This window comes from Uranotaenia lowii, chromosome 3 (genome assembly GCF_029784155.1).
Source record: "Uranotaenia lowii strain MFRU-FL chromosome 3, ASM2978415v1, whole genome shotgun sequence".
Lineage (NCBI taxonomy): Eukaryota > Metazoa > Arthropoda > Insecta > Diptera > Culicidae > Uranotaenia > Uranotaenia lowii.
The window spans coordinates 318,539,446-318,813,112 of NC_073693.1; the positions used below are offsets into that span (position 1 = coordinate 318,539,446).

The 273,667-nt window shown below is 35.5% G+C and overlaps 6 protein-coding genes and 4 long non-coding RNA genes across 16 annotated transcripts in view; 6 read left to right on the forward strand and 4 right to left on the reverse strand.

Moving 5' to 3' along the window:
- LOC129751504 (tyrosine-protein phosphatase non-receptor type 9) overlaps positions 1 to 40,006 on the forward strand; it is a 63,302-nt gene extending 23,296 nt beyond the window's left edge. The window contains exons 2-6 of one of the 2 annotated variants that reach the window (XM_055747041.1): positions 10,258 to 10,466; positions 18,112 to 18,176; positions 27,270 to 27,815; positions 27,885 to 28,275; positions 38,258 to 40,006. In XM_055747041.1, the coding sequence (XP_055603016.1) occupies positions 10,464 to 10,466; positions 18,112 to 18,176; positions 27,270 to 27,815; positions 27,885 to 28,275; positions 38,258 to 38,692 (1,440 nt within the window). In that variant the 5' untranslated portion in view covers positions 10,258 to 10,463 and the 3' untranslated portion in view covers positions 38,693 to 40,006. Of the gene's footprint in view, positions 1 to 3,890; positions 3,963 to 10,257; positions 10,467 to 18,111; positions 18,177 to 27,269; positions 27,816 to 27,884; positions 28,276 to 38,257 lie in introns of those variants that run through there. The other variant, XM_055747040.1, reaches the window with a different exon arrangement.
- A 13,380-nt stretch (positions 40,007 to 53,386) lies between these two features.
- LOC129756127 (uncharacterized) lies at positions 53,387 to 54,314 on the reverse strand. Its single transcript, XR_008739398.1, has 3 exons — positions 53,846 to 54,314; positions 53,689 to 53,770; positions 53,387 to 53,633 (listed from the first exon to the last, which is right to left on the reverse strand). It is a non-coding gene; the product is annotated as an uncharacterized LOC129756127 (long non-coding RNA).
- A 1,281-nt stretch (positions 54,315 to 55,595) lies between these two features.
- On the forward strand, positions 55,596 to 61,901 carry LOC129757833 (uncharacterized). Its single transcript, XR_008739822.1, has 3 exons — positions 55,596 to 55,725; positions 61,304 to 61,404; positions 61,462 to 61,901. It is a non-coding gene; the product is annotated as an uncharacterized LOC129757833 (long non-coding RNA).
- Positions 61,902 to 71,760: 9,859 nt separating this feature from the next.
- Positions 71,761 to 72,487, forward strand: LOC129751334 (uncharacterized). Its single transcript, XR_008738675.1, has 3 exons — positions 71,761 to 71,897; positions 71,957 to 72,129; positions 72,186 to 72,487. It is a non-coding gene; the product is annotated as an uncharacterized LOC129751334 (long non-coding RNA).
- A 6,669-nt stretch (positions 72,488 to 79,156) lies between these two features.
- LOC129751181 (uncharacterized) lies at positions 79,157 to 79,807 on the reverse strand. Of its 2 annotated transcripts, none has more exons than XR_008738640.1 (3): positions 79,624 to 79,807; positions 79,448 to 79,561; positions 79,157 to 79,328 (listed from the first exon to the last, which is right to left on the reverse strand). It is a non-coding gene; the product is annotated as an uncharacterized LOC129751181 (long non-coding RNA). The 2 variants fall into 2 exon arrangements; XR_008738639.1 differs by having other exon boundaries at positions 79,448 to 79,564.
- A 3,765-nt stretch (positions 79,808 to 83,572) lies between these two features.
- LOC129753774 (uncharacterized) lies at positions 83,573 to 84,790 on the reverse strand. The gene is made up of 3 exons (XM_055749621.1): positions 84,403 to 84,790; positions 84,169 to 84,342; positions 83,573 to 83,761 (listed from the first exon to the last, which is right to left on the reverse strand). The coding sequence occupies exons 1-3, from the start codon at positions 84,463 to 84,465 to the stop codon at positions 83,573 to 83,575; spliced, it is 426 nt and encodes a 141-aa protein (XP_055605596.1). The 5' UTR covers positions 84,466 to 84,790.
- Positions 84,791 to 91,803: 7,013 nt separating this feature from the next.
- On the forward strand, positions 91,804 to 140,917 carry LOC129754335 (sorting nexin-27). Of its 2 annotated transcripts, none has more exons than XM_055750314.1 (5): positions 91,804 to 92,783; positions 125,989 to 126,091; positions 137,081 to 137,809; positions 137,868 to 138,236; positions 138,305 to 140,917. In XM_055750314.1, exons 1-5 carry the CDS (start codon positions 92,536 to 92,538, stop codon positions 138,371 to 138,373), a joined length of 1,518 nt encoding a protein of 505 aa, XP_055606289.1. In that variant the 5' UTR covers positions 91,804 to 92,535; the 3' UTR covers positions 138,374 to 140,917. The 2 variants fall into 2 exon arrangements, with proteins under 2 accessions (XP_055606289.1, XP_055606290.1); XM_055750315.1 differs by lacking the exon at positions 91,804 to 92,783 and adding an exon at positions 125,402 to 125,723.
- Positions 140,918 to 150,032: 9,115 nt separating this feature from the next.
- LOC129751871 (myogenesis-regulating glycosidase) lies at positions 150,033 to 210,114 on the forward strand. Of its 4 annotated transcripts, none has more exons than XM_055747623.1 (8): positions 150,033 to 150,164; positions 165,280 to 165,650; positions 165,734 to 165,902; positions 184,446 to 184,609; positions 194,933 to 195,104; positions 205,036 to 205,131; positions 205,221 to 207,084; positions 209,687 to 210,114. In XM_055747623.1, exons 2-8 carry the CDS (start codon positions 165,361 to 165,363, stop codon positions 209,821 to 209,823), a joined length of 2,892 nt encoding a protein of 963 aa, XP_055603598.1. In that variant the 5' UTR covers positions 150,033 to 150,164; positions 165,280 to 165,360; the 3' UTR covers positions 209,824 to 210,114. The 4 variants fall into 4 exon arrangements, with proteins under 4 accessions (XP_055603598.1, XP_055603599.1, XP_055603600.1 ...); XM_055747624.1 differs by having other exon boundaries at positions 150,077 to 150,215; XM_055747625.1 differs by lacking the exons at positions 150,033 to 150,164; positions 165,280 to 165,650; positions 165,734 to 165,902 and adding an exon at positions 184,205 to 184,361.
- Positions 209,981 to 243,321, reverse strand: LOC129751872 (A disintegrin and metalloproteinase with thrombospondin motifs 7). Its single transcript, XM_055747627.1, has 5 exons — positions 243,176 to 243,321; positions 242,542 to 243,104; positions 217,645 to 218,026; positions 217,466 to 217,583; positions 209,981 to 210,964 (listed from the first exon to the last, which is right to left on the reverse strand). Exons 1-5 carry the CDS (start codon positions 243,313 to 243,315, stop codon positions 210,431 to 210,433), a joined length of 1,737 nt encoding a protein of 578 aa, XP_055603602.1. The 5' UTR covers positions 243,316 to 243,321; the 3' UTR covers positions 209,981 to 210,430.
- On the forward strand, positions 226,793 to 234,047 carry LOC129751873 (uncharacterized). The gene is made up of 2 exons (XM_055747628.1): positions 226,793 to 226,910; positions 233,409 to 234,047. Exons 1-2 carry the CDS (start codon positions 226,902 to 226,904, stop codon positions 233,931 to 233,933), a joined length of 534 nt encoding a protein of 177 aa, XP_055603603.1. The 5' UTR covers positions 226,793 to 226,901; the 3' UTR covers positions 233,934 to 234,047.
- Positions 243,322 to 273,667: the final 30,346 nt, after the last annotated feature.

Here is a 273,667-nt window from a genome sequence, read left to right on the forward strand (position 1 = left end):
TTTTCCGAATTATGGTCCCCCCTTACTAGGCTTTCAAAATTTTAAAATTCATTCTTGACTAAATTTCAACATTCTATCAATTTTTAAGCAATTTGGCATCAAAATAAAAAAAAACGATTTTTCCGATTTTCCGATTTGATGGTCTTTAAAAACCGAAACTTCGAGTGTTTTGAAGCACCCCTTAATGAAGTCCGATTGAGCTTAAATTTGGCACAGGTCAGTTTTTTTGGGCCAATCTACAAAATGTATATGATTGGTTTCGAAATTCGATCATGAAATTTTTTTTTTTTTTTTGCAACTCTAATGTACATATATTCAATTACAGAATTTAGGCAAAGTTTTCTAATTCCTGAGCTAAAAATTGGAATTTCCATTTTTTTGCAATTTGATCTGAACGAAAAGGAAGGAAAAGGAAAGGCCGGCTAGACTACTAAAGCCCACATTCGGCGGCCGGTCGTTGTTATACCTATTATGGTGTTCATATTTACTAAGTGGGCTATTAGCCACTCGCCGTTAATTAGATTCAGGAGCGTGTTGGCTTCTCGAATAACAACACAGTATGTAGGAACAACCTACCTTCGTTGCCACCAAAGCCAAATCAACTAGCTAGCTAGCTCTAGCAAGTAAGCTGCCGTCTAATTTTCTCCGTCAATGAAAACTTGGCTGCCTCGGCGAAGTGTCAGGCGAGACACGTCATCCACCTCGCCATTTTCATTCAAGAGTGCCCCTCGCTTGAGCCTTTATGCCCTTGCCTTGGAAGGGAAAGTGGAAAAAAAGTTTTCTAGTTGTCCTGCCAAAGGTCCTCATTTGCAATTATACGCAAGGTTACGGCATAATTCTAGGAATAATTAACCTGTGGAGGAAAATTTAAAGCGGCTTCAATTCTTGAGATCTGCCATGCTTTACATTCAAGCGGCAAACTATTTCGGTAATTAACACGTCACTGTGATCCACAGTATTAATTTTCTTAAAATTAGCATTACTGAATTTATATGTTCTACAAAATCGTACTGATTTTCCAAAATCAACATACTATTCATTAACTGTTTGGTGCTTTTTATATAGTTTCTACTGAATAATTTATTTGACCTTGAAAAACACCGAAATTGTAAATTTGATCCGTAAAGTGACTCGTGGAAATTTTCTGAAAAAACTCAATGATGTTACTTTTTGATCATTAATATATTTTACCATCTGTGGTCTTCAAACGTCACAAAGCCTGATCTTCCAGTTTCATTGAATCCAGCCGGGATTCCATCTCACCTGGCTTTTCGTAATGCGCCAAAAAGCAAAACTCTCGCATCTTGTATCCTGTTGATATCCTTGCATTCGCTTCATACCTTTGGCCTAGCACCAAACGTGTATGTTCATATGTTTTCTCAGCAGGGCCGTAGGAAGAACCGACTCATGGGGGGGGTTTTGGTGACAGATTTTTACCTATGATTATTTGCCCAAAAACGCACAAAAAAAAATTAAAACAAATTATGTTTGTAACTATGTACATATATGAATATTAATTTTTAAGTACTCATTATTAGTATTCGCATTAAATAGTAACTTTAGAAAAGTGGTACTTAGCCTAAACAGTGAGCTGAATTTTTAAATGCACTTTAAAACAAGATATGGAATTTTCTTTCATCGATGTTTAATTTGTTTAAGAGTCTGATATATCAAATTTATTGGATTTGAGCATAGAATAAGTTCTTTTTAGAGTAGCTTTGAATTTCTTATGAAAAAAACAAATCAAACAAGCCCAATCTTGCAAACTCTTTTGCAAATTCTAAGATTCATACTTTTGATGAAAATTAATAAAATCTAAAAAAAAACAGTAAGAGATAAAAAAATTTCGGATCAAACATTCATGATGCAAACTTGAACTAAATTTATGATTTTGATTTGGAATTTGGCTTTAAAAACACTGCAATATTTATAATGTTAAACAAAACTCCGGGAAAATATTAAATTTTGAGCAGATTTTTTGGGTGAAGATCAGGTTTTTTTAACAGCAAATATTTTTCATAAAGAATTAATTCTATAATGAAAATCTTGTGGATGATTTTTTTAAATATAATTTTAATATTTTGCATAAAACAAAATGAGAACATTAACCAATTTCTACTTTATATTTGTAATTTTCAGCTGAATTGTTTGTCCAACTAATTCTGATAAAGTATTTGAAATCTGGTAATTGAATTGACAAGCTTATGTTCTTTTCAATTCCTCAACAATTCTATAAAAAACTCATTCAAAAGCTATACCTTTTGCAAATTTTCAATCATAATTCTGATCCTGAATTCTGAACCTGGATTCGAAAATTGAACTTTGAATCTGTTTCTGAATTTCTATACGATTTTTTAAATGTAGAAAGATACTTTTTCCGTTTCTTTATTCCAGATCAAAATTTTTTAAGGCAAGTTTGGAGCCATCATTAATGAATCTATTATTTAAATTCTGTAGTGATGGTTTAACCTTATTTCATATTTCAATTATTTATTTTGAAACTATTTTGTGAATCTCAATTAAAATAAGAATTTCAAATGTTGGATCCGAGTTTTCCATTTTGGATTGTCACTTAGAAGATTTGAATGTTTAAATTTTGTGTTAGAATAAAGTTAAAGAACTTCGAATTTCAATATAAAGCAAAATTATTACTTTTATCATACTCGGGAAACTATTATCAAAATATTGAATATGCATATGATATTCGAAAAACATGATTAAAATTTGATATGAAATGCAAAACCAAATTTGAACCAGGATTTCAAAGCAGCTTTTCATTCCTAATTAATAATGATTATTCGAACTGAAAAAATCAAGAATCCTTAAGTTGATACAGAATCAGAAATTCGAAAATATGTAGAAATACAGTTTTGGTTATGAGAATATGGAACCAGAACCTTCAAAATTGGATTAATTTCAAATTTAATATTCAGACCTGAGTATCAATGATAAGGTTGCCAGATTGCCCGATTAACCGAGTTCGCCCGGATATTTAAAAAAAAATTAAGTAAAAAGTTCGGTTCATTCTGTTTGCCTGGATTTCATTGGAAAAGCCCGGATTTTGCCGGGTTTATTCTCATCCTCATTCTTAAATCAAACTTTAAAAAACAAATTGTGTGGCAAATTTCAAAATAATAATCATGAAATGTTTAATCAAGTTATTTTTTTATTGATTTTAATGAGTAATTCCTAGTTTTTGACCACAATTGTCTGGATATTGTCCGGATTTTGGTCGACAATTTTGAAATCAAATATCCGGATTTTGCCTGGTTTTTTTTTAAATAAAACAACCCAGATTTGTCTATTTATTCTATGAAGAAGTGAGTAAATTTTGAAAAACAGTATCAGAATTTTGAACTTGGGATAGGTTTTTGAGGTTTTGGCATTAGTTTTTAATCTAGATTTTTATTTTTGAACAACTTTGATCTATTATCATAATTCGATTATGAATTTAAAATTTTGAATGTAGAGTAGAATACCTCGCTTGCTTTTTTGGACCCTCATGGGGGGGGTTTAACCCCCAAAACCCCCCCCCGTTCCTACGGCCATGTTTCTCAGTCTCACTTCACACGACGATCATCGGTTTCTTTCCCAGATGTTCACGCGTGTCTGTGTAGTTGTTGTGTGTGGTATCATTGTTGATGCTTTCTGGTATTTTTTCCTTCTACTTTTTGTCACAGAACTAGCCAGCTGTCTGCTGGCAAAATTCTTTCATTCCTGGGTGTCGGTAACTTTTTTTTCTTCCTTCCTCATTTCCTATATGGTATCCACATTCTACACACCACCCAGCAGCAGCAGCAGCAGCAAACCAAACCGTACCCATTTTTACGAGCCTGTTTCCTGTACGACTCTCGCCCGGTACGCGGAATTTTGTTAGTTAGTCACGATCGGTATCGTCATCTGAGAGGATCGGAAGGAAGCGGTAAATTTGGATGGGTTTCAAACAACATTCTGATCGTATAGTTAGTGTATTTTTTTTTCAATATCTCTCTCTTTCTCGAGTTCTTTCGGCTTTTATTTGTCTTTTTGGTTGTGGCCTTAAAGAAGCACGTGGTCAGCAGTGAAGCCGCGCTCATTTGATTGAAGAAAGCAAACACAAGATGTGAGACTGTGAATAAAAATTTGGTTGGGTGAAGATGAAAGTGTTTATTCTAGTGGAATACTATAAAGTGTAGAACCTTGATAGCAGTGTTCTGTTAAATGGTACGCAAAACTCCCACGTTTAAATTGTAAATTGGCAAGCGTGAATTCGCAAACTCTAGTTCGTTCGAAAAATTGGGATTTTTTTTTTTTTTTTTTGTTTCGATTATAGTCGTTTTACCATCATTATGGCATTCGCGACTTTATCAACGTTGCAGTTGGCAGATCGTTATTGAAAAACTATCCGGTACAACTGCGTTCGATGTTTACTCTTGGGCTTGAACTCGCGGACATCGGCTCAGGAGGCAACAGACTTGCCAACTGAGCTATATCACAAGCCCGAAAAATTGGGATGTTTTTGCAAATTGTACCGTATTCGTAGGAAGACTTTCGCACAATTTCCACGAACTTCTGTTGGATTGCATAAAAAGCTATTAACGAATGGGCAATTTTGGAATGATTTCGATTCCAGTTACCTTACACAAGTTGACAGCCAAATGAGTCACGTCGAATTTCGAAAACCGACCATATATATTTTGTATATAGACCCAAAAAACTTACCTGTGCAAAATTTCAGCTCAATCGGACTTTATTTAGGGGTGTCTCAAAGTGCTCGAAGTTTCGGTTTTTTAACCCTCAAAAATCAACAAAGGGGAACCAAAACAATAAGGTAAACTCGAAATTTTAACTTCGATGCCAAACGACTTAGAAATGCATAAAACGTCAAACGTCTGGAAATTAGTCGGTTCTTCGAAAAAAGACCAGTTTTCCAAAAAATTCCCAGAAAGTTTTTTTCTAAGTCATTTTTTGGCATCAAAATAAAAATTTCTATTTTTCCGATTTCCTTAGATGATTTTTAAAGATTTCTCTGAGGTAACTTTCGTTCAAACTTCATCTGGTCTTTTGGACCAATTGAACTTACAATAAATTGCATATTCTTGAAAATTTCAATCGGTATTGATTTTTCAAAAGACCGAATGAAGAAAATGTAATCAAATCGAGTTATTAGATGAGTGAAGTTGTATGTTCGAAAACCTACATTTTGATTGTACGTAATAATCGAATGTTTTTTTGTATTAGAAATGTTAATAAATAAAAAATATGTCTTTATCTGGAAGTAGAAAGCATTCACTCTTTACTTGAATCGATACTGAAGTAAGGTATCCACTGACGGGACACTCGCTTTTCATTTTTAGCTTATTATAATCACAGTGCGCTTCTATCGATGTTGGAAGAATGGTAATTTAATTGGAAAAAACAACCATAAATTTGGAAAAGCAAACCACAAACGAACTGACTAAATGGATTCGAGAAGTTTTTTTGAACAGAGAATTTTTATAACAAATTTTTATAGCTTTTCAGCTAAAAATCTTCCAGAAGTTATATGAGTGTTCTCACAGTGAGTACATCATAAATATACTCAGACCTAGGTCAGGCAAATAGAAATTCGCTGCAAAAATGCAGCATTTTTTAGTTTTCATCAGAAAAATGAGCTCTTTTTGAAAAGATTTGTAATCGTTTATGATAAAAATTCGTGCTGGAACCAAACAAAATCAACAAAACTATTGTTTCATAGATGAGGCATGCTCAGTTTGGTGGAACTTGTAAACTTATCTTATTTAGAACTCTCTCAAGGACTTAAAAAAGTTTTAAGAATGATATTCTAATGAAACAAAATTTGATACCTGCTGGTCGGTGATTCAATCAAATCAATAAGACATTTGAGCGCTTTTTTGGTTTTTTTTCTTCTGTTTTCCACCCCTGGACTCAGACAAAGAAAGAACGTTAAATTCACCTGGATTTTCAAGTAGCCACTCATAACGTGAATTTTTGCATGATTTGCGTGAACCACTTAGAAGTTAATTGAAAAATTATTTAATCCTTACGTGAAAGTCATCTAGTTGTCTGTGTGCTACGTTAGCATGTGGAAAAAATCTTTATACATTTTCACGAAACGTTCATGTGTAGAGTTTTCATGAGTGTATCCATGCAATTTTTTTTGCTTACATGTTTCTTATTATGCACGGGAAATAAAAAAAAGGTAATTTAACCGAGAACGATGGTGATTTTTTTCTCGGTAAATTTTACCTATTTTTCATTCACCGAGAAAAAAAAGTAAATTTTATCTTTTTGATTTTCACTTTGAAAAAAAAAGGTAGATTCTACCTTTTTCTCATTCACCTAACGTAATGGTACGTTTTCTTATTTACAAGGTGAACGTTTGTTTCAGTTGGTTTTATGAAAAGAATAGTTTAATTTAGAAATGAAAAAAAAAAAACAAAATTCATTTCAATGATGTGTATATTCAATTGGAAGGACGTACCTCAATTTTGTACTGGCAGCGTGTTGAACATTTGACCGGATTCTTTTCTGATGATGACAACGAACAATCTGATAAATGAATAAAGCATTGAATACACTGGAGCGGAATTAAAACTGATTTAATAGCTTTCCAGCCACCGTATTTCAAACGAGGAACCAGATTAAGCTAACAAGCGTAGTTTTCCTCCCAACTTTATCGTGACGATCCGCTCAATTTAGGTAAACTTCACCTCACTACGAGGTAGGTAGTTAGAAGGTACCTTTTTTCTGTTTACCTTTATTTTCTAGGTGAATTGTACCATTTTACTCAACTCTATTCAGGAACATTTTACCTCGCTACGAGGTATAAAGTATATGGCAATAGTTTACCTTTTTTCAAGGTGAATTGTCTATTTTTGAGCTCGACTTATTTAAACTTTACCTCGCTATGAGGTGAGTTTCACTTCGAAGAGGAAGAAGTTACCTTTTCTGGTTTCACGAGCGTTCACCTTGCTCTCTCGGTAAATTTTACCTTTTTATTATTTTCCGTGTGCGATTTTGTTTTTGAGTTAGTTTCGTGCAGTGCAATACTACATTTTTTTTTTACTATCTTCAGCGTAAATTACTTCTGCTGGTGTTAGGTATCATTTTTCATTATATTATTTCTCAGTAACACTGGGTTCACAAAGCCGGCCCAAGATCGTCAGTTAAACATCAGTTCTTGGATAGCACTAAATCAGTTTATTGAAGTTTATAGCAATAGTTTGTGATTACATTTGTGTGCCAATGGAACAGATTTTTACCTGCACGTTAATTTTTAACTCTATACGAGCGTTTAATTTTGGACCAATACTGATGCTACCGACTTCAGAAGTGACTTCTCATCTACTTGAGAGCTACATAGTAAACGGAAATTCCCTAGTTCGGTAATTGTTTTACTGAATTCCTAACATGTGGAGTTCGTTTAACTGTTCGGTATATTTTTCATGGTCGAGAAGTGACAGCGTTCAAATATTACGGTACTTTTTCGGCTAAAAATTACCGTGATTCGGCTGTTCATATCGAAGATTATCTGTCAAAATTTTGACAGTTGGCAACATGACAGCTCGTTGTGTTACCGAAAAATCGGTAGATAGTGATCAAACTGCTGGTATTTATTACCGAAAGAACGGTAATATTCACCCAAAAAACTACAAAAGTTCGGTTACACATACCGTACAAACGGTAAAAACTTGTTATTATTACCGAAATTTCTGTTATTATTACCGAATATTTATAGTATATATTACCGAAATACTGGTGATTCGCAAGGAAAAAAAAACTTCAAATGCTCAGTTATTTCTACTGAACAATCGGTAGAAATTGCCGAAATATCTGAAATTATTACCGGAATGTTGGTTATATTTACCGAAAACTGTAAAGCCTTAATTCTTAACGAACTTCGGTTAGTCAAGAATCGATTAACGAAGTAAGGTAGAAAATAGACGTCAAAGTCATCAACTACCGATTTCCAAAATATCAAAATTACAGAACTGGTTCGGTAAAATAAATTACCGATCTCGATAATTTCATTTTACTGTATTATGTATTTTATTAAAAAAAATTGACAAGGGTGTTACATTTTCTGAAAAGTTCTAAAGCTAAGTATTTGTTTTTTTTTTAAATAGTTTGTACTTAAAGGGTGTCTACGATAAAATTGCCACACACAAAATTGATTCGCAAAATTCGAGTTTTCATCCGATTGCCATCCAATTTTCAGGGATTGAAAAATAACTAATAAACTTAATTTTACCATTTCACTCGTATTTAAATTACAGTCCATACGCAAATGCCCGCACCTTGGCCTTAACCCCGGTCATATGATTCGGCACAACCTGCGAATCTACCAACCTGTGAATCAATCGTTTATTGCATGTGAACCCATGCTTTCTTCAGTTCTTCGACTGTCTTCACTACCTTAGGTCGTTTAAGAAGGTGCTGCTTCATAATCGCCCAGTACTTCTCGATGGGGCGGAGCTCCGGAGTGTTGGGCGGGTTGAACATTTTCGGCACGAAATAGACCTCATTGTCCGCATACCACTTCACACGTCCTTGGAGTGGTGGCATGAGGCCAAAACCGGCCAGAAGATTGTACCTTGAACGTTCGAAGTCCAGCCTTAGTTTTGGCCTGCTGGACAAAACTTCGGCTAAGATGCAGCATCTTAGCCACATGCCGAACGGAAGCGTACGGGTTTCGGTTGAAGGCCCCAACTAGGCGGTTGTGATTTCTTGTGTTGTACGGAATACTTTTTCATTCACTTCTGGGCTTCCGATTGGTGGTCAATCGTTCCTCGAACCGCTTAATCACTTTCGACACCGTGGAATTCGCGATTCCCAACGCGATGGAACGATGCGAGAGATCCTTGTTCTCATAATGAATGCGCAAAATTTTATAACGTACGAACTGTTCTTCCGACTCCATTTGAACAAGTTTTGAACACAGGACTTTAAAACTTGCAGGATGTAAACAATGCACTATGAACTAAATCCACCCGAATTTTCATTAAATTCTACTCAACGGTTGAAAAGTTAGAGCAATTTCATATTGTGGCAATTTCATCTTGGACACCCTTTACTTAGGATGTAGGAAAACACTTTGCACAAAATTACAGATAGCTGTCATAAAGTCAAATTTATAACTCAAAGCTTGCACAATTTTTTTTTCTGGGAGTGATGGATTGGTATACACAGAATTTTTTTTTATTATTACGTGTCACTGAAAACAGCAACCTTTAAGATAAATCAACCTGTAATTATCAAATCCTGTCATTTCAAATTGTTTTCCTTAAAAGTTAACGTAAATCATTTATTATTACAACAAATGTCCTGTAAAAAAGTTGTACACTAAAAATTAAATGTCACGTAATTTGTTTCTCGACCTGTAAAATTACGGTAAACGTATTTCTCCTTTTTGTTACAGGACATATGCGTAATTTTATAGGAAATAATTTTTGCTGTGTACATACATATATTATGCATTTAAATCAATTTTTTTAGAAACGTCATCCGTGGACTGACTGACATGAGGGTTATTGATTAAAAATTTATATTTTCCTGAAAAAAAAATTTTTACTCACACAATGTTTTGTAAAAATAAAACCTTGTGCTGACATTCGCGGTAATTTGAAAATTTTGAACTAGGGCTGTAAAATTAAGCATTAAAAGGGAATTAACTAGCTATTTTTCTGTTTGATGGACATGCTGGACATTATCAACGAAATTCGCGGAAAAATTTTTTTTTTCTGGCTAAATATGGCTGAATTTCAGTATATCGAAACGTAAAAAAACAGCAGTTTAAATTTCGTCTTACATAAATAATCGAAAAATATAAAGGAAAAAAACCTAAAGAAGCGGAGATCAAAATCGAACAACATAAGCCATTTTTAAATGAAGTTTGGAATATATTCAAATTTGGAAATGTCTACCTTGGTGACATTCATTTCAAATAAAACTTTCAAAAAGCTGACAAATCTCGTTAAAGAACTCTAAGTTGTGCTTTATTTTAGGCTTTTTTCCTGAATGAAATTACTTTGTATCCTTATTTATTATGCATTCAATCTGACCGTGAAAGAAAATCGGAACCTGTACCTTCTGCATAATTTATAAGTCACCTTTCGATTGAATTGTCCTTTTCTCGATTTCTTTATCTTTTAATAGTATTCTGGATCCGCGTTTAATCCTTTCTCTCTCCAACCTACAAAGGTCCTACAATAAACTGTTCCTTCTGATTCCAGTTACAAAATTTTAATGTTTCCTTCCATCTTTCTCTCTTTCCAGGGCGGCTACCCGGCGAGGTTGAAAAAAGTGCTGATCGTGACCGCCCCGCTATGGTTTAAGGCCCCATTCAAGATCCTGCGGTTGTTCGTGCGCGAAAAGTTGCGGGAGCGGGTCTTCACCGTTTCGATACCACAGCTGAGCCTGCACGTGCCCCGGGATTCGCTGCCGGTCCGGTTAGGCGGTACGCTGGAAATCGATCATTCCTCATGGTGAGTTTCGTCGGAATTTGGTGGTGGATTTTGATTGGAGGAAATCGTACTGTTTTTTTTTTTATATTTTCGCGAATGATTACCTATCTATCGGTGTGAACGTAAACCAATCGGATGGAATTGTCTACTTATACTCATATTTATCTGAATGTTAATCGCACACTGTACTTGTCCTTTTAAGCTGTGTATCAACGTGTAGGAAACTTGTGGAAAACGTCCTGTGGTTTGTTGTTGTTTTGTTTACCTTTTTCGTTATTTTGTCAAGTGTAACTTTTTTAAAATCTTGTATAGTCTTTCAAACAAATTTTGACCCACCAATATTTAAATGGAATAGAGTAAAAACATTAGAAAAAATTGGAAAAAAATGCGTTTAGAACATTGAGACAAGTTTACTTGACCTGAAAGCCTAATAATTAGGGTGGCCAGCGGACAGGAAAAACCGGGAAAACCACAAAAAAATTGCAATCACAAAATAAAAAAATAAAACAATATTAATTTCGTTGGATAGCCCAAACGTTTTTTCAGTGAAAATCGATTTTCTGGACTTCCGTGGATTTATATGCAATGTGTAAGAATTTGTTTGTGTGATACATGCAGTACCGTTCATAATTTTATAGAAATTGAAAGCACGCGCACTGTCACTTCGACTTTGAACTTCCATAACTTTTTACTCTGATGATATTTTTTCTATATTCTATAGAAATCGCATTTTTAGGTCCATACTTGAAATATTGTACCTCACGTAACTTTTGATCCCATCGATAGAACTTTTCAAAAACTTCAGACATTCTAGTTTTATATTTCAACAATCACTCTGCAAAATTTCAATAAAAAATGTTTCGTAGTTTCTGAGATATTGCAGTTTGAATGGTGAAAGTTCAAAAAACCCGATTTTCGTAGAATTACTGTATCTCAGACCACACAAACTCCAGAAAGCTCAAATTTGGTGATGTAATAGTGTGATAGTTAATCTATGTAACGCAGAAAATTTGTTCAAAAAATATCATCAAAGTTATTAAAGTTCAAAGTCGAAGTGACATTGTGCGTGCTTCCAATTTCTATACAATTATGAACGGTACTGTACATATATCATAAGGTTGCCAGATATCCCGGTTTTATTCGGGTTCCGAATCTGCTGACTAGTAGTGATGAAGAAAAAAAATTTTTTTCTTTATTTTTGTTGAGTTTTGACCAAATTTATCTGAATATTGCTGGGATTTTTGGTCGACAATTTCGGAATCAAATGCCCGAATATTGCCAGGTTTTTAGATAAAATTGCCCAGATACGTGCTAAAAAAAATCTGGCAGCCTTAATATATCATAACCCGTTTGAATCCACATGTTTCGAAATAGAATTAATACGTTCGTCGCCAAAAGTGCGGACGCAAAATCCGTCTAAATTTGAAAAGACAATATACAAATTCGGAGATATATTTCGTATTCAAAATTATCTCGGATTGAAGCCTTATTCTTCTCTGTTCTCTAGCCAAAATTTGAAGCCGGCACGATATTTCCTCTTGATGTTTTGGCTTTTCAAAGTTGAACATTTTTAAGTGGGTGAAGAAGCATTTTTTTAGAAGATAACTTGTCATTTTAGTATCTTAGTATCATCACGCGATGACCTGCAAAATTTTTTCATTTTCATATACTTAGGGTGCCCCTTATTTTCAACTCCCTCAAAACCGAGTTTCCACTCCCCAATCTTGATCCAATCAATGATAAAATAATACTGGCAAAGCTTTAGCTCATTCGGATTATAAAATTTGTATGGAATTTTCTATGGAAAAAGTTAACATTTTCAAAAAAAAATCGTAATCAATTCTGGAAACACTGTAAAACCACACAAACTTTTGTACGTCAAGATTTCAAGTTGAATAATTGCTTTGTAGAACATTTTGGAACGTTTCGACGCACGTGAAGAAAGTTACAGCGATTTTAGGTTTGCTTTAATTTTTTCATATATTTTCATACAAAATCAATGAAAAACAAAATTAAAAATATGTTAAAAAAGTTGCAGTCATTTTGTTTAATTTTCGATTTCTCATATAACCCCATATAAAGTGTATGGAAAAATGTAACCAAAAAGGGTTATAACTTTTTTTTTACTTAGTTCAAAACTACTTCTTGTCTTTTGAGAAGTTGTTCCTAGACTTAAAATCTTCACTTCAATCAAGTTTTAAGATGTAACAGTGTTGCCAGGATTAATTATGATTTTAAAATGGAAATTTTTACCTTTTTCCATAAATTTCTCAAGTTTAAGGCGTTTGAGGGTCTTCTTAGAGTTGTCCAATAAAAGTAAATTTGTGCACAGTTTGCTATCTTGATAAAACGATAAATTTGATGGGGTGTGAGCAGTGAAATTTAGCCTTTAAAAACTTCCATATAGTTAAGGGCCACCAAAAGGTACATTAGACTGGTCAGAATCGGGCCTTAAAAGTATCAAATGGAAATTAGTATGGAAAAAGTGACTTTTTGGTTTAAAAAAATCCTACAGCCTCAATGTTGCACTGAACTCAAATTCTCCAAGCTGCATCTCATTTGCTAAAGATCTGTAGAATAACTTTGCCGAAGACGGTGAACCTCTAAGATGCCTCAATCAAAAATTATGACGATTTCAAAATTGAACAATTTAATTTGTTTTTTTCCCCATCCTTTCAAATGGCACCCCTGCACAGCATGTTGGGTAGGAGCCATAATGCATTGGAAACTAGCTGGCGTGTTTCCCAGCAATAAGAGTTAGCTCAGAAGATTTGAGTTTAGAGCAAAAGTGAGGCTGTAGGATTTTTTGAACGATTTGTACATTTGTTATTGGGCCCAAAAAAAAACCTAAAACCGTTTGGTACTTGCAGGCCTGAATCTGACCAGTCTAATGTACATTTGAAAACAGCAGCAGTTACTGTTATAACAGCAACAAAAATTGACAAAAATAATAATTTAAAAAAATATAATAAATAAAAATTATAAGAACAACCAAAATTACAAAATTATTGTGTTATTTTTTTTAAATGTTTTAAAATTTTGGCATTTTTTAAATATTTTTCATTATATTACAGGTCATCGCATGATCAACCAAGTCTTAAAATGATAAGTTTTTAAATAAGAATGCGTTTTTATACTATACTATACTCATGGTGCTTTTTTAACATCAAAACAGTTATCATGTGATTTGAAGCGAGTTTGGAGTACCTGCAATCAGGCGTAAAAAAATATTTTTGGTTTTCAAGAACTTTTTGAAAATAATATGGATAGACCATTGACCAACCAACAAAAACTATTTCCTGCTCATGTGTTAATAAAGGACAACAAAGTTGGAACATTAACTCCTCAAAATGCGTAGTGTATTTTTGAAACAAAACCAAATTAATTCAAATTATCTTGGAAACGCGAAGTTGTTTTTTTGTTATGTGTTAACAAAAAATATTTTATAGATTAAAACAAATCGACTCATACTATTTTTGTTCATGATTTTTTATTTTTGAATTAAAAATTAGAGAACATATGCAAAAATTGCAACGATCAAATTTTATTTTTTTTACACTTGTTACGTTAATCGTGTACCAAATGAAAAATATTCCAAAAATAAGCTTTAAAAACAAGCTTTCAACCATGTAGCATTTTTGTTAAAGAAGAAAAATGATTTGAATATTATTGGATATTTTTATTGGGTATTTTTCAGAATTTTCGAAGTTTGATGTCTGTGAAGTACATACGCTAATGATCTGAATAACTGAGGATATCTTAGTTCAATATACCTAAAGCTACTACCTAGTAAATGACAAATATCATTACCATTAAGTAAATTTTTGACTTTTTCCCGCCTCAAACCTCATAGTGTTTCATATACCATGAAAAATTTGAATGAGGTTTTTGTAAAAAACGTCACGAATATCGCCCGTGCATCAAAAAATTTATTGCAGAATGTAATACGCTTGCATGTGTCGCGATAAAAAAAATGACGTGTTTTTCTTTCATCTTCTCTTGATTTTTGTTCGAATAATTCTTGAATTTTGCCGGAGTTTGCCAGGTATTGTCCAGCTTTTGGATTGGAAAATTTTAAATCAAATGCCCGGTATAAGGCATTGTAAACGTACTTTTACACAATGATTGTGCAGTCATTCAGGGCTGTTCTAAAAATAATTGAATGTTATTTTGATTTAAATAACAATATACACCGAGTTGTAAAAAAACGAAAAAAAGACAAAACTATTGATAACGTGTTCGAAATATACCTTTTTTAAAAAAAACCTATTGATCTTAGTCTATAATTCTTTTCATTTTCATCTTTCCCTATATATTTTCCGTTCTCTTCAAAAAGTGACGGTTTAATAGACCTAAGCAAACAATTGTAAACATACCAAACGAATTTGGCTCCTTAAAGCCTCAAGGTATGAGTCATTTCAAATGAAAAAATTAAAAAGAAAAAACAAAAATTGCAAAATTGTTAAAAATGTCAAAAATTATTGTTTTCAAAAAATCACAGTCTCAAAAAATCATTTTTCGTACAAAAAAGTTTTTTTTTAAATAACACCCGATTTTGACTTTTTTATAAATTTTTAAATTATTTGAAATCAAATTCGATTTGCCCGATTTCCTTTGAAATTCCATGGTAATTTTTTTCCACACATCGATTACCACCCTAAGTACAGGGTGCGCCATCAGGATGTATTCGACTTTAACGTCGAATGACTCCTCCAATTTTCATCCGATTTCGACAGATAAACACAATCTCGAAACAAAACACGCAGACCATCAAAACGCGCTGAAATTTTAGTGCTTTCCATCGAAAACGATCGTTCAGTTTTGAAAACTGTGCATTAGACTGAGTCGATTTGGGGTCATATTTTAATTTATGTTTCGTTTTGGTCTCATCCATGATTTTTGCAGAATTTTTAAGTAACGTTCACAAGAGTAAATTTCAACTGTTAGGTTTGTATGAGAAAAATGAATATTTTGTACTGGAAAATCAAAATTTTTGTTTCCTCTATGGAACCGCCGAGCCTGCTTATGTTTTTTTTGCCAATTTTTAAATTCTTGAAAGCAAATTTTCCGCAGATCACTTTGTTGAAGACCGTTACTTCGTATCTATTCAGGCAAAAAAAGTTATTAGCTGTTTAGTTGGGGTATGTCTTTTGGCATTGAAAAAAAAATTCAATTGACATCACTTCTGGGTCCCTAGTATTGTATAAAAATTTACCTAGCAAAAAGGTAAATTTTACCTTTTTTAATGCATTTAGCAAAAAGGTAAATTTTACCCTTTTCGCATTCATCTAGAAAAATAGTAAATAATACCGTTTTCCCATTCACTGATTGAAAGGTAAATGCTAATTGGTTTGATTGGTTTCTTCAATAAAAATAACAAAACAAAATTCATTCAAAAATTGATATTTATTTGAGAAATGTATCACCAGCTCGATTCAGGTAAATTTTACCTCACTGTGAGGTGAGTTTATCTTTTCGGCTTCCACAAGGGTTCACCTTGCTATCTCGGTAAATTTTACCTATTATTATTTTCCGTGTAGTTAGGCACCCAGCAGTGATGTCAATTGAATTTATAGCTTTTCAATGCCAAAATACGTGCCACCATTCAACACCTAATAACTTTTTTGCCTTATAAGATATGAAGTTGCGGTCTTTGACAAAGCTGTTCAGCAAAACAATTCCTTTAGAGAATTTATAAATTGGCACAAACAGCATTAGCAGACTCGGTTCCACAGAAGAAACAAAAATGACGTTGATTTTTCAGTATAATTTTTTTTTAATTTTCCCATACAAACCTAAAAGTACATATTTACTCATGTAAACGTTATTAAAACATTCTGTAAAAAACATGGACGAGTTTTAGACCGAAACAAAGCTTTTTAGACCCCAGGGTTTTAGAAATTCAAAAATAAATCAAAATCGACTCAGTTTACAGTGCATGCTTATCGAATAAATTGTTGTCTCAAAAATGGTGACTTGAGATTGCCACCTCGTTCTTCGGATTTAACGGTACCATACTTTTTTCTGTGAGCAAATTGGAAAAAAATAAAATTTCACGCCCGCGAACCGAAAAACATTGACGAACATTAAGCTAGTCTACGAAATGAAATATGCTATACGCTATAAAGCTCGAAATGCTGCCCAATGATTGCAGAATGTCCGCGAGAGGGCTGCCTTTTGCGTATCAAATGATTTGGTCATTTAATCGACGTTGTATTCTAATGCTGATTCGGAATAAATAGTATAAAGTACCCTGAAAGAATCTTGTTAATTTTTGAAAATGCGGAGTTATTCGACGATGAAATCGGATACACCCTAATGGCGCACCCTGTACATGGTTATTATACTTTATTTTCTTCTTTAGATAAAAATAAAAAAAAAATCAACAAATGAATTCCTAGATTTCAAAAATTGTTCTTATGAAAAAGTAATTTCATGTCATCAATATATTTTTTAAACATATCTTCTTTTGCGATTAATAAACAATAGTCGAAGGCATTATTTCCGTGGTTGAAAGCAGGCCAAAAATTGAATAATAAATCTGAAAATGACCATTTGCTGACCACCTTAAAAAATTGACTTAATCTCTCAAATCACTCCTATCGCAATTCGCAAATAACTGTGAGATAAGAAAATATTTTATAACACTCATAAAACACAGATTTTTCGTTGGAATTTTGATAGAGCCACCAATCTTTCCTTGCTCGTTGATCGTTTTACCGCCTTCTTGAAGATTTGTTTCTGTTGCGATTTGACGAAATTATATTAAAATTTGACCAAATTTTGGTTTTTTAGTATCTGTTTGACATTGTTTTATAAGCATTTAAAAAAAAAGTGAATCGTGAAGTTTGTTATGATATTTCAATTACTTGATATGAACCAGCAATTTTATTCCCATTACGCGACAGTAACCCTTACATTTGCCGTGAATACATATTCATCATCCTGTTACCAGAAAATTGAGCTCCACTCAATTTTGATTAGTGTCAAATGGAGCTGTAAGAATGCCAGGAACCCAGGGAAATGCGCTCCCTAGAAATGCCACCTTGTTTATCTGGTGCGCCTCATCTAAATATGTTTTCTTTCTTCCAACACTCCCACGCACATGTCTGATCCCTTCCGGACGGCGGGCGCTGGGTTTGCGTGATATATCCTGCGAATACCCGCCATCATCGTTATCCTCCCACGTGGCGCTCTTGTACTGACTACTGATGCTTCCATTCAATATCGCCCACTCTCATGCATCAACTAACCAACAACAACAATAATAATAATAATAATAATAATGACAACAACAAAAACCACCAAAAACAACAACGCCAAACATCTCGGTGAACGACAACAAAAATAACAACACCGTGCCGCCGTCAACCCATCTCGAAAACAACGCAATGCTCGTCCCACCTGGGCGGCTGACCGTTTGACCTTGCCGCGCACACTTCCGCACGGCTCCGATCCTGTCACTTCCTGCCCACAACAAAAAAAAAACAAAACTCCTTACCAACCAAACCCATCCATTTCCGGTCAATTCCTTCCCGTCAAACTGTGCTGCCTGCCAAAAATATCCTCGCTGTTTTGCGTTGTTGGGTACTTATGCGTGGGCGTAACATTTTGCGTCTTCTGCTGTGATCCGAATGAACCATCCATCCGAAAACAAATGCATCAGGACGCACAGATCATTCAGTTTCTGGGTTTGGGACTGCGTCATTTGCTGTGCATGCCAAGTCTGAGGTAAACCCGGTGATATGTATCTAGTTATTTGTTGTTTCAAATTCAATCAATCGACTACATACTGTTGTGCAAATTGGCTGTAACATTGATTCATCTCTCTTATCTATAGTACCTACCGTTAGTTGAAGCATTTTCCATTTTCACACCAAATCGTCTTTTGATAATCGGCATACGTGTACCACACAAGTACAATACATATCAACGCGCAAGCCACCTGTTATTAGGTAGTTAGTTGAAGCTTTCGCCTTTTGCTGCCGCTCTCTAGACCGACCAAGAGATGGCGCTAGTTTGTTTGGGGGGTTTCAAAAAGTATCATTTTCTCATATTTCATGCATTAAATTAGAAGCTACCGATACTTATTATTTGTTTCAAGTTAGTTTTCATTATTGTTTTCTGATTTTGATGATTTATGTTGTTAAATTTAAAGATCAGCTTTTTCCCACAGCTTTCCCCTTAAACACCAGTGAATTACATGCTTTTAGACAAATCTATGACATTAATCAGCATTTTATGTGCTTAGTTTTTTTTAGTAATATCACCAATAATTCACAACGTTGTAAAACTTATTATCAAGAAAAATTCTTCGGGTGCGTTTGGCTCAAGTTTTTTTTTCATATTTGCGCTTGAAAAACGTTAAAAACAGTTTTTGGTGCCTATGTTATGTTACCTGACATTTAGAAGGAATTTAAGGTCCTTAATTCAAATCTTAGTTTTAGTCTTCAAGCTCTTGTTTAGATAATATATATGGTTGAAGTTATTACAAACTTATCCGATTGTCTTCCTTCGTCACAAAAAAATCATATTTGACTTTTGATCACTCCACAACAGTTTTTACGTAATGCCACGATTCAAGATCCAATTAAAATAGAGTACAAACTTTGTGGAACCTATCGATGTGCTTTGCAGGAAAAACGGTCGCATTTGGAGGCCGTCTTCTTTGTATATATTTAGCCAATAATCGTGTCAATCGTTATGAAACACTGAGTAATTTGCAGGTTCCACAGATTGTTAGCCTCCTCAAGTACTACACAGCAATTTTTTTTTGCTGGAAACCAGCAAAATTTTGCTGGTTTTTGTCCCGCTGACTTTCCAGCAAAATTTCCAGCAATTTAAATTGCTGGAAAAAACAGCGAACATTAATGCTGGTTTCCAGCAATTCAAATTGCTGGAAAATCAGCAATCCAGATTGCTGAAAACCAGATATTTCTTTCAACAAAACCGGCTGTATTTAGTATCAAATTTATATTTTAATTCAAAATTAAATTTTGATTTGGCTGTGCATTAGGGTGGCCCAAAATTGTACTATGTCTGGGATGTTTGGGGCTCAAGCTTCAAATGATAGCTTAGGGTGTAAAAAACAATATTTTATATGGCGGCGACTCAGAAAAATGATGTTTAGAGGTCGCACTGGTTCGATTTTTGAAAAAAGGCCATTTTTTTCGAAATTTTGTCCTAATAACATTTTTAGATTTTGAAAAAGTATCAAACATGTGTCTCTAATATTTTTTAAATTTTCTTTATAATGTAAGTTTTAAACTAAAAATTTATTGGGACTATTTTGGACTCTCAATTTGTATGTATGATTTTTTTAATTACACAATACTGTGAATTTTTGTAAAAAAAATAATTAAAATTAACAAAAAAGTGTACTTTGGATTAAGATTTTTAATCAATATTGAATTCTAATGATGCGCGACGTTAAAATGTGTAACTTTGCAGAAGAAAGTGTATAGCTATGACTTGTCGTTTCAAAGTAATTCAAGTTTCACTGTGGAAAAAAGTCACAATTTTCAAATTTTGCTAAGAATTGTTCTATATTATGATGTTGTTGAGTTTCGAGCAATCTAAGAACCAAATAAACTTCTGATATCAAACTTTTTCATCCTTTTATCGATCCTTCAATCAGCAGAAATAACCATGACTAGTTTCTAGATTTTTATTTTAAATTTTTTTAGTGGTTGTAGCCATAACACATTCACCAAACCGTCACCCAAGTATGGGTAACACGACCTTCAATCAATAAAAAATCTAGAAACTTGGAATGGTTCTTTCTAGTGATTTAAGGATCGATAAAAGGATGAAAAAATTTGATATCAGGAGTTTATTTGGTTCTTTGATTGCTAGAAACTCATCAACATCATAATATAGAGCAATTCTTAGCAATAATTTAAAAATTGTGACTTTTTTCCACAGTGAAACTTGAATTACTTTGAAACAACAAGTCATAGCTGTACACTTTCTTCTTCAAAGTTGCACATTTTAACGTCGCGCATCTTTTAAATTCAATATTGATTAAAAATCTTAATCCAAAGTACACTTTTTTGTTAATTTTAATTATTTTTTTTACAAAAATTCACAGTATTGTGTAATTAAAAAAATCATACATACAAATTGAGAGTCCAAAATAGTCCCAATAAATTTTTAGTTTAAAACTTACATTATAAAGAAAATTTAAAAAATATTAGAGACACATGTTTGATACTTTTTCAAAATCTAAAAATGTTATTAGGACAAAATTTCGAAAAAATGGCCTTTTTTCAAAAATCGAACCAGTGCGACCTCTTAACATCATTTTTCTGAGTCGCCGCCATATAAAATATTGTTTCTTACACCCTAAGCTATCATTTGAAGCTTGAGCCCCCAACATCCCAGACATAGTACAATTTTGGGCCACCCTACTGTGCATATAACAAGCAATAAAACAATTATTTCCTCCCTTTTTTCAATAAAGGGATATATTTATTTCCCGAAACCGATATTTTTTTCAATGTTCTATAACACCGGCTCTGGGCTGGCCGCTTCGTGCCACAGTGTTGATCATACGCCACCTGTAAAAATAGCTTTGATTAGAATTTTTTAGAGAATATCTATCTGTCCAAGAAAAACTCACCCTTGAATTGTTATCTGGGTGCTAGAATATAGAGGAAAATAAAATTATTATATCAATTCAACCAAAATTCTTAAAATAGAATCTCACCTTGCTTCAGCGTACGAAACAAAAACAAACTCCAAATTGACAACTCGATTGCTGATTTTCCAGCAAACTAGATCAATTGCTGGAAAGTTCAGCAATTTGAAAACCGATTGCTGATTTTTCAGTAAAAATGACAAGAACATAACCGAATGCTGAAAAATCCAGCAATTCGAAAACCGATTGCTGGTTCCAGCAAAAATTTGGATTGCTGAACGTTTCCAGGAATTTTTTTTTCTGGAAACCGAGTCAAAAAATTACAGTGTAGACATCCAATTTTTCAATTTTTTTCTCCTTGTTTATCTCCGGAACATCCTGGCAAGACTTGTCACGAAAAGTTTTTGGCTGGAAACCTGCCAGGTCCCAGCTAAAGAGTTCGTTTTGCTGTCCTCTACGTAATTTTTCAAAATATCTCCACTCTAGCGGTCCAAATATTTTGCGCACGATTTGGCCACCGTATTTTGTTTATTTCACCGATGGGCAGTTTTTCTACCATGTATAAACGAAGTTAGGCCTGTTTTTAGTCAGCTACCCTAAATAATCAATCAGAAAAATGGAAATATTGATATTTTCGTATTGAGCTTGAACCTCTCACATTCCTTCACTGCATGGAATCAATCATTTTCACTTTTGATTCAAATTTTAGCTCACTGTTGGATCCTCTAGGACTTTTAAACGATTTACCGTGTGAACATTGGTCGAATATTTGATTTCCAACTGTAATTGGGTCTCCCAGTGGGGCTTTCCTTGAATTTTCTCGACCCTGCCCAAAAAATTTAGCCAATGTATTTCTGTATTGGAGGCTATCTCAAAACCACTAGACAGATTGTCACTAAATTTTGTAAACTTTTGTAAATTTCATCAATTTCCATCCATGGATTTGAAAGTTATTCAAAAAAAAAGTTTTGCATTTTTTTTTTCGAATAAACTCCTTACACACAAAACTTTCGAGGCCGGAAATTAGCAAAATTTTGCTCAAATTTGACCAGCTAAAATCTTAGCAATCAATTTAGCAATTTTTTCGAACTAAAACTTTAGCAAACGAGAGACAAATTTAGCCGCCGCAATTTTTGCTCACTTTTCTAGCAAAAACCGGAGGAAAAGATCGCCCCGGACCTGAAATTTCAATATTTATTGTTTTTCTTTGCAATTTCTTAGGGAATGTTAGATTATTGAAAAGAATACAAAAATAAGTTTACTTTCAATTGATTTTTCTCTTTATTTCGACACTTCATGGAACTTATTTAGTTCCGATCCTGGGAACGCGAAATGCCAAGCGATCGACACCGGGGTTGTTCCGGACGCACCGCATTGAAATTCCAGCTTTGTCCCTTTCGATTTTCGGACTGTTGCAATTAAAACCCGGAACCCCACCGGCAGCAGCAACCTAATAGTAAAAAACATAAATTAAAATTACGGAAAACATTTTACACTTCTTGATCGACTCTTACCTGTTTGCATCCACTATCGATTTGGCTACCAATTTGTCGTGAACTTAGCCACCAAAAGAACCGCCAGCATCGAATTTCCGGAACGGCACTGAATCCCGTCAGTTTTTTTTTTGTCTCTACCGGCAGCGGCTGCTATCTAGAAATAAGGCGGCTAGAAAACTTTCGTTTTACTAAAATCGAGCAAGATAAACTTTCTGATTACTAAAATCAAGTAAATTGTGCTTTTTGCTAACTCAAAAGTAAAAAAACATTTTTGCTAACGGAAAGTAACAGCGAATTTTTGCTAAGTGGAGCCTCGAAAGTTTTGTGTGTAGATTGCCACAAATAAGGAACATCTACATATCTTAGAAAATTAAATAGATAAGCTCATAATAAATTCCGTTATGTCTGGTGAACGTTTCTGGGTTTATAAAATTTATGTTTTAAATTTTTTAGCAACTTTATGGTAATGCTTTTGAAATTAGATTTACTGTTTTTTATATCCCTATATTTTACTTAAAAAATTTATATTTTTTCGAACGGGGTGAAGAAACAAAATAAACTTCAGTAACATTTTTCACATAATGGAAATTACTCTGATTCAATCTTCCAAGAATAGTCTTAATCACGAATGCCACAAGACTTATGGCGAATTGGATTTAATAAAAATTAAACGAAACAATAGGAAATAATAGTCTAGGTCTGGCAAATAGAAATTTCGCTGCAGCATTTTTGCAGCATTTTTTACTTTTCGACAGAAAAATGAGCACTTTTTGAAAAGATTTGTAATCGTTTATGATAAAAATTCGTGCCGGCACCAAACAAAATCAACAAAGCTGTTGTTTCATAGATGAGGCATGCTCAGTTTTGTGAAACTTGTAAACTTATCCAATGCAAAACTCTCTCAACGACTTTAAAAAAGTTTTAAAAATGGTCATTCTAATGAAACATTATTTGATGCCTGCTTACTGGTCGGTAATTTAATCAGATGAATTTGACATTTGAGCGCTTTTTTATTTTTTTTCTTCTGTTTTCCATCCCTGGATAATAATAACATTAAGAAAACTGTAGTAAACAAAGAAGCGCAATCTGATCCCTTTCGAAATAATGTGCTTGCAACCCTGCTGTAGGTCTGCCTTTTAGACTGCTTGGTTTTGCTCGATTGGAATGACACTGACAGAAAATCCAAAAATTGCTCATTTATTGCTCGAGAGGCAACCTAGGTTCGCTCGAAAAACGGACGGAGTCGCCCTGAGAAGAAAGTCAGTTTTGCGAGAAGTTCACCAATACTCTCAACGTTGTTGTCAAAACATTAAACAGCTGTTTTTGGCTGAAAGCAAAACAGTTGAAATAATGTACGGGAAAATGATGATTGCCGCGATTTTGAACCTCTCAGCCAAGCAAAATCGTACTATCTGCTGTCCAGAGCAATCCGGACACGAAAAAAAGGCAATCCGGATGTGAAGAACCGAATGAAGAAATCTAGAAGGGAGAAAAAAATGACAGCTGCATGTAAACATTGCGCTCGTTCTCACGCACACCAACGTATGGAATAACTCGAAACCCGAAAATCGTTTTTTTATTCTGACGGTTCCAGAGCCAAATCCGGAATAAAAAAAATACGCCAATAGTAACCTTAGGAAAAAGTACTTCGAGTAAGAATACCGCGAGAAACGTTCTATCTCGAATGGGCAGAGAGCAGCAGTTCAATTCAAAACAATATAATTTAAATCGATGTGATAGACCATGATAGACCGGCAACATAGCAATCTGTCATCTGGTTGTCAGAGCAATCTGTCAACCGGATTTTTTTCGGCGCGTAGAAGCTTTTTGACATTCTCTTAGAAGCTAGATAGCATTCTCTTCAGTCACCTAAACGAACTTGAAAGTAGCTTTAAGAACATAAATTATGGACTGATTAGCATTTGGCTTCAGACAGAAACGAGAGCTGATTAAGCTTCTATGAAAACTTTTTAAGGGAATTTTGGTTGCTTGGGCGGATTAACCGCCATTTTTCAAGTCTTTTTGCTCAGGTACTTTTAGTAAGTACTATCCGATAATGTAGATTTAGAAGACATTTGTGTTACAAAGGAAGTTATTTCCTATAAATGCATAAATAAACCTCGTTTTTTCAAGGCTCGATCGTCGTTAAAGGTAGAACACGAAATAATTGCGACACAGAAAATTTCATGCCAATTTTCTTGTATTGCTTAGAATCAAACCAAAATTTTAACATATATGTACTTCAAAAATCGAAAGAAAAGTTAATCGATGGAGCCTTGAGTGTGAAATTGAAAGCACTTCCGCTTTTTTTAACATGTCCGACTGTCTTCTTGCTCTTCCAAAGTTCCCGCTTCATTATTGCCCATTACTGCTCCACCGGGCGCAGCTACGGACAGTTTGGCGGGTTCATGTCCTTTGGAACAAAATGGACCGAATCACCTCATACCACTCTAGGACACTTTTGGAATATTTGCATGATGCCAAATCTGGCCAAAATAGCGGAACTTTGTCGTACTGCTGCAAGAACGGCAATAGGCGCTTCTCGAGGCACTCAGATTTGCAGATCTCGTCATTTACTGTGCCCTTTGTCACGAAAGGCTCACTCCTCAGTCCGCAAGAGCAGATGACCTGCCCTGCCAAACGAGATATTTAGAGGCGAACTTCGACATTTTCTGCTTCTTAAATTTGTCCTCCACATCGAACTTGCTCTTGCCGGTGAAAAACTCCAACCCCGGAATTTGCTTAAAATCAGCTTTTATATACGTTTCGTCGTCCATCACACAGCAGCCACATTTTGTCAGCATCTTCTCGTAGAGCTTCCGTGCCCGAGTTTTAGCCGTCGATTGTTGCCGCTCATCGCGGTTTGGGAAGTTCTGTACCTAGTATGTATGTATGTATGTGCTCTCTGTGCTGTGCTGTGTATGTGCTCTCTTCTTTGCATTCTGGACCTAGCTTTGCGACATTTCAATCTTTTTAGCCAAATCACGGCATTAGACGTTGGGATTTGCTTTAATCATCCGCTTCACCTTTCGCTCCGTCTTTTTGTTCTCCGGTTCCGTTTTTATTCCAGCTCCGTTGTCGTGGTCCAACATCAACGCTCCTGGAACCGCTTCAAAACTCTGGAGACGGTTGAATGTTGAATGTTCAAGATTTTTCCCAACTGCCGGTGCGACAGGTCAGGAAATTCCAGGTGTTTGGAAAGAATTTGATCTCCATTTCCGTTGAATCGAAAAACACGACTTCGAATTAGACAGCATGTAAACAATACACGTCAATGAGAAAGTGTGCAAAATTTGGTTGATTTTTACCCAATGGTAAAAAATTCGTTCGTTCGTTCTCCCTTTCATTTCTTTTAAGATTTATTTTTACATAAATTTATTTTTAGTTTATTTATGAATTTACACTGTACCGTACCCGAAACCGTTGCTTGTGAATTGAAACATAAAATATCGTAATTTCAAACAAGTCCTTCAATGTCGGGATTAAAATTCTATAAGAAATGCGGGTAAAATAGGTTTTTCTCTTTCAATAAATCGGGGTTTTAGGTCCAGTGCATACATTTCAGGGCTCAGTTTCAGTAGAACATAGAGTTGTTTACTCCCTTTATGCTGGAATCTTTTTTTTTTCTCGTACAATAGATTTCAATAGATTTCGGCCCTTATAAAAATTGATATAGATGAGAACTTGCCCATTCTAAACCGTAGTTAGATTTTTTTTTTCTCGTGATGTGGGGCAATTGAAAACTTTAAAGATACATTTTTAAGTGCAGAAAATACAAAAAGAAACACATTTCAACGAACTACTCAAACTGTTATCTGCATTCATGCTTTCATTGAAATAAAAATGGCTTTCTTTAGATAGGTATCGTTCTTTATGTAGGCTGACACATGAGCACCATTCACGCTTTCATAGTCACTAGTGCTCTTCACTGCTGCCGTCAGTTCGTTCGTAGCCTAGACATGGAATGATGCACATTTTTTATGCTACTATCGTTCGTTCGTTGGCTCGGCCGATGAGATCGAGAACAAATGGCACGCGATTCCAATTAGGATACGTTCAATAAATTGTTCCTCAAGGTCGCGTGGTTTTCCGATTTCTCGTATGTTTATGGTCAATCCTGAACATGTTTTACCTTATCTTCAGCAGGATTCTACATTGCGCCATTTTTTTTATATTTTGAAAATAACTGACACTTCATACAGTTTTGTCATAACTGACTTTAAGGGTGAACTTTTTGAACACGGCTTTTTTGTTTTTTTATAAACCTATCATTGCTTTAGCTCATCAAATCGTTCACGGGGTCCTTGTTGATTGAAACACATGGAATGGTTATCGTTGCATGAGCCATCACTTTATATGCTGCTGCCGCGCTATGTTTAATACTGTTTCTTGACAAATCAATATTTCCTAGCCATACATTCATACACGCGTGGTTTTATTCGCAAAGGTCATGCCATGCAACACACATTTCACGGCACAAAACCAGAAGGAGAAATAGAATCGTTCTTGGTAGCATCATCGCATCGATAATAGATCACATTTCGTGCGTAGTTCAATTAATCAGTTTTCTGGAAGGCACCTACACATCCCCATCTCTCCATTATTGTACAGTACATAGAAATTGAATTATTAAATTGCCTGTGGCTTTGAACTTGACATTGATGGGTTTCGTTTGATTTTCTTCGGCAGGTTGCTTCATTGCTACAAATCGATGACGAATCGTGAGGACGAAATTATTGCCGGTGGTCAACAGCAGCCATCCAACAACGGAACAATGGGCAGCGGAGGAACCACCTCAGTTGCGACGGCCATCTTGGATCCACATTTAACGAGTAGCGGCGGCGGCGGAACGTTGGCCGCAACTACGGAACTATCGGATTACGTCCCGGGAGGCCATCGGCGGTCCCCGAGCAGCAACATTGATCAAATTCCAGTCATGGTCGACGATATTTCAGAACTGGCCAATGCGGCCAGCGGTGGGCATCATCATGTGCATCATCACCATCACCACAACCACCATCACAATACCAGCAGCAGCGAGCTGTGGAATGAAAACCCGCCAAGCAGCGCCTCGTCTGGCTTCAGCGACGACGACAGTCTGGCTGGGGCCGAAGGTGACCCAAAGACAATAGAACAAATTGTACAAATGGTTCGGGAGCGCGGAAAATCCGGGCTGCTGCGGGAATACGCCGAAATCAAGGCGCGAGCGCCGGACGGAACCTTTACCCATGCAAAGTAAGACAATCAAAAATCAACCTTTCAAAAAAACCCTTTTCTAACATTTCCCCCTTTCCCCTCTTTTAGGCTTCGAAACAACCTAACGAAGAACCGGTACACGGATGTGCTCTGCTACGACCACAGTCGGGTGATACTGTCCCAGGAGGACGAGGACCCGACGTCCGACTACATCAATGCGAACTTTGTGGACGGCTACAAGCAGAAGAATGCGTACATCTCGACGCAGGGGCCGCTTCCGAAGACGACGTACGACTTCTGGCGGATGGTTTGGGAGCAGCACTGTCTGGTGATAGTAATGACGACACGGGTAATGGAACGGGGCCGGATCAAGTGCGGCCAGTACTGGGAGCCGACCGAGGCCAGCCTGGCCGAGTACGGCTGCTACCAGGTGCGGACGATGACGGTCGAAACGAACGAGGACTACACGGTGGCCGAGTTGGAACTGAAGAACACTAAGGTAGGATGGCGGTTCTTTGACTCAGTATATGTGTTGTTGTACAGATTGTGTCAGGAAATCTGCCTCTTAGTCCTTTCGCTTTCGATTCCAGTATGACAGCTTTCAGGGTGACTCAATCATACATTTTTTGAATGTTTTAACATACTCCTAAAACAAATAATATAGATTCTGTAAAGCGCAGGTCTCAGTGGTTAATTCTTAGCAAAGATCTCAGTATCAAGATAATCAGGCTGTGTTCTTTCGAACAATTCGTTGGCGACGCCAACACAATGTTTATGGAGCTACCGCTCTGCATATCATCGCACATCGCATTGAATATCTACCGCCACTTCACTCAGACTATGATTGTGTTTATATTGTTGACGGTAATGTAAATTGCACTGGTGCACGAATGTGCGTGAACAGTATGCAAACAAGAGGTTGAACCCCAACCCGTTAACCTTTAGTTGGCGCTAGTGTGATGTCGCCATAATTTCAAGGGAAGCCGATTGGATCTGTTCTAAATAATGTCCTTAGGTATCTACATTCTACACTAGCGATTGCTAATGTGTACTCGAATTGCCCAATCATAAGTTTCAACGACTCCACTAAATTTACAGACTGAAAATATCTGTTCCGAAGCATAAACAACTTTTTACAGTATGCTAATCGCAAGTGCTGAGTATCGCAAGATGGACTCTTGTAGCGAGCTTCTTCTTCCAATTCCGATCCCCGGCAGTAGTCGTCCAACTTGGTACTGTAGTCGGCAACGAGGTGTGGGTGAAGTGGATGGCAAATAGCCGTCGCCAAAACAACCTTCCCAACAGCTTCAGAATGTTCTTCCAGCAGCTGAAAGCGAGCGCACGTATGCTAACCGCAGCGTAACACAACACCTTGAGAGTAACTCTCTCGGTGATCAACTTCATTAAAGCTTCGCTCTGAGATTATCATCCAGGTTCCGAAAATCCTTCCGGCCGTCGAAAAAGAACTCACGCTGCTAACCGCAAAGGCATCAAGAGTATCTCTCTCGGAATCCGCCTTCGCGGTCTGAGGCATCTCGTGACTATGGAGTTCTACTTGTTCGCCGAATATCTTCGAACACTCTTTATTTCCTCTTACATTTTCCCCGTATCGGAACCGCACATCCTCTGTATTGCACACTCTTTTTCTTCCTCTCTTCTCTCCTTTTTACTATCAAATCGAGGGGAGCCCCTACAATCTCCCCTTAACAAACGATTTTGCGGTATTAATGCATAAGATAATCTTTGAAAAACAATGGTTCTTTCCTGCAACGTCCTTCTCGCAAAGATTGTTCGCTGTCAACTTCAGAATCTAGTTGTGGATTTGAAACGCTTGTTGGTGAGTTTGACTGGGACATAGTCTGGGAAGTCGTGACATCTAACGCCTTTTCTTGTGATGATAGTCTCTTGAGGTGACTGATATGCCGGCGATACACCTTGCCGCTTGCCGTTGACTTAACGCGAACATCTGCTCTTGACCTGTGCTCGACAAAGTATTCTTCAGGATCGTACTCGGTACTCAATTTATTATCCTTTCGAAACCACTTCACTAGTACGCGGTCGTTCTCCTGAATGTCATTAGGACAAGCCCTCCTTTTCTTATCCTCCCCTTCTCCTTTTGAATTCGATCTTGATCTCGCATTTCTTCATCTTGGTGAGAGAAACGGGGGACTTGAGGAATTTTGTTTCTGATACACCTCTCGAACATCAGTTCTGCAGGTTTTTTGCCAGTCGTGGGGTGCGTGGTAGAATGATAGGATAGAAGATATTGATTTAGAACCCTTTTTCAGTTTTGACCTAGGTCATTTGCAATTAGCAGTCTCTTTAGGATGGATCGATTCTGACGTTTTACTTCCCCAGTTTGCTGAGGCCAATAAGGGATCGTATTGATGAGCTGAATTCCATTTTCTTGGCAGAACAATTTGAATTCTTTGCATCCTGCATTCGTTAAATTGTGGCCCATTATCTGCTCGTATTGTGCTTGGTAGTCCAAAAGTGCTGAATATTTTTGTTAAACCAGTTATTGTTTCTGAAACAGTAGTATTTTGCATTTCTGATACTTCGACGTAACGACTGTAATAATCGACCACAATTAAGAGATTCTCGCCATTCGGTAGCAGACCTAAAAAGGCTATCGCAATATCTTGCCATGATATACAAGGCTATTCCTTGCGGATCATTGGTACTGGAGGATCTGGAGCTGACACTAAAACACAGGATCGACATGATTTTACGAATGTTTCGACATCCGTGTCCATTTTTGGCCACCAAGCTGAACTTCGAAGATGCTGTTTCATCATCCTTGATCCTATGTGACCTTCATGGGCAATTTGTAGAACTCGATTCCGTAAACACGATGGTTTTACAATTCTATCAGTTCGCAGTAAAATTTTACCTACTCTACACATTTCATTGGCAATCATACGATAGGAAAACGGAAGCGAATTTGAATCTGAAGTAACAACACAGAATTTGCACAATTTCAATATCCTTGTCAGAGGCTTCTTCCAATTCTTCCCATCTGATAGCTACTGCTGTAGACGCTGTTATGGCCAAATGCTGTATCATAAGTTCTTCGGCTGGATCAAATGGTTTTGCCTCTAAAGTACTCAATCGAGATAGGACATCAGCGATATTTTTCTCTCCCGGAATGTGAACGACTCGATGTTCAAATGCCTGTAGCCTCAACACCCAGCGCTCAATTCGAGCACAAGGTTTTGATCGTTTGGTAAATAAATAAAGAAGAGCTTTGCAATCTATCACTACTTCAAACTCCCACCGTTCAGATAGATGTAGAATCGCTCTACACTCTAAACGATTGCCAGCACTTTCTTTTCAGTTTGACAGTACACACAAAACTTTCGGGGCTCCACTTAGCAAAATTTCGCTGTTACTTTCCGTGAGCAAAAATATTTTTTTGCTGTTGAGTTAGCAAAAAGCTAAATTTACTTGATTTTAGCAATAAGAAAGTTCATTTTGCTTGATTTTAGTAAAATGAAGGTTTTCTAGCCGCTCTGTGCACAGACAGCAGCCGCCGCGCCGGTTGGAGAAAAAATAAACTGACACGATTGCGCGCGTTTCCGAAAGTTCGATACTCGTCGTTCTAGTGGTGGCTAAGTCAACAACAAAATCTACACCGTACAGGTAAGGGCCAATTATAAATTGTACAGATTTATCGATTTTTAAATTCGAAATTGTTTGTTTGTTTTTCTTCCTACCAGGTTACAACTGAAACGAGAAACCCGCAACAGACCGGAAATGAAGGGAACCACAACTGGAATTTGAACGATCTGCTAGCCGGCACACTCCGGCGCATTCGTTGATGAAGATGGCTTGGCATTTCGCTCGCTGGAAGATGCGTTCTCAGGATCGAAACTTCTCGAACGAAAAGTGTGAAATGAAAATAAAAAAAATGTGTAAAATAAATTGAAAGTTAAGGTAATTTGTGTATTCTATTTCATAAGCAATCATTCTCCCTGATTCTCCAGAGAAAAAACAATAAATTTTGAAATTTCAGATCCGGGCAATCTTTTCCTCCGGTTTTTGCTAAAAATTTGAGTAAACATTGCGGCGGCTAACTTTTTTTCTCGTTTGCTAGAAATATAGTTAAAAAATATTGCTAAATTGATTGCTAAGTTTCTAGCTGGTCAAATTTGAGCAAAATTTTGCTAAATTCCGGCCTCGAAAGTTTTGTGTGTACACTGTAAATTTTTGCCTCGATTTCCAGCAAAAAAAATTACTGGAAATGTTCAGCAATCCAAGTATTTGCTGGAAACCAGCAAACGGTTTTCTAATTGCTGGATTTTTCAGCAATCGGATGTGTTCTTGTCATTTTTGCTGAAAAATCAGCAATCGGGTTTCAAATTGCTGGACTTTCCAGCAATTGATCTAGTTTGCTGGAAAACAGCAATCGAGTTGTCATATTGGAGTCTGTTTGTTTTCGTACGCTGAAGCAAGGTGAGACTTTATTTTACCAATTTTGGTTGGATTAATATAATTATTTTTATTTTCCTCTATATTTTAGCAACCAGACACAAGTCAACACACAAAATTTTCGAGGCCGAAATTTAGCAAAAATTTGCTCAAATTTGACCAGCTAGAAACTAAGCAATCAATTAAGCAATTTTTTGAACTATTATTTTAGCAAACGAGCAAAAAGTTAGCCGCCGCAATTTTTACTCAAATTTTTAGCAAAAATCGGAGGAAAAGTTCGCTGGTTCTGAAATTTCAAAATTTATTGTTTTTTTTCTGGAGAATCAGGGAGAATGTTAGATTGTGAAATAGAATACACAAATTCCATTCACTTTCATTTTATTTTTCACATTTTTTGCTATTTTATTTCACACTTTTCGTACAACGGAAGTTCCGATTTCGGCGAGCCAACTGCCGAGCCATTTTCTTCAACAAATGCACAGGAGTGTGTGCCGAATGCAGCTCGTTGATATTCCAGTTGTGGTCCCCCATCATTTCCTGTCTGTTGCGGATTTCTTGTTGCAGTTGTAACCTGGTAGGAAGAAAAACAAACGAACAATTTTGAATTAAAAATCGAAAAATCTGTTCAATTCAATATCGGCCCTTACCTGTATGCCTGTACGCATCCGGTGTCGATTTGCTAGTATTTAGTTGTTGACTTAGCCACCTCTAGAACCACCAGCATCGAACTTTCGGCAACGCGCGCTGTTTTTCTTCCAACCCGCGGCGGCTGCTGTCTGGACACAAAGCGGCTCGAAAACCTTCGTTTTACTAAAATCAAGCAAAATTAACTTTTTTTTTGCTAAAATCAAGTAAATCTAGCTTTTTGCTAACTCAACAGTAAAAAAATATTTTTGCTAACGGAAAGTAACAGCGAAATTTTGCTAAGTGGAGCCCCGAAAGTTTTGTGTGAAGGGTGAGTTTTTATTGGACAGATTTCATAAAAGATACTAATCAGAACTCTTTTCTCAGGTAGCGAATGATAAACACTCTGGCACGAAGCTGCCACTCCAAAGCCGGTGTTGGAAAATTAAAAAAAAAGTTCTTGAAAATAAACAAAACATAATTTAAAAATGGAAGAAACTAATTCTATTTCATTGCTCATTATATGCACAGCCAGTATTCAATATTTTATTTAGAATTGAAATATAAATTTGGTACTAAATACAGCCGGTTGTTTTGAAAGAAATAGCTGGTTTCCAGCAATCTGGATTGCTGATTTTCCAGCAATTTGAATTGCTGGAAACCAGCATTAACGTTTGCTGTTTTTTCCAGCAATTTAAATTGCTGGAAATTTTGCTGGAAAGTCAGCGGGACAAAAACCAGCAAAATTTTGCTGGTTTCCAGCAAAAAAAAATTTGCTGTGTACACACAAAACTTTCGGGGCTCCACTTAGCAAAATTTCGCTGTTACTTTCCGTTAGCAAAAATATTTTTTTACTGTTGAGTTAGCAAAAAGCTAAATTTACTTGATTTTAGCAAAAAGAAAGTTCATTTTGCTTGATTTTAGTAAAACGGAGGTTTTCTAGCCGCTTTGTGTACAGACAGCAGCCGCCGCGGATTGGAAGAAAAATAGCGCGCGTTGCCGAAAGTTCGATGTTGGTGGTTCTAGAGGTGGCTAAGTCAACAACTAAATACTAACCAAATCGACACCGGACGCGTACAGGAAAGGGCCGATTATGAATTGTACAGATTTTCCGATTTTTAATTCAAAATTGTTTGTTTGTTTTTCTTCCGACCAGGTTACAACTGCAACAGGAAACTCGCAACAGACAGGAAATGAAGGGGGACCAGAACTGGAATATCAACGAACTGCATCCGGCACACACTCCGGTGCATTCGTTGAAGTAAATGGCTCGATCGGCAGTTGGCTCGCCGGAATCGGAACTTCCGTTGTACGAAAAGTGTGAGAGAAAATAGCAAAAAATGTGAAAAATAAAATGAAAGTGAAGGAAATTTGTGTATTCTATTTCACAACCAAACATTCTCCCTGATTCTCCAGAGAAAAAAAAAACAATAAATTTTGAAATTTCAGAACCAGCGAACTTTTCCTCCGGTTTTTGCTAAAAATTTGAGTAAAAATTGCGGCGGCTAACTTTTCGCTCGTTTGCTAAAATAATAGTTTAAAAATATTGCTAAATTGATTGCTAAGTTTCTAGCTGGTCAAATTTGAGCAAATTTTTGCTAAATTTCGGCCTTGAAAATTTTGTGTGTACACACAAAACTTTCGAGGCCGGAAATTAGCAAAATTTTGCTCAAATTTGACCAGCTAAAATCTTAGCAATCAATTTAGCAATTTTTTCGAACTAAAACTTTAGCAAACGAGAGACAAATTTAGCCGCCGCAATTTTTGCTCACTTTTCTAGCAAAAACCGGAGGAAAAGATCGCCCCGGACCTGAAATTTCAATATTTATTGTTTTTCTTTGCAATTTCTTAGGGAATGTTAGATTATTGAAAAGAATACAAAAATAAGTTTACTTTCAATTGATTTTTCTCTTTATTTCGACACTTCATGGAACTTATTTAGTTCCGATCCTGGGAACGCGAAATGCCAAGCGATCGACACCGGGGTTGTTCCGGACGCACCGCATTGAAATTCCAGCTTTGTCCCTTTCGATTTTCGGACTGTTGCAATTAAAACCCGGAACCCCACCGGCAGCAGCAACCTAATAGTAAAAAACATAAATTAAAATTACGGAAAACATTTTACACTTCTTGATCGACTCTTACCTGTTTGCATCCACTATCGATTTGGCTACCAATTTGTCGTGAACTTAGCCACCAAAAGAACCGCCAGCATCGAATTTCCGGAACGGCACTGAATCCCGTCAGTTTTTTTTGTCTCTACCGGCAGCGGCTGCTATCTAGAAATAAGGCGGCTAGAAAACTTTCGTTTTACTAAAATCGAGCAAGATAAACTTTCTGATTACTAAAATCAAGTAAATTGTGCTTTTTGCTAACTCAAAAGTAAAAAAACATTTTTGCTAACGGAAAGTAACAGCGAATTTTTGCTAAGTGGAGCCTCAAAAGTTTTGTGTGTAGTGTTTTTCTGTATTTGTCAGTGATTTAGAAGCACAGCACACCATTCTAGTAGACCCCGTGCGATCAGTTTGCAACAGAATAGCTCCCAGTTCCGTTGGGCTTGCATCAGCCAATACTGAGGTACGATCATCTTTGTTGAAAAACCCCTGTATTTGAATTCTTTTTAATGCTGCTTTTATATCATGGAAAGATTTCTGTTGGGCTGAAGTCCAAACAAACGAAGAATCTATTTTTAATAAAGCTTGGAGGGGTTCATCTAGGGTGGCTAAAGCAGGTATAAATTTGTTGAGATAGTTCGCTAACCCCAAAAAAATTTCTTACTTCTGCTTCATTAGCGGAAGGGCGGAAAGAAGTTATTGCTTCAATCTTTTCATACGATGGAGAGACACCTTGTCTTGTTATTTTATGCCCTAAGAAATTTATCTCAGAAACCCCAAACAAACACTGATTCCAGTTTAACTCTACATTCCTATCTTTGAATCTCCGTTGAACCTGATCAGAAAAAAATGTTATTAGAAGAAAAACAACCATATGAATATGTTTATTTTATACCAGAAAAACATTTATTATCAACTTGAATTTAGAGAAATTATGAAAAATGTAAAGTTTATATGAGTCTTACCTCCTTGACGCGTTGATCGTGCTTCTCCTTGTTTTCACCTTCGATTATAACGTCATCAAGGTACCAGTACGTACAACTACATCCCATGAGAATTCCGTCCATCACCTTCTGAAACAATTCCGGTGCTGATACTAAACCGAATGGCAGACGTTTGAAACGGAATAGTCCCTTGTTCGTTATAAAAGTGCTTGGGTTCCTTGACTCTTCGGCCAATTCCACTTGTAGAAAAGCCTCCTTTATATCCAATTTCATGTATTGTTGTCTGAGCGTGTAACAGCTCGAAATTTTCTTCAAAGCGCCATTTTGGAAGATTTTAACTTTTCACCCATCTTCATTAAAATTTTGTTTAAAAACAACATTTTACTCACCATTCCATGCATCCTCGTCGCCAATTATGGAGTTCTACTTGTTCGCCGAAAGAATAACACCTTTTTATCTTAGAACACTCTTTATTTCCTCTTACAATTTTCCCGTGTCGGAACCGCACGACTTCTGTCTTGCACACTCTTTTTCTTCCTCTCTTCTATACTTTTTACTATCAAGTCATGAAAAGCGCGGTGCTGCTAATGGAAACAAAATTGCTCAATAGAGGAAGTCAATCTCTTTTTTTAATTTCTTGATTAACTAACTTTCTACTACGAATGCTATTCCTGACCTCGAGCGCATCTCACCAATGCACCCACTACTCCAGGTCCATGATCATTATAAGACGACAAATGTTATACTACCTACTACTCCAGAAATTTCAACTGGGAATTCTGAGCTATGATCCTATCTTGACTGAACACCAGAACGATGGGGCTTTGCTTTGAAGATGAAAAGTCATGCTCGCGCTAGTTCGCTCTTTCCTCGTGATGATTTAAGGTTGGTTGCTCTGCACGTACTGTGCCGATCGATTGTCGCCTATCTTAGACTTGCGCCTATCACCGATCGTGTGCTCTCGGGACTTTATCTAACGCCTTGAATGATTCCCATTGGAAACGCCCCTACACCCCTCTCTCTCTCGAAGAGTCGAGTGCCGATTGTCCGAATTATAGGGCTGAGATAAAAGATCTCCACTGCTTGCGATCCAGTTGCCAGGCCACGAAGCGCGGATGCACCAAGTTTCGCACCCGTGCATCAATACGGATTTGTCGTTTGAGTTGAAGATTCGGATTTTCGTTCGTAGAGATATCTAACGTAAATGCCAGATGTTCCGGAGACTCGCAAATGCAAATCGGGCTTTTCTGATCCGGGTTTCGATATCTTTTCTGGTACCACCATCAGGCATTATCTGGCTACCAAGATACTGGAAGCACTCCACTTTCTCAACATGTGGCCCAGTTACCATGCAACTGGAGGAATTTCCTGTGTTGATCTCCATCGACTTCGTCTTTCTGACATTAACTTTGAGACATGCTGCCTTGGAGCTTTCGGTGAGGTCGTCGAGTTTGCTCTGAATATCCGTTTGTGTTTGGGCGAGCAAAACAATATTGTCAGCCACGTCAAGGTCGTTCAGTTGCTACATTGTTGAAGGATTCCACGGCAATCCTCGGTTTGGTGCACAGTACATCCTTGTCTCACTCCAGCAGTTACCGGGATTGGATCGGACAAGACACCGTCGTGTAAGATCTTGCACGAAAATGCCTCGTACTGTGCTTCGATAAGATGGACCAGCTTCTCTGGGACTCCTCGTCGCCTTAGGGCAGCCCAAATGTTTTCGTGGCTCAGTCGGTTGAATGCTTTTTCGAAATCAACGAATACCAGCAGAAGAGTGTCCTGGAATTCGTTGATTTGTTCCAGTATGATTCGTAGCGTTGTGATGTGGTCAACAAATGATCGTCCGGATCGGAATCCAGCTTGCTGCCGTCGAAGTGTAGCGTCGATTTTCTCCTGGATCCTGTTCAGGACCCTTTTGCAGAGTACTTTTAGGGTTGTACAGATCAACGTTATGCCTCGCCAGTTACCGTACTTTGTCAGGTCTCCTATCTTCGGGACCTTACGAGGATACCCTGTATCCAGTCGGCCGGGATAGTTGCAGTATCCCAAATGTCAAGACGATGCCACATTTGACAAGGCAGGGCATTTCAGCAGGGATGCAATCGATCCCAGGTGCTTGTCTTCATGTCTTTGATTGCCGCTTCTATTTCCACCAGGGAGGACGCTTCCGAGTTGACGCCATTTTTTCTTTTTAGAATCTACAATAAAAATAGCATAGTAACATTTTTTGTGAATTCATCGTTTACCTATCCATCAACAAGTAGCTGATCACGTTCGAGAATCGAGACTAAGGAAAATTGACACAGTTGTAACTGGTTATCCATAGATTATATTACTAAATTTTCGTCTTTTTCTCTCTTCTTTCCAGACTGATGAGGTGCGGTGCGTGTCACACTGGCAGTTCACTAGCTGGCCGGATTATGGCGTTCCAACTTCTGCCCGTGCCATGCTCAACTTCCTGCAACGGGTTCGGGAGAAGCAGGCCGAGATGGTGAAATCACTGGGTGATCTGTGGGCCGGCCATCCCCGGGGGCCCCCGATGATTGTGCACTGCAGTGCCGGTATCGGCCGGACCGGAACGTTCATCACCCTGGACATTTGCATATCCCGGCTGGAGGACGTCGGCAGTGCCGACATTCGTGGTACGGTTGAAAAGATCCGATCCCAGCGGGCCTACTCGATTCAGATGCCCGATCAGTACGTGTTCTGCCATCTGGCCCTGATCGAGTATGCCCTCTCGCGCTCGATGTTGCAGTCGGCCGATTTGTCCGGATTCGACGAACGGGATGAAGACTCAGAGTAAAGTGTGTTCGAATGTTCTTTGGACAGTTTGTGTTAGAATTGGCCCGAAGGTTTATCTTCTAGTTCTCCTTCATTTGGGGAGGCAAGCCACTCAACCGAGAACCGATCGATCAACAATCAAAACCAATTCACCTGGAAAATAAAATGACATATTTTTCCGGCCAGGGTCTTTTATTTCCTTTTGGTTACGTGGATTGGCCGAGAATTTTCATTCAAAGTGTTGAAAAAAATTAGCAACTTTTATCGTTAAGCGGTCTGATTGGCTTATTTGCTACAATTGCTTGCTGTTTTGTGCAAATATATGAGGAGACAACTTTCGGGACGTGTGATCGAGCATTGTGTAGGCAAACTAAGGCACGTATTAAGGCAAACATTTTAGACTACCTGTAGTGAGAGATGGAAACTATTTTTAAATGAACATATATTATACAGATATTGTTTAAATGTGGAAAAAGTAATAAATCAAACTATTTTGTTTATTGTTGGGATCGACTTACTCCAATGCCAATCTGTAATCAGCCACATTGTAGTCTTAGTTTCATTTTTCCTGCATTGAAAACAACATTTTTTAAACCACAAAGCAAAACATTGTGTAGGCTATCCTCGAAACTATTCGTTCTCTCAATTTTCATGTAGAGAAGTTGTATATATTATGCACTTAATTGAATACAAAAAATCTTATTAGCGCCCTAACCAATTATATATTCCGCTAGTAAGCTGAGCTTATCGTAACAGTAGCTCAATTTAAGTTTTAGTTTTTGGAACTTTCAATCAGATAAGAAACATCACACGAGCATCGAATTTTGATCTTTTTACCATTGCGCAAGTGCTCAGTGCATTGAGATAATGCCGGTTGCAAAACAGTGTGTACATTGAACTTTTTAAATAATGCTGAATATAAGTGTTTACTTTTATTTCTGATACATAACAGAAAATGTCGTTTTTACTGTGCCAGTCAACAGTCTGATGGATTCAGTTCTCAGCTCATGGTAGAAATGTAGACAAATTTCACATCAAACCCATAGATTTCAATTTCAGTCTTTCAACACCGCGTTAAGCTATCTGCAACTTTGCACTTAGTACCCTGAACATTTGAGATCAGCATCAAAAGGTCATATTCAAATGCGAACGTGTTAACGGAACATAGTTTTTTTTTTAAAATTAAATTAGTCCAGAACAGTACAGATAGACTTATTTTACTATTCTTTTTGGAAAAACCATGGATCGATAGGGCAGTAGAAAAACAAAAGAAGTAAATCTGCTATGTCAACTGGCTTTATTCAAACGAAATGGCAAATCAAAAAAACACAACAAAGTATTTTAGCCATTTTTAAACTATTGAAAAGGCACACAGTGGACGAAATAATTTTTCCATCCTTTGACGATACCTATCAGATAATTGATATGCATAAAAAATAAGAATACACATATTTTACATAAAATCGAACATCATACAAATCATCAACCTTAGCGAAATTGTTGAAATAACAAATCAAAAATCAAAGCCATCAACTGATATTACACAAGACAAAACAGCAAGGTGTTTGCGTAATGTTAACAGTACACACAAATAATAATGAAAGGAAATCTACTATTTATTCAATGGCAACACCGGTGTTACCCGTTTCGAAAGTCAATCTTCTTATTCGTGTGAATGAACTCAAAACCATAAAAACAACAAGTAAAAGGAAGGATAACATTTTGATGAAAGCGCAGTTAAAAAATCTAATAAAAAAAAACAAGAAATCCCAATAACACTTTTTCAAATACTATAGGATAGTCTATTTGAGAAAAGAAAAAAAAACTATCACTGCAACAGCAAACAATAACAGTACGAATAACATACAAAAAGCAAATAAAAAATACACACACAGGCAAACTACAGCAAACTTATTCTGAAGGCGATCCATCGCGCATTAAGTGATCTATAACTAAACAGAAGAAGAAAAAGCTAGTTTAATTGTTTATTTATTCAAATGGATCATCATCAGTTAGGAGGAGACCATCAAGTAAGAGAAGATAATATAATATTAATGAACTCTTGACGTAAGAACCGAAAACCAGTGAGCAAAGGCTTCAACAAAAGAATAAAAAAGCGAAATGCACGACACACATAGGCGCATACCTCGGGTATTACCATGCACGCGCTTATAACGTAATACCAGAAATGAAACCAACGAGCGCCAATTGTCTGTACCATCGTGAAGCAGACAAGCAAAGTGCATCATTGTTGCCATAAACCTACAACTGTGTTTAGTGGCAATGTATGAATGAAATAAAAAACCAACAAAAAATCAAACATACATGGATAATGAAGGAAGGAAGCGAATATAACATGTGAGAAAATAAAAAAAAGGAAATATAATCTATTTGAAAAGATCTATCTGAAGCCTGGGGTTATTTTTGATGACATTCCATAAATTTTTTGCCTCTATAAAGCTGGAACAAATATCAAATTCTTCTTTTGTCATCCCAGGCGATTTTCCAGAAAATTCTGAAGGGGGTAATAAATAAAGTTTAAAGTATTTAGGTATTTTGTTGAAAAATTTGATAAATTCTTCAAACACTTTAAAGAGCGAAAGTCAAATTGTAGAAGAAGTGAATTGTAACACTAAAATTTCTAAATATTCTCTATCTAAAATAACTCGATGTTTTGTAAAATGTAGATTGTATGCAAGTTTTTCGCATGCAAGCTTTTATCCAATTTGTTTAAAAAACCATAGAATATGGATGAAAAAAATGACAAAAACTTAAAAATAAACCACAAATACAACAAAAACAATGAAGAAAAATTTGATAAAAAAAATAATGAAAAAAACGTAAAAATTAAAAACAAACTAAAAATAAAAATTGTCACAAATTAAACGATAAAAGTAACAAAAAAAGTTAACAGCGATGACAAAATTACAAAAAAAAATTCAAAAATGGTTGTATTTTTGAAAAAGGAAAAAAATACAAAACTAACAAAAAAAAACTGGGAAATATTACAAAAATGATAAGACCAAAAACCAAAACGACGAAAATGATAAAGATGACTAAAATATCAAAAATGACAAAAGTTTAAAAAAATTATAAACGTGACAAAAAAGACAAAAGTGACAAAAATAACAAAGGTGAAAAAAAAATTAAAAAAAAAATGGCAAAAGTGCAAAACTGACGAAAAAAAAAACAGAAATGACCTATATAACAAAAATTTCAAAGACAAAAATGTAAAGGTGCTTAAAATGTCAAAAATTACAAAGAAAATGACAATAACGACAAATATGAAAAAAAAATGAAAACAATAGCAAACAGTGACAACAATAAACAAAAATAACAAGGATAACAAAAACGAAGAATAATGAAAAAACTGACAAATTTCACAAAAATGCCAAAGATGACGAAAAATGAAAATTTGACAAAAATGAGCAAAAACTACAAAAAACGCAAAAATTATAGAATTAGCAAACAGGGACAAAATCGACCAAAAAATACACCAATGACAAAATGAAGATAAATGACTTAACTGACGTGTCTGACAAAAATGAAAAAGAAAGGAAAAATGCAGAAAGTGCAAAAATGATTAAAATGAAAAAAAAAACCGAAATGACCAATATGACAAAATCGACAAAAATGTAGAGATGACAAATATGTCAAAAATGACAAAGGTTACATAGAAAATGGCAAAAATAACAACAACGACAAAATATTACAAAATTTAAAAAAATTAAAACAATAACAAACAGTGATAAAACTGACAAAAAATACAACAATGAAAAAAATAAAGATAAATGACAAACTGACAAATTTGACGAAATAAAGAAATTTGACAAAAATGTTAAAAGATGACAAAAATGTAAACAATACCAAACAGTGACAAAAATGATAAAAAAACATCAATGACAAAAATGAAGATAAATGACGAAACCGACAAATCTGAAAAAATGACAAAAGTAAAAAAAAATGCAAAAGTGCAAAAATGGCAAAATTGACATAAATGAAAAAAAACAAGACCATATTGGATAAAAATGATAAAAACGAAAAAAAATGTGAAGATAACCGAAATGTCGAAAATGACGAAAATCGCAAAAATGACATCAATGACAAAAATGAAATCAATAACAAACAGTGACAAAAATGACAAAAAATTACAACAATGACAAAAATGGAGATAAAAGACAAAACTGACAAATTTGACAAATATGTGTATAATACAAAAAATACTAAAATGGAAACAATACCAAACAGTGACAAAAAATATGAAAAAAAATCATTGACAAAAATGAAGATAAATAACAAAACTGACAAATCTGACAAAAACGACAAGACCAAAATTTAAAATCTGATACAAGTGAAAAAAAAAATGCAAAATGGCAAAAATGAGATTGAGGAAAAAAAACAACCGAAACGACCAATATGACAAATTTGACCAAAACGACAAAAATTTGAAGATGACCAAAATATCCAAAAAGAGACCAAAGTTACAAACAAAATGTCAAAAAAGAAAACAACGACAAAATATGACAAAAACAAAAAAAATGAAAACAATGACAAAACTGACAAAAATTTACAAGAATGAAAACTGTGAAGATAAATGACAAAACTGACAAATTTGACAAAAAATAAATTTTTTTACAAATATATATAAAAAAAATGCATTCGTCTCCCATCAGTCAGTGAACACGGTCGTGTTTTTGTGCAGCCTCGTGTGTGAAAAAAGTATCCTTTGTTCGGTTGATAGGAGACAGTTACCGCGTTCAATCCGGTGTTTTTTGCCGTATGGTGACACAGAAGACAATCAAATTCCTGCTAGCTACCGAAGCAGAAAAGTGCCCTCGCTAGCAAAGTAAAGGGCTTTCCCGAAACTTGGCCTTTCGAGTGCTGGAGGCCAGCAGTTTTTTTTCTGCCTGCAGTTGTTCCCCGTGAAAGTGAAGTGGCCCCTCTGGAAGTGTTTCCCCTACCAGGCGGGTGAAGGTCGTCGTCATTGTTTGACAAACGGCCTGATAATCTTCATCAGTCTGGTTGTCCCGCTCGTTGAGATTCGTGGCAGCCATCTTCAATCAACGAAGGAAGACCACGTGGTTGGAGCCATCGTTAGACACTGGACCATATATACGACTTGGAAATTGGCCGAATAGTCGTGAAGAACGAAAAAATCAAACAAGTTTGTAATTTCTTTTATTTTTTCACTGTTTCTACTCTATCTTTTTTTCCCTTTTTAATATTTTAACAATTAAGTGCTTCGCTCATATTTTTAAAAACGGAGACATTAGTGTCTCCGTTGAAAAAATATGAACGAAGGCGGGGGGTTAAACCCCTCAACTGATAATGATGAGAATATGACCTACGAGAATGAGGAGCATCTGGAGGATCCAGATGCTGCTGGTCCCTCAAATGCTCACATTTCTCAGACGGACAGTAATTCCTCATCATCAGTTGAGAGTAGAACAACCCGGCTCCGAAAATATGCGGAAGGTTCATCTTCTTCTGGATCTTGGGTGGTTTTTATCCGGCCCAAAAAGAACGGCAAGCCTCTCAATGTGGTACAGATCACCAAAGATCTGGCGAGGTGGACCTCTGTAACCAGTGTTACAAAGTTGCGTGCAAACAAGCTGCGCGTTGTTGTGGGTAACTCGAAAGCTGCTAACGAGATTGTAGCCAGCAATTTTCTGAATTTAGAGTATCACGTTTACATCCCGTCTCGAGACGTAGAGATTGAGGGCGTGATCACAGAAATGAGTCTGGACGCGAAATACGTTAAATCCAACGGCGTTGGTAAGTTCAAGAGCCTCGATTCGACTTCTGTCGAAATCGTGGATTGCCGTCAACTCAATACTGCCAACGTCGTAAATGGAGTTACAAAGTACTCGCCTTCAGCTTCATTTCGTGTGACCTTCGCGGGTACCGCCCTCCCTCACTACGTCTTGATTGACGGAGTTTTAAGGCTTCCTGTGCGACTCTTCGTGCCTCGACCCATGCATTGTCAAAATTGCATCAAATTGGGGCACACAGCGTCGCACTGTTGCAATAAGCCACGCTGTCCCCAATGCGGGGAGAATCATGGGGCTGGAGCATGCTCAGCAATAGAGCAGAAATGTGTCTATTGCGGGGGCTCACCCCATGAAATCTCTTCGTGCGAAGCATTCAAGAGTTGCTGGGATAAACAGAAGCGCTCTTTAAAAGAACGATCGAGACGTTCTTATGCCTCTATCTTAAAGAGCGCTTCTCCACTGGCCCAACCTCATTCGAGTAACATCTTTTCTGTGTTGCCAGTTGACAACGAAGAGGCGACTGACGAGGAGAACCCTTTTGTTTTCGTTGCGAACTCCCGGAAACGTGCTAAAACAACTCCCAAGACACCCAAAATACCCAAGAAAATCCCTACAATGAGCCCTCCAATCAGTGTCCCTAAAAAGCCGAATGCTGCAGAACAACAAAAACTAAATCCTCCTGGATTCCGCACGATATTTTCACCACAGAATAATCCAACTCCAGCAGGGACCTCAAAGGCCCCCATGAAAAATGCAGTTTTGTCAGAATCCACTTCCCAGCCGGGATTGTTTAAGTTGGCTGACATTCTAAATGGAATGTTTTCGTTTTTCAACGTTTCTGAATCCATCAGAAGCATTGTAACAACAATGCTTCCTGTATTAAAGACATTTTTGAAGCAATTGATGCAAACTTGGCCCCTCATTTCAGTGTTTATCTCTCTCGATGGCTAATTTACGCCGAGAGGTCGGAGATATCACTGTGTTACAGTGGAATTGTCGTAGTATTATCCCTAAACTGGATCCGTTCAAATTTCTTCTTCATGAAACTAGTTGCGATATTTTTGCCCTTTCTGAAACATGGCTTTCTTCTGAATCAAACATCTCCTTCCACGACTTTAACATCATCCGTCTGGATCGCAACGATTCTTATGGAGGGGTGCTTTTGGGGATCAATAAGCGCCACTCCTTTTATAGAATCCACCTCCCTTTATCAGGAGGAATTGAAGCTGTTGCATGTCATACAACTATAAGAGGTAAGGACTTATGCGTTGTCAGTTTGTACTGGCCTCATAGAGTTGCAGTGGATCGAAATCACCTAGAGGACCTGTGCTCAGTGCTTCCTGAGCCAAGGTTGATCCTGGGTGACTTCAATTCACATGGAACTGTCTGGGGAGAACAAACTGACGATTGTCGTTCTACTCTTATTTATGACATTTGTGACAGATTCAATTTAACAATTTTGAACACGGGTGAAAAAACACGAGTACCTAAACCTCCTGCAAGACCAAGTGCAATTGACCTCTCACTCTGCTCAAATTCACTATCATTGGATTGCCAGTGGAAGGTAATCCCTGATCCCAATGGTAGTGATCACTTGCCAATCAAAATTACAATCACCAATGGGGCCAGCACTTCAAATTCAACAAATATGGCATATGACCTTACAAGACACATCGACTGGAAAAAGTACTCGGACGAAATAACAGATGCCATTGATTCTATGAATGTTTTACCTCCTTTGGAAGAGTATCACTTCCTTTCACGTTTGATCCATGAAAGTGCATTTTGCGCCCAAACAAAACCCATCCCAGATTCAACTGTTCTTCGAAGGCCCCCAAATCCATGGTGGGATCAGCAGTGTTCCAAGCTTTATAAGGACAAATCAAAAGCATTCAAAGATTTTCGAAAACATGGAACCCTCGTCCTTTTTGAATCATACGTTTCCCTTGAAAATCAGTTCAAAAAATTGATCAAAGGGAAGAAAAAGGCGTATTGGAGAAATTTTGTGGGTGGTTTATCAAGGGAAACATCCTTGAGTACCTTATGGAAAGTTGCACGAAGCATGCGTAATCGATCATCTACAAATGAAAGTGAAGAATATACACATAGATGGATATCCAACTTCGCACGGAAAGTCTGTCCAGATTCTACACCTGTGCAAAAAATAATCCGGAACGTGCCTTCTGATAGGTGTGGTCTGGATTCCAGCTTTTCGATGGTCGAATTTTCACTTGCGCTCCTCTCTTGTAACAATTCAGCTCCGGGAATTGATCAAATCAAATTTAACTTGTTGAAAAACCTTCCGGACGCTGCAAAATTTCGCTTGTTAAATTTATTTAATCAATTCTTGGAGAACAACATTGTTCCCCAAGAGTGGAGACAAGTGAAAGTCATCGCTATCCAAAAGCCCGGAAAACCAGCATCCGATGCGAATTCGTACCGTCCTATAGCGATGTTGTCTTGTATACGCAAGTTGATGGAGAAAATGATTTTGTTTCGTTTGGATAAATGGGTAGAAGCAAATGGTCTCCTTTCAGATACTCAATTTGGGTTTCGAAGGGGCAAAGGGACAAACGATTGTCTTGCTTTGCTGTCTTCAGAGATACAAATGGCGTACGCAAAACGTGAGCAAATGGCTTCGGTGTTTCTAGACATAAAGGGAGCTTTTGATGCAGTCTCAATAGAGGTTTTGTCAGACAAGTTGCACTCCCGGGGTCTGCCTCCTCTATTGAACAACATCTTATACAGCTTGCTTTGTGAGAAACATCTGAACTTTGCTCACGGAGATATTGCAATTAGAAGAACCTCCTACATGGGTCTCCCGCAGGGTTCATGTTTAAGCCCACTTTTGTACAACTTTTACGTAAGTGACATCGACAGTTGTCTCTCTGAAGGCTGCACTTTAAGACAGCTTGCAGATGATGGCGTAGTATCTGTAACAGGTAATACTGAGTCACATCTGCACAGACCTTTACAAGATACTTTAAACAGATTGTCATCCTGGGCTTTGGGGCTTGGAATCGAGTTCTCTCCAGAGAAAACGGAGTTGGTGGTTTTCTCTAAAAAGCATAGACCAGCTCAACCACAGCTCCAACTTCTTGGCAGGACGATCACTCAATCGAGGTGTTTTAAGTATCTTGGGGTTTGGTTTGATTCCAAATGTACCTGGAGAGCACACATTGAGTATCTGAAAGGAAAATGCCAACAGAGAATCAATTTTCTCCGATCAATCACTGGCACCTGGTGGGGAGCCCATCCAGAAGATCTTTTAAAATTGTATCGAACAACTATCCTCTCAGTTATGGAATATGGTAGCTTCTGTTTCCAGTCGGCTGCCAAAACTCACCTCATAAAACTCGAGCGTATCCAATACCGTTGTCTTCGCATCGCTTTGGGCTGTATGCCCTCAACGCACAACATGAGTCTTGAAGTTTTGGCAGGAATACTCCCTTTGAAAGATCGATTCAATCTACTATCACTTCGGTTCCTCATCAGGTGTGAGGTCATGAACCCATTGGTGATCGTTAATTTTGAAAGGTTACTTGAGCAAAATTTTCATACAAGATTTATGTCTATATACCATGTCCTCATGTCAATGCAGGTAAACCCTTCTTCGTATTCTCCTGCTCGTGTTTGTAGCCCAGACTACGATAATTCTTCTGTTCAGTTTGATTTGTCTATGCAGCAGGAAATTCGTGGAATCCCGGATCCGCATCGTCCACTTCTGATTCCAAGAATTTTCGAAGCTAAATATAGACACGTCGATGCTGATAAAATGTACTTTACTGATGGATCACTTATAGAGGAATCAACAGGATTTGGAGTGTTCAACGAAATATCTAGCGCCTCTTACAGCCTCGAGTCACCATGCTCTGTGTATATAGCAGAGTTAGCAGCAATTCATTGGGCTTTGGACAGTATCGCTTCAAGGCCAGTCGGGCACTACTTTATTGTAACGGATAGTCTGAGTTCTGTTCAAGCAATTCACTCAATAAAACCGGGAAAGCACTCGCCATACTTCTTCGAGAAGATACGGGATAGTTTGAGTGCTTTATCAAAACGTCGCTTTACCATCACCTTTGTTTGGGTTCCCTCCCATTGTTCGATAGAGGGTAATGAGAAGGCAGACTCTCTGGCAAAGGTGGGGGCGATGGAAGGTGACACGTATCAGCGTGAAATCGCCTTCAACGAATTTTACTTTTCAGTTCGAAGAAACTCTCTTGTCAACTGGCAACGCAAATGGGACGAGGATGAGGATGGTCGGTGGCTGCACTCGATTATCCCAAGGGTAAGCCTTAAACCATGGTTTAATAGATTGGACCTGAGTCGGGATTTTATTCGTATATTTTCCCGTCTCATGTCCAATCATTGTTCCTTAGACGCGGTACTCTATCGTTTTGATATTGCTGGCAGCAATTTGTGTAGTTGCGGCCAAGGTTACCACGACATCGAGCATATTGTTTGGTCGTGCGAGGTCCATCTTGTCGCTAGAACGAATTTCATAGACTCCCTTCGGGCCCGAGGAAAACCACCCTATGTTCCAGTGAGAGATGTGCTGGCAGTGATAGACTTGGACTACATGTTCGAAATATATCTTTTCCTTAAAGCTATTGATCTTCGTCTATAATTCTTTTTATTTTCATATTTCCCTATCTATTTTCTTTTCTTTAAAAAAAAAGTGAACTAGAAGTAAGCAAACTATTGTAAAAAAAAAAACAAAAAGAGTTTGCACACAAAACTTTCGAGGCTCCACTTAGCAAAAATTCGCTGTTACTTTCCGTTAGCAAAAATGTTTTTTTACTTTTGAGTTAGCAAAAAGCACAATTTACTTGATTTTAGTAATCAGAAAGTTTATCTTGCTCGATTTTAGTAAAACGAAAGTTTTCTAGCCGCCTTATTTCTAGATAGCAGCCGCTGCCGGTAGAGACAAAAAAAAAACTGACGGGATTCAGTGCCGTTCCGGAAATTCGATGCTGGCGGTTCTTTTGGTGGCTAAGTTCACGACAAATTGGTAGCCAAATCGATAGTGGATGCAAACAGGTAAGAGTCGATCAAGAAGTGTAAAATGTTTTCCGTAATTTTAATTTATGTTTTTTACTATTAGGTTGCTGCTGCCGGTGGGGTTCCGGGTTTTAATTGCAACAGTCCGAAAATCGAAAGGGACAAAGCTGGAATTTCAATGCGGTGCGTCCGGAACAACCCCGGTGTCGATCGCTTGGCATTTCGCGTTCCCAGGATCGGAACTAAATAAGTTCCATGAAGTGTCGAAATAAAGAGAAAAATCAATTGAAAGTAAACTTATTTTTGTATTCTTTTCAATAATCTAACATTCCCTAAGAAATTGCAAAGAAAAACAATAAATATTGAAATTTCAGGTCCGGGGCGATCTTTTCCTCCGGTTTTTGCTAGAAAAGTGAGCAAAAATTGCGGCGGCTAAATTTGTCTCTCGTTTGCTAAAGTTTTAGTTCGAAAAAATTGCTAAATTGATTGCTAAGATTTTAGCTGGTCAAATTTGAGCAAAATTTTGCTAATTTCCGGCCTCGAAAGTTTTGTGTGTGGCTCCTTAAAGCCTAAAGGTATGAGCCGTTTCAAATAAAGAATTAACAAAAAAATATAAAAAATGACAAACGTTACAAAAATGAAAGCAATACCAAATAATAACAAAAATGACTAAAAAAATCTGAAATATAAACAATTAAGATAAATGACAAAACTGACAGATCTGAAAAAACGACAAAAGTGACAATTAATACAGACATGACAAATTAAACAAAAGTGAAAAAAATGCAAAAGTGCAAAAATGACATAAATGAAAAAAAAAAATCAGAAATGACCAATATGACAAAAATTTACCAAAATTTCGAAAATGACTAAAGTTACAAAAGAAAATCGCAAAAATGATAACAATGAGAAAAATAAAACAATAACAAACAGTGACAAAAATGATAAAAAATTACAATTACAAAAATAGACGAAACGGACAAAAATTTGACAAAATCTGAAAAATGACCAAACAGTGACAAAAACGACTAAAAATACACCAAAGACAAAAAATTCAGATAAATGACAAAACTGTAAAAAATTAAAATCTGACCAAAGTGAAACATGTAAAATAGCAAAAATGAGATGAAGGAAAAAAAAAAACAGAAACGACCAATATGACAAAAATGATAAAAACGACAAAAATGTGAAGATTACCAATATATCCAAAAAGAATAAAAATTTTAAAGAAAAGGGCAAAACAAATGACAAAAATGATAAAAATTAAAACAATAACAAACATTGACAATTTTTTGTCATCTTTGAAAAACAATGAAAAATATGAAGATAAAAGACAAAACTAACAAATATAGAAAAATGGCATGACTGACATAAATGACAAAACATGGCAAAAATGATAGAAAAGACAAAAATTATAAAAGTGACAAAAATCACAAAAATGGTCACAATGACAAAATTACAAATGTGACAAAAAAAACAAAAAGATGATTAAAAATTTGGAAAAAAATTTGTATGTTTATTTTGTTTATCTGCAGAGGCTTTAATTATTCAGTTTATTAACCACAAAAATACATACAATAATGACAAAATTACAAATTGCAAACTATTATAAATTACAAAAACCACCAAAAATCAAAAAAAAATACAAAACTTATAAAAATAATAAAACTGACAAAATTCACAAAAATGGCTATCAAAATAAAAAAAAAAAATCAAATATTATATAAACGACAACAAAGACAAAAATTATAAAATTTATTGAAATGACATGAATGACAAAAATGAAAAATAGGTCGAAAATTTGAAAAAAATATGTATGTTTATTTTATTTATTTGTTGAGTCTTTAATTATTCAGTTGATTCGCCACTTACCACAAAAATTGCAAAAGATACAAAAATTACAAATTTTACAAAATTACAAAATTACAAAAATTGCAAACTATTAGAAATTAAAAAATACTGCCAAAAATTTCAGAAATGACAAAAACTACCTGAATTACCTTTAAGTTTAAGGGCCTTGATAAAACCATTTGTGAATTATCGATACTTAAATGACAAAAGACAAAGGCCCTTATTCTGCGCCGCGCGTGACGTGATGATTGTCACCTCACCTCGGAGTCACCGTGAGATTTGTCACCTTATTCCCGTAGTCGATGTGGGTAAAGTGACAGAGGTTCATTCGTAGGTGAGTGACTGAGTGAGCTCATGTGTCACACGCTAACTTTTGGCTACCCCTTAAAGGCGTAAAATTGACCCGTTATTGAGAACCTCCACGATCTGTCAAATAACGGGTCATTTTATCGGATCAATATTACCCCTTATTTCGAAAAGCTCGATTCCCTTCAAAAGGGGTTGTTTTTGAAGTTGTCAAATTCAAAGCGTTATTTTTTGTACGATGAATCATGAAGATAGAGAGATTGCATGGTAAGTTTTTAAGTAATAAATTATGTTCTCGGAAATTAATCAGATATATTTTCATACAGATCAGGCCACCCGCAGTGCGCAATCCCAGGCAAGCCCCCAAATACAAAGAAAAACACGGAGGAATCGATTTGAAGCCATAATCGTCGTTGAGTTAATATTTACTGGTAAGTTGTGATATTTTTCTTCTTACACAGCAAAAATTAATTTCTGTAATATTACAGTAAATATCCTGTAACAAAAAGGAGCAGGACATTTACTGTAATTTTACAGGTCGAAAAAAAATTACGTGCCTGTAATTTTCAAGTGCACATTTTTTTTACAGTATGATTTGAAATTACAGGCCTGTAATTTAAAGCCATGTACAGTGTACAGGGTTGTAGTTCGTACTTTATTTTCAAATTTATTTATGAATATTGTTTATGAATTAAATAAATGGAAAATAATAAAGACTAAAACGCAAGTATTTTCCAATGCTATTTATGGCATGAATAAAATGACACTATTACGTGCTATAACCATGCAGTATGGTATAAATATCCCACGACATAAAAGATTTTACTCTTTTTTGTGATATTTCGAAGGATTTTACTTAATAAATTGTTTTTTTTTCAATCTCATTTTTATATTTCATATCAGTAAACTGTTGAGTCGGGTTCAATAAGCAGGATTAATTGATTGGATGGAATCACCCGTATGCTTAATGGCGTAGAAGTTGGTTGGCTTTGTAACTTTTGTGGTAAAGACGTGGTGGTGGAATTTCTTAAGATCTTTTGAACTGCCCAATCCCGAAACAACCTGGGGCCAGATGATTGACGTTTCTCAAGATTGCTCCAATGAGTAGATGATATTTGGTAGCTGGTCATCGGTGTAGGGGTTTTGTAACATTTAAATATGGTCAGAGATTCAATGCAAAGCCCTGCGAATAAAGGGTTTATGAATAATAAAATCTAGATAAAAAAACACCAAACTACCTTGTCCAGTTCCGGTAGACTGTTTTGAATAGCAGCATCCAATGATTTCTGGTTTTTAAACAAAGGCATCTTTTCAGCACGTTTTGATTTGGTTTAATAGGCTTGACAATTTTCTTTGGATTGTGAGCTGTTTAAGGTTGCGACTACTGGCTGCACCTGCAGCATACGTAGCCAGATTACTGCTGTTGTTCGACAGTAGCAAATTTGACTTTTGCATGTTGGGATTTTTGATGCTTTGTTTAGGACGTGGTAGCGAACTCAGGAAATTCATCCATAATTATACTGTCCACAATCGAATGGGTCACGCCTTCGATTTTCATTTTGGATTTAAACACCCTGAGACAATCGTCGGCGGAGCCAACTACGACAAATGACGTCTGGGCAAACATTTTTTCCCGATGCTCGATTCCTCTTGGCTATCAATAAAAAAATTACAAATGTTAAATGTAAAATTTTGTTAATAAATCTAGCTTGTAAAAACTCACCCATCGATTCCTGGCTGATGTGCAACGGCTACCAGATGATCATCTTTTTGACCATCGTGCGGAGATTTGCATTCAATGTTTTTAGTATGCCGATGTAGGCAGCCAAATAGCTCGATATAAGACTTTCTATAAGTAATCCGTTAATTCATCGAATCAGTCGCGAATCCCTGGACATACTTGCCGGAGGCGACCCACTGATTTGTCAATAACTATTTCCTATGTTCATGCTGTTTGTCCTCAATCGTCAACCGGGCTAAACGATCGATGTCCAACAGTTTTGTGACTTAACTGAAGAATCGAATCAACCTAGTCTGAAAATAATCTGTTGAAAGTTTCTTCTCTCAACAATCCACAAATCATGCTTACTTGTTTCTCGGTTATGGTTTCCTCCAGGTCGTTCCTTTCATCATCCGTCACTTTCGCTACCGTGAGCCAGCTGGATGTACTCCTGCAGTTGGTCAACAAAGAAATTTTTTTAGCGATTTCATAATTTAAAAATAAATTATTGATATACAAAACTTACCCTTGAGGATATTTTTCGACCATGTTGACTCAATTGGTTTGTCCATCGACGAAGATGAAGATGTTTATCCACCAGGGTTTGTCAGAACCATCATCATTATAACCACCGGGAAAGCCTCCACGAATTTGCCAACAAGCAGGACAATCGGATGACCCGGCTGAGGCAATTTTGTGCAGCATCATTTTTGTGGGCCTTGCCTCAGGTGAACAGTATAGCTTGATGACCGAAAAACCACGAAAAACTATATACGTATCGTACGATTTCATGTCGTTTTTTTGCGTTCCGCGACCAACCAACCCGAATTAAAAACATAACAAAATACACTCAAACGAAGCGCATAGTAAAACTACTAAATCTAGGCGTAAAATGAACAAATGCGAATGCTAGTCGAAAAAACCAATGATGAAGTCTTTAAAACAAAATATTCTTTTGATAAGTATATTTAATCAAAATGTCGGTCGGAACGTACTTTTTCACTCAGCTTAAAGCTTGATTTTTTTACAAACGCTCCGCAAAAATCGATACCGATACGATTCTAATAAATTTGCTTAGCTTTTTCTAGCTGATTCATATTCAGGATTTGAAATAAGGTCTTGAAATGTTTCATTACTTACTGTGCATGGAACTGGATGTTCTATGGCAGCACCCGGCTGAATGCAACATTTCGAAATTGAACAGGAAAACGCTGAAGGCCCAATGCAGCCGAATGTTCCCGTTCTAAGCCACCCGGTGACAGTCTCGTTTAGAGGCGTTTCACAGCGATCCGTCCCGTTTTCGACTCTCCTCCAACAAGAAGTTTCGGCCGCTTCGGACCAAGGAACCGGGGTCCGGAAGCGCGCCAACAAAGCCATTGCTCAACGGAATCAATCGACAAACAAGTCTACTCGTGCTGACCTCACACCACATCCAACGGCAAACCAGTCACTGCAATGCTCACAATTGACGCTTAATTTCAATTTAAAAACTATACCTACCAATTGATGTTCCGAATCCGCGCAACAAACATTATGTAAAATGCATTCACAAACACTAGCCACAATTGCTCAAAATTTTACAGTCCTGAAATTCGAAACCGACCTGTAAAGAATGCTCTCTTTTAAAAATAAATGCTTCGACCTGTAAAACTACAGTACATGTCCTGCTCCTTTTTGTTACAGGACATTTACTGTAATGTTCAGTGATTTTATATTTACTTTCCAACCTATCAATAGAAAATTACGTGATTTCGAAATTACAGGTTTTATTATTTTAAAGTTAACCATTTTCAATGACACGTAAGATTCAAAAATTTTTTCTGTGTATATCAAATTTAATCTTCAATCTTGTTTCAGGATGCACACCAAGAAACGGGGGACGCCTAATACGCTAGATGAACGATAAAACAAATACTAAAATCGTGAATGAAACAATCTTTTCATTTTTAAGAAAAAATCCCTTGCACAATAAACAAAATGAAGCAAATAACATTTTAATTTCATTTATTTCCCAGCAAACGAATTTTTAATAAGAAAATCCTCCACCAAGCGCAAGCATTTCAAATAAAGGGTAATTTTGATCCGAGCGTTTGAAATAAGGGGTAATTTTAATCCACTACAAGCGTTATCAAGCTGAGTACCCCTTAAAGGGTAAAGGGACTTTATCCGTAAAAAGGAGTTCTCCCAGTCTTATTGAATAACGGGTCAAAAGTATTCGTTAAGGGGTAGCCAAAAGTTAGCGTGCAACTAGCTCGGTTTGTTTTGTTTTGCTCGCGTTTCCGAATTTTAAAATTAGTTTTTTAAACAACTGCGAATTAAGTTTCGGAAAATACCACAATCCAATTTTAAGGTGTTAGCAAGTCGTCCAGGCCGGATTTGGAGCCGAAATTTGCAGCGGATGAGCCGGTAAGCTGACTGATTGGAGTAAAAAAACTAACCGCAAGTTATTTTCCAACACCGTAGCCACCACAAGGCCGCTGTGGAAAAGCAGCGCCCCGAGCAGACTTTGATGCCTGAATTGATAGCAAACAGGAACCAAAATGAGCTATCAATGCCAAAATGATAGCATAATGTAGTATCGCATTTTTCATAATGGCAAAATTAGGTTTCACTAAAGCATCAATATTTCGAAAGATGATGCCTAACCAATACCTGAATAAGCCATTGAGTCCAAAATGAAAGCACTATTTGGTCTGGTATTTTCCAAGATAACAAAACGAGGCATCATAGACGTTTCATTATGAGAGCAAAATGAAAACATGATTTGGTATTCAATTTAATGTGATGATACCAGCAGCACTTTTAAGTGTTGATTTCTCAAGCATAGCTGAATTAGGTATCTTTAAGGTATCATGGCACAGGGTACAATTTTGAATGATGTTTGTTTTAAAAATTAATTTTGGCAGAATTTTGCGTATGACATCGATAGCTAAACTAGGTATCAATAATTAATTTTTAATTTTCATAGGAATGGATTTGAATTTCCGCTTATTTGTAATTTTGATCAAATTAACAAAAATCTATGGGATATTTTTTAATTAGCAAAATCTCAGTTTTTTTTAAATTATAAATATTTTTTCACATAATATAATTGCAGCAGTGCGACTTTTGAGCGATTGGTCAAATCTTGCCTTAGTCTTTTTACTACGCGATAACCGTTTTTTGAATTGATTCTGTTCGAAAAATATGTTGTGATTAAGAAAACATTCTGATTTCTTGTATAGCGCTAAATAGTGTTTTTTTTTCAGTGAATAAGGTAGATCATTTACTTTGATTGTATCCTTAAAACCTTGGAGTATTTTACATAAAACTCTTGAAACTTAAAATGATTGTAGTACTTAAAAATAGTACACGCAAAAAAACTTGTATCATTGAAACAAAAAAAACTATTTAAATTTTCGAGCAATCTTAAATCTAAATTTTATTATTTAGATTTAAAAACTTTCTTCAATGTAAAGAAATTTTAAACTAATGTACTGTACTAAAAATCAAAAGACAATGATTCGTGCCATGAATCAATGATTTTTTTTTTAATTTTTATTACATTTTATTTTGAAATGAAGGCCAATAAGAAGGAGAAAAGCTGGAAAGTTTTAAAATTCGAGACAGCCTACGCGACAGGTCAGCTTCCAGGAAAAGACAGGCAAAAAAAAAGAAACCCAAAGCTGAAAAAAATCGCTCAAATGTCAAATTGGTCTGATTAAACCATCGATCTGTGAGAAGGTAACAAATTTTGTTTCTTAAAAATAACCATTAATAAAACTTTTTTAAGTATTAAAGAATATTTTTAATTGAACAGGTTTGCAAACATTTCTTCGAAACAAAAGCATTTCAATCAAAGGAATTTTATTTGTCCTTAATTCGAAGGAATTTTTTTTTGTTTTTGCGGCACTTTCCTTGGAAATAAAAAATCTTTTCGCTACGTTTAGAATCAATTGATTGGACAAATGCTATTATAATTAAATTATATATTGGACAAATATTATATATTGGACCAATACTAATGGAAAAGATTCTCAAATAATTCTAAACCACAAAGCCTAGTTCAGATTTCTAGAATGCTAGCATTAAAATTTTTCAAATTTGCAAAAGTTATCATATGTAAAACCTCCTTGTGTTCATTATTGTTACATAAACTTTATCATTTTTGTTTTCAAACGTACGTAGTGTGATAAACGTAAAAGAACATTTTAGTAATGCTTTTTATCTTGAAAATTTTAGTCGATATTTTTTTTTTCAAATAACACCAAATAACTACTAGGCATATTATTGATGGCACTGAACCAATCTAGGAAAGAAAACAAAACAAAAAAAAAGTAAACAGTGCCGTAATTTGCAACAAGTTCAATTACCGGGACGGAGTTATTCCAAAATCCAGCAGTTTTCGTATCATCAGCTATATTTATGAGTCGTTGTCTAAAGGTAAGTTAGATAAGAGTTAAATTTTTAATGACCCGTAGATCTATCTTTCAGTTTTTGGATCTCGCGGATGACGAAAAAGAAGTGTAGCTACGATGAGCAACCGTTTGAAAAATGTTCCGGCGAAAGCGAATTAGCTTCGAAGCTCTATCCTATTGTGATTCCCACCTTTCCACATCCGGTAGGACGGAAATATCCAATTGGTTCATAATACCTGTGGTCCAACGATGACTGGAGAGTGAGGATAACGGGCGAAAGAAAGGTCACAAAAATTTACAGCTACTGGGCAGTTGTCTAAACACCGGGTAAGTTTGACTTCTTTTTAAATTATACACATATTCCTGCAATCACTCAGCTCGCTTTAAATTTGGGAAAAATATTAAGGTAAACCGGGAGTATGGTAAATGAAAACAGTTTTAAGCATACCACATAGTTGAAACTTTAAAAATCATACAAAGATCAGGTGACTATCATTTCTGAGAAAAAGCAGTCAATGTATTACTAATCACATCATTTATCACGTTAATTGTTTTGGACTGCTGGTGTCTGTTATTGCCTAAAGCGGCGTGGAAAGAGGACAATTTTTTGTCCTGTAGTTTTCTACATTTATCAAAAAATTGTGATGGCATAATATCGCGCCGCTATCAAGCTTACCTATTTTCTGAAATTGTATGGAAATGACATCTTTTATATGTATTGCAAAAAAAAAAACTTTTGAGTTAATATATTCATGTAAATGAGTCTTTTTAATAGTGAAATTAGCACATAAATACACCTGTACTTTCGGTTTACTTGTTCAAACATCGCCTCAAACCTTCTACAGAAAATGGATAAAAAATCACAAAAATAGGTTAGATTAAGGTGTTACTATTTAGGTGTATTTCATTGTACTATGAATACCTCTTTTGCTTATAAACTGTTGCATAAACATAGGCGATTTTACAAACGTTGCAGTGTAATATGAATATCGCCTTGAGTAAAAGGTGCTTAGTAAAAGCGATATTTTCTAATCTTTAAGTGATTATCTGACCAGTGAACATATCAAATTGACCCAATAACATGTTTTCATGACGTCGAATGATTTTTTTTTTAATTATTAGTGAGTACTCAACACTTTTTTATTTAATTTTTTGATTATATGACTCGATAGGATGGTAATCGATTATTGTCTTCAACTTAACCATTTATTGTTTGACAATATTCGAGGAAATCATATGACCTTCCAAGTTGTTATATTCAACCAATCGGTCCAAAGCTCTCAAAAAATATCTAAAATAATGTTTTAAAGGCATGTATCCTAAAGTATGTAAACTTAATATAAGTTGGCTTTGTAAATTAGAAATCATTAATATAACAAATGTAAGGTTTTCGAAAGCCGTTGAATATCACCAATATAAATATTAGTTTGGAGGAATGTAAAGTAGATTATACCCAGGTATCAGAATGGGGGTAGGCTTAATAGCGGCACGTTATCCAAACATACGGGAAAATTGTGCCTACTATATGCCTATTATAACCAACATGAGAAATCGATGTTCTTAGGAGTTCTTAGTACTACAAAGTTTTGATTTTTTACCATAAAAAGTCACCCAAATTTTTTGTCAAAAGTCGACTTTTTTGTACTGTTATAATATTCCCTATTGTAGTTGCATGACTGGATAGATAGATTAGATATTGTAGTTGCATAACTGCAGGCGATAATTTAAGTGAAAAATAATGTCATAGCAAGAAGGGTTTCAGTGCTGCTCTTGCGGAAACATGCTACAAAATTAGTGTTGCGCGATATTTTGTATGTATCTGCTGTTTGACTTTTATGTGTTGATGAAATCAAATTGGAGAATCAACTACTTTCTCAAAAGTAATTTATTTGTTCATACACACCTCTAACTTTAAGAACTTGTCTTTAACTTTAAACTTTTAACTTTTTTAAGCTGCAAAATTTTAAATTCTTACTCCCAGGGAAAAAAAATTCTTACTACCGTCATGAGGAATTTCAGTATTTAAAATCTTTCTTTTGTCTTATATTTAAAGCTTAATTTATTTAATTTTTCGTTTAGGTCTTCGATATTGTACAGAAAAAGCAGATCAGATTTCAGATTCTTGTTCTGAATCAGAAATTATGATATGCAGGATTAGGCTCAGAATTCACACTGTATACAAATTCAGAATACAGAATTGAAAATGTAGATCCGGAATCCAGAGCCCCATTTGTGTTTAAAATTAAGATTTTAATTCATATTTCAACACTATAATGTGGTATTTGAAATTTCGGATTTGGTGTACGGAAATCAAAATATACTCGCAAAACTGTATGGGTATGGTGATACATTTTTATTGTATTATGAAAATCGCCTTAAAGTATGCAACTTACCGTGCTGGATAGTTTTATATTACGATACGATGTGTAGAAACATCGCATTGTATTTATAACATCGCCTCCTCGTATTGCATGTTGCTTAATACAATAATAGGTATATCTAGTGATTTTGATCAGGGATGAGCAATCTTTTTATTAAAAGGTCGTTATTAGTTTTGAATCTTTTTTCCACTTTTGAAATTTCCAGTTTTTCATAAGTGTAAATTGATTTCTACAAATTTTACGAAAAATAATTCAAAGTTCAGGGGGTTACTTTCGATTGATTGAGATTAATGTTTTATTGGAATTTTCAAATCTGTCAAAAACAATTAAATTTAACAAATGGTTTCCAGTCCAAATCACAACTTATGGAACCAATTTCTAGCGATTCTAAAATAATCAAACTTTGATTTCACAACACTTTAAAATACTTTAAAATGTTAAAAAAATTTCTGCAATCAGGTACATCAGTTCAATTAGACATTTTGAATGCCTTCATAAAGATGATTTAAACAAACAAAACAAATAAATACTTTATATCCATTATAATAACATTTTTTAAAATTGATTAATTGGATTGATTGAATTAGAATTTTTGATATTTTAAAATTTTCAACTTAAAATCTTGGTTTTTTGTAAATTTTAAGTAAAATTAAAACCATACATAAGGTCAAAATTTCCGACACAATTTTTATTTATGCTATCATGCCTTGTTAGCAATATTTTGTATCAATTCCCCTAATAAAGAAAGTACAATACCAAAATTTGTGTATCATTTTAGATTAAAAGATAGCTCAGTGATGCCAAATTTTGGTTTCTATGAAAGCTTAATGATGCCACGTCTGGCAGCGATTTAAAAAAGGATTTGATATCACAACGATGCCAAATTTTGGCTGTGAATTATACCTAAAAGTGGTATCATTATGCCCTCAAAACTCGCTTTGAGACGTTGGCTAAATAAGGTATCATTAAGGTTTCAGTGAAACCTACACTTGACATTATTGAGGTATCCATATATGAAAAGTGAGACCCAAATTTTGGCATTGTACCACCTTTATTCGGGCATAATGATACCTCAATTTACTTTCAAGGCATGATAGCAAAATTAGGTATAATTTTGCCATAAAAGTCTGCTCGGGAGTAGTAAGCAACCGAGGAAGGGAAGTTTTCAACTTTTTGTACCAATTGTGCTTGCTTTCCATTTTGCAGTGAGGCGGTGCCCATTTCAGAGGCTACGTGTTGTCGGAAAATGTAATCGTAGAGACAATTTCGCACCAACATCCGGAAATGTCCAATCGCCACGGAAAACCGTAAGTACAGTGAAGGAGCAACATAATCAAAAATTCTAAAAGTGTTCGAATTTCCAGCGGGAAACTGCACCGAGCAGCTGCGGAAATCTGCCACAAGCGGAACATGATAGATGGTTTCCAATATGCCGCCTTGCGAAGTAACTGCCCATGATGCTGGATGATTCAACGCAGCTGTCTGAAATGTGGCAGCTGTCTGAAATTTGCAACAGGCAATCCGGGAAGCAAATTAAATTTTTAATAATTTTTGTCGGCTACCTTATAGTCATATTATGCACCGAATAGACTGCCGTTGGAAGCATAATTGTCACATGTTACAAAAAGGCAAAGCGAGAAAAACGCAATTAAAGTTTCACCAAAACATTTTGCTGTTATCGCACAGTTTCGCAACTTTTGTTGACTTCAATGCCGTAGATCTCTAAAGTATATTCCTTTCATACGAGCCTCGATCTAATTTTTCAAAAATGAACTGTTTTTTCAATGAAAACCCTTGTGTGACATTTATGCCGCGAAATTCTATGAATAGCCGAAAAATGGACGCATATTTGTCACACCACGAACATTTTCTCAGTAGTTGTTTGGTTTGGAATTTCGTGCGCGGCTCTTGTGTTTTATTCGTAAAAGGAAGCTTAAATTGAAAAAACCAGGTCTGAATCGGATTATTCGAAAGCGTACATTATTTGGTGACAAACATGAAGTGTTTAAAGGGTTCGATCACTTAAGGGCACAGGGAGCCATTTGCGGCAGCTGACTCACTGTACATGAAGCAACATTTCTTCAAGAAACTGTCAGCTGCCGTGCTGAAAACGTCGCAACCGCGAGAGAAGCGATACCAGAAGAGGACAATCAATCCGTTTAAAGTGAATACGGTCCGGAACAAGTTCCGGATGAAGTTACTCTGGCGAAATAGTTTGTAAACATTAAAAAACAGACATCTCCGGTATTTTGCAAGGTGCGTCAAAATAAAAACTCAAAGCAAAACCAAAGAAGAAATAGTCTGCTAAAACCACAACAATCACTTATGGCCATCCTGGACAATTTTGTATTACAGTTCCACGGCGAAGGAAGAGTAATGGGCCTTATTCTGCGAGGCGAATGAAGTGACTCGGAGTCACATTAGTCGTAGTCACGTGACTCTAGTCGGGGTATTCCGAGAGGCGACTCACTCACGGTGACTAGTTCATTGCCTCGGTGGCTTGATGTTCATTTTGACGTTCCAGAGGCAATGAACCAGTTTCATCGGGTTCACCATGCGAACTGTCAAAGATGTAAGGAACATTCAAAGCAGGTAGTGTGATATTCAATTTCTTGGATGACGTCACATTCATGAAGAATTTTAAAATAATGCATTCAATTTTTATGTAACCAAACCCAATGTTGGACTTCAATAAGAGTGTGATTTGTATTTTTGTACGTGACAAAATTTCAGATTTAGATATATTGCATACTAAAATGTATTTATTCTTTTTTTTTAATGAGATTCGAAATCAAGTCGAAACGTTTTTTTCTTTATTCGGATTCTCCATTTAGAATCGAAAATTTAAATAGATAGAGAATTTCAAATTCAGATTGAAACTTCAAATCCAAAATTTTATTGTATATTTACGTTTGTCTTATAAATTTTATATATCTTATTTGTATTTGACGATAGAAATGGGGTCATCCTTTTTTTGCAACGATTGCGGTACTATGAATTGGATGGAGATTAAAATTCTTACATGGGAGTTTCAGAAGACTGTTTTCAAATTTAAATTCAGATGATAGAAAAAGGGGTCGTTCATGTTCATTGTTTGATATTTATGCCATCCATTTTTTATGCCTCCTAAAAAGACGTAGATTCGTACTCGTGTGTCCTTTTTGACGGATTAACATATTCTCATTCAGTTTGAAAAACTTGAAAAAAGGCTAGTGTATAAAAAGTGTTTAATATTAAAAGCGATATATTTCATTAAGTGACATTTTATAAACTTTAATAACAATCATAACTATACTTTTAGCTCTGCCTTAATATACCAAACAAATCTTCAAAACAACATCATATATGATGTAAAGAAGCACCACATATGACGGAATATTCAGTGTGAGTGAATTATATCATGTCTGTAAATTTGACAGACGTGTTGAATTTTCCAGACATGTAATATTTTACTCGCACCCAATATTTCGAGACATGTGATGCTCTGTTTCTTTATTTCATGCTCTGATATTACAAATTTCTTCGTTCTTCGTTGATTAAAAAAAATCTTTGAATGACAAACATTTATTCATCAAAAGCGCTATTCTTATCTCCTCACATAACAATTACACACTAACTCATCCGAAAATTGTCTACGACCTGAATATTTGGCCAAAGTGTTGGGCTCAAAAACAGCGGGTCGCACCCGGAAGGTCAAAATACGGTGTTTGAACAACTTCCTCTTCCTGTCTCAGTTAACGATGGTCTTCAAAGTTGTGCAACCACAATGCTCTCGTTTACGGGTGCTTTCGCAAGACAGCAGAACATGGAGTTTCATGTGGGTGATGGATCCCGTTCCAGTTCCCGACGCATCTTTCACAGATCTCAAAGCGAGTTTTCATTTTCATTCTGGCATATATACTCACTCAAATAACTTTTTTTTTCTTTAATTGCTTCTCGCAACATTATTTTGCTGTTACGAAAGATTTCTATAATTATATTACTATAAAAATTAACTCACAAGCTCAGTTTAGAAATTATAACTAACACATGTTTAAGCGCTAGAATCTCGTACCTTAGAAATCAGGTTATCTTATTGTATTGACAGTATTTCGGAATTCATCAGAGATGAATTTTGCCTAATATGCGTACATACTCAGGTGATGCAAATCTGATCGATTGCATGCAAAATTATGTATATTAAATTGAACATTTTAAATACAGTCGTGTTTTGATTTGTTTGCTGATTATTTTTTTTGTGCTTCAAGTTGTGGAAAAAGTTTGTTTCGACATTAAAAAATGTATCTTTTGTCTGTTTTGGTTGCCACAAAATTTATACATAAAAATTAGCATCACCTTCTATTGTATTTTATTTGGATTAGCCACTGAGTTCATTTGTAAATACGAAACAATTCATTCCAGCTGTCAAAAAAACGTTACCAAAAACAACATGGGAAACATCGAGATGGTAATTTTCTTAAATTAAATTGAATTTGTGTTATTCATATTGATTTTATTTCAGAATGCATTGGCTGGTGCCCTGAACACTTATCCGGAAAACTTCCGCCCTACAAGGCCCTGATTGTGACCCAATTCTTTGGTGTTATGGTGACGGTTAGGCCAATTTTCGTGTTCGGCTAAACGAATATGTGCTGGACCCATCGTTTCGCGCATCGTTCGGTGACCCGTTGGTTCTCTCGAACTCAACCAGCCTCAGGTAAAGACAGTGGATAAAAACTACGCTGTGTGCCAAGGCATCGGAAGTCGACCCAGAAAAGTTTGCCGAGTTCCAGAGCAAGACGGCTGGAGGTGCTCAACAGAAGGAACCCAAGGAAAAGAAATCGACCCAGGCCAAGAAGGAACAGGAACCCGCCGAAGAAATGGATGCCGCCAAATTGTTTTTGGCAGAGGAACCCAAATCCAAGGATCCGAAGGAAAGTACTTCTCTTGGACTGGTGTCGACAAAGCCGGTCGCAAGTTCAACCAGGGTAAAATCGTCAAGTAAATTTGCAAATGAACAATTTACTCTTAGAATAAAATAAACTATTTTAAAACAGAAACTGTTACACAATATCACTCAATCTGGATTAGAAAGTTCCGGTTTCCCGTGTGACGGCTTAATAGTCAATCAACAATAGTGGGTATCCGTCTCTCTCATGAACAAATCTTTCTGACCCGCTAAGAAGATCATCGTCAAAACCAGGTTCATGGCAAACTCGTTATTAACAGCAGCGAAACAAAAGCACCACAGCTATGCAAGAAAGAAACAACCTTTTTTGTTATACAATCAAATTCACAAAATTCACACGATGCTATGGATTTCCAAAAATTTGATTTGAGCGGCAAAGATTTTTCAACATTCGTCAGCTCAGGCATATATTTTCAACGAAGCTCGGAAACACTACAGGCTGTTAAATGGAATTCTCAAATGTTTTTTTATCAAAATTATCTAAAAATAATTCTTTTTTAAAACAACATATTTTAAGCATCCATAAAATATTTGCCTCAAAAATTTGATTTAATAAAAAAAAACTCGTTGCTTCTAAAGATTTTAACTAAGAAAATAAAACTCTGTTGTAATTTTTCATCTAAAAACATTTATTTTAAAGTTTCTGTCAATAATATCATTACAATTTTGTCATATTAAGAAATTTTCGTTTTTATTTCTTCCAAGTCACCTGCGGAATAGGTAACGACTTCAAAAGTCACTTGGTACCGACTTGAGTCACGCCATTCGCCTCTGAGAATACGGTGACAGTAAAAAAAAGTTCATTCGAGTCACCTAAAGTTCATTCAAGTCACGGCATTCGCCTGCTAGAATACGGTGAGTCTAAAAATCTTAGTCACTTCACGTCACTCGCCTCGCAGAATAAGCCCCAATATTTGACTAAGGTCGAATTCACAGTGAGCGCGAAGCGAAGTGCGAAGCGGATTTCCAATTCGCGCGAAAAACCGCTTCTCATTGAAACACGTTGAAAAAAACATCGACCGGCCACAGTGCAAGCGAATTTTCGTGCGAAGACCCGGCTGGATCGCGCGAATTCATCCTGTTCATCTGGACATACACTGAAAATATTCTCTCGGATATTTTTAATCGTAAAATGATTTATCAAAAAAATCTTTTTCAAAAGTTTATTTATTTAATTATTATTGCCGTTTCTGTGTTGGTAATGAAAAATGCACGGTTTTTTTAGCGCGGATTTTAGAAAAAAAAACGCGGTTTCAGTCTCTTTCAATTGAAACAAATTCTAACTGGCAATAAACGACCGGTGGCATGAAAGCCCCACAATATGTGCATAGGATGAAGGGGCTGAACGGATAGAAGTTGGAATTTGTTATCCGACGCCATCAATATAATATAATAATCAAAATTTAACAATAAAATGACCTGACAGAACTAATATAAGGACCAATATTTGACAACAAATTTACAAAAATGAAAAAAAAAAACAACAAATTTACAATAAAATCCCAAAAATCTGACAAAAAATAAGGCAAATGGGCTAGAGTATGACAAAGTTCTGAAAAAAATATGACAAAAATTTGTCAAAAATAATGACAATAATTTGACAAAATTACGAAAAATGAGATGAAAATATAACAAAATACTTTCAAATTTATGTAAGAAAAATGACAAAATGATGACAAAATACGACATAAAAATCACAAAATTTAAAAAAAAGACAAATCCGAACATATAATGATGAATATGTTAAAAATATATCGCAAATACGACGAAAAAATGACACAATCTATACAAATCAATGGGCTTGTGATATGTGTAACCCAGTTGGCAAGTTAGTTTCCTCCTAAGCCAATGTCCGTGAGTTCAAATACAAGAGTAATCATCGAATGCAGTTGTACTGGATAAGACCACAGTCAGTATAAAGAGAAGATGCACCCAGAATAATCTGCACGTCGTTGCTACGTGAAAAACTACATAATTTTTATCCAATTGATTTTCACGTAATTTGTACGAATAAAATAAGTAAACGCTCCCCTAATAGGAATTTTGTTCTATGGACATCACGTTCAATTTACGTGAATTTTTAATGCGATCGACGTGTTATGAAGACGAAAGCTACTTGAAATGTGTTTAGTACCGAAATGATATTTCTACTGGATGATGTTTCTACTTCTGGCAATAAAATGAAAACAAATTGAATTCCATCATAAATTAAATTCATTTTCATCAACTGTCACTACACTTAATTCATTATTTTATTAAAACACATTTCCGGAACTTCTTTCCATCGAGTTGGTTTGTTGAATCCTGTAAAAAATGGAAAATATTTAACAATTAAAAATATAATCATTAAAATGATATATAATTTACCTTGTTAGGATCAGCAGATGCAAACTTTGGTGCTTAGGCTTCTTCTCACGACCTTTCTTGTCTGCCCAACGGGTTTCTTGAAGCTTTCTTCGAAGCTGTAAACAACAGAAACCACAGCTTAAATTGAATTAAATTTCGACAGGGACACTTACCACCTTGCTCCCGAGGCTCGGATTTGTATTTTTCGTGTTTGGGACCCGTAGAACATCCTGTGTGGTGTACTGCTTGTCTTCCGACGCTTAATTCCTCTTGAGCTGCCGCATCCAAACAAAATAAAGTTAGCTAACTGACAAAAATTCCCTATTCCAATAGGAATATACTACACCATGCTTGAGAAAATTGCAATAAAAAGGATTCAAGCCCATTCACCTATAGACTTATTACGTGAAATTCATGTGACAGTTGTATGGAAGTACAGTAGTTACTACAAAGCATACATAGAATCGATGTGATGCTACAAAAGCTTAGTTTACGTGAAAAATCCCGTATAATAAATTTCTAAATTATTTTGGGTGTGGTAAAACGACTATACACTCAGAAATGAAAAAAATATAAATTAATTATTTTTCATGTATTTTCAAGCTTCACCGTGCCCACTCCCAGAATTATTTCTCGGCGTGTAATTACTGAAATATTTCTCATCGAGAAATATCTCGGTTATTAAAATTTATGCATTGAGAAATATCTACGACAGTGGCATCTGGTGGTGGTAAACGGAACGAAATTTAAAACGGAGGTTTTACTAAACGAATTCTACGAATGATATTGAAAGTTTTCAAGAGTAAACAATTCACGATTTTATTATTAAAAATTTTATTTTCAAATAATGTATAATTCATTATTAAGTGAGACACCATGTTGCTGTTGCTTTACAACCTGAAAATAAAAAACATTCTTTAAAGCCTTTTTTAAAAATTTTCGAACGAATTAAGTAAACCCACCTTCACCACCCACGAGCAGCTTCGGTGTTGGTTCAATTGATCAGCATCACCTCCATGAATCCTTCAGGAGAGGCTGAATCCATTCCGGACAATCGACACCCCCACAAATATTCCACATTTCTGATGCCAGTCAGCCGAACTGATTTTTCGACCCGGTCATGGTGCTGCTGCAGCTCCCAACGTTGCTGTTTTGTGCCATGTTTTCACTTTTGTAAGCTTTACAGGTTCCGAAACCTGGACTTCAACGCAGCATAACCTTCGAATTTGCTTCATGAATGGCACCTCCGGATACAAACAGAGTTCAAATATCATGAACATCTTTTCGAATATCACCTGTAGATAATAAAACGGCTTAATAATTTTCTGTTTAGAAAACAGCAAAAGGCAGGAATACTTACACTGAAAACCAAAAATACCCAAACTTGAGAACTGCCACCCGCCAAACCTAAGTTCAAGATTGACAACTTAAGTTTGTGAAAAAATCACAGCTTGCCAATACGCCAAACTTGTCCTTCAAGCGGAGAACTGTTTTTTTGGGGGGTTTTTGTTGTAAGCGCATCTTATTCTGTTACCTCCATCGTGGCAGATTTAGGTTTGGGGGGTAAGTTCAAAGCGAAGAACTGTTTTTTTTGGGGGATAACTTTTATTCCCGCTTCATTCGCAGAAAGTTTCGCATATACGATGATGTAGCTGCCTCTCGCAACAACTCTTCGGTGGTCGAGCGGTTAGCATCCTGAGATGGTAATCGCAGAGCCATTGCAGGTATGGGTGTGATTCCCGTACCTGCATTAATTTTTTTTTTATTTTGATTTCCATTTTATTGCGGTATCAGATTTTGGGGGATGAGTTCTCTTTTAAAAGCTTAACTTTGGGTTATGCCACCAATAGCCAAACCTGTAGGGAGGGAGTTTCATTCGGGTTGGCGGGGAAAGTTCTCAAGTTTGGGTATTTTTGAGGTTCAGTGTACATCCGCAAACGATTTTTGCACGATTTGGTTAAAAAAAACTACAACCAAAACGCCTGCCATGCATGGCAAGAAGAAGAATAAGAAATGACAGTTCGAAATATTTCGGTTCTAATTTTTATGCACTGGGACATTTCTCACTGAGAAATGTTTCAAGTGCATTAAAAATTAATAACCCCCCAACAAACATTTTTGCTGATTAAAAACGCCAATTCTCTGATTGTATGCTGTTTTGAAGTGCTGATTGCTGTTTCAGCTTTCTGGCTGAAGAAAGAAATATTTCAGCGCTGTTTCAGCGTATAAGGAAGTTTTATTTCAGCCAATAGAAAGTAGGGGAAAATTGGCTGAAGAATAACTCGTTCAGCCTTTGTCCAACCATTTTTGACACCTTCAAATTTGACAGCCGTCAGCTGTATAAGGGTAGCTTCGAAAGCGTCTTTCAGCAATATCAAACTTTTTGTTATTCATGTCATGACGAATCAAAATAATTATCTTTTGAATCGTCTAATGATTCGGAATTTCTCATTTGGCATGATAAAATGGCCTTGCCGGGAAATTTACATTATATTCTCATAGCAATTTCAATTTCTTCATTTGAAATTGACCTTGGTTGAGAAATATTTTGGTCGCTTAAGAGCGACAGTTTTCTGTTCCTTCGCAGAATGCATGGTTGGTTCTGCCTTCTGCGGCATGAGACTAACAAGTCGTAGGTTCAAAGTTCGAGACGAGTTTAAATGAAGAAAAAATAACACGTGAGGGGAAAAGTAGCTGGCAAACATCGGACATACATCGGTCAACATTCTTTTTGTTTTTTTTTGTTGCTCCGTCAATTGACGTTTCATGTGGTTTCATGTCATCTTGGCTGATTAATTTCTCCAGATCTCGATGTTTAAGGGCTGAACAGCAGCTTCTCTCTAAATTTGGGTTGCCTTCTTTCAGCAAGATAGCTGATTTAAAATTAGAACTAAACAATGTTTCAGCGGTTGTTCAGCAAAAAATGTTTGTTGGGCCGATACATATTTTTTATACACTGCGGCAATTACCCGCATATAAATAACGTGATGATTAAATAGAAATTATTTTTATATTTTATTCATTTCTGAGTGTAATCAAACGAAAAAAGACAAAACTATAAAAAACTTACAATCAAATGAACAAAAAATCTGACAGAACTATGACAAAAATTAAAATAAAATGAGAAAAATCTTACAGAACATACTATAACAACCTTTGTCAACTGTTCGTCATAATTTTGTTTTTTTATCGTAGTTTTGTTACATTTTTATCATATTTTTTTTCATAGCTTTGTTACATATATTTTTATTACATTTGTAAAATTTTTGTCATAGTATCGCCATATTTATGTTATTTTATTGTAAAATTTTGTCATATTTGTAAATTTTGATTAGTTATTATATAGGTCATATTATTATTTCAATTTTCATATTTTCATATTTTCCATAATGATGTCAAATATTTGTTAAAGTTTTTATTTCGAGTTTTGGAATAATTGTTAATTCTTTGTTATTATTCAGTAAATTTCATTAATTTTTGTCAGATTTTGTCAAATTTATCAAAAATTTGTTATATTTTTATCATATTATTGTAATATTTTTGTCACCTTTGCCATATTTGTATCAAAGTTTTGTAAGCGTTTCGTAATTTGTTGTTGTTAGTATATTGTTAATTTTTTTTTCGTTATTTTGTTATATTTTTGTCATAGTTTTGGTAGTTTTTTTTTTTCTTGAGATTTTCAGTCATTTAAAATATTTTAAAGTTGAGCGGAATCCGCCGTATTGGATTTTAAGATGGCGGTTCATAGCGTCAGACTGCAAAATTTGACATTTACTAATTGATTCCTTTCACCTAATACCCATGGGTGTTTAATGCGATTTTCAGTCATTTAAAGGATTTTGATGTTAGGATGAAGCCGCCATCTTGGATTTGGGCGTCAAAAATTTATTCTCGACGTCCTCATAAAGTCCAGACACCAAGTATTCAGGTCCTAAGATTCCTTTTCATAATTCCTGCGGTCCTAGAACGCGCAAGGTTTTTTCCGCGGTTTTCCGGAATTAACGTGGTTTTTCGGAACTAACGCGGATTAGTTTTTTTGTGCGGTACGTATCCCTCGCTCACGGTTTTGATTGTGCAAATTAATTTGCAAAGATTTTTTCACATGTGATTATTTTTTGCAAAACACCGAAGGTTTTTCTCAGTGTTGAACCGCTTCGCAATTCGCGTTCACTGTGCCCGCTTAATGCGGATCATCCTTGAGAGGGAAATTTCGCGCGTAGGGTTGCGTTTGAGCGAAAAATTTTGCACATAGGGCTGCATTTTATATCAAAAATTGAGGTCTCAATGCGTTACGTGCATCTGTCAAGTCAGCTGATTGCACCGATTGCACTCATACATGAGCACAAAATATTAAAAAATAAATCCTTCGCCTGTACAACAGACGGTTGAAAATTGTAATGATTTTCTTTTTATGAGTGTTAGTGATCAAAGCAGGCCTGGAAAAATCTCTGACTTTCCAACGGCCATTTTATCACAAATTTCTTCAACAGCAGCATCGTGATAGAGGTAATTTTTCTAGATATTTCTAATCAATATTTAACATTAAACTTATTTTTATATTTCAGCTACCGGAGAAAGCAATTCAGCCCAAGTTTAACCTGGAGCCGGTCTGGCGGAAAGCGGTGGTGATGGAGGGCTTGCTGAAGACATTCAAGTCGCCTTCCCTTCAGTTTGAAAATTTCAGTCGACACAGCAACACCGCTTTTATAGCCCGGCAGCTATCAAATCAATTCGATAGGTATTATATTGAAATTTTTCTCATTCCTTAGTTTAACAATGTGTTTATTTTCTCAGATAACTTGGCCCTAAGAAGGCCATGCTTCCCGGACCGCATGTAACATCCGAATGCTGCCGCATTTGTTCACACAACACGATGATCTCAAGCACCGGGGCCTGTAGATTCTCATCTCAAAGAAGTTGGCCGTCAAGTTTGACCACGACCAGTACCTGGAGGAGGAAGGTTGACTGGTTCCGGACGGATGTGGTGAGCTCTCCGCTATGACCATGGCCGGCTGGTGTAGTGAAACCTCCGCCCAATATTAACAAAAGGAAAAAATGTGTCTTCTTGTAAAATGTGTTATTTAGGTTTATTCAAAAGCGATAAATAAATTAAAAATTAAAGAAAGTGAAAATTAACTGATTGAAGAAAAAATCCTTAAATGCCACGTTTTGAGGTGACACGCAAACATATGCACTGCCTTTTTTATTCACACACACATGCACACAAATCTAGGACACGAATACAATCAAACCATGACAAACGTCAACGAGAGCTGTCATTCTGAACCGGGAGAATCGTTTCAAGTAGAATCGGTTGGGCCATTTAATGCTTGAATTCAATGGAAGGAATGCTTGAAGAATGCTTGAAATCCAAGCATTCTTTCAAGCATTCCAAGCATTTATTTTGCTAAGCGGGTGGCCGCCCGCTTAACAAAATAAATGCTTGGAATGCTTGAAAGAATGCTTGGATTCCAAGCATTCTTCAAGCATTCCGCCTATTGAATTCAAGCATGAAATGGCCCAACCGATTCTACTTGAAATGGTTTTCCCGGTTCAGAGTGACAGCCCTCGTTGACAGCTGTCAGGGTTTGATAGTATTTGTATGTTCGGTTCGTGTTTATGTGTGAGTGCGTTAAAAATTTAATGCATATGTGTGCGTGCTTGCTGGAGTAGGTATGGCTAGGGTGTTTCGAATATTGAAATATTTAAATTTAGATTAAATTAATTTTTATTAAAATCTAGAGTTTGTTTTGATTAGGTCGTATGAGCCACCTGACGTGTTTTGAGAAAATCGCTATTGAAGTTTCGAATTACGTTTTAAATTCTCACTTTGTGAGTGTTGCCCGAATCCGTCTGAGAATTTGGAATCCAACATATAAAAGGGCTTAGAACATTCCTATGTACTTAAATTGACTGTAAGTTAAGTCCTCACCTGTGAAAACGTACTTACGACCTAAAGCATTTCTGAATTGGCGCATACGGCGTTTTACCAAACGATGAGCACCGATAAGTTTAATTGCAAAAAAACTTGTTCTTCTTACCTGATAATCTGCTAAATTATTCGTAGGTACTTAACGAAACGTATACACATCCCAATCTGATCGAACAGTACGCGGAAGTAATTCCAGAGCAACCGGAATTGTTGCTAAATGGGACTGTCACCTTGGTCACCTAGGGAAATCGCAGGGTTTTGTTTCTGGTCCGCACCCGTGACTGTTCAAAGTAGTCGGAATGGTATCCGTTATTTTAAGATATTCCGGCTGACTGTAATGAAAAGAAAAACTTTTTTCAAGCACGGTCAAAAGTAAAGCTTATTGTACTCACCATACACGCAGAAAAATTTATTTTAGAAACAATAAGATTTCGAACGAAAATAATAAAATTTTTGGTTGGGAAAAAGCACAAATATATTTTTGGCCACATTGAATAAAAGTATCGATTCGATTTGAACTTATCGTTTGATTGAAAACGAAATACCCCCTTTTTGAAAATGATCCATCATACTTGTCAAAATAATAAAATAATTTTGGGTAAAACACACAAAAACTTTTTAGCTTAAAATTAAAAACTAAGTGGGGTTAAAAATTAATCATATTTTTTTTATTTGAATTCATTTTTGATTAAATTCAAAAGAAAGCAAAATGGTTATTGATTTTCGGATTAATTGAATTCGGTTACAATTAATTGTTTATGCCTCATTTATTTGCTACAAAATCATTGGGAAAGTCTTCGTCTCCCTTTTTGCACATCATGGTCAATCTATATTCCCGCTAATAGCTTGCCTTACCCGTAGTAGTTTGTAGCTACTGATGAAAATAATGGAAAGCCTTACTTCGCTCAATGCAGGGTCCCATTTCCTTCCTGAACCAGCTTCGAATATTGGTTTGACTTCGATCGGTCCCTAAACATAAAAAAATAAAAAAAGCACCTCACCCATACTTGAATTTATGATACAAACCTGTTGTCGTGAATTTAATTTTGAATTCTAGTTGAATTGATTCAACAAACTGAAACGCGACCGTGCGAGTTAAAAGTAGTTCACAGAATGCCGTTAATATTTTCATATTTCCCACTCTTTTTCTACCAGAGCGGAGAGCGTTTTTCTCTTTTGTTCAAACGCTTATTTTCATTTGAGCAATTATGGGTAATATCATGAATCGACATAGGTTTGTTCATTGAAATACATTTTGTGATTTTCTTTATCTTTATTTAGTCCATTATTCCCTACATTACCCTTCGCCTCTATACCCAACTTGAAATATATTTCTTGTCAATTAACTAAGATCGCAAATGTTTCCATTCGTAGCGTTATTTTCGGTTTGCCTAAAGCAAATTGCGATTTTCTAATACCTAATTTTAAATCCCAAGTCTCATGCAAAATCGCACATTTCTCCTGGAATTTAAATAGTATTCGTCGAATTGGCAAAAAGATATCGGGCGATGTTTATCAGTCATCTATCAGTTATTTATGCTATCAGTTATTTAGGCTAACAAGTAATCAGCGTGTGGAAAACACACATTTAACACTTATTAGATCGATCATACTTCCGTTGCAGTGTGCAGTTTAATTCAGTACATAGTTCGCGATGCAGTTAAGTGCACAATTTGCAGAAACAAATCAGTATCGACTTTAGTCAATGAACCGGAAATCGCCATCCACAGAGAAATTTATCTTCATTCGAATCAGACAGTAACTAATGAATTTACCCTAATATTTTATCCCTAGTTTGGCAGAAATCTCGTTAAGTTAGGTTTTGCAAAGATCACGTAACTGCTTTATAGCATTACTAAATTTCCGTGTACCTCCCGAACCATACACCCAAAATAATATGCACGTAGCTGCTACGTGAAAAACTACATAATTTTTATCCAATTGATATTCACGTAACTTGTACGAATAAAATAAATAAACGCTCCCCTAATAGGAATTTTCGCTCTATGAACATCACGTACAACTTACGTGAATTCCTAGTACGTTCAACATGTTATGAGGATGGAAGCTATGAATAATTTGTTTAGCTATTAAATGATATTTGGATCTCTTCTACTAATTTTTAAGTCTTTATTCTGGGCAGTAAAATGAAAATAAAATGAATTTATCGTAAATAAAATTTATTTTTATTATCTTTCGCCACACACTATACTTAATTCGTAATCTAAACAAAATGCGGGACCTTTGGCCGGCGAGTTGCTTTGTGGGATCCTGTAGAAAATAGAAAAAAAATCAATAATACAAATAGAATTAATGATATTGATAAATAATTTACCTTGCGTAATTTCGTTGCGTTTAACCCGGACATCCTACGGTGGGACTCGAACCAAAGAACGAATGACCACCACCAGTTCCAACGAAAGGGCACTTGCAGCCACAGCGATTACTGAAAGATGTTAAATCAAAAATTAAATAGTTATAATGTAGCATCTTTTGCACTTACCAGAAGACATATGCAAGATTCAAGACGATTGAAAACAAATTCCTTTGTCAACTGACAAAAAACATTTTTGACGACGGCTAACAAAATCAACTGGCTGACAAATGCTTTTTCTAATAAGAATTTTCAACCATACGCTTGAGAAAAATGAAAAAATTGAATTCACTAAGACTTTACGTGAATTTCATGTGTCGTCTATGAGGAAGGAATGAAGGTATTACAAAATCACGTAGAATCGATCAGATGCAACAAAATCTTCGTTTACGTGAAAAATACCGTAGAATAAATTTCTAAATTATTTTGGGTGTACATCACTATCGAACAGCTGAGTAATTTAATTTTTTAATAGATACTCCGGATATAGCAATAGTTACATCATTTTAAGATCCTCATTTCCGGCGCCCCTTGAAAGCCATGTCATATAACAGGTTGTCCAACGAACGAAACCGATTATCGACGCAATTCAGTTCCTCAGATTATATATAATATACGCGGATTAACAGATTGGGTATAGCACAGAGAACAGACGTACAAGCTAGCCCACGAAACTTGTGTAAAAATCCCAACACCCTTTTTGATTTTTTGTGAGTTTATATATGATTACGCCTTTTCGAAAACTGGGCACTTTAAAGTTGATTTGTGACTTTTGAACGGCGCAATAGATGGCACTGTTTGTAGTCGATTTCTAACGTATTTTTTGGTGATAACATTTGAAATTTTACACACTTTTTTGACGATTTTTTGTTTGAGCTTGTACATCTGTTCTCTGTGGGTATAGTCACTCAAATATATTTTAATTTTCTGATAATTCCACATCTTATGAAATTTAAAAGTTTACTGTCGTTCCTAAATTTTCCGGATTATCAGTATAAAAGACAAACAACTGCGTCTATATCTTGCGTAAGATCTTAAAACCGATTCTTGTTTTCTGTATAAGTGATACCAGAATTAGCAATACATTAAAAACTTTGCATCACTTAGATTACTCTGAAAATCACAAATCTTACACTTGGCCACCGGGTTTAGATTTCGAGAACACGATAGATACAAGAGATTGGAACCGATTCTTGGTACAACTTTATTTCTCCAGATAGTACATTTCCAATTCTCTACTTTACTTCAAATGAATTGTAACTCATTTCTGTTAATCCAAATACTTCGGAACCGATTCTTGGCACTCGAAATAATTAAAATTAGATAGCTCCCTTTCGTTACTTCATACATGAATAAAACTTGGTTTTATTCTTTAACATGTATACTAATTTGAAAGAAAACCGACAACCCTGCATTGGTCGATATTGAATCGTCTTTCAGCTAGTAAGTCTCGATGAGTAGTTAAACAACGATTCTACTCATAAGGGAAAACTTCAGAACGGTCGAATGAATTTTCCTGATTATTTCCCTCGGGTAATAGGACATATTACTGTTCAGCCTTTTTTCGTTCCTTAAGTTCTCCAGAGCCAAGCTGCTCAATTTGCATGAATCCAGCTTATTCAGATGTCCGAAAAATCTTTTCTTAGCGTCACTTAGGTTCTCCGGATCATCCGGAACCAAGTCGCTACATGAATTGATCAACTTTCATTTTTCCTATTTTTGGCGTCACTGTATAGTTCTCCGGATTATCCGGAACTCAGTCGCACAATAAATTTACTTATTAAGGTTCTCCGAATATTTCGGAACCCATTCTTGGCGTCACTTAAGTTCTCCGGATCATTCGGAACCAAGTCGCACGAAAAATTGCGTCACTCTAGTTCTCCGAATTACCCGGAACCAAGTCGCACAAAGAATTCAATTTGTGTCTGCTGAAAATAAAGATCATTAATAACACCTCGATATTTTTTTTCTATCACTTCACTTGAACAATGGTGGTTCTCCGGTTGTTCGCTGGAATGTGGTCTGTATGATGCAAATATTTGTCCAAGGCAAGGTGTACGGTTTTGTTTTGTAGTTGTCTCGATTTATGTCGATGGAAAGCATAGATAATAAGCAGAAAATACTCACTGAAGGTAGAGAATCAGAAATATAACAGCAAAACTTCAAGCGAAATTTTTTAGATATATTTCGATTTTAAATGTCGACATTTGGAATGAAATAGTGCGAATAATTTAAGCTAAAGCAACACAATAGCTTGACATTTTTGGACCGATTCAGAAAAGCCTGTGGAGTTATTTATAAGTCCTAAATAGCGTTCAGGCGAAAGACATGGGCCCAATATGCCAGTGCTGAGATAATTTAATACAATTAGTCAACTTTGTGGAAGAACTTTGAAGAAAAAATCAGCATCAATTGGATATTCCCGCTGTCGTGAATTTAATTTTGAGTTCTAGTTGAATTGATTCAACAAACTGAAACGCGACCGTGCGAGTTAAAAGAAGTTCACAGAATGCCGTTAATATTTTCATATTTCCCACTCTTTTTCTACCAGAGCGGAGAGCGTTTTTCTCTTTTGTTCAAACGCTTATTTTCATTTGAGCAATTATGGGTAATATCATGAATCGACATAGGTTTGTTCATTGAAATACATTTTGTGATTTTCTTTATCTTTATTTAGTCCATTATTCCCTACACCTGTGAGTTGTGGAACAAATCCGGAGGGGTCCAGCCGCACCGACGAATAAGTCGTTCGGATGAGAAAATTTGTTCATTTTTCCCGCTAATTTTCATTTTTTTCTTTTGTTTTTAATTTTTCGGCCAACTACACGTTTATTGAAATGAACCGATTTTATATTTCGAATTAAATCAAATTTTATATGTAAGTAATAAAAAATGAGTGTGTAAAAATTACAAAATTTTATTATTATTTCCGATCGATTTTTTAGTGAAACGTATCGAAAAATTTGCATCGATATTGTAAAATAAAATAACAAAACGTTTTGTTGAAACCAACCCCCTTTCTTTTTCTGCGTGTACAACTAATTCAAGCCAGCAATTCTGTAAGGCATGGCTCAAATCACTCTCGCAGACAGTTCTTCTCAATAATTGCATTTTTTTACGTAAACTTTCGTAACAATTCACAGCACTATTCACGGCGAAAGCAAAACGACGCAAAAACCAACTTGCCGAATTGATATTTTGGGTCCTTTTGCATACACGGCAAAACAGGGTGCCGCAAATAGTCGCAAAAACCAAAATGCACTCAGAAAAGTGAAAGTTATTATACGTCCAAAATTCAAATGAATTTATTAAACTTATCAATTAATCAATTAAAACCAAGTTTTTACCGAACTTAGAATACATGTTTATCAAACGTTTGCAGCCAATAACTCAATTTTGTTTACATTGGTTCATACGACCTAATCAAAACAAACTCTAGAAATAAACTTTTTATTCATATTAATACATTTCACACTTTGCACAATTCTTATTACTTAATGGCAGCAATTGCAAGGACAGCGTCCTCGACATTCGAACTTGTAAAACATCGGAATGCAATTCTCATCCTCGCAATTCGCAATTCGAGCAGCCTTGACTGTGATTAGATGATCTGGAATCTGGTAATCAAAATCTGGAAATAAGTGAAAAAAATCCTCATTTCAAAACTTTCAGCAAAAGAAACTCCAGCTGAACTCGGTAGGTATTGTAGGAAATAAAATGAGATGAAATGTCTGTTGATGAAATTCTTACCATAGTTGATGATCCGATGCTCAAAACTCTAAGAAAATTGCCAGTTGCCTTTTCCTTTAGTCGCTCATGGATGCCGATTGCACCAGATCTTACTGGCGAAAGTTTTATATTCTTCTGCTGGAATGAAGAAAACGTTAATTACTTATGAACCAATAGGCAATAAATCAAAAACTTACCATTTCACGAAGCTGCAGCTAACAAAGGTGGAAACATAATGGCCGTTGAAAAAAACAGATTTTATCCAGGCCTACTTGGAGCACTAATACTTACAAGCAAAAAGTCGTTAAAACAACCAATGTAATTTTTTTCGTAAATATACACAAGATTGCAATTGTATATGTGCAATCGGTGCAATCAGCTGACTAGACTGATGCACGTTTAAGGTTAAAGCTCTAAATTTATGGCATTGAACGCAGCCCTACGCGCGGAATCGTTCGCTCAAGGTTTTAAAAGGGCCTGGGGGCGGCCTTCAAAAACGAACTTGCGAAATTCATCCGGTAAATGAATATTTCGCTTCGCAGTTCGCTTCGCGCTCACTGTGTTCGTACCCTAATGTTGTGAAGTGGGTTTCGTTTGCATGCACTTTTCCAAGCGCCAGCAACGAACCCGAAGCAGTTTGCAGAGTTCTTCTTGCACATACTGGGATGTCGCGAAAACAGTGACCCTTCCCCCTCTTTATATTTCCATGATCCCCTCCCGACTATCAAGGACACGTATGCCAAGTTTGGTGAAAATCTATTTAGACGTTCCGAAGTAATAATACATTCATTTATTGAGTGTGACAAATATGCGTCCAATCGTCTCAATGTGACAGTTATGCGTCCATTTGTCCCAGTGTGACAAATTGACTTTGAATTTTTCTCGAAATTTCTAGAATAAACTTTATGTTTCGACAAAGAATTTCGATAATACGTATCAAATTATCACGATTGGCATCAAAAAGTCAAAAACGTCGAAATGTCACATGTGACAATTATGCGTCCAACGGCAGTAGAGTGATGTAAAATCTACAAATAAATTTATATATTTGACCGTTCAATTACTGGCTCTTTTATGAATTATTCCGAAATACTCAGAATCAGATTTCAAATTTCATATTTTTCCCTAAAATCATTTTAAAAGCTCAAAAAAAACGACAAAAATTTTAAAATCGTTTCAATTTTATGCAATTGTTCTTGCTTGTCCCACTGGATGCAAATTTTTGGTTAAATTATTGCCGAGTCGGTACCTGAATCGGTACCGACAATTGTCACCTAAAATCGTCACCCGAATGCGACGATTCTCACCCACGGTGACTACGAGGATAGGGTAAGAACTCACAAAGTTCATCCGTATCAAGGAATAGTCGAGATAGCCATGACTTGCTGTCATGGCTATGCAGTAACAAACTAGAAAATTTTCACTAGTCGTATTCTGACCACGAAAGAAACAAGTCCTAATAAATACCTTTAGACAGTTATTCTCTTGTTTCACTTAATCGAAGAATACAACATTCTTTTGGCGACGAGGAATTTCAAGAACCTCCGAAAGCAACCCAATTCCAATCTCTAAAACCTTCAAGCAACAACCGATTCATAATGACCGACAAGGCTTTTCGAGACGCGATTATCCAGCTCACTGAACTGATCTCAAACCAGCAGCGGCAGATTGCAGATCTCCAACGGACGAATGCAAATCCGGCTGGCAGTGAGCGAATCATCGAGTCCCTCGCAACTGGTATCGACGAGTTCCGGTACGATCCTGACGGCGGAATATTTTTTGAATCCTGGTACGCGCGCTTCGAAGACGTTTTCAAGGAAGACGGCAAGCAGTTGGACGACAACGCAAAGGTGAGGTTGCTTCTCCGTAAGATTGGCACGCAGTTCCACGAACGTTACGTGAACAGCATTCTGCCAAAACACCCCCGAGAATTCCGTTTCGAAGAAACCGTCACGAAATTGAAGAAACTTTTTGGAAGGCAAACATCGCTCTTCAACGCTCGCTATCAGTGTCTTCAGTACGGGAAGAACGATGCTGATGATTTTTCCACCTACGCCGCCTCCATCAACAAACACTGTGACGCTTCACTTGACGAAGCTCTCCAACGATCAATTTAAGGCGCTCCGGTTCGTCTGTGGTCTCCAGTCACCACGCGATGCAGACATCCGGACACGATTGATTGGCAAGCTTGAAGCAGAAGAGTCCGCACTCGCTGGTGATGGAACCACTTTGACGCTGGAAAACTTAGTGGAGGAGTGCAATCGGATCATCAACGTCAAACAAGACACAAAAATGATCGAGAAGGGAGGAAACGACAAGTACGTCAACAGCATCACCCATCATTCGAAGCCTGCTAGCAAAAAGGTCCCGAAAACACCCTGTTGGCTGTGTGGAGACCAACACTACGTCAAGGATTGCTCTTATCAACATCGTTATTGCAGCAAGTGCAAGAAGAAGGGTCACAAAGATGGTTATTGTTCCTCTGCTGAGCAGAAACCTTTCAAACCAGTCGACCAACCAAAGCCCAAGGACACCGTCAAATCCAATGGCACTTTGGTTAATCGATTGGACCACTCCACTAAACGGAAATACATCAAAGTGGATCTCAACAACTTCCCAGTCCAGTTACAACTAGACTGTGCGTCGGACATTACAATCATCTCCGAACAGGTCTGGGAAACAATTGGTCAACCAGTAATTCAAGAGCCGGAAGTTATAGCTGTCAGCGCATCAGGAGACGAGATTGGTATCATCGGTCAATTTCTTGCAAATATCACCGTCCATGGTACCACCAAGCAAGGCCGAGTTTTCATTTCAACGAACCCGGATCTCAACGTCTTCGGCATCGAGACGATTGATCAGTTCAATCTCTGGTCGGTCCCATTCAACACACTCATCCAGTCCGTGCAGCAGAAATCCAATATTCGACGTTGTAGTTTCTGCGCCGCAAAATCTCCGAGGAAAACCAATCTGGAGTCATGGTCGATTCCAACGAAGCCATGGGAGCGCATCCATGTCAACTACTCTGGTCCTGTGGATGGCTACTACTACTTAGCTATCGTTGACGCCTATTCCGAGTGGCCCGAAGTTTTCCGTACCCGCAGTATGACAACCACCGCAACACTGGATATCCTTCAAGAAACCTTCGCAAGGTATGGATATCCACGTACCCTGGTAACAGGCAACAGTTCCCAGTTTGTGAGCTCAACGTTCAAGCAGTTCTGCGAATCAAACGGAGTCAGCCACATGATCACGGCTCCGCATCACTCGCAGTCAAACGGACAAGCCGATAGGTTCGTAGACGCACTAAAAAGGGATCTTAAGAAGCTCGTCAAGGGGAAAAGCAGGGCAACTTTCCAGCATCTTCAAATTCTGTTGTATACATACCGTTCAACACCGAATCAAAACGCCCCCGAAGGAAAGACACCTGCTGAACTTTTCCTGAAAAGACCGATTCGAACAACTCTGAATCCTGCCAAGCCGCAGAGTCTGAGACCAACTGAAGTGAGCACAAAGCAACGCCATGATGATAGTTTCATCCAGCCTCCTGTCACTATCCATTCCCAATCTCCTGACCGTTTAGTCCAAAATCGTAGGCTTCCCAGTTGACTGATGCACTACGATCTTTCTTAAAGGGGGAGATATCAAGGAATAGTCGAGATAGCCATGACTTGCTGTCATGGCTATGCAGTAACAAACTAGAAAATTTTCACTAGTCGTATTCTGACCACGAAAGAAACAAGTCCTAATAAATACCTTTAGACAGTTATTCTCTTGTTTCACTTAATCGAAGAATACAACAATCCGAAGTGACGTTCTTCACCCCGATTAGCAAAGATCATAATAATAATATGGCCGAACATTGATTTTCTATTTAACAATGAATTTCATCATTAAATCTCAGTATTTATGAACCACTTAAGATCATAGCATTACCACATTTTTTTAGGTGACCTTGAAATATACAGTTGATACATAATATTTCAAGGTTGCCAAATAAACGGGAATCACAGTTTCACAGTGATTTTCTTGTAATATTTAATTTAACAGTGTTTTTCATGGTAACACTAGAATCCAAACCATGCGAAAATTGATAAATTTTTGCTTACTTTGCATATTTATAATTTTTCGTGCAGATACAAATTTTCATTCGATGCGCGCCATTTTCCCGGAAGATTTTATCTCGTTTTCCCCGGATAAAACCAGATTATCTGGACAATAAGTTCTAGGCTGAACCGGAATTTTTGCGGCGGAGACGATGACGATGACACAAACCCCAGTAGTTGTGCCCGCATAGAACAGTATTATACAATAACGATTTCCATTATCTTCCTCCTAAGACACACGAAAGATTAGCTTTATAGTTTTGGATTATTGATGTACGATTAAGGTAGTCTTTTTTCCATGGAATGGAATCGTTTGGACGCACTTTACGATACAGCGAACGGGTCGTTAAGTAGAGTAACCATTCATTTTTTTTTGCTTTTTTCTACTCGTTCTAAAACGGTTTGATCATTCGTGTTATCTTTATCTAATGATCCTCTCATAAAAAGGTAACGATAGAGCATATCGTCACCCAATAATGAAAAGATTCAAACCCAATTTGGGGATTTGTTAATTTTATAAATCTCAATTGGATTTCCGCAAAAAATAAAAAAAAAGTTTAATGTACTCTTATTCATTTTATTTCACATACCTATAGTTTATTATTCCTCTAAAATGATAAATTAAAAAAAACAAACCTTCCGCGGATGTTTGCAGGAACAGCTTCCGGATGTTCCATCGCTGCAGCACTTACGAACTGCAGCCTGCTGCTGCATCACTGCCAAACCGGTCGGCGGGTAGTGATGCTTTTCCTTGCATTGGTTCTGCCTCCGGAAGAAAAAGTTTCTTCGGATTTTTCCTCCAGCTTGTGCCTGAGAATAAAAAAACAATTTCAGTTTTCCACAATGAATACAAAAACGTATTTTACTTACCCTCATATATCCTTCTTCGAAGCCTTCGTCTTCCGGTTCCAGTTTCGTAACTGGACGAGTCATAATAAAATTTGCCCGACCTGATCCGGGAGAAACTTTTTTTTACACAGTTTGACAACGCGTGTTGATGTGACAGCGAAGAAGTGTGTGCGTGTTGCTAAAATACTCAATTAATTCTGAAGACCATTAATTGTATCTTTCTTAAATAGTTCTCTATCATTTGATTGCGTTGCAAAATTAATCATTTTGTTCCTAAGAATATTCATCGTATCTTTCGGGAATAATATTTTATCCGTTCAAGCAAAGGCACATTTAGCCAAGATGCAATATCGAACGTTACTATTAATGTTATCAGAATAGAATGATACGGAAGATTCAGCGTACAGTATTGGCTCATGCGGGTGGTAAGTACATTTGTTGAACTTTAATAGTAGCCATCAGTTAATCGAAAATTGTCTTTCCAGGAAATGGAGTTATGCCGCTCGAGCCGTGGATGGAATTCGATGGCTGAATTGAGTAGAGGTCCGAAGTTCCGGATCTCGCCTGGGACATAAACATGTGGCCCCCCAAGATCTAATTACTCAGGAGGAGGCTCACCGAACTAAGTGATATACAAAGAACAGAAGAAAAAGTGATAAAGTGAGTGAATATATGTTATACATGTGTATTTAAAACATTTCTAAAATTAATAAATATTTTCAAGCCTATAAAAATAGCTCTTCCTTTGTGTCTTTTCGAAAAGTCGATAAAAACAAATTCCATGAACCATAAAATTTCACAGTAACGGGGATTTTTACTTACTATGAATGAACATTGAAGTTCATAATAGCCAAAACAATAAAAATTCAATGGAAAACCATTTATTTCATAGTTTCTTCGAGTAAAATTGGAAGCTGAAATGATCATAAACTTGATAGTTTCGTGTTCTAAAATGTATGGGAAAAAGTTGATTTTTTCATTGTTAAGTTGCTTAACAACCCCCTTTTTTCATGGTAAAATTTGCCGAAACCATAAATTTCACTGTCAAAAACTATGAATTTGACAATACATTCAAGGTTTTATATACCATGATTCGCATAGTGCCAACCATAGAATTCATGGTTGCGTAAAAATGAAATTCATGGTCTTTTCACAATGTTTTTCTATTCGGGACCTAAACCGACTACTGGAATAGAGTGACTTGGGTCATGATGCGTCTAGGATGGTGATCTCATATGCCAAATCGCCATTCAGCCATATTGAAAAAAGTTTTGACAGCTGGCTGTAGTGTTTACGAAAAAAGGGGTCCAGGGATGCCAGATGTTAAAAATAAAGAATCAGATGACAAAAAAGTGTGTGTATGTGCATAAGCCAATCGTAAACGAAAGATTAAAAGATTTAAAACCGTACTGGGGTTTAGTTTATTTTTTATTATATTTAAATTGAGTTTTCGGAAATAAAACAATGATACGAGTATATTCAATGAAATTATTTGTATTCTAGACACTTTTTTTTTTAATAAAATAACAATACAGTTCGGTCTTTCCGTATGTTCCGTAAAAGAAAAACTTTTCATTGACCGTTATGATAGAAAGGATCTTAAAGGGTGGAACAAACAACCAAAACCCTAAACCGGATGTTGCTTGCTCCTTATTCTTGTAACCTTATCCAAAGAGCTATTGTATTTCCCTCCTATAGAAAAGTGTTGGATGAAAATAAAAATAAATCGGTTCTGCTAAAAGAATGCTATAAATTCTGCTATTGATAATTTTCATGATTAAATGATAAACATGATCCGAAATTTTTTTTCAAATAACTGTTGCACCATGTAAATACTACTTAAGCGTTTTTTAATATTAACATATTCAGTTAATCTAGGGTTGCCATCCGTCCCGCAAAAGCGGGACATGTCCCGCTTTTTTGGTAAATGTCCCGCCGTCCCGCTTTTTACTCGAAATGTCCCGCTTTTTTTAAACTTAGTTTTCAATTAAAAATAAGATTTCCCTACACTCAGAAATGAAAAAAATATGAAAATTATTATATTTCAATAACTCCGATATTTCTCTGTCATTAATATCCAGAAATATTAAAAAATAACTATTTCAGATATTTAAATTTATGCATCCGAATAATTTCTTGGCGTGTAATGATCCAATGCATAAAATTTAATAACCGAGAAATTATATATTATTTTCTTCAAACAAACGCTTTGTGCGTTTGAGTCCCAACTAAACAGGTATGAGCACATGCTAGATTCTTCAGTTGCTAAATGCCTTTCAACTTGACTGCATGCAGATTCCATTCTCTGTAAATATTTAACTGAATCATATTTAAAAAGGATGGACTCAATTGCAGTAAGTAATATTACCAGCGAAATGCACATGTTTTTATGCTATGGTCAATTATGCACATTGACCATAGAACATGAACAAAAATCAAACGATTTTCGTTTGGTTTTTCTGTTTATTTCTGCTTTAAGCGTTTGCCTTTACTTTACGGCTCAAACTTTTATTTCTGACCACCAGATGTCGTTCCATAACATTTCTAAATTTTAATCGCAGAAATATTTCCCAGTGAGAAATATCCCAGTAATTACACCATGAGAAATATCCGTGTGCGTAAAGAGGGAGATATGTGAAAATACCTAAAATATAACTGTTTGATATTTTATTTATTTCTGAGTGTACGTTTGATTTGTTTTGATTTATCAAAACTGCACATCACACAAATAAGATGTGATCCCTTATTTCTTTGGGAACTATCTTTAAATTTATCTATGCAATTCCTAATAGTTTCAAGCTCCATTTGAGTAGGTATACGCCATATGAGTCATAGTATTTTTCTATTTTTAAAACAGGTAGAAATCATATGTCAATCAATGTTAAAAAGCATTTTCTTTATTAAAAGTACCGTTTATTCTATTTAGTGTAGAAAATTTAACATTTGGACACTGAAAACAGTAGGGGAAAAGTTCATTCAAACGCTCCATGTGGCTAATACGCGCCATCCTTGTTTTGAAGATTCTGAAACATTTTAAGCCTGCAAAATGTTACCAATTCATTTTAAATGCTGTGATACGCCATGGCAAGTATGAATTTCTCCTTAAAATGCCCCTGTGTCGTGATAATTTCACAATTTAGGTTTTTCTTCATTTCGATCTAAATTTTAAAACACTTTCAATAAGGTGTCACCAAGCAGAGAAAAACGAATAAGACAATATTTTCTGACACATCGATAGAGGAGAATCTAAATTAATGAAAATAGTATAAATTTTTCAAAAAGGCTAATTTTCATTGAAAATGAACAAAAAGCGTTAATTCAGCTCAAAAAATCTACTTTTCCATATTTTTAAAATTTTGATTTGTCCATTTTGGTTTTTTTTCAGTCAAAATGTCTGTAAGTATTGGTGTGTTTTCGGTCTTCGGATGCTTTCGGGTGTGTTCGGTTGCTAGGCGCGTAATGAATACATAGCGGCGCGTATTTGCAACACAGTTTTGTTCTGTGGCTTTGAATATGGTTTTAAAAATTCAAGTTTTTAAAGCAACTATAGCAATTTAAGTAATAAAAAATCATAGGCATTTGTAGAAAACACTTTTCTTCAATGATTATACTCATTTTTAACACAATTTGTACGTGGAATACATAGAAAATCAGCGATTCGCTTAGGTGGCGCATATGAGGGCATGTTCCCCTATCGAAAAATTCTACATTACAGCACTGAATTCAGTTTCGAAAACTAAAATCTACGGCCTACTTGATCATAAATTTGTAGTTGTTGGCATGATCATATTTGTTGAGATACCCTTCTCGTTGGTTAATAAATGAATTTTACGAATTTGCATAAATATGTGTATGAAAATCATGGCAAAACTCGATTTTTTTAGCAATCGACGTAATTATTCGACTCGTCCAATCTCGTTGAATAAATTGATGACTCCCGTTGAAAAAACCAATTTTTGCAACTTATTGCTTAAATAACTATTTGCTGCATGGCGAAACTTATAGCTTTTCAGTATTTCGAAAAAAATATCAAAAAGATCTCATTTTGGATAATGCTAGTGATAGGTTACTAAAAATGACACTCTGATTTCGCACTAAAACGGATTCTGGAGGATGGTTCATTTGATTTTTATAATTTTGACATCTTCCCAATCTTGAAACAAAGCTTATTTGAATTTTACAGTGAAAAAAATTATGCTGTAAATATAATGAAACTCTTTTCTCAAACCACAAATTTCAAACTTAAGAATATTCTATTAAAAAAATCAGTGAATATCTACATTGTACATATGAATTAAACATGTATAAAAATAAAATTGGTTTCCTTGTTTCAAATGTAAGCTGTGTTGCCTAAAGAGAGCCTTATCCAAGCATTTATTTCGTCATGACATTCAAGTATTGTAAGAAATCAAGAAAAATTTTGACATTTAAAAAAAACCGCTTGTAAGCTGATATTTTTAAAAAAATTGATTTCATTGTTGTTTCAATCAATGTTGTTTTATCGTCTTTGTGTCATTCGCACTTTTTTTTTTCCAACGGAAGAACATTGAAAAGTTTCAAATTTCTTCGATGTTTACGCCTGGATTTGAAACATATACGTTGACTCGGAAAGCAGATGTTATATCAACTGAACTTTGCCTTCATTATCGATTTATAGAACTTTATACTCAAGTAAAAAAGTACCGCACTTTGAAAGTAGAAAAAAATATATTTACGTATGTGTACATAAATTTCATGACTTTCTCGAATAAAATTTTAAAATGTCCCGCTTTTTTTGGCTGTGTCCCGCTTTTTTTCTCAAAATGTCCCGCTTTTTTTGAAAAACATCTGGCAAGCCTAAGTTAATCTACCTTCACCACCACCCACGAGCAGCTCTGAGCTTTGCTGCACTCGAGGATGACTAGCGATTGGACAGCATCACCTGCAGGGGCGCAATCCATTCCGGACAATCAACAGTCGGCAGTGGATCGAACTGATTCCCCAACCCATTCATCGGACTTATCAACATGCTGCTCAGGCGCCTAACGTTGCGCCTATTTTCCTATTTCAGCTCATCGGTTCCCTCGTTCAAAAGTGCCAAAAACTTTATCTGGTTTTTCCAAATGCTACCGATCGAATCCGGATTACTCGATTGTATCTTCTGGAGCAGCGATGGCAACAGACGAGGGTCCTCCTGAAGCAGCTTCTCCATCTCGATAAAGATCGGATGTTCCTGCAGGAGGGCCAGCTGCTTCTCGGACGATGGAATGTAACGCCTCGCCAAGTTACCATCCGATTCGATGACTTTCTGCTGCTTCTAGATTGCTCTTGAAAGAAAAAAAGTGTTAAATAAGCATAAATTAGTCATAAGTAATGTAAAATTAATGTTACTCACTGCTACCGAAAAAGGTGGCACCGTTGTTTATAGGTCAACCTCTTCCAGCTTTGCTTACCAGCCCGGAGCTCAACCGGAAGATTTTATTTCGATTCTATGAATTATATTTGCAAAAATCAAGGCGAAATCTTTGTCCAAGCAATATCTTGATGATTGGCAAAACTTCGTGTTTTACAAAAAATCCAAGCACCTGGCATCCCAGCCAGCCAGCAGCCAGCCAAACAGCCAGCTGTCAAATTTCGGCTGCGTTTCGCCCCCTCCTCCGCATCCAACCCTCGCCTACTTTTTGCCAAAGTGAGACCACCATATCTAGATCTCATCATGATCCAACCCTCGCCTACTTTTTGCCAAAGTGAGACCACCATATCTAGATCTCATCATGACTTGGGTGACTCGACTATCGTCACGTCATGCGCGGCGCAGAATAAGGGCCAAAATAAAATACACGCTAACTTTTGGCTACCCCTTAACGAATACTTTTGACCCGTTATTCAATAAGACTGGGAGAACTCCTTTTTTCGGATAAAGCCCCTTTACCCTTTAAGGGGTACTCGGCTTGATAACGCTTGTATCGGATGAAAATTACCCCTTATTTTAAAAGCATAGCGGACAATTACCCCTTATTTCAAACGCTTGCGGCTTTTCGAGAATGTTCATGCATGGAGTTCTGAATCAAAATAAAGTGAAATATTGGCGATTTTATAAAACATTTATTAACTAGATTCATAAATAATTGGATTGTTCACATAATTACCGGTCCGATTTCTGTAACGTTCCGAGTTGTTTTGTTCGTTATCTCCTTCTCTGTTGCATTAGACCTGGACCTTTTCCTTGTAGAATTGGGATGACCGAAACTGAAAATAATGATAATTTTGGATAACTTGAAAACCACTTAATATATCGTTAAAAAAACTTACGATCAAATCCGCAAAAGTCACTGAGGGAACTGCCATCTTTGTGCTGCAGAGTAGATTGCGAAATAAGTATCAGCTGAACTTATGGAATGATCTGGCGAGAAAAATTTATTTAAATAACACAATAACGAATTCATTTTATTAATAAAAACTTACCAAGATCAAGACCACAGAAAAATTGCACCGTTACTTCGACAAGATATAAAACTACCCTTTTCAAACGGACTCTAACTTTTTAAAATAAGGGGTAATATTGATCCGATAAAATGACCCGTTATTTGACAGATCGTGGAGCTTCTCAATAACGGGTCAATTTTACGCCTTTAAGGGGTAGCCAAAAGTTAGCGTGTAACTATCTTCAAATATGATAAAAGTTTTCTAGTTGTATGCCTCTTTATTCGATGTAATCTGAAGGTTCTGCGGTCAAATGAATTTGTATTCCGATCTCTCTGATTTCGTTTAAAATTTCTTTCAGTGTATGCTTTTATTTAAAAAAAATATTAGAGTTAACGCACTTCTTGTGTTTCTATCCTTACCGTGTACTGTCAAAAATGACAACTTTCCCAAAACCAAAACAAAACAATCGATTCCAATTTAGACGAGTTTACTGCGCAGACACTGGTCTAAAGCAGGTGGAAAAAAGTGTTAAACAGTCGCAAGCAGGGTTGCCAACATATATTTTCAAAAATCAGGGAACTGGTGAAATAAAAATCAGGCAAAATCAGGCTACATAAGTAACGGAAATTCCTCTAAAAGTGATGACCTTTTTTTTTTTTTTTTGGTCATCACTCTACATTTTTACTGTGTTGTGGGCCCACTTGGTTGCATAATTCTACTGAATCAAAGCCGAAAGATTCCTTTTCATTCCCTTTTTAAGATATGAATTAATGGGAATCTTTCGATTAGTTTCATTCAGCCCCATTTTCGCTTTTTAACTTCAGTAATGGTACCTAATTTAGTTCCTTACTACCCATTTTTCATCACATTCGCAAAAATCAGGCAAAATCAGGCATTTTTTGAAAAATCAGGGAAATTCAATGGCTTTTCAGGTTGTCAGGCAGAGCCTCGAAAAATCAGGCAATCCCTGAAAAATCAGGCATATTGGCATCTCTGGTCGCAAGCAGTGAGCGGACAACAGGAAAAAAAAAACGGTACTCTTGGCTTTGCTGCTAATCGAGGAGCAGCAGTAGAAAAAAAACCAGTTTGTTTCGCGACACGACTCAGGCTCAAACCCCGATCGGGCGACGACTTTTTCCCTGGAGTCAGTAAAATTTCAATTTTTCTACACTTTCAATTTAGTCGGAAAGGTTGAGAAGTTTGTTCTCGGTTTCGGATTTTCCAATTTTGGACCAGTGAAATTTGTGCAATTCTCGCGTTTTCAACTCGGGAGGGTGGGTTTCGGAATAAGAATCATTGCATATCGATCCGACCGTGTTCCGGAAAGGGATGACTGGTGGAGTGAATCTTGGGGTAAACGGGCTAGTGTGAGGGAACTTGCAATCTGGGAAAAGTGAATGGGTTCCGCAAGAGCGCTCTTTGTTGGATTTCTTCTGGCAGATCGGTGCATGTTTCAGTAATATAGCTTGCTGCTGAATCATCGGCGTTGGTGGTGATCCAGTTCCGGAACGGTGTGGATTAATGCTCCGGTAGAAGGGACTCGCTCTAGGGAAAGGATCCATGCCCAGGTCCAATCAATAACGGTGCAGTGAGAGAGAAAAAGGAAGTAAAGAAAAAGCTTAAGTGCACCCCCTTCTGCTGAATATTTTTCGGTCATTTCGTGGGGAGTTTCGAAGAAAAATTATCACACTAGGATAGCAAGCTGCCATACGTTTCCTGTTTTAAGTCACGGGAAAAAATAACAGGAGTATGGCCACAACCGGTGGAACCAGAAACGGAACCACTAAGACGGATGGTGTCAATGGACCCCGGGTTGTGACGATTCACAAAACCGAAACCGGCTTCGGGTTCAACGTCCGGGGCCAGGTTAGCGAGGGTGGCCAGCTGCGATCTATCAATGGGGAGCTTTATGCCCCGCTGCAGCACGTCAGTGCCGTCCTGGACAACGGAGCTGCCGAACTGGCCGGAATCAAAAAGGGCGATCGCATCTTGGAAGTGTAAGTAACGATTCTCGCCAATACCCAATGGGGTATGCAAATACCTCGTAACTAATTTAATTAGTAAAATGTTACTCTGAACTATTCAGCGCATTCATGCACATAAGGGACAGTGTTTTTCTTTATCTGCCACAGAAATCGAATAGCAATGGAATGGAGAACACCTCCACACAGATGGCTTAAGATGTTGCAAAACAGGTCTCTGTGTGTTTTTTATGTTTTCCATATACCTACCTACCTAGTTTTTTCTGTTCATACTTTGTTCTGTGTGTTGCAGGTTTCTGGCCGTTTTTCTTCTTTCAATCCGGTCCTGTTTCGTATTTTCTTCTGCTGTCCCGTTTTTTTTATTCTGAGCTGGGTTTTGTTTTTTTGTCCGAAGTTCTTTATTGTGTGACTTTAACCATATCCTCACGTATTAAAAAGCTTTCTTACTTAACATGATATTCCATTGAATTATGAGGTGTATGCACCCTAATTCTGTTCCTCGTTTTGATATCTTCTTTCTACTAAAAACTTTACATTATAAAAATAACTCTTGTCAATACTGTTAACATTCAGTAGTGCCATTTGCCTGAATTTATTGCTGCCCAGTTTACATGAATCGATCCATACATAAACAAAAGTGTGATAAGTAGCAGTCGCTGGTTGCGAATAAATAAATACGAACAAAATAAATTCTAAGCATCAAGCTACCACAGCTGGATATTGCGGACTTCATTTAAACAAAACATTATCAATCCGCCCCATAGCTTCAAGATGGGTTTCGGATACTATGAAGAAAAAGTTAGCGTTTTGTGGTTTAACTTGAACTCAACTATGTTGTATTTTGATATGTGATGAATTCATTGACATTAGGAAATGTAATTTTCTTAAAGTCGCTATAAACAATTCCAATTAATTTTGATTACCATATTTTAACTCTGTTTCTTTGTTTTAAGTAACTTAAAACAACTTGGATGGTAGGCGAGTTGGAGATTGCTTATGCGATCAGTTCACTTACTATAACTAGTTTGATAAACGAGTGGGGTAATCGAAAAATTGAAAATCACCGTTCTTTTTCGAGAGTAAGTTATGGAGGGGCAAGTTTATACAGGGGGAAAGTGTAATAGTAAAATATCTTATTCCTCTTGAAACTGATAATTCAATTTTCAGTAAGAAAATTGATTTTCTTGTGGAAGAAATACGGCCTTGTTTACTATGCACTCCTTATTGCTCTATTATTAAAAGGAGAATTTAATTCCTAAGGTCATTCTTCCCCTGCTAACTTATATCTATATATTTTATTCTCAGTAAATAACTGTGCACAAATTTTCCTCATCGATCCTATGCATTAACTTTTAATTCATACAACAATACGGATTGATTTGTCTTTTCTCAAAAAACCCCGTGTGCTAATTTTTACATCCGATTAATTGCCAATATCCGAAAATTATAAACAGTGCATATGAACGACCCCTTTTGCAGACCCTTCAGACGAAATTTGATACCTGTAATCGATTGTTCGTCTCTTGAACTTTTCGAGTGGCAATTTTTACATAAATCTAATAAATAATAACGTGAAAATCGCAAAAACAGTGATAAGGGCTGATATGAACAAAGCTCTTTTGTTATTTTCGATCAGTTTTTGTGAGTCAAACACTTCGAATGGCATGCATATTTTTAATCCGGAGCTGGTTGAAAGTAAATGTTCTACTCTGCTTTTTCATATTTTGTTGAGCAATACTTTCAAATTTTGCCATTCTAAAGTTAGAGCTTAGTTAAAGCTATCGAAGCAATTGCTATTTTCTTATTCATATCACCTAAGGTAGAGGATAGCCTTCAAGTCTTCTAAGCCTGTGGGTATGAGATCGAATCCCGATCACGGCATACATAGTACACTTTCTGTGGGTTGGTGGTTTTAGCATTTGAAAGATGCTAGCCATCATATCCTCGAAAGATGTATGCTTAGAGTTAAGAAAAAAGGAATCTCTTCGAGGAAACATCGAGCTTCATTGGGATCCTGTATGTGTTTGTGTACGTTTTTAAGGTAATATGGACGACCCCTTTGGCCCACTCGTTATACAAAACTTGATACCCGAAATTGGCTGTCCGTATTTTAAAACCCACATGCTTGAATGTTCATTGAAGTCCAATGAACCAGTATCACAAAAGCAGTGAACATTTAATATGGATGATCCCTTTTGCCGACCCCTCACATCAAATTTGATACCTAAAATCGATTATCCGTCCCTGAAAACATCCCTTCGTCAATTTTCATCTTAATCCAACTTAAAATAACGTCATTATAGCAAAAAGTGATACACTAGTTACATCTCTAAAAGCGGTATGAAATTTGCTTTCTTCGGCATATAAAGGGTGATACAGTCAAAATTTGGTCAAGGGAAAACGCGTGTAAATCGGTGAAATCGTTTATTTAAAAATCAAATTAAATTTCTTTTTCAAGTTTAATTTGTGTAAAATTCAGGAAAAACATTCAGTTAGGCTTCCGCTTTTCCAAATCCGAATTGCCGGGTCTTAAGCTTAACCCCTGCCATCAGATTTTGTTCAGCCACCTTGTCCACCTTCTTCGCCACAGAAAGCCAGTTTGCCTTGAACTGCTGCTCGTCCTTAGCAGTTTCTTGGTCTTCTTTAGGTTCCGCTTGACAATAGCCCAGTATTTCTCAATTGGGCGGAGCTCTGGCGTGTTGGGAGAGTTCTTATCCTTGGGAACCACCTGCACGTTGTTGGCGGCGTACCACTCCATGGCCTTTTTACCGTAATGGCAAGATGCCAAATCCGGCCAAAACAGTACGGAACAATCGTGTTTCTTCAGGAAAGGCAGCAGACTTTTATTCAAACACTCTTTCACGTAAATTTCTTGGAAATGCTATGAAAATGCTGCTTTTCAAGCCACAGGTACAGATGGCTTACCAAACCAGATATTTCTTCGCGAACTTTGACAGTTTCATGTGCTTGAAAATATCTCCTACCTTTCCCCTTCCTTTTGCCGTACACTCAGAAATGAAAGAAATATGAAAATTATTATATTTCAATAACTCCGATATTTCTCTGACATAAATATCCAGAAATATTAAAAAATAACTATTTCAGATATTTAAATTTATGCATCCGAATAATTTCTTGGCGTGTAATGATCCAATGCATAAAATTTAATAACCGAGATAAATATTATATATTATTTATTTTGTTCAAACAAACGCTTTGTGCGTTTGAGTCCCAACTAAACGGGTATGAGCACATGCTAGATTCTTCAGTTGCTATATAAATGCCTTTCAACTTGACTGCATGCAGATTCCATTCTCTTTAAATATTTAACTGAATCATATTTAAATAGGATGGACTCAATTGCAGCAAGTAATATTACCAGCGAAATGCACATGTTTTTATGCTATGGTCAATTATGCACATTGACCATAGATAGAACATGAACGAAAATCAAACGATTTTCGTTTGCTTTTTCTGTTTATTTCTGCTTTAAGCGTTTGCCTTTACGTTACGGCTCAAACTTTTTTTCTGACCACCAGATGTCGTCCAATACCATTTCTCAATGCATAAATTTTAATCGCAGAAATATTTCCCAGTGAGAAATATCCCAGTAATTACACCATGAGAAATATCCGCGTGCGTAAAGAGGGAGATATGTGAAAATACCTAAAAAATAACTGTTTGATATTTTATTTATTTCTGAGTGTATAAAACTCCTGTCCCGGAAGCTGCTTGTAGTCGGTTTTGACGTAGGTTTCGTCGACCATTACCACGCAGTCAAACTTCGTCAGCATCGTCGTGTACAGCCTCCGGGATTTTGTTTATCATCGCGATTTGGAGTCACTATCAAGTGAAATAATATTGTGCTTTTTTATTAATTGTGATTTTTTGCTACAAGAAACCGAGACGCGGAAACTAGCGCTACGCCCTCCGGACCAACATGGAAGTTTTGTTCAGCAAATGGAGTACTGAATTTATCCGGCGAGTGGTGATCACGTTGATTTTCAGGATGAGTATTCCGATTTTGTTATTTTTAATTAAGTGTCTTAAGATTATTTTTATGAATTGATTCCATCAGGTTTATTATTGTAAATATTAATGGCAGAGATTTTCACAGAACGGATGGAAATATTTCACAGTCCATTATTTTAATTTCATGTAAACTTGAACGCAAGCTGTGATTCGCGAAAAGGCTTCTAGCGAAACTTTTAGTTATTTCGAGTAGCTGTTGCAGCACTTAAGGCGTTTAAAGATGTGGGCGGTTAAAACTTTTGGAAAGGATGTAACATAATTTTTGGCATGTTTGGCAGATCAATGGCAAATGTTCAAATTTATCTGGGAATAATTAACATAATTGTTTTCCTTGAATTTGATAAGATCTCCATTCCATATATAGTAATTACTTTTTTTAAATGTTTGTACCCAGTAAAACGAGTACTAGGGAAGATCTTTTTTGATTTATTCTTACATAAGTACCTACTACATAGTAAAACTAATGGTTTTATTTTCAGCCTACTTTCCATTATATAATATAATTTAAACATATTTTTACAGCTTTACATTTTCATAACCTCTATAAGAAATCAATTTTCATCTAGGTAGTTGATTCAATGCATAATCAATTTCACGGCTCTTATTACTGTTTCTAACCCATATTGATTTTCAGGTGTATTCGCTCCAAAATAAGGTAAGAACTGGTTTTTGATTATTAAAATCTAAATTTGGAAATATTCATATTGATATACATTGTTTTAAATTGATCAACCATAACTTCACATAAAATTATTTTTATACAGTTTCTCAAACTCGATTTTAGAAAAGCTTTTAACCAAAGCAAGGAAATGGCTTGACTATTGAAACTCTAAATAAATTAAAAGACAAAAGTGGGCACCAACCCTGTGAAAAAAAAAATTTCCACCTTAGATCTGTATCCTTTTGAAAATATTTAACAAAATGTGGTTTACATATTTGATTTATATTATCAATATTCTGTTTATATTATATTCGTTCCATATTTCATGCATTATTATTTTATATATTACCTCTATATTTTGTAATTTTCCTTACTATCACCAAATCATTTCATAAATTTTTAGAAGGAATGCATCTGGGGTTAATCCGAAGGAACCATTGCAAGCGGAGTGGGTTGCCAACCATTGTAGGTTTCTGAGGGTTGGATGCCTTCCTTCGACGAACCATCGGCCGTGGAAGCCCTAGAAGCAATTCGAAGGCCAAGCCACACAGACATAGGCAGGACCTTGCTACCGATGGGGGACCCATACATACATACATACATACATACATCGCGATTTGGAGTCACTATCTTCTTGTAAGCCGATAGTCCGGCTCGTTTTTTGGCTCGATGCACGGTTGTAGACGATACACCTAGCTTAATTTGCGGCATCTTGGAGAGAGAGCTTAGGGTTTCGCTTGAAACTACCGGCAACTCTCTTTGTCGTCTCAGCGGCTTCCGGTTTTCGATTTCCCCCCGATCCAGACTTCCTGGCTGTCGACAAACGTTCCCCAAACACTTTAATTACATTTGTAACGGTTGATTTGGCAACTTTTAGCGATTTTGCCAGTTTTGCGTGCGAGTAGCTCGAATTTTTGCGATGCGTGAGCAGAATTTTGATACGCTGCTCTTCTTCCTTGGACGGCATTTTGACCACTGAAGAGTGAATTCCAAAATCAAAATAGGAGCAACATTCTACACACTAACACCTTCAAAATGAGGGGTGTTCAGGTTTTTTAAATGCAAAATTGAAAGAAATACGTCAAGTTGATATTGACCAAATTTTGACCGTAACACCCTTTAGTTTTATTGCCTAACCCTTACGTTAACGTACTCAAAATCTAGTGCCAAACTGATTGATTGTGATAACAAACAGTTTTTTTTAAATTCGGAAAGACAAGTATTTCTGACATTACTGAAGAAAGTAAAAACAAGATTTTATATCATATAACAAATTTGTAGAAGTCTGCAAAACAATTTGATTTTTGCTCTTAAAAATATCTCAAATTTGAAGTATTAAGAAGTATTAGAAGTAAGTAATTAATTATGTATTTAAAAAATCATTATTTCACAGAATTGGAAAAAGTGAACGTATAGAAAACTTTTAATTAATTTTTTCGTAGATATCGAAATTAATTTCGATTTCAAAATTGACGACCAAAAATCCGGGCAAATTTTGGTCAAAACCCAGAAACGACTCAACAAAAAAAAAATCCATCAAAAGTCATTGACAGATTTCAAATCGTATTTAAGGCATCCAAAAAACCTACCATGATTATTTTTATGAAATTTGCTCGAAAAATTTCGTTTTGGAAGCATAAATAGAAAAAAATTGACAACACAATTTGTTTTTTTTTTCGTGTGATTTGCCAAATAAAGTGAATAAATCCGGGCAAAACCTCGGCATTTTTTTTAAATCCTTACCCCCTCACCCCGTTCGCACGGCCTTGGTATAAAGAAACATTGACGACGATTCGGAAGCCTCAAGCCAAACTGTCGACCGGAAACTGCGTGGTAAGATTTTGAAGTATTAAAGCTAAGATCTTTTAGTATCCGGGCACTTTGTTTCGGTGATAGCTGGCCTGCCTTCGACCAGACCGAACTGAACGCCATGAGAAAAATTTTAAACTGCAGATTTTGAAACTCTTGTGATTCTTGTTCGCTACCGATACATCTAAAACAATTAAATGGGATATGTTCCTTGGTTTAGAAACTGTTGATTAAGGTTGATAAGTTTTCCAGATTTGTCTATAGATGAAAATATTTGTCCATTATACTCAAGTGACTCGAAAAAATGCTGATGGCGTTCAGTTCGGCCTGGTCGAACCCCGACCAGCTACAATACTAGAGCTCGGATATGTAAAAATTTGTTGGTTATAAAAAGGACTTTCTTGACTATTTTTTTTCAGATTTTCAAATTCACGTGTGTTTGAGATATTTACGATGCAAAAAGACATGATAAAAATAATTTTGCACAATCGCCTTGGAAATTCTTCATTGTCGATTTGAAAACTCATGGACTGTTGTTTTTTTCTGAATTTTTTTTGGTCCAAATGGTTAAAAAGTATAAGAAGCCACTCTAGGATGCTCACGAAGTTCAAACCAAGAATCGTAGTGGAACCCTTGATCTCAACTATGGTAAAAAGTTTATGGTTATTGGGCATAACTTAATGCAGTCCCCTTAACTATGCAGTAAATCCGGCAGGACACCCAGCAAATAAGTAAAAATGAGAACTTTCATGGATCGCAAACTGTGCAACCGGTTTTTAAGCAATGCGAAAAATGTGTTCTACTGGACAAAGAAATTTATGTTAAAACCGAATTTAAGAGGTCAAATTTTTCGAGGTGCCTACTCATGAAAAGGTTCCAACGAGATTTCAATTGGTTTTTCCAGGTGAATTTGTGTAAAATATCGTGATTTCGCAAAGGTTTTGCTTCTGTGGTAAAAATAATAGATCATTACATGACTGGAAAGACACGAATGCCACAAGGCTGGTAAAGTGTCATTAAAAAAAAAAAGACATACACCGTCTTAACCGTTTTAGGCTTTACAGACTGAATAAATGACATGGACAACTTAAGATTAACATTTAACACCCAGTACCGAGATGGGAATCGAACCCATGCCATCAGTGGACCAGCGATTACCGTCTTACCACGCTAACCACTCGACCACCGAGACGTACAAAGTGTCATTAATAAAACCTTATTACCATCAAGTCACCATCTACCGCCCAATTAAGCGGTTTTTCAACTTCAAACATGTGTAATAAAAAAACGATGGCAGATTTTGATTCGCTTCCTTTTCCAATACATCTCAAAACTGCTCTACTATCAATAAAAAATTTAGTGGAATGCGAAAAATGTACGCTATTCAAAATAATTAACTAAACTTGGGGGAGTTCAACTGGCCCTATTACCGCCCATTCGACTTTTTTCGTTATCGATACTGTTTTCTTAAGGAAAAACTATCGTAACAACACGGAACAGGTTCTTTTTAGTATTTTTCATGTAAGGAGCTGTCAAAACCATATTTTGGATCTTGAGAGAATACAGTTTGTGAAATTTTTCCCGTAAATTTTGTACAAATTTAACAAAGTGCGTTGACTGACAAAATGATGATTCCCGGCAAACAGCTTCAAGTAACCGTTTACTTTCAGCGATAAAACATCATTTTCTAACATAATCAAACTAAATGCTACTTAAAATTTACACCTTTGACACAATGTATACGTTAAAAACATAGAAATTTTGCGTGACCGGTCATTAGGAACAAACACTTTTGTTTACATACCAATTACCGCCCAACACTAAACGCTCCAAAAAACAACAACCATTGAAAAAATCGAAAATTTTCCAATGCAAATCTATTCAACGAAAATAAAACTATCGTTTCAAGTCGATTTTAGATCAAATATGTACTTTTTAGGAAACAAAAACCCTTTTTTCATCAGGAGCACATGAATGCTCAGTTCGCTAACAGGCGTCGAATTTAATAATTTGACCGGAAACGAAAAACCAAATATTTTATTTCTCGCTAGCGTTAGCATGATTAAGTTCAGGGTGGCTAGCGAACCGGGAAAACCGGGAAAAACTTTGGAATTTCATCACGTCACCGGGAAACCGGGAAAAACCGGGAATTTCGGCACCTCACCGGGAAAATTGACATTTTTGACATTTTTTCAATAAGTTTCAAAAATATTTTTAGAATTATTTCAAAATTTAAGAGTATTTTTGAGAGTTTCGATATAGATTCATCTCATAAACGCTTATTTTCGTCCATTAGTAAAATAAGCGTTTATGTTATCACTTTTTTAACTAATTGCGGCGAAATATGAGTTATCTCACTTTTTCGCTCTCCGCAAGTGTACTACACTTACAAGCATAATTCACGACAAAACTAAACACAAAACTGAACTTTTTTCTTTCTTAAAGAAGTTTCGAACTTAACCAGGTTCTCTTTTATAGAGGGTCAGCAACATACCAAATGAATGAAAGTGATCTAGAAATTCAACTATTCAATATGTATTTAATAAAAATTCACCTGACACCAGTTCGAAGTTTTCTGAGTAAGTTTCAATATGGTACAAAAGTGTTATTTTCTCTAATTTCCTTGGTCTAGTCAGGAAAACGACTCTAGCTTATGGAGGTATTACACTCTCACTTGAAGAGGTTTTGTGTTTTGCTAATCTTGAGACTTGTTGTTTTCTCTCACTATAGAGGTTCCAGGTTCGGCTGTACCACACGCTCCTTTATCTTAACTCAAAATTAAGTACGACCGATGTTCAAAACATAGTTCGATTCTATGAACTTAAAGTTAAGTACTCTTTTTCCTCCTTGCGATGGTTCAAAACGGAATTCGAACTGCGAACTCTAAATTGATCCTTTTTTTCCTTCGGCGAGGGATCAAAGCTGAGTTCTACCTTATGAACTAAAAATTGAACTCTCTTTGTTGGACTGAAAACACTTAGCGAGTTCAGTTCGAACCGGAACAGAAACCAACGAACATGTCGCAAAATTTTGTCGTTCCGGAACAATTACCGGAAGACTATGAAGGAACTTCATAACGGAATGCATGCTCACCGTGTCAGCGTAAAATTCTTTCCGTCATTGTTATCATACGGTGAGCGGCTTGGAATGTCCGAAAACTTCCGGATGTTGTTTACTTCCCGTAGGAAGTAACATCCGGAAGTTTTCTTTGACCGGGAGTGTCAAAACTTTCCACCGCTCCGTAATTGTACCGGATGCAATGCAATGTGCCGGAACAGCAACATCCGGGTACAACAAATTTTAATCTTCCTTTAATTCCCTGAATAAAAGCTACCCTCGAAAAAAAGGATAAATTCGAGTTCGGCTGCCGAACTTAGTATTGAGTATGCCTATCAGAACTTAGTTTTGCTATTGCCCAGTTGAACTCAAAGTTGAGGGCTGCCATCGAAGTGCTGTTTTGAACCAAAACTACTTAATTTTGAGTTTAAAAAAAGGAGCGTGCAGTTTCAGTTTCGACGTAAAATTATTCAGTTTCCGATATACATATTTCATAAAATTATTTTATGCAAAAAGCAAATAATTTGGCAGCGTGAGACGTTTTCAAGCAGAGTAACACCTCTTTTTCATCAGAAAAAAAATTGATTTTTCAATGTTGTTGTTGTTGTGTATTTCGATTGAATTGGTCTGAGGAAGGAAGCATTACATCGCAAGTGATAAGTTTTTAATTCATTCTACGTTAAGCTGTTGCTTAAAGTTTCCGAAATATAAGGTCTTAAAACTGAAAAAAAAGATATCTTACACTCAAACAATAAAACCTCAGCCCTGTTTTATAACGGTTTCTATATTTCCACGTATATTTAATTTAAATGACTATTTCTACAGTTATTCATTGTTTTGTTTAAAAAAGATTTTTTTTTTTCAAAAACATGTCTTTGGATTTGTACAATATATTTTTTGGATTTAAAAAAAAACTAAATATTTTCCTGCCATCTAATGATTTTAAGTTTTGTAAGACAAATCCCCGTTCAAATTGATTTAATAGTATGTTTTTTTTCAGCCAATATAAATTTTCTAGAATTTCTATAGAGTTCTAGAAAAAAATAATATAATTTATTTAGAAATATGTTAACAATAATATTTCTAAATAAATTATAATTTTTTTTTCTAGAACTCTATAGAAATTCAAGAAAATTTATATTGGCTGAAAAGAACTACATTATAGTTTCAAGATCATTTTAACCGGACTTTTTTTTTGAAAAATTGTTGAAATTGTGGAGCAAAACAACGAATATATGCCCAGTTCGTTAGATTTGTTTTTAAAAAAAATCATGAAAACCTGTAAATTTGAAACGAAAAGACTGCTTGTTACAAGACATCGAAGTGTTTGCCATGATTTCTAATCGGTTAACAAGTTTTTGGATACAATTATTAAAAATTTGAAGCCTTTTATATTGATTTTTTTTATTCGCCATGATTTTAAATCAAAAACGAGTATAATAAATATCGGAAAAATCATCATTTATAACCGGGAAAAAACCTGGAAAAAACCGGGAAAAACTTTGGAATTTCAAAACGAAAAATCGCTAGCAACCCTGTAAGTTATGTTTTTTCAGTGAAATGGTCGAAACATGATGCCAACACAGAATAGAAGTCTTATTTTTGGGAAAAACATCCCTCTTTTTCGAAATACACATAAAAGGGTGATTTTGGGCGGTAAATGGTGACTGGGCGGTGAATGGCTACTTGATGGTACATGACTGAAAAAAGTGTGCAAAGATTAAAAAGCTATTTTATAATGAAGTAAGAATATTTCTTTAAATCAACGGATTTTTTTTTAAATTTTTACAGGGTTGCTAGCGAACCGGGAAAACCGGGAAAAACTTTGGAATTTCATCACGTCACCAGGAAACCGGGAATTTCGGCACCTCACCGGGAAAATTGACATGTTTGATATTTTCTCATAAACGCTTATTTGCGTTCATTAGTAAACAAACGAAGTTTGAATCGCTTTTTTAACTAATTGCGGAGAAATATGAGCTATCTTATTTTTTCACTCTTCGCAAGCAGATAATTTGGCAGCGTGAGACATTTTTAAGCAGAGTTACACCTCTTTTTCACCAGAAAAAGATATCGTTTTTTCAATGTTGTTGTTGTTGTTGTGTATTGCGTTTGAATTGGCCTGAGGAACGAAGCTAATTGAAGCTGAATTGAAACTAGTTTAATGATTCATTTGAAGTAAAAAAAGTGTTTTTGCAAGTGTTAAGTTTTTTAATCCATTCTACGTTAAGCTGTTGCTTGAAGTTTCCGAAATCTAAGGTCTTAACCTTGATAAAAAATAATATTTTACACTCAAACAATTGAAGATCAGCCCTGTCTTATACACGATTTCTATATTTTCATGAATCTTTAGTTCAAATGACTATTACTAAAGTTATTCATTGTTTTGTGTTAAAAAAAACATTTATTTAAAAAACATGTCTTAAAATTAACTGCATTTTAAAAATAACTAAATATTTTCCTGCAATCTGATAATTTTAAGTTTTGTACGACAAATCTCTATACAAGTTGATTTTATAATATGTTTCGATGTATTGTTAACATATTTCTATACAAATTTAGAGTAAGGTGGGTAGGGTAAAAGTACGTTTGTCATAAACTGGGAACAGCAAAATTTCGAACTCTGGCGTGGATCGAAAATGATTTGGATTGCCTACATCCAGACATGAAATAAGGGAAAGTTGCATTTTATGAATCACAAAAAACCTTAAAGGGGCAAAAGTACCAACTGCAAATGGGGCAAAATTACAAATGATATACAGAATCCAAAGTTTTAACTGATTTTAAAATGAACTGGAAACATCAGCGCATATTTTTGAATCTACAAAAACCTGCTCGCGCGTAAAATTGCTCAAATACGATGAGAGCTGGACTTCGAAAAACAGGCGAATATAAAAAATTAGTGGAGAACTCCGAATTAGCTCAGGTTGTTTTCCTATGTAAAGGATTTGTATCAGAAATGAACACAGAAGCTGCTGCTGCAGGCAAAAATTGATATAAAATCATTCGAACTTTTGCCCAGAGGGGGGGTAAAAGTACGTTTCGACAGCAGTTAGGCATTTTGACTACTGCTATCATATGCGTCGATCGATTATCTTCGTAATGTTTTAGAACAGAGATAAAAGTCTAAGGAATCAAATGTTGCTCTTGTTTTTTTGGAAAAACAACTGCAAAATTGTCTAAAAATCGGATAGCACTTAGGTCGTACATTTACCCCACCATACTCGACCTTTTTTTCTAGAACTCTTTTAAAATTCTAGAAAATTTATATCGGCTTAAAAGTACTACATTGTAGTTTCAAGATCAATTTAACTGGAATATTTTTTCAAAATTGTTTAAATTGTAAAGTTCGTTAGATTTGTTAAAAAAAATCATGAAAACCTGTCAATTTGATACGAAAAGACTACGTGTTAGAAGACGCCGAAGTGTTTGTCATGATTTCTAACCATTTAACAAGTTTTGGGATACAATTAGTAGAAATTTGAAGCCCTTTATATTGAGTTTTTGCAAAACAGGTGTTCGCCACGAATCCGGTAGGAACAAGACGAGCAGGGGCGCAACGAGCAAGGTGGTTAGACCAAGTGGAGCGTGATCTGGCGAACGTGGGGTGCCCGAGAAATTGGAGAACGGTTGCCATGGACCGAGTGAATTTTAGGAATTATGTTCGTCAAGTTATGTCGTAAGACGGAATACGGAATATTTATTTACAATAAATTGAGTTTTTTATGTACCATGATTTTATTTAAAAAACGAGTGTAATAAATATCGGGAAAATCAGCATTCATAACCGGGAGAAAACCTGGGAAAAACCGGGAAAAACTTTGGAATTTCAAAACGAAAAATCACTAGCAACCCTGTTTTTACATTAAATATTAAAACACACCTTTAAATTAACACGTTTATTTCCTCCATAAAAAGTTTTTCGATCAAATGAATAGTTTTTAAAATACACACGTTTGTAACTACCCGGATACTAAATGATCATAGCCTTAACAGGAATTCCAATCAGTCGGACCGTAATTTGGTCAGGAAATTCGGTGGTGTCCATATACTACCGTCAAATCGGACCGTAAAACAGAATAGTGTGGCTGTACGACCAGGTGCTGACCAAGTTCGACAGGTGTCTTCTGATAGACGATGAAACCTAGGTCAAGCCTGACTTCGGGCAAATTCCAAGTAAAAAAAAATACCACGGCTCGGGGGAATGTTCCAGCCAAATTTAAATTTGATAGTGGCAGGGCATTTGCAGCTGTGGCAAAAAAACGAAAGTTTGCAATGACGTCGGAACTATAACGAAAAGAGGTCTCCAAAAACGAATTTTGCCGTTCATTCGATCCCACGACCATGCCGTAATGTGAACATCACCTACAACTTACGTGAATTTTTATTGCGTTCAACGTGTTATGAGGATGGAAGCTACGTGAATTTTTTAAGCATTTAAATTATATTTGCATCTTTTCTACTATATTTTTAGTATTTATTTTCGGAAATAAAATGAAAATAGAATAAATTTATCGTAAATAAAATTGATTTTTATTATAGTTCGTCACACACTACACTTAATTCGTAATTTAATAAAATTCGAGACCTCTGGCCGGCAAGTTGCTTTGTAGTATCCTGTAGAATGAGAAAAAACAATAAATAATAAAAATGGAATAATTAAATTTGATAAATAATTTACCTTGCGTAATTGCGTTGCGTTGAACCCGGACAGTCTTGGTGGGACTCCAACGAAAGAACGAATGACCGTCACCAGTTCCAACGAAAGGACACTTGCCGCCACCATGATTACTAAAAGATGATAAATCAAAAATTAAATAGTTTTTATTCAGCATCATTTGCATTTACCAGAAGACAAAGCTAAATCCTATAAAATCCTCTTGGCAATGCGGTTCCTCTTATGGCGAAGATGCAAGACGATTGAAAACAAATCCCTTTGTCAACAGAAAAAACATTTTTCACAATGGCTAGCAAAATCAACTGGCTAAAAATTGCTTTTTCTAATAATTGTTTTCAACCGCATGCTTGAGAAAAATGAAAAAAATCAATTCACATAGACTTTACGTGAAATTAATGCGCTAGCATCGTAGATATAAAGAATTCAAAAAGACACACCTAGAATCGATGTGATGCTTCAAAATCTCAGTTTACGTGAAAAATCCCGTAGAATTAATGTCTAAATTATTTTGCGTGTAGGAGACCCAAGGCAAAGGGAAAGGTTGTCAAAGACATCGATCTGATGAAAACCTTTTTGAATAAGCAGTCTTCGTTGAGATTCGGACACGAGCACACGCTTTGCAGCTGAGCGTTTCAACAAATTCGTTGCGTTATCGCGTGGTGATCATTTTTTTTACTCTTAAACGGAAACTTCTAGTACCGAAGTTAAAATGGATTCTACTCGCAAGAATACTTTGAAAATAGTGTTTTCTGATGTGACAAAAGTTCCAGCCCATTTGGATGTGTTGCAATTTACAATGAACGAACTGAAACTTCCTGCAACTTGTGTACATACGATATATAAAGACGAGTACGATCATTGTTTCTATATTAAATTTTTGGATGACCTTGGATTTAACCAGTTTACGGCAAACATGGAAGAAGAATATTTATTCTTGTACAGCGATGGTCAAGGTGCACCTGTGAAATTGGAAGTAGCTAGTCGTTTGTTTCGATACGTCAGAGTTTTCAATCTGCCGCCAGAAACTGACGACAAGGAAATAGCAGCTGTTATGAGCAGGTTTGGCGTGGTACGACAGCAGGTAAGGGAACGTTACCCATTGGAATACGGCTATCCGGTGTACAGCGGAATACGAGGGGTGCATATCGAAATAGCGAAGGAGATCCCAGCTAACCTACACATAGGGCACTTTAAAGTGCGGGTATACTATGACGGCCTTAAGAATAAATGCTTCCTCTGTAGGCAAGAGCCGAGTGTCCAAAGTTAACAGCAACACGACATCAACCAAGCATCGACTCAAGTTCTAGTACCTCCAGTGCCAGCACAACGAACGTGGATAAAACACTCAATCCTGCAACGTACCGTAGCATTGTGGCCGCAGCCCGAACGAACAACCGACCAGAGGAATCGATAATGGCTTTGAACATGACTCCCATGATCAAGAAAACCGAACAAACCGATGGAAGCACTTCGAAAAACCAGATCAGCGAATCAAGATCCGAACCCAAACGGATTCAAGATGAGACGGCACATGAAGCGGCAACACCGGAAGAATCACCAACGACTGGCATCGCCGAACCGAACGACGAAATGAACACCGACGGTTTTCTATTGGTTACGAAAAAACGTGGGAAGCAGTCTTCATCGGAAAGAAGCACCGGCTCGGAAGAATCTCCTCGTGGACGGTCAAAAACGAAGAAAGCGCTCACAAATACCCCCAGAGCAGCGCGAACAAGATCTAGATCCAGAAAATTTAAGTAATTTTTTTCGTTGCGAATTATGTGCTCTAACGATAATAAGTTGTATTATAAAATTGTTCAGCTTTTTCCTCATAAAAGAATGTTTTACAAAGTGATCTTGAAGAAATTAGCATGTAATATGTTGAAATGTAAAAACGATTGGTATTTAAAAAATTTTCATTCTATTATTTAGAAATATTCAGCGCACTTATCTTTGATAAGTTCGTTAGAGCAGTAATAGAATACTTTATCAGCATTACCTAGATATTTGTAAATTTGAGTTATTGTAATGTAAGGTTTATTCTGTCATAATAAAAGAAAAAATGGGAAAAAACAAGAAAAAAAAATGGTGGATGATGGACGAAGAAGATATGCGTCGCCAAATGAGCCGTGTTACAGGATAAAATCGGGAATTCGTTCAAAACCGTAACGAATAATTTTATTCGTATTTTTTTCTTAAAAGTATGAAGAAAACGCTACATTTGTATAAACAAACATCTTGATTTCAATAATAAATTACTAAAATACAGGCAATTGTTTTTAGTTTTCAATTCTATTTGAAACAAGATTTGTACTTTTCCCAATTGGTATGAATAGACTTAGAAAAAGCAGCAACTCCTAGAAATAAGATTTTAATTTTGTAATTCTGGAATAAACTTCACGGGACACCAATACTTTAGTGTTCAATTGAGTCCCAGTGCTTAGTTCTTCAGGTGTATTACGGTCTCGTCCAATTCCTTCTCAAGAGCCCTCTGATTCACAAGATGCCGCATAAAAAAAACTTGAACCGTTTTCATTCTTTTAAGATGATTTCTGATTTCTTCCCCATTTGAAACCAAAATCATAATATTTGGTCAAAATTCCAATTTGTGATGTAATTTCGATTTTTTGGAAAACTTTGTACCGATCTAAATTAAATGTCAAAAAAATTTTTGGTCTTCAAGAAATTCGACACAGATATGAATATCCGCATCAAATTCTGCAGTAGATATCTTTTACAAATATGACACACGCTTCCAGATATCTGCCATATGTACGTCTGCATCTGTGCAATCGCTCAAAGGTTGGCGGTATGGTAGAAGCATTCTGATGCGGTGAATGTCCGTAGAGAGAGAACTAGAATCCACCCTGCTGCTACTACTACTATTTCTTCGATGCTATCCGGCATTGTCCGCACCTAGCTAGTGGTAGATTTATGAATTTTCGCATTCTGTTGCTGCTGCTGAAAAGAGCCGGGTTTCTCATACCCTTGGGGCCATATTACTTTTTGCACCGGTTGACTCCAAAGGTTGTCCGGTCGGCCGGATTGCAGTTTGGTTTGTTTGAGAAGAAGCAGAAGCTGGAAAGAGTAGGAGCGAGCAACAGAAGAAGGAAAAAAGTATGGCATGATTATTGTTACACCAACCCTATACTATACCGTGCCGAGCGTCGTCGTCGGGCCCAAGTATGTAAACATTTACTGTGCCATTGAATGAAAATTTTGCGAGAAGTTCACGTGTCCGGAAATTTATATTGTTGGCAAACTCCCCCGTAGATTTTTTTTTGTATGGGAGTGCTGGAGTCCCAAAAGATTTGGTTTATACCTTTTTTTTGTTATTCTTTGTTCAGAGTAAAACACAAAAAAAAAATGAAAGCTCTGGTATTCGTTTTTTTTATTCCCAAGTTCTGGATAATTCACTTAAAAAATGTTATATACTTTTTAGTTGTGTTTTTAACTTAATTTTTAAATCTCTACGCTGTCTTAAACTTACAACGATTCAATTCTTGTATTTTGAACAGTAATTTTAAACATTAGAAGTTATTTGACAAGTTAATGTGCCGAAATTCGACCGGCTGACGAACCACATTCATGTCGAGGTCCCATAATTCAGTTAGATTTGCATAATTCATTTGTTTTCGTAGCGACAGCGCTTATGCAACTGACTATTCCCGCTAGACTTACTTAGGTATGTATAAGCAAACATCGCAGCATAATATTGCAGCCAAACAAACATACTTACATACATAGGTATATGTTCCGTAAGGTTTGGGCTGTGTCCGATTTGACCATTTCAGTAAATTGCCACCCCGACAGAGCTAGGGACAGTTGAACGTTCTTTTCTGTGATTCAAGAAACGTTGTGAAAGTATTAGCGAAGTTTTAGGAACACAAAAAAACAAGTAGTTATTAGCCCCATCTACAGTTAGCCTATATCTACACTTTAAGAATTTTTTTTGTGTTGAATTGTTTACGACATTTTGAAAAAAAGAGTTTTCACCTTATTCTCGAACTATTTAAGCTGGCTTCTATTTTTCATCCATATCATTACTCTCACTTAAATTTTATACTTCCAGGGTGCACTGTGCAAAGAATCCCATCATAAGAACAGACTCCTAAGTAGGTACATGTTCAACAAAGTCATAATATTCTCACGAGGGCCGGATTCGAAGCTCAACTCGACTGATACGGCGATGCTTGTTATGACCAAATAAGCCGCCCTTTTCCCCATTTCCTCCCCCTAACTACACCCTAGGGAGCTGCTCGCGTCATAATTTGATTATGAGAGACGACGAGTGAGTGCATGTCGCGTTGTCAACCATCGACCGTATCGTCTCATCACCGATATTTATGGCCCATTTACATACATACTACACTGACTGACGTTGTTGTTTGTCGTCATCATCGTCATCAGCATCAGCATCATCACCGCCTGTTTCCGTTTATGAGGTTGCCTTCTCCAATGGATATAGTTATGTTTTTGCAAATGTTTCTTATTTGAGCTCGAGCAAGCGTGAAGATTAAGGGATTTTATGGATGGATAACCATTTATCTTAAAAATGATAATTTCTCAAATTTCAGAGAAAGAAATATTTGTTCGAATTTCAAAGCTTTAATTTTTCAACATACAATTGTAGAAAAGACGTACAAGTGTAGATATGACGGACTGAGCATAAGCTCTTCCAAAACTGCAGTAAAAACAATCACTCCCAAACGAAAAATCGCACTAAAAACTTCACCAACTGGTAGAGGAACGCTAAATTTCGAATCACATATAATGAAATATCTATCCTTTATTCTAGCTACCCTCAAAGATATGTTGGAACTCTGAGCTATAGTTAATGTAACCCCAAAAGCTACAACTGTTCTGGGGTTTGCGTAGGAGAAGTCCTTTCTCAATTTTTAGCAGGTTCAGGGTACGTAACAGAACCATAATGAGTAGAATAAACCGAGCTTATCTTCGAATCGTCGAACTTTTCTTGAGATCAGGTGTGTTGTGTTATTAAGTTCAAATGATGTACTATGGCCAACATGGTGCTGAGTCAGATAGCAAAAATGAGAGAAGTAATCATTGGAGCGTTTCGAAATGCAATTTGGAAGTGTAAGAGGAAATCAGCTTCGTGGACAAAAAAATCTGAGCAAAAACCGGGTTCGGTGGACAAAACTTTGGACCGGAAAGTCATGCATGCTTACGCCAGTAAAAAGACTGCCTCAGTTCGGAATGTGGCCAAAAAGTGGGATCTCTTCTCAGCACCGTCCATCGTGCCAAGGTAAGCTGAGTCTAAAACCTATAGATTCAATCGAAAACTTCGCAAAAAACAGAAAAAGTGGTCAAAATTATCGCAAATCTGTCTGTGCTGGAGCTTATGAGCAGTCTTCTATCTGAAATTCGATCACTGGTTGACGATTGACTGGAATCTAATTTTGCATTGATTCACTGTAAAAGAAGACTATGGTGAAAATAAAAGTGAAAAAAATTGGACTTCCTCCTTAATTGTGTTAAAACTGTGGATTTTAAATCGTTCTCAGATATATGAACAGAACTTGTAAAAATTTAAATCACGACAAAAGTCCTGTCCAGGTCCAGTAGCAATCAAGAACACAACATTCAGTTAAGAATTGCTATCAGGAACATTCATTAAAAATGAGTGATTTTCGGAACATTGGTTCAGATTAACCCCAGATGCATTCCCTTTAAAATATTTATTGCATACAGTTATTAGGTTAGATTTATGTTATCGATCGAAAAGATGTTTTTAACTTATAATATTCGTTTTTTATGGTCTTACATTTTAATCAAACGGTTTTTTTAAATACCCGACGTTTTGAACATTTTTTTGTTGGGTTTTTCAAGGGAATTATCTGTCCGCTAACAAAAATTATAAGTTGAGAACATTTAGTTATTTTATACAATAAAACACATCTTATCTGTCCGCAACTTATGGAATCAGAATCCAAAAGTATTCTTGCCGATACCGAGATTCGAACCCAGTACGCTTGCGTTACCAGTCTTGCGACAGTTTATCCGCTAGACAACATCAGCGCTTAGAGATAATTTGTATTTTTTAGACACATATTATTGATACCGTAGTGTGGAGTGACTATAGGTAAAAATCTATGTATTTCAGTTGTTTTCCCAATATAGTTTTGCATGTAGCAAAGTTGTAAATGTGCTAAATTTTGAAAAAAGAATATTGATTTTGTAAAAAGTCATGAGCACATGAAAATTGATCCTTTCTCACCCCTTAGCCCCTCTCGAGGTGCAGGAGATGTAGAATTAATTATGTAATCTTAGTAATTCGTGCCTAGTTGTAAAATAAGAAAATAAATTCATTCCACTGTCACACGTAACTTAACCACACATGTATTTCAATCAGTCTTCACGAAAACATGTACCGAGTTCAACTTGAGTGCGGAAATCCAGGCGCAAGTTTTCTCTGAACTTGCACACAAGCTTGTACTTGAGTTTAGTTCGAACCTAAACTCGAGCACATTTTTTGTACCCGAGTGCGCTCCCCGATGTTCGTACTCTGGTTCGCTTCGGGTTCGTACCGAGTTTTGTACTCACAGTGGCTGGCTGAACTGAGATTTAATGTGTCTGCCTGTGTATGCCTGGGTGTTGAATGTGGTATGAATTATTTTCTTTAGTTAGTTTTTCTATCGTTTGTGCGTATGTAAATCAATTTCAATGCTGTTTTTTGAACATTTTTGGAGTTATGTATGGGGTGGTAAAACCGATTCAAATATATATGATTGGTTCTTAAAAATTGTTATGAAATTTTTTTGTCTGTCGGCCAAAAAAAAAGAAGAAAAAAATTTTACCGAAAATTTGTTTTTCTGGAACTAGGTTGTTTTTCAGAAAACCGGTGATTTGATAAAATGTTTGGAAATTGCCATTGCAACTCTCGCTCCGCAAATCTCATAAAACAATGTTTATATTTCTGAGGCATTAAAAAATGCAATCATAAAATGGATAAATCATCGCATGGCGAGTAGAAAACATGTAAAATTTTGAAAAATTTGAATGAAAAAAATGAAAAAATTATCAAAATGACCCAAATGGAAAAACGACCAAACAATCATTATCAAAAATAGCTAAATTGACAAAAAAGATGAAAATTCAAAAATGACAAGAAAATCACAAATGGCATAAATGAGCAAAATATTAACCTTCCAAAGCTGTTCGCAAAACATCCGTTTCTGGGAAATTTGAGCTGCAGTTTGATGACGTTCCCCCGGCCGTAAATGTTATCCGATTTTTATGATATTATATTCATTGTGTATAGGTTATTTATTCAAGCTACTCAACATTTCAAAATTAAGGCGATATGTATTACAAGCTTTGAGGAAACTGGTTCAGAAAGAAAAAATGAAATAAAAATATATTTTTAAAATACTCATAACTTGTGGCAGTTTTTCTGTATTTGAATGTTTAATTGATGTTTTGACTTGTCAATAGTGTACATCTATCCGACGATGTTTAGATAAGTTGGGATGCAATGAATGTTTGGCCGCCATTTAGTATCTTCCGCTTGAAAAGGTCTTACTTTAAAAAACGACATCCAATTTTGGCTTTGCTTAGCTGTATTTCATTTTTAATGAACCGATTTAGATAAATTAAATTTTAGTTTTTTGTCGTTAATTTGATTATCATTTTGATATAACATAGTTGGTCTTTCAATAATCCCAGTTTTTCAGTATATTGGCATGATGTTCATATTGACCCGAACAACTTTGGAGGGTTAAAAATGACATCAAATATTTTCACTATGAAACTGACAAAATAGGAAAATAAATAAAACTCATAATTATTTAGAAGATTCGTTGGATGGATGGATGGATGGAATTGGTTTTACAGTTGTATTTCGCATCATTTATTTATTTTATTGATGTTTTACACAATTTCTTTATAGAAAAAATATGTTCATCATACTCAAAAGCTCATAACAGGCCGTAATAGATAATTCGAGTGTTTGTACATTGGATTAGTCGTACATGAAAAAATGTTTTTATCGTCCGTCTTTAAAACTTTGTTTAAGTTTTTAATCGTTTTATTAATAATTGATCGTGATTCCATTTATTTTTAACTAATTCACATAAAAATGAAATCAATCATTTCAATGTGTTGATCAGTTATATGGAAGTTGCAAGAAAATTATTGAAATAAACATCGAAACTATACAATTTTATAATCATTTTTCAAATGAACGATTGAAACTATTTTCATTTTGTTAAATTTTGAGATTGTTGTAAAGTTAACATTTTCGATATCTATATATATAAAAATGAATGTTTGTCTGTCTGTCTGTTCCCTATAGACTCGGAAACTACTGAACCGATCATCGTCAAAACTGGCATCTGAGGGTTTTTGGGGCCGGCGGTGGTTTCTATAATAGTTACAACCCCATCCGACTTAAGGGAGGGGTGGCTCCCATACAAAATTTGTAGTTTTTCGAATCAAATTAAAGTCATGACATCCATTTTCTCGAGATTTTTTTTCCATTGGGTGGTTTGTTTTTAGTCTCCATGGTCGAGGCGTCGCGCGCCAACGTCGCGAGAGGCATGGCTAACCATGGCATAGCATACTGATCAGTGGGAATATTTTGGCGCGTATTTCTCAACCAAGCATATTTTCAATGCAAGGCGTGGCGATATGAAAACCTTGATGTGATTTTTTTTTCTACTTGATTCCTAGCTCATTTGTACAGCACATGGTTATGAATGACGCCTAGATGTGACCCAGATTGACATTTTGCCGATCGAATAAAAACATTTACATTTTTTTTGCCAAAATCTGGAATTGAAAGTCATGGCATCCATTTTTGGAGATTTTCTTTTCTTCGAGGGTTTGTTTTTCGTCTCTATGGTCGTGTTAGGGATCCCAGAGGATGAAAATCCCGTATATAAAAATAGTGCCTATGGTCAAGCAAATGTCGTCGCAAGTGGATAGTAACCGAAGCATAGTAGCATACCAAAGCATGTTCATTGATCGCTGGGAAAATTTGACAATTAGGCGTCTGTTTCTCAACCAAGTACCTATATTTCTTATGCACGTGGGGGCGATATGCAACCTAGATGTGTACACAGCACGTGGAAATAAATGACGGCTAGATGTGACACGGATTGGTATTTTATCAATCGAGTCAAAACCAATTGAAAGATTTCCAAAAATTCTTCCATATTTGGTTCGTGTTTATGTAGGTAGCATTCAAGGAACACTAGAGCATGTTCAAACGTTCAACTTTTCTCTGCAACCAAAAAAATTAAAAAATATGTTTTCTTATAGAAATTGTTACTTCGGCCCAAATACACAACTGAAACGAATTTAGAAATGAAAATGGGAGCTTTTTATTTTAAATAATTCTGAAAACAAAATCGTACTTCTTGCTTACATAACAAATCAAGTACGTACTTAACATGAAAAGTGTTTTTGTGTTACATGGCTGCATAAAAGAGACTTTTGATCCGCTTCTTTTTTAAAAAGTGAGACTTTAGAACTGAAATTCAACTGGAAGCAAAATTTTTATGAGAAATTTTTGTATATCCTTAAAGTGTTAAATACGATATTTTCTCCTGTCAACTTACACGGTGGGGCAAGGGCAAACGTCAAACTTTTAAGAAATTCATCTTCAAAATGGTTCGATATGTTGGAAAGACCAGAAGGGGTATTCCGAATGTTGAAATTGAAGCGGATGTTCAAAATTCTTAAATGTCTTTGAAAATGAAGGTCATTTGCTTTGAACAGCATTCGTTAAAAGTGGAGTAACAAACATAAATTTATACTGCTGGAATACTGCAGATATATCAATGAAACTTGATAAAAAAAAAACAGAACTACTCTGACGCATCTGAAAATAAGCTTTGCCTTAACACTTGCACCAATATACGGGACAAATATCAACTTAGAAATTTGTTTTTGCCAACATTTTTGAATATTTGACTTTGAAAGGGAAAATAGAAAACGCTGAGAATTTATTTAGTAATGCAACTGATAGTTTTTTTTAAATATTTATATTTTTTGCTTTTATAAATTTATTTTAAAAAAGAAATTTGCACTGTATAAAATCGATAATTTTCATACAATGATTAGTGCTGTTTGGGAAAACTTCAAGCTTTAATGTCTCATTTCCACGAGTTTGGCATGTGGCAAGACATTTTTCAAAATAATTTTGGCGCAAAAAATAGATATTCAAACTGCTTCGAAGGGCGAGGATTGTGAAAAAAGCTGTTTGAAAATGGTTATTAAAAATTCTTTTCATCGTTTTTTTTTCAAATTTCTATAGCTTATTTTTTCAACTCCAAAAAATACACCATCTAAAGCTTATCAGGAGCTGGAAGTGCTCATAATACAGAATATTAGGAATATACTCAGAAAACTGCCCCGATTCACGCTATTGATCGGTTTTCAAAATTCTATCTCCATAAAGTACAATATGCATTAATTCCAATATGCAAATTTTTTTCTTTGAATTAGAAATTTATGTAAACTCGAACCGAGTAGCCTACCTTCTTCAAGCAGTGGGGGACAAAATTGGAAAAGATGGGGGAGCTCCCATGTAAGTTTAACATAAAGAGCTTTTCAAAGAAGGGACCATATTTCAAAAGAGGGTTTTTTGCGTACGGATATTTGGCATAACTCAAAAATTGATGTGACAAATGTTTTTATGGAAGTTCGTAACTTCCCACTTTGGGAAAAAGGGTGGAGTATCCATAAATTTTGACATTTGATTTGAGTCATTATGAAGCTTTAAAAACAGAGTACAAATTTCAGATCTTGAAAACAAGTTTAGAGATCAAGTTTCAGTAAATAATGTATACCATCTTTGAATTGCAATTCGGAACTCCTGCTGCAGCTCTCATTTCAAAGTTGCTGGTTCTGAACTATGATGAGGTTTGATTTAAAAAAATGCTTACAAAATTTTAATTTGAATAAATTTTTACTAATTACATTTATTTTTGGAAGCTGTAGCAAAGCACACCGGGTCAGCTAGTATGTTATAAAAATAAACATATAGGACATTTTTTCAGTGAAAATCGTATTAAAACATTACAAAATCGTATTCAAACATTACTTTACGATAATAATAATATTAGCATTTTCAAATGATTTAACAAACCACAGCGCAAAATAGAGTTACTAATCTTAGTATAGGAAGAATAAAACATGGTAAATCTAACCCGCTTCGAACTTAAATTAATCATTGGCTTACCAGAAGGTCACTATTTTAACTAAGCAAAATCTAACCATCGGAAGGGGTTGAGATTGAGCCTCAAGCGTGAATGAGATTAAAAAATATTTTGCTCGGAAGATGCAGAAAAAACAAATTTTTCATTAATAACTTTTTTCCCCACTAGCCGATTGATTTTTTTAAATAATTTTCTCAAAGCCTATATCAAGACAAATATTTTACCCGAAGACAGCATCATGATTGGAATTGAAACAAAAAAGTTACCTAAGAAAGATGGTCAAGCGCTTACACTTTCTGCATTATATTCCTTTTCCTTAATTCTGAACATGGATGCGCGCACACGGGTTCGCACCCGGGTTCGAACACGAGCTCGAACTTGTACCCTGCACTTTGAGTGCGGTGAGTTTAAATGGGTGCGTGTTGAACTTGCGCCTCGAAAGTTGTGTGCAAGTAAGTGCAAAAACTTGCATGCACTTCGAACTCAAGTTGTACCGTGAAGACTGATTTCAATTGTTTATGGGCCCAGGTACCCAAACCGGAAGACAGTAATTTTCTTTGCTCACATCAAGATTGAAGCATGACCACTTGGAGCCCTGAACGAACACGGCAATCGGAAAGGATACACCAAGTCCTAGGAGATGGTCCTCATCAGCAGTCTTCAAGAAATGAAGCACCCGGCGGAAGCGGTACGATCGGATCAGGAAGCGTTCGAGTCGGCAGGAGTTCCATTGCGTTGCCCCCCATTGAGAAGCTGCGTGGAAGGGACAATTACACGTCGTGGGCTTTTGCGATGCGGATGATTTTGATCCGCGAGGGTAGCTGGTCTGCTGTGTAAGGAGGTGGTGATGGTGTGCCGGAAGATTTTAAGCTGTAAGCTTTGGCCACCATCTGCCTGAGCCTAGAAAGCTACAATTACAGCTTGGTGAAGGATGCGGTTAGTGCCGAGGACGCGTGGGCGAAATTGAAAACTGTCTTCCAAGATACTGGGCTTACAAGGAAGAAAGGATTGCTGAGAAAATTCACGTCGGTGCGGCTCGTCAATTGTTCCAGCGTTGAGGCATACGTGGACGAGTTGATGAGTACCAGTCACAAGCTCAGAAACGTGGGATTTGAGGTGCACGATTCCTGGCTAGCGGCGATTTTGCTGATGGGCCTTCCTGAACAATACGAGCCTATGATAATGGGGCTCGAAGCTTCCGGAACGGCGTTGACATCGGATGCAGTGAAGGCCAAAATCCTTCAAGACGTGAAGCTGGAACGTGGTCCGGTCGGCAGCAGCACGGACGGTGCTCTATACAGCAAAATGAACCGGAAGAAATCAGGCGATTCAAAAGATGGTGGCAAAAACCAGAAACTTTGCTACAATTGCGAGAAACCGGGACATTTTGCCATCAAGTGTCCACTTAAGAGGACGAAAGGAAGCAAGCCGAAGGGATTTTGAAGCTTTTTTGCCATCAGAGACGTCAAAGCGGATGAATTGTATCTGGATTTCGGAGCCACCGTTCTCATGGCTCGCGCGGTTCAACCATTTGTTGATGTTGTTACCATGGAGCACGATGTTGGGACAGCAAACAACGGTAACATGAAAGCTGTCGCCAAGGGAACGGTTCGCATGGAAACTGGCGAAGGACGAGTTGACGTTGCCAACGTGTTGAAAATTCCTGACCTAGCAACCAACTTGTTATCGGTGTGCGCCATTTGTAAGAAAGGCAACAAGGTGATTTTCATGGCCAAGAAGTTCGAGATCTGGGACGACAGAGGCGAGCTAGTCATCATCGGTACCAAAGAAGGTGGTCTGTGGGACAGCATCGAACTTTGGCACAGACGTCTAGGCCATTTGAATGAGAGCAGCTTGAAGAAACTAAAGCGAATGGCCAACGGTATGGAGTTCGAAAACGAAGCGATTGTCGATTGTAAGTCGTGTCTCACAGGGAAGCAGGCGCGATTTTCGTTCCTAAGCAGTGAGTCAAGAGCCACGGAGTTGTTGGAGTTGGTACACTTTGATCTCTGAGGGCCCGTCGAGGTGTCATTGTTTGGAGGCAGCCGTTATTTTGCAACGTTTGTCGACGATGCGAGCAAAAAAGTCGTCGTCTTTTTTCTCGAACGCAAAAACTAGGCGCTTGAGGCTTCAAGAAGTTGAAGGCGAATGCTGAGCGACAAAGCGGCAAAAAGTTGAAGATCCTGCGCACCGACAACGGGACGGAGTACGCAAACCGAGGCTTCCGAAAGGTTCCGGAGCGCGAGGGTATCCGGCATCAAACGACTTGTCCATACACGCCGCAGCAAAACGGCGTCGCGGTAGGGATGAACCGTACACTGGTGGAGAAAGCACGGTGCATGCTGAACGATGTGAAGCTTGGTAAAGCGTACTGGTGAAAAAGGCGCTCTACGGCTTGAAGCACTCAAGCCGCGTTTGGAATGCTCAGCTGGATGATGTACTGCAGAGATTCGGACTGAACCGTTCTTCAGTGGATCCCTGCCTGTACTGGATGGTGCGTGAGGAAAAGTTAATGTTCGTCACCATCTATGTTGATGATTTCTTGATCTTCACCAACAATCGGAAGTTGAAGTAGAAGCTGAAGGCGTACTTGTGCGAGCAGTTCAAGATGAAGGATCTTGGGGAGGCCAAGTACTGTCTAGGTGTCCGAATTACGAGGGATCGAGAAGAGGGAAAACTCTCGCTCGATCAGCAAGCGTACGTCAAGGAGATTATCCAGCGGTTTGGCATGTCAGATGCGAAACTGGTGTCCATTCCAGCAGATCCGAGCGTAAGGTTGGGCAAGTCCATGGTTCCCAGTGATCCGGAAGAAGAAGCTGAAATGAGGAAGGTGCCATTCAAAGAAGCGGTGGGATGTCTGTCGTTCGCTGCTCAAGTAACTCGTCCGGACATTTCCTATGCGGTCAATGCAGTGAGTCAATTTTGTTCGAATCCAGGACGACGGCACTGGGAAGCAGTCAAGAAAATCATCCGCTACTTGAAGGGTACTACAACGAAGAAGCTTGAGTACAGCAAGCGTGGATCATCTGAACTGGTCGGCTTTAGCGATGCCGATTGGGGAGGAGATCCGGACAACCGAAGGTCGACGCTGGCTACGTGTTCGCAGGGAGTAGCCATTTCGTGGAACGTCAAGAAGCAGCCGACTGTCGTCCTGTCATCTTGCGAGGCGGAGTACATGGCTCTGTCTCGAACCATCCAAGAGGCCATGTGGTTGCGGTTTGATTCATTGCAATAACCAGGGAGCAATCAGCATCGCTGAAGCGGAGCGTGCAACCCTAAAACAAAGCACGTGAGTATTCATTACCACTTCGTGCACGATACTCTGAAAGAAGGAGCGGTGAAGGTGATTTACATCCCGTTCCTAGGAAACACGAAAGTTCTATCAGAAGCTCAAAGTATCCCGCAAAGGCTTCGTATCGATAGCGGAAATGTGTCGGGATAAAAACGAAGGCATCCTGCCGGACAATTGTTAGCTGATCAAAAGGTAGAAGCAGCACTTCGATGAGCACCTGAACAGCCCCCCAAGACGGTGGGGGAAGGTACATTGCCGGCATAGCCAACGACGTAGAGGAGTCACTCCCAACGATGAGTGAAGTTAAATAAGCCATTCACCACCTGAATAGGATGGCATCGCAGCTGAACTTATCAAAATGGATCCGGACAACTTGGCCTGAGTGCCTACCCCGATTGATGGTCCGGATCTGGGACATAGAACAGCTACCGGAGGAGTGGAAGGAGGGAGTAATATGCCTCATCTACATGAAGGGCGACTGTGAGAACTACCGAGCGACAGACCACTGTCCTAAATGCCGCCTACTAAGTGCTATCCAGAATCCTACTCCGCTGCCTAACGCCACAAGCAAACAGATTTATGGGAGACTTCCCACGACCAGGCTGGCTTCATGGAAGGACGGTCAACGACGGACCAGATCTTCACATTACGACAAATCCTTAAAAAATGCCTTGAACACCAAGTCTTTACGTACCATCTTTTCATCGACTTCAGAGCATACGACTCGATCGACCGTGACGAGCTGTTTAAAATCATGGACGAGAACGGCTTTTCCGAGAAGCTGACCAGATTGATAAAGGCAACGATGGATGGAACGTAGTGCTGTGTGTGGATTCCTGGTGCATTGTTGAGTTAATTCAAATCGCGCAGGGAGCTTCGACAAGGCGATAGTCTATCCTGCATGATGTTTAACGTGGCGCTAAAAGGTTATTCGACAAGCTGTAGGCGAAATGCGGTACGATTTTCAACAGATCCAGTAAACTTATTTACTCTGCCGACTACATTGACATAGGCGGCAGATCATCTGAGGCGGTGAAGGTGATCTACCGCGAACTGGAAGGCGAAGCAGGAAGGATTGGGTTGATGATAAATATATTCAAGACAAAGTAAATGCTGGCCTGCGGATCCCAGACCGACCGAGCATGCTTGTCCAGTAATAACAAGGCCACAATCTAGCGATTGTCGAAGACTTTGTCTATCTAGGCTCACTGATGACCTATGGACTCCACAAGCAACTCCACAAGCAACTGCGGTCGAGAAGACTTCGCACGAAGTGTAAAGTGTACATTACGCTAATTAGACCGGTTGTTCTCGGCGAGCACGAGACATGGATATTGCTCGAGGAGGACCTGCGTACACTCGGAGTATTCGAGCAACGAGTGTTAAGAACCATCTTTGGTGGCGTGCAGGAGAACGGAGTGTGGAGGCGAAGGATGAACCACGAGCTCGCCCGACTGGGCAGGACATGTTGCGAGAATGCTGGACGACTGTCTGGCTAGAAAACTGCGGAAATAAAATAAATAAAATAATAGGAAAAATTATTAGCGAAATCTTGAAAATTTTGTTTGATTTTTTTCCTGAATATTACGTTGGATAGAGAAGAGTCTCCTTCATAATGTGGCAATTTTTTAGAGATGCCGATTTTTTATTCTTGAAATTGTCCTAAAAAAGACACCGTGACGTAACACCGTCAGTAAAAACAAGCTTAACAGCTCAATTACCATTTTGAGCGTTGGAATAACTGTCAGGCAATGTAGTCACAGAGATTCCGATCGTAGATCGCAGTTTCAGTTCAATTCAATTGCAGTATTCAAATTCATCAAACGAAAGCCAAGTTCTATCACACTGTTTTCCATGTTATAAGAAAGACGCGTTGAATGAAGCTTACACAGCAAAAAATAATGTAACGATGGACGATGTAATTTCTGGAGATGATGTTGTATTACGGAATTCTGTTGCAATAATACATCTAAATGATGTACACAACGCGAATACGTCGTGAAGTGTAATATCACAACCTTCTCTGTGATATCGCATCAAGTAGTCAATTTTTTTCTTTGTTGACGTTCAAATTTGATTTCATTTCAATAATCAAGAAACGGATTACGGACCTCTGCTGTATTTGTTTGGCTTGTAAGTACTACCAAAATTAATTTAAAATATAAGCAAACCCAAAGCTTCAAAAATAGTTTCATTATTTTTCATTTTTTAGGAAATTTGGCCCATATGGATCGGCGGTACGAAAAATATTCTTTGACTAGAAACCGCCGGGTGCATCAAGGCAATGTAAAATTAGATACAATTTGCGACTCAAGTTATGTGCAGGGATTTGATGTAATATCGCAATACTTTTTTTGCTGTGTATCTCTTCCTGTCCCAATCGCGGTACGAATGCGTGCGCTGCATGATGGAAGCGCGTAAATGCATCTTGTTTGCTTACATATGTTTCTATCTGGCTACTCAAATCAGCGTTCTTCAACCACTCTACACTGGAAATTAAGATCTCAATTCTCAATACCGACAAATTAAGGTAACATGTCCTAACACAAGTTGGACTGCTTCAAATATTCAAGATTTTCAGTCAGTAGTCACGGTTAAGTAAGAATAAATTATTCAATTTTTTTCTAGAATTTTACGAAAGACACCAAAATTAAAGGATGATACACATACCCTAGAATGTGTTGCAATTAGAACTCTGATTGTCGTCGTATCGCGATCTCCCTCGAGCTAACTTTAGATGCATCAAATGATACCACTAACTATTGCAGTTGCTCTGGAAGGGCAGGCGCTCTAATTGTATCGTGTCATCTGATGATTATTTCTTCATCCATGAATGTGGAAATGCGGTAAGGGACGTTGCGATCATGATTCCGACTAAAGAAGCGATACTATTTTTTGTAGTTATTGGTGAATTGTACATAAATCCACAAAATTTTCACGGAATGGAATATCAGTCTCACTCACAAAACTGATTTCTTATTATTTATCAATGAAGGTATCTTTTGAATTTTTGAAAATAGACTTCCTTTTAAACATAATTGTTTTTCGTTAATTTGTTGGTTGATTTCGGATAAAAAATCACACGAGGGAATCAAAATGCGCTTGAATATCTTTAATCGTTCTATGGCGACTGTAAAAAAAAATATTTAAAAAGTATCCGTATCCTCAAGGCGAATCACTACCAGTTGTGCACTTTTTGCTGTTTCGTGTTTGTTTATACGTTCAGTTTACCCTTGGTGGTGCCTCAGAAAGTGGACGGTAGAACACTGAAAATTCGATCATTGTTGCAGATACGCGTGTGAGTGAGTTGAGTAGCAAAACACTATCGACGATTTGTGTTTGTTATTATCGGATTAAGTGCAAAACTGAACGAGGGGAGAAAACAAATACGGTAGTAAGGACTTCCTATCTAAATTAGTTTGGAACGGCGTTGAACTAAAACAATAACCTGTAGGAAGAAAAAACTGCATCGCACTCTTCGCCTAAATTAATTTCTACTGCTAATTTCATTCTTCTCTTAAGCATAATCACTTTATTGCAATACTTTTCCCCCGTCGTCGTCGTCACAGGTGGGTTGTCATATGTTATCTCATGTGTGCCTACCTTGCGCCGGGCTGATGGAAATACAATTACCGGTGGCAGTTTTGTCTAATAAATTTTAATATTCATGTACAGCCGAAGCATGGTTGGGTATTGTTCCTCTTGTTGTCTGAAGTAGGGTCATCAGTGTTACTATAAAAACATAAAATCTCTCGATTGAATTGGATAGAACATATTTACCGTGGGCAATGTTCAGATGTTCTCAACATGCTCATTATCTTCAAAAGTACCTTTTCCCCTGATAACCCTATCGGGGGATGTCACGGGTTCATAAAACCAGTAGCATCTCCGTGCAGCTCTCATCCGATTTAGTTTCGATTCGAATCTTGGTTGAGATAACAGCAGCTTCTGTCAGAGCTCACCCCGTTTGAAAATCGTTAACCCTTCGAAGACCCGCTTTCCGAAAAGCACAATCCATCATCATGCAGCGCAGTATGTTTTCTTCCTACGTGATGTCGAATAATAAGGCCATATTTCATCCCCGAACCGGACATCCGATGGATGATAGTGATGACGACGACGAGGGTTGGCCGCCACCGGAAGAGGAACAATCGGAAGTGGATGTGTACTGCCGCTCGGGAAAGTCCCTGTCGGAACCGATTCCGACCATCAGCGCCCGGGTGGCCTCAACAGAATGCAATGGGTTAGCATTGGGATCCAAAATGAAATTTTAAACCTTTTACACACGAATAACGCGTTTGGGTTAAGCGAAAACAATGAACCTTTTGAGGGGCGACCTTAATAATTAACTTTAGATCGTTTATATAACAATCAATCCCACTTTGTCTGCCTCCCAGTGAGTCTGCAACTCCGTCGTTGCACCAGAGCAGGGCCTTTTGTTCTTAGCCAATTTCATTCATGACCTTTTTAATTAACCTTCTCGTTCTCGCTCTCCCTCTATTTTGCAGAAATCATGTCAACGTGGAAGGCGCCACCCACAAGCAGGTGGTGGATCTCATCAAATCCGGCGGAGATACCCTGACGCTAACCGTGATATCAGTGACGCAACAGGTAACGGCAACTAATTGGAACCAATTTATACTTAGTGGTGTAGTTCGGGTGGGGACGTTGTTTTGAATAGCTGGAACTATCACTACATTGGGAGAAGCATTTGCCGGATTCTGTTGCAAGTCAAAAGTTGCTTATAGAAGAAATTGGAAGTTACATGATTTATTATAAGGTAATATCAGTATCGAAAAAAAGTTTTGTGTTATGAACATTACAACGTATACAGTAGCTGTTCCTTTTGAGATAAACATGTTTTCGTTGTGGGAGTAAGTGACTGATATAGATGCAGCAATTGCACTTATCACCAGAGTATTTTATAAGCATACAGGCTTAGATATATTTAGAACAGATTTTATGTGAAATCCGTTTAGTTGATAAAGTGCATCCAGTGTTGCCTATCATATGTAACGTTTATATTGAGATAGCGAGATGTCCTTTATAAATAGGGGAGAGCCTGAATCTTTAAATTTTTTTTATATTGGTAATCCACCATGGGTGCATGGATTCACCGCAGTTTCTGCCCAAGTATGTGCTCACATGCGTTCTTAGATTATTAGGTTCGACAAATCTCCAATGCAACGAGTACACCATACCTGGACCCCATGGCTTCGTGTGAACTGTTATGGAGTGAATGTATTGCGTGTGATGATGTAGGTGTATTTTGGAAGAACGAATCAATCAGTGGGCTAGTTTACATACAGTATTCCGGCATCCGTGTATATACCTGGCAAGCTGGCAACTGATTGAACAATCATTTTATATAGTCAGTTATATGAGAAAACACATATTACCTATCAGCAACTTATGGGATTCGAACCCAAAAGTATTCTTGCCGATACCGGGATTCGAACCCAGTACTCCTGGCATACTGAACCCAGTACTCGCACCAGCCTATCCACTAGACCACATCGGCGCTAAAATAGGGGCGAACCTGAATCTGTTACAAAAATCTAATGAGGTCCTCGAACCCAAACGGGTATAAGTGCAAAAATGATCGATTTAAGGTTAATAATGCCAACAATTTTTCATACTTCAAGTCATATTTTTCAAATTTTTATAATTTTTTTACATACTCTTACGTTTGAAATGAAAATACAAATTATCCAAAAATATATGGAAAATGCCCAAAAACTTAAACTTGAAAGCGTGTTTTCTCGAAATGAGCTTTTATGCACTTATACCCCTTATACACCCACTCTCAACAAACAATATTCATGTTCGAAGTGACGACACGCTTTACTGTGAATTTCGTTTGTTCCGTTTTGCTCTCTTCCCCCACAAAACTACACGGAAAATGAAAAAAAAGCGAGAAGCGAGGTGATTTTTTCCACCCCTCTTTCGAGGTAAATATTACCTTTTTTCAATTCACCTAGCAAAAAGCAAAAATTTTATCTTTTTCGCATTCATGTTGCAAAATAGTAAATAATACCGTTTTCCCATTCACTGATTTGGAAGGTAAATGCTGGTTGGTTTGATTGGTTTCTTAAGAAAAAAAAAATTATAAAAACAAAATTCATTCAAAATTTATATTTATTTGAAATAAATAGGGATTTTCACCTTATATTTATTTTTTAAATGTATCACCGTGTTTAAAAAAATTGTTGAGTCAAGTTTATTTGTATTAGCCAGGCTCGTGGCAACTCGGCTCTCGCGTTCTTTCGAGCCACTATGGCCGCTGAATCCTCCTGCTGGTCCGTCTGGTCCGGTCAGGTCCGGCTTTTCCGGAATTATATCTGGAGGATGAAGAGGAATACACCTTGAAGCTCTGTGGGCCGATCTGAAACAAAAGCAAAGTATTATATACGACGAGAACCAGCACAACTAAATGTTATCTAAGAAAACACCATTCTGTTCCGATTTTCACATCTTGGGCACGAAGCAAAACTTGTTCCCGAATGACAAAACAGCTTAACCATGAATTGTACCGTTTTGTTTAGCTCAATCCAGCTCAACCACACCTCGCTACGAGGTAAGTTTTACCTTATTTAGACTTACCTTTTTCATTCAGCTCAATTCAGGTGAACTTTACCTCGCTACGAGGTAAGATTCCACTCGGTGAATTGTACCTTTTTTCCAACCTCGATTAGGGTAAATTTTACCTTGTTGTGAGGTGAGTTTCACCTCGAAGAGGTAGAAGTTACCTTTTTGGCTTTCACGAGCGTTCACCTTGTTATCTCGGTAAATTTTACCTTTTTATTATTTTCCATGCACCCTTAGTTCTCGTAGAGCAAACAAACGAAAAAATAAACACACGCGTTCTACTGACGATACTAAACATTCTGGTATAAATTTAATTTTATAATTTGCATATTTTTTGACACACCACAGCAGAATTTTATTCATTTCATAAGAATGTCAATTGAATTTGCTTTCCGTCGAATATACACTAAATTGGTCTAATAAGTGAAAATTCACTGAAGACTGAGTGAAAAATCAGGGAAGATTACAAAAAAAGGATAACATTTCAAACTCCAAAAAATTACCGTGAAATAGCCAACTTCGAAAAATTTTAGGAGATTCAATTCTCTACATATCTAAAATCTAAGGATACCCGTATTTAAAAAAATCCATCTCTAAAACAGTTTTTACTAGAGGTGAAATAAAAACTTCGTTTTTTTGATAACTTTTTTTTTAAATTTTTGTTCGTCAAAAATTTGGAAATTTTTTTTTCGATGTTCCACTGTATAGCTTTCAACTTCAGCTTTCATGAACTTTAAAGCAATATTGGTTTCGGATTTTTTATTTTAGAAGTTGAATTGCGAGGAAGCAAGTGAAGCGTATAAAATGTTCGGAACATTTTTTACTGACATTAAAATATTTCCCTTAATGTAGTTTAAAAAAAAATCATTGTAGCGCAAAATCATAACGTTTTATGCAAGGAGTGTCAAATTGACACTCCAGGAACTATAACGGGTAAAACAATCAGGGACGGATGAGGGTTTATTGAAATCAATCTAGTTAATGAGATTTTCCACTTTCTTTAGCGAAAGGAATCTCTTATTCGCCAGAAAAAGCAGAAGATCATGAAAGATCGTTTTTTACTTAACGTATATTGTTTTTTATTCTTTCTACGTTTGCTGCCTTGGTGCCATGCTGAAAAAAATTTCGATTTGAATTTTTTATCAAAAACTAGCTCCTGTCGTAATCTAAGGTCTCTATCCTAATAAAAAAAGCCTTGTCGAATTCCCGATTTTATCTACAGATTTTCGCGAATTTTTGGTTCAAATTTGGTTAAGCTGGCAAATAGGCTGGAAATGTTCCAAAAAACCATATTTGTTTTACAAAAACTCCCCGAACTGTTTAATGAGATCTGAATAATTTTTCATCAGGATATTTTAATGTTTATAAAAGTTCAGTTCGCAGACGAAAATCGGCGATTCGGGCTTAGTTTTTCCTTCAAAAGTTGTACATATCCAAAAAACGAAATTTCCCCATCAAGTTTGAAAAAAAGTTTTAATACAAAGGCTGATATCCTGCAAAATTTCAAAGCTTTTTAATTTTTGTATGGAAAAGAATATAATTTTTTCTAAAACATGTTTAAAAATTTTTCCAAACTGATCTTTTAAAATAGTCAATTTTGTTTGCAATCTCAGGATGTTAAATTTTGTAAGATAGATCTTCGTTGAAATTTCAATCTGGTTTGATATTTCTTTTGGTGTACGTATTTTTTTATTTGTTTTACGAAACTATTGTTTTAGTTGGCTACAACTCTGGACAAATTCAGGATTTCTTTAAGTGGTTCAAAAGAACCGCAAATTCGTCGTGGAAAACGCATTAATGTGGCCTATAAGATATATTGTAGGCTTGAAAGACACACATGGCATTAATCCATGAGTTTTTAATAAAATCGAAAGAGGAGTTTCAAGAAGAGTTATTCTTAGTTAATAATTTTTTTTCTCAAAAATATGTTAGTTTCATATATGATTTAAAAAAATTGTTAAGGATAAAATTCCATGATCTTGGCTCGTTTAAAAAAACCGTTTTTAGAAATTTTGAAAAATAGTTGCTAAAATTTTTAAAGCTCTAATTTTTTTTTCATTCGACATGTTTTCATATTCGGAAACTCGAAAAAACTGAGGAGTGTATTTTTTTTAATGTCTTTATTATAGATATTTTCAGCTTTCAGCTTATTCATCTCTATTTTGTGATTAACTTTTGAATGCATGGATATAAGTTGATGAAATTTTCAGCGATGTTACCTGGTAACGTAATGTTTACATACGCAAATTTTTGTGATGTTCTGTCAAGTTGTTTTTGAGATAGCGTCCGATGAAGAAATGTTTCGAATTTAATTTTTGGGCAACTTTTTTATCCCTTCCTCATCCATATTTTCGGATTGAGCTTGCAAAAATAAATAATCTTCACTTTATTCAAATTTAAGCTTACTGTTGGGTCCTCTAGGACATCTTAAAAAATTTACCATGTGAAATTTGGTCGAATAGTTGATTTCTAGCTGTTATTGGATCTCCCACTGGGGCTTTTCTAGATGTTTCTCGATCCTGCCCAAAAAAATTTGTCGATGAACTTCAGTACTTGACGCTATCTCGCCAAATTTTTGGATGTACACATTACATCACTAGGTAGCTTCACTGAAAATTTCATCAATTTTCATCCATGCATTAAAAAGTTATTCACGAAAGAAAGTGTTGAATTTTTTTAGAATACACTGCTTAAGGCTATGATCATTTAGTATCCGGGCGCTTTATTTCGGTGATAGCTACGTTATAAAAGCTTGGATATGCAAAACTTTAGCAGCGTTGTTTTGGTTATGAAAAGGACTATCTTGCCTATTTTTGCCAGATTTTTAAGTTAATGTGTGTTTGAGATATTTACGATGCAAAAAGACATGGTAAAAATAATTTTGCACAAATTTGCGCCTTTTGCGCATTTGCGGCTCGAAAACTCTTCGTTTTCGACTTGAAAACTCATAAACTGTTGATTTTTTTCTGATTCTTTTTTGGACCGAATGGTTAAGAAGTATAAGGATCCACTCTAGAATCCACACGAAGCTCAAATCAAGCATCGGAATGGAACCCTTGACCTTAAATATGGTAAAAAGTTTATGGTTATTGGGGATAACTGAATGCAGACCCCTTAAATAATGCAATTAATCCATTTCCGTCAGTCAAAAAGTGTTTTCCGACTAGTAGACACCTAGTAAACAACTAATAGTGAACAGTTCCTTGGATTGCAACATGTGCAACCGGTTTTTACGCAATGTGACAGATGTGTCCTGATGGACGAAGAAATTTATGTTAAAACCGGATTTAAGAGATCAAATTTTTCGAGATGCCTACTAATGAAAAGGTTCCAACCAGATTCCAATAGCTTTTCAGATGTGAGTTTGTGTAAAATATCATGATTTTGCAAAGGTTTTACTTCTGTGGTAAAAATAATAGATCAATACATGATTGAAAAAAGTGTGCAAAGATAAAAAAGAGATTTTATGAAAAAGTAAGATTATTTCTTGAAATCATTGATAAATATATTTTTTTTATATTTTTACTAGCAGACCCGGTAAACTTCGTCTTACCATGTTCAACTTGGCGTCCATTTTCCATTTTTCCTAGTTTTCTTTACATTTCCCTTCTTTTCCTTTACTCGAATCGTCCCGCTTGATTCTATCAAAATTAAACCTAAGAATTTTAACTCAACGGGTCTTTTAAAATCCAATTTTTGTAACTTGTTCCATAAATAACTGTATGTTGATAATATGTTTGTTTCATTTGCTGTATTCCATTTAGTAGATTTATTTCGTTTTGTTCGAGTTCACATTCAGGATTAAACCGAAATAAAAAGTTTCTCATTTATTGGAATATATTGCTTATGAATCTTTTTTAAAATAGAATTTTGAATATCGGGACAATTTTTGAAGTATTTGCCGAATATTTGATATATGATATGATTGATATATTTAATAACGCAGCGCATTCCCAATTAGCTTTGGATGGTATTTTTTAAGAGCTGAAGAAATGAAACACATTAGAAAAGATTTTTTACTAACCATTTTCAAACAGCTTTTTATTCACCATCCTCATGCTTCGAAGCAGTTTGAATTAAAATCCATATTTTCACCAAAATCATTTCCAAAAAGTTTCGCCTGATACTTAAGTTATAGACTTTACACATTTCAACTTAAAATGTTCCCAATCAGCATTTGTCATGGCAATAAATCTGACGATTTTGTATACTGCAAATGAACTTATTCTAGCAAAAAATGCAAAATAATTCCTTTGAACTTTAACCCAATGAATCAAAGAAACGATTGGTTTTTAAAAGGGGAAAACATATGTTTAGATAAATTCTCCCATTATTTTAAAGATTTTAATTGAAGCATTTAGATGTTCTGATTTCAAAATTTTCTGAACATTGTTGGTGGTGATCTGCGATTTCATTTAGGATTATGTAGTATTTTTAAGATTTAATAACATTTAATTGAAAAGCAGAGTTTTTAAAATTTAATAGGTCGAAAAGAAATAATCTGTTCATGCTTCGATGGTTTCATGAGTTCATTTCAAAAAATGTAACACCGGGGCAAATGCAAACGAATATCGCCAAAGTTCAACTTTTAATTTTCTGAAAAAAAAATTTTCAAAAAAAAATTAGTTATGTTGACAAAAAGAAATATCGAAGTATACATTTGTCCCATTTATTGGGGCAAGTGAAAACACATAGGTCTTTTTCAGATGCGTTTTGGAGATAAAATTCTTGAATTGTTGATGTTTCATTGCTGAATGGCGCGTTTTCACTTATTCTACCTAAGAAATTACAGGAATTAATATAACTTTTAACACTTTCAGTTCATATTAAAAGTTCATCATAAAAATCTGCTGCCCCTGGAATATCAATCACAAAAAAACTTTTCAACAAAAAAGTGAATCAAAAGTCTCTTCAATGTAGCCAAAATATGTAAAACAAAAACATACATTTCATGTTAAGTTTGTACTTTAATTGTGTGTAAACAAACAGTAAACGTGTAAACAGTTTTTTGATAAATGATTAAAAAAAAAGTGTTGAGTTTATTTAATCAGATGGTTTTTTTGGGCCCAACAACTTTTAGATGAAGAAATAATGTATACATTTTTTGTAAAAATTGAAAGTTTGCCTTGCTCTAGTCTACTTTCTTAATTGGAAGTTCTTCCGGAGAATGCATATCCTCACTTTTTGTTATTGAAAAGTAGATTATTTCAACTTACGTTTGCAAAAAATTTAAAAGTTCATTTTGCCTTTAAAAACTTCATTCCTTTCTAATCTATTTCAAAGAACAGACTCCTGTTAAGTTAATGTGTCTAGCGTTCTAGGCGTATTGGATTATACGAAATTGAATGTAAAGCTTCCCAATTTCTTATTTTCAAACGTCCTCAAAGTGTCATTATTTCATATTTATCATTACCAAACTCATATTTTTGGACAACAATTTACTTCTTAAATTAACACGAATTAAAAATGGTTTTAGTATTTGAAATTGTTTAGGTACATGGTTTTTATTCTATCGATAAAATATCAATCCTTGTCACATCTAGGCGTCATTTATTACCATGTGCTGTGTACAAAATAAGCAAGGAAAAAAACACATCTAGGTTGCATGCCACGTGCATAAGAAATATAAGTACTTGGTTGTGAAACAGGCGCCTAATTTTTAAATTTTTCCAGCGATCAATGAACAGTATGCTTTGGTTACTATTATCTTGCAACGACGTTTGCTAGCGACGCCTCGCCCATGGAGACGGAAAACAAACCCCTCAAAGAAAAGAAAATTTCTAATAATGGATGCCTGACTTTTCAATTTTAGATTTTGGCAAAACAAAATTTATTTGTTGTATTCGATCGGCAAAATGTCAATCTGACTCACATCTAGGCGTCATTCATAACCATGTGCTGTAGAAATGAGCTAGGAATCAAGAACAAAAAAAAATCACATCAAGGCATCATATCGCCACCACTTGCAATGAAAATATGCTTGGTTGAGAAATACGCGCCAAAATATTCTCACTGATCAGTATGCTATGCCATAGTTACTATCTTCTAACGACGTCAGGTGGCGACGCCTCGACCTTGGAGACGAAAAACAAACCGCCCAAAGGAAAAAAAAATCTCGAAAAAATGGAAGCCATGACTTTCATTTCATTCAAAAAACTACAAATTTAATAATTACTGACAATTGATGCTACTTTGTGTTGTTTTTATTCGATATAAACCGATTCGCATGGCTACAAAATATTCGAAAAATAATTTCATTCGAATCGTTTGGGTCATTTCGGAGGAGTAGTACTACAAACACCGTTACAAGAGAATTTTATATAATAGATATTAAATGTCATATTAACACCTTCATTTCCTCCATAGAAAGTTTTTCGATCAAATGAATAGTTTTTAAAATACAATCGTTTGTAACTGCGCGGATACTAAATGATCATAGCCTTATCATTATCAACCGGGAGAAACTATAGAATTTAAAAAAATGAAAAATTGCTAGCAACCCCGAAAAAACTAGCTTTTCAATTACCGTATCAAATTGGACAAAAGTTTACATGAAATGAACTTGTATAAAATCTACATAAATAAAATCGAAAAATTGGGTTATTTAAGATCGAAAATTTAGTGATAGTATTTCCATCTTCTACAGTTTTACATTCGCTTTTTCAGCTGTTTCAATATTCAAAGAATTTTCAAGAATATTCAAAGAATTAAATCCCTTGAACTTTATTTATTCACACCTACAGGATTTTTGGAAAAATTCCTTCCCCTCCGGGAGATTGACAGAAGAAGAATTTGATATTTGTTCCGGCCTTATTATTCAACAAAATGTGACTTCAACATCTTTTTTTCAGAATTTTGACATGTTTCCTAAATGAAAAGAAAAACGATAAAAATTTCAACTCCAATGTAATATTATTTTTTCATATGAACTTAATAGTGCCATTTTTTTTTCAAAACATTAGTTCTTTTTTGTAGCATGTTACTTGGGAGTTCAATTGATCCCTAGACATAAAAATATCATATATTTCGTCCGAATGGATGGATTATTTTTCCTTCATGCTTAGATTGTAGGGTTATTAGCAAACTTCTAAAACCCTTCATTTGTTAAGACCTTTAACTGTACCATGAAAACCACTATGGCAAAAAACATTACAATGACATTTTTATCTAAAAGCATCACATTTAGTCCTAAAATTTGGAGCATAGTAAATATGGAATTGGTATTTGCTATCAGTAACTGTATAGGACAACGGTTTGCTCAATATTCCCAAAATGAAATGAAAGGGAAACTGCATTTTTTGATGACGAAGCGTTAATAACTGATTCTGGAAGCATCTGGAGTTTTCTCTCCGATTTGGTCTATTACCTCTTATTTTGGTAATATGTCGTGAAATTTCACAATTTTCAGTAAAATTATTTGAAAAAGTATAAACTACGCCTGACAACGCTGAAGGACGTATGAAAGCTTTTGATATTGAACATTTTAATCCTCATCCGCATTAGAGTGTCATTTTGACATTATTGCAAGTTTGAAGGCTTGTAACTTTTTTCAGAAGCTTTAAAAAACAAAAATTTTTTCGGGGACCCCAAATGATTTCAAAAGTTCTTGAATATTTTATCTTTACTTTTTTGTGGACGAACCCTGGAAGCCTAGACAAAAAAAACTCCCTTTCCGACTTAGAGTGTCAATTTGACACTCCAAAAGTGAAATCTATCTAAGTCGTTTGAATTGTAATTAATTTCACATAAAACTCATATCAATGGAAAGCTTGTAATATCAGAAAATATGTTTAGAACATTATATACCTATAGCTAAAGCTACTAGTTTTTTCTCGTTATTCAGCATGAAAGAAAAAAACCCAAAAAATTATGCCTCAGGAAAACTGCTGTAGTTCATATATTACACGTTCTAAAAATATATGCATATGAAAGCTGAAGTTGATGTCTACATCATGAAGCCAAGAAATATTTAAAAAAAAAATGTTTAATGAAAAGGTCACAAAAAGTGGTCTGGAAAACCTACTTTCCATTCGATTGCTAGTAAAAACTGTTTGAGTGATGGTAGAGTTTTTTTAAAAAATATGACTACAAAATTTATTCAAATTCTAACATTTTTTTGATTTTTGATGCAACAAAAATTGAATTCACTGGAATTTTTCAAAGTTGACTACTTTGCGCGATTTTTTAACAAATTGAAATTTCATCTGTTTTTGTGGTCCACCGTCAGATTGTACCCGGATTTTCAGTGCTTTTACTTTGTTTGGAGTAGTTTGGACCAATAAAAAGTATATTCATTGGAAAGGAAATTTAATATACATTCTAGTGAGGTGCAACAATTCACGCTGTGAGATTTCACAATAATATGAAAATTATAAACGTAAAATCATTCCTGAATGTCTAGAACCACAAGTAGAACGCGTCCAGCAGAACGTGTTTGTTGCTCTTCGAGAAGGTACGGTGGGAGGTGATTTGGGCAGAGAGCCAAGTCGAGAGCCGAAATTATGATGCGTGTCGTGACTAGCAAACGCGAACTACTATCAATAGAAAATTTCCAACCAAGAAACGCACGCAGAGGTCAAATTAATGGAGTCCAGAATAGGTAGCAAATTCACAATGTTCTCTATTTTAACACCAACAATAGCGCCGGCCACGTCCTAGTAGTCAATAGATTGGGAAAGGTAGAAAAGGATGAAAGATAAACTTTGTTGACGAAACACCTTATTAATTTTGAGGTAAGAATTGTGACCTTTTTGGGGGTCTGATTTTCATTTTCTTTAATTTCTCTGTAAATTTAACCTTTCCTAATGGACTCATTCCCTATAAAAGATTGTAGACAGCAAAGGACATCAACAAGCTTACTCATGGATATTTTAAAAATAATTTCAAAGATTTAGCTCTGACAAAAATTTTCCTGTAGTAACAATTTTTGGAAGGAAGAAAATATACAAAATTGTCGGGATTTTAAGAAAACTTCTGAAATTAAAGAAAGATTATATCTCTAATACTCCATAGGAAGCAGAACGCCTTGAACCGACGGAAGACCCGGGCGGGTACTCGTACATCGACTACTCGGAGAAACGCAGCTTGCCGATCAGCATACCGGACTACAACATCATCCATCGGGGCAGCGAACGGTTCGTGGTCTTCAACATACACATGGCCGGCCGACAGCTTTGTTCCCGAAGGTACCGGGAGTTCTCCAATCTGCACCAATTGCTCAAGAAAGAGTTCACCGGTTTTAACTTCCCGAAACTGCCCGGAAAATGGCCCTTCCAGCTGAGCGAGCAGCAGCTGGACGCTCGACGGCGCGGCCTGGAACAGTACCTGGAAAAAGTTTGTGCTGTTAGAGTTATTGCCGAGAGTGACGCGGTGCAGGAATTTCTCACGGACTCGGAAGACGACGTGGCCGCCTCTCCGGTCGATATCAAAATCATGCTCCCGGATCATAACGTGGTGACGGTATCGGTGCGGAAATCGGCCAACGCCCAGCTGGTTTGGGAACAGTTAGTACAACGAGCGAATTTGACCTCATACACACAGCAATACTTTTACCTGTTCGAGATTGTCGAGTATAACTTTGAGCGGAAGTTGCAACCGCACGAGATTCCCCATCAACTGTACGTGCAGAACTACAGTACGGCCTCCAGCACCTGCCTGTGCGTTCGCCGGTGGCTGTTTTCAATCGAGCGCGAGATGACACTGCCCAACGGAGAACAGGCTGCCAAGTTCATATTCTATCAGGTAAAGTCGAGTTGTTTTTGTAAAATTATTTCAACTAATGGATTCCTTCCATTTGCAGGCCATCGATGAGGTGAACCGAGGAAACATCCGGGCCGATGGACGTCTTTACGAATTGAAAGCTCTACAGGACTCAAAGAAGGCGGACGAATATCTGGCACTGGCGCGGACCCTGCCCGGTTACGGGGATATCGTGTTCCCGCACTGTGCCTGCGACAGCCGCAAGGAAGGTCACGTGTTGCCGGCCGTTGGGATGAAAAGTTTTCGATTGCACGCTTGCCGCGAGGACGGGGTGCTGGAATCGCAAACGGTGGAACTGCAGTGGGCCACCATTTCCCGGTGGGAGAGTGACGAGGAATCGATGGCGTTCTGTTTTCAGTACAGCCGATCGGACAAACCACCCCGATGGGTGAAGGTGTTTACGCCCTATGTAAGTTCGCTGTTGATGCGATTTTTGACAGTTGGTTGACAACTTTCCTTCTTTGTGTATCTTTTTAGCACGCTTTTCTAGCCGATTGTTTCGACCGGATAATGGAGGAACGTTCCTGGGACGATACGGGAGAATAATTAGAGCCGAGCGAAGTAACGCTTTCCGATTTGGGTTAATTAGGAAACAAAATATCAGATCTTTGTTTATTTGAGTACAGTCCTAAGAGTAGGAGATATTTTTTTCTTGTAATGATGATACATTAGCAACTGCTACAGATTAGAACAAATACGTGTGCAGGACGCTAATTTTTGTTTAGAAGCATGGTAATATGGTAAAAAAAATAATAGAATCAGTTCCCATACAAAAGAGCTATCTGTAGATTGCATTTACGTTACAGCCAAGCTTATCAACGTAACAACAAATTAATTTTGTTTTCGTTTTGAAGTGTTCAAAATACCTGGCTCTGTGAAAAGTATTGAAGCGATTTCCATTTAACTTTTACATTAATGTTTATTTGTATTGAGGTTGGCTGGACAAATTGTTTGCAATAAAAGAAAAAATCAAGGATAAAATGTAGAACTGAACGATCCATCTTAATCTAGTTACACAAAAGTTTAGAACAATGTCAGCAACTAATACAACAATTTATTCCTTCTTTTCCGTACAACTATTTTAAGGTGAAATATTTACGTCCTACCATGAAGGAAATTGAAATGCATGTGATTTTATCAATCAAAATAGTATCCATATTATGATTTAGATTAGATTTTACAATTCATGTGATTATTAGCTTAAGTTATATCGAATAATTTTATAGGTTCTTTTCAAAACTTTTTTTCCTAACATTCGTTCATTTATCGTACGACGTTCTCGAAGTATCCGTCTTAGGTACTCTTGTCTCGACGTAGCACTTTTAGTATCCCCTTTTTATGGTGTATCCAAAATGTATGACGTCTTTTTTAAAACAGCTTTATTTCTTCTAACCAAACCACGATTTGTTGTAGAATTTAAAGCACTATAAAAATGTGCTGAACTTTCCTAAATGATATTGAGCTATCTGTTGCTATCTACTTAAAAATAGAACCTTTTTTTCAATTACTGTTTTATCCTGGCGTCTTTGACTAAAGTTGGTTGTTTTAAAATTGAAAAAATAACGGTTATAGGATAACAATTACGTTGAATTCCCACCGGGTGGCAGCCGTTGAGCACACTGCTTTTCTAAAGACCAACTTATACACACAGACACTTTACAGTTTGGTAGGATTTTTAATCTGCTGCACTCTCGAACACATTTGAACCTGAGATATAATCACTTTAGCTAGGGAATTGGCTACTGAAAGTTATCCTAGTCGATCGGTCAAGTGTAAACGTTTCTTTACTCTCTTCTACCTATTTAACCCACTGACATTCCAACTCACTCTAATGTAATGTATTCGCTTCTACTTTCACTCTTTCTCGAACTATCAACTTTCTTAGTTAACAGAATCGTAGTTTTGATGTAAAGTCCGTCGTTACAATGACACCATCCTGATCGTACTTGAGTTTTCTGGACTAGATCACAAAAGCCTAATAGAAGGTAAATTGATTTCTTTACCTTATTTAAAAAAGGAACGATCGGTAGAAATATCTCAACATTACGAACTTAAAAAAAAAACAGTCTACGAGGTTTATTTCTCCCCACACAAATAGACAAACAAAATACTTTAACTGCACCGAACGGCGAATCACTCGATAAACTCACAACTATATACGAAATCTTAATGATCTGTAAATAACCGTTTTCCCGGTTGTTGGTGGCTTTAGAAAAAAAATCCTTTTCCAGATATTATCTAATGAAATCCCCTCCAAAATATTAAGAAACAGATTTCAATTAACGAGCTACAATGGAAATAAACCAATGTTATAAACTTTATCAACCTTATTTCACTAGAAGAAACTGAGGAACACAAAAACCAGTTTATTCTACATCCGGTAGAGAAAAACCAATGTTAGTAGAAATGAGAATATTAAAAAATACATTTAACAAACAAAACTAAAACAAAGAATAACAAAATTCAAGTCAGATCCTTGCAAAATTTACTAATATTGTTGAAGAATCTGGTTGAATATTCTATATATATCGAAATAAAAGAGAAAGTAATTTAAGATACATAGATTTAATAACTAATCAAGTAAAACTAAAGCATGGTCGTACAGTTTTCTTCTTTAGAGAATATATCCACCCACACTCGAAAGAAAAGCAAATAAAGGAAATGACTTTTTTGTGAGGAAAATCGTTAAGAATAAAACAGTATAAACAAAACAATTCAATAAAGTTTAATAAAACTGAATGGATCATAGTTAAAGAAACTAACGAAAGAAAAAAATCTTTAAACAACTAAACAATTGCTGGAGTAAAACAGAACACAAGCTAAACAACACCCACTCTCAACAACACATACCTACACAAACTCATAGAGAACGCGAGAAAGCAATGAAAGTACACTATCATCATAATGATCTATTATTCTTATTATTTCCATGGTAAACAAAACAACAAAAACAACAACAATGTTTTGCATCGACGAAGATTGCGCACTGTAAGGCGAGACAGAAGAATGAGAGACAGAGAAAGTCGGAACAAATAAATTATATCGAAGAAGCGTGCCAGGAGTATAACGGCTTCAGTTGAATTTGAACAATTCTTTTGAGTTTGGTTTTTTCTTTGCTTGAATGCCGAAATTCCCTGACGAAGACTTTTTTTTTTTTTTTTCTTTTTCTCGGGATTTTCCCTGACGAAGACGAAAAAATGAACCGGAATATGATATCCAGACTACATAACATTCTAAGCAAAAATATAAAAAATACAAAAACTATCAGTCAAATGAATATTTCTTGGAAAATTCGTCCACAAAACCCAATTAGACCTGTACTGCCCCTCCATGCATATGAGTCCCATGTGTTAAAACTGTAAACTTGCAAACTGATTAAAAACGCTTGAAAAGTTTGAAACTTGTTTTCAGGATAACAATCTTATGCATCGGTTGTTGGTAAAATTTATCAATAATTCAGTTAGTAAACACATAAAAAAATACTTTTGATGAATTTAGCTGATATACGTACTAGGTAGTAGTGATGGAAAAATAACAATAAAATACACATGTGACTCATATGCGTAAATTATTAATCTCGAACAGAATTTTCTACGCAAATGGGCCCCATGTATAATAGTTATCAGCGCTGATTTGCTATATGACATGAACTTTTTTAAACATATTTTTACATTTATTTATCTGATTATAGGAGTAAGTTTTCGATAGGTCCTGATTACTTTGATGACATCATATTTTCAGAAATGGAATTTTTGATGAAATTTTGATGATACTGTTCAATATTTAAACTTTCCAAAATTTTGGTTGGTCCAGTCGTGATTTCTCAAAACCAGTTTATGAATTCTGCAATAAGGCTTAGAATGAAAAATATAACTAAAATAGTCAGATGCCAGATCGAGGTTGTTAATAGCAGCTATCAAATGGCAAATAAGAATAAAAGCTTCAGATTCAAATTCTGAATCATATTTTTTATTTTAGTTTAAAATTAAGATCTTAGATTTGGATTTCAATATTTTTTTTTGTTTATTTATAACACTTTACCACCTTGTGGCCTTCGTTTCAAGTTCAATGAAAATGATAAACAAATTAACGACAAAAAAACTTAAATTTAAGTTTAGAAAATCGGATCATCGAACAATGAAATACAGACCTCGCTCGATTTTGGCAACACGCCCGAACAATTTGTGTTGCCAAAATCGAACGGTTTTTTTTTTGTCAAATTTGCTATTTTTGTCGTACTCCATTATTTTTTAGTTTTTTTTTGGTCATTTTTAGTCTTTTGTTTTTATTCGTTTTTTAATTTTATGAAATTTTCATCATTTATGTCATTTTTGAAAGCTTTTTGAATACTACGGCAGCAAATGCTCATCGTGCCCCGATCAATGGTGCTCTGTTCGCCCCGAGTCAACAAGTTGAAGTTAAATCGCGTTATAAAATTGATAATAATAAAAAATCAAAAATTTAATGATGATGAAAACAGAGAAACAATGTGTACGTCATATTGCAGTGCGTACATTATTATTTGAATCAAGGTCGTTTAACGATCATAGAAGCTTATTTTCCGGTGCTCAAAAATTATAATATTCTCTTAACTTGAGAGACTAGTTGGTTTAAAAAAAAAAATTTCTGCAAACATGACAAGATGATTTCTTTTTTGCTGAAGAACTAATAATATAGGGGAACTACAAAATTGTTTCTCATGAAAATTTTGTGAAGAATACGTATTTTCCTTAGAAAAGAGGGATGTCCAGTCCGCCCCGGGTGCTCGTTATGCCCTTATCTCCCTATATAGTCGAAAGGATAGAAGGAAACACATCTTACCTCTGTCGGCCACATATGGTATTCGAACCCAAAAGTTTTCTTGCCGATACCGGGATTCGAATCCAGTACGGCAGGCACCAGACTCCCCAGCAAACATTTTTGCAGGTATATTTCTCAACAAGCTTTGCTATACGTTTCATATAGGTACATTATAAAATCATCTTAATAACTCGAAAAACAGCATTTATGTACAAAAGTGGAGACAATATACATACATATTTTTAACTTCTGGCTTAAGCGATTAGTGTTGTAAAAATTGAACGATATACAACACCTTATACCGTACATTCTGACAGTATGCGAGAGAGCGGAAGTTTTGCTCTCAAAGTATGCAAACCGTTGCCAGCGACAATATTTGCTGCTTCTCTCAATGGACAGTTTATCCAAATGTATGTATGTTGTTCGTCGGACTTTTGTCATACCCGAGTCGGTAGACTTTAACTAACCATTTTTACGACCATTTACTTGTTTTGGTAGGAATTGCGATTCGCATTGACATTGTTAACGAGTTGAGCTAACATTTCTATGCGATGTTATGTTTGCTGGGTCGTGCCAGCCTATCCACTAAGCCAAATCACAAAAAAAAAAAAAATCGGCGCTTGAACTATTGAAGTTTGTTTAGGATATTAATTTGTTATGCATTAATATCCTAAACAAACTCCTAGTCCTCCTAGTTTCGAGCTAACACGATTTCAAGTTGCATTTTTTGGCAATTTTCTTGAAGTATTTCGTGAAGGGTTTCGTGAAGCTTCGATGTGGTCTAGCGGATAGGCTGGCGCGAGTCTGGTTTTGGTATGCCGGGCGTACTGGGTTCGATTCCCGGTATCGGCAAGAATACTTTTGGGTTCGAATCCTATCAGTGGCTGACAGGTGTGTTTCCTCATATAACTGACTATAGGGGAGAGGCGGGCTATATGCGCATATTAAGGAAAGCACTCATTTTCTCCTAGATTTCAATAGAAAGCAGCCTGAAAACTATATACACATGAGCGGACATCTGTTTTATATACGTTAGAGCAGTTTTTCTGTTAAAATCTCTTACAGTTTTTGTGAAAATAATTTTATAATAAAAGAAGTCAAAATAGCCGATTTCCGAAACTGGCGGGCTAAATGCGCATATTTATGTTTTAAGCTATATTTCATTAACATTTGCAATATTTTGATATTATTTAATTGAAAATGGTAGAAACGAATGTTAAGCATACGTCAAGGCTGAAATTTTGGTGATTTTTTTTACATCACTAGTTTTTTTTGCATTCAACATAGTTAGGTATACCATATGGCCATATTTCATGGTAAGATTTTGTTCATATCGTATTTTTATCGGATCAGTATGAAGTTCTTCTTTTTTCGCTGTAAGATCGTGATTTGAGCGTAGATTAAATGTTTAAATTATAAAAAGTAGAAAATCTTAGTAGACTTATCTTATCTTATCTTTTTTTCTTGATATAGGCATTTAACCTGCCTCGATATGGGCATTCAGAACCTGTCTATTATTCCAATAACTTATCATTTACAACTTTGCCAAAAGCTTCAATTTGTTGAATTTCCGATTTCCAGATGAATAAGAAAGAAAAACCATTAATATTTTTGTTCACAGAATCTGTACGCACGATAATTAAAGTTCAATATATTACAACAAAACTGACAAAAATCTTGTTTGAATTTTTTAATTTTTTTGGCTTTATATAACCATCAAATTTCTTCATGCCATGTTTCAATAGCATATTACCCTCAAACTGCACTGATTAGATACGTTGAATCTCCAGCCATATCGTCAATCGGCTGTATGCGCATATTACCCAACATGCGCATTTAGGAACACTTCCCCCTACATATAATAAGAATGTTCAATCAGTTGTCAGCTGGCCGGGTATTTTTTATTAGTTGTTAACCCAGGTGGTAAATCCATTTTACGGATTGCATTCCAAGGCGCGGCGAGCCACCGCGTCCCCCCAGTTTGCTACTCTGGGTCCATGGGTGCAATTGAACGACTCATGATACAATCCTAAGGAACACTGCACCCCCTACACCACAAAGTCCACCTGGGGCCACTGACTTTTGTTCCCACCTCGAACTGTTTGACACACTATACTTCCGAATCCTCTGTCAGCAATACCTCATTCTAACACAACTTGAAGCGCAACCCCTCCTCTGACGAGTAAGGATCGGCATCTTATCGTGTTAAAAGAGGTCCCCATTTAGCGCAACTACTAACTTTGTGGATCTAGTCCAGGAAGTCCAGAAACACAAAGCGCGTTGTCGACGACACTTTCTCTTTTCGAACACGCGGGTCAGGAGGTAAGTCTCCTAAGCCACGTGTAGGACTCAGACTCTGCAATTTTCAAGTCGGGTGCTTTACTCCCCGAAGCGCAAATCGAGCTGTAGAACGCCCTCATCAGGTCGCAGTCGCGGTTCGGGCGCAACAATTCCCGAAATGCGTGTCGAACCCTGATACCTCCGGCATAAAACTGTGCCTCACTAACACTTACGTGTAAAACACGTCTCTAAGTGATCGGCCCACCCTTGGCCATTTTACGCATCTACTCGTTTTTCGAGGCGGGTCTTTACCCACCGAAACGCAAAACGAGTTGGCGATCGCTCTCCCTCCGGTCACGTCCGCATTTCAGGGCCATGACCCCCCGAACGCGTGTTTGACCCTCACCCTCACACTCTATGTACCCAGGTGCACCACTTCTTCCGCGCGAGTTTGGCAGACCCGTCGACGACCTCTAGTGGGTTTAGTGGTAGCAGCTGGTCAGGTATATACACGGATGCCGGAATACCTGTTAGTAAACTAGCCCACCTGATTGATTCGTTCATCCAAATATATACACCTACATCAACACAATACATTCATCCATAACAGTTCATACGAAGCCATGGAGTCCGGGCGTTGCGTTGAAGATTTGTCGAACCTAATCAATCTAAGAATGCATGTGAGCACATACTTAGGCAGAAACTGCGGTGAATCCGTGCACCAATGGTGGATAACCAACATACATACATACATACATTTTCTTGAAGTATGGGGTTTCGACAGAGTTCAAGAAGACACGTCTTGGAAGAATGAAGTTGTATGCAAATACTATGATTGAAAAAACTTAAGAGTTAATGACATTGGAGTATCTCGATTGATGTGATTAGTTTCACCTGAGATCGGCCTACTCAAACACTCCCCCTCGATGTAGCCGAAAGGGGTTTCGTCAATAGATCTGCTACCATGTCTTCAGTCGGCAATATACGGCTTAAGGTTTCGAGCGAAGCGATATTTTGTGGAGATGTGCTTCGTCCGATTGCTGCACTTTTCGGTATCCAGCATATTGAAACAACTCTGGTTTTCCTCGTTGGTTGTAACATCTTCATTCTCATCCATGTCGGCCAACAAGCGGGTCAGCCAGATTGCTGTTCCCTTCAGGTAGCGGATTACCCTTTTGACCACGTTCCAATCTCCTTGCGTTGGGCAGCTGGTATGGCGACTCAGAATGGACACCGATGCTGATATGTCTGGTCGGGTGTTGACTGAAAGGTAGATAAGTTGACCAATTACCTTCTGGTACGCCTGATTATCGGACTACGGCGCCTCCTTCCTTTTCTGCTTGATTTATCCCGGTTCCAACGGAATTTTGGAGTCCTTGGCATTTTCCATACCCGTTTCTCGAATGATTTGATCGATGTACTGCTTCAATTCCGAGATAGTAGTGGATGTCTCCAAGCTCACATAGTTCGAATTGCTTCTTAAAAATCAAAAATTAAAAATTTCGCAAAGCTCAATTTCTTTGCTAGCTACTACCGAATCGACAACGTACACTAGCACGTAACAGGCTTTTCCGTCCTTCACCTTCCGATAGAGATATGGATCCGCTTTGCAGCGCTGGAAACCCTGCTTGCAAAGCGCGGAATGCAGCTTGGAATTCCATGCCCTGGCAGCCTGTTTCAGACCGTAGAGGCTCTTCCTTAATCTACACACCTTGTGTTCTACTCCTTCTGCGATGAAACTGGGTGGTTGTCGCATGTATCTCCTCCTCAAGATCGCTGTGGAGAAATGTGGTCTTGATATCGTACTGTTTAATCACCATTTTCCACTTAGCAGCAACGGCCAACAACGTGCAGAAGGTAGTTTGGTGCACGACCGGAGCGAATATTTCGTCGTAGTCGCATCCAAACTTTTGTGTGAACTGTGAATCCTTGGACTACCAAGCGGGCTTTGTAGCAAATGATGTCTTCATTCGTCCCGTTTCGTCTTGTACGTCCACTTGCAGCCAATGACCTTTCGACTTTTCGGTGGATCGACCAATTCCCAGGTTCCGTTTTTCATCAGCGTGTCGTACTTCTCCTGCATTGCAGCCGACCAATGATCGCCGTCATCACCGCCAAGGGCCTGCTTAGACTCGGACGCCTTAGCATTACAATCAGTTTGCTTGTGGCGACCAGATCTACTTGACTCGTGCGATGAAGCTGAAATATCACGAGCAATCATGAGCACCTTTGAAACCAATCAAATAGTCAAGCAACTTGCCTGGAACTGCGTGTATCCGTCCGCTGCGTCTCACACCTGTTATCCGGATGGATTTGAAGAGCTTAGTTGGAATAGTCACGTCACGTAAAGGATGTAGTTGTCGGTCTTCTTCATCTGATTCGTCATCGCTAAGGATGTCTTCCATCGATTTGGAACGCTCGGATTCCAGAGCGTTTCGTGAAGTAGTCGGAACCATCGTCACAGGAGTAACTGGAACGTTTCGTGCAGGATGCTAGACCACCGGTTCTTCAAAGTCCAGCTGTATGTACAATGTACACTGGTTGAGGATGTTGAACCCTGATGATACTCGATGCCGATTGTGACTTTGCTCTTCCTTCATCCAGAAACATAACATCCCGGACCTTCATCATAGAGCGTGTCTTGATGTTGTACACTCTATACGCCTTGGAGTCTTCCTCATAGCCAACAAGGATGCACTCTTCAATCGAAGGTTCCACCATCGGCCTGCAAACGCCTGAATGAACCACATCGAGCCCTCGTTCATTCATGAACCGTCTTTGGTGAAAGGTAAACGGGTTTGTTTTCCAAGAGGACAAATCTTACACGCATCACCATCATCATCTTGAAATTGGACTCCTGATGGCAGGCCATTTCGCAGTTGCTTCAGACTTCTTATGTGTAGGTGACCCATTCTACTGTCCCAAATCGATTGAGTTCCACCGGACGAGCAATCCAAAAATTGATGGGATTCTGATCATAAAATTTAAATATTCCATTCATCTTTGTTCCCCTCCGTCGGAATTGACAACAGCGCACCCGATATTTTCGTAGATGACCTTGTTCCCGTTCTCAACAATTTGGCTCACGTACAGTAAGTTTTTCGAGAGACCCGGAGTGAACTGGACATTTCGAATTTTGATTTCTCCTTGGTTGACTCGTGAATTCAGCTTCGTATCTACGATGGACACAACATCGCTTCTTGATTGGCAGCAACCACTGTGCCACTGCCTCGGCGGCGATTCTCGAGCAGTTTTTCGTCGTTGGTTAAATGGGATGTGGCCCCTGAATCGAAGAACCACTCACCATTTCGAGCTTGATCCACCGTCGACAGCACAGTGCAAAACGCGTTGTTTTTTCTGACTTTTTTCCGGTTACTCTTCGCACAATTCCTGGCAATGTGTCCGACCTTCGAACTCTTTTGGCATTTCGGACCCTTCGGCTCTTCGTTGTGGTTCAATGTGACTTCTCGGCTCGATTTACGAATTGTGTTGGACCTTCCGGTAGTTCTTGGTAACGTGTGCAGAACCTACCACCGGATCGTCGCATTCTTGAAGCAGCTTGGTTTTGATGAGATCGCCTTTGATCTCGATGCCGGAATTTGAAATCGCCATTACCAAAGCCAGGAAAGCGCTCGGACCATCACCGCCGCTAGAACTTCCAACTGCAGAAAACATCTTCGGTTCTTCAAATCTTCCTGACTGGGCCCATAACCTCTAACCGTTTCGACAGAGTTCAAGAAGACACGTCTTGGAAGATTGAAGTTGTTTTTTTTTGCAAATGATTGAAAAAACTTAAGAGCTAATGACATTGGAGTATCTCGATTGCTGTGGTTTGTTTCTTCTGAGATCGGCCCAACAAATTTACCATATATTTTTTTTCGAAAATCGCATCCTTCTTTCGAACGTTAAAGCACTGACCACGTAAAAGTATGTGAGTGAAATTTAAACAATCTAAGTAAATCATCTAAAGTATATTTAGGGCGTCCCATTATGTCTAAGCACGATTTTGATTCAACCCTGCTTATTCCGGATGTTTTTTTAACTGCTGATTTCTGTTGTGCGTGGTTGTTTGCAGTTTAACTTACAATTTTATGTATAGTAAGCTCCATTTTTCATAATCTTCCTGAAAATGAGAAGCTATTTCCCGAAAAAGCACAAAACTATCGTGCACAAATGATGTAGGTACTTTTTCTATCATTTCGTTGAACGAGTTGACGAAATGAAGGAAGTACGCATTGGGGCAATCCCAAATTTGATTCGGAAGTTTAAAGAGGAAAGCACCTTCGTGCACAAAAAAAAATCTGGGCGAAAACCGGGTCCGGTGGACAAAACTTTGGACCGGAAAGTCATGCATGCTTTCGCAGTGAGAAAACTGCCTCAGTTCAGGATGTGGTCAAAAACGTAGCTCGCCTCTCAGCTCTGTCCGTCGTACCAAGGGAAGATTGGGTCTAAAGACACAGGGCTACGGTTGAATAGAATCTACCTTTTTTGATTCACTGTAAAAGAAGACTTTAGAGAACATAAAAGTGAAAAAAAAATTTCTCCTAAACATTACAATCAGTTCGTTTTAAATTGTGCTTATACATAATGGGACACCCTATATGAGCCGTTTCAAATAAAGAATTTACAAAAAAAAAGTTTACCTGGTTCCAAATTTGTGCTGCTATTTTTAATTAAAGCCTGATAAGTCTGTTGACATTCAATAAATCATACTCGAATGATCAAACCACAAGCTCGCCACAATCTCAGTGCGTTCCTGGGGCAGCCAGAGACACTTGAGGTAAGAAGTAAGTTGAATCAGTAACTCTTGGCTCTATGATGCGATCTTATCGACGATATGGAAAGCGTCACAGTAGTACAGAGCGTCTTGAAGAGGTGCGGGCGGTGGGTGGCCCAGGTGCGATATTGACAGATATTGTTCTCAAGGAGCTGCTGCCTGTACTCAGAATTGATGAAGCGCTTTGCTGAATTTGCGCCCATCTAATCTATATGTAATTGAATCGCTATATCAGCAGCAGGTCGGCTTCGATGTAGCACCTCAATACGTACCGACCTGTAGATAGCTAGCTAAGTACACGTACAGCCGGATTTTTTTTGCTGCTAGCTGTCCCTATCGTAGTTGCAATGGATGTGGTGACTTTGCGGTGGCTCCACTCACTGGATAGACCACCAAGGAATCTGCACAAACTTTGTAGCTCGATCAGTCGTAAAACGCGAACGGACCGGGAAATATCACACGAGAATCGATTACCGAAAGGTGGGTTCTTCCCCAGAACGGAAAGGAAGCGGAAGTTCTAAGTTGATTAAGGTTGCTGCAATAATTCCTTACATTTAGATATGAGGTTCCAAGTTTTTACGGAAAAGAAACTAGAGTTTTGTGGTTGATTAATTTTTTTTTAAGAAACGGGAATAATGTTTTACTTTTGTTCATCCAATATACAAATTTGATAAAGGTGGAAATAATGTGGTGTTAACGGAATTGAAATACTAAAATCTGAAAATGCTTCATGAATCCAATAAAAAAATGGTTAAATCATCTGAAATCCAATGTGCAAAGTGTATTGGAGGATCTAAAAAAATTGTAAAAATGTCAAAATATGACCAGTGCAGTGTCTTCTAGTTTGAGATCCTTGAAAGTTAAAAAGCAACAAATTTGGTGAATCTCAAATGTGTGTGCAAGTGTGTGGAGGGTTGTATTTGCAGTCACTTTATATATTTTACTAGTGTCAAAATGGGGTTTGTGATTTACGAGTGTCAAAATCTATTGTGACTTGAGACGGATAGAATTCCTACCTTGAACAAAGAAAAAGACTAAGTATCAAATAAAAAAATTACATTTTATCTCTTTTACCGAAAAAAAATATGAAAGAAAATGAGTATCAGAAATGAATTAAAATAGAATAGGCTTTTTGAAAAAATGAAAGACTTGATTTTTGTGTTTGAGCTTAAGAATTTGCAACCACAACAACATAAATTTTAGATCTGAGGATCAGGTGTTTTCATAATGCTTTTTAAATTTTACCTCGAGTACCGTGAATTCATCCAGACATTCCCTAGGAAAAGTTTCTAATATTGAATAGCTTAACTTTAAAGTCCTTAGTATGTGTTCCTTTGCCACGAATTATCGTTTTAGATGATTCCTTCGCAAATGGCAATTAAAAATGGGAAGTTTTAATCTAAGCTTATGATATTGTTTTTGGCATCACTTTTTCTTAACCTTTCGATTTTCCATTCTAAATTATGAGTCACTGCGGATTTGCGGTGGACACTGTATCTCAGCACAGAATCATCTGAAGTCAAAAAATCAGAGCAAAATATTTTTAATATATGTTTTTCTGGACCCCAACGTTTTTATTTAACTTAAAAAATTTTTTATGAAATTTTTGTGGCTGTTTGAAGTAAAAACTACGATTTTTCACTTAAAAATCCGCCATTTTTCACCTGTAAAATCTCCCCAAAATAAAAAAAATCAAAAAAGAAAAACGTTGGGGTCTGGTATTTTATATATAGAAAATATGATCCAAATTTGAAAAGAATCGGATAAGTAGTTTTCAAATGACGATGTCCACGGACTTTAAAAATGTGCTTTCGAGAAAAACGCGTTTGAAGTTTCTGCTCTTGTTTTTTTGCAGTATTAGATAGGAGGAGATAAAGGCCTATAATTTCTACAGTTTTGCTTCAATTGACTTGAAAATTTGACACAACATTCTTGAAATGTTTTACAATAAGAAAATAAAAAAATAAAAAAATCGATTTTTTGAAAATGTTAGACCCTACCCCCCCCCCCCCCCCCCCCCTTAAGAATGCTAACTAAGAATAATATTTTCTTTTGGATTGATGTATTCTGAGTATTGGATGCTCTTATATTGTCAATGATGATTTTACAAAACTGCGGAAGATTTTTTATGAATTGGGTTCTGATGTCAACAATATTTTTTTAAATTTCAAATGAAACATTGCTGCTCAAAAATTTACTGCTCTTCCAAGCAAGAATGTCCCATATAACTTCTGAGTTATTTTATTTTTTTTCTGGCAACTGCTTATTTTGGTGTTAACTTTCGAATACAACACAAACAAGAATACTTTGTTTTTAACTTATGTATACGAAATTTTCATCTAGGTGGATGTCTCTATGTTGATGTTTCTTAGCAAGAATATCCCACTTAGGAAAACTCTTCAAAAACCACTCGACTTACACAGATCTCCTCATATATCGCCTAAGTGGAAAATTGTACTGTAATTTTGAACGTCAAATTTAATGTTTTAAGAATGTTTTGTTTCTTTTTCTCGGGATTCTCATCCCGAAGGATGGTTCATAATGTTTTACGAATGATGGTCACAGATGTGAACAAAGCCGGAGGGTCACTTCAGTGACAACTTTTGGTTCACTTACGGTTCAGAATAATTCAGATTAATTCAGATAATTTTGTATTCTTTTTGGTTCCACATAATGAGCATATTTTCGGATATAGTTTTTGTCCTATGTTATGCAAGCTCCAGAATGTTTTATGTGTGTAGATCAGCTCGATGATTCAGGCTAACATGATTATTGCAATGTTTCCGGTATTCGCAGGAATGAACAATTAATCATTGCATAATTTTTTCGCGTTTTCTCGCTAGCTAGTTTTTCCCCATTAGGCATTCCCCCTTGAAAATCTTGAAGGGCAGTTTAGGACTACAAATTGAATATTGGATTTGGAATGTTTCAAAAAATTTACAAAATACTGAGTTTAATTTTTTGTTGGTCAATCTTTGAGCAAAATAGTATAATTGTAAAAGTTTAGGACAAACCCGAGAATTTTTTTATTTTCAAGCAAATTACGAGTAAATTTAATTACAACTAAAATTGAGGAAAAATAATTCAGTTTACCTAAATATTTTATGGAATACTGTAACTTAATTGAACAAATCTAAAATCCTTTTCAGAATCTACATATAATTTAAATTTTAGACTCTTGAGTGATGATAAATCTTTCCTATGTATCTTCATGTGCAAACAAACCAAAATTTAAAAAAAGTTAGAGATTTTAGATGAAGGCTCATAAGCGTATAGCACTGAAACATTTAATTTTGTATCAAAGAATAATTTCATAACTTACTTTTTTTAGAATGAAAATGTTTAAATAGTTTTTTTTTAAATAACCAATTTAAGAATGTTAAATTTTTTTTAAAATGGTTCCCGCATACAATATTCCTGATTTTTTCCTCACACGTATCCAGGCCGGAGATTTTTATTTGAAAACTCTGACAAAAGCCGCGCAATCGACTTCAAATTTTCCAGCTTAGGAATATTTTAGTAAATTTGAACAAAATCACTCATTATTCGAAAAAAAAAAATCAAGAGAAAGATGAAAGCGAATCACTTGAAATTTAGAAATTTCTCCAGTCTTCAAATTGTATCCAAAGCTTCATAAATTTGGCTGATGATTATTTTGATGAAAATAGTTCTAAAAAAATCCATTTTGGCCGAAAAAACCAAAACTTTCCATAGCTCAATTCGAGTATTTTGTTATTTTTGCTTATGTGGGGTACCTCATTAGGTCTAAGGGGCAGTTTACTAATTACGTAAGCACGATTTTGGAAATTTTCAACCCTCCCTCCCCCCGTGATAAGACAAAGTAAGATTTTTCAAAACCCCCCCTCCCCGCCTAGTAAAATCTTACGTTTTATATTATCTGAGAAATCGATACGTTTTTTTCAAGAAAAGCTTGAAAATATAAAAAAAAGTGACATACATGCTTCAAAGCAAAGCACTTTTTAACTAAAACTAAAAAACTGTATTTGAAAAGCACAACCTATACTAAACAACAGATGAAATGTCATAAACAATCGAATAAAACATTATTCAATACGTAGCATGTTTGGGGTAACAATAATTTTCAATAAATTTCCACAATCGAATAAACAATATAAAATCTAAATTCCTATTTAAAAAGAGAGATCAGGTTAGCACAAGGTACCATAAAAAATTGTTATAGTTTTTGCCTGAAAATCATAAAAATCTTTAAAAAAAAATATCATTCTATACTAATAGAATTGGGGCAAACATATTTAACGACAATCACGTTGTCAACTATCCTAAAAGCTCAGACTCATTCGGCGGTAAGCGATCAAGTTTTAGGATTTTTTTGGTAAATCGTTTTTTAATAATGTGATTTTTGTTTTTGATGGCATGTTTGTTTGAATTGGTTCTCTATAAGTTTTATAGAACCTGCATTTTTTTAATAAATTCAAAGATAAATAACATAATATCCAAATTAATCAACAAATAGGTAGTGAGTAAAAAAAACATGAGTAATATGGTTTCGTATGGCTGTGGCTGTAATAAATTTTTAATGTAACATTTCTTACGCAAGATTTTTGGAAATCCCCCCTCCCCCCCTTGTAAGAGATCGTAAGCAAATGTGAAACTCCCCCACCGCCCCTATGTGCTTACGTCATTAGTGAACAGCCCCTAAGCACGATTTTGATACAACTCTACTCATTCCGGATGACTTTTAAACAACTGATTTCTGCCAAATTATCCTCAAGCGAGACGCGGTACCGATTGAAACTTTTTCGGCCTAAACCAAATCGTAGAAAACATGGGAAGCCTGCAGATTCTATCGAAAACGTTGCCAAAACTGAAAAAAATGGTCAAAAGCATCGCTAATCAGTCTGTGCTGAAGCTAATGAGCCTTCAATCAAAAATTCGATAACTGGCCTACGAGTGACTGAAATCTATTTTTTTTTATTGATTCACTGTAAAAGAAGACTCAAAAAATGGATTTGCTGCTTAATTGTTTTATACTGAATTTGAGCCCATGAAACTTTTAAATTTCAAGGCACGAATCATAATAAGTAGCTCATTTCTCAAAAATGATATTTTATATTTGGGATTGAAGTTAAATCCAATTATTCTGAAAGGACAAATGAGATTTCTCAATTTTTTCATTGATTTCATCTTCGAAATCTGCAGAGAATTTTTAATATTATACACTTTTTTCAAACTTTAATGCCAAAAAAAAATTCGGTTGCTTTGCAAAAAAATATTTTTAATATTTTATATTTTATATTTTATATTTTATATTTTATATTTTATATTTTATATTTTATATTTTATATTTTATATTTTATATTTTATATTTTATATTTTATATTTTATATTTTATATTTTATATTTTATATTTTATATTTTATATTTTATATTTTATATTTTATATTTTATATTTTATATTTTATATTTTATATTTTATATTTTATATTTTATATTTTATATTTTATATTTTATATTTTATATTTTATATTTTATATTTTATATTTTATATTTTATATTTTATATTTTATATTTTATATTTTATATTTTATATTTTATATTTTATATTTTATATTTTATATTTTATATTTTATATTTTATATTTTATATTTTATATTTTATATTTTATATTTTATATTTTATATTTTATATTTTATATTTTATATTTTATATTTTATATTTTATATTTTATATTTTATATTTTATATTTTATATTTTATATTTTATATTTTATATTTTATATTTTATATTTTATATTTTATATTTTATATTTTATATTTTATATTTTATATTTTATATTTTATATTTTATATTTTATATTTTATATTTTATATTTTATATTTTATATTTTATATTTTATATTTTATATTTTATATTTTATATTTTATATTTTATATTTTATATTTTATATTTTATATTTTATATTTTATATTTTATATTTTATATTTTATATTTTATATTTTATATTTTATATTTTATATTTTATATTTTATATTTTATATTTTATATTTTATATTTTATATTTTATATTTTATATTTTATATTTTATATTTTATATTTTATATTTTATATTTTATATTTTATATTTTATATTTTATATTTTATATTTTATATTTTATATTTTATATTTTATATTTTATATTTTATATTTTATATTTTATATTTTATATTTTATATTTTATATTTTATATTTTATATTTTATATTTTATATTTTATATTTTATATTTTATATTTTATATTTTATATTTTATATTTTATATTTTATATTTTATATTTTATATTTTATATTTTATATTTTATATTTTATATTTTATATTTTATATTTTATATTTTATATTTTATATTTTATATTTTATATTTTATATTTTATATTTTATATTTTATATTTTATATTTTATATTTTATATTTTATATTTTATATTTTATATTTTATATTTTATATTTTATATTTTATATTTTATATTTTATATTTTATATTTTATATTTTATATTTTATATTTTATATTTTATATTTTATATTTTATATTTTATATTTTATATTTTATATTTTATATTTTATATTTTATATTTTATATTTTATATTTTATATTTTATATTTTATATTTTATATTTTATATTTTATATTTTATATTTTATATTTTATATTTTATATTTTATATTTTATATTTTATATTTTATATTTTATATTTTATATTTTATATTTTATATTTTATATTTTATATTTTATATTTTATATTTTATATTTTATATTTTATATTTTATATTTTATATTTTATATTTTATATTTTATATTTTATATTTTATATTTTATATTTTATATTTTATATTTTATATTTTATATTTTATATTTTATATTTTATATTTTATATTTTATATTTTATATTTTATATTTTATATTTTATATTTTATATTTTATATTTTATATTTTATATTTTATATTTTATATTTTATATTTTATATTTTATATTTTATATTTTATATTTTATATTTTATATTTTATATTTTATATTTTATATTTTATATTTTATATTTTATATTTTATATTTTATATTTTATATTTTATATTTTATATTTTATATTTTATATTTTATATTTTATATTTTATATTTTATATTTTATATTTTATATTTTATATTTTATATTTTATATTTTATATTTTATATTTTATATTTTATATTTTATATTTTATATTTTATATTTTATATTTTATATTTTATATTTTATATTTTATATTTTATATTTTATATTTTATATTTTATATTTTATATTTTATATTTTATATTTTATATTTTATATTTTATATTTTATATTTTATATTTTATATTTTATATTTTATATTTTATATTTTATATTTTATATTTTATATTTTATATTTTATATTTTATATTTTATATTTTATATTTTATATTTTATATTTTATATTTTATATTTTATATTTTATATTTTATATTTTATATTTTATATTTTATATTTTATATTTTATATTTTATATTTTATATTTTATATTTTATATTTTATATTTTATATTTTATATTTTATATTTTATATTTTATATTTTATATTTTATATTTTATATTTTATATTTTATATTTTATATTTTATATTTTATATTTTATATTTTATATTTTATATTTTATATTTTATATTTTATATTTTATATTTTATATTTTATATTTTATATTTTATATTTTATATTTTATATTTTATTTTATTTTAATTTAAAATGGTAAAAATATCTAAAAATTGGGGTTTCCTAAAAAAATGTCACCGATCGTTGCTTCCTCCTGTTTAAGTTTTTTAAGCCAGACGTCATGAGATCGAGTCTCGGTCACGGCATTCATAGTACTCTTTATATAGGCTGATGGTGTTAGCATTATCAAGATGCTAGCCAATATTTTCTTGAAATATGTACGCTATAGTCTTAAGTAGAGTTTAGGTTTCTTCGAAGAAACATGAAGCTTCACTGAGATCCTATAAGTGTGTGCTCATTAAGAACATAGGAAATGGCAACTTCTCCTGTCATATTTTTTTTTAAATAAATAATTTTGTCTAAGTTTGGGTAATTTTTACGAGTTTTTATCGTGAATCGTTAATCAAAATTTTAGGTTCCAAAAATTGAAAAATCAAGCATGTTATCGTTAATGCTTTATTTTGTGTTCAGTTTGTTTCAATTTCAATTCTGAAAATAAACTGAAATATTATAAAGGAAACAAGAATTTGGTATGTTATGATTATGCTTCTAAATAAAATTCTCTAAATAAAATTCTACCAGCTCATTTTCACCATCTTTCATTTCTTTTATCTTTCTATCCGTATATTAAATTTCAAATTCTTATAATGGAAATCACTTTTCACCGGTAAAGGCGCAAAATTGAGTAAAAATTTTAAAGGACTTTCTCAATTTTTAAGTTTAGTTTGAATTGAAAATTTACAATAAATAAAAAATAATTTCATTCTTTCAAGAAGTGAGCCAAACACAGTTTTTCTGTAAAATTTATATTAAGCTCACATATCATGTACGGTACGTTTTTTCATTCATGACAAAATCTTTAAAATTTATATTTTTTCCTATTCATCCTCATAATGAATTCATTTCCAACATATACATTAGACTGCCTCAAATTTGTATGGGAAATTTAAAACCTGTAAAATGTCATACGCTGCAGGCTAAAATTGATCCTGGGCCTAGTACAAGATCTCATGCCAAATTAGGGCCAGATCGGACCACGGGAAGGGGTCGCTCAACGAGCCTGAAGTTTGTATGGGATTTTGAGACATTTTGTTCGAGAGGAACATGAAAAACCAGTTTTTCGTCAATAACTTTTGTCTCCTCCGACCGATTTCTTTCAAAAACGGGTTTTCTTAAAGCCCAAATTATTATAAATATTTCATCCGAAGGTTTCATTTCAATTAAAGTTAAGATAAAAAAGTTGTTAAGCTTCAAAAATTGGCTAACTTTTTTAAGGGTGATATTCATCACTGTTTAAATGAGGCGACTAAATGTCCGACCAGGACAATCAATGTGAAATACATGCCGTTTCTTCAAATAATGACCGATTTTAACCATTGTTGTTGCCCTCGATTGTAATTTTTGATGTTTTTCTAATATTTGAGTTAGGATGATATTCACTTGATAGTTCGGAAAGAAGTAAGGGCAGAAAAATGCTTGACAATTTAAAAGAACAATTGCATAACCACAGGGGCTTAAGAACTTGACTGGACGATTTGTGATGCCAATAAAAAGATTCACCCTCATTCCCTATCAAAAGAAAGCTACAGCTAAAAACACTAAAAACGTGAGAAAAATGTAAAAGGACCTCTTTTCGAAAAAATATAATTTTATTGGCATCATAAAGCGTTGGTCCATGTGTTTTTCGATCTAAAAAAATTGTTGGCGGTTGAGTCGCCCAAAGGTGGAAATATATACAATAGACTGCCACAAATTTGTATGGGAAATTCAAAACCTGTGAAATCTTATGCGCTGCAGGCTAAAATTGATTCTAGTCCTAGTACAAGATCTCATGCCAATTTGGGCCAGATCGGAGCACGGAAAGGGATCGCTCAACGAGCCTGAAGTTTGTATGGGATTGAATCATTTCGTTAGGGAGGAACATGTTAATCCAGTTTTTTATCAATCACTTTTTTTCCCTTTGGCCGATTTTTTTAAAAATGCGGTTTTTTCTTTAGGGATGGTATTCATCACTGTCAATGAGTAGGGGCGGTCGAACCTATTGACGCCTCATTAACAGTAATGAATACCACCGTAAAAAAGTTAGCCCATTTTTTAAGCCTAATATCGTTTTTATCTTAACTCTTATCGAAACGCAGTCTTCGGATGAAATATTTATCATAATTTAGGCATTTGGAAAAATTGTTTTTGAAAGAAATCGGCCAACGGGAACCAAAGTTATTGATGAAAAACTGTTTTTTTATTGGCATCACAAATCGTTCAGTCATGTTTCTAAGCCCCTTTGGTTATAAAATTGTTCTTTTAAATTGCCAAGCATTTTTCCGCTTTTACTTCTTTCCGAACTGTCAAGTGAATATCATCCTAACTCAAATATTAGAAAAACATCAAAAATTGCAATCGAGCGCAACAACAATGGTTAAAATCGGTCATTATTTGACGAAACGGCATGTATTTCACATTGAGTGTCCTGGTCGGACATTTAGTCGCCTCATTTAAACAGTGATGAATATCACCCTTAAAAAAGTTAGACAATTTTGAAGCTTAATAACTTTTTTATCTTAACTTTAATTGAAATGAAACCTTCGGATGAAATATTTATAATAATTTGGGCTTTAAGAAAACCTGTTTTTGAAAGAAATCGGTTGGAGGAGACAAAAGTTATTGACGAAAAACTGGTTTTTCATGTTCCTCTCGAACAAAATGTCTCAAAATCCCATACAAGCTTCAGGCTCGTTGAGCGACCCCTTCCCGTGGTCCGATCTGGCTCAAATTTGGCATGAGATCTTGTACTAGACCCAGGATCAATTTTAGCCTGCAGCGTATAACTTTTTCAAATGTCGGGTCATTTGGGGCAGTCTAATATACATATTTTGCTGGGATGAATTCCGTGTGTTGGTTAATAATATGTATTATTAACCAGCACACAAAATTCAATCCAGCAATATATTTACAAAAATAAATTTTCTAAATTTGTTCCAGTACCTTCACGTTAATGCATCACGATTCTGAATTCTGTGTTTCAGCATTTCATAGCATTTCGATTTATTTGTTTGCGATGCAAATAAAAAAAATTATAGTCATTGCTCCTTTCATAACTCTTTAAGGAGCTGTTGGCCAACTTTTCATGTCTTTAGATGAAAGTTGCATCATAAATTGGGCTATGCAATGTTATTTTTAGCAGAATATTCGGTAATGCAGACCAGTGCTGCAAATAATCAGTGTCAGCTTTCAATTTTCAATTGAATTTACTGCAGTGTGCGCTCAGTTCATTTCCATCTGCATTCATCTGATAATGAACAGAAAGCTCAATCCCGAAAGCACTCTGCATTCTCATTCACGAATCGGCAACATCGGTGCTGAGTATACATTCAGGCTCTTTGAGGGTTCATGAGATTATCCAATCTTCATTTTCAGTTTCAAGCAAACATTGCTGAAAGTGAAAAAAGCTCAATTCGATTATCATTAAGTTTAGTTGAATGGTGACAAAGCTTGTTCGATGCGCTAGACTGCGGAAATTGAATAATAACTGCTGAGATTTCTATTGTAGAGGTGGGAAGGTTGAGAAATAAGTGTTCGGGTTGGCGAGAAGAACGCTGGCGAGGGAGCGTGTGGGACGAATGTGGAGATAAAACTGTGACAAAATTACGACAAAATGTTATAAAATTATGATACAGAAATGACATAAAATTTGGCAATAAAATGTCAAAACATGACAAATGTGGTAAAAGTATGACAAAATTATGACAAAAAAAATGCACAAATCTGACAAATATGATTTAAATTTTACAATGTAATAAAAAAACGCAACTCTGTCGAAAATGTTACAAATGTGATAAAATTATGACAATTTTTTTTCAAAAAATTCAAAATTTCGCCAAATTATAACAACTGACAAAAATGTGACAAATATTACAAAAATATGACGAAATATTGGCAAAAAAAATTCAAAAATAAGACAAGCGTGGTAAAAATATGACGAATATATAAAAATAAAATGAAAATATCATGACATAAAATTGTGATAAAAATAAAACAAATTTAAGATACAAATAGGACAAATATGACCAATTTATGATTATAATATTTAAAAAAATTTTAATTGAAGAGACTAAAATGTCGCCAAACTGTGTAAAATTATGACAAAGTGGTAAAAATATGATAAATGTCATATCTTTCAGATAGTTGTCATTTTTTTTTACCAAATTTGTCATGTTTGCCATGTTTTTTTTCATTTTATTGTTAATTTTTTTGTAATAATTTTGTCATATTTATAAAATTTATATCATAATTTTGTTTTATTTTTAACACATTTGTCCTATTTTTTTCTAAGGTTTATCGGATTTTTGTCAATTTATTGTTAAATTGTCTTAATTTTGCAATATTTTTGTCATATTTGTCAGTTTTTTATATAATTTTGTAATTTTTTTTGTTATGTTTTGTTATTGTATTGTCAAAATTTTGCTATATTTTTGTAAGATTTCCATATTTTTGTCATATTTTTATCACATTTGTAAAATTTTTATCTCATCTGTCAGATTTTTGTCATGTTTTTGTTCATTTTTTTTGTCATATTTAGGCCATAGTTTTGTCATATTTGTTAGATTGCTGTCATTCTATTGTCCAATTGTTGATTTTGGTAAGTTTTTGGTCATACTATATATTGTCATAATTTTGTCAAGTTTTCACCATATTTATTTCATTTTGTCATAATTTTGTCCTATTTTGACCACAATTGTAAAATTTTTGTTATATTTGTCAGATATCCGCCATGTCGTCATCAAGAAATTTATATACATCTCTCTTCCCGTCCCCTCTGAACAATCGTATAGTCTTAGCTAATTTCAAATCGTGTTTTTTTTTTCGAATCCCATTTCACAATTTTTGAAAATGGCGAAAAAACAAATGCCTACTGAAATTATCAGCAACTTTAGCTGACACTGATTGAATGCTAAAGCTGCATTCACTGATCGAATGCAGTGAGTGACAGAAACGCCTAAGCGAAAGACGCTTTCGTAGCAGTCGAGTGAAACAAGTTAGTTCGGGTTTACGAATGAGCTTTCTACTGACTGATAGACATACTCGCAAAGCTTGCCGTAAGCACGAAGATGACCGAGCCGATCAGAAGCTTTTATATTTGTCGACTTTTCTATTCCGTTCATTTCAGTTCAAGCTTTTTACACTGATAAAAATTCACATTCAATATCATTCGTGCTTTCAGAAATTTTGCAGCACTGATGCAGACGGTACTTTTAGATACCATTTATAGCTTTGTTACATTTGATCATATTAAAGGTAATTATTTAAACAACTAAAAATATTTTATTCGAAAGGCTGATAAAATTTCGTGCGTTTTGATGTGCCATTTTATGATTTCCGTTGAAAAATCAGAAATTACCTTTTAAAAATGTTTGTATTTTATTTACAAACAAAAGGCCTAACATAAAAAATAAAGATTTTAGAAAACTGAAAAAATACGTCTGTTTTTAAATCGTAAAAACGAACCAAATTTGCAATTTCGGGGAAGATCTTAAGACCCCCGGCGCAAATTGTCAGATAATGAAAAAAAATCCCCTCATGGTTAACGAGATATCGAAAATTTAAATTTCGTTTTAATATTCAATTTTTTACTTGAAAATTTCCATATCTAACCGAACAAGAAATGAAAGCTCGAAATTTCCCTTTATCTAAAAGCTATCGATCTCCGTCTATAATTCTCTTTATTTTCATATTTGCCTTCCTATCTTTTTTTTTTCTAAAACAGAAAATGCTAGACTTAGTGATCCATTGCAAAAACAAAAAACAAACGAGTGTTGCTCCAAGCTCAAAAGTATTAGCTCCAGTACTTCGAGAAAAACGTTATTCATCATTTAAAATTTTCAACACAATTGTTATTGCTGTCAAATCGATGCTTTAAAAGCTGGTTTCAGAAAGAATTGGAACAAAAACAGTTGCCTGTTTTTCAGTTATTTATTATTGAGTTCTAGATTTTATGCAAATGTAGTGTTTTCTTCATACTTTCAAGAAAAAATACGGATAAAATGATTCGTCACGGTTTCGAATGAATTCTCGAATTTTTCCTGTAACACGGCTCGTTAGGCGGTGCACACTTCTTCGTTCCATCGTTCTCAATAGGGCGGAACTGGGGGCAGTTGGGTGGGTTAAGGTTTTAACGATCAAACTGGACCCCTTTCTCTGCATACCATTCTTGAACGATTTTGCTGTAATGACAGCTTGCCAAATCTGACCAAAACATTACGGGATCCTCGTGGGATCGAATGAACGGCAACGAAGTTAGAACGATATAGGAACCCGTGGATGAACTAGAAGCATTTTAGTGAGACGAAAAGAATTTTGATCTTTCTTAATCCAGGGTGCCCTGACCCTGGGCAAAAATCTAGCAAAATCCAAAGATTAAAGGTTCGTTGACTATTTTTTGTTATATTAGTTCTCATTTCATAGTTTATTAGTTTCAGACGAAGAGAATTCTGAAAGTGTGTCTACTTACCTAGGGTCATTGCATACTTTAGGGTACAATTTTCTAGTTTTTAGATAAAAACAGTATTTTGAAGCCTTTTAATCAGATAATTACTGGATGGATGTTAGTTATTGGACCAATATTAGTAATTTCGTGATAACCAATGTTCACGATCCATTCAGAAGAAAAATAGATCTTTTTGGACTCTAGGGATCAATCAAAACCCATAATATACATTTTGGAAAACTTAAAAAATAAAAAAATAGAATTTACTATTGCTTAGGAAATATGGCATTATGTAGTTCATATTTTACTATAACGATTGACATGTTGGAGTAAATATATTATAGATCTACAAGTCACATTTTGTTAAATTTTTCAAACAAAGTCCAATAACCCTAAAGATATTTTTTAAAATATTAGTTGAGATAACAGTATTGTTGTTTTGTTTTACTTGAAACATTTTTCTATAACATTTCATATTTGTAAGACATTCCGGTTTCGAGATATAGCAAAGGAATCAAGTATCCCCAGGGATCAAGTTAAGGGGAATTTTAGCTATAGGGGAGCTATAGCTAAAATTCCCCTAAACCCAGTGCTCAGGATGAACAGTTTAGCAAGGTAAAAAAATTGAACTTCTGAAATAGTGTTCGAAGAAAATTTTTCTTTTTTTTCAAAAAAAGAATAAGTTTTGAATAGATTGTTTTTATTTTATCTCTGTTACCTTGTGTCTTATGTCATTTGCTCCCTGAAACATTCGTTTTATGATCAGTTGATTGTTATTGGTAATCCTAGGAGGCTAGCCATTTATCTACTTCCGAAAGCTGTTCTATAGATGATTGAACTTCCACTTAATCTCTCAAACAGAACTTAGATTTAGTTTGTGCTTATCACAGTTACGTTCCGCCAGCAATCGATTAGTTGAATCGTGAATTTGAACAGTTGTAATCAGACTTTTGAATTATTAACTTGTATCAGTTCGTCACAAGCTGATTTTTTTTTTAAATTCATAAATAAGAAATCAGCTTAGCGTTCATGAATAAATTTGATTATTTGTATTACTTCGGTAATAACTTCTAAGTGTCCAGTAAATTCAAAAGCGTGCGTCTTGTTTGGTTACAACTTTATGGCTGGTGGACTTCTTGAAGATGATTGTAATCAATTTGGACCGATGATGTTGTATTGGAGAAGATAATCTGCAATCGGCACATGCATAATCTACATTTCACGATAATGTGCTAATCAGCTAGGGCAAAACGACTAAGTTTCGGCGTCTTTCCATTTTGTTTAAACTCAATCGAGCTTCTCCCAAAAGACTAGTTTTGCATAAAGTCTTTGGTCGCCCCCCGAAAGATGTGTGACATAATGTCTAAGCTAAAAACTGACCCTTTCCCTTATGTTACCATTACAGGTCCACAGGTAGCCGCCTCGCGTGCCTTGAATGAATAATAATTGTCCATGTATTAGCCAATAGCTTGGATTGGAATACGAAATGAGTAGTAGCCGATCCAATTCGGTTAGCTATCAGCGGCGACTTTCCTACGGGGGGGACAAAATACCATTCGTCGATTCCGAAGATGACGATGATGAAGACGGATCGTCAAAAAGTAGTAGCAGCAGCAGTTCGGAAAACGCCGACGATGTGATGACTGCCAGTCAAGAAAACCTAGCGCTGGCATACGTTAATCGCTTCAGGATGCCGTCGCTGGCCGAACGTCGGAACAAGGAAAAACTAACGGTGACGATCGAGCACGAAGCAAGGAAGCGCCCATCCGTCGATCAGTGAGTACCTCGTGCTCGTTTGCACGCGATTGGTGTCACGTGGAGTTCAAAGTGTAAACCCGTAAAAATGTTATCCCTTCCAGTGGGGAGCTGGCCGAGGAAGCCAAAGACAAGGCCACGGAGCTTAAGAAGGTGGCCGCCGAACGAGCCATCGGTCTTCGGAGGAACTCGCTGTCTATGCCAAGCTTGACCGAGAAGGATTTGGAAGCCATTCATCAGGCTCAGGTTGACCAGGAAGAGAGCAGTATATTGGTTAGTAGAACAAAGTTTATATTTGTTTTATGCTCGATATTCAAAATTAATTTAACGTTGAGCTAGGTCTAGCTCACACCTTTAGCGCAACCTGCTTGTATTGAAAAGCGTAATCTGGCTTAAATCATTAGTATACTTAAGCTGATAAGCTTATGCCAATAAGCCTTGCACGTTTGGATTTATTCGTCGAGGTGTTTATTCGAAATTGCCTTGGTTGCGAAATTAGCTCATTTGTGGAACAAAATCCAAAAAGTTTTGAAAATTTCAAAGCTTGCACAAGCCAACAATACTTACATGTTTCTGAGGTGCAAAAAATTTAAGAAATAATTTTGACTGAATCCAAATATTCACTAATTTTTTTTAAATTTCTACTAGCTCTTGTTTTCTAGATAATTGAAAAATTGTGACCTGTTTTGGCAAAAATGTAGAACATAACAAAAATTTTAAAAAATTAATTTAAAAAATTTTGATCCGTTTTGCTTGGTTAATTCTTAAGCTATGCTACAAAATTATATGGAAATTCTTAACACTGGAAAGCGGAAGAGTTTTTAACAATCATAGAAAGATGTTTCTTATCAAGCGAATGTCAAATTTGATTCCATGCGCTTGTTTGTTCTCAATGTATGCCAACACAATTTTATTGGGCCATACTCCCCTCCCTGTTTACTCACGGGAGGAAGGGTGGTATCTCAAATGATTATAGAATCAATCCTCGTTTTCTAATACTTTTCTATATCAATTTGGTTCCATTTTTAAGATAAGTTGTAGGGTTGTTTAAAAAAATTGTTTAAAAGCCTCCCTCATCCCTTCGCCTATATCTTCAATGAATGGATGGAGCGGTCTCATAAAATGATATAACCATTACTTGAACCATGTGCTCTCCCATGGCACGTTTGGCTATATTTGCTCGATGAATTCTCAAGAATTGAAAAAAAATACCAAATAATACCAAAAATAAATAGAAACCTTTTTCGCACACAAATACTTTCCATGCGAAATTTGTTTCCATTTTCTATAAGAACCCTACTCTTTCCTTCCTATCTTCCTAATGGAAGAAGACGGGGGTCTAAAATAATCATTGAAATACTTCTCGAATTCAAATATCCTTCTATGTCAAATTTGGTTCCATTTGCTCGAAAAGTTTTTGAGTAATGTTCAAGAATCCTTTGGAGGCCCCCGATTGGAAGGAGGGAGGGGTGTTAAATAACCATAAAAACATTCCTCTTTCCAAACTACTCTCATATTCCGAATTTGGTTGTATTTGCTCGATTAGTTCTCCAGTTATGCACAAAATTGCAAAGGAACCCCCTCCTCTTTTCCTATCTCCCCTATGAAAGGAGGGGGAGGGTGCCAAATACATTTTTTGTAACCTTATAACCTCCCATGCCAAGTCTGGATCAATTTTCATTATTTGTTCTATTAGAATTCCCCCTTCCTATCTCCCCACGAGAAGAAGGAATGGGAAAATCATAGAATCATTTATTGTATCCGAATACCCTCCAATGCAAAATAAGGTACCATTTGCTTGATAGGTTCTCGAGTTATGAAAACATACGTTTGAAAGACCTCCTCGCCCCTTCTTGTAAAGGGGAGTGGTCTCAATAATAGGAACCTTCTCCGGCCTTCAGTACCTCCCCCTGTCAAGTATCACACAAATAAGTGTTTTGTGTGTAGAAAATTTGAAATTTGAAATTTATGTTTTTGGAATCCGCGTAAAATAGACCGGAAAATACGCTTTTACCAAAGCACAAAAAGATTGACCATTTTGGTCCCTGATGAAGGTGTCATACGACACCGAAACGTAGGATTAAAATAAATTTTTGTAAGAAACTGGACTGATTGCCGATAAAAAAATTCACTTCAAAAAATTTTCAAATTTTTTTTAAAACTTTTTACAGAACTGTCTGCAGTCTGAGAGGATCAAATTATCTGAAATTATTAGAATTATCTGGAGTAATATGAATCCATTTGAATCCATTATCTTTGGATTTTCTGATTGTGGCAACACTGCGAGGGAATTTCATTTAAAAAAATCTCAATGATTAAGAAAATCAATAAACACTAGGAACCGCTAAAACTTTTTTATGATAACGCTTTTTGTGATGCGATCTGGAATAGAAACGTTTGTCTAAATTCAAGCTTTGAAAAAAAATAAAAAAAATCATGAATATTGAAAAATAAACGATAAAAAACTATTTTCGATGTGAAATCAGTTTTTATACTTCTCCTGAGTTAAATGTCTCAAGATACCATTCGCACTTCAGACTCAATGGAAATCGCTAGCAGTTCAATCTAGTTTGAATTTTGTATGTTACTGTCTTTTGATACAATGATTATTATAAGCCTGGAGCTTCCTTTAACCTTTTTATTTGTATTATTTCCTAGCACAATTTTTTTTATCCCTGCTGTACTCTGTGATTCTTCCATTTTATTTATTACTTTTGAGGTTAAATAATCTTAGCTTCTACAGTTTCCAACCCACTACATTATTCAAATAATCTCTCTTTCCAAAAAACTATAAATCTAATTTGAGATTTATAGTTTTTTGGAAATAATTTTATTTAATGGGTGAATCTAGCCTAAAACTGTGATAAATTTGAAAATATTCCAAAAAATGCATTTTAATCTTTTTTGTCGATCTTTAATTAACTAAAATTAACAGCATTGTTGGCAAAATAGAATTGCAAAGGATCGATAGCAGGCTAGCCTGGAGCTCGTAAGATTCATCATATTTTGTTCATCCATTACATATTTTAGTTATTCTACTGTGCACTGATATTTTTCTTTATTATTAAATAGAACCTTAATGAAGCATTAATGCTACAGTAAAACAATCCTGATTTCTACAATTTTAAACTAATTATGGTAAAACTATAGAAGTCATTGGTTTGAATAAATTATAGCAATCCATAAAAACAAAAAAGATTAAATCGCATCAATCTGGCCTGAAACCGTCGATGAAATTGAAATTTCTTTTGAAAAAAGAAATTGTTTTTCATCGTTTTATTGATCGTGAATTCGAAAATATCAACAGAACTTCAATTCTTATGCAAAAATGATGTTCATATGATTGATAGAAAATTTATTCACCTTCAATATGAGAAAAAGAAATTTAAATTTGACGTTATGTATCAGAACGCAAACGGATTTCAGTGCAAGTAATTTAACTTTTAACTCAATATTATAAATTTGAATTGAATCAAAGCAATCGAAAGATTCCTTTTAATTCAACCACGGTAAATGAAAAGTTCATATACCGGTATTTCGATAGCAACTTACTACCTTCTTCAGTGAGCGTTTTCGATTGTTGTCACTGATACCTACTGAAGAAGGTAGTAAGTTGCTATCGAAATACCGGTATATGAACTTTTCATTTTCCGTGGTTGAATTAAAAGGAATCTTTCGATTGCTTTCATTCAATCAAGTAGGCTCACAACACAACAGAATAAATTTGAAATTTACTGAAAACTGGTCTGCTAAGATATGTTTGAATTTAATCTAAGGCAAACAAATTCAAAAATGCCAAAAACGAGTGGAATCATAAAAAATTTGATTTTTCTTTCTAAAGTGCGACCCATATATATCTGAGCCTGCAAATATTGTGGAAATATTTCAAAGAACAATTTTGAAAAAAAGATTTTAATATATTGTTGGAAAAAAAATAAATGGTGTTGGACTGTTCTTCATGTATCATAAATTTTTTTAACCAGAATAAGTTCACCAAGATGTACATATGAATATAAATTCATGTTACATTTGAATAACACCAATTATAACAAGGATATTCCAAATAATAAAATCTTAAATAAAATGTTCATATAATAATGAGTTTTTCAGAAAATCCAAACCACTTATCTTTCCAGGCGTTGAAATTTTTTATTGTTTCAGAATGAAAAATACTTGAATAAAAATTTAAAAAAAATTGCACATTGCACTGGGATAATTTTTCAGATAAAAATTTCTAAATATGGACTACAAATCTTCAAAAAAAAAAAAACAAAACTTATGGGGACTCACCAACCAAATATTTTAATTTTGCTTGAAAACGATTCAGAAAACGCTAAATTTTCCATTTCAGAAAATATACAGTTACTGTACTGTACTGTACTGTAGGCATTAGGATCTCAATACTATCTAATAAGATATTATTTTACATTTCACAAAATTTAGTTTCTTTGGTGTCTGTTGTCATGCAAAGCAACTTTTTAGCTGCTGTTTAGACATAGTAAAATATATTATTTGGTAATTTTTATTATAATTAGGCCTCAGGTAATTCATTGGACTATTTTTTCCCTATAATCAGTTCGAGCAGATGTTAAAATAAACAGGTTTATTGTTCTCAATTGGCGACAAGGACAATAAAAGTTTAATTGATTCCGTAAATAAGCAGTGTCGTTTACAAAAGATTTTATGCGATACATTTTTTGTGCTTGGTTACTAAAAAAAAAGTAAAGCATGGATCACTACAAATCTGGACGCATTAAAACGGGTCTATCTCGGAGCTATATAAACAAAATAAAAATGTTTGAAATGTAGGGTTTTTACTGCACTTTAAAGGAAAAATAATAAAAAAAATTATTTCGATGTTGTTTTGAAGAATTTTCGAACTTTTGGTTGAGTATCACTCATTATAGTTTGAACACCCTGATTGATTCGCTGACCTCAGCGGCCATTTTGTTCCACAATCTCTTCATCTCTGTTGCTTCCCGAGTCGTCCTACCATTCTTCTTCATCTTCTGCTTGACAATTGCCCAAAATTTTTCGATAGGGCGGAATTGAGAGCAGTTGGGTGGGTTGATGTCCTTTTCGACAAAATCCACCCGTTGGCCCAATACCACTGTAGAACCTCCTAGCTGTAGTGGCAGCTTGCCAAATCTGGCGAAAACTTAACTAGTCCTTTGTGAGATCTAATGTACGAAAAAAAAAAGTTTTTCAGGCATTCCTCCTTGTAAATTTCGGAGTCCATGGTCTTGTTTTTCACAAAAACCGGAATTTTTCGTCCGCAGCTGCAAATACCTTGCCAGATCAAACACTTTTTTGCACACTTATCAGCAAAAACGAATTTGAAGTTGCCGGGGACATCACCATGACCAGTGCAGTGCACCACTACAGTGGCTTTAGGACATAATTTTGGCCAGAAAGCTGCCCAAAATCCATCTTCACGTACGTTTCGTCATCCATGAGGATGCATTCGTCGAACTTCGTTGGAATCTTCTTGTATAACTTGCGGGCACGTCCTTTGGCTACTAAATTCTGCTTCAATGTCCGGTTTGGTTGCTTACTGGTCCGATAGGATCGTATTCCTTCGCGTAGCACCGGTCGGCGTTGAATTTCTTGGCAATGTCATAGTCCGACTACCTTGTGTTTTCCTTGATCGTTCACAACACCTTCAAATGCAGTTTCCGATCCTTTATTCCACTATGACGCTTGGTATGAACCTGCCGATCTTTTTTTAACGATTTCGCGATTTTTGAACCCGACCACGTCGGGTTTTTGACGTGGGTGTTCAAAATTTATTTTCATCTCGCGGCTTCCATCACGTGTAACTTTTTTGAAACAAAACTAATCGTAATGAACTTTTCAGCACTGGTAGAAGAAACATTCCTCTACAAAGTGCTGCCAAAACATTCCAGATCCGACAACTAGGAGCACTATGGTAAAATAAATAGTGCGTTCAGATTTGTAGTGATCCATGCTTTATAGACAGAAATGTAGTGTCATGGTCACCACAAGACTTTATTCAACCTTGTATTAAGGAATGCATCAATTTAGTTTTAGCGATTTATTGATAACATTATAAAATTTTCCTAGATTTCTGAATTATGTCATATATTGTTTGATTATTTTTTGCGGAGAAAGAGTTTTACAGGTATTTATTAATAAACAATAAATAAATAATTTATCTAAAATTGTATCCTGAATAAGATTAACACTAGATTAATATTTTGACGTAAACTCAACGTTATTTCTGGGTTTCCCTTAATCCGTTGCACTGGACGGATCAACTGTCGAGCACACATGAACCTGGCAGAATTTGGATTCGTTCAACGTGATTTTAGTGCTGAGCTGATCCAAAAGCGTGGGTGTGCAATTTTCGGTTTAAGGATCATTACCAAAATCGATAAGCAGCTGATAGCAAACTGTCAATCGAAAGTGCAACCCAAGATACATACGTCGGTAGCCGTTAGATAACAAATGACTCGTGTGTTTGTATTCAAAGAACAGGAATCACATTTCGAGTGGGTGGTGATAACAAGATCGTATGGAAGAAAATTGGAGACGAGCAAAAAAAAAAATTTGACGATGGATTGTTTCGCCGATGAAGTATCGATGATTGATTGGTTTCTGTGTTATCAGTCAAACGAATTCGCGTGATAAGGGGTCATCCACTACATGTGTTACAGCTAATTCGAACTAAAGTGTTTGAAGAGCAAAAAAATCTACCACTTCTCACCCAGGAGAAGTAATCTCTTATCAATTTTGTGTCACGTGTTCGGTTGTTTCGTATATGGGTAGAGGCAGATTGATTGCGTTCCGGTTAATTTGATTTACTACCTAGTTTACTAAACGATTAGGAGGGATTGCTTTGAATGAAGCGAGTATTTGATCTATCGAGTTATACAATTATTGAAAGAAGATTGATTTGAGCTTATCAGAAGCCTTATAAATCAGCTCAGAAGTTCAGCTGGATTTTTAACATATTTTACACAATCTTGCGCGATATGTTTTGACCTTTGGAAAAATAACATTATTGACAAAACACAAGAAATGGAAAAAATAACGAAAACAACAAAAAACCTGACAAAAACGACAAAAATGACAAAAATGACAAAAATGACAAAAATGACAAAAATGACAAAAATGACAAAAATGACAAAAATGACAAAAATGACAAAAATGACAAAAATGACAAAAATGACAAAAATGACAAAAATGACAAAAATGACAAAAATGACAAAAATGACAAAAATGACAAAAATGACAAAAATGACAAAAATGACAAAAATGACAAAAATGACAAAAATGACAAAAATGACAAAAATGACAAAAATGACAAAAATGACAAAAATGACAAAAATGACAAAAATGACAAAAATGACAAAAATGACAAAAATGACAAAAATGACAAAAATGACAAAAATGACAAAAATGACAAAAATGACAAAAATGACAAAAATGACAAAAATGACAAAAATGACAAAAATGACAAAAATGACAAAAATGACAAAAATGACAAAAATGACAAAAATGACAAAAATGACAAAAATGACAAAAATGACAAAAATGACAAAAATGACAAAAGTGACAAAAATGACAAAAATGACAAAAATGACAAAAATGACAAAAATGACAAAAATGACAAAAATGACAAAAATGACAAAAATGACAAAAATGACAAAAATGACAAAAGTGACAAAAGTGACAAAAATGACAAAAATGACAAAAATGACAAAAATGACAAAAATGACAAAAATGACAAAAATGACAAAAATGACAAAAATGACAAAAATGACAAAAATGACAAAAATGACAAAAATGACCAAAATGACAAAAGTGACAAAATTGAAAAAAATGACAAAAATGACAAAAATGACAAAAATGACAAAAATGACAAAAATGACAAAAATGACAAAAATGACAAAAATGACAAAAATGACAAAAATAACAAAAATGACAAAAATGACAAAAATGACAAAAATGACAAAAATGACAAAAATGACAAAAATGACAAAAATGACAAAAATGACAAAAATGACAAAAATGACAAAAATGACAAAAATGACAAAAATGACAAAAATGACAAAAATGACAAAAATGACAAAAATGACAAAAATGACAAAAATGACAAAAATGACAAAAATGACAAAAATGACAAAAATGACAAAAATGACAAAAATGACAAAAATGACAAAAATGACAAAAATGACAAAAATGACAAAAATGACAAAAATGACAAAAATGACAAAAATGACAAAAATGACAAAAATGACAAAAATGACAAAAATGACAGGAATGACAGGAATGACAAAAATGACAAAAATATCAAAAATGACAAAAATGGCAAAAATGGCAAAAATGGCAAAAATGACAAAAATGGCAAAAATGACAAAAATGACAAAAATGACAAAAATGACAAAAATGACAAAAATGACAAAAATGACAAAAATGACAAAAATGACAAAAATGACAAAAATGACAAAAATGACAAAAATGACAAAAATGACAAAAATGACAAAAATGACAAAAATGACAAAAATGACAAAAATGACAAAAATGACAAAAATGACAAAAATGACAAAAATGACAAAAATGACAAAAATGACAAAAATGACAAAAATGACAAAAATGACAAAAATGACAAAAATGACAAAAATGACAAAAATGACAAAAATGACAAAAATGACAAAAATGACAAAAATGACAAAAATGACAAAAATGACAAAAATGACAAAAATGACAAAAATGACAAAAATGACAAAAATGACAAAAATGACAAAAATGACAAAAATGACAAAAATGACAAAAATGACAAAAATGACAAAAATGACAAAAATGACAAAAATGACAAAAATGACAAAAATGACAAAAATGACAAAAATGACAAAAATGACAAAAATGACAAAAATGACAAAAATGACAAAAATGACAAAAATGACAAAAATGACAAAAATGGCAAAAATGACAAAAATGACAAAAATGACAGAAATGACAGAAATGACAAAAATGACAAAAATGACAAAAATGACAAAAAAGTCAGAAATGACATAAATGACACATAAATGACACATAAATGACACATAAATGACACATAAATGACACAAAAATGACAAAAATGACAAAAATGACAAAAATGGCAAAAATGACACAAAAATGACACAAAATGACAAAAATGACAAAAATGACAAAAATGACAAAAATGGCAAAAATGACACAAAAATGACACAAAATGACAAAAATCCAAAATGACAAAAATGACAAAAATGACAAACATAACAAGAATGACAAAATGAAAGAAGGACAAAAATTACCAAATTCAAGTTCTGTGAAAAATAGTATTAATAGTATAAAGTATTGTACTTTTTAAAATGTGCAGTCAACGCCATCTTCCAGCTTATTATCATCTTTTGGAATTGCACGAATCTCTCTTCGAGATGATGTTATTTTTCATCAGGGCAAGGAATTATATACATTGAAAATACATCCGCGTTTGAAATAAATAAAATAAAATGTTTTATATAAAACCATTTAATCATAAGTTCCGAATCAAAATATTAAATGAGATGCACGATTAAAAATTGAAATTTAGATTGTTAATTAATATCATAATTCGAAAATTAATTCAAGAATTTGTCGGGAACTATCTATGAAAAATGATAATTGGAGCTCGGATTCACAGCTCAGTTAATGAACTGGTAATTAATAATATTTCATTTCAGTTTCTTTTCCTCAATTACAAATGAAGGGTTGATTTATAATCCCGAAGTGAGTGTTATCTAGATTTTATAATAACGTTGCCTGAATTCTTGTCGGACGCCTGGACTATGTAAATCCAGCGATTTTTTTTTAAAACCTTGCACAATCCAGGCATTGGAATTAAGAATTTGTTCAAAACCACTAAATTATTAAAAAAAAATCAATAATACAACAGTTGAAACATTTTATTTTCCATCAATACACATCAGCAAATTTAAAATCGTATTTTCGACTTCCAAAAAAAACATGGTTATTTAGATGCAACTCGCTAGAAAAAGGTTCGTTTTCAAACGGAAAATCGTTGAATTTGAGGTTTTGTTAGATTTTTCAAAAAAGTAAATAAATCCGGGCCTTTTTCAAAGAATTCCGAACAAGCGCACCTGACCGGACTTTCCGTAAGTTTTGTCTCGAAAAAAAAACTGGGCAATCTGGCAAAGCATAATTTAGAAAACATTGAATTACTATTTCTTATGGGAGTTTTCTAAAAAGAAAACAGATTTTATTTTGCATTTTTGATAATTTGAAAGCACATAATAGAACTTAATTTGAGGAGAAGAAGGATGAAGATTATTTTATTTTGATAATATTTAGTGATCAAAGTCAGAAATTGAAACATTTTTATGTTCAAATTTTTCCAGTTTTGAAAATCAAAGGCCACATTTTTTAAAGTATGACTCGTTTAAAAAATCATTGAAGGCTTATGTTGAAAACGTACAAGTTTGAAAATTTGAATGACGTATTGGAAATTGATGATAAATAATAACACTGAAAGTACAAATTACTTATTTAGTAAATTCTATAGATTAAAATTTGGTTTAAGGATGCTACTTCGAATCATTTATGGCGATTTTGAAAAATTAATCAAAAATTCATGATTGATTTGAAAAGAATATTGTAAAATGCTGAAAAAGTAAAACTATTTTTTATATTTTGAAGCGCAGGTTTTCTAGTTCAAAATTCCAAGCTATGAATATTTTGTCACCGTCAATTGACCTATTGCATATTACATGTGACATGTAACGATACAAGCAATACATTTCATATCAAATTTCAAGATTTATAGCCTTCAGAGAGAAATTGTGCTTTAAGGACATAATTATATTGAACTGAAGAGCAGTGAACAACTATTAAATTACATCCAAAAATTTAAATAATGGGGCTTCGGAATTTGATAAATTAATTAGAAAATAAATTCTAAGTAGATTTTTTTTTTACGTTTTTGAAGAAAAATTACAAATAAAAACATTGTACATTAAAAAAAATAAAACAAAAAAAATTGGATGATCTATCAAAACCTTTCTAAATGTGAAACAGAGCACTTCGCGAAACGAAAAAAAAGTTAAGGCTGAAAATGGTTTACTGAAATATATGTTGTATCAGCAAAAATAAAAATGCTTTGAGGTTATTTATTTTTGATAACCTTGAATTAATTATACGATTGATGTTGGGGTTTTGACTTTTTTCTATCCGATTTGGTCGCGAGTACCTAGTTCATATCTGTCACATGACTTCCTCCTTAACTATTTGTAAAATATGATTTCTATGAACGAATTTGTGAAGTCAAAAAGGTTGGTTTCAAATTCTAAACTCGGGAAACTTTAATCCGAAAAAATCTCCATGGAGAGGGGGTTTCAACCCCTAAATCTCTCCTCTCCCCCCGTTCTCACGGCCTTTAAGTGAGGTGTTGATAGAATTTCACCCAAAAATAAGGCCGGAATAAATTTGAAATCTTTCTTTTGACACTTGGAGGTCAAACATCATGAGGGGGGATAATAAAAAATAATCCAAAATTTCAATAATTGTACTCAATTGAAAAAAATCTTGCATGCCAGAAACTTGCACGCAATCTTCAATGTAGGAAATTGGAAAATTGAGATATTTTAGAAAAGGTGATACAATTCCCAAAAGGGGGGTGACAATAGAAAAATTTGAAATTGTTTAAGTCTAATGAATAATTTTTCAAAAAATACGGTGAAGTCACCTATTTCCTCAATATCGCATGTTTTCATCTCGAAATGTTGTTTACATTCACGATTGACTTATCTTCCCACCTATATACGGTTAACGGCTTTCGCTTTAGTTACCTTTTAACGAGAAGAATGAATTTCACTCATCCGGGAAACCCCTCGATTCAATATTAATCTTGCATTGAAATTGGAGGAGCATCATTAAAAAAAAAAACAATTCAAGAGAGAGTAGAGAGATTTTATGTATCGTATTTCTTTTTTAGGATGAACAGAATAAAAATATTTTTTTTTTTTTTTTTTTTCCTTGTAGGGGAGAGCCCACTGCGACCAGTAGTTGATCTATTGTGGTAATTACCCCGCGTTACTGTATGCTATCAGGCTCACCTGCACTATGGGTTGAAGTGACAGTTGATTGCTGACTAGGCATTTTATCCCAATCGGGTATGATATCAAAGATGTATGATATAACCTTCTTAGGGCTGATATTCAACCATATATCTTGTGCGCTTATTAACTTTGCCCCAAGAACACGCTCTCTCCTATTTAGAAGGGCGCAGCAGTTGCATAGAAGATGCTCTGCAGTTTCTTTTTCGAACCCGCAGAACCGACAGTCGTCGTTTTGAATAATGTTTATCCTTTTGAGATGCTGTTTTGTTGGACAGTGTCCTGTCAATAGACCAGTGTAAGTACTTAATTCGTGCTTACTTAAGTTCAACATGTTTTTGGAGAGTCGTGCGCTTGGTTCAATGAATCTTTTTGCCTGAGTTGCTCCCTCTGCTGTTCTCCAGTTGGAGACAATAGTGGTGCTTTCCCAGTTCTTGAGTTCCATATTCAAGGCACTCCTAGATACTCCGCAGAAAGGTTCAGGTCCAATTAACAGGCCCTGAGATCCTTCCCTAGCTAGCTGGTCTGCTTCTTCGTTCCCTAGGATACCGCAGTGGCCTGGAACCCAGAATAACAATACTCTGTTCCGTATGGCCAGGTTTCTTAGTGCAACAATACACTCCCATACTAGCTTGGAGTAACATGTGAAAGTACTTAGTGCTCGAAGAGCGGCCTGACTATCAGAGAATATATAGATACTTGTGTACCTGTATCCTCTTTTCAAACAGGCTAAAGTACATTCTAAAATTGCTTGAACTTCTGCTTGGAACACTGTTGGCCAGTTTCCCATAGGAATTGAGATCCTGAGTCTAGGTCCGAACACCCCTGCCCCAGTTCTATTATCCATTTTTGACCCATCAGTAAAGAATTTTATTGATCCGGAAGGAACCGCAGGTCCACCTGACTCCCACACGTCCCTTTCATTGATAGTTACATTGTATGGTATGTCTAGATTGAAAACGGGTTCCATCCAGTCATCGTTCTTTACAATAAGTGAGTTTATTTTAAATATCTTAAGGATTTTTAGGTGTCCTGTAAGATCCCCCTCATAGAGAGTTTTGTTTTTGGAGAGTCTCAAGGCACTACGTTCTGCCTCTAACTCAATAAATTGATGTAGTGGCAGGATATTTAGTAGTGCATTCAGAGCCTCGTTTGATGTGCTTCGCATAGCGCCAGTTATAGCTAGCGTTGCTATTCTTTGAAGCTTCGCTAGTTTCTTCCGGGCCGCAGCTTGCACAGTTTTGGTCCACCATACTAAAGAAGCATACGAGATTTTGGGTCTTATTATAGCTGTAAATATCCAATGGATAATTTTAGGCCTTAGTCCCCATTTTTTCCCTACTCCCTTGAGGCAAACCCATAGAGCTGTTCTAGCCTTGGCTATTACATGCTCTATCTGCGGATTCCATGATAGCTTTGAATCTAGTATGATGCCTAAATATTTCACTTGTGATTCGAAGTTTAGCACTTCCCCGTCTAATGTTAGTGGTTTTAGTGCAGTTTTTCGTCTCGTAGTGAATGCTATCACAGTAGTTTTGGAAGGGTTAATGTTCAGTCCCTCTTCCCTGCACCAGAATAGTGCGTAGTTAAGTGCAGATTGCATTCTGTTTGACAACACATTCTCATATTTTCCCCGAACTATTATTACTACGTCGTCTGCAAAGCCAATAACTTCGAAACCCATAGATACAAGTTTGTTTAGGAGGTCGTCCACGATCAATGACCACAACAACGGTGATAGAACCCCACCTTGGGGACATCCCTTTGTTGAAGTGGCTTTGATTGTAAGTCCTCCCAAGCTTGCATAGATGGTTCTATTTATAAGCATGGTACTAGTCCAGTCAACAATTGCCGAGTGGCATCCTCGTCTTTTCATAGCTGTTTCGATTGAACTGTGTGATGCGTTGTCGAATGCCCCTTCAATGTCTAGAAAAGAAGCGAGTGCTATTTCTTTTGCCTCTAGGGTCTTTTCTAGTTTTTGTGTTAAAGTGTGCAAGGCCGTAACCGTTGACATACCTTTTTTGTAAGCGAACTGAAAATTATTTAGCTTACTTGAGCTAAGATACTGCGATTTAATGTGCTCGTCAAGTATCTTCTCCATTATTTTCAAGATAATGGATGTCAGACTTATAGGTCTGAATGCCTTTGGTTGAGTTTTATCTTTTTTCCCTGGTTTCGGGATGAAGATAACACGCACCTTTTTCCACTGAGTGGGAACATGACAGAGGGTCATACTGGCGACGAACATCTCTACCAAGGCAGGTATTACCATTTGTTTTGCTTGCTGTATTTGGATTGGTATAATTCCATCTTCGCCAGCAGCTTTAAATGGCTCGAATGTACTTATCGCCCAGTCAACCATTGACGGTTTAAAGATTGCGCGCGATTTGCGGAGAGCTTCCTCGCGTCTGACATTTCGTCTGGATCTTCCAGCCGGAGTGTCTATAATCTCTGTCCCTTCAATGGATCCTGGGAAATGCGTACTTAGTAGTAATTGAAGTGTTTCTTCTGGGTCTGTAGTGAACTCCCCATTATTTTTCTTCAATTGACCCAGTCCATTTGAGTGTTCTTTAGATAGAACTTTCTGGAGCCTGGCAGCTTCTGGCGTAGATTGAACGGTTTCACACATGTGCCTCCAACTACTTCTCTTAGCTTTACGAATATTTTTATTGTACTCAGTTAGAGACTTACGATAGTCATCCCAGTTTGAGTCAGCTTTTGCTTTGTTGAAAAGTCTCCTTGTTTTTTTCCTTAACTTTTCTAGTTGTCTGTTCCACCAAGGAACTCTTCTGTTTGAAACACGTTCCATCAGTGGACAGCTTGCTTCGAAAGCGTATATGATCTTATTGGTAAAACTGTTTGAAGCTTCCTCTAATTGCTTTGTTGTTCGTATTTTCACATCCAACAAAGGTTTACAAACTTCAAGTGTGTGTTTGTAGAGATCCCAGTTGGTGTTCCTAGGGTCTCTATAAACGTCCCTGATTATTTCTCCTCCCACTATGTCGAAAGTAATATGTCTGTGATCAGACAGTGATTCTTCATCCGACACCTCCCAGTTATTTATTTTCCCTAGAAGCAGTGGTGTGCATATAGTTAAATCGAGGACTTCTTGTCTGTTCGTCGTTGTGAACGTTGGTTTGTTTCCCTCGTTACATATTTCAATATGGTTTTGCGAAAGAAACTCTAATAAAGACTCACCTCTATTGTTGATGTCTGTACTTCCCCACAGCGTGTGATGAGCGTTAGCATCGCAGCAGATGAGAAACTGCTGGTTTTGTGCCCGGCATTTTCTCATGAATTCTACTACCATCGGTGGGGGTATTTCGGTGCTATCTCCCGGGAAATACGCTGAGGCTACACTTACCGTGTGCTTACCTTTCGGTGTCGGTATTTCCATTCGTATAGCCGTGATGTCTCCGTCGATAAATTCTGTAAAGGGAGTAAATTTAATTCTTTTATTAACTAGTAGAGCAGCCCTTGGGCGAGCGCTTCTTTCGTCGTAAAGAATCTTACCATTCGGCGTGTAAAGCCCTTGTACCTTACCCTTGTTAACCCAAGGTTCCTGGATAAAGGCAAGGTCCAGGTTTTCGGAGACGAATCTTCTCAGTAGTGTACTTGAGGCTCCTACAGCATGATGAAGATTCGCCTGAACACATTTTAGGGTGCTCATTTTTGGGGTTTTTTGCCCGTGGTGGTGGGGCAAAGCACCGGCTTTTTGCCATTTGCACATGTTTGCTTTTCTCCTTTTGGTTTGCTCCATGTGCTAGGGTTTCTTGACAGTTTTTTGTTTGCAGGTTTGTTGATGGTTACTTTACCTTTAAAACTGGTCATTCCACTCGGGCCTGGTTTAAGTTGATCTTGTTCCAAGCATGGGCCCATGTTCAACAACCTAGTCCCTTCCGGTGAGCAATCTGCATTGAATTTACTGGGGCTATACTCATTTTTCTCGTTTGTCCCTGAGTCTTGTCCCTGGTCCATAGATTGGCCCTGGTCCTTAGACTCTGGTTCTTTGAGATCGAGTGTTGCCGAAGTATTTCCTTTGCTAATCGACTCTCCTTCTGTGGGTTGGACCTGGTCTGTCGCCGACTGGTCCTTTACAAGGCCCTGTTTAGGCTGCCCGGGTCCTTGAACAGCTTTATCGGTGGTGTTCCCTTCAACAGCTCTGCTTTCTGGATTTCTCTTGGTTATTTTCCAGATTTTACTGGAACCAAATCCATAGTATATGACGAAGTTCCTCTTCTCCAGCTCTTTCATTGAGGTTTCGTCTACGGTGAAAACCACTTCGAGAGCTTCGTTCTTTTTGTGGATATCGTAGAATCTCCAGCTTTCAGTACTAAGCTCATCATTTTGGCTTTCAATTGTAGCCTGAATCGTACCGATATCGTCCTCGGCAGCTCCAGGTAGGTGAGCCTTCAGGATCTCCGATCTTGGGATTTGATTATCTCCAACGGCGACTAGCTCAGCTCCTACCCATGGCTTGATTGATGGTGTAACTTGCTTTAGCCAGTCCGATGTAGCCTGGTCAAGACACGTCACAACCATGAAACCTGATTTGTACGAACATTGAGCGAACTTCGGTTTAAGTTTCTCCTGTCTTTGACCGAGAACAGCCCGTTTAATCGCTTGCTGTACCATTTTCAGTTGTTCTGTTTTCAGCTGTGTGCTGGGGTAATCTTTGGCTAATATGCCTACCCTCACAGAACCAGCAACCTCACTATAGGAGGGTCTTTGCTTGGACTTGCCTTTAATTTTCTCTATTGGTCTCATTGGGCGTTTGGCCCTATGTAGACCTTCACGACCCTCATTGGTCTGTGGTCGAGCTTGCTTTGATTCGTATGGCTGTCTCGCAGGGGCTTGTGGCCCTCTGGCCTTCTTGGCTCTCGATTTTTCCACACTGTTTGAACCATCGTTATCTCCACTGCGCGCCCGTTTTACATTTTTTGCAGGGGGCGTATTTTTTTCAGTGGAAATTAGGCGCATTGCCTCTTCATATGGTACGTTTTTGGCCATAAGCTTTCTCAGCCTTCTCTTGGCCGCACCACTTAGCTGCCGTGTGTCGAGATTTTTCTCTTTTTTCGGCATTTCTGCTGTTTTGATGGTGACATTAACCCCATCATCGTCGCTCTCGTCGTTCATTTCCGCAGGTGAATCTAATGCGGAAGATGAGATGGATGGCACTCCTGTGAATGACTCGTTAGAGAGCTGTCTTTCGAGTTCACCTTCTGTGACTTCCATATTATCCGGCTGAGACGAGCAGTCGGCACTCGTATTGTTTTGTGTTTGTTTGTTTGTGTACATATTTTGATCCCACGAGTAGCTAGGGAAGTAAAGGTCAGCTGTGTCAGTGCCCTGCTGTAACACAGTAAGGGTGCCCCACAGGTTCCGTTAGCGACTGAGATTCCCTCCAGCCATACATCCTATCGTCACGGTGCCTTAGGATTGGGGCACCTCCTCACTTTGCTATTGTCGAGTTGACAACATTGCCCGGGCTTCGCCGCCAGCTGCGTGTATACTTTTAGCTGGCTGTCATTTGTGATCATATGACTCGTGGAGGCGTGAGGTAGGAACGAGTGAGGACCAGAATTATGTTTGTCATTCCTTCCAGGTTGTCAACCCACCATTTGAAGCCCATAAAAATATTTCCTCGAAAACTTTTTCACGCTTTCTCAAATTAGAACGAGCTTTAGGGAAATTTAAAAGGTTTGAACATTTACCTATCACAAATAACAAAAATTAACGCATTTATAAATAGGTATTGTATTTGATATTAATTTTTTAAACAAATTAATGAGAAACACATAGTGTCTTCCGTCGTACATGGTAATATTATAATTAGCCATCGTTCATGCTTCAACTGTATTCTAGACTTAATTTATCCGTTGCGTTGGATTTCGGCTTGTACGATGTCTTGCCATGTGCTTAAGTATTAGGATAGTCCAAAGCTTGTAGTCTAGAAAATTTCGCTAAATTGCTAATGAATCTTAAAACTTTTATTTTCTGAAGCACTTCGAAAGTCGACGATGCAAATTATCGAGGAGTTTTAAAACCTTTTAACCTGGTTAATTTTTTTAATTCTTTTCGGTAAACTGCAATATCGTTGACAGTTTTGCTACAAAAACTAAATAAGTTTAAAATAAGCAACATTCTCTTTTATAGATTTGGGAAAGAATTTAGACATACAATTTTCGAAACTCGAACCACCCTCAGTACATATGCTCTGAAAGCAATGCTATTTCCGATGCACTGCATTCATTGATTCATACCTACATGCGCTGATGATACACGTCAAACGTATAGGAACATGCTTTTGCTAACAATAATGGAAGTTATTACGACAGTTTTTCTCATTAAGTAATTTGAATTATTCTGTAGATCGAAAAGCTTACCCGGGACTTCGGCTCACGCGGTTTCGATGCTCATGCCCGGCTAATCCATTATCATTCGAATGAGAGGCGCGGAACAACTTAGAAGGTATCTACCTACTTGGACGATAGGCTTCTGATAACGAACGAATGCCATGCGTCCGAAGTGCGACCACCACTAGGTTATTCGAAATCGCCTAAAGTTATACTCTCGACACTCGAATCAAACCTAGCTTACGCAGCATAATTCAAATATTTCTCCAGTAACTTGTGTAGGTCGTTGCTAACAGTTTGTTTCAACAACACCCGGTTGGTTTTGGATGTTAATTGTGTGACGTTACCGTTTCATCTTCTAGGTCGTCGATGATCGCTCCAGCTCCAGTACCGAGGAAGTTACAACTCCGGAACCATCGATATCGCCAATCACTCCCGTTTCTCCGGTGTCCCCCGTCAGCTTGAAACCGATGCTCCAATATGAGGACGAAAGCAGCGAGGAGGAACAGCAGCCCAAAAGTGCCAAGTAAGTTGGTTTACGTTTGATTTTTTTTTGCGTTCTACCCTTCGGTGACATTCTGTTGGTCATTAATCGCCGGATAATGAAGGGGCACCCACCTGCCTGCCGGAGGATATTAGCGGCTTAAGGTGTTTCCAGATAATTTTAAGCGTGAGCGTGGGTGGATACTGGTAGATAAAAAAACAGTGGATTACCTAAAATAGACCCGGATTGCGACCGCTGATAATAGGTAGGTCAGTGATAAAAGCGGAATGACAGAAAAAAATCGTTGATATATAAATCACTCGATAGTGGATTAGAGACGTTTTTGTTGTTTTAAGTTTGTACCGACAGGCGTAGGCTGAGTAGGATTAATATTGAACACGCCGCCTTTTGATGATTATTGTGTCCTTTGAGGTGCTTAATAATGCTCGAATTTTCCGTCCTTAGTTTTAAAGTTTATTAGAGCATCCTCCAAAGATTTTTCGAAATCCATAAACTATCATCAGTCTTATTATGATTTTCGATAGTTCTTTATATCTCGGATTGCAAATTTGTGTCGGGATGAATAAGCCATTGGAGTTTACAATCCCTCGATAGCCGCATAATCAGACTTGGCGGCATAGCTTGCTCGACACCGTTGTTCGAACAAATTGTGTAAACATGCGGCGAAGCTCTATGAGTGATTTTCAAATCCCGCTTACCGTAATCCGGGGTAATATTGATCACTTTTTTCAATATTTTTCGATTATTTTTTCTGTTAAGAAGAATGTGGCATGTAATCGCATGTTTCATATTTTTAAAACCAGTACTGGACTCCTATGAACGAAAAACATGGTTGCAGAAATTTATTAGACTACTTTAAATTTGAAAAAAAAAATCGATTTCGGCTCTGTTTTGAATCTGATGCTTTGGGGTAACATTGGTCAGTCTCTATTATCGACGGTTTTTACGACTTTTTTTGATCATAAAGGATATAAAACACCTTCATAATATTTACAAATGGTAGTTTATAAATTATACCTTGCTTTTTAACGTTTTCTTTTAAAAACATTTATAATCGAAAAAAGAACAATGATGCTGCATACATTCAGGGGCAAAAATTTTAGCAATTGATAAATAGCTTCAGATTCAAAATACAACTGAAATTTTACCTTCACACATTCCTCAAGACACTTCCACTTTTTTCCATTTTCATTTTTTTCTTCAAAGTTAACCATATTTTATCCATTTTCCAATACGGGCTTACTTTTGAAATATGTCCTTATTTTTTAAATATAAAAAATTGATCACTAAATGATTACCAAAATAACACTTTAAAGACACATATAACAAGAAAAAAAGTTGTTCTTTCACTTTCAACAACCCGTTTGCCTCTAGATGCTTTTAGGTATCATCAGGAGAGCTGTTTGTTAGAGAGCCTTAGAAAACATAGATATTTTAGGATTTAGAAATTGAATTTTTACTTATAGAAAAAATTTCAAATACAAACCAAATTTTGCCTACTTAATACTCAATGAATAGGCTTTCAAATGTAGAAAACAGTTTTCAAAAATTCAAACTTTAGACTGAGTTATTGATGATAATGTGCAAAAATGTATTTTTGGTCAAAATTACCCCGGAGATCAAAGTTACCCCGTTTTACGGTACATCTTTTTATTGTCGTACGAAACATCTTACATATTATTAGAAGAAGTAATTCGAGGTTCACGTTCTTAAAGAACACAACAACAAAATAATTGAAAAAAAAATTAAGTGCGAGTTCTAAGCGTTTATGATGTTTCAATATTGTTTCCACGACGGAATGTAAACGCACAAAAATTTTTGACCAAACTAGCCCGGATATTTCCCGGAGTTTGGGTTGAAAATTTTGAAATCAAATGCCCGGATTTTGCCAGGTTTTTTGATAAAATAGCCTGGATTTGTCCGGCCCAAACACATGCTGAGCAAAATTCTGGCAACCTTTTTAAACAATAAATCATATTCCTAGCAGTGTTCCTGCTAGGTTAGAGAAAAAAATTATCGCAACGTTACCGTCAAACGGAGCATCTGTATTGCATTCAACTTCAAAGGCTACTAAAAACTTAATATCCACAGATAATCTACATCTAATATACATCTTCATCAAAAGTTTTAAGGTTGGTGGGACATAAAATTGACGTAGTCGTCTAAACTATTGGTTTCACCAGTTATTTTTTGAATTTACAAAAACATGCGATTCTTACCAAACTAAGAAAAAAGGGGTAAGTTTCAATAAATTTTGTTTTTAATGATTAATCATATGAAAACGTTCGAAAATTTATATTTTTTTTTGTATTGGGGATGTCGAAACGCATGAAGCACCAATTTTCGTAATTTTTGATTTTATTCGAATTAAAGTTTTAATTTTTTCTGTCATAAATATTTTTAAAGAAAAAAGCTTAAAGGAACTTCATACATTTAGAAGTAAAAAATATTACAAAAAATTCCACTAGCTGAAATCATAGAATTGAATGTTTGGATGGATGAAATTTTTAAATTAACACATGATGCAAAACAATTATATTCCAGCATATGGAAACGAAATTTAAAAAGTGAATCTGTGTTTTTTTTTGATGCATTTTAACTCAGACAGGTACCTGAATTTTCAAAAATATTTATTTAAAAAAATGGTGATTGTTCAAAAATTATTTTACACCAAGGGTGTTGGTATAGGATAAAGAAAGCAATATAAAGTTTTTAAATGAAAATATCATTAAGCCAATCCGGGGTATTTTACGGTATAGAAAAGTGTAAAAAATGTTACATCTATTGCTAATTTTTTTTAAATTTTCTATGAGAATCTAAAACTTTAAAAACTATCTCACGATGTGACAAACTATGTCATCATCATTTTGTTATCTTTAAATGAAAATTTCGTTACATTATATTAGAATAAAAATTGAATAAGTGTTGTGATATACATAAGTTGCATCTAACCCTGCTGTTTTTATAACTGTTTTTGAACGAGTTTGGCGTACTGAATTCGAATCATTTGCCAGATTTCGTCTGTCAACTCTTGTTTTAGTGAAATGGCGGGTGAAAATTTTGAAAATGATCGATTTTTAGTAAATTTGATCATTGATAACTGATGAACCGATCAACCTAAATGAGAAATAAAAACTGATTTTGAATCTATTTTTTATCATCCATTCAATCAAGGATTCTTATCTATAGGTTCAAACATAAATAGCTTTAAACAAAATAAATTTTTTAATTTCTATAAATTTAAACAGAAAACATTTCAACTATTTCTGATATTAAGGATTTTTATTCATTGAAGATCTTTATTGAAGACTACAAAACAATTGGACCTTTGGTTAGAGAAATAGCTAAAATTCAATTTGGGTTAAACGTTCTTGAAATTTTCTTCACAATTGCCGTATTTTGCAAAATTGGAAAAAAAAACAATTAGAAAACTTCCATAACTATTTTCTCAGACGTCAAAATTACGCACAAGCTTCGGGTAAGTTGATCATTACATTTAAACCTTCAGTTTTCACATTTTAATCTTCTATGGTGTTTTAAAAAAGTGAACAAATTGATTGAATGAATTTTTACTCATTTTCCAATGTTTTGAATGAACAAGAGCTGCAAGATAAAAATATCTCAATGCATATTTAGAAACAGCGTCACCAAATAAGTGGAAATCAGTTCATAAGTTCTTTGCACCTCGAAAAAATTTAAATATTGTTTCCTTATCTGAGAAACAAATTCAAGCTGATAATAAAACATGATGATAGAGCGTATTATGAGTTTGGAATCATATTCATGTTTTGTTGAAGCTTAAACCTGTCAATTTAGTTAATACACACTCAGAAACATTTGGTGTTATTTGATCAGTTGCAAATGAAATGTTAATTTATAATTAGGGGTTTAATCCCCTTTAAGCAGATTTTTGCCATGTAAAATGTTCAGTTCAAGAAATGAATTAACCGTAGTAACGAGACATTACTTGATCCCAAAAGGTACTCAAAAATAATTGTTAATAAACATGTCGGAAAATTGGCTTGCTCCAGCAAATTATGTCCTTAACATTTAAGAGATTTCATTTTATGACACATGAATTGAAATTAATTTTAATTGAAAAATTTAGTTTTGATATTCGATAAACCTTTTGTTTTGAAACTCAAATCTTGATACTCTGAAATCCTGTCTCGTTTTCATAACGAGATTTCAGTGTCAAAAAACAACCATTTTTTTTTCTCAATTCATTTTTGAATACCAATTTAACACATCAACAAAATGATAGCCGTTCTTTTAAATACATTCAGTCAGTAGAATTGTCAAAAAAATTTAAACCTAGTATCTAATACTTTATAACTTATCAATTTGATTAAAAAAATCGTTTATGTCATTACAAATTGTATGTTTAAATGGAACCAATTTCAGCCTCAATATAATGTTGCGATTCTTGTTTTTCTAAATGCTCAACTTCACATTCAAAAGGGTTTCGACAAATTACACAAGGCCACCGAATCCACATTTTTAAGAGGGACAACGAATTTAAGAACAAATTTCGATTAACTTGGATGCCCGGAATCTAATTACGCAGTAACTTATTTTCTATCAGTTTTGTGTTATAATTACCTTTTGAAAATTGGTCAGCATAATTTAGGAAATTTGAGCACTTTTTTGACAAAATTGTTGATCACACCTAGCTTATAATATTCAAATATAAAGTTTTATAGCCAATCATCAATTTCATCAAGACTGAAGTTATTTTAACTTCTGTCAAAAAAAGTTTAAGAAAATTCTTGTTGTTTACTTTTTCTGCTTTATGTTCAATACCCCCCAAAGAAAAATTTAAATTTCAGATAACTTTTTAAAGTAAAAATCAAATAGTTAGGCTTCAACATATTTGTCAAATGAAACAGAACCTTTTTTAAAACATTTTTTAGTATTGTCAGAAATACTAAAAGAGAACATACTCAAGATTTCAACAGGAGCTGTTTTTGACAGATCTTATATATAAAAATGGAGGCATTTTCTTTGTAACAACATCACGTATGAATGGTCGGTCGGAATGAAGTGAAATTTGGTATCCGAGGGTTTTTTGGGTCAGAGATAGTTTGTATAATAGTTTCAAGGATCTTACTTTTTATGAAAGGTGGTCCCAATACAAATTCAACATTATTTGTTACGATTTCCATGAGAATCTATTCGCGAGCACGATGCAGTTAAGGACGTGTAGATAAAATTAATCATTTATTACGATTTATACTTTAGAAGGTAAAACGAAGTTTACCGGGTCAGCTAGTTTTCCATAAAAGGCTTATCTTTCTAACTGATTGCACAAGCTATTTACAGTAGTTTTTCGATCTAATCACTGTTCGATTTTTTCGCTTCTTGCCAAATTCACGCTCGATTTTATCACAGTTGTTGTTTCGATTTTATTACTCTTTTTTTATAAATACTAGAAATCTAGACTCTTTCAATGATTCACTTCAATGAGTTTAACACTATTAAATTGATATTTTATATGCTTTGCCTTTGAGTAATAACATAAGATTGCTATGGAGAAGAGTTTTATAGACTAAAGACGATTCTTTGCCTAAAGTGAACTTCTACAAATACATATACTCAGGGCATTTTAATTTATCTTTTGAGACAATAAAATTACTAGTTTTCCCATTTTTGTTTAGTTTCGCCAAATTCACGGTTTCGCCATTTTGACGGTGAAATTTTTGTTGTGCGTGATAAAATCGAAAAAGTTGTTACCCTCCCAGTTTAGCATATGTTAAGTATAAAAATGATTCTAAACAAGATGTAATAGTACACTGAACCCAAATTCACTTTTAAAATACACATGATTTTTCACTTAAAAACAAGGATCCAGTGATTTTCTTCCATTCAAGTGCGACATATACATTTCACTTGGCAGTCACTTAAATTCCAAGTGAATTCATCCACATTCACTTCAGTCGTCACTTGAATTTGAAGTGAGAAAAAATGAATTTCAAGTGAATGTCGGGTTGTAATTGTGTTTATTTTCAGAGTTCAAAATGGCAAATTCTATAACAACATAAAAGGGATCAATGGATGGATAAGGTTATAAATTTACTATTTTCGGTAATTTAATTTATATTTTCGCTAACATTTTATGAAATTTTAGCTGTTTTTGAAGCTGTTTAAAACTAGCGCTAAAAATTCACCTAAAAGTCTATTTATTGACACAAAACTTGCTATGAATGGTTATACTTTTTTCATAGTGTAAAAACTCCGTGAAGTAGACAACCAATTCCAATATGTATGCAAATATTAAAATTCTGTTGCAAACAAAGGAGGTGGAAATGTTCTTGTCAAAAACTATTACACTTGGTAACGAAATCTAAAATTGAATGTCGAAAACTAGACCACCCAGAGATTTTAGAAAAAAAAGATAATAAAAACTTTGTTTTGAGACTATTGATCAACAAAAAAAGCAGAGAATAAAGAAAAAAGTTTGATTCATAGAGCCAATCATTATTTGAGATGAAAAAGTCCAGATTATTTCTTATCATTCCTTGGTTGAATGAAGTATAATAAACAAATTCATAATTAGTTTTTCGCTATCATGTAGGATTGTAAAATTCCACTCAAATCTGATTCATTTTTAAAATCATAAACTTCATATCACCAAAAATAGAATGGAAGTTTTAATAAAAAAAAAAGTTTCAAACTATGACGTGCTTGAAAATTTAAAAACGTTTGACCTTTTTATTTTTTGGAATCATCATCATGATTTTTCAACTAATCTATATGTGTTCGTAAAATCAACTTTAAAGTTAAATTTTACTGCCAAATTTAAACTTATTCAGTGTTTGCTTTATTTACTCAATATTTGCATATAAAAAATAGGTGAATTCTCAATTTTTATATTTATTTTTATCTTTTCATGATTAAATTCTCACAAGTTCAACTTTTTTTTCATTTCCAAAATTTACATTTCAAGTCGTGATTATTTTTTTTTTCAAATTTATGATAACACTGCGAAATTTTTCTATCAACTCATCTGGATTTATTCAAAATTTTTATTCGTATTCGTTTTTAAGTGCTTAGAAATATTGATATTAAATGACTGCAAAATATATTTTCATGCAAATATCTGGTTCAGAATTAGAATCTGGTTTAGAATTAATAATCTGGGACATAATTTTGAATGAATTTTTATTGGCATATTGGGAGTACCATCAATTTGAAACTTTGATTCTGAGTTATTTTGAACCGTACCAGTATAATTTACATTTGTTTCTAGTTTTTGTGATGGCCATGAGTAGAAAAATGGTTTTGAAAATAAATTTTTCTTATTTATTGTGCATTTTTGGCATTGTTATTAAATATTTCTAGCTAAATTTGAATTTCGAAATCCTACCCCCAGTCCTTTGCACGGGCCTGATAGAAAATAATATGGGAGAGTGGGGAATCATGGGCCACTTTTTTGCATTGCAAAGCAATTTCAGACGATGAAATGAAAAAGAGAGTTGTGTATGATCGCATAGAACCTGGCTTGCGAACGATTCGGAAAATTCCTTATGTAGGATGGACTGAATATTATTCATAACTTTTTGTTTGGCATAAGGAAACTTTACAGATAGGGAAAACGTATTTTAAGTTTTGAATGTGTTTAAAAACATAAAAATATAAGTGACCCAAGATACTCTATAAAATGTGGCCCTTGCTTGATTCTCCATAAGCTATGATTTGCAAATTGGTTGCGTTTGAGTGACTTATTGATGTTTCATCGAAAATTCCTTTTCCACGCGAAAGAACATGACAAAAATAAGATTATAAGCGTATGAGCATATTTTCGTTATGAACTTTAGGTTCCCCATCGAGGCAATTAGCGAGTGCTTGTTTAGTTATGTAATTAAATTTTTTTAACGTTTTTAAGCTTGAATAATAAAAGAAGCATATGATGCGTATTTAAGTCAACAACATAAAGAAAAATATGCTTACGCAAAGCAACGAACATGACAGTTGGATTGAGATTTTTGTCTCAACACACATCTGAGATATTTAGAGTGGCCTACGTAACCCCACTCTCCCCAACAAAAATTGACAAATTGGTATGAATTGAACAAAAGTTTGTATGCAACAAAGTTACATACTATTTCCATAACATAAAATCGTATAATTGGATCATTTTTCATAAAAAATCTAGAAAACAAAGGGGATAAAACGTCAGTCTTCCACAGTTTGTTTTTTCCTCTTGAAATTGCTAAATTCATCAAAATTTACAATATTTTCAAGCAAAACCTTATTTTTTGTGTACCCTCTCACCCCACCTTATCCGGCCTTGAGTAAAATGATCATTTATATTAAAAGATAACTTTTTCTTACACTAATTCAAACCTTCAAGTTGCACTTCTGATTAAAAGTGATGTTCGGACAATTTTTCCACTGACTCTTTTTGGGTGAATACCACACATAGTCGTTAAAAGTTTTGTTTATTTGAATTTTTTTTCAGTATACTTTTGTATAAAATTCTTTTGAACTGTTCAGACCTGTTCATATATTTCATATATTCTTCCGTTTGTGATACAAAATTAATATATTTTATTCGTTTTAACAACTGTAACTAATAATAGTGATTCACAACTGTGAGATCACTGTGTAGAATTGTGAGATCAACACACGTCTTAGCCCTCTATCAAATACGAAAAGTAATTTCAACCAGTTCGAGCATATCTGCCAAGCATCGTACCACAAGGCAGAAAGCCTGATTACGTTTCGACAATCCAACGGAACGTGAATGCGTTCCATTTCATTTGTAGTCAACTTTCCGACTTTGTCTGGAATCCCGGGCAGCGTGAAGCCCAGCTAGCTACTTGCTTGCTAGTTGCTCGCGGGGGTTCCACTTAGTAGTCTCAGTCTAGCGTTTGTCGCGTGATAAGCAAACGAGTCGTTCATCGTCCCGGAATACTTCCGGACGATCTTTCACGGAATATTGCCGTTAGGAGACACTTTGTTTTGGTTGAGGCGTATCTCGGTTGATGCGCAAGTGCTTGCGCGATACGCCTGATTAGTCTTAATCTGGTGCATCGTACTGGATTAAACTGTCTTTGGAGGTTCGTCAATTTAGTGTGTTGAATCATCATCGGCTTAGTGCAGTGCTGAAAATTTTCCTAAAATTTAAATTCGGCAATCATTGAAAGCGAATCGAATAAAGCTGTTAGCGTGTTTCGCGTCTGCGGTACCAATATTTACCGAAGAGATTAAACTAATTTACGTATCAACGAGCGACGACTTTATTTACTTGCAATCTTCTCCCGGACTAAGTATGGTGAATTGAAAGGAAGCTTCGCGTTAACGCGTTATCTTTGCCATACGGAATACAGCAGCCGTTCAAATGTGGATAGGAAAGATTCAACGAAATCGGATGCTTAAACTGTAATTGAGTTGCAGTTGTTGTGGGTCTTTGTACAATAGAAGGATCCATTTGAAAGGTTTGATAAATTTTCTTAAAACAAACTAAAAAAGAGTCTAAAAGTGCTATCTTCCTTTAACTGTATCATAAACTTAAGGTTGATTGCGTTTACATATGAGAAATACTTAACGGTAACGTTCTCTAGCTGTACTTATAGTAGCGACAGGCAGCGGCTCTAATTGCTATTAGTATTGCCCTTTATAGCTATCTTAAGGTTGCCAGAATTTTTTCCACTCCCATCCGGGCCGAGCAATTCCGGGCATTTTTTCAAAAAAACCTGGCAAAATCCGGGCATGGATTTCAATTTTTCAAATCCAAAAACCTGGCAAAAACCGGGCAAAATTTAGGTGTAATTATACATAAAAGCAGAGAAACAATGCAAAAAAAATTGAAATTAATATTTTATTAATGTAAATGCAGACTTCCAAAAACTTTTTGGAACACTTAAATATTCAAAGGTTTATAAAAGTAAATCAGCGAAATTGTTTGAGATAACCGTTGAAAATTTCCATACCGTTAATCGATTTAGCTGAAACTTACTCAAAAACTTTGATTTTTTTTGGTTTCTTTGTGAAAATTGTAAAAAAATCCGGGCAATATCCGGACTTTTTTCACGATATCCGGGCAACCGGGCCGGACCGGACTTTATCGAAATTTTGCATCAAATATCCGGGCAAACCCGGGTAAAACCGGGCAATCTGGCAAGCTTAAGCTATCTGCTATCCTACTTGACACTCTCATGGCTTTTATTCGCGTAGCGTAGATAGCAAAATTGAAAGTGACAATATATGTAGTGAAAATGGCACTTTCTGAGCAAAATTACCGTTACTTGGCGTGTTGTGTTGTGTTTTCTTATGATGAATATAAACATAAGAGGTATTCAGGTTGACTAAAAAAATCATTTTTCTTTTTTTTTTGGACAGGGCCAAAAGTCTCTTCCGCCATCGGCGTGGTTCGATCGCTCCGCTGCCGGCCTTGCGCCTCAACGATAAGGAGATGATGGCCAACGACTTCGATGCCCAGAGCATCATGAGCAACCAGAACTCGATCACCAGCATCAACTCGCTGGCCAGTCTGCTCAAGGAAAAGATGCAGGTAAGATTCTAAAGCTCAATTGGTCATGTTTTAATGTAACATTGAACCATAATCCAAAATAGTTAATCATACGAAAAACACATGGGGATTTTTGTTTCATCTGACAATTTGCGCCGGGGGTCGTTAGATCTTCCCCATAATTAAAATCTGCTTCATTTTATCCTCGTTAGATCATCCCCAAAATTTAAAATCTGGTTTATTTTTACGACGACTAAAAACACTTGAATTTTTATAGATTTCTAACATTATTATTTTCCGAGTTAGATTTGATTAGTTTTTTTTGTAAATAAAATATTTTAAGCTACCGACCGCGGCCTAGAGGATAGCGCAGGGTGACCAGCGAGTTTCCATTTTCAAATTCTCGGTTTTTTTCCCGGTTCTTTCGATCGAGATTTTATGATCTTCTCAGTTTGGAAATACATGAATATGATTATCAGGGTTTTTTTAAAAGCAAAATAAAACATTTTTAAGGTTTTTCAGATAACGGTGATGTTTATTAAATTTCTGTAGAAAAAAGTTTAACAAGGTTTGAATGTAAAGGATTAAGATAAGAATCAGAGGGATTAGGTGCCAAAATCGTCAATTTTGAGTTAAGTACATATACCAATCGATTCTTCATATCTCAAACCACATCTGCTGCAAAACTCTGATTTATTTTGATAATGTTGTCAAAACTTTATCGATTGATTTAAAACGATGATGTTCCAATTAGATTTACTTTATCGCACACAGAATTTGACTATTGAGCTCTGGTTTTAGAATTCTGAAATTGAAAATATATGTAATCATCAACGATGAATTTCGGGTGAATTACGGATCTGTAAATCAAAACTTAACAAGATTAAGTTTAGATTCATGATTTTAATTTTGACTGATTGGTCCTGATCGTTATTCTAATTTATTTATTTTTTCTGCCATTTTGAGAACATAATCCGCTAAATTTTATTCCTCCTAAGTTTTGTTTTGATTTTCGTCTTGAATACTGAGTGAGGTTTTCATTACACATTTTCAAATTTTTTTAGAGCCTGAGTTCTGGGTGCTTCACTTTGTACTTGGCATGTTTATTTAAATTCTAAGTCTGAGTTAGCAGGGTCGGTGTTTTTAGCAATTCACTGAGACATACTTGTGTGTGTTCGTTTCTTAGAAAAACAAAACTCTATTTCAAAGTTACATAACTCTGTTATTTTTCAACGGAAATCATAAAATAGCACATCAAAACGCATTGAAATTTTAATCAGCTTTAATAAAAATAAAGAAGTAATGACCTTTAACAAGAAAAAAAATTAAACAAACTTTAAATGGTGTCTAAAATTATCGTCTACATCACCGAATAAGGCCGGTCCAAATTTAAAATCCTTCTTTTGTCACTTGGAGTTGGAACATCTTGAAGGGGGGGACAAAAAAAAATAATGCGAAAAACAAATAAATTGGAAAAAATTGCACGGAAGCTTGTATGCAACCAAAATTGCATACAATATCGATGCACAAAAACTATGAATCAAGTAAATTTTTATCAAATAATTTTATCAAATCAAGAAAACAAAAGGTGGTTTAACTCCCATCTTCTTAAATTAGTTAATTGGTCATGTAATCTTTCAAATATTGGATTTTGTTTTATCGAAATTTTCACAAATTACTTAAAACTTTATTTATTTCCCCCTTCGGATTTTTTGGAAATTTCGAAGAGGACGGTGACAAAAGAAGAAATTGATATTTGTTCCAGCCTAATTTGCAAAACATTGAACAGCCCAATTTATGATGCAACTTTCATCTGAAAGCATCATTCGGACTATAGGTAATATGACGTTGAAAATATTATGCCTACTTTACAAAAAAATTTAACCATATTTAACACGAAAAATAAACATGTTAAAAATCTGAAAAAAAACTGTATTTTTAAGACGTAAAAATGGACCAGTTTAATTTTGGGGAAGATTTGAAGACATTCGGCACAATCCCGTAAGAGAATAAAAATAAAATCCTCACATACAAAAACCTGTTTTTTAATTATGAATAAGCTGACCCGGCAAACTTTGTTGAGCGTTTGAATTTTCACAAAAAAAAAACAAAATTAATTTGAAGTAGAGGTGAATGATAGTTTATTTTCATGAAATTGGTTTGGCACCGCAAAATAGGAGGAATCGAGGCAGATCTCGGATTGTTTTCGTAATATTTCTTTCGAATTATATTGAGTGAATCTTAACACAGAACTCAATAAAAAAAATTATCAATTTTTATTTCTTGATTTCCAGCAAAAGCTGAAAGCGAATATCTTTTGGGATAAACTTAAAAATGAATTTTCTTCCGTTTTACATTTCTTCATTTATAGAGGGTTCTAGACATTGTTATGTCCATTTTAGATTAACCCCAAGATAAGTACGCCGAAGAATGTTTTGTTCTAATGTGTTGCCATTTCACGCAGTTTTAGACAATTAGCTTTATTTTTTCGCCAAATTAATAAAATAATTTTAGAGGTATTCTTCACCGTATACCAAATTTGGTACATGGTACATCTCTATTTGTAGTGTTTCCAAACTAGGATTGTTCGATATTCGGGAAAAAAATCGTTTCTTAAGACTTAAGATCGATTCAGCTGAATGGTCCCAGGATCGATTCACCTAAAAAATCAAAGCGAAATGATCGATCTCTGTAAGTAAGCTGAGTAAGCTTTCCTAACAAATATGTAAACGATCGTAAAAATGGTTACTTAAAGTCGGTATAAATCGGATATGATAGAAAAGTCTGCCATGTTTACAAATTTGTTCTCTTTCGCGGGATTCTTGTGAGAAAACAAACTTGTTGTTATCTCTGCGATAAGCAGTGCAACTAAATTGCTATAAATCGAACCATATGATTTGGAAAAATTGTCCAATTAGAGAAGCAGCAAATATTGTCCCTAGAAAAACATGCGCTGCCTTGTATAATTCCAGTATGTACAAATAAGGTGTTGAATATCGTCCAATTTGCATTATTCTTATCGCTTAAGCCAGAAGTTAGAATATGTTTGTATATTGCCTCCACATTGGTAGGTAAATGCTGATTTTTAGAGTTTTATGCGATGATTCTATAATGTTTATGAAACGCATATCAATGTTTGTTGAGAAATATACCTTCAATTTTCATCACAATCCGATGTTTAATAACGGCAATATCGCAAAAACATTAAATAGTTGATATGGACGATCTTTTTGGCCGACCCATGTCCCTTGATTTGATACCTGAGCTGAATTTCCCCATCTTTCAAAACAGCGATGTTCAAATTTTCATTTCAATCCGATGTATAATAACGTCAATATCGCTAAAACAGTTTTTGCATTGTATGGACGACCGACTTGAAAAGAGGTCATCCGAAAATCTAAAAATATTTTCTTTGATTTCTGATTATAATGTGCACCCATGCCAAATTTCAGCTTTCTAGATCTTGAGGCGGCTGAGCGTATTAAAGATTTTTGTAAATTTTTGTGATCAGTTCACCCGTTCTTGAATGCATATAGGTATTACAGCATTCATTTTCATAAATTTTATTTTAAAATTCCGAATTATATTTTCAAATTTTTGAACCCTTTTCAGATAGTTGAAGCAATCCGCCAAATTTTCAAATTAAGCATAAGCATAAAATTTTAAGCAGGTTCAAATAAAATGTAAAATAAAGTTCAATGAACACAATATGTAGTTTTATAATTAACTAAAATTTATCTCACTAAGCTTCAGTTCAACTTTTTCAATGTATCGTGCAGTATAGTTTATTCATAAAACTCGGCGATGATATTATAAATGTGATTCTTCTTATAACATCCGGTAACTGAAAAAGCAAATGAATGCAAGGTGAGAGCTTCCAACTTTTTGTAATCTCTGAACACGAATGAAAGTAAACCTGAGACAGAACGCTACACATACCCTGTATCATGAGCAATTCTACCGTTTCTACAATTTTCCAATTAAACTTGTCACCGGCTCTCGACTTATGAAGCTACCGGACCAATCCGCTACCCGAAAGATGAGATGACGGCGAGGAATCTTGCACAGTGAATCTGCCGATCGACTTCCTTCCAGACGGTATTATCGTCGTTGATCGTGCACACTTTCCGAAACAAGTTTTTTTTTCTTGTTGTGCTGTTGTGAGAGGGCGGCAATAATAATTCATTAATCGCGAACCGATCTTTACCGGTTCTGGTTGGTGAGGCGTGTGTGACAAAGCCCCATTGAAGCCGCGCTAATCACGTGCAGCCTCGTTTGTTGTTTTCCTTCAGCATGGCGGCAGCAGCGGTTCGTCACCGTTTGCAGATGAAACTGTCGTCAATCGTAAGCCCAATTTTTTTCTTGGTTTCTTCCTTTCGTAGATTTTTTTTTTTCGTTTCATTCAACGTCATCGAAAGTCAACCAATAACACACGGTTAGAAAACTGCCCGATATTCAATCTGTTGATATTTGAAAAAAAAAAATAGCCCCCTCAAAAGCATGGGATCACCCACACAAAAACATAAAAATTATGATCGTTCATATCTCAGCCATCTTATGACATATTGCAATTTTTTATATCTCATTCGAAAGATCATGAGCAAAACCTTTCTTGTTAGCAAATGTTTCTAATTATCAACATAAAATGCAGCTTGGAATCCTGGGGAATTGAATCTTTAAATCCTTTATGACTCAAATCTAGAAATCTCTTCTCAATATTTTAATTTTGGTTCATGAATACTTAATAATTGAAATTTTTTGCTAGGAATTTTCCAAAAAACATTTTTTTAGAATCTGGAATATAATCCGGATTCTTATTCTTTTTGATGTTCTGTTTCCGATCGTTTTCATGAACCTGATCATAATTCTATTCCTTACCCTGATCCTTATCCTGAATCTTATCCTGAACCTGATTCTGATCCTGAAATGAAATTTGATCCTGATCCGGTACTTGATTACGATCCTGATGCGAAATTAACCCCTCCCCCTGGGTATAGACAAGACTTGATAACAAACTGTAACAGAAATGAGCTATCAATATCAAAGCGACAGCATAATTGAATCTCACTATGCTCCCGATGGCAAAATAACGTTTCATTAAAGTATCAATATAATGAAAAGTTGATGGCAAACCAACACCAAAGTAAAGCATCGCAAATAAATATTTCTTAAAATATGAAAGAAGTGAAAGGAAGGGATGATTAGGCATTCAATTTTTTTTTTATCACAAATCATGTTTAAGTTTAAATATAGATTGAGCTGAAAACAAAAAAAAAACGAATTCAGACATTACCAGCATAGTGTATGATCTTTTAAGTGCTGATTTCTCAGACATGCGAAAATTAGGTATCATTGCACAGGGAAAAACATTTTATGATGCCTATTTTAAAAAATAATTTGGGAATAATTCGATGTTTTGTTTTTTTTCGCTAGTTTCATTCAAAAGTCATGTTAAACTGCGTCATTTTACATTTTACTTAAGAAAAATCAACTATCATTACCAATTACCAAAACGTTCAAAATTTTAAAATTGTGTGTAATTTGTCAATATTTCTGAAAATTTTATGTTCTGTTACACAGATTTTGTGATGAAAATTGGCACAACATTATGTGGAATTATAGATTTTCTGGATTTCGGAAACCTTGTTTGGAAGGTTAAATTACCTTTAGCTTCGATCCCGGTTCCTGATCCCGGCTCTTGGTTTGCATCCTTGAGGGCCACTTGGATGGATTGATCCTTGTTCTGAATCTTGGTCTGTAAATTGATTCCGATATTAGGTTTTGGTTGTCATCCACAACCTCATCCCGATCCTGATCTTTTTCCCCATTCTGTGTCTATGTCATATCCTTGATTCTGGTCCTGGAACTTGATGGGCAACTGGATCCTGCTTCTGGATACTTGTCCTGATTGCAGTTCGATATTTATCTTTTACTTGATACTTGATCCTGATCGAGTTCTGATCCAGATCGATTTTTAATACGAAAAATACATGGACCAAAGATTTCTGAGGTAATGACAAATGATTTTTTTTAGGTAGATCCATTTCCAGGTTTTTATGTTTTTCTTACTTCTCTTAGCTGTAGCTCTTGAAACTGCTTGTCAAACATTTGCCATTAATACAGAATAACATTCTGTGCAAAATGTCAGTTAATATAATTATTGGTTTTGGTTATTTACCGATTTTAGTAAACCCCATTTAAAGCCATGCATGCGATTTAGAGGTTTGAATCCGATCTTTATCTTGTATTCTGATCATCCAACCTGATGCTGATCATGATCCGGATCCTGGTTTGAAACCCATGATTATTTCTTCTACTATCTTTATTATTATTTTATTTTAACTTACATTTTTATCAATGCCATATATTTTCAAGGAAATTCGAATCGAAATCATAAGATTTTTTCTTAAATCCTTACCGGAATTGATAGTACATCCTCACTTCACCGAAGGACATATCTCGCGTGAGCTTTTATTAGGTCGTATGGAACAGAATGTAAAGAACCAATTTTATTACAACAAAATACAGGAACTAACCTTAACTAATCGCAACTTCTTTTCAATTTGAATATATGTTATCTGGAAAACATATTCTAGATGTTGATTAAATATGTTTAAGTTGTTTTCCTCACTTTTGCAGAATTTCTCAATACCACAGTAGTTTATCGATTTTATCATTGTTTGATTTTTTAAATTTTTTATAAATCACGCTTTTCGATAAATCACTCAAAAACCATTTCCAGGACCTAAATATTCATTAAAAAGCGTAGATCGTCTTTGTTCATAGTATTTTTCATGGTATGGTAAATAAGCATTCGCTAATATGAAAATGTCATTGAACTGCTTACTTTAGCTGTAAAGTGTGTGAAATCGTCATCTATTTAGATTTTGAAAACGTTTGTAGTAATCGAATTAAGTATTCCAACGTCACGCTTTTGCTTGTGTTGTTATTTGTGTTTAGCAGATCTAAAATAGTAGGGTGAGTGCTCCTACTTTGGACCTAGAGCCTACTTTTGTCCTAAAATGCCGAAAATTGTGAATAATTCATTTTGCTAGCATAAGATTAAGATACTCCTATGCACACAATGAACTCTTATTCTTTCTGAATCCTACCATACTGTTTTTTGCAATAATAAGTTTTTCTGATACAATTTTCAACGTTTTTTACATCCTCATCATTGATAAATCAGACAGCTCAATTAGTGGGGCGCGTTTTGAGAAATTGGAGTGAATAAGGATAAATGACGTTTTTTGACTGTCCAAGTCAAAATTTTAAGGGAAAATACTTCGACTGTGAAGAATGAGAACCATACAAGTTATTTTTCCTAAAATATAAGATAATCAATGGAAATACTGGAAAACTTTTAAAGGGTCCAAAAATAGAAGACTTTCGACTTTGGTGTTCTATTTTTTGACCTGACATCATTAAAACTTTCTGACAATACCAACATATCAACAAAGGTGCTAAAACTTAAATGGGGTATAATGCTACATTTCTAACATTTTTTGTCAGCTTTACCCAAAAAAAAATACAATAAAGTAAACACAAAAAATTTCACCTATTTTTATGCTGATAGAGTTAACGGGGAGTGAAAATGTTTGAGCTATTCATAACAGAAATTTAAGTAGGTATTTCTAATCGTGAAAAAGCTGTTTACCTTGCCTATTTTTGCATATTTTTGTTAGATTTTTAAGTTAACGTGTGTTTGAGATATTTACGATGCAAAAAGACATGGTAAAATAATTTTGCACAAATTTGCCCCTTTTACGCATTTTGTGCCTCGAAAATTCTTCATTGTTGACTTGAAAACTCTAGGATCAACACGAAACCAACCATCGGAGTGCAACCCTTGATCTAAAATATGGTAAAAAGTCTATGATTATTGGGGATAACTGAATGCAGACTCCTTAAATAATGCAAAAAATCCATTTGCGACAGGCAAAAAGTGTTGCCTGACTAGTAGACACCAAGTAAATAACTAATAATGAATAGTTCCAAAGATCGCAATATGTGCATCCGATTTTTAAGCAAGATGACAGATGTGTTTTGATGGACAAAAAAAAATTATGTTAAAAGCAGATTTAAGAGATCAAATCCTTCGAAAAGCCTACTCATGAAAAGGTTCCAACAAGATTCCAATTGCTTTTTCCAGGTGAGTTTGTGTAAAATATAATGATTTTTCTGTGGTAAAAAAAATCAATACATGACTGAAAAAAGTGTGCAAAGATAAAAAAGAGATTTTATGAAAAAGTTAGAGTATTTCTGGAAATCATTGATAATTTTTTTTTATATTTTTACATTAAATATCATATTAACACCTTCATTTCCTCCATAGAAAGTTTTTCGATCAGATGAATAGTTTTTAAAATACACACGTTTGTAGCTGCCCGGATTCTAAATGATGATAGCCTAATATAAGTATATTGTTTTAAGTTCAGCACAGGTGTGAAGGTTAAAATATTGAAATCAGAAATTGGCAGAAGTTAATTTTTTTGATGCAGTTTTCTATGAATTTTTTTAAAGGCTTTAAGTTCTAAAACAATCGAATACTAAGCTCAAATCAAATAAGCTAAATCTATCAAGATCTTGAGATTTGATTATACGATAAATAAAACTTTCAAAAATAAAAGATTGGATCTTTGTGATTCAAATCTGATTTTGGAATAAATAAATAACTAGGCTAGAATTCGTTTTCGAGGTTTGGCATCAGTTCTGAGTTAAGATTGTTGTTTTACTCTTGAATTACCTCATTCCATTGGATTAAGAATTTAAAATTTTTGGTGTAGAGAAAAATACCTCGTTTTTTCCTAGACCTTCAGGGGGGATGGTGGGGTGGTGTGGTTAACCTCCAACTCCGGGGGAAATTTAAAACTATGATTACATTAATATTTTCACAGTCTGCTTTTTATGAACCGATCGTAGCTTGGTGGCATCCAACTCGCGATTCTAAGGAATGCGGTTCGAATCTCCAAGTAATATTATAAAGTAGGTGCAGGATTGATTTTAACAAGTTTAAACTTCGCAATATCGACAAGAAAAAGACACAGCAGAAATAAAAACTCATCGTAAGAAATTAAAAGTCTTGAAGTTATTGCCACAGAAAGGTTTTTTTCAGCTTGATTAATAGCCTTGGAAGTACCCATAAGTACTTATTTTTTCACCAGTTTTATTGACCTTTTGGTTACTTGAGTGAATGTTTTGGGTCTGGCTTGGTGATATCTTGCATTCTTTTTTAAGAATTGTCTTTTTCAGTGACACTGTTGCGTGACGTAAAATTCCTTCGGGAATTTCAATTCATTTTCCTTCAATTTAGCCTTAAGATGTAACTTTCCGTTAAAACATTCGATCTGAAAAGAATTAATGTATTATTCCATTCAATGGAAGTGGTTCAAAGCTACTTTTTTTGACGAATTTGAAACTCTTAACATTTTATATACAAACCATATCATGCATGTTTTGAATCAAAGAGGTTTCAAAGGCTTAACAAAATTAAGAACATTTTAAATCACTTGAAAAAAATATGAATGAGCTTCATAAAAGCCATCTTGATTTTTAAACTACACATTTTAATACCTACAGTAAACGTGAAAAATGTAGAACAATGTTTCAAAAAAAAATTTTGATTTTTTCAATCTTGATTTTGTAGAAAAACATAAGTGATACTATTCTTATTTCGCAACCTTTTTTTCATAATTTGGGTCCTCAACGTCAAAACTGTATTTGCTACTTTCGAAATTTTACAAAAAAATATGTTTCAAACTGATTTTAATGAAAAAAAGTATCTGATGTTTCTTCTATGGAATATGATTATTTTTTTCAAAAACAAATTTTATATTTTACCTCTAACATAAAGCTATGAATGACCTATAACCGTTATACTGTAATCAATAGATTTTTTATTATTCATTAAATGATTTTATCGATCACGAGACTCAATTTGTCATGTCTTGTTTCCCACCGATTTTTTTTACAGAATGTCCCAGCAATGATTCGCAAGAAAAAGCGAGAAACCAAAGACTACAAGCTACGCGTTTTTGTCGGCATGTTGTTTCTTATCATCGTGTTTCTGGTAAGTAAACAAACAAACAATAATTGTCTCAATACGCGAGTCGGTTCATTAATGTGCGATACCTACCTATCTATTTGTTTTGACTAAAGGTCGGCTACGCCTACGTCATGTACAACCAGAAGCTGCTGGCCAAATCCTACTTCGAAAGTGTCAAGTTGCACAAAAAGACGCGGGGTTTGCGCATTTTGGATCCCAAGGGGAACGATTTGTTGACCGGGAATTTGGCGATCGGTTTGAAAATTGATAAGCCGTACAATTGTTTGCCGGAGGATTTGCGGGACGATGGAAGCGTTTGCTACGAGTGGAACTCGATGGTTCGGCTCTATATGAACTTGGAGAAGACGGCAGTTCCCGAAGTCAAGTGTTACATGTTTAGTTGGGAAACACTGGTGGATAATTTCTATCCAACGGATTGTTTCGATATTGGGGATGATCGAGGTTTTTGGTATGGTGGAGGTTTGACTAGTGGCATTGACTATCCGTTGGGAAAGGCGTCGTTTGACTTTGCTCCGTTTATCACTGGCGATATCAACGTTCAACAATGGGGTAATGCCGTTAAGAGATACTTCCTGAACTCCAAGGGTATTGCTATACAGGTCGATGAACAGACTCCACTTTACATAAGCGTAAATAAGGATAACAATAACAAGTTCTGTCTACAAGGACGTAATGACAATTTCGCGTTTGTGAATAAGTTTTCCAAATACCCACAGCTGAATTACAAAGTTTGTACAGGACCTGACATGAAGACGGTTCATAACGGTTTAACTCAAAAGAGTCTTTGGGATGGATTAACCGAAAACGACAACGCTGTTATAAAGTCACTTCTGAGGGAACCAGTCTGGCAGATTCCGGCGGCAAATCAAGCACAACTGACGGAAACCGCCATCTACAATTACACTGAGAATGTTATTGCCTCCGGATATCTTCGTTTAGGCCACGTATTCGTCAACGAATACTGGCAAAAGAACATCGGTGATTTCAAACTGGACGCCGAACGTTTTCCTACGCTAGAAGATACCGTCAAAATTCTACATCGACGAGGATTCAGAATCTCAATCTCCATCCAACTGTTTATTAGTACAGAAAGTGAGAACTTCCTGGAAGCCGTGACCAAAAAACTATTGATCTACGAACGAGAATCTGAACGTAGTATCCCAGCTCTCACCAGGTACAAGAGCTTAGCTAGTGCGGGTGTCCTCGACATCACCAACAACGCCACTATCCCGTGGGTTCGAAACCATCTTCAGAAGATAACCGAAACCCTTGGAATCGACTCGTTTTACATTGACTTCGGCAATGCCTACAGTATGCCACGTTACTACCAATGCTCAACCACCCTCAACAACCCGGATCAGTACAAATCTATCTTCATGGAACGCTTTGAAGGCAATCTCAACATTTTCGGAGTCTCCAGTGCCATCTCGGTCCCTCGACCACCAGCCTTCCTTAGCCTGCCTCCGGTTAACAGCTCCTGGAGTGGTCTCCAAACCATCATTCCAACCCTGCTATCCTACGGAGTCATCGGCTACCCCTTCCTTATGCCAGGTCCAGTTGGTGGAGACTTCCTACTTCCAACGGAAAAGCTTAAAAAGATGTACTCCTTCTACCCTCTGGACATGCCACCACTCCCGGAGGTTGAACTCTATATACGATGGCTTCAGATGGCTACCTTCCTCCCCGTACTCCGGTTCACCCATCTCCCATCCGAATATAAAAATGAAACCGTTACTGAAATCGCGAAAGAACTTTCAACCATCCGACTAAAGACAGTCGTTCCGATGTTGGAAAAATACGCTAGCGAAGCGATGGACGAAGGTCTACCAATAATCCGACCGCTGTGGATGATGGATTCGACCGATGTCAACTGTCTCTTTATCGACGATGAGTTTTCGATCGGTGATGGAATGATTGTGGCGCCCATTCTTTATCGATCGGATACTAGTCGTGAAGGTGAGAATCTTGTTCGAAATACAGGTGTCAAAATTTCAAACTTTGCGATCAAAATCAAACCTTTTGCATCTTCATAAAATAATCTTGCAATTCGAAAATTCAGCATCCATATGTATCCGGAACAGGATGTTGTAAATTTTAACAAACAAAAAATGACAAAAATGACAAAAATGACAAAAATGACAAAAATGACAAAAATGACAAAAATGACAAAAATGACAAAAATGACAAAAATGACAAAAATGACAAAAATGACAAAAATGACAAAAATGACAAAAATGACAAAAATGACAAAAATGACAAAAATGACAAAAATGACAAAAATGACAAAAATGACAAAAATGACAAAAATGACAAAAATGACAAAAATGACAAAAATGACAAAAATGACCAAAATGACAAAAATGACAAAAATGACAAAAATGACAAAAATGACAAAAATGACAAAAATGACAAAAATGACAAAAATGACAAAAATGACAAAAATGACAAAAATGACAAAAATGACAAAAATGACAAAAATGACAAAAATGACAAAAATGACAAAAATGACAAAAATGACAAAAATGACAAAAATGACAAAAATAACAAAAATGACAAAAATGACAAAAATGACAAAAAACGACAAAAATGACAAAAATGACAAAAATGACAAAAATGACAAAAATGACAAAAATGACAAAAATGACAAAAATGACAAAAATGACAAAAATGACAAAAATGACAAAAATGACAAAAATGACAAAAATGACAAAAATGACAAAAATGACAAAAATGACAAAAATGACAAAAATGACAAAAATGACAAAAATGACAAAAATGACAAAAATGACAAAAATGACAAAAATGACAAAAATGACAAAAATGACAAAAATGACAAAAATGACAAAAATGACAAAAATGACAAAAATGACAAAAATGACAAAAATGACAAAAATGACAAAAATGACAAAAATGACAAAAATGACAAAAATGACAAAAATGACAAAAATGACAAAAATGACAAAAATGACAAAAATGACAAAAATGACAAAAATGACAAAAATGACAAAAATGACAAAAATGACAAAAATGACAAAAATGACAAAAATGACAAAAATGACAAAAATGACAAAAATGACAAAAATGACAAAAATGACAAAAATGACAAAAATGACAAAAATGACAAAAATGACAAAAATGACAAAAATTACAAAAATTACAAAAATGACAAAAATGACAAAAATGACAAAAATGACAAAAATGACAAAAATGACAAAAATGACAAAAATGACAAAAATGACAAAAATGACAAAAATGACAAAAATGACAAAAATGACAAAAATTACAAAAATGACAAAAATGACAAAAATGACAAAAATGACAAAAATTACAAAAATGACAAAAATGACAAAAATGACAAAAATGACAAAAATGACAAAAATGACAAAAATGACAAAAATGACAAAAATGACAAAAATGAAAAAAATGACAAAAATGACAAAATTGACAAAAATGACAAAAATGACAAAAATGACAAAAATGACAAAAATGACAAAAATGACAAAAATGACAAAAATGACAAAAATGACAAAAATGACAAAAATGACAAAAATGACAAAAATGACAAAAATGACAAAAATGACAAAAATGACAAAAATGACAAAAATGACAAAAATGACAAAAATGACAAAAATGACAAAAATGACAAAAATGACAAAAATGACAAAAATGACAAAAATGACAAAAATGACAAAAATGACAAAAATTACAAAAATGACAAAAATGACAAAAATGACAAAAATGACAAAAATTACAAAAATGACAAAAATGACAAAAATGACAAAAGTAACAAAAATGACAAAAATGACAAAAATGACAAAAAACGACAAAAATGACAAAAATGACAAAAATGACAAAAATGACAAAAATGACAAAAATGACAAAAATGACAAAAATGACAAAAATGACAAAAATGACAAAAATGACAAAAATGACAAAAATGACAAAAATGACAAAAATGACAAAAATGACAAAAATGACAAAAATGACAAAAATGACAAAAATGACAAAAATGACAAAAATGACAAAAATGACAAAAATGACAAAAATGACAAAAATGACAAAAATGACAAAAATGAAAAAAATGACAAAAATGACAAAAAACGACAAAAATGACAAAAATGACAAAAATGACAAAAATGACAAAAATGACAAAAATGACAAAAATTACAAAAATGACAAAAATGATAAAAATGACAAAAATGACAAAAATTACAAAAATGACAAAAATGACAAAAATGACAAAAATGACAAAAATGACAAAAATGACCAAAATGACAAAATTTTAAAATTTTAAAATTTAAAAAATGACAAAAATAACAAAAATTACAGAAATTACAAATACTAAAAAAAATAGAAAAAAAATACAAAAATGACAAAAATGACAGGAATTACAAAAATGACTTAAATGACCAAAAGTTACCAAAGATTTAAAAAAATGTAAAATATAACCTGAATTTCTGTTCATTGAATATTTTATTTGGATGCCTGGATTTGGATGCCAATCAACTTGACTGTAATAGTTAAACACTCTCACTTAATTTGACTTACTTTTTTTCAGTATACCTACCGCAAGGCGTCTGGAAGGACGGAATCGACGGATCACTACGCAAGGGCAATCGCTGGATCCACAACTATCACGTGCCCCAAAATAAGGTCGCCTATTTCGTGAAGATGCCCGACAACACTCGCTTCTAGAGGGCGGAAGTATGTAGCCTTATCTAATTCATAACGATCGACGACGTGATGAGGAATCTAAATCTCAGCTGCTGAAGCTGCTCAGGAAATTTTAAAAAGGGATCAAAGTTGAACTCTCAACATTCCTAACAAAACTTTCGGAGTTAAAACAAAAAAGTTGCAAGTATTATTACTAGCGTAGGTATATTCTTCGAATAACTTACGTGCTATTCACTAGGTTTTAATCAATACTTTTAAATAGAAGAATGTAAATATTTAATATTAACTGTGAGTAAAGATACAACTTATGAAGGTATGCGTTTTCTTTTCTCATGAAATCGTCCTGTTTGTATGACTTTGTACTAGCACTTCCTTTTGGCGCGGTGGCATTGAAGCGATCGTTTCGTTCGTATGTTTGTGTTTGTGAAGGGTGTGTGCGTGTAATACTTTCTTTCGTTTTGTCGATGCGTAATAATTACGACATTTTCTCCAAAAATACTCGTCAAGACTCTCGTTTGCCTTAAATACTGATTTACAACTAACAGCTACGCAGAATGTTAATATAACATAATAAAAACATCGTTGGACCAGCAGCAGTTCCTCCTGCAGCGGCACACCAATTCCCAACTCAGATGGTGTTGTTCTCTTCGTAATCTGCGGGGACATCTTCGACGAGAATCTGTCCATCGAGCAGCCCTTTGCATATCGGAAGCCGACCCGGACAGGGTTCGCTATCCGCTGGTCGAGTTTTGCCCTCGCAGCGACTGTCCGGTAAAGCGTTGAGACTTTGATCCACACACAGTATCGAGCGTCTCCTCACGGGGCTGGAACTTTCCGGTCCCACCTTTCGGCAGGTGCTAGAGCACAGCTGCCAAGGACCAATCCACCAATCGGCCGGACATGGATCTTCGTTACACTCTCGAACCAGTCTGCCCGGATGTTTGTTGTGGGCGTTCTGTTCGCAGAAGCTATCGTCCACTACGCCCTCGCCTCGATGTAGGCAAAGCGATTCGCGATGTTGTCTCCCCCCTCCACAGGTGGCCGAGCAGAGCGTCCAATCCGTTAACTTCCAGTAGTACGGGGAGTGGTACTTGGTGGCATTCTTCGATAGGGTGTACTCGTACCGGATTCCAGCGTGGTTGTTCTTTTTCTTCATGATGACCTGGAATAAAAGGTTTAGGGGAGATTAGTACCAACATTTCGGAAACCCTAAGACTTTGATTTATTTTGATATTTGATGATGAAGCTGAAGGAGAATTTTTTTGTGAATAAAAATTACTGTGAGTTTGAACGAAAAATTTGAGTTCAACATGCAAATTGGTGATCATGAAATACGGATGATTTTCGAAAGTAAAAAAAAATTACCTTAAAAATAGCTACGAAAAGATGCAACTCAAAGGCATGCATTGTGCAATTGAGGAGTTTAGAACCTTTTTGGTGACTTTGAACGCAATTTAACAAAAAAGTAATAAAATAACATAAAAAGGTGCATTTGTGTGAGTTACACCCATTGCACTGTGGAGGAAAACGCGAAGAAATGCAGTATCTATCATCCTACATTAACCAAATCTATGAAAAATACGTCCTTTAGTGAAAATGTCAGGAGTAATGATTGCTCATAGTTTCAGACGCCGCACGAGCTTACGAACGGAGATATAGTGCTATTTACGCTTTATTTTGTATAGAAGCCAGAGAAGCACTGGTTTGAGCTACAAAATTTTGAACACAATAGACTTATCTTGCGTGTTTTTTCTGAGAAACCGAATGAAGGTTTTTTGAACAACCGCACGCATTTGATAAAGGAATTACGACCGTTTTATCCATAATTCCCCTACAATTTTTCAATTAATTGATTATTTAATCGTATGATTGAATCAAATGAGACCTATATTGTGTGAATTTTTCCGAGAAATATAATGAAGGCTTTTTGAGCCACCGCATGTATCGTAAAATGAAGTTATGGTTGTTTTACCATTAATTTCCCAACATTTATGATATAGTTCAGAAAAAGCATGTTTGGACTTGAAAATTTTGAACCAAATGAAACTTATCTTTTGTGATTTTTTCAAGGAATCGAATGAAGGCTATTTAAGCGACCGCACGCAGCGTAAAATGAAGCTATGGCTGTTTTAACCCTCAATTCCATTACATCATTTCAATTAATTGAGAAAAAAGCATGTTCGGACTTGGACATTTTGAATCAATTGAGTCTTAACTTGTGTGATTTTTTTTTTCGAGAGATCGAAGGAATTGATCGAATGTTTGAACCTCCGCAAGTATTGGAAAATGGAGTAATGGCCATTTTACTTCAATTTCCCTACATTTTCAATATAGTTCCGAAAAAGCTTGTTCAGATCGGAAAATTTTGAAGAAAGTGCGACGTAACTTGTGTGATTTTCGAAAAATTGAATGAAGGCTATTTGAGTCACTGCACGCATTGGGAAATGGGGTTAAGTTCGAGTAATCGAATGAAGGCTATTTGAGCTTGTTTGAGGAATCATGGCTGTTTTATTTCCAACATTTCTCAATTAATTTAGAATTAACTTGTCCGCGCAGGACGATTCTGGAACAAATGTGTACCATCTGCTGTTATTTTTCCCCGTGGAATCGAATGAAGGAAATTGAGTTTATGGCTGCTTTACTCTCAATTCTCTTACAGTTTGCATATATTTCAGAGAAAATGCATGTTCGGACTTAAAAATTTAAAACCGAATGAGACTTATCTTGTGTAATTCTTTACGAGGAAATGAATGAAGGCTGTTTGGGCCACCGCAAGCTTCGTAAAATGGAGTTATTTATGAAACGGTCATAACTCTCATAACTCCATTTTCCAATGCTTACGGTGGTAAAAATTGCCTTCATCCGATTCCTCGTTAAAAACACACACACCAAAAATCTCATTCGGTTTTGAATTTCCAAATCCGAACATAATTTTTTTATCTATAAATGTAGGGGATTTGAGGGTGGCTCAAACAGCCTTCATTTGATTTCCTAAAAAAAACCACATAAGATAAGTCTCATTGGGTTCTAAATTTTCAAGTCTGAACTTGCTTTTTCTGAAATTATTGAAAAATGTTGGGAAATGGTGAGGAAAACAGCCATAACTCCATTTTCCATAATCGCCTTCATTCGATTCCTCGAAAAAAAAACACACAAGATAAATCTCCTTTGGTTGAAAATGTTCAAGTCCGAACGTGCATTTTCTGAAATAATTAAAAATGTAGGGGAGTTTCGGTTAAAACAGCCAAACAGCCTCCATTTGATTTCTCGAAAAAAAAGGCTCAAGATAAGTTTCATTTTCTTCTAAATTTTTTAAACCGAAAAAGTTTTTTCCAAACTAAATTAAAAATGTAGGAAAATTGAGGGTGAATCTGCCATAACTCCATTTTCCAATGCACGCGGTCGATCAAACAGCCTTCATCCGATCTCTCGAAAAAAAAAAATACACAAGATAAGTCTCATTTGATTAAAAATTTTCAAGTAGGAACATGCTTTTTTCTCAATTTATTGCAAAATATAGGGGAATTGAGGGTAAAAACAGCCATAACTCCATTTTTCGATGTCTGCGGTGGCTTCAACAGCCTGCATTCGATTCCTTGAAAATAAAAATGACACAAGATAAGACTCATTTCGTTAAAAAATGTCAAGTCGGAACATGCTTTTTCTGAAATATATTATAAATATTGGGAAATTGATGGAAAATCGGTCATAACTTCATTTGACGATGAGTGCGTTAGCTCAAACAGCCTTCATTCGATATCTTGATAAACGGCAAACAAGATAGGCCTCATTTGATGCAAAGTTTTCAAGTCCGAACATACTTTTTAATTTAAAATTTGTAGGGGATTTAAGGGTAAAACTGTCATAACTCCTTTTTACGATGCGTGCGGTTGCTCAAAAAGCCTTCATTTCATTCCCATTAGTATTTGGGTTCAAAATTTTGTTGTCAAAATAATTGTTTCTCTGGTTTGTTTATAAAATATGGGGGAATATGGATTAAAAGTCAATATATCTCCGTTCTACAAAAGGATACCAATATTTTGTTTTGGTTCCAAGATCAGAAATTCAACCCAAATAACCATAACTATGAAATATTATTTTAATTTCTAGATTGATCACTTTTTTCAATATTTCTCGATTATTTTTTCTGTTAAGGGGAATGTGGCATGTTTAATATTTTTAAAATCAGTACTGGACTCCTATGAACGTAACACATGGTTGCAGAAATTTATTAGACTTCTTTAAATTTGATTTAAAAATTGATTTCGTCTTTTTTAAGCATTTGATGCTTTGGGGTAACATTAATAAGTCTCTATTTTTACGGTTTCAACGAGTATTTATGATCATAAAGGATCCAAAACACCTTCATGATATTGAAAAATGCTAGCAATTGATAAACTAAGGTAGTTCGTGTGTTGAGACCGCACAACAATTAAAATCGAAAGATGGGTAATGCTGCTACATAAATTAAGGGGCTAAGTTTATTAACATTACTTATAAAACTTTAACTACAAAAACAAATGAAATTTTGCCTTCATTAAATTCCTAAGGCCCTCGCACTATTCCTCTTTATTTCCTTAAAACTTAACCATTTGATAGCGTTTCAAGCCTTTTGCCCTAGACTGGCTTACTCTTGGAAAACGTCCCTATTTTTTAAATATAAAAAATTTACCTCTAACTACACCAAAAGTATAAATTTACTGAGAAAAAAAGTTGAATCGTCGCATAAATCAACCTGCTGCTTCCAAACGCTTTGACTTCATCAGGAAGGATGTTTGTTGGCGAGCCTTCGAAAAAAAAGGTATTTCAAGATTTTAAAATAATATTTTTACTTACATTTGAAATTTTTAAAAACAAACCAATGCTCAACATGTTGGTTTTTAAACGTAGAAAAAAGTTTTAAGATATTTCAACTTTAGACTTAGTTATTGATGATTATGTGGAAAAATGTCATGTTGATCAAAGCTACCCCGGTGATCAATGAAATTGAAAAAATAAACTCATAATTCCGAACTCTTTGTTGCAAACTTGGAAGTGGCTTTTTTTCATCAAAAATAATCAGCTTCATTCAGATTCTGTTGACATTAAATAAGAGTTGTTGAAATGAAAGATTTAGCGCAGGTTTTAGTTGTAGAGTAGATCTATCTTTTTCATGTTCCGTCTGTGAGATTATATTAATTAGCGATTGCCAATTGTTACTTTCTGCTTCCCATATTCCCTAGCCGGGAAAGTACTCATTTCTTAATGAGTAAAATGATACTTCTACTCAGAATATCTGTCAATACTGTTGTGTTACCACGAACCCCACTTGAGTAGTCTCCCTTAACCGTGTGGTAATGTAAACATCTGTATCGCGTTTATCATCATCACCTGTCATCAGCAATCATTGATCCATTGTTTTCGATTGCAAGTTGGACACAAAGCATGTGGAGAACCAGCGAAAATCATGTTTGGTTCATGGCTGGTCGAACGGATTTCTACGGATTCGAAAACCATAAGTATCAACGAGAGTAAGAGTGAAATATTGAGCAAGTCGTAAGGACAGCTAGCACATTTTCCCAATTGCAAGCGGGTTGGGAGGATAGCTAGAAATTCGAAGGCGTGCTGATAAAAATATTTCAAGCGAGTCAGGGGACAGCTTATTTTTCAAAGGTGATTTAAATCGAGTTGAGAGGACAGCTTGAAACTGGGAGACGTGTTGAGAGGACAGAATGAACATATTGACAAGAGTATTTTAAGCGAGTTTAGAGAACATCTTGAAATTGAAAGCCTGAACGTATCGATAGAAATTTCAAGTGAGTTGGGAAGACAGCTTGAAATTGAAAGGAAAATTATAGTGAGCTAAGTGAACAGCTTGAAACTAGAAGGCGTGTTGAGAGGACAGCCTGAACATAATGTTAAATATATTTTAAGTAAGTTCAAAGGACAACTTGTAATTGAGAGGATAGTTGAGAAGACAGCCCCAACAAATTGGAAAAATATTTCATGCGAATGGAGTGGACATCTTGGAATTGAAAGTAGAGTTGATAGGACAGCCTAAACGTATCGATATCAATTTCGCGCGAGTGGAGAGGTAAGCTTAAATTGAAAGACGAGCCGAGAGGACAATTTGAACGTATTGATGAAAATATTCCAAGCAAGAACTTGGAATTCGGGGGCAAGTTGAGTGGACAGCCCAAAAATATTAATAAAAATATTTCAACCACTTTTTTTGAAACTTTTTTTTTATCAATACTTTTAGGAGACGGGATGAATAAGTTTAAAATCCCAGATAAAAAAAAATACGTTCGCCTGGCTGTGATCGTAAGTCTCCTTTGAATTTCAAGGTGTCCCCTTACCATGCTTTAAACTATTTTATCAATACGTTCTGGAGATTGTCCTCAGAACTCGTCTTCCAATTTCAAGCTTTCCGCCCAACTCTCTATTCGTTTGAATTTTTTATAGGTACGTTCAGGCTGTCCTTTTAACTTGACTTTCAATTCAAGAACATCTTTCAATGAAATAAAATCTTATTTCGAGCCTAGCGGGTTTAAAGGACAGCTGAGATCGAGGTATAGAGCGAATATAAATGACATTTGTTTTCTCCAATTTTAATTTTTTTTTTAATCATCATTTTACGCACGTTCGGAAATCATCTTGAGATAAAATTGAACTTAAAGGCAAGTCGAGAGGGCTGATTAAAATTAGGAAAAAAGTGGTTTAAATTTCAAGTGAGTGGACCACTTGGAACTGGAACCTGTGGTAAGAGGGTAGCTTTATTATTCGATCAAATTTATAAACAAGCGGGATACACAGCTTGAGATAATAGGGAAAAACAGAAATGTAGTTTTGCTGCATTTGGCACATTTTTTATAAACATAATATGTTTGTAAGCCACCCCAGGGATGAAATGCCCTCGTTATCCCCTTCTTATGTAAAACATTAATCAAATAATTTTCTCTTCAAATGATGGCTTATTGTACCTGTAAATCTGTAAAGGCGATTATATTTTCGAAAAAGTTTTCGTAACCTAAACAAATTGAGCAAATGTAACTAACTGCTGAATATCTAATCTTGCATGGTCTCTCCATCGTTATTGTCAATTTAGTTGAAATCCGAAGTTTTCGCGCTGGTGATTGGCAACCTGGCCAACCAGCGATGGTGAAAAATTCATCAAACAACTCGGCAATCGACAACGCTTTCTTTTGTTTGGTTTTGACCCTTGGAAGATGTTTGATAGATATCTGGTCAACATGATGAAATGTCGTCATTGCTGCCGCCGTAGCTGATGTTGACGAAATCTCCAGTATGGAGATCCAGCGACAATATTCTGATTAGTTTGTAGGAAAAAATAAGATCACAAACAAAACAAATGGTGATACGAAAAAAACCTATGTTCGATGAATTTAGTTGAGTGTCCCTCTCAATTGCACTAAGAGCTCATTTCCAAAATGGTATTTTAATGCTGAATCGCATAAATAGTGCAGAATTTTTTTTCTAAACATCCATCAATTCTTGTTTCGACCAAAACTACAAAAGCACAAACAGAACTACGTTTCAAGCGCTCCCAAACAGAAGGTTGGCTATGGTGGCAGTTTGTTGGTAAATGAAATTGATGTTTTACCGAAACGGCAACGAGTGCGACAACGAAAACAATCATGAAAACGCTAGCAGCGATATTTACCGATATGGTAATATCATCTTGTATGGGTCCCGGTATCTTGATCCGCTCCTGGTCGTTATCTCGCTCGTACAGACCCATGCTCCCCGCCATCTCGTACTCGCCCGGTATCTGGATGTGCCTGGAAAAAATAGTTTAAAGTGAAAATCTACTGATTTATAAGAAACAGTCTTTTTACGTACGGAAATCCGTTCAAATAGTACTCGGTACTGCTGGGTCGTCCCACTCCGATGAAGTTCTTCGAGGGGCTCATTTCTTCGACCAGAATGTTTCGAGCCCCTGCCGGAATCTGCAGCACCTCGTAGAAACCCTCGCTCATGTTAACCTTCTTGGTGAAGTTGCCCTGAATGACGGTGCAGGTGTCTCCATTACCTCCACAAACACTGCACTGATCTTCGGTTGTGTTCGAGTCGACTACCCAATCACAGCCCACCTTTCGACAGATACCTCCGATACACATATCATTGGTGCCCAGATTGCAGGGAGTTCCATCGGCAGCAGCGTCCCCGAACGGAACGATTATGGTGTCTTCCGAGTTTGTGCAGTACAGTTCGCATGGTTCGTCTGGAAGTTAAAAAAATATGTGTTATTTTATCTTAGGGGAGGAGCGGGCTATATGCGCCTATTAAGGGGGGGGGTAGGGTCTAACGGGTATAAAAAAACACCATTTTCACGATTTTTTTCTAGAGCTATCGTTCAAACTAATGTATTCAAATTTTTTGCATTATACAAAGCATTGTTAAAAGAACATTTAGTAATTTTTTCGTAGAAAAATATTGAAAAATGAGCCGGTGACGGAGCATTTTCGAGGATGCCTTTTAGAAAACAGGATTTGCGGTGGACACTGTATCTCAGCACAGAATCATCTGAATTCAAAAAATCAGAGCAAAATATTTTTAATAGATGTTTTTCTGGACCCCAACGTTTTTATTTAACTTAAAAATATTTTTATGAAATTTTTGTGGCTGTTTGAAGTAAAAACTACGATTTTTCACTTAAAAATCCGCCATTTTTCACCTATAAAATCTCCCCAAAGTAAAAAAATCAAAAAAGAAAAACGTTGGGGTCTGGTATTTTATATGTAGAAACTATGTTCCAAATTTGAAAAGAATCGGATAAGTAGTTTTCAAATGACGATGTCCACGGACTTTAAAAATGTGCTTTCGAGAAAAACGCGTTCGAAGTTTCTGCTCTTGCTTTCTTGCAGTATTAGATAGGAGGAGATAAAGGCCTATAACTTCTACAGTTTTGCTTCAATTGACTTGAAAATTTGACACAACATTCTTGAAATGTTTTACAATAAGAAAATAAAAAAATTAAAAAATCGATTTTTTGAAAGTGTTAGACCCTACCCCCCCCTTAAGCAGAACAGTGATTTAATCATATATCACATTGAATATGTATACAAAAACTATATACACGTGTGCAGGCATCTGTTTTCTGTACATTAGAGTAATTTTTATGTTAAAATTTTCTTCTGTTTCCAAGAACATGATTTTATTATAAGTGATGTCTAAAATGCCGAACCTCAAACCGTGCGGGCTAAATGCGCCTATTTATGATTTGAACAAAATTTCAGTTTTTTGGGTAATATTTTCGTATAATTTCATTGAAACTGCTAGAAAGTAATAAATTCCGGACGATAAAGCTGAAGTTTTATAAAAATCTATGTTTATTATAATTTTATGGAATAAAACAAAAGTTAGGGTTGCCATACTATGGAGGCAGTTCATCTATGAGAAAAACTTTATCAAATCTGTTTTTGGATCTTCAATTCTCTCTTAAGATGTTATTCAGAGCTTAGATTTGAAAGTTCAATGATAAAAATCATGTATTTATTCTATTTAACCTGTTATTTTAGGATGAAGGCATTTTACAATCATGGTGGGGGCATACAAAAACACTCTATTATTCCACTATATAATCATTATTAAATCTCCACAAAAGCTGAAATATGTTTAATTTCTTAAGTTTATTTGAGTAAGACACGAAAACCATCCTAGTTTTTGTTTTAAGCTTCATTACGTATAATTTTTAAAAGTCGAAATATTACATCAAAATGTAATAAAACCTTGTATGATTTTTTGATTTTTTTTGAGTTCAGTTTGAGTTTTTCAATTCACAAAATTCTTTCTTACCTTATGTTCTAAGCGTATCACCCTCAAAATGTATTGGTCAGATAAGCTGTCTAGTCAGCCATTTCATCAAACAGCCGTTGGGTCATTTAACCCGATAGGCCCATTTAGGAAACCTTTCCCCTATAGTGTTTTCGTTTATTAGCAGTGGCAACCTAGTTATCCACGAGTTTTGCCTTAACTGCTGTCATTGTATTCGTTTATTATTTCAGAAATCCACCAGTTTCGCTCTAGGTTTGAACCTCAAGCAGGGTGGTTGCAACCCGTAGAAGTTGTCAGTGTTGGGGTCAAACGTAAGGATAAGTATAGCAACTATATATTTGCATCGACCAGGGTGACGATTTTGTTTGTTTATTCAGGAAAATATTGCCCCGCCCCATTGGAAAAAAGGAAAAAGGCATTATAGTGTTGTTTTAATTTTTTCTTATACTGTAATGTTTGGCAAAAGTCACCAGTATATTGAAACTAAGTAGTAAATTGATATAAAAAAGAAACGTGCAACCCGCGCTAGATTGTCAATATTGGACTAATGGAAGTTTGGTGGCTCTTTACTTTTTTCAGTGGCATAAAAATTGAAAACATTTCTTCTCGAGCCTACTTAGCGTGGGAGCATATTCCAGATTCCGAATAAAATAAAACTGTTTTTTAAGGCATTTTTTTACCTTCACTGTAACCTCTGTGATTGATGTGATAGGACTTTAACATATTCAACAAATCTATATATTTTGATCAGAAGACACCCCCTCAGTTGAACAACAAAAAATTTAGCATTTTTATCTTGCCGTCGTTGGACCCTTCGGCAAAAAAAATGTAATACAATACACACTTTATAATATTGAGCTGTGTGGCCGTTGACACCAAATGTCTATCTCTTCATCCCTGAGCGCTATTAATTTAGTAAAGCTAGATTGATGTTCTGCACAACCGAAAAGTGGAGGAATGAAAAGTAAGAAGGGAGTCTTTCTTTTTTTTTGCATCGAGAACTTCTCAAGCAAATGCAACCATATATGGCATAGAAGGGTATTATGGTACGATATTTTTTTCTACATATGATTGTTTGATAATTTTGTACATAATTTTGTTTATTGTTTATTTGATATAAAATCATCTGACACATGTAGGTGTCTTAATGAACTACTTAATATTATTTGTACATAACATGATACTATTCCTAAGTTCTTAGTTGGTCACTCAAGTCAGATTCAATGCGGCGTCTAAAAGTTGAAATGGATACATTGAAGTCGAGGACATTTGAGAACTATTCAAGCAAATAAAACTGAATACATATGATGGTATTTAACCCAAGCAACCAAAAGTTACATATTCACTTGAATGATGGCTTTGAAAGTAACATATTGGCTGACAAAGAGAATCAACTGCCCAATTCCCTTAAGTGAACTTAATGTGCTAATTAATGAACTTGAAAGTTGCGTCAGTTATACTCCTTAAAACATCTGAATGTCCTTACTACACGCACACATGACGGGTGAGCTGACGTGCTGAGAGCGGTCGTAAACCTGCAAAAATGTGAGCGCAAGCTTCCTTAAACTGCACGCACGGCGACAGTAATTCACTGCTCGCTCTCTTACTGCATGCCGATACCCAGTTCGCGCGTTCTCTCAGAAATCGACAGAGCAGGTAAAAATTGAGAGTTGAGTCACCGAACTTAGAATTAAACGGTTAATTTCGGCGACACTCCAAGAACGCAAATATTGTCATTCGGTTTGTCCTGCCGAGTTACCTAGAGGCAACGAATATGAATGCGTACATGCGAAATGAGTTTGAATCGAATACTCGTACGGTACCCTCGCATTATATACCCGTGTTTTTTTTTTTATAAAGGGTGATACGGTACAAATTTGTTCAAGGGAAAACGCGTGTGAATCGGTGAAAACGTTTATTTAAAAAATCAAATTAAATTTCTTTTTCAAGTTTAATTAGTATAAAATTTAGGAAAAATATTCAGTTAGGCTTTGGCTTTTCCAAATCCGAATTGCCGGGCCTTACGCTTAACCCCTGCCATCATATATTGTACAGCCACCTTGTCCACCTTCTTCGCCACAGAAAGCCAGTTTGCCTTGAACTGCTGCTCGTCCTTAGCAGTTTTTTTTGGCCTTCTTTAGGTTCCGCTTGACAATAGCCCAGTATTTCTCAATTGGGCGGAGCTCTGGCGTGTTGGGAGGGTTCTTGTCCTTGGGAACCACCTGCACGTTGTTGGCGGCGTACCACTCCATGGCCTTTTTACCGTAATGGCAAGATGCCAAATCCGGCCAAAACATTACGGAACAACCGTGTTTCTTCAGGAAAGGCAGCAGACGTTTATTCAAACACTCTTTCACGTAAATTTCTTGGTTGAGAGTCCCGGAAGCTATGAAAATGCTGCTTTTCAAGCCACAGGTACAGATGGCTTGCCAAACTAGATATTTCTTCGCGAACTTTGACAGTTTCATGTGCTTGAAAATATCTGCTACCTTTCCTCTTCCTTTTGCCGTATAAAACTCCTGTCCCGGAAACTGCTTGTAGTCGGCTTTGACGTAGGTTTCGTCGTCCATTACCACGCAGTCAAACTTCGTCAGCATCGTCGTGTACAGCCTCCGGGATCGCGCTTTGGCCGTCGTATTTTGTTTATCATCGCGATTTGGAGTCACTACCTTCTTGTAAGTCGATAGTCCGGCTCGTTTTTTGGTTCGATGCACGGTTGTAGACGATACACCCAGCTTATTTGTGGCATCTCGGAGAGAGAGGTTAGGGTTTCGCTTGAAACTACCGGCAACTCTCTTTGTCGTCTCAGCGGCTTCCGGTTTTCAATTTCCTCCCGATCCAGACTTCCTGGCTGTCGACAAACGTTCCCCAAACACTTTAATTACATTTGTAACGGTTGATTTGGTAACTTTTAGCGATTTTGCCAGCTTTGCTTGCGAGTAGCTCGGATTTTCGCGATGCGCGAGCAAAATTTTGATACGCTGCTCTTCTTCCTTGGACGGCATTTTGACAACTGAAGAGTGAATTCTAAAATCAAAATAGGAGCAACATTCTACACACATACCTACAAAATGAGGGGTGTTCAGGTTTTTAAAATACAAAATTGAAAGAAATACGTCAAGTTGATATTGACCAAATTTTGACCGTATCACTCTTTATATGTGTGCTTTCAATCGTAGCAGTCGACTTTTCAGGCAGGCAAACACACGTGTGCCTTGGGTGAGTACCACGAAATAATCTAAGACACACCCTCCAGAGAAACACACAAACACAATCCGAATCGTGCTTTTATGTTTCCCTTCGAGACGCGTGTTTGCCTGCCTGAGAAGTCGACTGCTACGATTAAAAGCACACATATAAAAACACGGGGATACAATGCGAGCACACCGTACGAGTGTACGATTCAAAATGATTTCGAATGTACGCATTAGTATTCGTTGCCTCTAGGTATATCGGCAGCAGGGTTGCCAACATTTTTTTCAAATCAGGTAAAATCAGGCTACATGAAAGTTCGGACGGAACGGAAATTTCGCTCGTAGTGATTACCTTTTTTTCTTTTGGTCAACGCTCCACATTTTCACTCTTATATATGGTCGCAATTCGACCAGACCGAACTGAACGCCAATTTGAAAAAAATTGAGTTATCTATTGCAACGGATGCGAAACATGATAAACTATCTATCCAATGAAAATCAGAACTTTTTTACTATTTTTACTGACTTTATTAGAAAATTTCAATGTTGCAGACAGTGGAAATGGCAAAAATGCGTTGCGCCAAAGTGAACTGAGAGCCAGCTTTGAGGTGAAGATGAAAAGCATGTTTTGGTCATGAAACTGATTTTGTGCGAAATAAACTTATGTGTGTTGATTTTTTTCTTTTCAAAACAGTTCTTTGGTTTGTCAGGAACTAATATCTAATAAATTAAATGGTAAGAAACGTTCCCGTAGCTAAAAACTTCATGTTGCGGATTGTTAACATTTATTAAAATCTCGTTCAGCCAGACTGAACCGAATCCCTTGAATTTTGTTTTCCAATTTACTTAAGGGAATGTTAGGATTTTTGACATTTAACGATAAAAGATGCTTTATTTTATTGGTTACTGTCGTTCATAACGCAACCGGTAAGTTAAAATCACAGATATTCCGCTTTTCAAAAGTGCGAAATTTGTATGGCTCGGTTCACTCTGGCTCAACGAAAAAACACATTTTTCAAGCATCAGCCATACTCGTTGGGTGCTGCTTGTAAACCGCCTATAAGTAGGCTCCTACGTTTAGAACAAATTGTCCAGTCAAATGATAGCGCATGGCAATTTTTTAAACATTTTTGTTCGACCAGAGTGAACTGGGTGCAAACCTAATGATATTAAAGTTCAGTTTTCTGCTTGATGTGTAATCAGAAATCGACCAGTATAACCTCGATGGCTTTATAAGAGTCTAAATGTGATGTTAAAATGATTAAATAAGATATCTGATGAAATGGTATCAATTGGTAGAGCTGTGAACTTCGAACTCGATTTTCTCGAAATCAAGTTCATGGCGTTCAGTTCGGTCTGGTCGAATCGCGACCATATGTTGTGAGCCTACTTGGTTGAATGATTCCACTGCATCAAAAAAATCGAAAGATTCCCTTTAATTCCCTTTTTAAGATAAGAATTAACGGGAATCTTTCGATTGCTTTGATTTAGCCACATTTTCACTTTTTAACTTCAGCTATTGTACCTACTCTAATTCCTTACTACCCATTTTTCATGAAATTCGCAAAAATCAGGCATATTTTCAAAAAGTCAGAGAATTTCAATGGCTTATCAGGTTTTCAGGCAGAGTCTCGAAAAATCAGGCAATGCCTGAAAAATCAGGCACTTTGGCATCTCCGATCGGCAGGACAAACTGAATGAGAATATTTGCATTCTTGGAGTTTTGCCAAAATTAACCGTTTTATTTTAGGTTTGGTGACTCAACTCTCAATTTTTTGCATGCTCTGTCGATTTCTGAGAGAACGCAAGAACTGGGTATGCGTTTGTCAAAAGTAGGGGAAATTTTATCTTCATCTCACTCAAACATATGAGACATACAGTACGAAGCAAATGGTTTAAAACCATTTAGACAAAATCATAATCCTGCTAGGTTCTATAACCAATTGAGAGCTATTTTCCATGAAAACACCCTTTTATCGATAAAAAACATATAAATAATGATCCTACGCACCGTTTGGGTCATATAGACTTGAAAAATTCCACTTTTATTTTAATAAGCGATCGAAAGAAGGTTTTCAAATGCGTTTTTTCGAATCGTCTTAAAGAACACAGACTTTTTTCACGTGTTGGTACTGATTTTATTAAATACCAAACCGCTTATCAGTAAATTAAAATTTGGCATAAATATTTAAAATCAGAATCACAAATAGTAAAAAAAAGTTCAACAAAATTTGTTCAAATCTGTCAGATTTTTTTTTCAAGGATCATTTAAGTCACAAAGTGTTGTCCCGAATCCTACTCCGCCGCCTAACGCTACAAGCAATCTTTGGCGGCGTACAGGAGAACGGAGTGTGGAGGCGAAGGATGAACCACGAGCTCGCGCGATTCTACGGCGAACCCAGAATCCAGAAGGTGGTGAAGGCTGGCCGGATACGCTGGGCGGGACATGTTGCGAGAATGCCGGAAGACGGTCCTGCGCTACGAATCCGGTAGGAACAAGACGAGCGGGGGCGCCACTCGCAAGGTGGTTAGACCAAGTGGAGCGTGATCTGGGGAACGTGAGGTGACCGAGAAATTGGAGAACGGTTGCCATGGACCGAGTGAATTTTAGGAATCATGTTCGTCAAGTTATGCCGTGAGACGGAATACTATGTAAATAAATAAAAATAATTAAGTCACATATTATTACTCAACACCCACAGCGCATTTTTTATCAGTTTTTTTACCTCACAAATAACACACGACGTATTACAGGACACTACACTTAAAGTTCTTACTGAGTAAAAGAATGAAAGGTTCAAAATTACCTTGTTTTCGTTAGAAAAATCCGTTTTTTGTTAGTTCAAACGTTAAGTGTCGTTTCCTGTAATAAGTCGTGTGTTATTTGTGTAATTGAAAGTTCAAACGTGGGCATAACCCACTAAAATGGGTTCATATACCCTGAAGAGTATTAGTTTTTTTTTGTTTTTTTTTTTGTTTCGATTATAGTCGTTTTACCATCTTTATGGCATTCGCGACTTTATCAACGTTACAGTTGGCGGATCGTTATTGAAAAACTTATCCGGTACAACTGTGTTCGATGTTTACTCTTGGGCTCGAACTCGTGGACATCGGCTCAGGAGACAACAGACTTGCCAACTGAGCTATATCACAAGCCCTTGAAGAGTATTAGGCTGTCTCAGATACCTAAATATTTTATGCCAATAGGTGGTATTAAAACGATATGTTTGAAATAGTTAATCTAAGCAAATCAATTTTTGGGCCCTGTTTATAATAAATATTCAATAAAACAACCCCTTAAGAGTCTGAAGCATCCAATTACCGGCCCTAGTACCTTAGTGAAATTTCTTCCTTGAACGTGCCAATGTTCCATAAGCAGTACGCTCTCAGCTGACTGGATACAGATATCTGCATTACGTCGTCGTCGATTTTGCGGCAGCCAGGCAGGATTGAGTTCATCATAATTTGGTCGATGTTATCTATTCCATGATCGCCAAGAATTTGATACTTTTCACCTACATTGACGAGGCGAGGAAAATGGTTTTATTTTTCTCTGCACCCCGCAGGCCGGTGTCAGTGCAGTGTGCTTTCCTGGCGAATGGCTTTCGTTCGTTCGTGAACGAGGCATTTTGCCGCTCGTTTGCTATTTCCCGTTAAATAATTGGTTTGGACAGTATGATATTTTGCCATGGTTATGTTCCTTGGAGTTTTAAGGTATTCTATTATTATTTCATTATAATTGATGATTGAATCTATATCAAATAAATCACTCAGGAAAGTGGGATTAAGAAAAAATTTATTATAAATACTAAACTAACGTATAAAAATAGCTAGATGCCTCTTAAATGTGGAGTGATTTTCCCACTGAGGGCCTAACAAAGCCACCAACTTGTGGTCATTTGTCAGCTGGTTCAGTCTTCTGTACCTATGTTTTACGCTTTGGGTGGAAGTGGCAAAATCGGTAGGCTTCAGTTTTATAAAAGCGATGGCAAAAGCAAAGGGTCTGTATATTGTTTGTTCAGCTTTCGGTGCCTATCGGTCTGTACAAAATCAGTGAACGAGGAAGTTTTTCTTTAGTGGGATTTTAAGCAATTTGTCAAAATTGCTGTACTCTATCAACGACAAATCATGAAATCTGTGAGTTTGAAAAGGGGTAGATTTATTTTATTGACAACTAGCGTTCAAGTAAATATGATGGAAGTTTATGAACCAATTACTCAGAAAACAACTTGAATGCGTGAAAATCGTGCATAGTTCTTTTGAAAACGAGTGTATTTGAATGGTATCATGTGAATAAACATTTTTTTTAACATGCAGGCGAAATTGCAATCGAATATACTGTGTAACAAATAAGACTAAAAAAATAATTTTAAAAGTTGAGAATTCTGTCTGGTCGTGCGAAAGGATCCTAGTGAAATGACGAAGAAACGAACAAGTTAATGCATTCAATGACGTTTTTGCTTCATACATACCAACAAATACTGAAAATGAGGAATATATGATTGAAAAGTGGTTTATCTTGAAAATGGTGATAAAAATATAAATGTTGTTTATTGCTTGAACAAAAGTTCACCAATTGAAAGAAAAGTTGAAGTACGACAAAAAAATTATTGATTTGTAACTGTTTTATTTATACTCGTAAAATTTTACGATCTCGAAAGGATTTATTTCAAATAGCGTCTAATATTGGAAAACCAAGTTGCAAATTGCACACAGCGACACAATCTCTCATCTATTTTTTGAAGAGTTTTTTACTCAAAGTTGATAGGTTCTACACTCACACTCCACTGAGTTTCAGAGCTCAAATTGTTTTGCAATACAAAATTTTCCGTTAGAAAAATATGCTATTTACTCTTTGATACTGTTGTTTTTGCGTTCTCCAGCGACGCTGAATCTCCTATCTAAATTCTTCATATCAGTTGAAAATATGTTTCAGAAAACGGAATTTTAAACCATCTCAAATGTCGAGTTCCAGAGTAAACCAAGAAAGCAGTAAATTTTGGGCTCAAACTCGGTTCTGCAATCATATTTTTAACATGTAGATATAGACTAGCTTATTGGGATAGGATAGTTAAGAGAAATGGAAATTGAACAAAATGTTTTGGTTTATATAAAATCACTGTGCAAAAAAGAATAGAGGTTTTATTAGTGGTTTAACCCTTTCCTTCCCATGGTAGCACAGGTGATCCACAACTTTGCACAGCTCGCATTTGAACTGGGCGCTTTGGATCATTACCATTTTTTCACCGAATGTGTAGATATGAGTGAAGAAACATTGCACTAAATTTGAAAAAAAAATCGGTTCGCTAGGTTCTGCTTGGCAGATCAAAAACTGCAAAAAAGTCGGATTTTTTTTCGAATTTAAATCAAGTCTTCATTTGTTGTTCAATAACTTGACAAGTTTTTATAATTTCCTTCAAATAAAATTACTGATGTGCAGAAGGTTGCTTATGCAAGCAGAATCAAATGATGGTTTGCTTAGATTTCAACTCAAATATATAATTTTTTATGTAAGTAAAGTGGATCACTGGTGATACACTGGGAACAAAACGTACTTTTCTTCTTGTGAAATTTTTTCATCCAATCATGCGGTCAAATAAATTTTCCGCTTCAGGATAGTTATTTCAGCTGCTAAAATGACCACATGCCTCGAAATATTTGTAAAAGTTCGTGATTTTTTCGAAAAACGGCATGTTTCGTTTTCCTGGCGCAAAGTGTCATGGCGGCCATTGTTCAAGGCAAAAATGGAAATTTCAAATATTTCAATAAATAGACTATCGAGGGATGGATATACCAATGAAGTTTTTAACCAAATAGGATCGTTTTAGTTTGTGATCAATGAGGTGATGAAATTCCATGTTTTTTTGCAATTATTTCTTGTTTTTTCATTTACACTTTATGTGTTGTTATCTTCCCAATGGAGCATATATGATCCACTAGGGTTAAGGGTTAATAGGAACCGAACATATGTCTAGAAACCTATTTAAATGAAGAAAATAATGTAAAACGGGAGAAAATTAGTTTTTTAAATTTATCCCTGAAAGTATTCACGTTTAACTTTCGCTGGAAATCAATCTTCTATGTTTTTGACCCTGGAGGTAGGCACTACCATTCACATTTCTTTGAATTTTTTGGGTGACGAAAAAGATTGAAACGGGGAATTGGTAAAAACAAAAAAATAGGAGGAAGCCTGACCTTTATGGGTTAGATTGCTATAAAATATTTGCTAAGCGAAAAACAACGCACTGATCCACGTTCAAGCTGATGAAAGTTGTTAAATTCCACTTCACATAATATGCCACAAACATTACGAAAATAGTCAAAAAACTGTCTCGATTCACCCCACTTTATGGAACAAATCCAGTTTCATGAACATGGATGATAATTAAACTACTTTCTGCTCATCTACACGTACATTATTTTTGCGTAATTAAAAGGCTCAACAAAGTTTGCCGGGTCAGCTAGTATTATAGAAAATCATAAACAAATTATTGTTATCTTCATTCTGATTTGATTCGAAATTCGTTTATTTGGAAGGGTGCCATGCGCTATCCCGATTAAGCACCCTATTCTTATTTCTGAATCATCAAATTATGATGAATTAATTTATGAGAAGATAAATCTGAAATAATTGGAAACTTTAAACATTCAAAATTTTATATCGATTAAAATTATTTGAAAATGAGCATAATTGGCATACTTTTAAAACTATCAATTTTATCATAATTTAGTTTGAGTTCTTTTTTATTTATCACCGGGATTGTTTGTTCTTCGAAATTATCGACGTTCTTCGGTGTGTTATAATAATAATAAAACAGATTTACCAGTAAGCCATACGTTTTGAGCTCCTTTGGCATTCGCGCCTCCTCAGTGTAGTTAGGTTTTCAATTTTTCAATCAACAAATATGAGAAAAAACAAAACAACAAAAATTGACAAAATTAGCAAAACTGACAAAAATTCGAAAAATTTTAAAGATTGACAAATAAGATAAAAAATTACAAAACTAACAAAACTACAAAATTACAAAACTAACTTAATGATAAAATATACCAAATTGACCTAAAAACATCAATGACTAAACTGACGAAAATTACAAAAATAACGACATTGAAAAAAAAGGACTTAGTTTTAAAAAAAAATAGAATTCACAAAATTCACAAAAATTAAAAAACAAGAAAAAAGAACAAAATTGCCAAAATGCAAAAATTGTTTAAAATTTCCAAACTGACAAAATTACAAAATTTAAAAATATTAGATACACGAATGAAAAAAAACTGACAAAATTAACCACATTGCTAAAATGAACCAACAAAATTAAAAAAATGACAAAATTGATAAAACTAACAAAATGAACAATTGACAAATATGACAAGTTTATATTTTGTTGTTATTGTCATTTTTGTCATTTTTGACATTTTTGACATTTTTGACATTTTTGACATTTTTGACATTTTAGTCATTTTTGTCATTTTTGTCATTTTTGTCATTTTTGTCATTTTTGTCATTTTTGTCATTTTTGTCATTTTTGTCATTTTTGTCATTTTTGTCATTTTTGTCATTTTTGTCATTTTTGTCATTTTTGTCATTTTTGTCATTTTTGTCATTTTTGTCATTTTTGTCATTTTTGTCATTTTTGTCATTTTTGTCATTTTTGTCATTTTTGTCATTTTTGTCATTTTTGTCATTTTTGTCATTTTTGTCATTTTTGTCATTTTTGTCATTTTTGTCATTTTTGTCATTTTTGTCATTTTTGTCATTTTTGTCATTTTTGTCATTTTTGTCATTTTTGTCATTTTTGTCATTTTTGTCATTTTTGTCATTTTTGTCATTTTTGTCATTTTTGTCATTTTTGTCATTTTTGTCTTTTTTGTCAACTTTGCAAAAATTTTTATTTTGCTTTTATTTTTTCCTTAAACTGATCCATTTTGTGATTTCTATTCAATTTTTCAATTTGGTCAATGTTGTCAATTTTGTAAATTCTATCATTTTTGTCATTTTTCTGCTTAGAACTTTATGCTAACGACAAATGAGTAGCATTTGCCTGGTTTGTTTCATTTTGCTTCCACGAACGAAATTCTCTTACGTCGTTCGTGCTCAGGAAAATGCTTCCTGAATCTGTGCTCGGACGGCATGTGAGAAAATGAGATGGTGTGCATCGCCAGCGTCCCCGTGTCGTTTTCCCCTTCTCAGATCAATCTGTGCTTAGGTTATAGCGTTAGGCAAAGGATGGGACTTACAATCGCTATCGTAGCATACGATGTGAGAATCAAGTCCTTATGATTGACTTATTCGGCCCAAAGAGGGAGCGGGATGAATCATCCAAAAGAATGAAAATCCCCCCTCAAAAAAAAAAAACAAAACAAAAAAATTTGACCCAAAGTGTTAAATTTTCATAGTAAATTAACTTCGGAATTGTACTCCTTGATGCCAACCACTTCCTTTTATCATGAAGCTTCAGCCCCAAATTTTTACAAACCGAATGAAAATAAAAGTGCTTATCAAAATTGCAATTTTGACAACTTTGTTGGTTTTGTCAATTTTGTCGAAGGCTCCCTCCTTGTTTACTCACAGGAAATAGCACACCAATAAAGCGAGCCCATTGCCTATCCGGTTGAAAAATATGACGCCATATTTATGATCATCTTGATTAGTGATTGCTGGATTTTGCTAGCTAGATAAATAGACACATTTTTCAGAGTGATCATGTTATGATATTTACTATAAAAAAAAGATTCTTTTCTTTCTTGTATGGATTGCTGAGAAAAAAAATCCATTTTTAAAGATAAAAATTATATTAATTGTGCAGCTCAGTTTCACAAAAACGCAAAAAACAAAGAGTACAAAAGTTCACACTTATACAAACAAATAAGCATACATTGTCAGAGCTCTTCATGCTGATTCGATAGGTACCTCTAAAATAAGGTTGACAGAATTTTTTCAGCACCTATCCGGGCAATTTTTTATGAAATCCTGGCAAAATCCAGGCATTTAATTTTAAAATTAACGACCATAAATTCGGGCAAAGTCCGAGCAAATTTTGTTAAATCCCAGAAATAATTACTCAACAAAATCTAAGAAAAATTAAAAGAATAAATTGTTTTATCAAAACTAAGCGACAGATTTTAAATTGTATTTAAGGCTTCTAAAAAACCTTTCATGATTATTTTTATAAAACTAGCTTAAAAAATTTCGTTTTGGAGGTACAAATAAAAAATAAATTTACATAACAATTTGTTTTTGTCTGATTTGACAAAAAAAGTTTATAAATGCGGGCAAAATCTGGGCATTTTTCAATAAATTCCGGGACACCGGACCGGGCCGGACTGTATCCAAATTTTGTATTAAATGTCCGGGTAGACCCGGAAAAAAATCGGTCTTCGGACTTTGATTTTTTTTGAAAATAACATAACGTTTAACTCAATCATCCATCAACTTTTCCAAAGACCGCGATTGATTTTGACTTCCGAAAAAAAAAGTTATTGAAATTTTCTTCTTGTAAATTTTTCCAAAATCGGGAAAACAGGAGTTTTCACGATACTTTTGAAAATTTAAATTTAATTTGAATCTTATATATTTTCAAAACCATAAGTCTAATCGTTTCGCAGTCTTCAACGAAGTTGTAAATTGAGTTTAAATCTTTAATATCAAAAGATTTTCTTGAATGATGTCAAAAAATTTTTAAATCTTATCAATTCAAAATTCTAAAAATTATATAATTTATTTTTTCAAAGCTTTCTCGACAAAATCTGAATGCTTGACTGAATGAAGGGTAATAAAGTTATTTGAAACCTGGATTTAGTTTTCATTTAGGTTGATTAGTTAATCTTTTGTCAAAGATCAATTTATCCAAAATTGACTTATTTTCAAATTTCCCCACGTCAAATCACTAAAAACAAGAGGTGATGAAGATTCAAATAAAATTTAAATTTTCAAAAGTATCGTGAAAACTCCCGTTTTTCCCGATTTTGGAAAAATTTACAAGAAGAAAATTGTTTGTTCCCAACAGGAAAATCTTGTTAATTTTTTCATATTGGATACTACTAGTTTACGCTTGAAAAAACACCTAAAAAAGCCTAAAAATAATTAATTTATCCCTCATTTTATATAAGCAGACTTTTTTTTTTTTTTTTTAAATATGTGGGTTTTAAAAAATCATCAAAAAATTCTTCTCCCGAAGAAATGGAAGCAGTCATTTTATGTTTTGCTCAAAATTTAAATGAACAAAGATGTTTTAATTCTTATCATGGCTGATGTAGATTCCTGACTAAGAGAAATGTTCCGACACGAGCACAACTTAGAAAGGCGTCCAGTTGCATCAGCAGGTGCAACAGCCTTACACATTTCTACAAATTCATCCAAGCGTAGAATCACGTGCGATTTAATTTCGATGAGTTACTTTTCCCGTTGTTTGACTTGCATTATGCAACTCACTGTTCACTGCAGCCCTTAAGGTGCCGACGGTCTATTTTCCTACCCAGTTCAAATATTGGCAAGTCTTTTGGCAATGGTCTATTGAACTAGTTGTTTGCCTTAGTCATGTCCGGCATATTCCTACAGAGCTCAATGTATCTTTTTTAACAGACGGTTCCAAACCATTTGACCCACTTACTTATACGATTTTTGTTTTTCCGCAGGCATTTTTCTTGATAACGGCCGTATTGGCCGTTGGCTTCTTGCCGACGATTCGGGCCATAACATTCACAAAACTTCATCAACCTTACGTGGAAGATTCCGATGAGCAAGATAGCATAAATCTGGCAAGCGACAGCGATGATCACCCGGTCTATTCAACTAGTCATTCGGAAAAGCATCAATCCTACTCGGTGCCCATCTTCCAGAAGATTGGGGTCCCAGTTCCACATCCGGTGCCGGTTGCCGTTCCACAGTATGTCAAGATAAACGTGCCACAACCTTACCCGGTTCAGGTCAACGTTGAGCAACCGATCAAAGTCCCGGTCTACAAAATAGTGCCAAAAATCATCGAACGACCAGTCCCCTACACGGTGGAAAAGTCCTATCCGATCGAGGTCGAGAAACCCTTCCCGGTGGAGGTGCTGAAGAAGATCGAAGTTCCGGTCCCGAAACCGTTCCCAGTTCCGGTTCCGATCGTGCGTCACGTTAACGAGAATCCAAACCCCAAGCGTAGCTGGAGGTGGTAATAATCATGCTCTACGTAGTGTAGATTAAATTAGGACGGTTTTATAAACTGTATAAAGCTCACTTTCCTGCAACTTATTATTAGCAATGCTCTTGACTAGAAGTTATGGTTAATAATTTATTATGTTTATTATGTTGAATAGTGAATAATAATAAATTATACATTTTGGGAAAACGGTGGTTTTCATATAAGGTTTAATGTTAAATAATGTCACACTCGTCCATTAAATGAATGCAATAATGATCGAAAGAAAAGTGCCTCTAAAATATAACTAAGCAAAATGAATCACAGATTAAATTTAAGCATGATTTTCGGAATCCTTATTAACCTCGTTATCAATCACTAAGTGATTAAAACCATGATATGAGTCTTATATCTTAGGAACTACTTAACCGATATCTACAAACTTTATACCGTTGAATTACTGGAAGTCTCAAAATTGAGTTTGTCCAAGCAAAATGTTTTTGCTAGTATCGCGATTTGACGATTCTTATGAGTCTTATGAGTAAATTTATTTTCTGCATATCTTTCATCTCATCTCTACATTCCTTTCTACCTCCATTCTCAATTAAATTTTTTTACGCCTCGACTTTCTTTTCTTCTCTAAAACAAAACTTTATGTACCAAATATCCTTAAATTTTATTCCATATTCCACATATTTATTCTCCATTAGAGTGCCCCAAACGACCCGACTTTTGAAAAAGTTATAGGCATAGTACGAGATCTCATGCCAAATTTGGCCCGATCGGATCATGGGAAGGGGTCGCTCAACGAGCCTGAAGTTTGTATGGGATTTTGAAACATTTTGTTCGGGAGAAACATGTAAAACCAGTTTTTCATCAATAACTTTGATTTCCGTTGGCCAAATTCTTTTAAAAACGGGTTTGCTCAAAGCCTAAATTATGAAAAATATTTCATCCAAAGACTGCATTTCGATAAGAGTTAAGATAAAAAAGTTATTAGGCTTCAAAAATTGGCTAAATTTTCATCAGTGTTAATAAAGCGACGATATGATCGACCGCCCCGACTCATGAACAGTGATGAATACCATCCTTAAAAAAGTTAGCCAATTTTTTCGGCCCCTTTCACATCTTCTTCTTTCGTTTCCCAACTCCCGTGCTACAGCCAAGGCTGCAAAATCCAATAATTGGAGAAAAAATCGCTCAAATTTGAATCATGTGTAGTAGCCCGGTCGGATTCAATCAACACATTTTGATCACTTCGAAAACTTCATCATGCTCACCATCTAGCAACTTGCTCTCAGAAAAAATAAAAATCAAAACAAAACAGATCACCTGATTGACTGGTGAGCGGATTTTTTTCCCCTGATTGGTGAGCTGATTTGAATCCTAGTGAGCTTGATTTTATTTTGAAAAAAAAAAACCGTGTTCAGAATTTCAAAACGGTCATCGGCTGCTTGATTTTCAATCATGGATCTTAAATCGTGTATTTGAAATCCACGTGGTTTCTGAGGTAGCATGAGGAAACTAGAACTGAACATTGTCTTTGTTTCGCGTCGAATAAATCCTTCTTAGGCCATAGTTTTTTTTTGCTCGTTAATTCAAATATCAATCAATTTATTTTATTCGGAAGTGTTTTTTTCATGATTTCAACTGAGATTTTAAGAAAACTAACTGTTTTTTTTTAATTTAAAAATAAATCTATTAGGTTCATCACTTTATACAAAGTATTTCGGGCCGATGATCAGCAGAATTTCTATTCTTTTGAAAAATATTTTGGAAACCTTTTGAAGCTACGGTCCAATTAGAATTTAAAATCTTTTCGACGAGCCGCACTCAAATAAATATTTATTATTGGTTTTGTTAATTTTTTTTGGTAACTTGTAACTACTGGACAACAACTACAAATTCTGGACAAAACACGAATTTATGTGATTAAAAAACATGAACTGAATTTGTCATCACTTAATCTTGATGATTTTTGAATAACTTTTTATTCAATTTCAACTTTTTTGCAAATATTCAATTGAAAAGACATTTGCTTCTCATTTTTGTTAGAATTTTTTTTTTAAGTACGAATTCAATAGGAAAATTGAGTTTAAAACTCAATTTTCCTATTGTATTCGTAGTCAATAATTTGAATTCTGATAGTGGTTTCTGATTCGAAATTTAATCTCATTTTGGGTTTCGGAATTTGCCTAAAAAAATCAAAAATTTTGAGACTGCATTTTATTTAGCTTTACGGATTATCTTAGGAAATATTTGATTCCGGATTCAGAATTCCCAATAGCTGTGCCAAAATCTGGGTTAAAAAAAATTAACTATGAATTTGATGATCTAAAATATTTAAAGTATTTAAATTTTAATAATTAAAAGAGGAGAGTGGAATAATGTAGGCCATGGGGTAACGTGGAGAACTCTAAATATCTCAGCTGTGCGTTAAGATAAAAATCTCAATCTAACAGGAATCGTCGTCGTTTTGTGTGAGCATTCATTTCTATATGTTGTTGACTTTTGTATACCTAATATGCTTCTTTTATTTAGCTAGAACAAAAAAAAATACTTCCTTAATAAAACAAGCACCTGCAAATTGCGGTGGGGAATCTAAGGTTCATATAAAAAATATAGGGCTTGTGATATAGCTCAGTTGGCAAGTCTGTTGCTTCCTGAGCCGATGTCCGTGAGTTTGAGTTCAAGAGTAAGCATCGAACACAGTTGTACCGGATAAGTTATTTTTTAAAGGTTTTTAGCTCCTTTAAATATTGAAATCAGAAACGGTTAATAAACTAGTTTAAATTTACAAAGATCGAAAATTAATCTAACACAGCAAAAATTATTTCCTGTAAAATTACGCAAATGTTCTGCAACAAAAAAGAGCAGGATATTTACCGTAAATTTGCAGGTCGAAAAACAAATTACGTGACATTTAATTTTTAGTGTACATTATCGACAATTTCGGCTTAGGGTCATCAGGAAAGTCAAGGTTCATACAAGAATTTTCAATTTTACATAAGCAAAAAACTAAGTGTAGATCGCAGGAATGTCCAGAAATTTGCTAGAAGCTAGAAGTGTTTCCTAGCTATGAATCATTAAAACCTATCCAAGAACAACAAGTTTTTGCTAGTTCCAGAGCTCGTAAACTGTATAGCCGGTGCCGAGGCTAGAAGACAAATGATATCTGATGGACGACAAAACTTATGAAAAACCCTATTTCAAACAAATTCCAGCGTTTGAATCCTATATCATGTCTGCTCGTGGCAAGGTCCCTTGCAGATTAAGGTTTGTATTGGCTGGTTGTTTTGTATAAAATATAATGATTTGCAAAATTCTGCTCCTGTGGAAAAGTACAACAATTTTTAAAACGGAAACTTTGATTTTTGCTATTTTTAAAAGCCAAAAAAGAGTATTCTAGTATATATCCTTCGCAACGTACGATCTATACTAACCGATAATTCTTTGAGTTCAATCGCATGATGTTTTACTTCGTTATTGACAGATTTTTCCTGCAGAAATTCCATTTAAAACGCTTTTAAATGGCTCAAAAATAATCAAGTTTTGTTGATTTCGAAAAATTCAATTCAAGATTTGCAGCCTTGGCTACAGCTTCCTTACTACTTTCAAGACAAATCCATCTAAGCAAGCGCTGACATTCGTTTAAATTCCACGAAATCGATAGTCGAGCCGTGTGTTGCCTAGGCAACCATGCTGGAACATGTTCGAAGGCCTTATATCTCGGTAGAAACTTTCATTTAGATTTTCTTCAACATCTTTAAATCACAAAAAGTTTTTCACACTTAATCTTTAAACTAAACAAGAACTATCCATCGGCTGCATTCAAAGCTGTCTTTTCAGCCACAAAAAGTGTCCCTCGCATTGCAGCGTTGAAACTTCGCATCAAGCATTTCACCGATTTTCGAAGATGCTCAACTTGATCTACACGCACTCCCGAACCGAATTAAAGATATCTTTCAGTTCAATCAAGCTCGATACACTTATCTTATTATCACATATTAACAACTTCACAACTCAACTTGACTAATTAATCGATTATCATTTGGGAGAATAAAAATAGCAACAACACAACGAGCAAACACGAGGGAGAAAAGGCTGATAATCCTTAATCTTTTCTCTACATTAATTCTCAACTCTATTTTCAATAGAATCTTTTATTTACTGAATTTTGTTTTTATCAAATTTAAAATTTATTTTTTCAAGTATCTCTCATCTCAATTCTACATTTCATTCTCAGCAAAAGCTTTTCAAATCTTTAAATTTATTTATTTTCAGCATATTCTTCATCCAATCTGAAGATATTCTTCACAGAAGCCTTCCAAATCTGTTCCTTTCTAGTCGCTTTGTTTTTGTTTACCATATCCGGAACAATGCGATAACTTTTTAGCAACAGCTTTCCCGAACTGTGCTTTTCTTGTCGCTATGTGTCTGTTTACGAGAGCCAGAATAATTCAATAGTATTCTTAGAAACAGCTTTCATAACCAGAAGGCCAAATCAAAACTATCAATCAGCTGCAATAGCCTTCAAAATCCGCGCTTCCTTAGCCAATTTATTTATTTTTTCTTCCACCGGAAAGCCCAATCAAAGCAAACAATCAGCAAAAGTAGCTTTGAAAATCTGCGCTTCCTAAGACAATTCCGTCTTTTTCCACCGGAAGGCAAAAGTAAACAATCAGCAGAAACAGCCTTAGAAAACTGTGCTTCCAAAGCCAATTCCATCTTCTTCTACCGGAAGGCTAAACAATCAGTAGAAGCTGCCTGAAAATCTGCGCTACCAAATCTTTTCCGTCTTTTTCCACCGGAAAACAAAATCATAACAAAACATCAGCAGCAGCAGCCTTAAATATCTTTACTTCCTAAGCCAATTCCATCTTTTTCCACCAAATGGCGAAATCAATGCAAACAATCAGCCGCAACTGTCCTGAAATTCTGCGCTTCTAAATCCATTCCATGACAGCAATCAGCAGCAGCAACCTTATAAATCTGCGCTTCCTTAGTCAACTCCGTCCTTTTCCACCGGAAAGCCAAACCAAAACAATCAATCAACAACATCAGTTTTAAAAATATGCGCTTCCAAAGCCATTCCGTCTTTTTTCGCTGGATGGAAGGCCAAATCAACACACACAATAAGCAGCAGCAGCCTAAAAAATCCGCACTTTCTAAGCCAATTCCGTCTCTTTCCACAGGAAGGCAAAATCAAAGCAAACAAACAGCAGAAGCTGCTTTAAAAATCTGCGCTTCCTGAGCCAATCCTGTCTTTATCCGCCGGATTACCAAATTAAAACGATCAGCAGCAGCCTTAAAAATCTGCACTTCATAAGCCAATCCGTCTTTTTCCAGGGACCGAATCAGAAACAATTTTGTCCGTAGTAGCAGCCTTTAAAATCTGTACTCCCTGTGGCAATCCGTCTTTCAACCGGAGGCTAAATAAATAACAATGTTTTTCGTAGCAGCAGCCTTAACAATCTGCACTCTCTGTCCTTATTCTACCAACCACGTCATTGTCGTGATTTACGATTCTTATGAATCTCAATTCAGAGATTCACTCAGACACGTCTGTCACTCACAAGCAGCGTTACCGCATATACAGATTTTTCTATAATCATACAGATTTTTTAGAAATTTTGCAAATAAGAATATATATGGGAGAGTGGGGAATCATGGGCCACTTTTTTTCGTTGTTCCATAACTTCTTTATTATAAAAGATAAAATGCAAATAAAAAATGGTATGGTTTTCTACATTTTCAAGGTATCGTAACGTGTTTTTTTTTAAATTTTAATAAGTTATTTTCCCTAAATTCTGACTGTTTGAAAAAAGCAATATTTTTTGGATTTTGTAAAATGGTAGGGAATCGTGGGCCAGCAAATCTAAATTGACCAAATAACATGCAAAGTTTATGAGTTGACCCAAAACTTTGATTTCCTAATTCATTTCGTTATTTTAAAGCTATTTCAGATGATGAAATAAAAAAGAGAGCTGTGTGTGATCGCATAGATTCCAAAACCTGCCTCGCGAACGTTTTGGCAAAAATTCCTATATAGGATGGACAAAACATTTTTCATAACTCTTCATTTGGCATAAGAAAACTTTACAGATAGGAAAACGTATTTTAAGTTCTGAATGTGTATAAAAACATAAAAATATAGGTGATTCAAGATGTGTGGCCCACGATTCCCCACAAGCTATGATTTGCAAATTGGTTGCGTTTGTGTGACTTATTGATGTTTCATCAAAAATTCCTTTTCCACGTGAAAGATCATGACAAAACTAAGATCATAAGCGTATGAGCATATTTTCGTTATGCACTTTAGGTTCCCCATCGATTAAATTAGCGAGTGTTTTTTTAATTATGTAAGTAAATTTTTAACTTTTTTTAGCTTGATAAATAAAAGGAGCATATGATGCGTATTTCAGTCAACAACATATAGGAATATATGATCACGCAAAGCGACGACGATGACAGTTGGTTTGAGATTTTTATCTCAACACACATCTGAGATATAAAAAGTGGTCCACGTTTCCCCATGACCCACGATACCCCACTCTCCCCAAAGATTACAGATAATTGGAATTTAATACAGATTCTATACAGATTTTATGCAAAACAAAAAATTTCAAGATATTTTTATTAGATTTTGAGTTGATCGATAATAGGGTAAATACTCTAGATTTCGACATGAGCTAGATGTCGACAAATTTTTAATTAAAGGCTTATCTTTCTATTTGGTTGCTCAAGCTTTTTTTTATTGTCTTTATTATAGACATTTCAGCTTTTAGCTGGTTCATCTCTTGTTGCTCAAGCTTTCTTTGTTAATATTTTTCCTATTTTTACTCTCCCAGTTAAGCATATATTGAATATAAACGTCTTCTTAATTTGTTGTTTAATAGTAGTAAATTCGTTATTTAAAAGTCACATATCTAATTACCTGTGAAATTCAATGTCATCGACCAAATGAAAATGATTTTGAATTATGAAAAAATTTACCTTTTATTCGATGGGTAGATAAAGTTCTGTATTTAAAGTCTGATTCATAGAACCAATCATATTTGAGATGAAAAACTTCAGTCAATCAATTTATGTATATGTTCTTTTTTGACAAAACAAGCAAAACCTAGGGTTTTCACCCTATTTCACTTCTATGATCCAACTTTAATTTTTTGTTTACTTTTATCTGAGAGGTTTTCAGCCGCAGGCTTGTTCGTCTCTGATCCAACTTTAATTGTCACATCAGCAAATTTGAAAAATCTTTAAGATCAAAGATTGGCAAATTGGGACCGTAACAAAACAGCTCTTATTACGATAAGCAAAGGTTTGGAATCAGTTTTGAATCCTGTGTTCGAGAATATATCAAAATCAGTCTTTACTATTTACTAAATGTATTTTTCGATTCTAGTTAAATGTCATTGACTTATATTTGCGGTTGTGGACATTTTTCTCGCAGTATACTGTGAATACAACTCAGTACTGGAACTGGCTCACAACAGATACTTTGGCGTTTTGCCACAATTTTCCATATTTAGTAGTCCGGAGTCCGCAGTTATCAGGAGTGCAGTTAAATTTAGTGTGCTATACACTATAAGAAGGTAATTGTTAGGCAGCGTTGGCATCCGGAGTAAAAAAAATCTAGATACAGATTTTAATACAGATTTTTAGATTTTATACAGATTTAAAAGATATTTTACCTCAAAAATGCTTTAATGTGGCAACACTGCTCACAAGAATAGATCAATGACTGTGTTTTGTTTGTTTTGCCTAGTGTTGCCAAAATAACATGCATTGTCATAGAAATTAATTTTATTTTATTTATCTTCCAGTGTTGCCGAATACAATTATTATTTTATTTTATTTTTCATTAAATTTTATTTGATTTCTGCATATCCTCATCTTATATCAAAAGTTTGATTTTCCAATTATTTTTAATTCTGTTGTAAAAAAAACAACATTTTCTATATTTCGAAAACGTAACTTACGTTTTGAAGTTGAACTTTGATAATTCCAGCTTAGTTAAAACAAGGTTTAAACTAGCTTGAAATAAAAAAAATGGATCTATTGAGTAGAAATGGGTGAAAGTTTTTTGAAACGATTTTTAAAGGGGCTCAGAGTTGGTAACAAGAAAGATCAGGAAGGAAAAAGATTTTTTTAATCTGAGTTGTATTAGAAAGAAAACCACTCTCTTATAGAAAACAAACGAAATCATTTTGAGTTTTGTATGCAGACTGCATACATTATTTATGGGCGAAAAATTAAGTACCCAAGATGACAAAAGTCTGTGAAGTTTCAGCAAATTGAATTCAAAGCATAAGCGGTTTTGAAATCGGATATTAATTACTGATTAAGATAATGTTGAAGCTAAGAGGCTTACTAAAACCATTTTTATTTCTTGAAATTCTTTGTCATTTTTTTAAATTCTCATTTTTTCACAAATTTTTTATCAAAATGCTAAGCCAGTTTTGACGCAAAACGGAATAAAAGTTACTATTTTGTGAATTAAGAGTAACAATAGACAACAATTCTCAAAAAATGTCAAGATGGATCTTAATCCATCATGACACCTGGATATCTTCTCTTTAGAGAATTATAACCATTTTTTAATACAGATGGGTAGAGCGAAAAGATTCGAAAATTATACTCACTTTTATCGAAGTAGGGCAGCCACGTGTACTGCGTCCCCTTCACGGTATCGTTGTCATGTTCCGTACACTGTAACGCCCGGAAAGAAGGCGTTTCCGTTGGACAAGGCTGGGTATTGCAGGTTTTATACCGGGCTCGTTCCCCGATACAAAACAATCCACCATGAGCCGGCGCCGGATGGTCACATTCCCTTGTTTGTTTGGCAATTCCGGCCCCACACGACCGGGAACAATCACTCCATTCATCCCACTCGCCCCACCCACCGTGAACCGGAGACGGAAGTGCTTCCACATCGACACACTGCTGATTTTGGCACCACTTGTGCTTGCCACAGTGTGTTCCTGGAGCAGCTGGACGCATCATGGTCATACAGACGCCATCCACCAGACACCACAGCTGGTTGCAAATTTCGTCCAGCTTCGAGCACACCTTCATGTCTTCGTCCGTGGAGTTGAACTGCAGCCGGCACTGCAGGTGGGCATTGTACATGGCCCCCGGCGGAAGTTCCGGATAGGAGTACTCCTGCTGACTCGGTTGATCCTCCAAACATTTTCCGAGACCGAGGCTTTTGAAAATTTGAGAAAAATAAAAATAATCGTTAAATGCACAAACAAGAGATAATTTGATAGAACCTACTCCAGGAAATGCGTAATATCCCGTCTGCTGCAGTTGGACCACGATACCTGCATCGTGTCCGCCTCGAAGCTGGGCGTCATGATGTGAAGGATGGGTCCTATCCGATGATCGCATCCGGTTTTGGCCGTGTCGTGGTACATGCCGAAGCTTTGGGAAGAGAGAACAGAAAAGTGACTCGTTGAATAGTGGTATGAACGAAATGAATGCTGATGCGGAGATTCAGGGGCTAATGTTTGGAGCTTTATTTGAATTGGGATGTTTATGAAGTACCATGCGTTCACTTCGAATGAAAATATGAACTTCATAGTCGGTACGATTCGATTTCCATAACATTCATTGTAAAATTTCTGCTACCAATTTGCATCGAAAATGGATAGAAAAAAAAACGATGTAAGGGTGCCTATGATTCCACGAAGAGTATTTTTAAACACAAAAGCAGCATAAATTAAAGGTAGAAAATGCATCGAATGTATGCATTATTACAATTTTTTTTAAAACAGTCACATGGACGACCTTTTTAGTCGGCCTTTTACAAAAAAAAAATTGTTACATGGATTTGATCGCCCATCTCTGAAAACGTCCGTTTGTAAATTTTTCATCTCAATCCAATGTTTAATAACGTCATTATCGCAAAACCAGTGAACATGTAATATGGACGACCCCTTTAGCCAACCCTTACCCAAAATTTGATAACTGGAATCGATTGCCCGTCCCTGAAAACTTCCAAGTGCAAAATATCATCCCAATCCAATGTATAATAACGCCAAAATCGCTAAAACAGAATTTGTGTGGTAACTCCTTAAAAAGGGCCATCAGAATATCTGAAAACCATTTTCATTATTCCTGATCCTAATCAGAACCTTTGCAAATTTTAGCTCTCTAGCTCTCAAGATTACTGAGCCTATTGAAGACAAACAAACATAGAAACAAACATAAATTGCTCGATTGGATGAATTCCCTTAATTGAAAAATTAAACTCCAAAAATTTTTTGTCATATACAAATTTCAACGCCAACCCGTACCGCCTCGGGTCGAAAGACCTATCAGCCACTGGTGGGTTCTCATACATACATACATACAATTTAAAGCAAACTATACATATTCTCGATAAAATCACTATCCATTGCACTATTTTTCATTTTTTTTGCATCAGAGAACAGAAATTGAAAAAAAATATCTGAAAAAAATTCGTGTTGAGTACCTACATATAATGAATTTTAAAACTGTTATTCCAATAAATGTTTGAATGTCGAAAAAGCAAAGATAAAAACTGAGTGTTTGGATTGTTATATACAAAAAATCACAAATAAAGATATACAGGTTTTTGTATTTTGTTAACCCTCTAGATCCTTAATTTTTGTTCGCTGAAAACTTCACAGAAGTTGTATTTTGTGATTTCAAGTAAATTTAGCAACAAACCATAGTGATGAAAAATACTTGATTTATCTAATTAAATATTTTTGGACAAGTTTTTTATTTCATCATTATCACCATTTTCAATCATTTAGTGAAAAAAAAAAACGTAAGAATAACTCTTTGGTGCAATTTTATGACAATTTTAGCAAATCCGCATGAAGGCGGGGTTTGGTACTGGAGGGTTAAACAAAAATGAATTTTTGTGAAAACACGCTTTCAAAAAATTAGGCATTTAATATTGCTTTAACAATCAGTTTCATCAAGGGTATTATTTTAACACTCACTAAACCAGAAATCTGCCAAAGTCTGACTCTGGATAGTAAATATCCTGATTTTCCAAATCACTGATTTCATAATAAAATTTTGTCGGAACAGTGGACTATGAAATCATTGCGAACACTTCGAAAGCTTCTAGAACAGGTATTTATGAATACAACCAGAATAAAAAAATAAAATAAAACGACGTGAAGTGTGATTTTCATCAGAGCAAATCATTCCCAAAATGAAAAAAAAAAATGATTAAAAGAATGCATAACAGAAGAATACGAGATGAGAAATCATCCAAAAAGGCTTATCTTCAATTTTACATTTAATATATTTTCTAACCGTAATGATTTTCCTGTTGATTCATATGTACATAAATAAGCTGTAATAGAAGTAAATATGTATAAGAAAGTATTGTGGGATGCAAAAATTTACTGGCATAGAACTTTCAAGCCAATTCATTTGAAAACAATCGTAAATATACCCTTATAATAGTCCGTCGCGAATAAATGCTAGGATTATAAGAAAGGCTCCATTTGCGTAAATTCAAATCCTACGATTTCTCATGACGAATAATTTTCTACAAAATATTTAGTATTTGGATCTTTAATGACCCCCTAGTAGGTCCCTAGTAGTGTTTTAATCAGTGATACAAGTTGTTTTCATTGTAAAATAGGGGAGGGTGGGGATGCTTGATCCCATTTTCTTATTTTCATCATACATATTTTTTTTGGAAAAATAAAGTTGCAGATCGCCATCTTTTACATTTTCTGACAGCGTGTAATTTAAAATTTTAGATACTGCCAAAGTTAGATCGATACATGAACCCGTAGATGAATAAGAAGCGTTTTTGTGAGACTTTAAAAAAATGTAATATTTTTAATGTTGAAGGAGACTTGATCTTTCAATCAGGGTGCCCTCAGCTTTGGCAAAAATCATGCAAAATCTAAAGACAAAAGTTCAATTGTTTTTGTTTATTGTCATATTACGTTTTATTTCACAGTTTAGTAATGTCGGACAAAAATGAATTCTGAAAGTTTGTCCACTACCATATTTTAATTGCATACTTGAAGGCACAATTTTATAAGGCGCAGAAAATTATTTGATAAATATTAGTCATTGGAGAAATATTGATAATTTCCTGCTTAGCAATGATCAACATCTAATCAGAAGAAAATAATATCTTTTTGGACTCGAGGGTTAAAGTGAACCCATAACATACTGTTGAATCTTACGGTGATAAGTGGAGAACGACAATAGCAATCACTAACTAATATTGTTGTATCCTAATGACCTCACAGACGAAACATGAATAAAGATAACTCTATTCCACCACTGAAACCTGCGTTTTTCAACACAAACATTTTGGAAAACTTTTTCATGAAAAAATATGGAGTTCACTATTGTTTTGAAAATATGGCTTTAAAAAGTTCATTATATACTCAAACGATAATCGTTCCATGGCCAGAAGACCCCATCCCAATTTTATGTTCATTTGATTAACTCTAAGGGTTTTTCCACGACCCTTAAAATTGTAACGAACCTTGATTACATTTTTCTTTCCTGCAGAACTGCAATGTTCATTTTTATTGGTTCCAACTTTTATGCATATCGAGAAGCACATTCACAAATTTCATACGTAGATTGCCTTACCCCTAGAATTGGACCGCTCGAATCCAGTCAGTACAAAATTTAGCAACTAAGAAAATTTTCAACCATCATTTTGTTCATAAAATAGAAGTTTTAGAAATAAAGTACACTGAACTGGTATTATTTAATTCCCTTAAGACTATGAAGCTGAAGCTGCTTTTTGGGAAAATAAATAACAAATGTGTTAGACCCATTATAATCCTTATTATGAAAATTTTAAAGAACAAAAGTACCTAACCGTATAAGGAAAAAGAGACGAATTCATTAAAATTTAAAAGTAAAACAAATCATAACATATCATTCTGGACAATGTAGATAGCGGTCAGATTTACACTACAGATTCACTACAGTACATCAAATCTCTCTTACTGCTTTATTCCAGTTCTCAATTAAACCTGAAAATATTAGTTTTTGGGAGAATCTTCATGGAGTTCAAATTTGACGATTTGGAGGTATCTTGAGGCGTTTAGGGACATTTCATAGTATTTTCTGTCGTGAAAAATGAGCGATTTTCTCGACTTGAATACCATATTTGAAGGAGTCATCACGTGAAAAACACTATTTCTTCACGAAATCGTTGAATGGAGAAACTCCATGCTTCAGGATCAAAAACCAACCATGCACTCAATAACTTCTTTTTTGAAATAACCTTTTGTGGCGAAGCTGAGCTTTGTTTCTGAAATCCGTTTGCAGGTTTTTTACACAAATTTTTGCAAACTTTCTGTTACTAAAAAATTATTTCTGACTTTTAACATGAGTAGAAACTTGCTTAAGAGTTATTATAATCATTGACATAAGCCCTAGCGGCCGCTTCAATTTGTTTTTTTTTTTTTATTTCTTTGAGGAAAAGGTTTATGTTACGAATGCGTGAAAGGCCTTTTGGTTTTGAAACTTGGAATTTTTCAACTCATCGATGTTTTAAATGGATTGTTCGATCATTCTTTAACGTGACCTGCATTATTTCAGGAAGAAAGTGGGGTTTCCACGTGATGGCTCCGTGTAATATGGTATTGAAGCCGAAAAAATCGTGCATTTTGTACTAGAGTAAATACTGTATGATACCCCTTATAAGCCTTGAAATACCTTCGAATCGTCAAATTTCAACTCCATGGATTATTTTTAGAGGCAGGTTGAGAATCCTCTGAGAAACTCAAATTTTCAGAAACAATAGAGGATTGAAAAAATAGCATTTACATAAGGAGATCTGAGAGTGTGGTCTGAAATCTTAATCAACTGGCGACGCGACGCTCACAAGCTTGATTTGATACCTTGATGTTGCTATTTTAAGTATAGATAAATTTTTTCTACTTGTTTTACATTTGTGTTTTGATGAATTTATCTTTTTCCTTTGTATGATTACTTACTTTTGTTCCTTTAAGTTTTGATGGTTTGAATTAAAATGGATGTCAGAATTTTTCCAGCATGTACCACGGCCAGTCATATCCGGGCAACTTTATACAAAAACGTGACAAAATCCAGGAATTTGATTTCAAAATTGGTTTCCTAAGTCCAGGCCATATCCGCGCAAAAACCCAGAAATTACTCAAAAAAAAAAACCGGAATGAAGTGAAATTTGATATCCAAGGGTTTTTTTTGGGACAGAGATGGTTTGTATAATAGTTTCAAGGATCTCACTTTTTATGGAAGGTGGTCCCAATACAAATTCAACTTTATTTGTTACGATTTCCATAAAAATCTTTTCGCGAGCGGGATACAGTTTAGGACGTGTATATGTAATTAAACATTTATTACGATTTATACTTTAGAAGGTAAAACGAAGTTTACCGGGTCAGCTAGTTTTTTATAAAATAATATGTTTATTTGTTTAATTCGCCAAATAAAGTTAATAAATATGAGCGGCATCCGGTTTTTTTAATGGAATCCGGGCAAGCAGGCCGGGCCGGACTGTTCCTAGATTTGGCATTAAATATCCAGCAAACTCGGATAAAACCGAACAATCTGGCAACTTTAGTCTAACACATTTGTTTTTTTTTTTTCAAAATTCAACTTCATGATAGCCTATCAGGCGGTACAGTATATTTCATAAAACATTCCTTTTATAAAGCACATGAGCAAAATTATGGTGAAAAAAGTTCTGGTCTTCTTACTTTTGTCACTAATTGTATATATAGATGATTAGAATACTGTATATTCTAATCATGTAGGTAATAAAGCATTGGATTGGAAAAGCATTACAGACATAGCTATTCGAGTTCCCAAGCAAAATGATGCATGATCACTACATTCAAGCGAAACAAGAAACACATTTAACGGGATTCCAAAAAAAATGTAGTGAGAATCGAACTCACTGCAATAGCTCATCTCGGCTTGTCAATATCTAACTATGTGCACCCACCGCCCTTTATCAAAAAACGCACTGCATTGGCCGTCTGCTATTTGACCGGTGTTTTTCATCATTCTTTGTCTTTGATGGCAAAGGGATATGATTGTTAGGGAAATTAGGGTGGGTGGGAGTGGGGGATTAATGGAAAACTAGAATCTGTTTTCTATTGCCGGCCGGTTTACAATCCCACACACAGCTCCTCTGGTGTTTTTTTTGCTGTCGGTTGGAATCAAATAATGTTTATTTTTCTAATGCCGGTTTACATACCCACACAGTGCGCGATACATCATTCGACAATATCCTTGCTGGCTGATTGATCCTGCTTTTCTTATTGTAGGATATGGGATATGTTTTATTTGGTTTCTTTCAGACATATGTAATGCGGTTGCGTTGGGAGGACAATGCTAGTTATTGGAAGGCTGGTTAATGCCGGCCCGGCATAGAATCTTATACCGATAATCCTGTCGTGATTTTACGAATCTCATTTCAGAGATTCACCTAAACACGTCTGTCACTCGCAAGAATAGATCAATGACTGACTTTGTTTTGTTTGTTTGACAAGTGCTGCCAAAATAGCAAATGTTCTCATAGAAATTTATTTTATTTTATTCATCTACAGTGTTGCCGAATACAACTATTATTTTATTTTATTCCTAATTAAATTTGATTTATTTTCTGTATATTCTTCATCTCATCCCTACATTCCTTCTCACCTCTATTCTAAATTAAAACTTTTCACACATCAACATTTGTTTTTTTTTCTTTAATGCAAAATTTTATTTACCAAATATCCTCAATTTTTATTCCATATTCCACATCTTTATTCTCCATCCTACAAATTTAATTTAATTTCTGCTTATCCTTCATCACATTTCTACATTCCTTCTCAACTCCATTCTCAATCTTTAATTTACCGACTTTTGTTTTTTTTTAATAAAAAAAAAATATATCCCAAATATCCCTCATCTCAATTCTACATTCCATTCTCTGCAAAAGCTTTCCAAATCTTTTTTTTTTTTTTGCATATTCTTCATTTCATCCGAAAATATTCTTCACAAAAGCCTCCCCAATTTGTGCTTTCTCTGTCGCTCAGCTTTTATTTACCAGAGCCGGAACAATCCGCAAAAAAACATTCTTAGCAACAGCTTTCTCAAACTGTGCTTTCCTTATTACTCTGTCTCTGTTTACAAGAGCCGGAATAATTCGATAGAGTTCTACGAAACAGCCTGCCTAACCAGAAGGCTTATTCAAAACAAACAATCAGCAGCAGCAGCCTTAAATATCTGCGCTTTAACGGCAATTCCGTCTTATTTCCACCGGAAGGCCAAATCAAAACAATCAGCAGCAGCAGCCTTAAATATCTGCGCTTTTCAGGGACAATTCCGTCTTATTTCCACCGGAAGGCCAAATCAAAACAATCAGCAGCAGCAGCCTTAAATATCTGCGCTTTTCAGGGGCAATTCCGTCTTATTTCCACCGGAAGGCCAAATCAAAACAATCAGCAGCAGCAGCCTTAAATATCTGCGCTTTTCAGGGGCAATTCCGTCTTATTTCCACCGGAAGGCCAAATCAAAACAATCAGCAGCAGCAGCCTTAAATATCTGTGCTTCTAACGGCAACTCCGTCTTATTTCCACCAGAAGACCATATCAAAACAATCAGCAGCAGCAGCCTTAAATATCTGCGCTTTTCAGGGGCATTATTTTCATCGGAAGGCAGCCTTAAATATCTGCGCTTTTCAGGGACAATTCCGTCTTATTTCCACCGTAAGGCCAAATCAAAACAATCAGCAGCAGCAGCCTTAAATATCTGCGCTTTTCAGGGGCAATTCCGTCTTATTTCCACCGGAAGGCCAAATCAAAACAATCAGCAGCAGCAGCCTTAAATATCTGCGCTTTTCAGGGGCAATTCCGTCTTATTTCCACCGGAAGGCCAAATCAAAACAATCAGCAGCAGCAGCCTTAAATATCTGCGCTATTTGTTCTTATTCTACCAACCACGCCATTGTCGTTATTTTACGAATCTCAATTCAGAGATTCACCTAAACACGTCTGTCACTCGCAAGAATAGATCAATGACTGACTTTGTTTTGTATGTTTGACAAGTGCTGCCAAAATAGCAAATGTTCTCATAGAAATTTATTTTATTTTATTCATCTACAGTGTTGCCGAATACAACTTTTATTTTATTTTATTCCTAATTAAATTTGATTTATTTTCTGTATATTCTTCATCTCATCCCTACAAATCCCACATCCAAGGAAGTTCAATTCAATGTATGAGTAGAGTCTGATTTGTAGGTATATCACCCAAAAACGTTTTTTACAGAGTGAACTTGGAATCGTAAACAAATGATAAGAGGAAACAATCTGTAATTGCTGATAAGCTGGAAAAATATGAATAAAAGCAAAAACACAAACTAAGATCAACCAATGATAATGGCGCATGTCCAGTTCCAGTCTGTGAAAAGCCCACAACAGGTCGCGAAAGGGGAAGTTTGCCAATTCTACCAATCGGTGGCGACGAAAAGGTGATTAATAAATCACAACAACCGAGCCAGCGCGTTCCTGGCTGTCACTTACAATTGAGCTGGAATTAGCTCTCTAAACACAACCAATTAACCTTTCGTTGCGCGCCATTCAATGTATGTATGTAGGCTTACGTACAGGGCGCGAGGTGTGGAAAGGTTGACGTGATTTATCGGTGGTAATAAAGGGGAAACAAACATACGTTACTTTATTTGCGGCAACTGACTGACATTGCGTGTAATTTGATTCGAGTTTTTCCTCCCTTTTATGGCCGATTTGATTAACGCTATTGTGGACAGCGGGCAGATACATATGAATAGGGTCCTAATCTAATTGCTTTTTAATATGATTTCGTAACATTGTTCTATTAGATTTATAGAGAATTCTCTCGTCCAAGCAGTTTAAATTACTCCAGAATCACTTTGAACAAACGGAATTTATTTAGGTTTATAGAAATAGGTTTATACAAAAAACGAAAAGTTGGCTCCGTTGTCTGCACATCTCTTAAATAGTGGTTGTCAGATTGAAGAGAAATTTGGTTCCTTAAGGTTTTGAAACCCGAGAATGGTTTAATCAATAGTTACATCAAACTCATCGCACTTTCGAAAAATCAGGGTCTCTCTTGTTTACTTCCCCCCTGTGCACTAATTCCATTTAATTCAGATGACGAAAAATCTACTCATTTAATAACATTGATTCAAACGGATCCTTATCTTTTTTTCACATCCATGTCCATAATGAAACAGCCAAAGCCGGTGTCGGTTATTAGATGCCAAGTGACATGAATACTCCCCTCCTCCTCCAGTATAGGGTTGTAGTGACCCAAATTCCACGGTTTATCTCCGGATGCTGTGAACTCCAAAGCTTCTACAGGGCATTTGTTCGGGACTCCAAGCATGTTCATAATTTCTGTCGCAAACTCATAATTCTTGGCATTTTCGAGACTGTCACAGAGATTCACCCATTCCTTTACAATGAGTTCATTTTGTTTTTGCACATAAATCGACATATTACCTTCGTTGAATCCAGCTGTTTGAACCACGAATTTCGGGAGGAGTTTGCAATCCTTAGTCAATGTAAAACTTATCAAATCGGGGTCATAAGTGAGAACTTCACGCCGAAATTTCGGTCTACAGTTTTCGATGCGCAATATTTGCAACTCATAGTTATCTTTACAGGAATTCGCCAATGGAATAAATGCACACAAAGCAGTCAGACTCAATGTAAGCAGTTGGAAGATCATTTAAAGAATTTTATAGAATTAGGCTCTGTTTAAAGGTAATGACTCCACTTTGCTGTTGCTAATTACTGTAAAACCGAGATCTGGGACAGCTCATTTATACATCAAGCTAGCAGGTTTGCGTGTCAGACTCTATTAAAAATCTATACCAAAACAATATACTTCCGGAGAGATTGATCTGAATAGTCTGGACTCTTTATATTAACCCGATTTACAAGTGCTGTTTAAAAACTTGTACCACACTTGGAAACCGATCGCTTAAATATGATAGTAAAACATGGCATTACACATGGCTGGCGAATGGTAGATAATGTGCAACTCTAGACCCCATACACCCAACCTTCGGGTAGAGGTCATATCACCTCTTATCTTATAACTCTGATTATGAACCTCCCCTTGGTGTTGATTGGGGTGCGAGTAACCTTAGCGGAGATCGCGTACTCAACCCCGGTAGATGCTTTGGTCGCATGCGATCCGAGATAAGGGGTGTAGCGTTATAAAAAAGTTATTGTGGTTGTTAAATTTTGAGCGTGTAGTAATTGTGTTAAACCGATCCAAATCCGTATAGTTATAGTGTAAAGTGTAAGATGTCGACCCAAAACACGTGTAACCACGTAAACAAAAACACAGCAAGACAACAACAGTTAAAGTGGCAAAAAAAATCGTCGTTCCATTGCTGCCAGAGCTTTGTCTCCAACTGATTCGGAGTAGCAGTAGCCGATTTTGAAGGCTTCTGGAACGTGAGATAACACATACAAACATGTACACTGACAAAATTAACAAGTTATATACTCCTCGAAGGCAGAACTAAGGTGCGTAGGCTAATGCTCGACAGGGCCGTTGTTCGGGAGCTTAATGCACTATGGTGCCCGGATCATTCTTTTGGCCAAGCTGGAAGCAGACAGCGGAGGTGCTCCGGGCAGTGGTTCGTGTCCGTGGAGCAGTGCAACCACGTAGGGTTGCCTGAAATTCCGTGATATTCAACTGTGCCATCCGAGCTGTGATATGATTGTTGTTATTGTTTGGATGTTATGGTAGGAAACGGGCCCGTGAGTTATTATGTAAGCTAGCGTAGGTTTTTAGTATGTCGTGTGAGTAAAAATGTAAAGTTACTAGAAGATAGGGCTTCATACGCGTCCCGTCTCCATGTCAGAAGCGGCGTGCGGAGTGCAACTACGTCCTGGTGGTGTTCGGGACTCAAAACAGCAACATCACGACGGTTCTCTTGCGTGACTGAAAATGAAATGAGCTTGTTCGACGAGGAATGTAGGAGAGTGATGGACGAATAGAATGTCGCGAAGCACCCGTCAAAACGTGGGAAATCACCGACAGCGGGAGAGGCAGCGAGTCTGAATTTTCCAGGAGAAAAAGCGTCGCCTGGAGAAGGAGGAGTTCGAGGAACTGGAGCAGCTTCCAAGAAACGGCAAAATTCTATCAGTGTTCAATGCATCCCGTAAAGGAGCCACTCCTAACGATGAGTGAAGTTATGGAAGCCATTTGTCAGCTGAAAAGCAACAAGTCGGCTAGGAACGATGGCATCGCAGCTGAACTCATCAAAATGAACCCGGGTAAGGTGGCCGACTGCCTACATACATGCCATGATAATCTGGATCTTAAACAGATTCGTGAAAAGTCAACAGGCTACACCCACAAATTAGACTCTACTCCAATAATGAACTTGGAAGTGGAATTATCGGTATAAGATTCTGTGCCGGACCGGCATTAACATGCTTTCTAATTACTGGCGTTGTCCTCCCAGCGCAACCGCATTGCATATGTCTGAAGGAAGCCAAAAAAAAACATATACCACACAGCCTATCACAAGACAAATCAGGATGGAAGCAACCAGCCAGGAAAGGTATTGTCGACTGTCGAATGATGTACCTAGTGCTGTGTGTGTGTATTGGGGGATGAATCATCCGCACAGGACGAAAATCCTAGAAAAAGAAAAGAGAAGAATGTGTGTGTGTATGTAAACCGACATTAGAAAACGTTCTTTGAATCCAACCGAGCGACGGCAAAAAACTACCAGCCTATAAAATAAGCTGTGCATGTGTATGATAACCAGCCGACAAAAGAAATTAGTTTCTAGTTTCCCACCCAAGCAACCAAAAGTGACATATTTACTTGAATGAAGGCATTGATAGTTACATATTGGCTGACAAAAAGAATTAACTGCCCAATTCCCTTTAGTGAACTTTATGTACTCATTAATGAACTTGAAAGTTGCAAAAGTGATTAATATGTTCGTTGTATGTGACTTGTTTTGCCCTATTCCCATTAGTGAACGATAAGTACTCATTAACGAACTTGAAAGCTTGTTGCATCGTAAATTATTCCTTCATATTTATTGTTAAAATTGATACGTTTTGATTATGTGGCAACATTTTTTGAGAAAAAACCCATTCCTTAGCTAGATTTTACGAACGTGCAGCGGGTAAATCCCCAATAAGAAAATACATCCGTAAGATGTCCGATTATTGGAACAAAACGCACAAGATTGAAGAATCGTCGGGCCAGTTCTCCCGACTGGGAATGTCACTGTTTTGGATTTGAAAAGTTGGCGGCAGCGGGGATGAAAAAAGTTGACAGATTGTCAGAAAAAGTTCCGGTTGACCACGCAACAGACGCGCAAAAAGGACGGCGGCTAAAAAGTTTATAAGTGGCCACGCAAAAGTGGACCAGATCAAGTCCCTATAGGGACAAAGGTGCTCTACTCGGGAAGAGGTAAGCGCAAATTATAAAAAAGCGTTCTACGCGTTTCACCAATGCAACTCACTTCATCGCAGACTTCTCGGCCACACAAGTCAGGCCAGGGCACCCGGTCAGCAACTCAGGGGCGACAGCAGGTCCGATAAACGACACAAAGGTCGGGAACGAAAAGTGCCAAGTAAGGACCATCACAAACAGAGGTAGAGCAAGAAAATTATTGTTTCCTTTCCTCCCACAATAGCTGCGCAACGCGCTTATCGGCATTCGAGACTAGCACCAAGGCACAAGGCCTCAAGGCACCCAGTCAGTAGCTCGAGAGCGACAGCAGGTCCACTAAGAGACATTAGCGTCGGGAACGAAAAGCGCAAGTAAGAACTATTGGAAGACAGAGGTTGAGCTAAGAAGTAACTGTTTCTTTTCCCCACTAATAGCTGCGCCACGCGCTCATCAGCATCTTGAACAAGCGCTGTGAGAAGAAGACAAAAAGGGGTCAGAAACGTAAGTAGCCTCTACGCGCCAAGTCCGACGGAACAACTAACGTCACGCTCCCCTCCGCCAGGGCCCCTTTTTTCTCTATCCCTTTTCCATCTTAAGATCTCATCGCTCATCGCTTTCCGAGTGCATCCAAATCGGACATCGTAAGCACATCTCCGGCTTTGTGCTACCTTGCGAAATCCGCGGCAGTTAGCAGCTTGGCAGAATCGATCGGAATTCTTCGGCACTTTCAGCTGTCCATGTGCCGTGGTCGAACGCCAAAGAATTCCAGCAAGCAGAGTCGGGTGTCATCATTCGCAGCGCCGGTTGCGATCAACTGTGGTAGATCGACAGCTTCTGTCGCATTGGCTGCGAGGTGTAAACTGTGGCTTTCAAGTTCAACGGGAACCTGCGAGGCATACGGAGTTCGGTCAGCGGTGTCGTTTGCAGTATCAGCTGTGGCATCGGTCACAAACCGAGATCGGAAGAACGTTCTGGTCACCACGAGGGCAGTGTCAGCGGTGGCATCGGCCACGAATAGAGTTTGGAAGAACACATCGGTCACAACGAAGGCAGCATCAACTGTGGTACGACCACAACCTAGAATTGGTGGCAGTATGTACTGTGGTAACGACCACGCATTCGCAACGAGGGCTCAAGATCAACAACAAGGACGATGGTGTCGCACCCAATGGCTGAGCGAGGCGCGACGAGGATGCCGAACCCTGATGTGCGCCATGCGCCAAAACTGAAAAAGCTGTAAGTGCACGTTTTTCATTCAAATCTCAAAATAGCATTTTAAGGAATTTGGGTATAATGTTGCCTAAAAAATTATAAAACAAAATTGAAAATTAAGTACCATTGAGCATTATTATTTATGTGGCTCTGACCACAAATAGCCTCCATAATAAGCTGCAAAAGTGATCTATACGTACGTTATACGGGACTTAAGTCACATAAAGGGCACAAAAGTGCTCAATACGGGATTTGGTAAGTCACATAATGGGCACAAAAGTGATCAAACGGGTATTGGTAAGTCACAAAAAGTGCATTGATGTGCTTTCAAAATCAAATCATCTCTTCGAGTAGAACAACATCTAGGCGTGGTCTCGTGGTAGCGTGTTCGATTCTCACCACGAAGGTCGGGGTTCAATCCCCAAGCCGGGCAAGTTTTTTTCAATAAGTAGTACTTGAGTGACCATTCTGATGCGATATATGTAGGAAATGTAGGAAAGAAGCAATTGAGCAATTTGTCGAGTTTGAAATCCGGCGCATGGCATCATGGCGGCACCGGTACAGAACACACTAAATCATCAAAAGAAGGTGAAATGAACCGAAGCCAACGGTTCAGTTGAGATAGAGAGAGATTTTTTTTGCTCATTTTGCGATTTTTCGGAAGCTGAATTAAGAGGCCGCTGGAAGCTGAATAGGAGATCATTAAGACTTGTTTTGGAACTTGAATGTATCAATAAGTCAAGTTTGTTGAACACAGTCGATACAGTTTCACAAAGTAAAGTTTTATCACAGAAATTTCTATGTGAAATAAGTGGCAACAAATGAAAAAAATTGTACCTATACAAAGTGTAGAAAATTTGCTTTGCGTTGGTGCATAACTCTTTGAAAAATCAGTCTGGAGTGAATCCAAAACTTGATGTTAAATTTCATCACTTTTGGATCAAGTTAGATCAATCAATAGCAACACAACGTGTACAGAATACAAGCGGCCCACGGGCCAACAAGCACCGTCAAAATGTCGATGACCTGCTTGTGTGTCTATTGCCGCAAGGCCATCAAAAGAGATAGGGGAACTGGGGGTATAATGCCCAGTGTGGGCAAAACGCCCCACTGCGATATCTAGCTAGATATACACTTATTTCAAGAATTCGGTACGCTATTCCCTTCTAATTAACAGTAGAAATCTTTTGTACAAAAAATTAGCATCAAATATGGGATAAATCCTTGCAAAAATCCAAAAATACTTTTCGAGCCATATTCCTTGCAATTTGTGCCTTGACTTTCGTAAGGAATTATGGCATCTATCGACAAAAAAAAATACCTGACATCTATTACAATGATGAACATTGGTCTTGCAAATCATCACAAAACGAAAATTTCCTTATTCAATTATTTTTTCTGTTATTTTGAACGAGTTTTAATAAACATGTCTAGGTAGGGCAAAACGCGCCATGTCCGTTTATCTTTAAGCATGTTTCATATTTGTTTAAATTCATATGCAGCTTCATCACAACAATTTCAAAGATATTTATAAGTTGTATTGGAAAACACAACTTGAATATAAACGAATATATTTAAAATTCCTAAATTTAATATAGATTTAATAAACTATTCACAAGAATTTCAGTATATCTGGCAGCACTGCGCGTAGCAATACATTTTCCCATCTGTGAAGTAAAAAAGAAGTGTTTTTACCTGGCAAACACTTGCGGAGGCACTTGGATCAATTAACACTTATTAAACGTTAAACGGCGTGATTGGGTACACACATATGCGCATTATGTCCCTATTGAATCTGAAATCCAGTTTTCAACCTACTCTTTAAATTTCAGTAAATTTGTGGCCTTTTTTTACCTTCCAGTTATTCTAACTATCAGATTTAGACAAAAAATAAACCAAACTTCCAAACACAATCGAAAATTAAAGTGAATCTTTTCAAATGTATTCTAAAACAAGGCTTTCATCTTAACGTGGGCATTATGCCCCCTCTTCCCCTAGCCAAAAAGTGATGTGGTTTGGGACGTGTGGTTTGATTGCACATTTGTCATGCTGTGAAGATATGGATGAAAATGGATTCAACGCAATGGAATCCAATAAAGGGTTGAAATAATTGTGCACTCAGTGTAGTGGCTATATAACGGGCTTTAAAAATTTAATGGATACTTGGAGGGAGGAATTTGAAAAACTTAGCGGAAACATGTACACATGGAAAAAAAGAAATTGTGACAAAAGTGAAAGAAATGGAAGTTAATATGGAAAGAGTAATGAATGGTGGAAAAAATCAATTGGCAAAAGAAGCATTGAAAATTATTGACAGAAATAAGTCTGTCCAACAGAGCAGAAATTGGGTTACCCCTTCTGGTCCAAGTACAACTTGAGGTCAAGGAAAAAATCTCGCTTGGATGTGATCGACCGGGAAGCTACAGAGGAATGTGACGATGCCATTGAAATAAATATTGTTATCTCCTATTCGGAGGTTCTGCAACGAAAGATGGGCAATAAGACCCCAATAAGAAGAAAGGAGCAAGTTTTGATAGTCAAACCGAAGCAAACCGATCAAACTTCAAGGATAACAAAACAAGCCTTGAGAGAAAAAGTTAACCGTTCAGCAATGAAAATCCAAGGCGTAAAAGAGGGCAATAATGGTTCAGTGATTATTGGGATAAATGATCAAAGCAACTTGGAGTCTGTTGTTTCTAGTTTAAAAACGAGTATGGAGGAAGATTACGATGTGGCCTTATCAAAACCATTGAAACCACGTCTGAAAATCATTGGTTTGTCGGAAAAATTAGAAGCAGATGAATTAAAGAATTGTTTGTCTGAACAAAACGTCAACCTTGCAGTTGAATCACTGAAAATTGTGGCAATCTACGAAAATAAGTATAGGGAGTTTACTTCATATACAGCTATAGTTGAAGTTGATTTGGCCTCGCACGATATGATGATGGAAATGGGTCATGTAAATGTTGGATGGGAGCGATGCAGGGTTTATGAGAGTATTAATGTCATGCGGTGTTATAAGTGTTGCGGCTCCGGTCACAAAAGTGGTGATTGTAAGAATAATGAAATCTGTGCTAAATGTGCTGGTCCTCATATTGATGCCAAATGTGATTCTGATTCAAGTCGGTGCGCCAATTGTTTTAGAATGAACACAGAAAGGAAAACAAAACTTGACACAAATCATTACGCATATAGTGTTGAATGTCCTATATTCAAAAGGCTGGTGGAAAGAAAACGACAAACCATTGACTACTCTGTTTAGCAATCAAGGACAACTGTACTGTTTTTGAACTGTGGTGGGCTAACAAAAAATTTCGAGGAAGTGAATTTAATGGTGCATTTTATGAGACCCAAACTTGTAATGTTGACAGAAACGCATGTGACGAAGAGTACAGGAGATGACCATTTTCAGATTCCATACTTCCGAACTGTTAGTTGCTTTTCGGATTCAAGGCATACTGGTGGTGTCATGATGTTTATACACTCAAGCAGGGTTGATCGGCTCTTCTCAAACAACAAAGAGCCGGGAGTAACCTACACTGTTTTCAGTTCGGCTTCCGAGTGCTCTTTCGCTGATCGTGCTCCTCTCGTTACCCGAGTTTACACGAGCTGTAAGTGACTCGGACGGCAAGTGTGAGAGCATTTGCATCCGAGTTGGAGAAAGAGAATTCTAAACAAAGAGCGACCTGTGTTTCAGTCATACACCTCAGAGTAAAGAAGGAAAAAATTATTTAGACTCCCACCACACAACGTAGAAAAAATATAAACAATTTCTACTCCGCTACTATGCCTACTGCTGTTAGCTGTTTTGAATTTTTTTTTTGCAAAAGGTAGCGTTCGAAGAAGAGGTGACAGGTGGTTTCATCAAAAAATTAGGACACCGCGAAGAACAAAAACCAGGATTTTCAGGACCCCAGTAGATTGGTGGAAATGAAATGCAGCTCTTTTTTGATTGCATAAATTAAGGCGAAATAGCGGTGCAGTATACGCCTTAATTTATGCAGCAGAAGAGATATGAAGTAAGGTGGCTTTTAGTTTATACTGAAAAACACCCTGCAAATATCATCTGAACCGAAGATATCCATTGGTTTAAGAGGTTAAACTGTTTTTATTGCAAAATCAATTGCAATTAAGATCAGGACGGCTTCTAGAAAATCAGGACACCGCTGGGAGGTTTGATTCGGAAAGTAGCATCTTTTTTCGTGAACGTACCAAGAATCAACTGAGTTAGCTCTCGAATTCTCCTCAGCACATTGCGCAACAGATTTTTCCGGAGAAGGGAATTCTCTTCATCGGCGGATATGAATACTTTCGCTCACTCTTATGTGTTGACAATCTCACCCTTCATTTCAGTGCGATTTATCTCTCCACGCACCGATTGGGGGAGCAGACGAAAAAAATTGCACTCTCTTTCACTGGACAAGCCGATCTGAGGAGTTTTGCCACCCATGCACTCAAGTATCAGATTTAACACGTTCGTCGCCACGCTCATTTTGGTATTTTTACTAGCCGGGCCCAAAGAAATTCTGGGAGCGAGAAAGAAAAGAGGGAGAGTTCCCAGATTTGCAACGTGTGGCTTAACTGAGCGGCTAACTTGAGTAAGAGAGTGTCACCTGCTTTTTGATGTGACGGGGCCCCCCAGGAAATACACCCGTCACCCGAATATGGGTGCCGTGGCGACGAACGTGTTAAAGAGCTAGTGAATTGCGAGAAATTGGTTTCTGGGTATCGAAATTTTAAGCGGCATCAATCCAGGTCGCTATGGGGTATTGTATCACTCTCCAAATGATAGTGACTCGATGTTTCTTCAAGTCTTAGAAGAAAAGTGGCTAGAAGACTTTGTTGACTCTGCGAAAAGCAATGTTATTGCAGGAGATTTCAACATAAACTGGAAAGATCCTACAGACTCTAACAAATTGAAGCTGATAACAGATTCGTTTGATCTTAATCAGAAAGTTAATCTGTATACACGCATAACACGTACTAGTCAAATACAAATAGACTTGATATTCTCGAACTGTGATATAAATGTCAGTGCCGTCAATGATCTTAAAATATCTGACCATGAAACTTTATGTTTTTCAATGTTAGAAAACGAACCAGGAACATATCACAAAAGTTAAATGTTGGAAAAATTACAGTCAAGAGAGGTTGATAAATTTATTGAATGATAGTTTATGTGAAGTCGACGGTTTGAATGACGTACACCAAAAGGCAGAGTGTCTTATAAATGTTTTAAAAACATGTATTAACAAACTAGTATGTTTAAAATCTGTGAAATTGAAAGAGTCCTCGAAATGGTTTGATGCGGAACTAGTTGAATTGAAAAGGCGCAGAGACAAAGCGTATAAAAGGTTCAAAGTTGTAAACGTCGAACAAACATGGTCGAAATACAAAGTGCTAAGGAATGAGTATTCATTTGCCTTACGTAGAAAAAAACGAAACTTCATTCAACGCCAAATTGAAGAAAATAAAAATGACTCCAAAGCCCTCTGGAAAGTTCTAAAACGATTGATCAAGCCCAGAACTTCTGCTTCCCGGTCAATATCATTTGGTGAATCAGAAATTCATTGCGAAACGGAAATTGCCAACAAGTTTAATGATTACTTCGTGACCAGTGTGGAAGAAATTAGCAGTGCCATCAAAAAGGAACCAGAACCAGTTGAATTAACAGGCAAATACACTGCCTTAAAAATGAGCTACTTTTCCCTCATAACTTTGGATGAGTTGAAAACCGTTGTATGGTCATTGGGATCATCCTCCGGGGCAGATGAAATAAGTCCCAGAATACTGAAGGACTCTTTTGACGCCATAGGACATAATTTATTACCAATCATTAACGAATCTTTACGTATTGGCACGGTTCCAACTTCGTGGAAAGAGTCTATTGTGGTCCCGATTGCAAAGGTTTCTGGTACCTGTAAAGCAGATGAGTTTCGACCGATAAACATGTTGCCGTTGTATGAAAAAGTGTTGGAGATGATTGTCAAGGAGCAATTAATTAACCTTCCCATGCCGTTCGCAAAATATCCGTTTCGGGGAAATTTGAGTTGTAGTTTGATTTCGTTCTCCTGACTGTAAATGTTAACCGATTTTGATGATATTATATTCATTGTGTAGGTAATTTGTTCTTATTACTCAAATTTTAAAATAAAGTCGATATGTATTACCAAGTTATCAGAAACTGGTTCAGAAAGTAAAAAGTCCGAAAAATCAATTTTATTTTTAAAATGCTCATAACTTTTGACAGCTTTTCTGTATTTAAGTGTTTCTTTGATGTTTGAAATCGTCAAGAATCCATCTTTCCGACAGTGTATAGATATGTTGGGGTCCAATGAAAGTTTTGACCGCTATCTCAGATCTTCCGGTAGAAAACAAATCTAACTTAAAAAAAAGATATCAAATTTTTGCTTTGCTTAGCTGTATTTCATTTCCCAATGAACCGATTTTCAAAGCTCAAATTTTAATTTTTTGACGTTAATTTGATCATTATTTTCATAGAACATACTTGGTCAGTCAAAATTCCAAGTTCTTCAGTATATTGGAATGAAGATAAGAGATTTTAAATGTGCGCTTCGGGTCATATTGACCCGAACGGCATGGGAAGGTTAAATACATCACGGCCAACAAACTACTGATACCAGAGCAAAGTGGTTATAGGAGAAATCATTCGTGTGAAACTGCACTCAATTTGGTTCTAGTGAAATGGAAACAAATTATCGATACTAGACAAAAAGTAATCGCAGTGTTTCTGGACCTGAAACGCGCGTTTGAAACTATTTCCCGATCTAAATTAATAGTCACGTTGGAGAAATACGGCATCAGCGGTCCTGTGTTAGAATGGTTCAAATCATACTTGAATTCACGGAGCCAAAAAAATAAATTCCAATCTGTGATATCCTCTGCCAAAAAAACCAAAGTCGGTGTGCCCCAAGGTAGCGTTTTAGGACCTATTCTTTTCATTTTATACATTAACAACTTGAAGAGAATGCTAAAATACTGTGATATAAACCTTTTCGCTGATGATACTGTGATATTTATAAACTGTGATGATGATAGTGCTGCTACAGAAAAACTGAACTGTGATCTTTTAAGTTTAAGTAAATGGTTAAACTTTAAGAAACTTAAGTTAAATGTGTCAAAGACTAAATGTATGATTGTGTCTAATAGTATTGTCAACTGTGATTCGTTTGATGTCCAGATAGACGGCACACGCTTAGAATTAGTCAGTGAAATGAAATACCTTGGTGTGATATTAGACGCAAAATTGAATTTCGACAAACACATCGACTTCACAGTAAAAAAAGTAGCTCAAAAATATGGAATCCTCTGCAGCCTCCGGAAGGAGTTGTCGCAATGGAGTTTGATTTATTTATACAAAGCACTGATATCGCCTCATTTTGAGTTTTGTCCTTCAATTATATGTTTCGCCAATGAAAAACAAATGACTAGGCTACAAAGGCTTCAAAATAAAGTCATGAGATTGATCTGAGCTGCAATAGAAGAACTCCAGTTCGCATAATGTTGGATGCATTACAATGGCTCTCGGTTCGTGAACGCGTCACATTCCTCACCATGCTCCTTATATTTAAAATTACCAAAGGCATCGCTCCCGAATATCTCCAACAATGGATAGTAAGAGGTACAGATCTGCACCGCTATGAAACCCGCTTCTCGAATGAAATTAGATCAGCCGCATTCCTCCTGTCTTCGTAACAAAATTCTTTATTTTATCGTGGTGTGAAAATGTTTAAACTCTATCAAGTGAAATAAAAAATGAACAAGTCCTGGCTAGATTTAAGAATAAGTGTTTGACGTTTGTGAAAACTAGCATTAGTTTATAAGTACGTGTTTTAAATGTGTGTAATATAGTTACCTGGTGATGATGATCAACTGAACATACGTCTCTGGGCCGCATATGACACATTATTCAAAAGCAACGCGATTCGGGGCGCGGTAAAACCCTTTCTTGGACTCATATGTGTGTGGGCGGGATGTATCCCAAAATAACCCTTTTCCCAGATGGTCCCTGTTCCAAAGTTGAAATAAAGACAGTAGTAGCACGAACAGTAAATATAAAAAGGATGGACGTACATGGGCAAAACAAAAGTGAATAAAGCAATTCAAAGTGTACAATAAAATGAACATTGGCTAAAGACTATCAAATATCTGAAAAGATAACTAGCCCAAGTCCCATGTACGGGGGAGTGGAGGTGGGCCATCATCATCATCATCATCAATAAGAACTTAAATTTTGAGCTGTATAGAACGTACTCCATGTCAATGATGGGGCTGAGTAAGCGTGTTTGTACCTGTTTTATGGGACTTTTGGTTGCTTGGGCATTTCCACCCCATTCACCTTCCATTCTCATCCTTTTCCAATCAAAGAGAAATTTTCGTTTGCTAACCGATTTAGATGGTGAACTTGGTAAGATATCGGACTGGCAAGGCGAGATGAGATGTTGCAGTTAGTTCAATTCTCACTTCATTTTTCTGCGGCGAATTATCCAATAGGATGAAAATCCCATAAAATGTTTTTCTTGTTTCGCTTGAATGTAGTGGTTATGCATAGTTTTGTTTGGGAGTTTGAGCCTTCATGGCAGTAGTGCTTTTCCAATCATTTGGTGCAGTACACTTTTCAGTGCATTTTCGGCACAGATATTTGCTAAATAGGCATTGGATTTTTGCAACCTCTTCTATGGGTGTAGCATCTTACAAATTCTAAAACTACAACCCACAGACAGTGTACCTGTTTGAAATTTCTCATACAAATTAGGAACAGTCTATAGTTATTCATAAACTCTAAATGTCTTTGTCAAATCAATTTAACATTCCTTTAATATAGACTACATTTCACAAACCGAACCTCCATTACTCATCTATATATATAAAAATGAATGTTTGTCTGTCTGTCTGTTCCCTATAGACTCGAAAACTACTGAACCGATCATCGTCAAAACTGGCATCTGAGGGTTTTTGAGGCCGGGGATGGTTTCTGTAATAGTCAAAACTCCATCCGACTTAAGGAAGGAGAGGCTTCCATACAAAATTTGTAGTTTTTCGAAACAAATTAAAGTCATGACATCCATTTTCTTGAGATTTTTTTTTCCTTTGGGCGGTTTGTTTTTCGTTTCTATGGTCGAGGCGTCGCAAGCCAACGTCGCAAAAGGAAAGAAACCCAGACATAGCATACTGATCAGTCGGAATATTTTGGCGCGTATTTCTCAACCAAGCATATTTTCTTTGAGGGGTTTGTTTTTCGTCTCCATGGGCGAGCAAACGTCGTCGCAAGAGGATAGTAACCAAAGCACACTGTTCTTTGATTGCTGGAAAATTTAACAATAAGGCGCCTGTTTCTCAAACACGTGGAGCGATATGCAACCTAGATGTGTTTTTTTCTTGCTTATTTGATTTGTACACAGCACGTGGTAATAAATGACGCCTAGATGTGACACGGATTGGAATTTTATCAATCGAATCAAAACCAATTGAAAGATTTGCAAAAATACTTCCATATTTAGTTCGTGTTAATGTAGGTAGCATTCGACTTTTCATTCAAGAAACATTAGAACATGTTCAAACGTTCAACTTTTTCTGTTAAAAAAAAATTAAAAATTATGTTTTCTTCTAGAAATTGTTTCTTCGGCCCAAATACACAACTGGAACGAATTTAGAAATGAAAATAGGAGCTTCTTATTTTGAAAAATTCTGAAAAAACCATCGTACTTTTTGCTTACATACCAATTCAAGTACGTACTTAACATGAAAAGTGTTTTTGTGTTACATGGCTGCATAAAAGAGACTTTTGATCCGCTTCGTTTTTGAAAAGCGATACTTTAGAACTGATATTCAAATGGACGCAAAATTTTTAAGAGAAATTTTTAGTTTACCCTTAAAGTGTTAAAAACAATATTCCCTTCTGTCAACTTTCACGGTGGGGCAAGGGCAAACGTCGAACTTTTAAGAAATTCATCTTCAAAATGATTCAATATGTTGAAAAGCCCAGAATGGGTATTCCGAATGTTGAAACTTCAGTGGATATTGAAAATTCTTAAATGTCTTTGTAAATGAAGTTCATTTGCTTTGAACAGCATTCGTTAAAAGTGGAGTGACAAACATAAATTTATATTGCAGGAATACTGCAGATATATCAGTGAAACTTGATAGAACAAAAAACAGGAATTCGTATTAAATCCATTTTAAAGCCATTACTCTGACGCATCTGTTAATAAGCTTTGCATTGACACTTGCCCCAATATACGGGACAAATGTGAACTTAGAAATTTGTTTTTGCCTACATTTTTGAAAATTTGACTTTCAAAGAGATAAAAAAAAAACGCTGAGAACGTATTTAGTGGTGCAACTGATATTTTTTTTAAATATTTATATGTTTGCCGTAGTAAATTATATTAAAAAAAAAAAGAAATTTGCACTGTATTTAATACATAACTAATTTAATATATTTTTCATTACCATGATAAGTGCTGTTTGGGTATCGAGCCGGTTAAATTTGCCTACCTTCTTCAAGCAGTGGGGGAAAAAATTGAAAAAGATGGAAGAGCTCCTATGTAAATTTAAGATAAAGAGCTTTTCAAAAAAGGGACCATATTTAAAAAGGTTTTTTTGGGTACAGAGTACAAATTTCAGATCTTGAAAAACGAGTTTAGAGATCAAGTTTCAGTAAATAATATATACAATCTTTGAATTGCAATTCAGAACTGCAGCTGCAGCTCTCATTTCAAAGTTGTTGGTTCTGAAGTATGATGAGGTTTGATTTAAAAAAATGCTCTCTAAAATCTAAATTTGAATAAATTTTTACAAATTACATTTATTTCCGGAAGGTGTAGCAAAGCACAACGGGTCAGCTAGTAGGTAATAAAACGTTTCACCAAAATTCCTGCACCGATGATATAAATCATCACCCCATTAAGTGGATATTGCATTTTCTCACATGCAAAATCCGTCTGAATCGCCGCGTTTGTTCACAATTGGTCTGGCGCAACGCAGTCTGATGCGACCGTCGTGTGGGCCCCTACTTTGTGTATTTCCCGGTCAGCTGCCAATTGGCACACGCTGATCTGCCTCGTTCGTCCCACGGATCCGTTCCATCATTCCCGGACAATTCGCACTCCCCGACCTACAGAGATGGGGGGCCAACTAATTGCCAATCTTACTAATTAAAATTTATGACCAAGCAATCCCGATTCCGCGCACTTCTCTGGGTGCCGCCCTCAGGCGGCTACTTTGCAAACTACTGGGCGGCATGCGCGGCTCAAGGTATTCAAGCTTGTTGTTGTTGATGATGATGCTGTTGGCCGCTTGAGATGCGTGCTTTTTAGATCTCTCCCCGCAATGACATCATCCCATATCCCGGTCTGGGCTGGTCAGTGGTCATTCCATTAGCCTATCTTATCGGGTGATGCGAGAATCGACGTGTTCCGGACAAGAGTTAAGAGATTCCGGAACAGGGTTCGGGAGTGGGGAAGGTAAAATTGCATCTATTACCTACCGGAATAATAGCGGAGGCGCAATTAATTCGCAACCTCCTTTTAGGACAACTAAGTCAATATATGCCTACGTGAAATGACTAGTAGTTTAATTATTAGTCGATTTTTTTCCTCTAAGATGCTTTTTGATAGCACACAATCCCAAAAATGTATTATGATTGATTTGAATGCATCCGCAATGAATAGATGCTACAATTGCGTGTGAGTCATAAATAGCGGGAATCAATTGACGTTCATCTTAAAGCTACGCACAATCTACCAGGTAAAGCCTGCTTCAGACAGAATTGGAACAAAATGGGTTATACTGGATCAAAATTACTAAGAATTATCCACAATTCCAAAATTCGGTCCCGTGACCTTCATCTTAGACTAAAACTAACAGCATACGATCAATGAGTAATTGGTCTCCTTACAACGCGCGTTGAAAAAAAAAAACGTTACGTCAAGTTATTCCCGCTATTTATGACTCAGGCATAATTGTTACAATTCCAAAAGCAAATGACTTGCAAGTTCAAATTTAAAATTTTGGTAGATCCAGCAATAAAAGCTGAGAATGCCATAAACAAGTTGTATCAACTAGTTTAAGAAACGAAAGTAAAATTACCAATTCTATAAAAATCGCTTTTGATAACCGATCTCTCAAATGCATATATCCAATTAAATGTTTCTACTCCGGTCACTCAATTGTTCTGATGTATTGCCAACTAGTCACGTACCGACATTTATGAGCCTTCTCTTAATAGAGTTTTATGAAATTATCTACGGCTCTCAGCCACCACGCCGCATATACATATGTAGGTATGCATGCATAAGAGACCGATATTACAAGCAACGAGCGACCCGCGAAATAAAGTTGTATCAATTATTCAAACGCTCGCCCACGATATCTGGATACGTGCATCATTAGAAATTAATCCGAGAGGCCGTAAATCCTGAGCCTCGGGGCTCGTTTCTCCTTCCCTCACCCCGGAGCCAAACATCTAAGGAGCGAGGGCTGGACAATTATTTATCTCCTAAACTATTTGTTTATCCGCCATAAACTAGCGGAATTGTGGAAGCCAGTTTTGCCTTTCAAAGCTAGCCATTTCTGCCGTTTCCCAGGGACAACTATCTCGCCGTGTGTGTGCTCCTGATTAATTATTATTCTGCTTGGTGGTGACATAAATTAAAACACTGACTGACTGACTGACTGGACTTTCGGTTCAATACCTAGAGGGTCGGTTTGTTACGGGAAGCTGTTTTCCGATAAGCTGAATTGCGTTTAATTAACCGTTTGTTGGTATGTTCGTAAAAAGCTAGAATTGATTGGGACTCTGTTTGAGACAGACAGTGTGGAGACGAGGAACATTCCAGAATAGTCATAACGGAAATTTTGTTTTAGAGACGATAAACCTGCAAAATTCATATTTTCAATCATATTTTAAACTATGATTTCGAATGAACGAAATCTTCAGATAAAATTCTAACATATTTAAGTATTTTGATGCGGCAAGGTTCCCAGAGCTTGAGGTATAGTGAGCGAAACAAGAATAATACCACTATGTTAAGGTTGCCAAAATTTTTTCACAACGTATCCGGGCCGGTCAAACCGGGCAATTTCAAAATTATATAAATTTATATACAAACCTGGCAAAATCCGGGCATTCGATTTCAAATTGACGACCATAAATCCGTGCAATATCCGGGCAAATTTTCTCATAACTCAGAAATTCCTCAACAATAATCAAGAAAAAAAATCCATCAAAACTCATAGATATATTTCGAACCGTATTTAAAGCTTCCAAAAAACTTTTCATGATTATTTTTATAAAACTTGTTTAAAAAATTTCGTTTTGAGGTGTTTGATAGTTTTTTTGTTTAATTTACCAAATAAAGTGAATAAATCCGGGCAAAATCCGGGCATTTTGCAATGAAATCCGGGCAACCAGGCCGGGCCGGACTGTTCTCAAATTTAGTATTAAATATCCGGTCACTCTGGCAACCTTACACTATGTGTTTTGATTGTAAAAATATGAATAGTTGGCAATCGTTCCATGTAGACTCAAAAACTAATGAACCGATTCACATGAAACTTGGCAGGTGGGTGCTTTTGGGACCGGGAAAGGTTCCTATTGGAGGAAGGGAGGGAGTTGGTCTTCAAAAAAAAAAAAAAATGAAATGTTTGCATAACTTGAGAATCATTCCAGCAAATGGAACTAAATTTGGCATGGGAGGGTATTTGGCTACGAAATATATTTTAAGAATGTTTTATATCCCTCCTTTTTTCAGAGGGGAAATAGGATGGGGGAAGCGGACCCTGTTGCAATTTTTGACATAACTCGAGAATTAGTTGAGCAAATTGAACCAGATTTGGCATGGGAGGGTATTTGGATACGGGAAATGTTTCAATGATTATTTGAGGCTCCTCTTTTCTTCCAGTAGAAAGGGGGAGGGGGGCTTCCATACAATTTTTATTGCAAAATTCGATAACTATTTGAGCAAATAGAACCAAATTGGCATGGATGAATATTTGGATAAAGGAAACGGATCTACGATTGTTTGAAAATCCTTCCGCTTTGCATGGGAAGAGTTCAATAGGTGGAGAGGCCCATACAATTTTTTGCAAAACTCGATAACTGATCAAGTGAGGGGAATTAAATTTAGTATACGAGGATATTTGGGTGAACGAAATGTTTCCAAGATAGTTTGGAGCTCTTCCCCCTTTCATTGGAGAATCAGAAAGGGGGAGGGGAATCCCACACAATTTTTTACATGACTGGCGCGTGAAATAATCAAGCAAATTGAACTAATTCTTGAGAGAATATTTGGATACGGAAAACTACTCTCTGGTTGTTTGAGACTAGGATTGTTCGATCTTCTGCTGATTGATTCCAGGATCGATCCTGTTTGCTTAAGAGGGGTGCTGTCTGAAGGTTGGTTCATGCTGGAGTCAATTGTTTAAGCGAGAGGTAAGCTCATCAATTTGACTTCAAATAGGGGAAAGATGTACAAGACGCACCAGCGAGGTAAAAGGCCCATGCAATTTTTTTTTCAAAAATACGATAATTTATGGCTACAAATGATGTTTTTCTTCATTTTTGTTGCAGCAAACAAGCTTCTCTATCATTTCTAAGGTGACAATTTTATTCAAACGGCTTAAATTCTTAGAAATTTAAGGAAAAATTGAATCTGCGTAAAACTTGAAATTTTGCATGATTAACATTTAAAGTTTTAATGGTTTACCATAACTGCATTACTGCGAAGACTGATAAAATTGCAGGTTTTATTTTTTCCAATCGTTTGCACCTTCAGATGCCTATAAATATTTTTTTCTATATTTTATTTAATTTTCACAAATTTTAACTAAAAACAATCATATCAAAATTGAGGCAGAATGCGCACCAGATCACGTGTTTTACGCTCAAATTTTGAATGCTGTTAACTTTTCAGAAAATCCGAATATCAATGCGAAATGTCAATCTTTCTATTTGCTTACTCCCAAATTACGATAAGAATGCATAATAATTTCAAATTTCGTCTTTTTCAAGTTAAAAAGGTGCATCAATATTTGATTTGAATAAATCATCTGCCGCCATATTTACCGCGATATCAGCCAGTAATTGATATTCGTTCCCTACTTTAAGGCGTTTAACCCTTAAGGATATCAAAAAGTGTGTTTCAAAAAGCGAAATTTTCGATACGTTTGACGCTAACAAATGAGTTTTGCCCAAAGTATGCTTAGTTTACAAAAATTGCGATGAACATGTTACTAAACATTTGATGTAACAATCATTATATTCCATATAATCATTATTCTATTTCTGACCACCCTTCCGGTATGGTGAGTTCTGCCTACTAGTTTCGACGTTCTACCACAGTGTGCTCTCTACCCAGTGAACATTTTTGTCTGTATATTTCAGTTGTTTCTGAGATATACACACTTTTGTACAATCTGAAACAGTTGTATAAAAACTCTATATGATCCTGTACGTACCAAAGTGAAGGCAATATACGGACCAAATTTTGCTCACCTTGAAAATATAAAACTTTGTATTGCGTTATCAACAATTTGATAGCAACTTTGCTTTGCACAAAATCTAAGGATTGTACAACTTACAACTTTCTATTGCCTGTCTTACAGTTTGATTACAATTTTATTTTGCAGGTAGCCTGAGGTTTGTACAACTTTCTTCACCATTCAATACAATTTTTTGTTACTGTATCCCAAAGCAATTATATTTTTTCCCTTATTACGATGTTATTATGAATCGCCGTGAATATAAATACAATAGAATTTAATGTCAACTGCAAACAAAATTGAATTATACACAACTTTATGTGTCTTTGATAAAATTGATGAACCTTGTTATAAAAATACTGAATGCCAATTTCCAAATACTGCGTATGCATATTGTCATCTTGTGAACGTCCTTAACATAAACTGTTGATTTAATAATGCATATGTTGTTGATCAATCTTCCCTCAGTCTCGAACTCACAACGAACCGATCCCTGTCCTTCGATGCTTCCTCGGCGCCATTTCATGTTAATACCGACAAGCAAATTTGTTCATGTACAGTTGAGAGTTCCGTTTAAAAATCAGTTGATCGTATAAAATACCACTGACTTCATCATTTCGGACTCCAAATCTTTTTATAGATGCCGTTTTTTGATACACAACTTTAACCTATCTCATAGGCGATTCTATTGCAATCAATAATAGTATTCAGCGCTGTGCGATCTTAGCTAGCTATTTACTGTACTGTTAAACGATCCGACAATCTGCAATACATAGATGTTGTCAGTGTTGTCAGTAAATTTGCAAGACGTGTCGTCTTTTGCAATGCATTTGTTGACATACGATGATTACGATTTTACTTAGTATAGAAATTGCATTATTAACAATTATTTACCGTTTAAGTTCATCTCAATAAGCGACTTTGAATGACAAGTGCGAATAGATTGTTAAAATTCCATTATACAATGTTCTCACAATAACTGTACGACTTTTCATGGGAATAATATGTCATCATCGCCCATGCCCATGCAAGCATCGCAAGCATGAAAGATTGCTTAATTGTACAGTGGGATTAAATATTAAGCTTTACACAATGCTACTGCGATTCAAAATAACTTAATTGTTCTTTCCATACGATTTACAAAATGTTATCGTATATGATGAACTATACAAACCATAAACGATAAAATATAACTTGGTTTAGCTACAACATGATGTTTAAACAATTTCAATCTAAACTGGATGCTTATATAATCTGCAATGAACACTACTTAACGATTTCTGGTTTTAACCAAAATGTAATCAAAATTCAGTTTTTATCGTTATATTTTATAGTAAAGAAAAATAATTTGACAATTTTTTTTTGCAAAACATCAGCCATGTGTAATTGGTGCTTAAAGCATCAGCAAAAGTTTGGTTTATTTTGATTAATCCAACGTTCATAAAATGGTTTTTTTAATACTTATACTAGATTCGAGATTTTTGTTCAGTTTAAAAAAAAAAAACAAAATAAAAAAATTGAAAGCAGTCTTTCGAATGGTGCGGATATCAAAATTTTGTACAAAACAAAATCTGAAAATTTTCGGCAAAAATAGAAAAAATAATCTTCTTAAGATCAAAAGATCGGA

Coding starts and splice junctions, on each gene's coding strand:
- LOC129753774 (XM_055749621.1), bottom strand. CDS start 84,465: ATGACTCGTCCAGTTACGAAACTGGAACCGGAAGACGAAGGCTTCGAA. Junction 84,343..84,402: donor TCGAAGAAGGATATATGAGG/GTAAGTAAAATA, acceptor TTTTATTCTCAG/GCACAAGCTGGAGGAAAAAT. Junction 83,762..84,168: donor CCTGCAAACATCCGCGGAAG/GTTTGTTTTTTT, acceptor CGTGTGTCTTAG/GAGGAAGATAATGGAAATCG.
- LOC129754335 (XM_055750314.1), top strand. CDS start 92,536: ATGGCCACAACCGGTGGAACCAGAAACGGAACCACTAAGACGGATGGT. Junction 137,810..137,867: donor CCAAGTTCATATTCTATCAG/GTAAAGTCGAGT, acceptor TTCCATTTGCAG/GCCATCGATGAGGTGAACCG. Junction 138,237..138,304: donor TGAAGGTGTTTACGCCCTAT/GTAAGTTCGCTG, acceptor GTATCTTTTTAG/CACGCTTTTCTAGCCGATTG.
- LOC129751871 (XM_055747623.1), top strand. CDS start 165,361: ATGAGTAGTAGCCGATCCAATTCGGTTAGCTATCAGCGGCGACTTTCC. Junction 165,651..165,733: donor AAGCGCCCATCCGTCGATCA/GTGAGTACCTCG, acceptor TATCCCTTCCAG/TGGGGAGCTGGCCGAGGAAG. Junction 207,085..209,686: donor ATCGGATACTAGTCGTGAAG/GTGAGAATCTTG, acceptor ACTTTTTTTCAG/TATACCTACCGCAAGGCGTC.
- LOC129751872 (XM_055747627.1), bottom strand. CDS start 243,315: ATGTACCACGACACGGCCAAAACCGGATGCGATCATCGGATAGGACCC. Junction 243,105..243,175: donor GATATTACGCATTTCCTGGA/GTAGGTTCTATC, acceptor AATTTTCAAAAG/CCTCGGTCTCGGAAAATGTT. Junction 217,584..217,644: donor TACTATTTGAACGGATTTCC/GTACGTAAAAAG, acceptor TATTTTTTCCAG/GCACATCCAGATACCGGGCG.